Source organism: Homalodisca vitripennis, chromosome 2, assembly GCF_021130785.1.
Source record: "Homalodisca vitripennis isolate AUS2020 chromosome 2, UT_GWSS_2.1, whole genome shotgun sequence".
Classification (NCBI taxonomy): Eukaryota; Metazoa; Arthropoda; class Insecta; order Hemiptera; family Cicadellidae; genus Homalodisca; species Homalodisca vitripennis.
Window position 1 is genome coordinate 128060689 of NC_060208.1, and position 288358 is coordinate 128349046.

Below are 288358 nucleotides of genomic sequence, written 5' to 3' on the forward strand. Positions count from 1 at the left end.
CGAGCATAAAAGAGCCAGAATGCTCGGAACTTCTAGGAACGTAAGTTCTTTTGGCACTTCTCTACAATATGTGTAATAAATGTAAAATAGCATTTAGAACCATAAAAACAAAGGTAACAAACAAAACACAATGCTAGGTGGCAGCTATATGGATAAGGGATAAGTCTACACATATGGATATGTAGATAAGTCTACATATATGGATAAGACAGGACCTCTCACAAGTTAATTACAGCAAAATTTTAAATAATTCTGTTTATTTTTAATCTGTTTCGGCTTCAAAGTTCACTGGTTTAATTTTTTTACATTAAATTTATATAATCTCCCTGAGGATTAAACCGTAATCTCTATGTTAAAGCCTTAACTTATTATTGTTTATTACTGTAATGTATGCCAAAAGACCATCATTACTTCACATTGGAATGCAAGAGTAGCAGAACTAAATGTTTTATTTCACCTAGGCCTACATGTCATTTACATGACTTTACAGGTATACAATTTGTATACAAAAATTTGGAATTAAATGTAATTAAGAAAAGAAGTTCCTTGTACGTAACAACTAGCATAATCTTCATCCAGTTTCCTTTATACAATCAGACTCTAGCATCCAAATATTTTTAGGAAGGAAACAGAATTTGACATAATTATTTGGCCGCTTCATGACAAATCCACCTGGCATCCAACCACCACAGCACAGATTGTTATACATACAAGTTTCAAAGGCAATGGCAATACTGTAGGTACTAGTCATAAAAATGTTAAGTAACAATTTTGCTACAGAACTCTTCACTACTGGATAAACATTATCAGTAAAGTGTGAATGCATGCAAAAATAGTGAAATCAATGTTGAATCGAATATGGACTCAATAGTACATTCAATAACTTGTAAAATAGTTAACAAAGAAGAATAATATAAATTAATTAGTTGAATAATCACATTGGGAGATAAAACCTATCAACGTTTTTCAATTTAGCCTCAATGTAAAAATTTATAAATTCTTCATCAAGTTTACGTCTTGTTATTTGATAATAATCACACTACAATATGAAATAATAACTATCCACACAGTTTGCAGGGGGACAGTGTTCTGTAGCTGAGTGGCCAGACAGATGAGATGTGTACGTAAGTTATAACAACTGAATTTAAATGTATACAAATTTGAGGTACAAATTACGTTACCAAAATAGTCTGATTAATATTTTTGGCATATATAATCAAGGCTGACTGGTTGGTCCATTGGTCTGGAAGAGAAAAATACTAAGGCTGGCGGATTGGCCCATAATCGTAAAAGGGCTAAAAGAGACAAGACTATCCAGAACAATGAAATAGAGTAAAGTCTCAGTTATCCAATAGTATATTATTATGTAAGTTTCTTGCATGAAATAAGTTTTTAACTCTGTTATTTTACTTTGCCAGAGTTAACACTTTGTACGTCAAGATCCATTCTGGCTCTCCCATTGGTAGAAAAAACTAATGTGAACATATTTTTAAATTTTGTTTTGGATTGCACATTTAAGATACAAGGGAAACCATAGCTTAGATCATTACCTGTATATTTAGCTGTTTTTAAATAATTTTAGTAAATTGCAATTGAACATTAAGTGATGTTGGAGAGAAAAACTTTTGCCAATGGTAAATGTTTTATAGGACAAATATTTACAGCCTTGCCATTCAAAGCCCATTGGGAAAGTAAGCTAATATTGCGGAAAGTGCAGGGGTTAGTACTAACATTCATACAGCCATGGTAGAATGAAGGTCATCAAGTGCTAGTTTTTTTCAGTCACTTGCCAAGATGTGTGCTGCAATTGGAAATCCACACAAGTATAAAGTGCATGCTTCACATCTGGTTCTTCAATAGCAATATTTGGTGACTGTGAACTAGAACTTTGTGCTGTGCTATGAATGGATTGAACATAATGAGTGAAAAAGTTGGTTATGGGTTTGTTATTTAAAAGTGGCTGAATAGACATAAATTATTATAAAAGAAGTGGCATGTTGTATGTAGTCACTTGATGAGAAAATCTTTTGAGTTTTTTAGATACTTGAGAAAAGCTTTCAAATGAATTTCCACAAATTCCTTGGACTATTTTGTATGAGGTAGTAGCATACAGGTTAGGTTAACCAAAGTTCTGTGTTTTCTAGGTTCCAAAAATTCTTTCAGATTTCGCAGGTCACACACAACGAATGACCTCAGCTCTCGACAAAATTGTAATTGAAAATGAAATTTGGTTCAAGCCTATGAATCCTGAGACTAAAGGTTAGTTAAACGTGTGGAAATACACAGCAACGCCACACAAACCAACAAAAGGCCAGCAAAATTTTTATATAAGAAAACTAGCGGCAACAAAGTTTTGGGATTCAAAAGAGGTATTTCTGGTTGAATTTATGGAACATGGTAAGACTATCAATGTGGATATATCCATTCCAAGGCAGAAAAACCAACAACGGGCAATTCAAAACAAATATTGTGGTACTTTCATTTGGTGTAATGTTTCTGCACAATGCTCGTTTCCATACTACAGGGTCTGCATAATAAGTAACCGGACTGAGCCTGCCCCGCTCCGTCAAAGTGTCTGCTAACCGGTATCTGGTGCTGTAGTGGTGGTGGGGGGTCTAGTGAAAGGGAACCGGGCTGCAGCAGTTGCCTCCAAGCGCTTGGAGAGTTAGTATCGAGCGAGAGCGGAGTGCATGTTCAGTTACCCTGTCGGAGTGAAAATGGAGAGTACGATCGAGCAACGTTTTAGCATTAAATTTTGTGTCAAACTCAAGAAAACGGCCACGGAAACTCTTCAAATGATTCAAGAGGCTTACAGTGAGGATGCTCTGTCCAGAACTCAGGTGTTTCAGTGGCACAAAAATTTCCGGGAGGGCCGCGATGACGTCCATGACAAAAAGCGCGTCGGTCCTCCATCAACGAGTCACACGGACACAAATGTGCAAAAAGTGCGTGATGTGTTGAACAGTGATCGTCGTCTGAGCATTCGGGCTATCGCAGATGAGGTTGGAATTGATAAGATGACCGTTCAAAACATTATTAAGAACGATCTGGGCATGAGGAAGATCTGCGCGAAGCTGGTACCCAAACACCTGACTGATGAGCAAAAGAAGCGTTGTGTTGCTGTCGCTTCGGAAATCCTTGATCGACTGCAAACCGAACCAGAGTTTTTCAACCACGTTATTACAGGAGACGAGATGTGGGTTTTTGAATACGATCTTGAGACGAAGCGGCAGAGTTCGGAGTGGCACACACCGGCGTCACCACGACCGTAAAAAGCGTGCATGAGCAAATCGAAGGTGAAGTCGATGCTCATTGCTTTCTTTGACGTGAAAGGCATTGTTCACAAAGAGTTTGTGCCACCCGGTCAAACTGTAAACGGCCAGTACTACAGAGAGGTGCTCCGTCGACTAACCGCCCGGGTTTACCGAGTCCGTCCGGAGATTGCCGATTCGTGGATTCTCCATCACGACAATGCACCGTCGCACACCTGCCTGCTCGTCACCGAACAGTTGGCAAAACAGTCGAGGGCAACGTTGCCACAGCCTCCTTACAGCCCGGATATGGCACCACCGGACTTCTTTCTGTTCCCCTAGATCAAGAGACACCTTAAGGGGACGCAGTTCGGGACTCTGGAAAACGTTCAACGTGCTACAACGAGGGCTCTAGACAACATCGAGGTTGCCGACTTCCAGGGAGCGTTCAGGGATTGGAAAATACGGTTTCAGCGTGTTATCGACTCCAGTGGGGACTACTTTGAAGATTTCTAAAGAAAAATTGTACATATTTTGCCAATAAAAAGTTTCCTGAAGTCAGTCCGGTTACTTATTATACAGACCCTGTATTCAGAAAACCAAACACCACTTGGGACAGTTCAAATAGGATATTTTTAGCTCTTGTTAAATCAACCATTTGTGGATGGTAAGGAGCTAAATGATGCGATCAATGGATGGCTCAAAGCACAGATGGGATGATATTGTTTTGAAGGAGGAATTCCAAAAATAGTGAATAGATATGATAAGTGCTTAAATATTTATCAAAACTATGTTGAAAAATTTGTCATATCTGAGGATGAATATAATGAAATGGTTATATATACTTTTTAGTTTTATTCAAAAGAGTTAAGATGGAATAACTGATCAAAGATTGATCATGCACTCGTTTTATAAAAAAAGATATGATTTGTATTAATTTGGTGAAAAATTTTTTACATAGATTTTGTTGAAATTTGTTTTACATAAAGCATTAGAGGAAAAATAATGTGTTTAAATGTAATTGAAAAAATTTGTGCAGCTAATCAAGAAAATGAAAGAATGTGCGAGGATTTCATAACGCTGCAATCAGAAAATAAGATTACCTCTGTAAAAGTATACACTACGACACAGCTTTCGACAGTTGGTGTGCGATTACGATCATTCTAATTGTTGCGCTTTGTTTTAAATCAGGCTTTACTTTATTCAAGACTTAAAACTATTGTTTCCAATACCTTAGTGAGTATTAAAAATCGCTAGAATATATTTTATTTGAGTTATAATTCTGTATAACATGGCAATGTAATGGAAGTTCTTAACAAATACATGCAAACAAAATAATGTATATAGAAAAAAATATATATTTTAAAATATCTACTATTGTTAAAAAATACATGCAAGTATCTAATTTTAATAAAATAAAATAGAAAATTGTTTTTAAAATATTTGAATACTGCTGTAGTAAAAACACTTTGGTAACTATATACCGCATTAGAAACAACATTAGCCTTTAAAAAAACGTAATAATAATTATAAATTGGCATCTTAGAACATATTAGGCCAAACTTGGAACATTGTCTGTTTACAGTTTATGGAAAAATAAACTAATTTACATTAAAACCTTCAACAATACATAACTACGAGAACACTGCCGCGGCTGAGGCTCAGGAGTAAGTTACAGGGAAGTGCGAGGGACAGGGTTACGCAGAACTAGTGCACTCTCCGCAGAGATTATCGGTAGCTGGTTCTGACAGTGATAGTTAATCAAGTGGCTAACACTTTCAAACATACGGTCCTTCGTTCTTACCTGAAAATCAGTAACATTTGTGTTAGATACTTGATCTTGGTATTTATGAAACATGGAAAACTCAAAATATGGTACAAAAATTCTATTTACATATATTAAACGATGGGATTAACACAATTCCCACTGTCAGAGAGCCCTGGTATGTCACATATGGATTCCTGGATTGTATTTCCACTACTATTTTTATACAAAACATTTTTTATATGTATTATGTCTTTATATAAAATGTAAATTGCTTTAAGTAAGTTAAAAGATTCTATTCAGATATTTACAAATTAGATTTCACTTTTGAATTCTATAAAATGAGACAATCTATATGACCTCTGAATGGTTTTAATTACAATTTTATAAAAAAACCTAAACTCAATATTTTATAGCAGTTAAATAAAATGTTTTTGAGACTTACTTGTTTATGTTATGTGTAAAAAAACATAATAGGCTATAAATACATGTAATAGAAATTGTTGAAGTGGCTTTTTATAATTCTAGTCTTTTAGTAAAAACAGTGTTTTGGGGTGAAATCTACATTTCCAAAATATAAATAAGTATTTAGGTTTTTATAATACACTTGTATTTAAATTTTGATCAAAATTACCCTGTTTAATCTTGGTTGAAATTTACACATATAATGAAAAAATACTTTCCAAAAGACAGTAGATCATAAAGTAAATATTCAAATGGTGTACAGGAGTGTTTATGACAATTTTTTTATTTATAACAGAAATAGTTTTTAAACCAAAAGATTTGTTGTTAAAAAATGTATCGTCAAAAAATACGAACAATTAATGGAGGGTGTTGGAAAGCATTAATGAAAAATATGTAGAAGTGAAAGGGAAAAGAAATTTTTTGTAGAATTTTTTTGATGAAAAAGTTGGATTTTAAATCTATAATGCATGGGAAAAAATCAGAATAATGTTTATTAATTAATTTATACAGTGAACATGTAAGGTGTGATAATGTTAAAATATAGGTTAATTATGTAAATATGAAAGAAAATGGCAACATATTATTACATGTATCACAACTAAACTCCACACAATAGGTTTTTGACTCACAGAGAAACAGGAGGATATAAATCAAGACATGTTTTTAGAGAGATGGAACAAAAGTCTGTATCATTGTTACCCTACCATTATTTATGCCATTTCACAATGCATAGTGTTATTTGTAGTATTGTAAATTTCCATTGGTGGTTACTTGCTTACGGTCCCTTATCACATTATGATCAAACTCAGGAGTATGTTGTGCCAAAGAGATCACGTGACCCATGTAGTTTGATTATAGCATACAAAGAGTTTAGTAATCATCCTCAAAGAACTAACAAAATGTGACAGGACAGGATTAATAAGATCCAAGTAAATTAATTATAGCATTGAAATGTTCAATATGATGTGCAGAGAGGTTAAAAACTGCATACGTGTCATATACTTTCTTCAATACCAATGAGTAATCACAAATAATTGCAGCCATATCTATTACAACTTTTATCTGATTAAAACCTCTTCAGTCCTCTGTAGAACGCACTGATATCTGGCCAAAAAGCCAAGTAAAAATAAATAAAAGAATTAAGACTCATCCTTTCTTTACTTCCAATAAAAACCCAATGATTCTGGAAAAATAAAACGAATCAACTCATTTTACTGTAAACAATAGATTAAAAATTATTTAGTTTCAAAGAATATGCACGTAATGTATGTTTTAATATACATACGTAAAGCCCTATTCAATGCAGTTAACCCTTATAACATCATAGACGCCGTATGGCGCATAGACAAACTATCTCCAAACGGCAAAGACGCGGTACGGCGCATCGACACAAAACTGCGTCTATAGCAAATTTAAGTTCCTTTTAAATCTGATCAATGTCACTAACGGTATGCGTCAACCATGTGTGTGGGTTATTGACCTATGTCAAGCGTCAAAATATAGCTGTCGCGTTACATTGTTTGAAACAATAGACGCGGTGTCTAGACACTCTACCCGCCACACGGCACAGACGCCGTACAGCGCGCGCGCTTTTGTTTGCAGTTTGGCTTCAGGTAGTGCGTGTCTAACCATCGCTGAGTCGGTTTCCTTCGTTGTGTTTTCCGTTTATATGGTTTTTATTTATTTGTTAAAAGTATTGATATCTTAGTTTTAGTATTCATTTAGTGTTTAGTGTCACCTATTTAGTGTTCAGATACTTTGGGATTATACCGACCACACCAGTATGAAGAACACAAAAATATAAATTTATAGCTAAAAAAACATGATAGAACGAAAAAAACAACTCTTTAATTACCAAATTACAAACTTACAAGCATTTCCAGGCATTGTGATTCGTATTTTTGTCGCTGTTATCTTATCTTTCTCGAGAATCCCGATTACGACAGGCCACGCGGCATCACATGATTTGCGCGGTACATAATTGCCTTTCCATTACAATTCAATTTATATTTCTGATCAGATCCTCTAGAATTTGATATTTTACTGATAGGTACTATCTCGAGGGATGTTTTTCTTTCGTTGACATCAGCGAGAAGGCATGGCACTCGCATTTTGGGTAGCGGAGTATGATCAAGAATAAAAACAAGTTTTGAGTGTTTTTTCAATAAAGAGTTTAGTTATAGTTTGATCATGTTTGTTTTATTGAATTTTTGTGTTTGGAGAAATGTAGAGGTAAAACACGGAAGTACAACAAAGCGACGAACCAGCTGAACGGGCGGCGAGACTCTGCAATCACGTTATCTACTAGACCGCTCGACTTTGACCTCTGTCTGAGGATGGGGAGGGGTTTGCGATAAGACAATTCCTGTTTTATATTGACGAAATATTGTTCTACGCTAATCTAGTAATCAGTAGAAGCAAAATGTCAAATAACGATTCATGTCTGGGTGTGGTCGGTATAATCCCAAAGTACCGTGTTCATTATTAGTGATAAATAACATGTCTCGTAACATTGACGATCCTGAGTACAGTGACTTTATAATTTTAAAATTTTTACTTTTTTATACTTACCATAATTATAGAAAGTAAAAATAAAAATGAACTTTACACATTTAATTTTTTTTTTTTTTTAATATTGTGCCGTTTGCTGGAAGTTGTGAAAAGATATACTGACGTTATAAGGGTTAATATTTTTTACTAGCATTTTGCAGAAATATTAAGCATGCAATACATTTCCCTACTTAGGAAAGGCACAGAGTGCCTACAACTTGAGAATAGATTCAGTGCTACTGAATTGTAACTATGAATTACACTATCCACTTACTACACCCTCTGGATCAATAAGGAGCAAATGTTTCTTGACCCCACCCTGAAGACCTGTCAACACGTATTGACCTGCAGACCCTTGAGATTCTCTTACTAGGAAATCACCATCCTATAAACACAATTACTAATGTTAAATATTTGTTTAAATTTTTATTATCTTGTCACTGCAAGACATTAAGTCAATTAAAAAAAAATCAAATCTCACCACTGTCTAAAATAAATCAAAATTTTAAACAAATCATCTTGATAAACATGGATGCTTAATTAATAGTAGTTAAAAGACATAAAAGTTGTTTTGTTTGGAAATTTTAGTAAAAATGGATCCATGGATATTTTTATAAGTTCATTTAGCTAACAATGGGTAATTCTAAATAATAATGATTAACTCTAGAAGTTGTATTAATTGGTTTTCCAACAAGTTTTTGTTTATGAGGTGGCAACCATCAGATTTCTGACGGTTATGTACTAATCTCCTTTAACTCATAATTGAATGTTTATCCAAATATAGCATATATAAATGGAAAGACGAAACTCTGAGCTTTCATTTTCATATATAAAATACAACTATCCTTTCTTTATTTGTCTAGGAATAGTAAAAGAAAAAGTACATAATTTATAAAAGCCATAATTCGAGGCAGTTGACTAGTTGCAACAACAAAATTATGTAACTTTGAAAAATTTCATACGCGTTATTATTTATTATAGAAACTACAAAGTTGCAGCAATGATAAGTTGCATTTTATGGAGCAACTATGGTAAACTATTTGTTTTTATGTAGGAGTTATACCTTCCATGCAACAGATTTTTGAAATTATGTCTTTATTTGAAAAATTACTAACCAAAATTTCATCAGTTGGAAAACCGACAAATATTTTAAATTCTGCATCTGATATAAACAGTTTTTAGTACTTGTTATTTATACTACAAGAAAGCCTAACATCTATACTCTCGTTTGACTATCTTTGTAATAGTTACCAGTCAGCAGTCATCATGATACAGCTGTTTCAAGCAACCATTTTGTTGGTTGTTGCATAACCCAAAGGGAGAACTCCCGGGTTAGTCCGAGTTATTTATTGTTTGGTGCGTCTGTTTTTTTATTATAATGCATTTAAGCATGAAATCATAGTGTTTAATACATATTTACAATCATCTTGAATTTGTTTATTATGTTATTATTTATACCAGATAGCCTAAAAGTAGTTTTGAAACAACCTAACAGTTTGAGTTTTCAAGTGTTGTAGTTTATATTTTCATTCATCATAATTCACATAACTTAATTTAGGTTAGGAAGACCAGTAAAGTATTAATTCCAGTTGTTAGAATAAGTAAATCAATTATGATTTTCTTCATAAGGCATTAATAAAATTGGTACTTTTCAGATTTTATTTTGTAATACCTATGAGCATAAGCTAAATTTAGGCCTATTCTGAATAATGTAAAAATTATTCTATCTCAATCCGAGGTGAGAATCCTAAAGGGAAAGAGGAAGTTTTTTAATGGGTAACCCGTGGAACCACTTAGAAGAGTCCCATACTACTAGTAGGCCAATGTGTGCATAAAGCACTTTTCCACCTATCCCTCAAAACAAAAAAGAACATTGTAGTACCTTTTTGGTTGGAATAAATATAAATATATTATTTTTGTTTTTAGCAGAAAATTTACTACAAAATATACATCTTGAAGTTATAATACAATTATTTTGAGAATTTATAAAATCTGTAGAATTTACTACTTTTTTTAGCTAAAAATGTACGAGTTTTCAACACTATTTTTGTGTGTTGCAATTTATAACAATTCAAACAATCATATTAATATTACTATTAATTTCATACATAAAAATAAGATTATAAGATTATACATGATTTAAGATTTTCTACAGATATTTAAAAAAGTGACATTTTTGGTAACTTTGTACTGTTTAAATTAATATCAACATAGTAAAAAACTAGTATGAGCATTAAAAAAACCAAAATATGTCTATAGAAACAAATAAATTTAAAAACTGTTATATATCTTGGAATTAATTTGATATATATTTTAATATTTGTTATGCCCATCTGATTTAAACATTTGAAAAATAAGAATTTTTCTTCGTTTTAAACAGTGACTATTAAGAAAACATATTCTTAAAAAATGTTGTGCCAGATTTAAAATCTATGGGATATACAGATTGCAAAAACATATAACACTCCAGGATTTTAGCATATTATGTGCAATCTATAAAAACAAATTAGGTAAAGTCTGCGAAAAGGAAACAATCGACCTGCCACACACTGACTGCCACTTCTAGCATTAAATAAAAAACAAAACTATGTTTTAACTAAATTTCTCTACAGCATTACTTGCTATCATTTTTTACTATCACTAGGACATAGAATGAATCTTAAATGGGAATACATTTTTCTGTAAAATTAAAACATAACAAACATATAAAACTGTAAATAACTTCCTGCCATTTAGAGTTTAACTAAATCACACAGTTATAACTAAAAATTGTTGTAGGTGATTGTTTAAAAACCAATAAGTTCATTATGTTATTTTAATCATGGATCACAATCAAACAACAATATATAAAATTGAAAAATCCATTACATCTGAAAGGTATATTGTATATCGAAGAGTATTAAATACCAGGACTGAAAATTGGAATAATCGTAGTTTAGCTAGAGAAGAATTTTTGGAATCTTACACCATCTGAACAGATTAAAGAATTGTTTACACTATAAAAGGGGTTTCTTGGGAAACATGGATGGTTTGATAATTAACCCTCTCCCGGTCGAATTACCGCGACGCGCTTTTGGCGCTACTGGGCTGAATTAAATTGCCCGCTCTGCCGCGAGGGCACACTTATTCGCGTTTTTACTACGTTAAGAACTTTATTTTAATAAAACTATTATTTATTGTACATCGTTACAAAGATGATTAAATCCTCTATAATAACGTTGTATTTATTTAAAAAAATATCAACCTTATGAGGTAAATTAAAATCAAACAAAAAGTCAAACTTACATGAAAAATCTTGTTTTAATCGTTGTATAAATTGTTATATATAAAGGGTTATAAATATAAAACTTAAGATAACACTAAGACTTTGTCTAGTGTTATCTTTGTCTAGACCAGTCAGGCGGGACCCAAGTGGCGGTACCAGAGGCGCGAGGCAATGGTGGGCCACGGGTCGCGGTGCCGTCGGCGCGCGAGGCAATGGTGGGACACGGGTCGCGGTGCCGTCGGCGCGAGGCAGCGCCGGATCACGTGGCGAGTCATCAGTGTCCCTATCTTCTTGGTTAGAATGGTGAATTTCCTCATCACTAAATACATCGCTATTCATGGAACTTTCATCGTCACTGAAACCATCACCTTCATCATCCACTTCATTGTCAAAAATGCGATCAATTTCTCAATCACACAAACATCTTGAACCTGCCATTTATGAAGTACAGAACCAAGTGTAAAGACTGCGAAAACAATTAACGAAATGATTTCAGTAAATAAGTGGTTATAAAAAGTCCCAAATAGTTCATCAAATTATGTAAAATAGCAGCACAAGTCAGAAAGAATTGTACTACTAAACAACAAGATCACCGTCAATGAAGTAATGAATGAATCGTTTCAAATTATTAATCCTAGATAGCGTCCCTAGTCATAAAACTATGAATAAACAAGGCAACAATGATACTGCCAATAGATATTTCCAGTATTAGTTCCCCAAACAATCGTAAGACAGCAGCACAAAGCAGAGGGCGTTGATAAAGCAGTTGGAGGCGTTTGGACTTTAGCGCCAGGCGCCCTGCCGAGGCGTTTCGAGGCGTTTGCCCGGGGAGAGGGTTAATTAATGGCAGTTAAACAAAATGAAAGTTGTTTTGTTTTGCAATGTAAATAAAATTGGATTCATCAATATTTTGATAAGTTGACTTTGCCAACACTGAATAAGTCTAAATAATAATATTCCTGCAGCAGCAGATTCACATGATAGAATGCAATACAAAATGATCGACAAAGAAATCTCAATTTTGATATTGAGTCATAAGCGAATATACAAAACCACACAGTATACATTAAGATGATGAATGAATGAATGTTTATTCCATCAACTGTACATGAAATACACAAATGACAATAGTAAAGAACTAAACAGAATTGTTTTGAAAACAATAGTTTACTAGTTATCTAGCTAAGATATTACTTAAATAATTAATAAGGAATAAGCCTGCATGGGCATTCAGCCTGTGCGCAGGCTTCAGTTGATCGTCCGCCACGATAACTTAACATGAATCTTAACTTGATATCTTTAATAGCATTTAATAAATAGAATGTGCTAGAATTTTTAACATAAAATTTATAATTTAAAATAAAATAAAAGAACACGATACCACTAGTCTTCCAAGTTGATCATCTCCTGTATTTATTACGAATTAATTATCAATTATTATTACAATTCATTATAATTAGATTAATTTGAAACAACAGAGAATTTTAAAATTGCATTACAATAAAGTAATGGCACAAAAAACAACTATTCCATAGACAATGCAATTCTAATGCCTACAATTCAAGTGACAATTAAGAAACCTTATGAGTAGTATACCTGTTTGAGCAACAGCTCTGCCTGCTGGCGGCTGATGGAGCCATGGAACCACGCCTCACTCTGTAGCCGACTCCTCTCTGTCTGTTCCGATGCCTCTGTGACAGTCCCTGCTGCTGTGTTACTCACGCCAACCAGGCCTCCACTTACAAATGGCTCTACAAAATACAATTTATTTAGTTAACTTCTTTTAGCAGTTATTATTAAGTCTAGTAACAAGGTAGGAATATGCCAAAACACGTGTAGCATAAGATGCTTCGTAAGAATAGAATGAGGGACATCCCATGTAGAGACATGCATCATCATCATATAGGCTTTACTAATGCTAAGACAAATTCCATGGACAGATAAACATCATCACCGAACTCAATCTTGTTTACGTAAAAATGAAGATTCATGTAAAACTCCAAGTCTACAGCTTAATCTGTTCCCACGAACGGACAAAGACAAGGGAGAAATTCTGCCAGCCTCTTAAGTGATGCCTTAGCTAAAATGCTCAGGGAGACATTTATTTGAAACTATTTTAAATCCTCCTAATAAAAAAATGTATTCATCTCATATATCAATACATTCACTACTAGATTTGCATTAGCCACTATATGTAAAGTTTACAATACTAGACATTGTATCACTTGGTAGTCCAAATGTTAAGTAATTTATTATACTCTCACTATTCTTCAATTTCATTATGACATTTTTAATGTCAATATAATAAACAAAGTAGGAGTACGCCAAACCATGAGTTACGTAACAGGCTTCGCATAACAGGTTGCATGCAAAATTTCAAGTCTATAGCTACATGTGCAGAGAGAAAAGAATAAAATGGAGTAGCCACCTTAAACCCTGGCTTGAAGCAAACCTCGAAGCCCAAATCAAACACAGATGGTGACCCAAGCACATGAGTGATCCTAATGTCAAGCACGATTACAAGCAGTCAACACATGTCAATGTTATTCTGTTCTATGCCAATAGCTAGATTTATGTGTTTATTGTAATGCTTTAATCCATACACCTCTTCTCACATAAACATTAAGTAGTTATACTAAACACTACAATCTACATATTTTCAATTAAAAGAAACAGCTTAAGAAGTGAGGACATGGTTAAGTGTAATAGGTTTCTGTCACAAACATACAAAATATAAATTATGTGAAAAATATCCAGTTATTTAACAAACTTATGTCCTGTCATCAAATAAAAAGTTCCATTTCATATTTTCCTTCAAAATGATAAAAGACTGCCATACTGATATATAAAATTAAGGCGGTTTTGTATTTAATAACTAATGTTTTGCCTTTAGCCAGGAATATACTTGTATTTACTAGGTAATAAAGTAGCATCATATCTATTGTATTAGAGCCTCTTAAATTTCACACATATGTTGTTAATACTTTCCATTCCTGCAATTATTATTACAGTTAACTATTTTCCTAATAATAAAAATGTTTTTGAGAAAATAAATTTTTTATTATTAGGCCTATACAAGAAAACAATAAATTGCTGGAATGAGTGTTGTTTATATTGAAGTCTAACAGCAAATAATTCATAAAAATTAGTTTAATCCAACTTGAAAAGTTTCTTATATTTATTTACAAATAAATAAAAATAAATATTATTAAATTTCATATATAATCTCTAGAACATTAATAGTTTTTACATGTTGTCACAACACCATATAACAATAAATAACTTATAGTAGAAAAAATATTAATTTGTAAAAATGCTTATACTAAACAAACTACTATTGGTTTTAATATTTTAACATTGCTTGAATAAATTCAAAAATAAACATGAAATGACTCTTTATTTAAAAACAAACGATGGTAACGATTGTAGAATTAGATGTTTCTTATAGTCATAACTTAGCTTGTATTCAAATAATGAATAAAATAGGTAACTTTGATTTTTAATCATTAGTAAAGGTAGTTAAGAAAACTAATACTATGATACTGCTTGACATATTCAAAACATTAATGAAATAGGTACTCAAAATTTGACATGCCATTTCAACGGAGCCTATCATACATCATGTGGATCACATTGTAAATAAATAAATAAATTTATTTGTATTTGAAATTGCCCTTAATTAAATTGAAAACAAATATGCACTTTACAGAAATGCTTTTCAACTATCTATATACTTCAATAACAGTGTAATGATCTCATTTTAAATATCAAAGCCTAAACCTCTCCAATGATAAGATAGGCAATATAGTTGCCAACACAAATACTTACGCATATCAAAGACATCCCTTGGTGATCGATTGCTATTGATTACGATATCGTTAACATAGTCATGGGGACGATGCGGAGGACCGATAATATCACAATTTAAATCTATTAAATTTGTAGAAGCTAGCCTTTCTGAAACAAATCAATCTGAAATTAGTTATTTAGTGCAGAACAGAACAATACACTTAAGTAAAATCTATAATAAGGTGCTATTAACACTAGACCACACACATACCCAGGAAATCCTTGTTGTTTGAGGGAGAGTAATACATTTTCGAGAACTATCAGTGCGATGGAGTTGACATTCTGTTTTATTCTCAACCCCCTCCCCTTGTATAAAGTTCCATACTTGAAATGAATTACAAAAGAGAACAGAACTGCAGTTTGAGATTATTTTATGAAATTTCAAATGAAGAGTAGGAAGATGCTCATGAAATAGTTGAGGAACCTGGAAATAATAATTCTGATACTAGTGATGTAAATAATGAACAAAATACCAATTAAATAGGTAGTGGTATGGAGCCTAGTGTGGCTGATAATCTTGAAGATGCCCAAGATAATATTGTTGCTGGTCCTGCTGACCAAGATGTCCAGTAAAGAGCACATGTTGTGCGAGAAGGGTTACTTAGGTAGGAATAACAGTTTTTATTGGAATCAGTGCAACCAGTATATAGACCAAACTCTAAAGGAGTTATTGTTTCTTGACTTTCTTGACTATTAAGGGAGACAAGAACAGTTAGGGATTAGGTTTTGATCTAGAAACCTTTTTTCTGGATGAGATAGTATATAAAACTGTAGCTAAGCAAACATAAAAATTAAGAGTACTCGAGAAAATTACACCTGTGCAAGAGAAAAAGATTTTCTTAATATTTATACCTTTCTAGGTTTACTCTATTTGGCAGGTGTCGTGCAATTATGATCTCAAATAAAGTAGATAAAAGTAGATAAAAACTATATGAAGGTATTAAAATATTTTGACTGATAATGGATGTGAAAAGCTTTTCCTTTTTAGTTCAAAACATTTGGTTTGATGATGTCACTTATATAAACAGAGCAAATTTGTAGACAAACTTTATTGTATACATGAGCTATTAATCAAATTTGTAATTCATTGATAGATTTGTTTTTTGGTGGGTCAAGTGAGAATAGGAATGTATGAACACATATCCTCATATCTCAAACACAAGACAGGTATTTGTGAAATCATGCCTCTTGCATATCTAAGAGCCCAACGATCAGAAACAACAACCAGTGGACAATAGTGAGGGATGATGTGACTTTTGAACATAACAGAAAAACAAAAACACAATGTTATTCATGCAATAAAAGAATGTGCAAGGAACACAAAACTGTATAGTGCATGGATTGTTCAAGAACCAATGAAGAAGTTGAAATTAGCTGTTAGAATAAAACAACACATCGTTTCACAGACATCTGAGGTATAAATTTTTATTATAAGTGTAAATAGAAACTTTTCATTTTCTGACATAAACATAGCTTGAGACTAAACTTTGAAGTTTTATGTTTTGTTTTAAACAAATATATACAAAATAGTAAAATTGCCACCATATTTGTGATTGAGAAAACAGACATGCTACTGTAAAGTAAAATGACAAGATGTAAATCACTATTTTTAAAAGGACAATTTACTTAAAAATTTCACAAATTAATATATCTACATAAAGTTAGATAGCAAAATCCTAATACAAAATATAAATTAAAATTTTTTCATGAAATAATTGACCTATTATTGAAATTTAAATAATAGGAATTTTGAGGAAATTCCCAAGTAAATAAATGCATGTGTGTGATCCAGAGTTAAATAATAAGACAAATTTGTCTTTCAATTTAAGTTTTCTTCTTTAAAATTTTGATAGCGCTTTTTCCAAGTTTATTTCAATTCTTTGACATGTAAGTGTGTTTAAAAAACTGAAAATTTGAAAGTGTGTGTTTAAAAATCTGAAAATATGTGAACAATAAAATTATATCACTTATAAACATATAGTCAATCATGAATGTCAGTAAAGAACATGGCTAGAATCCAACTTCATGCCATCAAAGCTCTAAAATCTTTGGGATACACAATCTTCAGCCAAGCACGTGAAATAAATGTTTTCACAAAATGGTTTATATAATGTACAGAATAGTAATTCAGAGCCACTATGTATGAGCTCCAATATGACTCATCTACAATGAATCTTTGGTGCAGTGGCTTTATAAGCAACAAAATAATTTCTTATTACTTTGGAAAAGGAAAAGTCCTTTTATTTTTTCTGAAAATAACATAAAACTGGAAGTTTTTATTGTATTATGTTGAAAGACTATGTTTTTTTGGTATTAATGAGCAGTCTATTATCAGCAAGATAAAGTATCAGCTTATTTATGTTTGTATCTGTGGAAAACACTTGTTACTGGTTTTGGTGAATGGGAAGTGTAAGCTTGACCATTGGTCTCCGTGAAGCCCGGACGTGACTTCCTTAGAGTTTTCATTCTACAACATGTAAAGAATGAATAGAAATAATTCAAGATGTAAATATGTCCAGTGATAGATCATGTCTAATGTGGACCATAACTGTGTACATATTAGCAAGGACATTGGAAAAGATTAAATACATTTAGATATATGGCAAGTTAGAAATATTCTGATAGTTTGTGAGAGTATTCTCTTTGCCAAGACTTTACATCAGCTTGTTGTGTTTAGTTTGAAATTAAAAATACTGTTGTTTGCTTGCAATACTTGTGGTAGAAAACACATGGTCAGCTAAGCGTCATTTTATGATACAAAACGGAAGAGAATAAAATTGTGTTGTATGCGGTGATAACGTCAGTATTTCGTGGAAGTTGAGAAACCTCTTATTTTTGTTAAACATGTAAAATGAAACTCGATTTAGACTCTAAACTGTTTTAAAAATACTATATGGAAAAAGGAAATTTCAGTATATATTCTGTGTTTTGTTCTTAAAAAAGAATATACAATGCAACAATCAGAACTAAAAAAATATACAATGTAAGTAACTGCATACAATTTTTGTTATTTTGTAGTATATTATTCAGAGTTTCTTAGTATCATAATAAAAAAAACAAATGGATTGGAAAGAGATAATGCAATAAATTTAAGTTTCAACTACACCAACCTCAAAAGAAAGAATGAACACACAAATCCTTTATTTATTTTCAAAATTTTGATGATACTTTGTATCAAAATTTTGTAATTTCCAAATAATATTTTTACAACACTTTTTTGAAGTAGTGGCTTTAGACTCTAACAATATCTCCAGCCAAAAGAGCAATAAAACCAAAATTTGCTATTTTTTACAGTATCATGCATGTAACCATTTAAAAAAATTTATTTATATTGTTGGCTACAAACATAATTAAATCTCTTGACATAATGTTTAAGTCTTCACATAGTATATTACAAGAAGGGCCTATTAAACAATATTAAACTATTTTAAAATTATTTAAAATGAACTGTAATTATTGCTTACTTCACAGATCTTGTTCAAATTAATATTAAATTACAGTTGTAGCTATCCAATCCCAGTAAAGATAACCATAGAACACTGATAAAACCACAAATGCAGGAAGTGATAAGAGGAAAGTACTGAGAGCAGGAAATAGTTCAGCTTTTAGAAGGATATGATAAGGGCCTTCTATGATTCATAACTCACTTAAGAAAAAATACCACTTCTGATTAATTTCAAACATTTATTTATTCAAATGAAATTTATATTGAAAAAGTGCAGTGTTTTTTCTAAACAAAACAACATTCCTTACACTGAAAAATAATTATGTATTGGAGTATTATATAATAACATAGTAATGCTGAAACAACAATATAACCAGACTATTCTTTATCTATTAGATTATTGTCTATATATTTGTATTAAAACAATATTCGTCTCGTCTAAACGCATAATGGACAATAATAAAAGTTTTAATTATTGTAGAATTACAAAGTGATGAAAATTAATTTATTAAACAATTTTTAATGAGGTGGTTAATATAGGGTGTTTATTAAAGATTGGTGATATTTTAAGTTTAAAAAAAGGAAAAAAATTAATTTTAATAATGTGTATTTGTATTCTAAATAATCAGTTTTATAGATCTTAACTTGTGATAGATCAATGCGTATGAAAGTTGTTTTGTCATTTCAATATCTAGTAGTTATGTTTCATCAGAAAATTATATAAAATCTTGTAGCCTATTTAAGTGTATAAGCCTGGTGTGGAGTTTTGAAATTTGAAGAGCCGATTCACAGGAATAGATGCAAAGATAAAAATATACTAAAATATGATTTCATCACTAGTGACTGTTGAAAGTGAAAAACCTTTAACAGAGGAATGAAGTAAAGATTGTTATGGAGGCCAGTGACACAGGGCTAATATGCTGGGATGGTAAAGTAAGAAAAAGTGAACTCAAATGAGCCATGAGCCAAGGTTAATTTGTCTTAGTGGTTTAATTGGACATAACATACTAACCTCTAGGTTGAACCTGATTAGGTTTCGTCTTGTCCACACTATTAGACTGTGCGATGGATGTGGCATTGGGAAGGGGTGGTACAGGGGGTGGTCCCACATCTGGTGGTACCTTGCCCGGAAGATCATTGTAATACTCTCTGTCGTCTGCTCTTACTGTGGACCTGCAATTACAACCCTTGTCTTAAGTACAGATCAAGGAAAAAAGCACAGGAAATTCACCATATCCTTACACATGTAAAATGTAATTTTTTGCTGAATCGTGACAAAATTAGTACAAAATGTGGAAGTAAACATGTTCATGTAATTTATTAATATGCTGACTCATATTTCTTTAACCCTTTCTCATCTATTTATAGGTGGCTGCTCTAAGTTACACACTAATCCATTTTCAGCCTAAAAAGCAATGATTTTAAATAGTCATATAATTTGTTAGGTTGCAGATATATATATTTTATGATATATTTATTATGATTATTTATATATAATAATTATTATTATTAGTAGATTTGTTAAATGAGCTAAATTTATCAAATGAAATATCTAGGGTTTAGTCAAATTAAAAAATACCTATAACACGTCATAAAAATGTCTTTCTTTTACAAGAAACGATCACAAATTTAAAAAATTGAGATTTTTTTTATCTGTACACTCCACAGACATTGCAACAATAATAAACTAAAACTCTTAAAAACCGAGTAAAAATTAGTTTAGAAAACTGAATTTCCATAAAAAAAGGTAAACAAAAATGATTTGTCAAAAATGTATAAAATCAAATTCCTGTTTTAAATTGGTTTGTTTTTGCATGTAAAATATTCTTCCATGTTAGATGTAAGAAAATGATAGTATAATGTAAGGTATGGAAATAAAGTGGTTTTGACCAACTATAGATATCTGCATTTAGAAAAACAAAAAAGACTATTACAATACTTCAGCTATAACTGAAACATACACAAAGCATACATTGATAGAAGACATATATATTTACACTTAATGAACTTTAATATAACTCACAAATGACCAAAAATAACAACAATAACTGCCACTGCCACAGACAACACAAACAAGCAATCAGTACAGGCAATGTTGTTCTGATTGTTAGTAACAGAGTACAGCAATAATTGTGTGCTTGGAACCTGACTTATTACCATTATTACAGCAATACAACGGGCAGTATTGGGCTCAGCCATTGATTGATACAGCCAAAGTTGGCCTGTCGTACTATGCTCTTTGTTTTACACTTTATCAAGTAATGGCACTTTATACTCCCTATTTGATAGATCGACCCAACTAATTTGTATTCTTGAGAAATTGAAATACAGATTTTCACATATAAAAAATATTCTGGACGGTTCAGATAATCCAACATTGTGGTTCCTAGACTTTGGATGAACACTACAGCCCATGTAAACACATGTCTTCGATCAAAAACTCTGCTCTAACTTTACAAACTTGCTTTATATTATGTATATTAACTTTCAGTTTAGTGTGTAAACGTGTGACATTTTTCAAATTACAATTATTCAAACAACAATGTATTTGTGTTTTTTATATGGAATAAACATATCACAGTGTTGTGTTACACTGTGTTGTTATATATTATGTGCGAGAGCACTGTTCGGACAGTTACAATGAAACAGAATTATGTGAAAATCAAAGCTGCCTGGAGCATTTCTGGTTCTTTTGGATATCACTTATCACAACTGGTAAGTTATTAGGATTTTATATTTACTCTTATAAAAATGTCTTTGCCAAAAATAAGGGCTACAGTATGGACAATCTCTTTGATTACCTACATGTAAGAACGTAGTACCTTCTAATATGTGGTGGTTTTATAGCAAAATAAACCAAAATAGAACCAACTAAACCAAAATCGAGTTTTGCCAGCTTAGAGGGTACATAATGGGAATCTTTTGCAGCAACAGTGAACATGTTAACTTGTTTAAAATAAATACTAAAAAACTGCTAAAATTTGGTTGCTTGAGTTTCAGAAAAATTATGACCAATTCAAGGTTTAATAATAACAAAACAATTACAGTCTATCTTTATAATGGATTTGATTAATTAGATTTTAAAATTATGACTCACGGGACAGATGGCAGAGTGAGAAACTGTTTGAACCGCAGCTCAAATGCCTGTCCAATGGTAGTGATAACATCCTGGGCAAGGCCACCACCACACTCCAGTACATAGCAGGCTCGCCAGTCGTTCAGATCCTTGGCCACATAAGCAACAAAGTCCAGGGTGTCCTGTGGAGTACTAGTTATTATAACATCCTTTAGCAGTTAGGTCAAATATTTTAAATCTCCTATTAAATTAGGTAAATCAACAGTACTGACTGCAGGGAGTTATGCATCACATAAGATGTTTTTTTCTCTCCCATTGGAAAAACATGTTCCTATAGTTTTATATGTACCATACTCATACATATTTAATTTCACTTTCCAAAAACTACACTAACACTGCTATTGAAATGCACAAAAACACAGATATTTTTAGATTCAACTAGAGACATATAATTCCCTGTGTATGGCTACTATAATCATGTTAAATATGGTAGGACACAAACCCAGTAAAATTAGGCTGGCCATTAAACACACAAATTCTAAGTAATTTTAGTTGCCTTATTATCCAACTGGATTTTGGTTAAATGTGTGATAACGTTAACTTTTTTTAATTTTTGTATGTTTCTCATTGTTTGTTGTGAAATTTGCATATCCTTTAATTGTTATGTTATGAGCTTAATATTTCATTTAACTGAAGAATCCTGTTATCAAATAAACTTTTCCATATTTTGAAAGAGTTCCAGTTAAATTCAGCCCTAAGTTGGTAGCCTTAAATTAAAAGCTTCAGATAACTGTTGATGGATGATGAAGTCCCTGGATGCCAAATGTTAATGTTCCGTCTCAAATGTAAATAAATCTATGTTCCACATTGGTAGTGTTAAAATTATGGGGTTAAATTATAAATAAAGAAGTTCAGTTCATCACTCAGGCCCAAGGTTGTAATATCAGTTTAATGAATAGGTCACTAGGTTTCCTTTACTACAAAACACTTACTGGGCTTGGCCATAATTAAAATTTTATTTTTTAAATAAAAAAAAATTAAAAGTGTTATTTCATATAAAAGTGTTTTTAATCAAAGGCACATTCATATTAGAGCACTCACCTCTAACATATTGTTGGTTATTCCAATCTACATTAATATTCAACCCTCCTGATGAATGTTATTCACATTAACGAGAATTCCTGGTTTACTTTAAATCACTATTTCTGCCTTCCTTGAAAAATCAAATTAAAATACCATGAGCACTAAATTACACACTTTATTTATACATTTAAAACACTTGTTTATTTACAAATCAGTTTACTTCACATCAAGATCTTACTTATAATACTTATAAAAGTGATAAACGTCTAAACAAATTGCACAATCTAACAATTCCTTGTATAACTGCCACTACAAGACTCACAGTACTCACCACGTCTCCACCAGAGGCAAAGGATATCCGAGGCATGTCATGGGTAGCTATAACTTGCCCAGAGTCTAGTGCACGCAGGGACAGGCTTGTGCTGGAGACATTCAGTTTCACGTTGGTACCTGCGTGATCCATCAGTGGCTGCTCGCCAATACTGCGGCTCACCCGTTTATCCACCTAGTCACAAATAAACCTATATCACATTACTGTAACGGCTGTATGCTGTTTCAGGCTTTAATAAGGAAGTAGCTTAATACACATTTTTAAATAAGAAAATCACTTTCGGCACCATAATTCTAATTACAAGTTTATTAAGTTAAGAAATATATTAGAATGAAATATATCAGTACATACAAGACATGATTAAATCACATGACACACTGGGACAAAAAAATCTGACATGACGTACTTTTCACTTGTGATTGTTTTACTTCAGTACACTGTAGTTCAATACACTTCAAACTTACAGGAACCTTTATAAAGTGTGTCAATTAAAATTTAAGTATAAAAAAACTAAATTTTGTTAAACTATCAATACATAGTACTCTAGTTTCAACTGTACATTGTATTGTAATTATTTGCCTTAATAACAGTAAAGAATAATAGGGAGAATCAGATTAACCTGTATATTGTAAATAGTCCATTTGCAAAGTGAAGTTATAAACAATAAATTTAATTTGGACAGAACAGGAGTAGATAATTGAATGATTTAAATAAAGAATAGGAACATACAATCTTTTTCATACCACTCCCTTAAAGAGTTCATGAAACAAAATAAAGTGTCAGTTCAAAATGTTAGAGACAAATTTTTGATATAAAATAGTGTTCTAAGGCTTCAAGATTGAAGATAATTTATTTTTCTTCAGACATACTAAATATACAACTGACATTGTTACTATACCAATCACAAGCTAAAATTTTGAAACTTGGGTGAAGTTTCTGTCAGGTTTTACACCGGGAACATACAGAAACCAATAACGAGTTTCTGCATCTGGGTGGCACTCAAAACCTCTTTTTAAATCCCGGGTTTATTCCCGGTTGAAAATTTCTGATTCTCTAGTCTATTTATTTAACCCTTATGCCGAGAGCAACAATGACGGTTTGTCGTTACCAGCTGTATTTGCAAGAAATGTCACAAATCTGTGAGTTTTTATCTCTGTGTCTTTAAATTAAATGTGTCAACATAACATCGTGTATACCTAATAACTTTCCTTTCTGTGATGTTTGGAAAATACATGTATCCAAAACAAAGATTACAAATAAAAACCAACACAGCACTACCTTGGGACAGACTTCAGTCCAGCATTGCGGGTCAGAGGTCTACGGTGGACGACCGTTCAGTACAAGACAATGATTTCGCCGATACACGAGGTCAGTCCACCTGATATTTCGTCAAACACTTCATCTGAACTCTACTTAATTAATTTTAATTTATCCTTTGGGGGGAGGGGGGGGCAAGCCTAAGAATACCGCACTACTTCAAATTCAGGGAAATTAATATATTTAAAATTACACGTCATAACCTCTACCTTCTCCATTTTAATAATAGAAATAAATAAATAAACAGAAAGTAAATAAATGTTTTAGCAATCGGTAATTTTGCGTACAGCCGAATATACTTATTTTTAGATTCGTATTCAGCATCCTCAAATCAGTTGTTGTAATATACTTCTGTTGATATTGCAATCGAATGAAAAGAACGGTGGTATAAAGTATCAGAAACTATCCATCCCTATTAAAATTTCCAGGGACATAATAAAAATTCACGCATAACCACAGGAGTCCCAAAATTCATGCATAATGCACACTTTTTCAGATTCTCATCATTGGTGGTAGCCCTGGTTAGTCTCGCGAAAGTATCGTGGCTCTGAACATATCTCACTGATGGCCAATACAAGAATGCATCAGAAAGTTACTTCTGTAGTTGCACCCAGAATACGAGCATATTTAATGTTATCAAGTACTAGCTCATAAATATTTTGTGTTGACCTTTAAGACAATGCCAGAATAGAATCATGAAAACACAACTACAAAGTAAATAAACCAATGAAAGGCTGTGGTTCCTCACAACGTGTTTGTTAGATTATAGTCATATACTACATCACATACATCAGGAATTGTCATGACATAAGGCTCCTTATACACATTGGACTATTTGGTTTGAACAGTTCGAATCGTCAGACCCGTCTATAGATTGGTGACAACATTAAGTTGCGTTTAAACTGGCAAGTAAAGTTTTAAAGGAACTTCCACAACTACAGTCGCATAATGTGAACAAGATAAGCAATTTTACTCACGAAAACTGTCACAAGTACTAGCTACAGTTGTATTGCTGTTTGTTCCAGAAGTCAATAAAAAGCCTGTTCACATATGGCGGTGATGTCTTGGTAATGTTTATAATTAAAATTTTAATAGTTGACACTGCTCTCCAATTCCTTTTTACAACTGTCCAACACAGATTGCGGCAGCACTCGCGAGTTTCTTGCACCCGTTTAGACTACCGATTTTTATAGTTTGACACAAAATTGCGCAATTTTTTGACAATGTAAACGTAGTTCAATTGAGGTTTGGATGTGACCGTGATATCAAAATATAACATTACATTCTTTGTTTTAACCTCTGTAATCTGATGACCAATCATGATGTGTTTGTGAGAAGCAATCTTTCATAGACCAACTGAGGCCTCGGCCGTGATACGATCGGTAAGCAGTGGGCGGTGAGCGCTGGATCAAGTGGCAACTTAAATTTTAGTGTTTGTATTGTACATATGGGGAACACTTGACACTAGTCGTGACAGACAGGGCGGTACCATATGATGTTGCTTATTCGTCGCAAATTCTAGACATTAAATATTTCTCCTGCTGCTTAGCTCATTCTGCCATTGCCGTTCATCATGTTGAACGCAAGCATGGAGGCAACCCTCAGATGGAGCTTACGAACATATGTCGATCTTCATTCACAATCTATGTCAGGTAAAATACAATGTTTTGAGATTAATTAGTTATCGATTCAAGGAGCTGTCTAATTATCTTGATTTTATAAGTTTTATAAGAGACGGAAAAATTGCTTTTGAAATTTTTCGTCGGGTGGCTACCCTAAGCATGTTCAGTGCAAGTTATGCAGTAATATTTGGTAAGAGCTCTTCGATAGCACCCTTAAATATCTACCTGTGTCACAAATATAGACTAACTCTGGGAAACAATACATCGCTTATATTTGACAGTTTAATTTTTTTTATCTCATATTTAACATGTTAGGTATTTAAGACATTACAATGTAGGAGTACACCACATCATGTCTCTTAACAGGCTTCATTAGGGTTGTATGCCAAATTCAAATCTATTGGTCATTACATTCTCAAGATGTCCTCCACTCATACACAAACAGACTATCATACAAAAAAGAAGTTGACACAAAAATTATGCATCATACAACTTTAGTAGAAATGAATTATCTAACAAAATTTAAAGTCCACATATGAAATCTTTCTAGGCATATCTTGTTGTTACATGATACATTCATGTTTTTGTATACTAAATTGGTTTTCATATAAGTGTGCAAATAATAAAAGCCTACTCATCAAGTTACTATAAAATGACATTGTATGTGTTGGGATCTTTTGGCTACATGACTTAATATGTCACATGTTTGAATCTCTTGTGAGTGTTTAAAGTTTGTTTACAAATTTATTTATTTTGCTATTTTTGTCATTGCCATCATGGTTACCCATAAAGCAATGTGAAAATATTCAGTAAAGCTCAGCTAAATCCCATGAAATGACAAGCACCATCATTGAACTCAGTGTTCTTCATAAAGAAATGAAGTCTCATGCACAATGTAAAGTTTATTATAGGTCAGTTTGTTTTCAAAATATCAATGGACAGACAACAGACAGAAATTAAATCTTCCATCACTAGTTCTTCGCTAAAGCTCAGCCAATTAAATTTTACTAAATAAACAGTTAAGTTAGATAAAGAATATATAATAACTATGAGCTGATCATAAATTAGCCTCACTGATTAAGTATATATTTTTAAGAACAGCATATTCAACACTCAATGAAACACTGAAACAACATACCTTACGTTTCTTGTCTACAGTTTTGAGACTGGCTGCCTCACAAACTCTGTTGATACATTCCCTAGAAAACAGATAATAATAAATAAAAACAAAGCCATAAAACACATTGTAAAAGAAAAATTATACCCAAGGTATTATGTTTTTAGAGTTACCAAAGGTCTTTGAAACTACTTTATTACTGGAGGAAATCTGTTATGTAGGAGGACTGTACAGAAAAAAACATTTGGGTCCATATATTACTTTTCAAACAAGACGAAATTAGGTTACATTCTGGATAACCTTGTACAAAACTTAATTTCAAATCTGTAATGTTTAATAAAACATATAAATATATACACACACAACTGAACTAAACTGCTATTTATAAACTAAACTGCTGTTTTATACTCACAATATTCAAAAAATAAAATATCAGTTAAGGGGAACACAAGAATTTGAGTGTATATAGTTAGTTAAATTTGTCATTTGCCTTCTCAGTAAAATATCCAGCAATTTATCCAGTAAGATTAAATGGTGATGACATCATTCTGTAATGAATTTAACCCTTTTAGCCCCGGCGTCCGATATATTGGACAGAGGTGGTCTAGCTAAAATGCCGAACGTCCGATATACAGGACGTCCCGAGAATTTAATGTAGCTGGCTAATATATTATTAATAATATTTTATATATAATATTATATTATACATGACTTGTGTCGATGCTCGTGTAAGCTCTATGACAATAAACGTATTCTTATTCTTAATAATATGTCCAAATGCCATCAGTTTCGGTATAGTGGTCGGTGAAGAAACGGGCTACATGCAAAAACAATAAACCTTTCAATTGGCACTGTATTTCGTCGTCGTTGAGCATAGTTTATTTGTCAATGTCAGCCGTCAGACGACCTCAGTTGCATTTGTTGTTGTATGCTGAGTTATAACCTCAATTAGTTTGCGTAATTGAAAGCGGTTATTTTTCGTGTGATTTATTATATTATTAGTTAAAACATGAGTAAACGTTGTAGAGATCTCTGTTTGTCTAAGATGTAAGAAAGGTGTCCATGCTGTCTGTATTAGGCAACACAAATGTTAGGTCACGCAAAATAGTTGTTTATATAAAATGTATATTGTAAATATTATATTATTTCTTTTACTTTTTTGAATAATTAAACAAGTTTTAGTGTTACAAACAATTACAATTGTTACAATAATTAATTTGTGTTATTTTACAATTGTTATTATTTCAAAAGTGCAAAAACAAGTATACATATCTGTATACTTTTACTGACATGTATGTGGAAATATATGAAGAAGTGCTTATGCAGCAATACAATGAATTGGATATAATCTCCTGTATTTATCAAGGAAAGTTATTCAAATTTTGTGTGTGTAATAAGAAATATGTGTACAACAAAATTGTTTCATTTTTCAGGGGCTACAATTTTTTTTCTGCCCTTTATGTGTGTCCAAACTATACAAAAATAAAAAATTTTGATATGTATACATACGCTAAAAAAACAAGTCATTCTGTAAAAGTACTTTTTAACCAATACATCAAAAAGTACACTTATTTGTGAACAATTTAAAACAAAAACCTCAAAATTATCTTTAAAATAAGAAAACTAGATGTATTTTCCCTCAATTCTGCACTACAGTCCCTTATTGCCCTGGGCTTTCTGGCAAGTCCATGGAAAAATGGCTGGGGTTAAAAAAGTTAACTTCATTAACGTACAATAACTGTTAGTTCACTAATAACCCTTGTATTAAAATATCTGTTCCAAACAATTGAGCGCCCATGACCACCAATTACGTCATGAGGTAGCAGATCAATTACGGCTCACACTGTCCCTCATATGTCCCTTTCATATGTTTAGTAAATGATTTGAGTAATGAAAAGTTTGACCCAGAATCATTTCTTGTGAAAAGATATTTAGAATAGTTTGGACTAAGTAAATACCAATAGCTGAATAGGAATTATGTAAGTCCAAGGTTTTAAGAATTAATCCCTAAAGAACAGGAAAGAGAGGATATTGCCAAGGGCGAGAGTAATTATTGAAAACCTGATCCTTTGCTCTTATAAAATTATATATTTTTAAACCCATTCACAACCGCCTGTTATTAAGAAATATCTTTCTCCTCTCATATGAGCAAGATCTCTTATTTGTAATTAATTTTCTGTATTTGAAATTTTTTATTTTTCTAGACGTCAAATAAAAAAAGTCCTACACAACTGGCTTTAACAAGAATTAGTACTCAAAATAAACTTCTAAAATTTATGTTTTTTTAATTAAACAGTAATCATACACTATTTTAATTTGATAATAACAAAAACAAATTCTATCAATTTTTGGAAAACTTAGTACTTACTTTGCAACTTGGAATCTTGTGTCAAAATCGAGACTTTTCATTGAAGTATTGACTTCAAGACATCCAATATACTGAAAGTACAAAAAATTACACTAAAATATAAAAATATATCTTAAAAAATATATAAATTAATGTTTTAAATTAAGCTTTTCAAACAACACAAGTATTTTATAGTAAAGTATTTTCTTTCAATTTTATGTACAATAATATTTTTGTAGCAGATAAATAATTTGTCAATATAAATTTGCCACAAATATAAAGGAAATTCCACCTACATTGTTACAACACAAATGACTAAAAATCTAAGAATTATGGTTAAACAGTTAATTATTAACAAATGTTTAAGTATTAATAATGTTAAATTATATTAGACAAGTGTAAATATTTAAAACCTACAACATTAGTGTTTAACAAGTACTGTTATCATTGATCAAAGTTATAAGCTAAGAACGTAAACAGTTTTATAAAGTAGGCTAATTCAAGGTGCTACGTCTTGTGAAGTGAAAATTAAAACACTGTGTGATGAAATGTCAAAGTTAAGAAGTTTTATAGGAACATATTTCTGTTTTTGTTTGCTCTTAAGTATGAACAATAAGAATTGAAGCTCCAAAATGGTTTACAGGCTCCAAAATTGATAAAAAATGTATTACATGGATTAAATAAGATAATATAAGGATGGAGAACACCAAACTACATGTTGTGTAACTCGTTTTTCTGAGGTTGATTGCAAAATTTCAAGTCTATACGTCAGTTCATTCTGAGATGTCTTGCAGAAAGACAGACAGGCACAGAAAAGAAATGTTTACATTCCTCTGGCAGACAAAAGAGAAATTTGATCATTCCACTGACTGAGAGACTTAAATGGAGCTCAGCCAAATCCTATAATAATAATATTAATATAATAATGAATCTTAATTGTAAATAGTACTTTTGTAGGTTCAGACACAGTCAATACTTAAAGTATAAGAGTAATATAATATATGAATAAAAGTAATGCATCATATAAAATTGGGTTTAGTCAAAAACTCATTGACAGTATAAAAAATATACTATTGATGGACATGCACAATCATGGAAATTCTTGTATATGTAGAAATGGAGTTTCATGCAATATTTAACCCTTTGAGTGCCAAGTATTTATTGAGTGGGTATACTGAAAAGTGCCAGGTATTTTTCTAGTGGGTGTACCTAAAAGTGCCAGCCCTTTTTCAGGCATTTTGCAAGGTTTTAGTAAAAAATTCACAGTTCGATTATTTAATAAGGTATCAACATGATTCTTTTTTTATTTTTCTCTGAAAACTCTGTTTAATTAACATAAAATAATAAAGTTACCATAACACTAAATTTAGGAATACCAAAAATGGACTTACCTAAAAAAAATTCAAAAATATTTTTTAATTTCATTTTTCAACCAAATTATTATGACCAAAAAAATTCATATCCAATTGTCTGTAAATCTTGAAAAATTTATATTATTATCTTCAATAATAAGTAAGTTATACAACTTTTAAAAAACTATTGTCACATTGTTTCTGGTAGCTATGGCAACCAAAAATGTTTATATTGTGAGTTTCATAATTTAAAGTTTGATCGGAAGTGTACTATAACAATTTATTTTGAAAAGAATGATTCTTCACAAACATTTCAATATATTATTTAAAAATATTAAAGGTTACAATTTTTAGTGACTTTTTCCCGAAAGTCCGGTAAAATCGGACGTCGGCACTTTTCGGCCAACTTTTGTCGTCCGGTAAAATCGGACGTTGGCACTCAAAGAGTTAAGCTCTAAAAATAATATCTTTCTCAAGATATCTTGCCAATAGTTAGGCTGCGTGTGTTACTATGTTACATGTTAAAAAATGTCATATGATTGTTCTCAGTCTTCTTTTAGAGATTTATTTTGTAATTTTTTTACCACAATGGTTACACATAAGATCAATGTAAAAAATGTTCACTAATGCTCAGCTAAATCCCGTGGAATGACAAGCCCCATTATCAAATGCTATGTTGTTTGCACTAAAATGAAGCTTCATGCAAAATTTTAAGTCTATAGCTCAGTTCATTCTTGAGGTATACAAACAGTAGGACAGAGATAAAATTTGTATAACCCTTTAATTGATAAGCTCTTTTATTAGACACAAATTCCAAAACAACTTGCAGATTGAATGTGCATATGTAAACAGATAACAATTGGTTTTTGATGAATCTGATTCGAGATATTCTATAAACAAACTTATTAACATTCCAACTGAATTTCATATGTGCTTAAGGCAGGTCATAACCTACAAGATTTTTCTTAATAGTGTAAGCAGTATTTAATTAAACAGTTAGTGAATAGAACAGACTTTGGAATTTGGTAAGAACATATAACGTAACAAGTAATATAATGTTTAAGTCTTATTGTAGAAATCTAACTCTGTATTATGACAAGCCATTATGTTATGTACTTGGAGCATATAAACACATCTAATATTTAGGTATGACAGGATACATTTAAAAATTTTTGTATGCCTCTTTTTACAGTCCACAGCTTCTAGTGGGCTTACAAAACAACAATTTCATAAAGTTTCTTATCAAGAGGTTTTAAAGATTTTACCCGCACTGCATAAGTAACTCCTTTCTTGCCTATCAGTTGGTCTGGATGCAGCCAACCTCTTGCTGGTTTGCTCATAAAATTTCCAATATTTCCAGAAGCTTCAGGTAAAGGCCGTGGCATTTTTACTGTAAAAAAAATCAGACATTAACATGTAATTTGTAGGAGCAAACTTATTAGAATACATTTTTTATATGAACTTTATCAAATTACTTAAATAGATTTCCATTAAATAGTATCCTAAATCTCACTTCACTTGTAAACACAGATTACTCCTTCATTGGCCATACAGGCAGGTATATGTACCTGCTAAAAGCTGCTTAACTGCAGTACAAGATACGTATTGACAGTGAAACCTGAATTAATTATAAGATGTGTCCACCGCAATTAAACTGAGCAAACACAAGATTAAAAACAATAAGCCTAATACAAAAATATAACTGTGTTCGGTACTTTTGTTGTATTTGGAGGTCACTATTTTTGGAACAATTATTGTTCTTACTGGGTACCTAAAAAACTGCATTATTAGAAATGTTGGATGTTTGGCAAAAGGGAAGTAATGTTGGATAGGTTAATAACAAATATTGTATACAGGGACAGAGTGGCCTTCTTCTCGCTGACTTCACTTCTTTTTGGAGGCAAAAAACAAGAACCGATTGTCATAATGACATGTAATTTTCACAGCAAGTAAAATAAAATCTGTTCTTTCTAATTATGTAGTTTTCTTAAGGCCCGGTAAAAATATTTTCCAAAGTTATTACAGTAAATTGTCATCAAGAATATTTCACAAGATATCATAAGCATTCTAGGATTCAGTAATTGTTTACCCCTGTGCCATCAGTCCTTCACCCCTCCCCCCCAAATTCCTGCCCACTCCTTCCCATCAGGGTGTAAGCTGGAATGAACATTTTCTTAGCATAAATGCTACAAGCTCTTCAGACTTTTCAGCAAAAATATTTGTCCTGTAGCACTTAGTAGTGCCATAGCATTAGTGCTCAGTGAAAATTCCAATAATATTTTGAAAAAAACAGTATAAAGTTCTCTAATAACTTAGCTCCCAGAAGCAATATTTACATTAATAAAATATATATTATAAAACAATATATAAATATAATATATACAATATATTATTATAATATAAATAAAATAAATAATATATTTAAAAAATAAGTCCTCTTAATAAAACAATAAAATTAAATGGTATAGTGATTTTTTATTTTTTATATCATCAGTTTACCTTTAGAGAACTAATTAGGCCATAACTTCAGAACCAACCTCAGCAAATCTGTTGCCTTATTTTGTTTTGGTCAATACCAATGTTTAAACCTCATTGAAATGAATTCTTGTCTATTAACTTTTGATTCTAAGATGTACATATTCTAAGATGATAAGTACATGATTTTATAATTTTTTAATTATATGAATAAAAGTTGATATCAAGCATCCATTTTAACCTTTATTCTTAACTAGTGATATCATTACCAACTGTAGTTATTTAGTTTATGTAGTAGAAGGCTAGTGACATCGACAAGAAAAATGGCAATGAATATGCAGATATTGGCTCAAAATGTTTTTATAAACACTAAGCAATGTTCTAAATAGTTACAAGAAAATTACCTTGCTCCTTTAAATCCGAATTGTCCAGTTTTTTATTAAAAAGATGAAAACTAGAATTAAAGGTGGAAATCAAATAGTGTTTCGCTGCAAGAAAAGTAAGAACGTGACGTTTCTAAAGCGATCTTGAGAAGACTTGTTTTGAGCATTCTAAATTTGGTATTATGAATATAATGACAAATTGTGTACTATTTTAGTTTAAATCAAACAAACTATTACTTTTTTATTAATGAATGTACTTTTGACGGCATCAGTACCTGCAGAACTACCATTTCAGATTAGCTGAAGTAAATAAATGCTACGATGCTCAAATGTTTAAATAAAGCTTAGTTATTTTATGTAATTTGAAACAAATACATTTATTTTACATATAAAAGTATAGCTTTACTATTCAATTCAAATTAACTTTATTCAAGACTCATACAATGTACACATAGTATAGTATAAATACAGAATAGCGTCAACCATTATATTACAAAATCTATTTAGTTACTACATAAACCATTAAATAAAGAAGTTTGCCTCAAAATGTTATGTAAATGACAACACTGATTTTACAATTTGGCTACTATATCATTTTAAAAGCCTAAACCTTAATTCAGTTCGACATTATTGCTCAAAATTAGTTCAAAGTAAAATCGTGTTTGGAAATAAATTCATAGTTAAAATCATGTGTTTCGTTATTGACTAATGGTGGCAAGAACAGTGATGTATGTGTCTTTGTTTCACAAGCAGTCAGGTTTATCCTTGAAAATACATAGAGTAAGTAAATGTTATATTTTGTTGTAATTATGGTATTTATTTACAATACCGTGACCATGAAAAATGGACTTTTTTTCATGGGTTGGGCATTTATAGCCAAGTGTTATTATCACAGGTGCATATAAACTGGGGGGGAAAGTATATCATTGTATTATATTGATGCCTTTCGGGCATTATTGCATTAAAGATGGAAAATAACCGACAAAATTTTGTCGAACAACACTTGGAGGGTTAAGGATCAGGGGCATCACGTGATCTGGGATTCGACTTTTGCAAGCTCGAGTTAATTTTTTTTCTAAAAGAGCAAGCAGTGCGCAGCGGGCAGGCATCGTTGACAGGATTAACGTCATCATTTCAGTAAAATTGCCAGAGGTACTGTCAAAAACAGAGTTTTCAGAGGATTTCAAAAAATCGTAACTCCTTTGATTTTCGTTGCCGACGAATTTTTTCTTCACTATTGTTTTCAGGAAAAATTGTAGTTTTCAGGAAAAAAAAAATGAACATACCTTTCCATGGTCACGATTTTGTAAATTGATACCGTAATTATATATTATATTATAATTTATATTTATAATTAATATTTGTACATTAATTTCTAAAATTAAAAACTAGCAATCCCATATTGATCTTTGAAATGTATTTTGTTCTGATATTTTGCTTTCAGTCTTTTGGATGGTCATGAATGTCGATGATTCAAATCATTTGATAATCATAATGGATTGTGTTGGTGGCAGCTTATTATACTGCAGCCAATATAGTTTGTAGGTGTCCAAAAATTCATTGTGGAAATAAGTGTTGCTTATTGCTACAGAAAATTGTTAAAAGTGGTTGTTATATAGTTATAGGTAAGGTAGCTAAGGTAAATATGATCAAAAAATGTATTTGAAGCTCCTTTAATATAGGTTAAACTGACTAGGTATAATACTATTAAAATATTGAGTCTTGCTGTGTCTTCATGAAGCAGCCAACAAAACTAGTTTAAAAATGTAATAGTTTGAAACTTAATTAAACATTCCAATTTTTTCATATAACTCTTATTATCAGAAATAAATTATATGATGACATAAAAGTTAATGAACATTAATGACAACATGGTGTTTCATACACTGCTTACATTTGGAATTTTACCGTCGTTATCCAAGTTGTTAAAGTCTTGAAGAATTACGGTTTATTGTTAAATTTCAACATAAAATACAAACAATATAAATTAAATAAAAGAAACAAATTATTTTAATGACTCACTAGCCCTGACATTTACGTCGCCACTTGTCATCACTACAATCACCTGCATCTACTGCAGCTACAGGCTGTAATGCTTGCCCGTAATACAAATTTAGGAATGCATATTTTTCTTGTTAATTTTATATAAAGAGTTATGAAGTATAATATTATAATCTATGTATTGTTGTGTAACACCTTCCATCCAAGCTAGATTTTAACATTGATTCTAGAGTGTATTTTTTACTTTATTACTTTATAAGTGGCTGTATACAATAACTACAAGTAATGATAATATCTAAAAGGAGTCTCTTGTTACTTTTCTTTTGTACTCTATGTGTACAATAAAAGGACACTCTAACATATTTTAAAACAATATTATATTTCCTCAAACAAATTAATACCACTTTTTTTACCATTAAATTGACATTTAATTTAATTTAAGTTTATTCTTCAATAGGGCTTATGTAGCCTAACACAAAACTGGCAACAAGACATTTGAGTTTTAGTTTTAAGTTTTTCTATGTAAAATGATTTACATGTCAATATTTATTGTATTTTGGGGAAATAAATATATTCTACTTCTACTTCTACAATATTTTCAGTAAATATTTATTTTTGAGTTTGTTGGCAATGGGCCCTTAAAGTCAATGTTCAACCTTTCAAATGGAGCAGTTGATTTTATTAACGCTGTTTCTTGGGGTTTATAAAATCTAGGCTTTATTTCTACGCAGATAGGACATGTAGCAGTCATATTCTTTATTTCGTTCAAAGAATAAGGCAGATTCCAACTTCTTACCCAGTGAGCCATCCTAGTAATCACAGGATGACAAAGTTGAGCATGGAGTTGATACAGTTAGTTGATGCCTGTTGATCCGCAAACTCTGGACAGTATCAGCTATCTCATTTTGTGTATCAGGTCTGTACACAATGTCGAATTTATAGAATGCAAGTTCTAAGCGCCATCTAAGTGCCTTCTCATTTTTAATTTGACTAGAGTGACTATTATGAAACATGAACGAGACATATTTCTGGTCAGTGATGAGTCGGAAGTGTCAACCAACCAGAAAGTGTCGCCACTTTTTCAAAGCTTCAACGATACGCATAAGCTTCTTTTTCTACTGCAGAGTATCTTAGTTCACTTGACGTCAAGGTTCTTGAAAAAAAAAAAAATGCTACTAGACGTTCATTCTGTAAAAGACTTGCGCACTGGAATGCTCAGATGCATCCATTTCAACTTCAAACAAAATACTTTCATCCATAGCAGAAATGGCTGATTTCATTATTTCAAGTTTCAAGTTTTTGAAATTTGAGGCAGCCTGAGATGAAACTGGAAATGTTTTAGTTTGTATTAAACTTCGAACTTTGTCTGAATAGTGCGGTATCCAATTAGAATAATGTAATAGCATACCAATAGTTCTTAACGAAGCTGTGTCTGTAGGCAGTGGTAGATTTTCTGGTGGTTTTATTCTGTCCTGACCAGGTCTAATAGTACTGTTATTTATCTCATAGCCTAATAGTTTTATTAACTGGAGAGAATAGCTGCTTTTCTTATCATTTATGGTAAGCCCAAGTTTCTTGACAGCAGCAAGGAACTTATTTAGGTTAATATCATATTCATGTTGATCCTTACCACACACTGTAATGTCATCCAAATATGCAAAGGTTCCATAATGATTGATTGTATAATGCCATCAATCACGCTCTGGAAACAAGCTACACCATATGTTACCCCAAATGGAATTCTGGTAAGTTTATAAAGCGTACCGCCAGCTTCAAAAGCAGTGTATTTCTTTTCATGACCTCGTATGGAAATTTGATGATAAGCACTAGACAAATCGATGGTGCTAAAAACAAAATATTTCGTCACTTGAGAAACAACATGCTCTATGCTAGGTAGAGGATAAGCATCTAGTAGAGTAAAGCGGTTGATAGTTTGAGAATAGTCTGTCGTAATTCGCCTTTTATGATTTTCATTAGTAGTAATAAGAGTTTGAGCTCGCCATGGCGATCTTCGTTTACTCCATCTGCTAATATCTTTTCAACTTTATTCTGAATGAATATTATATATTATATTGTATTGAGTATTGTACTGAATGTCTTCGAGACAGTAGCAATCGGTCGTACATTTTCAGTTAGGTTACTGAATAAAGAAGGGGGTTCAACTCGAGCATAAGCCAGAAAACAGACAATAAGTGGAAATTTACTTCCACCAAAATTCAGTTGCATTTGAGAATGATGTTTCAGTACAGTAAATCATGACCCACTCTCATGATCAGCACAAAGATCTTTTAATACTTTTAATACTACAATTTTTGCTTTTGTATATGAATGCTCAAGGGGTTTTAAATTTACAATACAGTAGCCAAGAATTTGAGAACGAAATAAAGTAGATGCAATTGAAACCTTGCCAGATCCAGGGAAAAGTCTTATTTTACTCCGACAAACAAACGAATCACTTAAAAAAACTCTCTGAGCTTCCAGTAATGCCTCCGCTTCGTACTTGTAATGGTTGCTTTACTTACAGCATGTTTTAAGCATGAAGGAAAATCTGATGTAATAGTAGAAACAACATTTGAACTGGTTGTAACAGCATTAGAAGTTTTAACGTTACTTTTAAGTTCTTAACCTACAGACCTTAGAGTAATGTCCCGATTTAGAACAAATGTTACATATAGCGTCCTTAGCAGGACACTCATGCGCAGATGCCAACTGTATCCACAAAAGTAGCATTTAGCAGAAGGGGCAGCCCGAAGCTATAAGTGTTTATTGTCAGGAGGAACATTTATGGGTATAGTAGCATTGAAAACAACATCAACATTAGAATAAAAGCTGATTGATTATGATCTGCTTCTAATGCAAGAGCCTGATTAAAAGCTTTTTCCAGAGCTAAAGTATTATTTTCTAAGAGCCGTTGTTGAATTGTTGAAAACAAAAGTCCACTTAGAAAAACATCTCGAATAAAGTTATTTTTGTGATCTTCAGTAGTAACTGCCAAAACTTTACAGTCTTTGCTCAGCATACTATATACTATTCAGAATGTCAACTGCTGCTTAGTATATTGTGAACATAGATATGAATTCAAAAACTGGTTCCACTTCAACCAATATTTGAATTCATTAATGTAACGATGAATTTATATAACTAGTTTATCCTCGGATGTAACGATTTCTTCCTTTGATGAGAATCTATTAACAAATGTCTTAAATGTTCTTAACCAGTATTTCCAAAGTTTAGAAAGAGGGTGAACTTGGGTCAGTATCAAACTCGTCAGGTCGTAAAACCCGATCTATGTCAATTACAATTAGAATAAAACATGAAACATACTATTTAACATTCAAATTATATGAGATGATTAAATTGAAATAGAAAATAAAACCAGTTAGTAAAGTAACAGAATAAAGGGTTTTAATCATCTTAAAACAATCCATACAAAATTAATACAGTTGAACAATATAGAATAACAAAATAAGTTTTGACAAAACACATGTTATGTAAACATATGATAGTTTCTATAAAATTAATTATTCACCACACTTTACGTCATCTGAAAGCCATAGGTTTTGTGATGTTGCCTGACGATTGAATCTTTGATTCCTCGCAAAAATAAAACTAATATTGGGAAATGTGTTGTATTAAATATTTCAATGTGTTAAACATGAGTCGTTCTGAAGTCAAGCTTCAAAAACACTAAAAGTTACATTGAACACGTTATCTTATTAGCGTAAATATTGAATAATTAAGACGAATGAAACAAGGTCTGTCCCTATATACTTCCAAGGAAATTTCCCACTATACTTAAAAATCTCTTTATAAACTCTTAACAATCTACAATTCCCGATAGAGTAGTAAAGACGGGATTCACCCAAATAGACATCTCCCTTAGTGCACGCACATCTGCAACAATAAGCTACAACTCAACTCAAAATGTTCTTAAATATCAAAATATTAAGAACTGCTGTTTGGAAGAAACTCCCACCTATAAATGGAAAGTAAATTCCTTTTATACAAAATTATTTTGGAGTCTGATGGACATGTAAGCATTCAGTTACAGGGAACAACTACAACATCAAACAATGGCCATCATCCAACGCATCCAATCTCAAGTTTTGAGAATTATTTTACTAGCTTCTTGGTATATTTCAAATGGAGTGATTCATAGACACTAAAAATCCTTTCGTAAGGGACGAAATTTACGGAATAAATGAAAAATATTTGTTAAAGCTACAAAAATCCTTAATAACCACTTAGCTGTGGTTTGTTGGACAAAAGTACTCATACATATAGATTGAAAAGAGCGGTAATCGACTTCATAAATTTATGTTACCGCTTCAGTAGTATGTTTTAATTTTAATTTACTTTTAATATAAGTTTCAACCACTTGGTTATAACTAACCATTGTTATAAAATTCATCACACTTATGTTCCTAACATTTTAGAAGTGTAAATAAAAATAGCTGAAGTAATTTTAAAGTAAAAAAGCTGTATAATCACCAACGACCAACGAAAGGATACGTTCAATTAACCAAGCAAGCGATGATAGACGAAGCAAACTTAGTTTGTACTCAGTAGTTCTACCGTTGTCGGTCTGTTGTTGCATGACTTTTGAGTTTTCTAGTTAAAGTTAACTTGTTCAAGGTAAGAATTTGATCAATTTTAATATAAATAGATAATAATACTTTAATTAATTATTTTGTTTATACTTTTGTGAAGACATTGGAATTACGGTTCAAGAAAGGTAATGTTACTTTCAGCAGTTAGGTTATATATTGAGTTCCATGACTATGTACTTTTATATTGGTCTGTGTGATTACACCAAAGATATTTTGATTTGTTAAAACTAGGTATTCTTATTTCACTAGTATTTATATTCTTCTTGATTTCTAGTACATTGAAGTACTAAACCTTGATGCTGGCAACTCATTATATTAATCTCTGTGACTGACAATTTTTAGCATTGTAATACAAGTTTTGGATTACTACAAAAAATCCAATATTTCATCTCTTTTTATATTATGTTGGATATAATTCTTTTCTGTGTAAAATTCATATATTAAAGTAAAATTGTTAATGTAGGGAGACTTAAGTAAGGGGCCTACACTTGTTATTCGATTCCTAATATCGAACAATTTGATACATTATCCAACTTCGATGTATGTAAAAATTGTACACAATAAGAGTTATAATAATATACTGTAACAAGAAGAATCTCGTACAATTTTAATACATTATACAAAATACATAAATTTCACAATAACATTATTACAAACAACAAAACCAACTATGGCCAGAGACTTACATATCAAAGATGGTCATAAGGGGATCCCTGGGAATGAAAGAGCTGATGCCCTGGCCAACCGGGGCTCAGCATCAATTATATCAGGCTGACAACCGTTCTGCGGTATTCCAAGGTGAGAATCCTTTGTGGCTGTCTTGAAATGGGTTTGCGCTGAACATGAAAGAAGGTCCGGAGGTTGCATCTGGGCATGAGAATGAGCAGAATGGTACTACAGTCGCCTTCCTCCAGAGTGTCGTCTAACCTTCTCTCACTAAAGAGATCGATGTCTTCTCGGGTTATAGGTCTGATCACGGGACGTGGTCACCTGAGGAAGCATCTTCACACAGTTGGCATCCTTCAGGAGGATCCGCTCCGTAGAATGTGTGATGAGCAAGATGAAACTGCCGAACACTTGCTCTTTGATTGTCCTTCAATAGCAAGGGAGTGGTATGCCATCTTTGGTAGTTTCGACAAGGGTGGTGAATTTCCCCAGGAGGACCTGATAGGTTGTTTTCGGCGGTTTGTGGAACTGCTGAAATCATAGACTGGTATACCTAATGTGTGCTTCCAGGGTGTGCAAAAATGCCCTTGAGGCTTAAGTGCATGACAGTAGGCTGCCCTATAGAAGAAGAGAAAGAAAATCCTTACAATATTTATAACTTGCCCAGCTTGATATCAGTGACCTACACTCGCTATTTGATTGCTCTTATCGAATGGTTCTATTGTTTTTATCCGAAGGATAATTCAATATTACAATTTATTTATCTTAACATATGATTCAACTTATTAGTCATAGTAATTTTAATGTAAACAATAAACAAAAAGAAGGAACTTATATTTTAAGACTTTGAAAATGGTGATGAATATGAGGAAAATATGTAAGATATTTCTCACAAGTGACGAGATTTGTTTAGGTTGCTTCAACATGTGGGTTTGGCTCCTATTAACACATGGGGAGAATTCTTTGCTCCATTTCACAATAGCGGTTACTTATTGATATCAAGCTGGGCAAGTTATAAATATTGTAAGGTTTTTTTTTTTTATACCTAAGTCTAGACCATAGTTGGTTTTGTTGTTTTGTAATGTTAGTGTTAAATTTAAATGTGTTTTAAATTATAATATAAATACAAGATTCTTTTTGTTGCTATATTTTATTAAAACTTATTGTGTACGATTTATACATATCGAAGTTAGATAATATATCGAACTGTCCAATAAAAACAACCGAATAACGAGAGTAGGCTGTTTATTAAAGTCTCCCCTATCCTAATGTTATCTGTGTACCTATATGTTGGGTTATGTAGTTTTAAGAAAATATGTTTTTATTTGTCAACGGTTTGAGACAGTGTACAAATTTGGATGAATGTTTACATTAGCCACTTAACAATATTTAATGGTTTCTCAAAAGGAAAATGCAAAATAAATCAAACAAAATAGAAAACAATTAAATTTTGGAAAGGCCAAAAGGGTATGTCCATGTAAAACAGGACAAAAATATTAAAAAAATATTTTTATGAAATAACCTAGGTTTGAATGTTTTCCGATAAAAGATTATTCTGAGCAATGTTGGCAGCATTGGCTTTTTAGAGGAAAATTTTTATTTTTGTTGGCATTTTGTGTTTAGTTAACACCTGTTAGCAGAATTCATTGATGGCTGTTTGTTAAGTCCCACATCTCAATTTTATAACTGATTATACATTAATCTAGAAGGTGGCCAGTACCAAGAAGCCATCTTTAGAACAAAAGCTAACTAAAAATATGCTTTTTTTACATTTAGGTTAAGAATTGTTCTTTCTATTACGTTATGTTTTAAACCTTACTTCATGTAACGTGAGTTACCAAAATTACAGATTTTTCAAGTTTACTTATGTAATACACAACCAATAACAATAATAAAACATATTCTATTTAAGAAAACTATTACAAGTATGGTACTATTTTTTTTTAATTTTTAAATTTGTTTCATTTGCAGGAATTTCATATAAGTTTTTTCTGTAACGTGAGTTACTGTAAAGATATTTATTCATAGCACTTTAAACATTGTTTATATATTGGAGTTAATACTAATACAAAACAAGCTCTTAACATAGTTAACTTTCAAAACAATTAAATAATTATGGTAATATTTATATTTGTATTGGTCAGAATATAATGCCTGTTTTAATTGTTCAAACATACTTCTAAATATAAGTGTAACATGAGTTACCGAAATTTGTTCCAATATTTTGGGTTTGATCTTATGATTTTAATAAATATAAAACTTGCATTTAACTTAGATAACCTTACCTTATAAGCTTATATAAATCTTTTTTATTCAGGAAAATTATTATTTGATTTATTAGACCCACTTTAAGTACACACCAATATGTTGTAACGTGAGTTACCACTTTAACCTAGAAGTGAGTTCTCGAAGTAACCTTTGTCTTTTATTTTGGTTACTAAGTATTCCCAAAATGTACAGTTCTGGGTAGTTTAGTAGGAGGTAAGATTAATATTAAGCCTAAAAAATTAATCTGTAATATTTTAAGATTAAGAAATAATCTTCAAACTTTTCTACTAAGCAAGAAAATATATGAAGTGCCTGTTAATTGACCCAATTGTTCCTTCGACAAGTAGTGGTACAGTAAAGAAAAATATTTCTATATATAATCTGGTGTACAGTGATGACTCTGACCTTTCTGATGAAGAATCATCCGTTCCGAGTGTTTCTAGTGAACTAATTAGAAAAGAAAGCATCAAAAGTGGAACTTTTGTCCTTGTGCAATTTTCAAGTGAAAAAAACTCTTTTATGTTGCTATTGCCATTTGCCAAAGTGGTAAATTGACAAGTTTGGAGACATTGAAGTAATGTGTTTGAAAAGTGATAAAAACTGTTATACATTTTAACCGATCGAAAATTATGTTACTTTCGTCAAACTTGGACAAATTTTGAGTGTTCTGCCTCTTCCAGAAAATTAAAATGAAAGGTGGAATATATTATTATTATTTTAAAAACAAAATAAATATCAGAGAAAAGTAAAATGTTAGCTACACAGAACTGTCTAATTGTTTTAAGCTGTTAGTGAATATTCTTTATATATATATACAAACCATGTAAAAATGTAGTCTATAATTACCATAAAGGTATTTGATCTTATCTTTTTATTCTTTCATAGTTGTGTTATAAGAAAAATACAAACTGGAAGTTGTTAGAACAGGCCTAAAGCAAAAAATATGTTGTTTTTAGAAATAATAAAACTTATTTTTACACTGGTAAAAAGTTGTATTATTTTTACAATTAAAAAACAAATATTTAATTATGCCAAACTAAAATAATTAAGTGTACTGATACTAAAGTAGTTATTAAACACAATTCAATATATAAAATTACATAACAAAATTTATTTCTAAAATAACAAATGTCCTTAGGAAAGAGACACAATGTAAACATGAGTTACTGTAACGTGAGTTACTGTCAATTAGGTCAATAGTATATTATTAAAATTATGTTTTTCAGTTTCTTATTGTTGTAGTTGTCACAGTTAAACTACAAACTCTTGAGTCAATCTTAAGTATTTAGATTAAGAAAATTAAACATTTAGGACAAAAGTTGTTTCATGTTAAAGTTTGCTTTCAAATTATGACGTCCTTTTTGTGTAACATGAGTTACCGAAACTAGAGGAATTATTATTACCTTAATTATTAGTCTCAGGAAGTTGAAATCTGGCCAATGTGTATTATAATTCTTGCTTAATACTGCAAGATATTTTTGCTGAATATTATGCTTTAAAATTAAAATGTTTCAACAAATAACTTAGGACCCATGTTGAAATGTAACGTGAGTTACCATGGACATGCCCAAAACATGTATTTTTAGCTTATCTCTTGAAAGGAACTATAATAATCGTAGGCTGACAATAATGCACCAGCCTTTGGTGCTGTCCCACGTTGATGGCAAAGAACAAAATCGTCCTTCACGGTAGGACCAATGTGTAAAATGTAAAATTCTAAAAGGCTGATCACTAATGCTTGAGAACTGATAATATTACAAACTTACCTAACCATATTATTCAGTCTACATAGCAGGGCAATGACTGCTACCAGCCTCTGTAGAAGTACACAAAGAATTTAAATTCACATTAACCCTTTCAGGGCCAGGAGTAATATATTGCCGCCATAGATCGTGTCTGAAAAGTGCCAGGCGGCAATATATTGTCACCTTGATATTGGTTGTTTTCTTAAATAAATACGGCGTCAAATTTTTTTATTCCCTGGTATATTTGTAGATAAATAAAATGAATACAATTTTTATTTTGGAGGTCTATGCATTTTTATTTTGTAATTGTCACGTGACACTTATAAAATGTTGTGAAGTACAATTATGCGTATTTCTACAAAATGTGTCATAAAGGATTTATTAATGAGAGAAATAACACAAAATTTTGTATGGATGTTCCTTTCTAAATGTATAATATAATAAAATAGCTTCTCACATTAAAATAATTTTTAAATTTTTAGTTGTTTGCAAAAAAAATGTAATCTATTAAAACTTTTTTTTATTTTAAATTACTTAAAACTACAACTTTATATTATTTTTTGTATGGTATATATATATCTATACGAGTAATTTGGTGCAACTTTTAGGTCATTGTCTAATTTTTGTGAAAACTTATAAATTTTAATCTAAGAGACTGCAAAATCGCCAATTTTAGCCTGGCACTTTTGAATAGTCACAGGGGATATGAGATGTGAAAAAATTTTGCAACATCTCATATTTGCTCCTGGCCCTGAAAGGGTTAAAAAGTAAAAGTGAAAAACAATGTATTTTCTGTTCATTCTGACTCAATAATAAGTACTATACTTTAAAGTGCACTCACAAAATTAATTTTTATATTGATTAGGCCTATGTAGTAAAACATCAATCACTGGCAAAAAAATAATAACAATGATTATTTCTGTGAATTACTAAGCAACTAAATCTAAACAGTCAGGAAAAGCAACGTAAAGATGCCTAAAAAAATTGCATAAGAGTCAACAGACAATAACATAATAATTAGTCAATAACAAAAGAAAAATGATTAATAATCTGTCCTTAAACTTACCTCTCCTTAGTTATCATTCCCCACCCAGAGACCTTGATTTCTCTTGCTCCCCCAGACCAGTGGACTAATAAAGATATGACTTAAAATTAAAACACTTTAATAATTTATGTGTAAATATATAGGTAGTTTGTGACACCCTAAAATGTCTTTCTAGGAATGAAATTATACTATTTTAAGAAATGTTTAAAAGTGGTTTTAGATAATTTTAGGTATTGTGGCTAAAGTAAAAATCTAAATTTAATACACTTACACACAGTTATTATAAAAGTAGTTCCCTGTAAAGAAAGAAATATTTTCCTTTTGTAATTTATAAAATCGGCAGTTAAAAATCCTAAATATCAAATTGGATGAAAAGGAGAACTTTTTACTAAATACACCTAGATTAATTAGTGGATAATTATTTATTTAAAAAATGGTTAATTTTTACAGATCCCAGACCACATGATTTATAATTTGTTTAATGAAAAGTACTTCAAGTGTTAAGGATAGCAATATTATTTAAGAAAAAAGTGAGGAAAGACCTATTAAAAATTAAAGGAGTAAATTCCTAAATGTTTTATTTGAGGCTTTATCACTCTTCTGGAGAACGAGACGCTCAACTCAAGCTATTCGCTGTACCTGAAGGCTTACCGCCTTATCCAAGAGGGATTTTATTCTTTTTTGAGGATGTACTTTTTAGCTTTTTAGTCATCTTAGCTGCATTTTATTTAATCGTTCAATATATTTAAAATTAATAATACCATCTACTGATTTTATAGTACCTTTATCAGGCAGTGTATTGTGAGCCAATTTAAGCATATGACAATCATCAAGAATGGCAGACTTTAAAATTTACATTATTTACGTTTAAATTAAGAAATGGTTCATCTAGAATTTTAGAATCCAGTTTTTTAACTGCAGTTGTATTTGTGGAGGAACCATAAAAATTAACATGCACATGAATGCCTGATTCGTAAAATTTAATACTTTGAGATGTTTAAAATACAGATATAGAATGTAATGTGGTATAATTAATTAGAAAAACCAAATGTTTTGAACAGTTTTTCTTTTCCCATAAAATAGCTTTAAAAATATTTTTAAATTGCTAACTAGAAAAATGCTGAGAGTAAAACGTTATGATTATGATATATGAGCTTCTTTAAACAAAAGGCTGCTTAACTGTTTTCCCAACTATTGCATATACAAGGTGTTTGAAAAGTCTGGGTACGGCTTAATATTTTACAAACCATGGCAGATAACATCTATAAACTTTGCACAGTGTCATATGGCTATGTAAACTATTTTTCCTTGCTATTACCATGACATGCTACAACCATGGGGGGACAGCCCACAGAGGAAAACATGGAAATCTTAAATGAAAGCATGGGTCGAGTGATACCTCATTTGAAAGAGCTCACTTAGTAGAGTTGAATGCCGCAAACCGCATCTCAAAAGGTTTATCCAATCAGAAATGGCGGGTTGTTTTAGGTACACATTGTGAAGTACATTATGCGCTGCCATTTCTGACTGGATCGTTGTATTCTGATGCGGTAGGCGGCGTTTCACTCTACTAACTGATGTGTTTTCACTGACTTTTTTTAAATTAGCAAATTATGTCATAAATTTATAACACAATAAATAAATCTAAAATGATTTCATCGTCTTTATGTTTATGAATTAATTAAGTTCTACCATTGTTCTTTGTTGGTGAAATAGTTAACTTACCACTTAATTTTTTAATTACATTTTTTTGTAATTTTTTATAAATACTAATCAGTGAAACCATTGGTTAGTAGAGTGAAACGCCGCCTACCGCATCAGAATATGACGATCCAGTCAGAAATGGCAGCGCACAATGTACTTTACAATGTGTACCTAAAACAACCCGCCATTTTGGATTGGATAAACCTTTTGAGATGCGGTTTGCGGCATTCAACTCTACTAAGTGAGCTCTTTCAAATAGGGTATCACTCGACCCATGATTTCATTTAAGATTTCCATGTTTTCCTCTGTGGGCCGTCCCCCCATGGTTGGCATGTCATGGTAAAATAGTAAGGAAATATAGTTTGTAGTAGGAAATATAGTTATAGTAGGAAACATAGTTATAGTAGGAAACATAGCAAGGAAAAATAGTTTACATAGCCATATGACACTGTGCAAAGTTTATAGATGTTATCTGCTATGGTTTGTAAAATATTAAGCCGTACCCAGACTTTTCAAACACCTTGTATAATACTTGCCAAAAATCGTTACCTCATTAGTTTTATTTACAGTCTTTTTGTGTGTATAATTGAAAGCTGAACAACTGTCAGACATTTTACTTAAACTTTAAAATCATGCAAGCAACTCATGATGTAAATGAACCAACTCTTGGAAGAGTGAACAGTGTGTAACAGTATTTTGAGTGGTACAAGAAACAGAGAAGTGGACGAGAAGCATTGCTCTAGCACTGGTGGGAGCAAACCATATTGTTTATATTGATGACCCCATTACCACATTAGGACAGGTTTAACTGTGTGTATTAACCCTACATCGGGCGCTAAACAAGAGTTTTCCTCCGTGTATTTTTTATTATTAAAAATAGTAATACTTTTCTGATGTTGGCAGTCGTTTCCCGCAGTGTACTTCACGAGCATCTTTCGGGGAAGCGAAACAATAGCCCCCCCCGCTTATCTTTGTCAAAATCTGTCAGTATGAGGTCTACTTCCGTGCGAGACTGGACGATTCCTCCGTGAGCGCCCGATGTTGTGTTTGTAGTGCTTGGACGAAATCTCCGTGTGCGCCTTATAGTGTTTAGTTTTTATGGAGTAATAATCCGTGTGCGCCTAAATGTGTGACCTGTGATGGTTTCTTTTTAAGTTTTACAATATATTTTATTTGAATTTTGTGAAATGGAGAATGAAGACGAGAGACTTGTCAGTACAGTACCCGTGTGCTAGGGAACATTTCAGTACTGTTTATGGAGTGTCGTTATAAGAACCAGAAGGGAAATGTTTTGAAACTTTGTGTAGTGTTTAAAAAAAATTTTAGTAAAGAATAAATTTTGATTTTAGAGTAATAATTGACATTACAAAATTGTATAATATGTCAAGAATTGAAGTAAGTTGTTTTTGTAAGAAGTTAAAACTAAATTAATTTCCATATATTATTACAGTAGGTTAAACATTTTTACAATTAATTGCATTATTCCTTAAAATAAATCATGTTGTTATTATACAGTAAAATTTTTTAAGATTTTGAATTTCTTATTTGGAAAATTCATTACAAAAGAGAGTAATTTTTATTTAATTTCTAAAAATGAATATATTATATTGTAATTAAATCAGTATGAATATTTAAACAAATAAAAACAGTTTAAACGACTATGATATCCATTATTCGCTAACCTGGAGTAAACCTCCGTGAGCGCCTGATGGTGTTTCTAATTTTAAGCACCTGATGGAGGGTTAAAAATGAATATGTTATAGGAAACAATGTCTGTAGTCCTATAAATTCTTTTTTTTGTATTTTAGCAATAGCAATAGAGATCAAGAATACATTGTTGTTAAAGGTTTTCTTAAAGAGTTTTTCATCTATATTCCTGTGCAATAAAAGTGGTCTTGTTTTTTTTTTTTTTTTTTATCAAATACAGTACTTGTTTCATTCTTGCTCAAAATATTATATTTAATACTCTCTATGCACTAAGTTTAAATTTGTTCTTCATCATTTACTTCTCTAATGGAGGTTAATTTAGTTTTGGGTGGGTTTTTTTCAAGTGTAAATCCAAACACAAGTGAATATTGATTTTATTGTGCCCTAAGACAAATGGATTATTTGCAGCTTGTGAATAAAGCCATTTTTCTTCTTATTATTTTGAATCTTAATAATATTCATAACATTTATGATTATAGAATTGCGTACACAACAGCTTACGCGTACAGCGTACACTACATTAAGAACTGAGCCTAATGTTATAAGAAATCTACAGCTTAACACAGGCCCTGGGTCAGGAGGCTTGGGAACAACTAGTTCTGAGTCTAGTTTTTTGAACAGTTTTCCTTTGTCCTTTTTATTTTTAAACATTCAGGGCGGATTGCTTGGCAAGCTAAAACGCTCTTGAGTCTGTGATTATGAATAATAACTGTGACATTATTTGTTTATTCCGAGCATTGGCTGAGCAGTTCTGAAAATTAATGCCTGTAGCATAAAACACTTTAATTTAGTTTCAATATATCAGAGAAAAGTTAATAATTATGGTGGTTACACTTATTTATGCTTCTAATAGGCTAAAATGTTGTAATATTGATATTGTGTCGTTTTGTGTTGACAATCATTTTGAGGCATGTGCTTTATTGCTTGATGAACTTAAGATTATTGTTATAAGTTTGTATCGTACTCCTGCAAGTGATGAGTGTTTGTTTTTGGAAAAAAAACTTGAAAGTCTCTTGATATTTTTGACTGATAAGTGGGCTAATTATAGACTGGTGTGTGGTGGTGACATTAATGCTCAGTTTGATGTAACCAAAGATGTAAGGTCTTGTCAAAGAATTTCTAAATCTTTTGAGACAATTCAATATGTATTGTCATAACTCTGAACCTACTCGTTCTAATGCGTGTTTGGATAATGTTTTTTCAAATATCCCACTTCAAAACTATTTTTCTTTTGTGGAACATTTCCCATATTCAGACCACAACGCGCTATGGTTCAGGGTCTATGTCACCAGTAATTCCTCAACTGTCCACCCAGCACCTGTAAGGAGGTCAACGGTGAAGAAGCGAGTTTACTCACGGGACAAAACCTTTTCAACTAAGGAATGAACTCTCAAGGATCAACTGGAATCATACATTATGTTTTAGCGTTTTGTGTTTTTAATGATGCTGATGCCTTTTTTAATAGGTTCTTTTAGGGTATTTATGTATATCTTTGATAATATTTTTCCTCTTAAGGAATTAAGTTGTATGCCCAATAATAAAACTAAAAACAGAGGTAACTGGTTTAATGACGATTTTAAAAAATATCTTAGAATCTTTGTTAATGGTTTGCTTATGACAAGTACAAAGTTTCTATGTCTATATGTGATAAAAAATTGTTATACCAGACTTAAACGGTTCTTATCGAGCAGCCATTGATGAAGCAAAAATAAATTACCAATGCTAATCTTATAGAAAACTCAAATAACAAGTGTAAAGCTGCCTGGTCCATTGTTAATGATATTAACAATACAGTTAAATATAAGTCGAACTGGGACTTAAACCCTGATAGTTTTAATAATTATTTTATTGATTCCATAACTGAAATAAGGTCTAATATAAAAAAGCCTAGCTCAGTATTGGCTACTGAAATGTGCCCAATGTTTGGCAAACCCAGATAGTTTTAAGTGGAATCAAGTGTCAGTTTCTGAAATAAGGTCTGTTATAAGTCAAATGAAAAAAAACAGATAGTAAGGATTTCTATGGCCTATCTAGCAATATGTTGAAGGAAATAGTGGATCATGTTGCAGAACCACTTACCATTAGTATTAATTTATGCCTTGAGCAGGGTGTATTTCCTGATAGTCTGAAAATTTCTAAAGTAATACCGGTATTTAAAAAAGGGCCTACAACAAGTCCAGCAAGTTTCCGTCCCATCTCGCTTATTCCAGTCTTTGGTAAAGTAATTGAGCACATTGTCTATAAGCAGGTAAGCCTGTACTTGGAATCGCATGGATTTTTGTCTGATCAAACAGTTTGGCTTTAGGCAAGGTAGATCAACAATATCTGCCATTGATACTGTAGTAAGGGAGATTCTCAACGCTTTTGAGTCCAAAGAGTATGCCTGGGCCACTTTTATTGACCTAAGCCGTGCTTTTGACTGTGTTGATCATAAGCTTGTTGCTTGAAAAGATGGAACAGTATGGCATCAGTGGATCTGCAAAAACAATTTTTTAGATCTTATCTGTCTAGGAGGAGTCAAGCTGTTTATCTTGATGGCCGGTGGTCTTCAGCTAGGGAGCTTAGATGTGGTGTTCCACAGGGGTCTATAATTGGGCCCTCTTTTGTTCTTAATAGCAATAAATGATTTACCTATTAATATTCAACAGTCTAAAACTTGTATGTATGCTGATGACACCAATTTTCTTTCTTTTGATAATAACTTCATTGATTTACAATTACAAGTCAATAATACCTTAGAACTAGCTTCAAATTGGTTTTCAGCTAATAACTTACTTTTAAATAATGACAAAACTAAATCAGTTCTGTTTAGTCTTAGGGCCTGTTTAAAGATGATATTGAGTTTGATAATTGTGTCAAGTTTTTTAGGTGTGTACATTGATTGTAAGCTGTCATGGGCAAAACACATTGAACAAATATCAACTAGACTATCTCGTTGTGATTTATCTATTAAGACGTCTTATGAGTTGTGTTCCTAAACAGTATATTGTTACTGTTTACTATGGTCTATTTCAGTCCATAATAAGCTCATGGTTTGATTTTCTGGGGCAAATTCCAGCAACCTTAAAGATATCCTTGTGATACAGAGAAGGCTGTTCGAATAATTTACCAAGTCTCACTACCTGACTAATTGTAAACCACTTTTTATTAATTTAGGTATTTTAACTGTTTTTAATCTCTATATATTTTATTTGTTGTTATATATTCATAAAGATATTTTATCATATAATGTAAGGAATGAAATCCATGAAAGATTTACAAGGCATGGTAATCATCTTGATGTACCCTTCACAAGATTGGAAAAAATTAGATCTAGCCATACTATAATGTGTATTAGACTATATAATAAGTTACCACTCTCAACCAAAGATTTATCTTTTAGTCTCTTTAAAATGTAAGTTACATAGATGGCTGGCTGCTCATCCCTTCTATAGTATCGATGATTTTTTTTTTAAACATGCCAAATTCTGAAATTAATGTTTTGTAAGTTTGTTATATATGTAAGATTTATTTATTTTATTTATTTGACTATTTATTTTAGTTTAATTATTTAGTTTTAAGATTTTATTTGATATTTATCAATGTTATTTTAATTCAAGAATTAGGTATAGCAAAAATGATGTTTTATATTATCAATTTACACTAGTTAGTCCTACCTAAGTAGTATAAACATTAACTATGACAAGTTATGATTTGTAACATAAAATGATGACCATGTCGATTGCTATATGCCTAAAGACAATAAAGATTTTGATTTGATTTTGATTGATTTGATTTGATTAAATAAAAACTTTTATTGTAAATCTTTGACCGTTTTTTTGTTCTATTTGTAGCGCACAACAAAATTGTCACCCAACCTTATTCTCTTGAAATACATTCAAAAGTAAATTATACAATTCTTTGCATGAATCCCGAGTTGGTGGTTTTTTAAACTTCAATGTATTTTACTATCACTAATATAATTTATTGTGTTTTATTATTTTCAGATGTTTCTGACCCGTTCTGAGTATGATCGTGGAGTAAATACTTTTTCTCCTGAAGGAAGACTATTTCAGGTGAATCTTTCTTGTCTCTACAAAGCTTAATTAAAAGTAAATCAAATATAACATTAAGCCTTGTTACGATAAAAAATTTAAGGTTATTTGTGAGTCAACAAAAAGACATTTGTATTTATTGAAAGGTCTTTAACCCATTGGCTACCAATTAAAATTCAAATATTTTTACCCTCAGGTACAGAATTAATTTTTTATTTTGCAATGGAAATCATTGATTGAGTGTTTAGGCTCAACAGCCATTCCATATCAAATCATCTAGCCAAAGGACACTTTGACACTCAAGTTTATCAGAATTTGATGATTTGGTAAGTTGGTTCAAACCACAGAACTAAGAAACCACACAAAAATTTTTCCAATGTTTTGGTTAATTTCTGTGATATAGTACGTCAAAAGTTTTGGCCAAAACTCTTTAATATTGTGGCACTTTTCATGTTGTGATACTACATTGCTTTATGTTTTTGGTATAATAAATCTGCTATGTATTAAGCTAAAGAGGTCAAAGTTATACAATTTTATTCAGGATAAAATTCTGAAGTAAAATATGTATTTAGTTTTAGTCTAAATTCATATTTATGCTCCTTAACTTAGCCCTAAAGTTAAAATGTAGACCTCTCTCTAAAATTTGATATATGTTCATAACCTCATCAATAATTTGAGTCTGACTCCTGAATCCAAATTCGGATTTATTTCACCAAAAACTAGATTAAATTTGCTATGGAATGGTGAAATTAAATTAATGGGCTTTTGAGTTTAACAAAGTCTAAGTCTAATATAAAGTCATAAATTTCTTTAACCAATAATCACCATTTAAGATATTTTATCTACAAAATCATTTCTGTTAAAGGAAATTAATATATTAATAAACTAGGGCATTCTTGTACTAACTACATCCTATTTACTAATAATGCAGCATTAAGAAGGCATACCATTGTAAAATAGATATGTAGATGACAGTTAAGTTAAGTGTTTTGTATATATAAAAATCACAATTTTCAGAATTCATGAAGACCTTATATAAATTGTATTTACATTACTGTTTAGATTATATAGTTATTTACTGTTTTAGTCAAGACTTTCAGAAACTATCTGTGAACAGTTTCCAGTTCTACTTTCTTTTGGCATTCATCTCCTACTTTATAACTCCGTCCTAGGTTACGATTACTTATGGTGTATCAATATTACATAGTAAGTGCCGAGGAGGTACTGGACACCTGTCTTCTTGCTGAGGCAGTAAAAGCTATCTGAAAGACCATGGTGATGCATAAATAAAACAGTGTAGTCCTCATTACATCATTAATTTTTTCAATTAGTCCAATCCACCATCTATCAACAAGCTATCTAGAATCACATTTTATTAAGAAAACTTAAACTTTGTGTTAGTACTGATATGTTGATTAATTCATATTATGCTTTGTTTACCCCCAGATTGTATATGGTATTATTTTATGGAGAAGTACTTATATGGAACAAGTACCATTTAATGGTAAATATGCTATACGGATCATAAAAGGACTGGACAATCATGAATCTTGTTTACCCGTTTTAAAAATAATGACACTCCCATGTTTATATATACTAGTAGTTACCCACGGCTTCCGCAAGAAATTTTCTTTTGAAAAACAGGACATTATATTAACGTATTTTCTTTTTCTATGACATTCTAAACACTCCTGAGATAATTGAAAGTCACTCAAAGCTATTCCAATCTCCTGATTCATTTTAGATTTAAGTTGGAAGAACAGTGTTTTGGGACCCTGAAGTTGTAGAGTTAAAATGGTTTTTACAAGATTTGAATTTCTCTCCAACATTCCATGATAGTTATTGAATTGCTCCAACGATTTCAGTAACAATTGAACTATTTTAGGCAAGTGTGGAGGAATCCTTAAGTCATAGACAATAGCAATTAATTAATGATATAATGCATGGTAGGATTTTGTGTAGTTAAGGAATGGAAGTAAGCTTTCCTTTGTTGTGTATTATGTTAGTGTCCTTGGTTAACAGCTTCAATTGATAAGCAAAATTGCTAATGGCGTTAATTTTTTTACTCTGCGTGTAGGTGAGTACTTCTGATTTGAAAGAATTATATTTTGTACGTTATGGTTGTTTGCCATGCTGCCACATCAAGAAAATATTTCAAAAAGTGTATACTTATATACCTATTGTAATATACATCTGGCCTAAGATATTTGTGGTGACACAGTTGAGTTTGTTGGCAAGACAATATACAAATAGCCTATAAAAGTCTGAGAAGCGTACTTCTTACAAAAAACATCTAAGTTGGGTTTTATAAAAGTCTATATCTGTAGCAAAATATAGATAGTAACATTATCTTTAATTCCTGCATTACACTAGGCCTACTAATTAATATGCATATTTACTAAAAATTTCAGTTCAAAGTATATTTTACAAAAACTTCCAATTTTATATCTTGATAACCTCTGTGCTCCAAAGTGATTACAGTAAATATTGAAGTAAGAAGTAATGTTATTTTTATATGTTTATGCTTACTCTATGCTTTCAAGGCTATATACTTTTCAAATGCTACTTAAATTAATTAAACATATGATTGTGTTGTATTATTATAATGTTGGTGACTATAATTTTGTCTTCGAAATCTGCATTGACTGCGATCAAGAACTTTACAATCATTTAATATTTTCTAAAATTTAAATCTAAACAAATGTTTCTGTCCCTTTGATGAACTTCAGCTGAAAGTGTTAACAGCTGTTAAGTAAGTTCACTTTGTGTTACATATCGTAGTGCAGTCTGCTGGATCCAATGTAAAACATTCCAAAACCAACAACAGTTTATAAATAAAATATCGATTAAATGAACAATTTAAATTGGACCGAATTGTAAATCAAAACCATTCTCGAACCCACCTAAAGACACACAACTTTCATTAAAATCGGTCGAGCTGTTTAGGAGGAGTTGTGACATACACATGTGCACAATATATATATATATATATATATATATTTTTTTTTTTTTTTTTTTTTTTTTTCCTTCTGAGGGAAGAGGACACTTTGTCCCCGCACTTAGTCCTAAAAGGACCTTTGCGCCTCCCTTACTTTTATTTGTGCCCTCAAAAACCGAGCACATTATATATATATATATATATATATATCTCACCCGGCAAGTGAGGGATCCGGGTTCGAGTCCCGGCGGAGCAAGTACTTTTTGCGATTCAATGTTTATTGAAATAAATTAAATTCGGCTATTGCCATTTATACAAATTTAATGAATATAAATAAAAGTCATTTGACAGGTATTTGGTCTTCCGATCATATGTTAGTTTGGTTATTTAAACACATATGTGAAAGAAACGGCCAAATACAAAATAATTGAATCGTAAAAAGTGAGGGCTCTGTGGTGTAATGGTAGCACATTCACCCGGCAAGTGAGAGATCCGGGTTCGAGTCCCGGCGGAGCAAGTACTTTTTGCGATTCAATGTTTATTGAAATAAATTAAATTCGGCTATTGCCATTTATACAAATTTAATGAATATAAATAAAAGTCATTTGACAGGTATTTGGTCTTCCGATCATATGTTAGTTTGGTTATTTAAACACATATGTGAAAGAAACGGCCAAATACAAAATAATTGAATCGTAAAAAGTGAGGGCTCTGTGGTGTAATGGTAGCACATTCACCCGGCAAGTGAGAGATCCGGGTTCGAGTCCCGGCGGAGCAAGTACTTTTTGCGATTCAATGTTTATTGAAATAAATTAAATTCGGCTATTGCCATTTATACAAATTTAATGAATATAAATAAAAGTCATTTGACAGGTATTTGGTCTTCCGATCATATGTTAGTTTGGTTATTTAAACACATATGTGAAAGAAACGGCCAAATACAAAATAATTGAATCACAAAAAGTACTCACTCCGCAGGGACTTTTAAATTTTTTATGTTTATTGAAATTAAATTCGGCTATTGCCATTTATACAAATTTAATTAATGTAAATATATATATATATAATATATATATATATATATTATATAAAGATATTTCTGTCTAATAAACATAAACGAAAATTTGCATAAATATCAAATTAGATCTGACATACATAATTGTAACAACTATACCCTAGATTTAATACCTGCTAAATTTACAAAAACAAATGACAGCATATTTTGCGTGAATAATATATTATTCAAAAAATTGCCACAATGTGCTCACACTTTCACTGTTAATAAATTCAAAAATTACTTGAAACAATGGTTACAGGAACAAGTTTTCTACAAGGTTGGCTACTATCCAGCTACTGATTATTGTACATTAAAAAAAATCTTTTATTAATTTTGAATTAGAGGCTAAATTCAGATTAGATAGTTTAATGTATGTATTTTTATAAATTTTAATGTAACGTATATAGGCTATTCATTGTTTTAAATTTTGTTTGTTTATTGGTTGTTATGTTGTTAACTTTTGCCTAATTATTTATTTTTGTAAATGTCTGTCTTTTAATCTGTTAATAATTTGCGTTTTAATGTTAAAACTATTACAATACAGTTTATATAATGTTATTCTATATTTATTTTAATTTTAACTTGAATCTATTTTCATACATACAAGCAACATATGACTGGAGATTAGGTTTTATTATAGGCAGAGAAGATAATACTGCTCATGTTTTAAAGTTCCCAATAACAGGACTGATATGATGTGACCGATACACCATAACCAAATGTCATCAAATGCAGAAATCAATCTTTTCAGCACTGTGACTGCCATTTCATTCCGTGTCCAACTTTTCTTTTCCTTTTTTCAATTAATTCTTCCAAACCCTTGCATCAGGCCCGGTAAATTAAGTACAATTCATTATTTGGGAAACAATCTCCTTGAAGATGAAGAGCTAATGGATGGAAAGAATTGTCAAGAATGTATTTTGTGCTCTGGGGTTAGCAACAATTTCAAAATGAAGCTGCAGGCAATTTCTTTCTCCCACAAAGAATCGTCCCCATGCATTTTGAAAAATCGTATAATTTCAGTTAATTTAACAAAAAAGGGCATTAAGAAAAATGTTGTAATTTATTTGATGTGGATCGGTACACTTAAAAAAATTTTAAGTTTAATAGCTTTTAGTTGGATTAATGTTTTAAAAACTTTAAAGCCGTAAAATGAGTTTCATTACTGTTACAGCCTTTAGCTATGCATCTCAAGCTATAGAATTCTAACAAAAATCTAAAAAAGATAACCAAGCTTCCCTGTTTTTGTTTCCAACTATTTCAGACGAAATAATCAAAACTATAAAGGCTTTAAAGAACACTAAATTAGTCGCAAGGGACAGATTCAGGTGTTCCTACATCTCTGGTAAAGGCCTCTGTGGATTTGTTTTCTAAACCACTGGCAACATTAATTAATGATTTATTTCAATCTGGATTATTTCCTGATATTTTAAAATATACTAAAAACATACCTTTATTAAAAAAAAAAAAAAAAATAAAAATATGTTCAATTATTACCCATTAATAATCTTGCTTGTTTGGTCAAAAATCTTAACAAAGTATTTGTAACAAAACTACAAAGTTTTTTTAAAATAAAACATGTGATTTTAGACAATGCCAGTTTTAAAGCAAAATCTTCAACAATTCATGCAGTTTATACATTATTTGAATCTGTGTTGCAGTCGGTTGACAGAGGAGATTACGTTTCATCCTTGTTATGTGATCTTTCAAAGGCTTTCAACTGTGTTAGTCATGATTTACTGTTATATAAGCTACAGTATTATGGGATTTGGAGGTACTGCTAAGGATTGTCTATACTCCTACTTAACATTCAGGAAGCAGCAGGTCGTTTGCCCTCATAGTGATGTCCCAGTCTCATCGTCATGGGAACTAGTAACTCTAGGAGTTCCACAGGGCTCGGTATTGGGAAGAGTTTTATTTTTATTCTTCATAAGCGACCTTCCACATACCTTGTCGAAAGTGTCATCCATTCTCTTTACTGATGACACTACAATAACAGTTGCTAATAAATTCAAAATTAGACGATCCCAAAAATGTATTGGTACTAATCTCAGATGAAGCAAAATTTTGGTTTTCTTCAAATGGGCTCAAATTAAACCTGTCAAAAAGTAAAACTATTATTTTTATAAATGAACCAACTCCGAGGTAAACTTTTAATGCAAAGATATAGAAATGGTATTTAGTTTTTTGTTAAGGTTGTTGAATGTCGTAGTAGACAGACATGTTGACTGGAAGTCTCATGTTACTTTTTTGGCAGGTAAACTAAACTCTGCTTGTTTTACCTTAAAGGTCTTCAGTCCAGACGTTGAATTTTAATACGCTAAAGGTTGTCGACTACACATACTCGTACATGTATTTCTATCTAATACCTTATGTTTTGGGGCAACTCTGTAGACTTACATACAATTTTTAAAACTCAAAATAGAATAATTAGAATTATGTTCCAGTTACAGTACAATAAATCATGCAAACAAATCTTCAAAAAATATGAAATTTTAACACTACTGTGCATTTTAAATTTAGAAACTGCTATCATTTCATAGATCAAATATTAATAGTACTACTCACAGTCACCAAGTCACTTATCATTAACGGGTTAGGCATGTCAACTTACATTATCCAATCCATCATTTAACATTGTATATATGAGGAGCATTCTATTATACTCTTCACTCAGATTATATTATAAACTCTCTGTTCATTTAAAATTGAAAAAATCTATCTTTAAATTCAGAAGTGCCCTAAAACAGCATCTCATCGTTTGTTTCTCAGAGCTTTTTAATGCAACTTAAATTATTTTGATATTTTTTCATTGCAGGGATGTACTTTTTATATTGTAGATTGTTCGTATTAAATTTAATTAATTAATTGATTTTAACGTAGCATAATGTATATAAACCAACTGATGTATCAAATGTTTATCTAAGCGTAAGCTTGTCAATGTAAACTAAAATGATTAATAAATAAATAAAAAAGCTGTTTTACTTAATATTCATAAAATCCTACCTTTTAATGGAAACAACTATTTAAAATATTTAATGTTAGATATGAATAACAACACCCTGATTTAAGATGTGCACTCTGACTTTCCTTTAGATAAGACAAATTCATAAAATACGATTGATTACAAAGTAAAGTAAAAAAACTGTAACTGTAAGTGAAATTAAATACTAGTTAAGATAACATTCATATAAACCAATGTTACACAAAACTGAAAAAATCACAGTTGTGAATGTGGAAAAACAATTGCCTGCCAACGTCAATACATTTAAGAAATTTGGTAAATGGATGAAAAAGAATGAGATGATTGGTTCATTAGATAAACTTCTTTCGGTCACGTGTGATATCATTTTTCATCGTTAAAATATTCTTTCTTTTTTTTTTTTTTTTTTTTTTTTTTTTTTTTTCCTCCCTGGGGCGGCCTACTGCCATGCACTTAAGCCTCAAGGGCCTTTTGCGCACCCCGGAAACACCATGAGGACTACCAGTCTACAACTTCAGCAGTTCAACAAACCGCCGAAAACAACCTATCAAGTCCTCCTGGGAAAACTCGCCACCCCTGTTCAAACTACCAAAGATGGCATACCGCTCTCTTGCTATTGCTGGGCAATCAAAGAGCAGGTGCTCAGCAGTCTCCTCCTGCTCATTACACCTTCCACAGAGCGGATCCTCCTGAAGGATGCCAACTCTGTGTAGGTGCTTCTTCAGGTGACCATGCCCCGTAATGAGACCAATGACCTTAGAAGACATTGATCTGTTTAATGAGAGAAGGTCCGAGGCCACCTTGGGGGAAGGTGACTGTAATACCATTCTACTCACTCTCAAACCCGGATGCAACCTCCACCTTCTCCCATGCTCCGCGCGAATCCATTTCGAGACAACCCTAGAGGATTCACACCTTGGAACACCGCAGAATGGTTGAGGGCCCGTCATAATTGTTGCTGAGCCCTGGTTGGCCAGGGCATCAGCTCTTTCGTTCCCAAGAATAGTGTAGGAAGGCATAAGGGCTTGATTTCAACCAATGGTAGGATAAGTAGTTGTTTGCAGTAAAACAGAATAACAAATTCAAATAAATCAGCATATTGTCACAAAATGACTTGAAACATTATCCAGAATGAAACATTAAAATCGTATTTCTTATTTCATCCTTGATGCCAACTTGTTTTTATTTTAGTTTACTTATTATTATCTGTTGTCTTCTTGGGTTTCTTCCAGTTATATTCAAAGAAATTAGAGCTTGAGTATGGATGTAGATATGATTATCCAGAATCAATCCAGAATAGTGGCGGAGGTGTGATCGTTGCTGTCAGCAAGAGATTTAACTCGGGAATGGCAATGCCTGGTACGCTCCTTGGCTTGGAGACAGTTTTTGTTTCCATCAATTTGTCGCATAATGTAAGACTCCTTATAAATTGTGTTTATATTCCCCCAAACAAGCCTCTCCAGGTTTACACGGATTATTGCCGGGCAGTCGAGGAGGTAGCTGGCTTCGGGCAATTTCAGGAGATCATCTTAGCCGGAGATTACAATATTCCACTCGTCGACTGGACCGTGAAAGACCCAAGCCTTTATACGGCTTCGTCACACGTACTATCAGAAACTGCATGTCTGCTGAACTTGAACCAGCATAACTTTGTGCCGAACAATAGGGGGGTGTTTTTGGACCTGGTATTTGCCTCGTCAAACATCGAGATAAAGGAAGATACACTCCCCCTTGTGCCAATTGACGTTCATCACCCAGCCTTGCACATAACCCTCTACACTGGCATTACTTTTCAATCTACCAAGAAAATATACTTGCCTGACCTTTCTAGGTGCAATCTTTACAACATCTTCTCAAATCTCCTATCATCAGAAGTCCTGCAAATGGACCTAAATCTTCCCGATGCAGACACTAATGAGCTTTTTGTTGCTTTTTGTCAGTCACTAAAAACTATTATCCTTTCCCATACACGAAGTAGGAGAATTGGATTCACTAAATTTCCCTGCTGGTTTTCTACCGAGTTAATCAATATTGTCATAGAGAAGAAAAGGCTGTACAAACGCTACAAACAAACGTTGGATTTACATACCTACTACGAGTTCTCAAGAATTAGAGACCAATGTCGCCAATTATCTACAACTTGCTACAACAATTATGTACAATACGTACAGGACTGTATCCCAGTCAACCCCAAGATCTTCTGGAGCTACTTAAGAAATTCTAGAAGGCAAGACACGTCCCAAGCCACTTTGGTGTATGATGGAAACCCTGTCTCTGATCCACAGGAAGTGTGTGAGTCGTTTGCCACGTTCTTCTCTTCTGTCTTTTCTCACACTACAGATCAGGTTCGTAACTACCAGTTCTCATCTCCTTTTACCTTGAACGGTCTGCTATTTGCGGAGGATTAGGTCTTTAAGGCTATGGGAGGGTTTGATGGGTCAAAAGGATGTGACCCAGACATAATCCCTCCAAGGGTTTTGAAATATTGCAGAGTTCTGCTATGTGGACCTCTTACCGCCTTGTTCAACAAATCAATAAGTACTGGTACCTTCCCTGACGTGTTGAAGGTTGGCTATGTGGTTCCAATCCACAAATCAGGACACCAGGAGAGCGTTGCCAACTATCGGCCCATTGTTATCCAACCAGCGCTAGCAAAACTATTTGAGAAACTTATATTAGCCAGGATCAATCCACTATTCAAAAACGTATTGTGCCCTGAACAGCATGGATTCACTTCGGGAAGATCGACGGTTAGTAACCTTGTGATTATCCAAGAGGAAATCGTTAGAGCTTTTGCGGATAGAAGTCAGCTGGACGTTGTCTATGTCGATTTCTCCAAGGCCTTTGACAGGGTAAGCCATAAGCATCTGATTGCCAAATTGGAAGCCTATGGAGTAATTGGCCCCTTGTTGAGATGGTTCGCCAGCTACCTGTGTGGTCGGAGGCTGATGGTCTTGGTTCACTTTCTCGTGAGTTTATTGCAACATCAGGAGTGCCTCAGGGGTCACACCTAGGACCTTTGCTTTTTTTATTGTTTATTAACGACATTGGCAAAAAGATGAAGACAAAACACCTTCTGTTTGCCGACGATGTCAAGATCTTCCATCACATCAGAGCCCAGAGTGATTGCGCGGATCTCCAGAGAGATCTGACGGCTGTCGAGGAATGGTGTCAACAAAACAGCATGATGATTAACATCGGTAAATGTTCAGTTGTTACTTATTACAAAATAAAGAACCCGATTATTTATGACTATTCCTTGGGGGGGGGGGGGAAAGTATTGGTTCGTCGTACTGATGTCAGGGATCTTGGGGTGGTTTTTATCCACGATTTAAGATCAACAGACCATGTTAATAGCATTTGTTTGAGGGCTTCAAGATTGCTGGGGCTGTTGAGTCGAACCTCCAGATTTATGACTGACTTGCGGACTTTGAAGGTGTTGTATTGTGCCAACGTCAGACCCATCCTTGAGTACTGTAGCGTGGTTTGGACACCCAACCAAGTGGGCCTTGTGAAGCAGATGGAAAACGTCCAAAACAGATTCCTGAGGCTTGTTGGTGTCGATTGGGATTTCCCTTTAGGCTTGTCCCCCTTAACGAAATAAAAGGGCTGCTGGGTCTTCACTCCCTTCAGTGCAGGAGGAACTCTCAGGATGCACTGTTCCTATACAGGGTCATTACAGGACTGGTAGATTGTCCAGCCATCCTTGACCACATAGGACTACGCTGCTTCACTGGAACTAGGTCTAGGGATTTATTCGAGAGAAGAAGTCTGAGCAGTAATTACGAATGCCACAGCACGATGAACAGAGTCCAAATCCTAAGAAATAAAATCGCTCCGCACTTGGACTTTTTTACGGCGACCAGAGGTTCGTTCAGAAAGGACCTAAATAATGTTCTATGTAATGAAAACATGCCTCTTTGACTTAACAGAAGTTAAAAAAACACACACACACACACACACACACACTTACACACTCACACTCATTCGAGAATCTGTGACCTGTTACCTTACTATTGTTATATTATTCTAGGATTATTTGTTGGGGTTAATGTTAATATTTAAGTTGTTGTTTTATCTAATGTTTACGCTCATATGTAATTATTGTTATGTTATATTATAGTTATTGTTTATTATGTTATTTATTTATATATTGTTATATTATTATGTTGTTATTGTTGTTATTCTTATTGTTTCACTGTATTCATTTGCTGTGAAATAAATAGTATAGTAACTGATTGGTTGAGACAAAACTTATAAGTTATTGAATATATTATTGGTCTATTATGACCAGTTAATTATATGCTTGAGCATTTTGTCAAAACCGGAGTTGTCTATTGAAGCAGCGATAATTTTTGAGCATTGAGTGTCAGATCAATGTATATTAATAACAATGTATATATTTATTTTTTTATTGTAATTTGTAGCCTGGTAAGTTTGTATATTTATTATTTGCATGTTTAAGTTATTTAGATTAAGATATTGAAATTGTATAATGAATTTGCCGTTGGAAGTGAAAAATAATAATAAAAAATAAAAAAAAAATAGTGCTTGTTGTTTTTAATTTTTTTATGTTTTTGGTCTGGGTTTATATGAACTTGACAGACAGATTGCATGTTGTATTTCCTGAATCTTTTGTGTCTCAGCACTTAGAAAGTATAATTGGTTTAATTATCTTGTGGTTAATTTTATGTTAGGTTTTATTTTCTTTCAAGAGAAAGGGACCAAATTGCAGGTCTCGAAATGTAGTGTTTCTGTGATACTTAACGATAGTGAGTGCCTATACAGCAATTTGTTTGTTATATCGTCTACAATAAGAAAAGAATTTTAAATTAAGGATTTAAACATGTGTTGATAAGTTTGTTTGTATTTTCAAACATGGTGTAACTAAACGTTAATGTGGGTATTTGTGACTCATTACATTGTACCAACTTCTAAAATTTAACTTCAACAACCATTACTTATATTTCAGGTTGAATATGCCATTGAGGCTATCAAACTTGGCTCAACAGCCCTTGGTATTTGCACCTCGGAGGGTGTGGTCCTTGCGGTGGAGAAGAGGATTACATCTCCACTTCTTGAGTTGACAACAATCGAGAAGATTGTTGAAGTAGACAAACATATCGGTGAGTTTTTTAATATTGGTGTTGTTTCATTAGCTTCTGCCTAAGTTTTAACAGATTGTTTAGGCCTATTTTGTTTATAAAGGTATTTATATAGCTTTACCATAAAAATGATCTGGTTTAAAAAAAATTTGCTGTATGGTATTTATAGTTGTTTCAACCCAGTAAACAATTTGTAGCACACATATACAGTTTGTTCCTGAGTTTTCTTTTAATATTTTAAGGAATCATTCTAGGTTAGGACAAATAAAAACTTTTATGATATAAAGAGTATACCTCTCGTAGGTGTTTTTGTTGTCTATACTGATATATTCAGAACTATTCCATATATTTTTATCAGTAGGTATTCATATACAGAAACTTTTTGCAGTTTTATAATCGTAAAAATTTGTTCAGGTCCGTCCATTAATTTAATAAAAGGCAGCCTCTTGGAGTTTTCTAAGAGGAATAACTAAAATCAACTGAAGATTTAAGAAAATGTTATAGAAAACAATTAATGTATTCCTTATTTTATTCCAATGTAAATAATTTTGCTGTGTTAATTATAATGGAACAAGGTAATAAAATGTTACCCATGTTTTGGAACTTTTCTGCATTATGGTGAAACATAACATGTAACAATGCAAAATAGCGCTCACTACTCGTTTTCATACAATTATCAATATTTTTAATGTTCCCTGATACTTTTTTAGATTAATTGTTCATATTTTTGTTTATATTATCAAATATTATTTGTTCATAAAATTTAATTTAGTAATTTATCTGATGAATAGTCTGATAGTGTCACTACTTACAAAAACTGCTTTGTGATCCGTATTGCCATTGACAAAAGTAAAAGTATTAACAATCTCCATTTATTTTTCTTGATTTACTACTCTCAGATCAAAAAGTATAGGTGCTTGAGTTTGAAAGTTAACAACAAACTAACTAGTAGGGACAATAATGGCAGTTACATTAAGATTTAATGTTTATATCTGCTTTTAGAGATGAAAAGCAAATGCTCTGGGCAGTCTGGCAGTAATTGTTATTTATCTAGACCATTGTGAATAATAAAAATAATTTTTTTCGAGTTGACATACTACTTATTACCTACAGTATAGTATATATCCTATATAGATATATTTATGTATGTAGTATATATTTTTTCTTTTTATAATATATTTGAAACTTGAAGTATGAGTTAGTGAAGTTTCATAACTAACAACTTTAGCTTTTAAAAATCAAGCTAATGTAATTTGTTTGTAAAATCATGAAATAAATAGGAATTCGTGGGTGTTAAAATGCTGTTAAAAATAACTTAATATTGGGCTAACCTTATGCCTTTTTTAACACCTGAAGAAGATGATATAGTTCAATCTTACAAACATAGTACTCTATTTTTGTAACATTACGACATGTATTTTGTGGTGGGTCCACTATTCTGTGATGTGGACATGTCTAATAATAACAGTACATTTTGTTGCTTTTCAAATTTGAAGATGATTCTTGCTCATCCTTTCTATCAGCAGAAGGAGGAATGGTAAAATGTAGAGGGAAGTATCGTAAAAATTATCTTAAATTTGAAAATAAAAATGTTAACTTACTTAATAATGGTTGATTATCTAATATCTCAGATCAGAGATTATAAAATAGGTTTAAGTGTATTAAAAGATTTATTCAAAACTCACAAAAAAGAAATTAAAATTGCAGAAAGATATAACCAGAGGCATCCAAGGATTCCTGTAAAATGTGATATATTTTCTATTTTAAGTTCATAAACTAAATAGAATATAATCATCCTACCTAAATGGTTTTTTCAACATTTAAGAATAGTGTTAAAAATTGGTAGTAATTTGTGTATTTTTCTGTAGCTTGTGCTGTTAGTGGCCTTATTGCGGACTCAAGGACGTTAGTAGACCGAGCCAGAGTAGAGTGTCAGAACCACTGGTTCATCTACGACGAGAGGATGAGTGTTGAGTCAGTTGCTCAGGCCGTGTCCAACTTGGCTATCCAATTCGGAGATTCAGATGAAGATGGTGCAGCAATGGTAAAGATAACTCTACACATCCATCATGAGCAGTCAGTCATGTTTTGTTCTTAGGAGTCAAGTAATCAAATTTAAAAGATTTTGAAATGTAAAGATAAGTTGAGCCTTACCCCATTTAAAAGATCTCTATTCAGTGAACATTTTCAAAAAAGTTTTATTTATTTTGCTTCTTGTATATATTTTGCCAAAATGTCATAGTTGTACGGTTTCACAGTTTATTTGACTGCCACCTCATTAAAAATTGTAGCAAATCAAAATTTTTATTCTAGGTTACGAAACAATTACTCTTTCTAAAAATATGTGACAGTTGTTACTGTTCAGCATATTGGTTGAGAAATGGCACCAAATATACTAATTTTCTTGAAGTTTTGTTGCATTACAGCATTTTGAACTCCTGTATTTCACGTAGGTTCTTAGTGAATTGATTAAAACATTTTGTTTACCCTTTTGTCCCTACACTAGAATCTGTTATTTAAGTAATTATTATAATTACAATTATGTAGGTTCTAACTATTTCGGTCCAAAAATAATGTTATTCAACTAACCTTATTTACAAATGTTTGACTGTATTTCGTTGTTTTCCAAACAGAGTTCTACTCTAGAACTGAAGTTTTCTACAGCCCTTGAAGACCTCTTCTCCCTCTATTCTTTGAATAGTAGTCCAATTCATTGTATCATGTCCTCTCAAGTCATGGGCTTTCATGCATAAACCAAGCCTTTTCACTTCCCCACAAGTAGTAGACCATGCATGTTAAATCCGGGTATCTGGATAGATAGTTGACTGGTCCACCTTTCCCAATCAATTTTTGAGGATATTACTCATCCAGAGATTGTCCCACTGCTTCAGAGTAGTGGGCTGGCACCCCATCGTGTTTAAACCACAATTCTTGGATATTTTGTTCAGAACTATTCAACAATAAATTAGCCAAATAATCAATTAGAAAGTTGTACATATTTCTCTGTCCAAATGTACTTAGAAAAAAAATGGGCGAACAATTAGGCCACTAATGATATTGCACCAAGTATTGAGGATCCTGTTCCTTTGGTTACTGGGGCTCTCGCATCCAATGGGCATTCTAAAAGCCCAGAAACTCATTTTTTGATGGTTCACTACTCGCTGAAGTGGATAATTTAAGAAATGTTGCATGTTTCGACTGTGAGTATGTATATGAAATTGACAGAATTCAAGCACAAAATACGTTCATTTATATAAATATCAGGAGTTATAGTAAAAATTTTAATGAGCTAGTGTTTGTACTGAATAGCATTGAAGTTACTTTTGACATAATAATTCTTAACAGAAACTTAGTGTGAAGGGGGAGAATATGAGATGTATAGTTCTCACACACAGGCTTTTGCCCATGTGGGTAACTTTTCATGTAATCTGTTGGCACTATATTTGTATATATGTAAATTAGATAAATAAATAAATGAATTAAAACTATTTAAAAAATGGAAATGTGGTGAAAAGTGACAACTTTAACATATTTTTATAGTGTGCTTCATTGGTAACCTTGGATAAAAATTCAGATTAGTTAAAATCTTTAACAAAGTAAAAAAATGTGAGGTCATTCAACTTTGACATTTTGTACCACTCTGTATACAAAAAGAGCAATAAGTAAAAACTTTTTTCCAAAATGATCAGTGAATAGAGACTTTAAAAATGAGATAAGGCTTGACCTAACTTTAAATAATGTCCCCTACCCCTTTTGGGGGTAATTTTAAGTGTTCAAAATTATTTTCCCGAATTCTTTAGGGTCAAAATATGGGGCTTTTTATTAAGACGAGGAAGGTAGTTTTATGAGGTTATCAATTTGCAGATAAGTGGTCTACCTCACCCTGTATAAAATGTACACTTAAGCACTTATTGTATATAGGTATAATCTTTTTACTATCTATCGAATGAAATTCGATAATTAGATGCCAAGGCAATTTACTTTCAAACAACCCTTTTATGTCTATTTTATACTAGAGTGGCATTATTAAAAGTTTTTTAGTTTTACCAAAATTACATTTTTTCAAGCTTGTTCTGTAGAATATACTTGTAACTTTTCTTATATGCTTAAAATACATGCTTTTAGGTTGTAATATGTTATTTGGGTCCAACGTTTTCTTAGTGTGTTTTTGAAGCTGAAAACTTATTTTGCGTACTTTAAAAAAAATTATGACATGTAAGAAATTAATGTTTTGAAAATTAATAAAACTGCAATTGGGTTTATCTCATCCCCTAAAAAACAAAACAAAAACTTAAGGTGCAATTAATAAGTGAGCTTGTAAAAGTAACAATTTTTGATGGGTAGCTCTAGGCACCGTACAGTGCTGATACTTCTAGTGGTCAAGCATACTATGGCACACTCTAGGGGTTAATTAGAGAAGGATATATTTTTACTGCTAACAATTAATTAAAAATATAATATAATATATATAAGTTCTTCCTTTTGTTTTAAACTTTGTAATATCTTAAATTTCCAATATATATATTGGAAATGTCTTCAAATATACGTTTTCTCAAATGTTTCTTATTGAGTAAATATTCAAATCATTAGTTATGTATACTTGTAAAATGTATTTTAATTGTAGATTATATGTTGTGTTTAAATATATTAGTCCATGTAAGTCCAGTTTCTTACTTCAGAGCAACACAGACATCATTTTAAGATATGGAGAGCATTTCCTAAATGTAATCAGTAGGCAGAAATGAGGTAAAATATTGGTGAAAGTATAATTTGACTTAAGATTGCGTTTTTCATGTTTCAGAGCCGTCCATTTGGTGTAGCAATCCTGTTTGCAGGAATCGACGAAAAGGGACCTCAACTGTTTCACATGGACCCGTCAGGCACATTTGTCCAGTTTGATGCCAAAGCGATAGGGTCAGGCAGTGAGGGTGCACAGCAGAGTCTGCAAGAGGTCTATCACAAGGTTTGTGTTGTGTCCTCGTGGCTAAGTTACTCAGGTGTACTGTGCAGAAGTGTGGATTTGTAGAAATTAACGGTTAGTCAGTTCAGAAAAACTGTTCTGTTGTTACTTCTGCCCTATAAAACACTCAATCATGTTTTTATCAAAGAAACAGGTTATGAAAAATTATCTTTTTACGCAATGGATTTAAATTTGAATTATATTGTGAAAGATGTGCAAATTACTTAAAAATCGCTTATTTAGTGATTTTAACTCAAAAAAGAATAAAAAAGGGTTTTGGTATAAGTAGTGAAACTATATAGGCAAAAAATATGGAGTAACGGTTTTCTCAAGAAATATTATGAGACTCACTTTGAAAGTTATTAAGGTATATGAAGAGTTTTTTTACTAGACTCATCAAACATTTGTGATCAAGAAGTAACCCCTGTATCCAGTATCAATGCACTTTAGTGACATTGTATTGGCGAACTTCGAACTTCTGGCAGCCATAGTTAAGTGTACCAACTTACTATGACAGTCCTTTGTCCCTCCAGCTTAATAGCCTGCATCAGTCTCATACTTCTAAGGAATAAGTGTTCATTACTTTCTACAATCGTTACAAGTCACAATTACGATGTATAAAAGTGCTATCAATACTCTAGAGCCACAATCACGACTTCGTCAAGAATTGTAATGGCACTGTATCAAAGCATCAATTGATATGTTTAGCGTACTTAGTTACAGGAAAAGATGTTTGCTTTACACACATATCTTTAAAAACTATTAATTTTTTATGTTGCCAATCGTGCAACATAATATGACATGGCTACAGTCAGAAAAAAAATCTATGTTAATATAAATTTTTGTACATTTTTATTCTGAAGCAATTATGTAAGTGTTGTATATTCTTTTATTCAGTTTTAATATGCGAATCTTTGTACATAATACATTTTTAATTCTTTGACGTATTGTGTTTGAGGACTGAAACAATAAAAGTGAGTGAATAAAATCATTTCTTTTTACTTTCTTGAATGTTTGAGACATATATTTGAATTTGAACCATTTTGAATAAATTTACTAAAATGGAACTGCCTTAACATATATTAAAGCCATGTATTAATATTGTGCTTAAAATACATTTTTCAACTATACATATAAAGATGAAGCATTCATTTAAATTTGAACAAATGTTTCATTATACTTGTAAAAATGTAGCAATTGTTTGAATTTGAACAATTTTGGCTAAATTTACTACAATGCAATGTGATATATAAAATCCTATGTATTCCAGTATTTTGGTTGTCACTTTGAAATTAAAAAAGATGATTACGTTTTTTTCCACCAAAGTGTTTGGCTTACAAAGATCTTTTAAATTATTAACGTTTGTAATGTTGCAATTTCACCCAGCAGGGATCACTTCTGGCTGGTTTATACCTACCAGTTGAACCCACCACTGGGCACAGCAAAAACCGATGTGCCACTTCAATCTGGGCAACCTTATGGATGTCCAGTAGCGGCACATCACTAACCACAAATGTTGAGATTCTGGGATTCATGGGCAATTCGATAGGTGTAGCCTACTGTGGAGGATGGCTGTTGGAGTTGGTGGGGTTTGTTCCCTTACCTCAGAGGCTCTTGTTAACCTCAACAAGGGTGTGCCACCCCCTGCCTACTTTGACTGGAGAGGCTGGTTCACAGCTGGCCTCCCTTCTTCCGGGATGACTTTGAGATGTAGTGCCCTAATTCTTCCTCATGGATCTCGATAGGAGGCGGCCCCTACTCCCTAACCTTACCCATCCTGAATATCCTATCACTCCGGAAGCAGCGCAAAGGTCCTTACAGGACTAAGTGCAATTTATAAGCTTCTTGTCCTAAGAGGAAAAAAAAAAAAAAATGCAATTTGTACAACATTACGTATGTTCAAATTTTTAAAATCAGGTATTGCACTCTGCATTATTCGCCTACATTGATCTAAACAGCAGAACAATTTTTACTAGTTCTTCTATTTTACAAGAATTCTAATAGTATATATACAGTACTATGTGTTGCCGTAACCAATGATCATACTGAATCAAACAAATACCATGTATACCCAACCCTCAATTACAAGTAGGCCATGGTTCATTTTCACAGATAGCCAGGCAGCATTAAAAGAATTGGACTCTTGTGTTCAACTTCAAACTTGTCTGGGATTGGCATTAAGTCGTTTCTTCCCTTGGCAGAGCCAACAATTTGACTGTTTGTTGGGTTCCTGGTCATGAGAAATGAAAGAACTTGAACTCAGTGTCCAACATGACGGGGCTTACACCGTTCTGTGGTATCTCTAGGTGTGAATCCTTTGGGGCTGTCTTGATGTGGGTTCAAAATAAATACCTTTTAAGCCTTTAGTTAAGGTGATATTGGACACCTCTTAACTTACTTTTCTAATAAATGTGGGTTCTGACCCTTAATTTGCCAATTCAAGGTCTTGGGAAAAGATATAATTACCTCTACTATTTATGTTGGTACTGCTCCAGTAGGTGGTGTGCTTTGCTGTCACAACTAAGGATGAGAGCCAAGCATAAGGGCATGGCAATAGGCCGCCCCTTAAAAGAAGAAGAAGGCCATGGTTTGTTTTTAAAACAAGAGATGTGGTTTACTAATCACTAACTTTTATTTTGTTTTGTTTCAGTCAATGACTTTAAAAGAAGCCATAAATGCTGTTCTTACGATTCTCAAACAAGTAATGGAAGAGAAACTTAACTCCACAAATGTAGAAGTTGTAACAGTAACTCCAGACAAAAAGTTTCATATGTTCACAAAAGAAGAAGTTGAAGAGGTAAATACAACTTATTAGCAAGTACCTTTTTGTTATGTTATACAAGCATTGACAAAGTCCTAAGAAAATATTTGAGAAAAGGCTAAACATTTTTAAATTTTAATGCACTATGCAATAGATATTATTTGTATTATGTGGTTTTAATATCATTGGTTAAATGAAAATGAAGACTTATACTTCAATTAAAATTATTCTACTATGTGTAATGATTTGATTTATATTATTACAACAAAATTTAGTGTTTTCAATATTAACTTTGAACTATACCATAGACAACCTTTACCTAACTTGTTACTTATACACTACCTAACAACTAATTATCATTGATATCTTCCTTAGCAAGTAGTTCAGCACAGTATTGGTTTGTAGCTGCTAGTTTTGGTTTAAACGTAACAGTCTGTGCTGTGTGTTTTTCTACAGAACATCACAAATGTTCATAGGCATCTTCATAGTGGAATGTTTACAAAGATCTTCCTCCTATTAGAATGCAATTCAACATTGCCTTCTTCATTCAATGAAGAGAGTATTTCCACTTTGATAAATTTTTAATAAGTAACTTATATTTGCACTACATTTTATAATTTTATTAATTTGTTATAATATAGTAAAATAATTTGTTTGAGTAAGCAGTTAGTTTTGTTCAAAGTTAGTTTCATTGTAAAAAGCAAGTACTATTGTGACCAATACAACAAAACCGTGCTTATTAAACAAAATTGTGTTTCTGGACCATACTACTGGCTGTACATTTGATAGCCATTCAATGTAGACGTGAATTTTCATGAAAATGGAAAAAAGTGAATTTTGTGTGTTGATTAAGCATTACTTTTTACGTAGAAGATCCATCACTGAGACTAAGGGAAGACTTGCTAAATACCACGTAGACTTGGCACCTTCAATTTTAATGGTTAAAAAGTGCTTTACAGAGTTCTGTTGTGGTCGTACCATCAGTAGTAATGTGGAACGTTCAGGTCACTCAAAAGAAGTGATCACGCCGGATACCGTCAGTAAAATATCACAGCAAATATTATTCAGAGTTTTTGGACAGATTCGACGTTGATTTGAAGCAAAAAATGGCCGCATTTAGTGAAGAAGAAAGGCTGTTCTATCAAGGCAATGCACATGTGCACACTTGTCTAGTCACAATGGCAAAACTCCATAAATTGGGCTACGAACTACTACTTCATCCAGATTATTCTTCAGATCTAGTCCCATGCGTCTATTTCCTGTTTCCAAACCTAAAGAAATAGCTGGGCAGTGGGAGATTTAGATCTAATGAAGAAGTAAGTCATTACTGAAGCTTATTTTGAGAGGCTTGAAACCCCCATTACTTGGAGCGAATAAAAAAAAGTTAGAACAAAGGTGGACTAAATTTATCGGGCTAAAAGGTGATTATATTTAAAATAAAATGTTTATTTGCTGAAAAAAGGTTTATTAAAAAAGTCACTAACTTATCAAACTGCCCTCGTATTATATCTATTCTCTTTTTCCACATATTCCTATCCAAGATTTGACATTGGATACTCGGTCATTATTCTTGAAATAAAAAGGTATAAATTAATTTTAAATCGGTATTCACACACAACAGATATATGTATCACTCATTATATTCTTAATAACTCATTGTTAAATTATTTTAAATCTATGCAATAAAACTTGTGTAGTACAATGATATTTTTACTGATGATTTTGTTTCATTCCAGGCCCTGGAAGCAGTGGCTCCTCTAATTAAAGATGAACCTGGGCCAAGTGGAATGTCATCTTCACAAGCTAAATTTTAAGAGCTTGTTTGGTTTTTATCTTTTTCTAATAAATTTAATGTGAATACAATAAAAATTAAATGATATTGTTATAAGAATAATTTAAAAACCCTATGAGTGCTTAAGTACTTACTACAATGTAGATTTGCGTTAGATTTGGCTGTGGGAAAGCTATTAGGCTGTTGAATTTAGCTGAAAGCATTAGTTTTATTCCTTAACCCTGGAACTGGCCATCATTTTTCCCAAAATGGCAGGCACTTTTTGGTGATTTTGTAAGGGTTTTGTATTTTAATCACTGCTCATCTATTTTTTAAGATACAAACATTTTAAAAACATCAATGTCTTTAGAAATAAATGTAGTTTCCCATAATAATATTAAATATTGAATCATTTCAATGTATTTTTATTTTTTTACTGATTAACTTAAAAATATTAGTAAAGAATAAATTTTTCTCAAATGTATAACACCCTCTCAGGTAGTATGACATTTTTTAGAATAAATCTAAAATATACAAAAGTTTGCTTATATATCAGAATTACAAATTTAAAAAAAATTAGGTAAAAGAAGTTTATTGGTACTTTTGAATAATATATCAATAAAAACTACAAAATCTGAAAAAAGTTTGTATAGCACTATTATGTATAACATTGTGACATTTTAGAATCTATTGGGTGAAAAAATATTTTTTTCTAAGAGATAAATATATGTAGAAGAGAAAAATATAATATTTATAGAAATATACATTGTATAAGATATTTTTATATGGCAACAAACTTTTTTTTAAATTTTTACAAAAGTCAAAATTGTGAAATAAATGCCTAACTTTTTTAGCTAACAATTTTCTTTTCATCCAAAAATTATTTATATAGATAGTACATTATTTATTGAAGTTTACAAAAATGTACAACAATGTATTTTTATCTCTATTATTTTTTTGTTAAAAAAATAAAACAAGTGATGGTCATAGAAATAAAACGCTAATACCTTCAGAAAAAGTAAAAAAAAATTGTCTAAAATACATGAATATGCTTTTATAATAAATACCTTTTGATAAATTTAAATCAAAATTTAATTAAAATTGTCTACAAAATAATAAAACACTGAACCTACGTGAACATAGGCTTACTGTCAGTTTCACAAAAATCCAACCTATTCACTAAAACTTAACCTAACATCTAAATTTTTCACTTCACGAATTAAAAAAAAAACACTAAACAAACTTTTATTTATACACACTAAACAACGAAAAGTTTAAAATATCCAAATAAATAGCAAGCAATACACTAATACCGGCATTGGCGTAGTAACAACAGAGAAATCAACATGGCAACGAAGCGATGCGTTGTTCTCTACTGGCTGAGTCGGTGACTGTGCAACAGAACAAAAATAAAATACTAGTTTATAGTCTTCGTTGATGATACTGTTGCTTAGAGCAATTCTTCTTCTTTGTTTTGATATGATTTTTACTATTTCCAGACAACGATAAAGTAACAAAAATAATAAAATTTAATGAAGCTATTTTCGACGCATTAGGCATTTTGGGATTTTACAAAACACAAACTTTTCAAACGCTTATTTTATAAACATTTATTTTCCTACTGGCTATTGAAAAGATGTTTCTGAAAGCCAAGAATACACTGTTTTCAATGACAACACTTACGATCGTGTAGAACGTAAACTCACGATAGGGAATTTTGACAAACATACGGTAATTTTAGCGTGTTCGGAAATTACGCAAACAAATGGCAATCGGAAATGTGAACATCCAAGTTTAGAATTTTATAATGAAAGATTTAACGTAACTATAGAACGTGTTTCACCCAGCAGGGATCACTTCTGGCTGGTTTATACCTACCAGTTGAACCCACCACTGGGCACAGCAAAAACCGATGTGCCACTTCAATCTGGGCAACCTTATGGATGTCCAGTAGCGGCACATCACTAACCGCAAATGTTGAGATTCTGGGATTCATGGGCAATTCGATAGGTCTAGCCTACTGTGGAGGATGGCTGTTGGAGTTGGTGGGGTTTGTTCCCTTACCTCAGAGGCTCTTGTTAACCTCAACAAGGGTGTGCCACCCCCTGCCTACTTTGACTGGAGAGGCTGGTTCACAGCTGGCCTCCCTTCTTCCGGAATGACTTTGAGATGTAGTGCCCTAATTCTTCCTCATGGATCTCGATAGGAGGCGGCCCCTACTCCCTAACCTTACCCATCCTGAATATCCTATCACTCCGGAAGCAGCGCAAAGGTCCTTACAGGACTAAGTGCAATTTATAAGCTTCTTGTCCTAAGAGAAAAAAAAAAAAAAAAAAAAAAACTATAGAACGTTTTATGATATAATATGAAACCTTGGATCTTTATCTTTAGATTTACGTATGTTTTACTTCAAACAAAGTAAAAATAGAATTGCTGTGACAGATCATATTAAGACATAGTTAATGCGTCGAAAATAGCTTAGTGCCATTTTGAAACTCTATTTAATGCGTCGATAATCGCTTAAAGCCAGTTGCAGGGTTAAGAAGGTGCAATTGATTTTGGGTTGAGTAAAACTTTTTAAATATAATAGTCACAATCCTTCAAGTTACCCTTCCTAAAGACAGAAAAATAACAAAAATCTTTTGGGTCACTTCACGAGAAATTATGGACATTTGAAGTAGTCATTTTGGGTCTTTTTATAACTAGGTCCAATGGAAAACGTCTGATGGTAAGGATTTCAAATTTTTACAGCAATTATGTGAAATATGACTGGAGAGATTGACGTTTTCTTTTTTTATTTTTAAAGCATTAGTTAATTTTTCTTCCATGTTTATTACAGAAAAATATTAATTTTATATATTTTGGCATTAAAGTAAGTCCTAAAAGGACCTTTGCGCTTCCCTTATGTACTTATATTTTTGCCCTCAGACTCTGAGACTTTTAAAGAAGCCGATTGAATTTCAGAACTCCTGTTCTCTGATGTCCTTGGTGCTAAGAAGATTTTTTCCACCTTATGAATTTTTTCCTAATTGTAGATATGGCAGAACAACTTAGCCATGTGTGCTCCGCTGATTCTTCTGCTTCTCCGCAGAGTCTGCATTCATAAGACTGATTCATATGGTGTTTTCTAAGGGGGCCATGTCCTGTCAACATCCCTACTATCATTCTTATATCCTCCTTGTTTTGATCTAGTAGAGATGTCCGTCCACCCTTTAGTTTAAGAAGAGATAAACATTTTTGATTGTCTATCCTGAGGCCCTACTCCAGTTAAGGATCTAATTCCCATTTCCCAATCTTTTACAAAAGCTTTGTTGTAAGAGAAAGCTACTCCGCACCCTGGCAATAAAAGTATTTTACTCCCTCTAGGAGAATGATATCTAAAATTTGGAGTTTTTTAATTGTAAAAAACGCATTTATGTGGAATTTGTGTTGATTCTTAAAAATACAGCGCGCCTTTGGATTTTAAGTTTGCTACCTGCCGTGCTGCTTGTGGATGCACCAACTCGCCCTTCCCGTACCCACAGTATTCCCCTTACCCTTCCAGCTCCTCAATTAGTTCCTCTCTGCCTTCTCCTGCACTTGATGTCTCTGTCCTCGGCTCTATCATAACCAAACAAATAGTTTTACAATACTAATATCACTGAGTCTTTCTTATGTTAAGCTGAGCACACTTATTTAATTACATTCTGAATGAAGATATACATATATAATGTTATACTAATAAGTTTCAAATAACTGAACGATTCAAAACATCGTTAGATGTGAAAATTACAGTGGATTGAATGAACTTCAACGCTTGACAACAGGGGCGTTTTGCTCTACCTGTTTCCAAGTTTTGCATTCTTTTTTTATAACGTATAAGAACATAGAAAATTGTCACTTTTTTTTAAAGCATAAAAAAAAGAGAAAAAAAGCAGTACCCTAATTATAATCAGCAGATTAGAATAAATATCTAATCGTTTAATTAATAAATGATCTATCTATAAAGGTCAAGGTAGGAAAATTAGAACAAGCTACATAAATTGATCACTCAACGAGGCTAGAGGCTATTGGCTATTTGACGTAGAAGGTAGGATTATCTTATAATTTTGCTCAAAGTAAAATGGTTGAAGATAAGGATAAGATTTACTAGGTATATGTGAAAGATACATTCAGATGAGGAATGGACATATATTTTATGTAAAATAACAAATTTTTTAAAGAACAACAAATATGTTGTTTTCTAAAATTATGATTATAAAAAATACGATTTCCTCCAGTCATAAATAATTTTAAAATGTCACTTCTTGAAGGTATAAAGTTGTGTTAGTTACACAACTAATACAATCAATCATAAAGGTTTAAATCAAATTATTACTGCAAAAGATGTATTTTTAGACATTTTTATTTAAGCCTACTTACACAATTATCTAAATTTTCAAACTTAAAGGTCTAAATTCCTGTAAAGTGATTTAAAAATGTTTTACTAGATGTCTTCTCAGAGAGATTTATTGAAAAGTTAATCTGAGCTTGACAACCTATCCTCTAGGTTTGTCATCAATAATTTTTGTCTGCTTGTCTATCCGAATGCTATCTCAAAAACGAACTGACTTGTACATATGAAATTTTGCATAAACTTCATTTTTGTATAAGGAGCATCGAGTTTAATGGTGGTGCATATTCAATCATGGAATTTGATTGACCATCATTGAAGCCTATCACTGACAAAAGTTTATTTTCTATATTACTGTATGCCTGCCTGCAAGGCATATCAAGAATGGAATGAGCTATAGACATAAAATTTGGACTGCAACCTCGGCGAAGTGTATTGTGCGACACGTGACATAGCGTACTACTACCTTTTTTGGATTTAGACATGACACAGTTCAGTATGTGATTCTCAAAATCAAGGTTATGCAAACATGGCAACTTGGATGATGCAGAAATTATGAGTATAATGTTATTTTAAAGTTTATGTATTTTGTAAAAATGCTGAAATTATTAACTTAACTTAAACTTTACAGAAAACGTCACCTCATTTTTCTCAATTTGGAAACCGGGTAAAAAATTTGTCTTACACGGTGTGTAGTAAAAAAAAATAACTGTCTGTCTACTGGAAAGGCTATCGTGTTGTCATATACACTATCGTAAATCCTGATATACTATCGTGTTGATACAATCCAACGTAAGACTTTCAGTTCAGTAGCTAAATCGATATTATCCTTCTTTAAAGAATGTGCAAGTATTACAAACCCACATATATTTATAGGATTTCTTTAATGAAATCGGATAGTTAATACTTATTTAGTCTCATGGCCCACAATTATAAAATATTAAAAATTACACATAATAACTATGTCTGTTAAATTCAGTATATACAACTTTTTTAGATTGTTATAAGAGTTTGTTCAGTGAGGGCAAAAACAAATGTGACACCTCAAATATGCTGGTTTTCCTATGATTAATATTTGCACATAAAGTATCCACGAGGGAGTAAACCCACAAACCTCATCTAAACAAAAAATAATTAGTATGGATGGAAAACAAAGTAATATACATTATTTATAAGCAAGAACGAAATTCCTAACTCATTTTACCTCAAAACATCATGTCTGGTCATTTAAAAATTTTAAATATATCTATAAGGCAAGTTATATTCCTATCTATTAACCTTATAATTTATAATCGAATCCAGGACCTTCTGTGCTATAATTATTTGAACTTTATCCTTATTACATAAAGAAAATTGATGTCCTAGGGGTATAACATATCTGCATTATGAGTACGATCTACTTAAAATGTATATGGTTTAGGAATAAATATTCCAGCCAGTTTAATAAAGAAAAGTTAGATTTCACTGAGGGGAAATCCACCATGTCAAAAAGTGAAACTAAATATGCATTTTTATTATGGTATCTCAGCACATAATCTACAGTAGCATTATGGGAGTAATAGTGAACAAATGATTAGCATAATTTATAGACAATTCAAACTGAAGTTATACAATGTTTGGGTAAGTTCTTTGGCTAGTCTCAACCAATAAAAAGTTTCAGGATGACGGCCATTCACAATTGTACAAAATTTTTGGTCAGGGATATTTTACAACATAAATTAGAATTTAGACAACTTTTTAAGCACTTCAATTCTACTTTTATTCTTAATTTATTGTTTTCTTCATAAAAGTGGTTGTTCAAAAGTTTTAGAAGAATGGAAGAAAATTCAATCTTTATAATAATTTAATATAACACTCAGTCTAAAATGCTACAAGAAACTGACCTCATTCTTGATCTGAGGCAAACAATTAAGATTAAATATATATATATATATATATATATATATATATATATATATATATATACAAGGTGTTTGAAAAGTCTGGGTACGGCTTAATATATTTTATAAACCATAGCAGATAACATCTTTAAAACTTTGCACAGTGTCATATGGCCATGTAAACTATTTTTTCCTTCCTATTGTCATGACATGCCAACCATGGGGGGGACGGCCCCACAGAGGAAAACATGGAAATCTTAAATGAAAGCATGGGTCGAGTGATACCTCGTTTGAAAGAGCTCACTTAGTAGAGTTGAATGCCGCAAACCGCATCTCAAAAGGTTTATACAATCAGAAATGGCGGGTTGTTTTAGGTACACATTGCGAAGTAACATTATGCACTGCCATTTCTGACTGGATCGTCGTATTCTGATACGGTAGGCGGCGTTTCACTGTTACACTGTTTGCAAAGAAAGTTCGCATCAGCCCCACAGTGTTCATGTGCCCGTCAGTAACATCTTCTACATTGCATCTACTGCTCTCCACTCTTGTCTTTGAGTAAAGACACCCACAAAAAAGGCATTCTGCGTCCAGATCATCATAGTTGTCGCCGCTAGTGCTGTCATGTAGTGAAAATGTGTCGTTTTCTTCATTATCACTTGAATTACTGTCATAAAATTTTCTTTTCATAGTTTTCGTTGCTGGATCAGCAGGAGATAACTTTCCTTTTATAGTTGGTACTCCTTTACCTTTTCACTTGCTGCAAACTGTGTTAGCTTTTACAAATTTTGTTTTTTCTTTTACTGTGTTTTTTGTAGATTTGGGTTTGTCAGTGAACAACTGCTTTTTGGCAGTAGTCGCAGTTTTATTATCAATGCTTGCTACAAGATTTTTTTTATAAGGTGTTGATGTTATAACGTCATCTTTGCGTGTCCTGTCTGGCTTGGATGTATCCTTAGAAGGTAGTCAAGCAAGAGGAGCGATGTCTTCTGGGCAAATAACAACTTGCCCAAAACTGGTGGATGGTCCTTGTAAAGGGAGGTTTTGAGGAGACTCTTGACTGTGGATAGGAAAGTCGTGGTCACTGAAAGCTTGTTTGTTTAGGGGAAACACACCAGGTTTTCTGAAACTATTGACAGATTGGTCATGGTGGCAGCCCTTTTGTAAGCGCTCCCAAACAGCTCACCAGTTTTTAAGTTTGTAACAACTTTTTCAGTGTTGCTGTGAAGCCAGTCATCAATCGCAGCAGCATAAAACGTTTTTAGAGGAAACAAAAATACAAGTGATTGCATCTTATGGCTTGAGTGTGATGGGAGGCAAACAATAGACACAGGGGTATCTTTAGCTTTGTTAATCAAGTCTACGTTTCTTGTATGGGAGTTGTGGCCGTCAAGCACAAGAAGTATTGGGTCATCTTTAGAAGGTTTTGTGTGCTTTACAAAATGATCAAATCACATAGTAAAAATGACAGGCTGGATCCAACGTGAAGGGTGAAAAGCAGCAATCGAACCAGCAGGGGTTCCATTCATCAGTTCATCTTTTGCAATTTTTCTTGGCCAAACAATAAAGGGAGGAACATACGAACCTACAGCGTTCATGCAGGTAACACTAGTAATCAGATGTCCCCAATTTGCTCACCAGACTGCAGCACCCGCTGGATTCAGATATTAGTGCCTCATATTAGCAACGGGTCACATAATAGGAATCGTGGCCCTATACGAAAAATTCAGTAATATCCTTTCTTAACTACGTAGCACAATATAATTCACTATTAAGCTATATTGCCGTCATAATTGTGAGAATGAAATTCAGGTTTTGAATAGTTCATTATCACGCAAACTGTTTGTATTATGCGTGTACACGCTTGTAAGGTACTTCATAAACGGTCCAATAAACATTGACCCTTCAGTGTCAGTTCTGCAATTAACTAAAATTACTTTCCAATTTTTTATTCGCTTTAGGTTTTATTTAAAACTGTTAGCAGCGATTTTTAAATTTTGTGTGTTCATTGTAGGCTATTCCTTTTAGTCTGCGATATAACATTTATTGTTTAGGCTAATGTATAGCCTATAACTTAGGTGTGTAATTAAAATTAAACCTCCAATAACCATCTAATCCAAATTACGTAATTAATTTGTTGCTATCATTGCAGCTTTGAATGTAGTAAGTATCTATAAATTAATTTACACTGTAGGAGGCTTATAACATCAAATGGCGTCAGTTTTAGACAGTTCAAATTTGTATAAGATTTATATCAACAATTTATTCAATCAATGAACTCATATTGCCAGTGAAGCTCTTGGTTTCACATAGGTTATACATGTAAATATGAGTCTATTTGAGCGAAACTGAAATTTAACAGGTGAGGTAATTATCAGGCAGTTATTTACTCACAATTAGGCCTTTAACTACATTTTTTATCAAGTTGATTTATATGCTACTGTATTGTTCTTTCTCTCATTTTACTAGATCTAGTTAGCCTATTATTTTTTAAGTTAAAGGTCAAATGCGTTTTGTGTAGTTTGCATAGTTTTTAATTGTCAATTTAATAAAGTGTATTATAAAGGTAATTAATTATTGAACCAATCGCAATGAGAGAATTTGAGATCTATATGTAAAGAAAGCCACCAGACACTGTTCCCATGTAGGTAACAGATCAAAACGGCCATTGCCAACGAGTTCATTATGTCTATTGTTGCGCATTCATTAATACCAAACATAGGTGTTGAAGAGAAGGGTGCTGTAGTTTATGGGATGTTAAAGCTATAATTTCCAAGATGGAAAATGTAAACTATAGCGGCCCACCTGCATTCCTCAATATGAGCTAGGACTGGATGAAGAAGTGCCGTTTGTTTAAACACTTTAATTTACATAAGTGATTTCCAGATAACTCAGCTTCCAGTCCCATCTGGGGTTTAACAGAATTGCAAATCTAGCTGTATCTAGGAACGTAACTGACGATGCTTAAACACGTACGTTCTTACATTCTTAAAGGAAAACTGTAAAACATTCTAGATTCTAATTTTTCAGGGTTCATTGTAAAAAAATAGAAAGGAGCATTTTTTTACAATAAATTCATATAGCTTGTATATATATATATATATATATATATAATTAGATATATAATTATATTCGAATCAACTCTTATTTAAAGTTTAATTCATCTGAAGTACATTAGAGCACATAACTACGAAAATTAAACCATAACAGTGGAATATGTCAAACAGTATCTTCTTCCATATGGAGTCTTTAGGTCATATTAAAAATTATAGTCTATATGAATATAAAATATATCTATAAAATTATAGTGATACATCAATCACTTCATAACTGTGAGATTATTGTGTAAAATGAACTTTCCTATTCAGTATAATGATGAAAAAGACGTTTTACAAAGAGCAATAGAAAATGATTATACCTGGTTTCAATCCACCTTAACTTTTATGAACACCTGAAAATTTATTTTTGGTACCTGAGGAGATACTGTAGTAGACACAGAGCATAAAATTAGTTCTCCACGTGTAACAAATGATTGGGTTAAAAAGTGATCACAGGAACAAATTAACAATTCCTAAAATAACCAATGGTTCAGTTTGTACCTCGACAGAAGGAATTGAGATCATTGGAGTAAATGGACTAGACCTACTCCTTGAATCCAGAAAGATTTTGTCGCCGAGCGTCTCCTGTTAACATTAATTCCATTTAAAGCCGTACGACACCTACAATAGTGTTCTGGAATTCATAATGTCTACTTTGCCTTGTCTCTACATCTTGGAGAAAGCCAATTATAGTAGATTCCAAGATATGTGTTACCAAAATTTCCACCTTGGGACATTACTTTAAACACGTATGTTCGACCGTTCGTGGGGGATTCCAGCTTTACTCAGGATATAGGAATAATGTGACTTGGACTTTAATAATATCCATTCTATTAAAACCCTAAAGTATTAGTGGCAAAATACCATTCATATTTCAAGGAAATCCCAAAATCAGTTGGGTTGTAAGTGGTTTGGGTATTTGTGGAGGGTCGAATGTCGACCAGATGATGGGATGATTCGCAGTTTGGATACTCACAGGTCGGCCTTGGGCAGTTCACACGCTGCCGTGCCTCAGCCACGCACAATACAGCATCATTTGGAGCCGTAGTCATTATCCTCTATTAACTGTGGCTAGCCATCCTTCATCCTCATCTTCAAGCTCATCCTTTTTTCGGGTCGACGAACTGATCTCGCATCATTCGCCTTCGATCATTGGAAAACAGGACGAATTAAGTCGACTCGGTCAGAACTTGTTTAGGGCTGAACAGTAAATGAGAGGTTGGACTGAAATCAAATTATTGCAGGTAGTGTTTAAAAGAGATTATCAAACTGTGCCGGCTCTTGAAGATCTAATTCGTGTTTGGTTGCCGGGATTATGGTCAGGAACGTAACCACCAACTTGGCAACTGGGGCTTTCGATACTAGAGGGTGCTTATACAAGGGTTACTCAAAACGTTTGGAGAGACGGATACATGATGATGTTTCGTAAGATTTTATCAAAATTTTCTGATTATCCAGTGTCATTGTCAGATAATAGCATGGATTCACCAGTGTATCTGCAGTAATTTACTGCAAGTAAATATTGAGGGCTTTGCAACTTCTAAGTTGATTAAATTTACAAGGCATCTATGTACTTCGAAACTTGAAATGGTATGGGGTGTGAATGTTTTTCTGTGGCACTCCGACTTCTGAAGTTCTTGCAGTTAGATTCAGTCGATGAAATACAGGGAATGATGTGATCATCATTGATTTAAAAAATCTGGCGTTATTTCTCATAAAGTGAAAAATACTTGTTTCTTGTTGAGTATTCGAGCAGTTTAAAGAAAATATCACGTCGTGCAAGTAATAATCAGTGGGAAAACCTAAACTTGTTTCACTCTGGTGGTTATTGGTGAAAATCAACTGAAATTGTCATGAGTGACAAGGAACATACAGTTTCTTGTGGTTCCAGCTATCAGAAATAGTGGAATATGTAAGAAAATGACGGGCAGTAGTAATAAAAGGTTAACGGAGAAAGTTGTGCACGCTTGTGTTCTTTAGGAGTACTCTAACAGGTGATGGTTGCTATTGAATTGGAACGGCATTGACTCATACAGCAAGTTGTACATAAGCAATGTTTGTCTGACGCTATAAAAGACGAATTGTGAAGTGATTTTGATTCGAGAGGAAATCCATATGACAACTACATAAATGCTATATTGGACTAATTTGAACACCCATAATGTCTCTAAAAAGTCTAGCACAAAAGTAGTATTCATATAGATTTAAACTTTCGGGTAATTATGAGAGATCATCTAGAATACTGAGATATCCTGAAACCCAGCATTTCTATTTTCGGCTCTAATAGGGAACTCTTAATTCTTCATTAAGTCCTGTATCTTGAACAGTTTATGCACGATGTGGACATTGGAGATAGTTACACAAAATCCTTGCTATACTTTCCAAAATGATTTCACAGTTAAAAGATATAAGTATTTTGCAGTTATAAAAGTTATTTCTATATCTTTTGTCTGTGTTAAAACGTATGACCATTTTTACCAATAAAAGCTTAATTCACATTAAATAAAAGATATCATTTATTAAAGAACAGTGCACTATGATTAAGTCAAATGAAGTGTGTCTGTAGAAGAAAATATTTTGCCTCATTTTTATAATACCGTTACATTTGTACTACAGTAAACTATTTACTTCTACAGATTTTGAGTGCGCAAGATAGACTGTTAAAACTTTATTACTTTTAGTACGTGTTATAATTATTATTAATCATATTTTGTGATTATTTTATGATCTTAGACGAAAGACAAACATCAATACACACAGTTTGTTTACAAGTTGTTTAATATGCAATTTGTATGTCGCTATATGGCTACCCATAGTATCAACTTTATTTTTACCATTAATTTTGACCTTGTGATTAAAAAAAATCAACGGTTTTTTAGACTGAGAGGAACCTATGTATACCACATTTTAAGTGTGTAGGACCTTTCTATAAAGAGATATCGTGCAGACGGATAAACAGGCCTATGTTCTCAAAAAAGAGTCTTATTTTTAGTTAAACTACATTGTTTCTATTATTCACCAAATTAGCGCAAGCACTACGCAATCATCGTTAATAATTTTAAGTTTACATAATGCTATTACAGCATCAGAGATCAGTCGGTTTTGTATTCAGCTTCCAAATATCCGGTTTCTGTTAATTTTATTCGTACCTGAAGAGAGTTTGTTGGTAGATATATTATTTTCTTAAATGTGTTCCAATAATGGGAAAAAATAGTTTTAAGAAATGAGTTTGAGACATGCTGTCATTGAGCTCAGTACAGGCCAATGATACATATTATGATTCAAGAAAGAGCTCTTACTCGATCTTGTCCAAGCTGCGACGAGGAATGAGAATGAGGTTATAAATAAAATGGCGTCTAGGTCGGATCCCTGCGGAACACCTGATCTCCAGCTCCAACCGACCAATCATGTATCATCGAGATCGGCGTGTGCTCCCACGGCCTCATGTCGTCGCCTCATCAATAACAGTTCCGCACTCATAAGTCACACTGCTCGCGCATGCGTCGCTGGGTTATGCTTCAGGTACCTACATTGCCTGCATACTTTACTTCGTCTGCAGACCTGCTGGTTTCGATATCTTGTCACATTGATAAATTGAAACAATTTCAAACTGTGTTTTTTCTCTAGTAGGCCAACAACATTATACCGTTACTGATTTCTATGTGAATACAGTAGCATATACTAGCATCAGTAGTCCTAGTTTGTAACCTTAGATCTGGCAAAGATTCATTGAATGAATGTTTGAAAACGCTTTAACAGTAGCAAACATTCATTCGATAAACGTTTGAACATACATTTTTTTGTAATGACATTTTAGTACAGATATATTAATGTACAGTCTTAATTTTATAGAGTAATAAATTTAGAATGATCCATAGTTTCAAAATATGGTAACTGTTTTTTGTTATTAATATAAAATAATAAGGCACATAAAATGTAAACATTGGTACTTATAGAGGTTATGGAGGGCGAGCGCCCTCTCAGGGTGCCATGTTTGGAAACGATGTAACTTCTTTACTTTATTTTACATACGTACATTATCATATCGGGTACATCCCACGAAGATGTTTAAACGTTTGTTTTTATATTACTTGCCCATTTATGTACCGAACATTTCCAAACTCTACACAAATTATTAAATAGGTTTTAAAAATATTCTGTGAAAATATCAGCCCTCTAGCAATTTTGGAAACATAATGGTGGCATTTTGAAAAACTATACTTTAAAAACAGTAAATAACAGTGTTTTTGGTTTTATAAAATTATTTATTGTCATATTCTAGATAAATAAAGTATTTCAATCAGAAAATTAGAATATAGCCTATTAAAAAACCTACAATTACAGTCCACAATTATTCGAACTGTAACCCGTCCATAACATCACACATAACAGCACTTAACAAATGAATCGTAGGAAGCTCGTAGGAAATTCTGCGGTATTCAGAGACGTTCCTCTTCAATTAGTTGTTTTAATTCCTCATTATTATTGAAACTACGAGTATAAACTTGTTCCTGTAAGTAATAGAAAGAAATCACATATATTTAAATCTGCGGATCGGGTTGGCCAATCTAAAAAAATCACTTTGACGACCAATCCAACGGCCATGGAGGTTGCCATTTAGTAATCGCTAGACAGGATTTCCGAAATGAGGAGGAGCACCATCTTGTTAGAAGATTGCTTGATCCAATTCTGGAACCGTAAAATGGGACAGGACTTGTTAATTTAAAACCTGTTCATACTAACTCCAGTCATTGTACCGTGTGAAATGTCGTAAGATATCACCCCATTACAACTGAAAGCTGCCCAAATAGTAATTCCATTTGATTTGAGTAAAGTCTGTTCAAGAATGTATGGATTACCGGTGTTGTAATAATTACAATAATGCCTATTTACAGCACCACTGCGATAGAAAGTGGACTCGTCTGAAAATAAAAGCAATTTGAGTATGCCAATTAGGATCTAGCTCATGAAACTCAATGATACGAGAACAAATTTCCACTCTCCTGTCCGGATCATCTTTAAGAAGATTATAGACTAGGTGGCTTTTGTTAAATTTAATTGAGTTTTTCTTAATTATTTTCTGTACTGAGGACTTTGGAACACCAGTTTTAAGTTCAACCTTCCTTAGTGATTTCGGTTTACCTGGAGAGCGGAGCATTGATGCGCATACTAGTACTTATCTTTCCTTTATTTGATCCTCTATAGTACTTTTTACGACATTTCCAGTTTCTAACAAAAGATTTTTTCCACTTAGTTATTGTTGGATTGCTAGGTGGTTTTCAACTCCTGGGTAGGCAACCTGAAGTAGTCTAATTGCTTCTTAATATTGCCAAAAGCAATAGCCCACCCACAACAATTTACTTTTTGTTCAACATTAAAAACCATTTCTCGAACTTCAATATCAGTAAAACTGTAATGGAGGAGGTTATGTTATGTTTTTTAGAACAAGCAATATTTTTGAACCAAACAGCTGTTTTCAACAATGAGCGTTATTAAACAGCTGTTATTTAAAACTGCAACGCAGTAATCAAATCAGGTAATTCAAGAAATGAATTTTTATAGGAAGTAAAATGGTAAAATTTTCAATATGTCACCATTTTGTTTTTACAATTGCTAGAGAGCTAAAATTTTGACAGAGTATTTTTAAAACCTACTTTATTAATTGTGTAGAGTTTGAAAATGTTGAATACATAATTGGCTATATTGTATGTTTAGTACATAATATAAAAAAGACAAGGTTGGTTTACCCTTCCAACCCATAGATGAAATAAGAGTTTATGGGTTTGGCTCTTCCAAACTTAAATCCTAGACGCAACTTTTATAGTAAGAGTTTGATAATTCCTTCCACAGACAAATAAATGTTACAATTAACTGTTTTCCTTCTTTTGATGTGGCAACATGGATATTAGGTACAAGCCACACTTAAAAAAATCTTTTGCTATCCTCAGAGCAGCATTAAAATTACATCAGCTTTGTCGGAAATTCTATTTAGTCAGCCTATGACTACAACAACTCTTTCCGATTAAATCCAATTTTTAAACTGTCTAAAATGTACTATGTAACAACTTTATACTATCTCACATTTGACATAAACATTTGTTTATTTTCCCTATTGGACAAACTTGTTTTTATTTAAAAATTTTTCACCTGCACCTCTTAAAATTAATGTATAAAAAGACATTTATGTATATTGATGTGAAGACAATATTACCAAATAATTGATGCATTGAGTTTAAACAATATTTATTCCGAATTTCTAAAATAACGTTTGCACAACATGTAGGGAAACTTTTAATAGCCAAATATAGGGTTAAATACACACGCGCTTTGTACTTTTACGTTACATTTTTGGGAACTCTTTGCTATGGTTTACGGTGGTCTCTTACCGCAATAACCGTAGTGTATTGCATATACTTTTGCAATCACCGATTTCTTAGTTTAAAAAAAAAAAAAAATAATAGACATTAGAGAAATACAGAAAGGTAGAGATAGAAAGATGGAATGGAAAGTATTAATGTATTCATGATGACTTGAAAAATAAAATTTGAGCAGTTAAACATGTGAAGATATTTAATCAAATAAACAGCCTCATACATTATGAAACCCGAAACATTCCAATTACGCAACAGCCAAGTTGCTAATGCAAGCCGTGATTTTTAACTGACAATATTTTTTATTTGGACAACAAATGTTAAAATTCCTATCCAAACATCCTTGTTGTCTATAATATATCCTGTATATGCTGCATATCCCCCCTTAACGATTAAAAAAATGAACTGATTTTCGTACAGTTTTTACACAGGATTACCTTGTACTAAATCCCAGTAATGTTGATTTGCCGTAGTAGTAATAATTCTGTCTTATGTATGAATCTTCAAAATTGTATTAAGAATTAAAATAATATCTAATAAATAAAGTAGATCTCAATTCCTGGATCTCTTCTTCGGCCACACGTTTAGAAAAGACATTAGATCCCAAATTACAAAATTTTCAAAGTTGCAAAAATCGTAATTCACTAAAGAGTTTGTATATCAACTTATTAAGGTAGTAAACCATCACTAGATCCCCATTACATTTTCGCTCCTATAGCAATAGCTTTCAAACTCCTAACCTCAATTCTCTGACAATTACTAGTATTGAATTTAGACTTTCTAAGTATATAATGGACGCTATACAGTAAAAAATATATTTATATGAGTTAAAATTAGTTTTTTTGTGGAGTATATTACAAACTGCCAACTGATATTAACTGTCTTTTTTATTTCTTGGGTTGGATTGGATTAGTTGTAGTATTCCAGTTTGCGCTTATACTTATGTAGAACAATCGGTTCTGATCAGCTGAGCGTACAACTGAGGTGCGGTGTTTGGTAACAGGTTGGATGGTAGGAAGCTCATGCTGGCAGGTGGCACAAGATAGGTAGCTGTAAGTTAAATGCGCTATAGGTTCCGGACACCTCGAGATTTCAGGATTCTAAGTGGCAGACAGCTTAGGCTGAGTGAAGCGATGTTCGGTGACAGGTTGGATGGTAGGAGGCTCATGCTGGCAGGTGGCACAATATGGGTAGCTGTAAGTTAAATGCGCTATAGGTTCTGGGAACCTCGAGATTTCAGAATTCTAAGTGGCAGACAGCTCAGGCTGAGTGATGCGATGTTCGGTGACAGGTTGGATGGTAGGAGGCTCATGCTGGCAGGTGGCACAAGATGGGTAGCTGTAAGTTAAATGCGCTATAGGTTCCGGGAACCTCGAGATTTTAGGATTCTAGCTCAGGCTGAGTGATGCGATGTTCGGTGACAGGTTGGATGGTAGGAGGCTCATGCTGGCAGGTGGCACAAGATGTATAGCTGTAAGAAGAAGCCAAAACAATGAAGGCTCAAGTTATGACCAAGCGATGGAAGAATGTATATAAAGCAACACACAAAATTTTTATTGTGAGTACTGGTATGATCAATTTTAAAGGAAGCAGTAGTTAGTAAGTTTTTAACCAATGGTCTTCATTTCATTTTGTTTTTGAAAAACACTTAGATACAGATATCTAGGAAACAGATTAAAATATTGAGCTGACATTTTTAGCTATAAATATTTATATCCAGATTCTGAAGAAAAATACATTTATGTAAGTTATAATTAACTGTCTGAAAAATTGTTTCTGTAAAAGTTTTCACGTAAAATTGGATAAAAGTAAAGATTTATACTAGAAATAAGGCTGATGACTTGTTAGTACCTTTGCCAGACAAACTGAATATATTTTAGAAATGCGGAGCTCTGCGTTTAATAATTTAGTAGTATAACTGTACTTTGGTAATTTAACATATACGGTGTAGAAGACTAAAATTCCAAACTGAAGAAAATCCCGGATGTAAAGATACTTAATAATTTATAGCTGAAAATCTGCTCCTAGAGACTCCAACTGGAGTTACGTGAGAAGTTAGAGGCTTAAGATAAATAGCATTATATGTATTAATCAGAACTAGAACTATAAGAGTTAGGATACTCAAAGTCGTAGTGGTTGGTCATATGCAAGGACCCAAATGTGGGTTTGGATTTTCGTGGAATTTATATGCGAAATAAGTTGATAAGGGACAAGTTTTATAGATAAGTTTTGAGACCAAACTCTTACTTACTCATGGATTTTACATGTTGCCTGGTGATTCATAACAGCTTTATCATTCAGAATAAGAATGATTGAATTGTATTAGGGGAGCAGAAACGCAGACAGATTTATCTACAGTCACAGGCGATTACTGTGATCCCTTAATTAGCGAGTTCTTGTCAGCCGCAGAGAGCCAAGTTGCATACAACCGACTGTATTATAATTGGCCCACGCTAATCCCACCGTGCCGGGACGTTAATTGACACATCCACCAGGTCGAAAACAAATACGATCCCTGCCCTATAACTCGTGTATTGGAATATTGTAATTTGTGTTCCTTTGCCCATTAAAACACACCGTCCCCGCTTAATTGAAGCATTCTCCTCAGACAACGTCGTAAACTATTCGTGTAAGTCCACGTTAGGGTGGACTTATATTGATATACAGTGTAAATATAGTTATAGTCCAATTTGTATTATATATCGATGTCGGATTTACATTTTGATTGGTTTTTAAGTAAAGACACAGATAGCGAAGCGACCCACCACCACGCGGTGGGGACGAGACGTTTGATACTCGCTCCTGCAATCTTAATGCGAGTGTGTCGGCAAATGGCCTCCCATTTTAATGATGCCCGCACGGACTGGGCACCATATACGAGTACTCGTACAACGATACTGGTTATGGTAGCTTTCACATCTGATCGTTAGTATTGTAAACATGTTCTTAGGAGATTAGTGTCAATAAATTGGATGCTGGCAAAAATTAAGATATTAATGAGGATGTAGACTACAGTGTATACTAATTTTATTAGCATGTATTTAAAAATTTTCCAAAAGTTATATAAGAGTTCGACTTAATCGTACCTCGTCCATTTTTAGGCAAACTAAGTTTAAATAAACAAAAAGAAGCCACATTTCTTAACAAAATATATGCATGATTCGAAATATTAGATTGTAGGACAGTAGGTCCACGCCTATTTTTGACGGGGGTGGCGGACGTCACTTTTCTGCAGGCTAGGACACCCGTGAACTAACTGTCCCACTTTTCAAAAATGACCTAGTCGTGCGTTAGTTTTTCTACCTACACTCATTCTTCATTCTGATCAGTAATGCTTCCACTACATTCGCACAACGTACTGCTGAGGCAAAAATAATAACTACAGTTTACTCTAACCAAAACTCAAGCTATCACATATGAAGTAGATTACAAATTGGAATGATATTTAAATCAATTCCACACAGCACTATATTACTATCTAAGTAATTCGGCATTTTCCTAATGAATCACAAACATATACAGTAAGTTTGTATTTATTATCCCTTCTCTTGGTCCATCGTTAGTATAGTATACGCTAGTAAACACTTACACGTTAATGGAAATGGATAGTTTATTGTTTTATTAACACTATTAATAAAATATAATTAAGATGACCATTTAGTTTACATCTAATATATCACATTTATAGTAGTATCAAATTACTTTTAATAGGTAAACATACGAAGACAAAATATTTTATTACCTTAAATAGTGGCTCTTGGCCTATCAACTAAAAATTCAACGAAGTTTATCCACTTACAGAGACATACTAATTAGCTAACATAATAGCGACCGTATGCCGCTACCGATAGGTTGTAAATTATCACTCAAGCAGCAATTAGATGATGACCGGATACAAAAGGTCTTCTAGTTTCTAGTTTCATTCAAAGTTCCATTTGTTATTAATCGGCATATGCCGCTACAAGTTCGTTCAAATAATGATCCAGAAACGACAGGAGATAATAATTTTATATACTACCAGCTACCAGTGACTTCGAACGCAACTTCTTAAATATATTCTTAAACCATATTAGTTTTATTCCTCTTGAAAATAAACCGTTAACCGTTATACTGTTTGAAATTTGCAATATCCTAGGTAATAAAAAAACACAAATTCTGTAAGATTTTTTTAAAGGTACACGATTAAAATTCATGTTAAAATAGTTTCAAATGCACGCTTTCTTTCGTATGAGCATTTCTGGTTCGGGTGAATTATATACACAAGGCCAATATTTAGATTTCTTTGTTCCTACGATAAAAAAAATATGTCTAAAAGTGTACACTTATGACCATTGTAATTTATTCCAGACCTAATATATTTTGTGCCTTAATTTTGTCCACGATCAATGAAATATATTTACACACAATGGTCTAAGAAGCTTATTTCCGTCAAAAGTCAAATAAGATACGTTTTATAACAATCTTTAAATGCATAGTTAAGTTATATAGTAAAATTGTCTTTGATATATGCATTACAGTACTTACCAAGTACTGCACACTTAATATTCCCTTAAATGTACTGTTAAAAGTAGATTTTTGCTAAAACTTAATTTTGTGCTGAATATTTTTCTTACTCTGTCTGTGCTCAACAGTGGTTGCAGAAAAGGTTGAAATATGATGTGTTGTTACTGTCAACCTTGCTCTATTCTTTCAAGATTAAATGTAAACAAATCGAAAATAGTAGTTAAATTAATTACAATATGATTGTGCTGTCATAAAACAATGTTTACACAGAACAGTTGACTAAAGTTAACAAGCTCTTTCAATCTATACTATCATATAACGATCTTGTTCTATTTGTCTGTTTTTTCGTGCATTTTTACAATACTTTAATCGTTGTTCTGTTAGTTGGGGGTGAAAACGAATCTAATAAATCAAAGACCATTATAATCGTTACAGCCATTCTTAAGTTATTTGTGTAACTAACCCGACTTTGTTTTATGTATATAGATTTTGTTTAATTCTTTATGTAGCGGTCTCCTTATGTAGTCTACTGACCAATATTTAGCAGATATAGAGCATAGATCTGGAACATTTGCTCAAATGCTGCAAAGAGAGTATGACGATCCCCTGCTAACCCCTTGTGAAAAGAAACTCGTAGGTCGGACAGTGGGTCCCAGGCTGGGACCGTGGACCCACAGTCCACCCCTTAAGAAGTAGGTAACAAATGGTCCCGACAGTTTTACGACATGGACCTACTGTCCAGTGATTTGCTTATTTGTAGTATGAATTGAACGTGATGCTCAATATTCTTCAACTCAGTGATTTTATATGTGTGTGTATATATATATATATATATATATATATATATATATATATATATATATATATATATATATATAGTCTCTTAGAGCAGTTTCAAAAGAAAACTACAATTTTTTCGTACAATATTTCGTTGTAATTAACAACTTTTTCAAGTACACTTTAAAAATCTCTCTTTCTCTCAATATATATATTTATATATATATATATATATATATATATATATATATATATATATATATATCGCACAATCGAAGCGTTGCATCATCCTATCATTATACCACACTTGTGCTTCATGACTCCGAGGCTCGTGTCTATGATAGGTACATGCTATAAGTTAGCAACATAAATTGTATAATCGAAGAGTTGCATCATCCTATCACTACACTATAGTCTTGCTTCATGACTCTGAGGCTCGTGTTTATGATAAGCACATGCTATAAGTTAGCAACATAAATCGTATAATCGAAGCGTTGCATCATCCTATCATTATACCACAGTTGTGCTTCATGACTCTGAGGCTCGTGTCTATGATAGGCACATGCTATAAGTTAGCAACATAAATCGTATAATCGAAGCGTTGCATCATCCTATCATTATACCACAGTTGTGCTTCATGACTCCGAGGCTCGTGTCTATGATAGGTACATGCTATAAGTTAGCAACATAAATCGTATAATCGAAGCGTTGCATCATCCTATCACTACACTATAGTCTTGCTTCATGACTCTGAGGCTCGTGTTTATGATAGGCACATGCTATAAGTTAGCAACATAAATCGTATAATCGAAGCGTTGCATCATCCTATCATTATACCACAGTTGTGCTTCATGACTCTGAGGCTCGTGTTTATGATAGGCACATGCTATAAGTTAGCAACATAAATCGTATAATCGAAGCGTTGCATCACCCTATCACTATACTATAGTCTTGCTTCATGACTCCGAGGCTCGTGTCTCTGATAGGTACATGCTATGAGTTAGCAACATAAATCGCATAATCGAAGCGTTGCATCACCCTATCACTGTACCACAGTCGTGCTTCATGACTCCGAGGCTCGTGTCTATGATAGGTACATGCTATAAGTTAGCAACATAAAATCGTATAATCGAAGCGTTGCATCATCCTATCACTACACTATAGTCTTGCTTCATGACTCTGAGGCTCGTGTTTATGATAAGCACATGCTATAAGTTAGCAACATAAATCGTATAATCGAAGCGTTGCATCATCCTATCATTATACCACAGTTGTGCTTCATGACTCCGAGGCTCGTGTCTATGATATGTACATGCTATAAGTTAGCAACATAAATCGTATAATCGAAGCGTTTCATCATCCTATGGGTACGTCCAAGATGCACGCTGATAAAAGCAGGTAGAATTCTCAGCGCCGACTGTCTGACTCTGAGCGGTAGGCTGATGTGGCCATTATGTAAGCAGGTTGTCAGCGCAGAAAGAGCTGCCACCAAAAAGATATCAGTGTACAATGGAGCTTACAGGCTGCAGCTTTATTGCAGCTTAGTGACAATGTTGCAACCAAGTTAAAATCTATGAGAAGTGAAATACATCCAATTAATAAATTAAGATCTGTTTACGGGGAGTACAAACACCTATTTCCGCAATTACTTGCCGACGAAAACCGATTTTTTAAATATTTCAGAATGATCCCGGATACCTTTTATTTTATTTTGTCAAAAATTGAACACAGGCTGACTAAGAACTGGGCGAATTACCACACAAGCCCTATTCAAGCGGAAGAGAGACTGGTTGTCACATTAAGGTACGTTAACACAATTTTTATAATTGTATAGAGAAAGTATAGTGATCGCACAAATTCGATGTTGGTTTTTTGACGGACCTTAACGCTTTGGGGTCCTCTGAACCCAAAAAAGTGGTTTTACAGAATGTCTTTTACAACATACGATGTTTACTAAACATTGAAACTGACTTGAAAAGATCAGCTGATTTACTAACAAACTTCTAATAATTCTAGTAATTGAAGCAACCCTTATGTGGGCACCAGCAAATGAAACTACCTATATCGGCCATGGCCTATAAAACACGTTTTAGAACATTGTGACAAAGTATGTGCCAGTTCTTGGTACCGTTTATTTTAATCCGTGATCCTCTTTAAAACAACCTTAATATCTTTAAATCTGCCGCCAACAGGCTTCAACGATGTTCCTATTGGAATCTTCTTTAAGGCGCTTATCCCATATCGGAGGATTAAGTTGCACTTTTGATACTAAATCGTCGATATCCATCGTAAAAAAAAACAAACAACACTCAATATACACACGAAAATCACTTTCCGACTAGCAGGTTGTCTGAAACCAGAATGAACAAATCATTCCGGTAAAAATCGGAGTCAGACTGCCAGTGCGCAGAAAGTCAGCGCGCAGGTGCAGTGTGGCCACTCCTGCTTAACAACGTGGAATTTTACGCACGCCGACTCGGCGCTGATCGGCGCCGATCGCCTGACTCAGAAAACCAGCGTGCATCTTGGACGTACCCTATCACTACACTATAGTCTTGCTTCATGACTCTGAGGCTCGTGTTTATGATAGGCACATGCTATAAGTTAGCAACATAAATCGTATAATCGAAGCGTTTCATCATCCTATCACTACACTATAGTCTTGCTTCATGACTCTGAGGCTCGTGTTTATGATAGGCACATGCTATAAGTTAGCAACATAAATCGTATAATCGAAGCGTTGCATCATCCTATCATTATACCACAGTTGTGCTTCATGACTCTGAGGCTCGTGTTTATGATAGGCACATGCTATAAGTTAGCAACATAAATCGTATAATCGATGCGTTGCATCATCCTATCATTATACCACAGTTGTGCTTCATGACTCTGAGGCTCGTGTCTATGATAGGCACATGCTATAAGTTAGCAACATAAATCGTATAATCGAAGCGTTGCATCATCCTATCATTATACCACCACAGTTGTGCTTCATGACTCCGAGGCTCGTGTCTCTGATAGGTACATGCTATGAGTTAGCAACATAAATCGCATAATCGAAGCGTTGCATCACCCTATCACTGTACCACAGTCGTGCTTCATGACTCTGAGGCTCTTGTCTATGATAGGCACATGCTATAAGTTAGCAACATAAATCGTATAATCGAAGCGTTGCATCACCCTATCACTATACTATAGTCTTGCTTCATGACTCCGAGGCTCGTGTCTCTGATAGGTACATGCTATGAGTTAGCAACATAAATCGCATAATCGAAGCGTTGCATCACCCTATCACTGTACCACAGTCGTGCTTCATGACTCTGAGGCTCGTGTCTATGATAGGCATACCATCGAGAATTCTACCTGACAATGAACGGCCTCGGGCGAACTTGTGACTGTATAACCGATGTTGTAATAATTGCGGACTTGGGATGAACGATTCTTACCTAGAAATCCACTATCGTATATGACTGTTTGTACCTAGTTACACCAGTACTCAGATTTGTAATGTGATTTAACTAGGAATGTTACTATATCTTAAATAGGCTAAATATATTATATGACTCACAATCTTATTTGGAATTATTATTACTAAAATGGACAAATAAATAAATATTCAACGTAAAATTACAATTATATACGATAGTTTTATAATTATTAGAATAATAATATTTATATATTACGTTTTTCCATGTAAAATATATTTAAATAAGTAAACTCCATCAGGAATTGTGGACTACGTAAATTTAAGGCAACACTTCTTAAGTTTACCGTACCAAGAAAATTAAGAAAGACATTAATAAGTGTAATCATCCCTTCTTTGTATTGACAAGTTGAGGATTAATTTGATATGAAGTACTCACCTTGATTAACGTACATATACTCGTACACAGTTTCGTCAATTCTGTAAAATTTTCTGGTTTGATTCCCTCAGCCTTCAAGCGTTATGAAGTGGCAATCTCAAATCTTGATCACCCACTAGAGTTTGGCAGAAGGCAGACCACTCATCTTCACGTTTCATTTACCATGGGTCCGTCTACTGCACAAAGATAGTCAATCACAGGATAGTATTATTCATTGTGAGTGTACACACATTCGGTGGGAACATTGAAACACGTGATTCGCAGACTCCGTCGCTTGGTAACCGTTTCGAAACTGGCCATGTAATGTCACCTTCTTCTTGTTGAACTTATTTTTAAGTGGTTATTGGTTTTATCGTAACCGAACCCATTACAGTTCCAATCGGATATTGCAAGTCTATTCTTGCGGTGACGTTGACACTATATCTAATTTGATAAATTGTCTATTGAAATATCACATACTCTAGCATATTACTTCTGCTTTAGGTATTTTGAAATAAACACCCTCTACCATTACGAAATGAGGCAATTACGAAATCAAGACATTTGCGTGTCGTTGCACCGCTGTGATGAGGGAGACTATGACTTGTTAAGGATTTATAACCTGCCAAGCTCATTCAACCGTGAAAAATGAAAGCAAAGGGGGAAAACCTAGTCCAAAACCGATTACGGTAGCATAGATGAGTTCATAGGCTATTCTATTATATTCGCAACCATCTTCGAATAAAAGGATTTACTTAGCGATCAACCAACGTTTTTGGCAGTATATAAACTAAAAAACAGGGATAAAGACGGAGAAGTTGCGAAATATATGAGTATTTTGTATTCATTGAGTATTGGGTTGTTCAATGAAACGTACATCTTGTAGTCATGAAACAAGTGGATTTCTCCACCTGTGTTCTTCAGTTCAGACTCGAACTCATCTTGTCCATACCGAGATATGTCATTCTACAGAAGGAACACGCATAAAACTTTCCCCAAAGTGAATGTGATAGATCTAACTGTTTTCTTGACAATGCAAATCAGAATAAGGAACAAAACACCTCACTTGGCCGGATCGAATAAAAGCCGTCTGATACTGGCCACTCTGTCCGGTCCATAGTCGTCTGAAGACCACAATGGAGGAGGATCCAGAACCCTTTTAGCATATACAGAAAGAGTAATACAAGTATGGACACCAGATAATTTTTTTCGGAAAATACATTCAGCAGAATTGGATGATGGTTACCTCGAGCTCTCCACACCATCTCTTGATGGCGTGAGAGAGTTCTTGACCACACCATCTGAGGGAGAAGGCGATGTGGTTGGTGTCATCGTACTCCGAATATCCGTATAGATTCTTCAAGTTTCAGAAATGTTCGATCAAGCTGAGAAATTTCCACAACTGGCGAAGAAATAAACTCAAGATTTTCCTTATCAACCAGCTTTTAATGATCTCCGTTGCACTTTCTAGGTGCTTGCGCGGTTGTTGAGAAGGATAAGTAGCTATGTCCCGTCATGTATTTCCCTGGAAAATTAGCAAATCGTTGAAGATTTGCAAAGGTACTCTACAACTTTCTTTATACCTATACCGTTCTGCCGCAGTTCATCCATCCCTATTTTACTCTTGTACAAGATTATGAATGGCTGGGGACACAATCAGCCACCGCTTGCTCACTACAGGTCCAGCAATGCATTTCATTAGAAATTGTGGTTGCCAGCATAGATGTATAGTCAATCCAGAATGATGGTATGGATACTTGACAGCATATTATTTATAGAATCATAAAGGACCTGTTGCAATGCGACCTCTATTCTGATCAAACCAATTCAAAATGCTATTCTGGTGGCTGCTACAGACATGTTATTAAAGCAATCTCCCAATAATGTTTCGTAGCTTAAACTAGTTAGACCTAAATGTGATAGATTTATTAGCATTTTACAAGTGGCAAATGATGATAATAACACGGTGTGCATTCATTATTCAATATACAACACCACTTTCGAGCCATTACAAACAACCAAATAGTTCCGTGCCCTGGAAGTTCCAAACTGTCCCGCTAAAGAAGCTCCCGGGAAGGAATCTTCGCCTACACGGTCTTGGCGAATGTATAATCAGCCCCAAGGTGTTACCAACGTTACGAACAAAAATATCCCTCTCTAATGCGATTAATGAAGATGAGGCGAGACATAATGTTATAATGGTTGTAATCAGCGCTGCCCGTGGACATCGCCTCGCCTCCACTGCTCACTAATTCGATTGCGTCCAACTACACTTTTCGCTACTTAAACCTAATCTGTACATCTCGAAGAACCTGACACTGAAATTTTCAGATGACATTGCCCAGAGGCATATTACTTTCGAACATATCCAACTAGTTTTTGGTAACCAAATTAGTTAATGCGCGGTCTGCTTATGAAATGGGGGGGGGGGGTTTAAAACTTGAACACGTGATAGTCGCTAATTATAACGAATTGTACGATTTCAGAAGTAATGCAAGACTAGATTGAATAGTTATAAGGAGTGGTTTATTTTTGGTGCTGTTTTGGGAATTTTAAGGTTTTGGCAAGGCTTTGTAGAGTCGGTGAATTTATAAAGGAGTTACTCAGTTCTCCATAACACCAGGCCCCCTCAGGAGCTATTCTACACAAGATACTTTGATTTATTTGGCTGTAGTGTAAAGTTGGTACGGTATTATGTTATAGACTTGACTCCTGGGATCTGCTGTCGTGTTCGTCTGAAGAGATCCGAAAAAATTGTGGACGAAGAAGCTAAAATGTTGATTTACATTGACTCACGCTTTCCCACCATAGCTGGTTATGTGTAGTGTAAGGTTTGAGCTTCGAAAACTGGAGTGAATTTCAGTTGACTAAAAAGATTTCATGTACGTACTAGTATTATTTTTTTAATAAGAAAAGCCGAATTAGCCAGGCATTTCATTACAGGAATTTATATCGTAGGCCTGGGGACCTCTGCATAAAACTAAAGCTATAGTATTCTGGAACTCCAAATTCTTCTAGTAATAAAGTCTTCTATTTTTTTTGTTATATAATATGAACTTAATATTCTATGGTCATACCGTACTTCTAAGTTTCTCTAGTATACTTTAATCCTCTACATTTATGTTTCTTTTATTAAGCACTGAATTAGTACCTTTCATTGATTTTATTCATATGAGAATATACGGTTCAAGGCATTCATATTAGAGAGGTAACAATTAAGTAGACACGCTACTACTGGCAAGAGAGTAAGCAGAGGAAATCCTCAATAACCAGTTTCTATCTAGTACCGCCTTGGTATCTTGGTCATTAGAATAGAATCCATTTGCACAAGTGAAACACTCACATTAAGATAGCAAGAGCAGGTATCAAAGACTCGGCAACCGCGTGGTGGGTCCCGGTCTCGATCTCAGTCCCCTTTAAATCCCAATCAACTGTAAATATAGTACCGACATATAATGTAAATTGGGTTATAACAATATTTATTTTGTATTTAATAACAGCTCTTCGCTGTCGAATTCAGCCCGCTTCTTTACGATACTGTCCAGGAGAACGCCTCAATTATTAACGGTGGACTATGTTTCACCTGTCGAGGAAACACAAATTACAATATTCCATTACAAGAACTACACGGATTTAAATGGCATTTGTTTAGTGCCAATGGAAGTGTCAATTAAAACCCAGCTCTGCGGGATTAGCCGGGGCCAATTATAATGCGGTCTGCCGTAACTTGACTTGCGAACAAAACCGCGCTAATTAAAGGAGCTTCGTAATCAATGCTGACGGCCGATAATATGTTGAATAGCCGGCTGCTTGTAACTCGGAGAAGGTAGTGTCTACTTCCTGGGACCCTGTTCTGCAACTGACAACGAGGATTATTGGTAACACAAAATTATGAGAGTACAGTAAGATTATATATTTGTCAGAAGTCAACATACGAGTATTATCACAAACAATTGACACCGTTATTTATAGTGTAGATATATATGACACGAAAAGGACGACATGTACATAGACGGGGGTAAATTTTATTTGTAGGAATAACATATTTATAAAATATACTTAAATTCATTTTACTAAATAAAATTCCTGCATCCCTTGCCCTAGGTCTCTCTAGCAAGTAGGTTCAAAAAGCGAGACAATGGAAAGGCTAAGGCTAAAAAACTTGAGCAGCCATTGGGGTAAGAATCCTCAGTCATACTTTGATGCACCTCATGAATTTTAGCAGCGTTTTGTACCAAGTACTACGCGAGAGAAGTGGTGAGGCAGAATATTTCGCATTTGGGCGGATGGGACAGTTCTGAGTTCAGGGATATTCTAAAAATATGATTTCCTTGGAATCCATGTTGGGATCATGATTACTTCGTCTACCTACCACTCTTAATCAACTTATTCCCAATAAGGATGCGTAATATAAGAGAACACACCTTATTAACAGTCCAGAGCCGTGTCAATTTTACCATTATTAGAGACTTGCCGCGCATGTACTATAGTTTTCATAGAACGCATGGTTGTTACTGTTATGGTACAGAATGCTACACGGTAGTACACTGGACTGTTACAACTGATAAGGTACATAATCGGCCATGAGCCTGATATAAAATAAAAGGACCTAATCTTGTGGCGTGAAGCCCATGTTGAATGTCTGTGTGTTGCGAAAGAGGCCAATTGAATAACCAACCATAAACGTCAGAGTTGGGTTAATGATTTATGGATATAAAACTTTCGTTTGTAAACAGGAACTCCTTAGGATAAGAGAATAGCAGTCGTAAGCAAGTTACGTAATAAATGAAGCACAATATGAATATAGATTTTGTAATTTTTTAATATTGAATTTGTAAGGGGAAGAAAAGATATATATGTGAATTGAATATTTTTGTAGCCGTGTGTTCGAGTTTCCTACTTCTTGACTCAACTGTTCATATCCATTACAGTTATAAATAATTCACCATATTATTTGATACGTATTAATAATGATAACCATAGACTATTAATAATTGTTAACCGTACTGTCAGATCTTCAAATATTTTGGCATAACTCCTTGGTAAACTATATGAAGCTGTTACACACAGTATTTTAAATACCAAATTAATTAGTTTAGAAGTTAAAACGAAATTGTTGACGTTTTATTTTCTAAATTTCTGAAAACAATTTTGTGGTCATCAGCAACTATGAAACTTTTATCAGATCACTAATCTCGAACCTTGTTACTGTTTCAGTAGAAGTAAATGTAAAGTTTACAGGTGCACGACTGGGCTACGTTGTGTTATGTAATACAATTAAATAAAACGCATAAGTTTTATTGTTTTCTGTAAGATAATAAGATAACATTCTTCACCAAGCGGAGCAAACATTCCTTGACTTCGCCTCGCTTGTTAAGCATGATTTTGTACATAAAAGAATTGGTTTTGCTCATAATAAAGAAAAGTACTGCACTTTTAATTATCTAAATATTTTTAAAAATGAGATTTTTTGGTTCATTTGTGTTTAAAAGAACTCTATCAATGAATTTGGCCAATTATTAGGGTTTTATTCGCTGAAACAGTACGCCTTTATTTAATGCTATAATTGACTTTAATTCTAATACACTAATTTTAAACCTTAAACTACTTATTATAGACTGTTTAATAATAAGGTAATCCATCAATATTTTGAGTTAAACAGTTAAACTATTTTAAGTTATTGCCTATGAAAAATTATAGTATTACATTAGATACTAAAATAAAATTACAGCAGAATGAAATAGAACATGAATAGTTTAATTAGTAATATTTTATTTGCCGCAAGAAAATCCAACATTTACATTATAGAACAAATCATTACGGATAATTTAGAGCATAAATTAATTTAAAGCCAATCGTCTGCGTCGGAATTAAACAGACACGCCAGAGACTTGAACGCCCACTCAGATAACAGAAGCCTTCTGAATGTTAATTACTAGTTCACTAAATATTTATCATGCATTGGTTACGGACACCAGTTGGTCGTTCTCAGCCTCCGGTGCAGCACGTCAAACTACTTGATGTTCTACCGATTACTTTCTCTAATGGTCCGTCTTTTGGCGGCATATAATCCAATTTAATTGTGGTCCATACAGCAGGAACGGAATGTCGAAATTTGAATCTTAACATTCGTTAATTGCTTTAAACCGTATGATTTCAGAAAATATTAGACCTAAAACTTTCTACCACTTATATATTTGATATTATTATGGGATTGTAAATAATAAAAGTGAAAAATTCATCATAGAATGTAGCAAACATTCGGACACATTGTAATTTTTTTAATGCGGATGAATCACAGTAAGTTAACTTAGATACTTGGGACTCTGTTGAAAAAGATCATGCATATTCCGTAGTACATTTTGCAATGAATGGATTTGTGATTAAATACATTTCTGATATGAATCTTCATAGATCAATAAACATTAGTAGTAGTATACATTTTGTATCTTTTTCTGTATGTAAACAAAAAATAATACGCTTGGCAATGTTGTACTCACAGTTTATGAATTATTAGTTTTTGATACACTTTAGTTCCTATTAGTGTCAATAATACCCATTACAAAAGACTGCTAGCTGAGATAAAGTAGTCAGACTATAATGACAACTTTTTGAGCTATATTTTAAAAGTATTTTTTTAACAGTTACAGCAAAAACTTTTATATCGCAAAAACAACATGTCCGTATCGGTAACTATTCAACATTTTATTCAATCGTAACATCTGCAAACATTTTTTTGTAGCCGTGTGAGGCCACTTGAAAGCGGCTTTTATTATAAAAAGCATCTGTTACCAACGTGACCTACAAACCTTGAAGGGAATACTTCAGATTCTGGTGAACTGAACGAAGCCGTACCGCGCCCACCGTTGCCGCGGTAACTCGACACTATCGGAAGCCAAGGCCCGCGGACATGTTTTGCATGACAAGGATGCATTCTGTTTCACATCTGTCTCGCACAATCGCGATCCCGCCCTAGAATCGCCGAGGACCCTAATTTCGTACGGAAGCCCAGCGGGGTATCTCCCTCGGGCGCCCCGTGGTGCCGGGCATTCATTAGCCCCTGGGGGCTTATGTTCGCCACCGTGTTACCACTCTTACCACTTTGTAAACAGCTCCTCGGCCGTGTTTGTCAACCCTTGTCACCAGCTCTGAGCCCGGCGACGTCAAGAGGCACACTTGTGGCGGTTCTTCTCTACCACATCTCTGTGTCTGTAGATTGATAGACTGTAATACTTGAAATACTACCTAGTATGTAATTTAAAACAGTAATATTATTTTACATCTCTTAGAAAACATAAACTAAAAAATGTATACTTTATTTTCAAAAAGGAAAGAAAGTAAGAAAGTGATAGTTTTTCATTTAGAGGTACGGGGGAAAATAATGCAATCTTTTAGTTCGCGTATATTTTTAAGTAAATACTGGTTTATTATAAAACTGTAAAAACAACGAAAAACTAATGACAGTAAAGCAATTCAATTAGGAGTACTTGGATATTCTGTTTCAGCTCTTTCAAGTACAGACTGAATTATTTAATAAAAAGAATATTAGATTATTTGAGATACATTCTGAAACTGCATTAATTTTGTTATTTCTTAGACATCTTACATTCCATTTTGTAACACCTTTACGTTGCATAGATAATTGGTTTATCACAACGTACACCGTTAATAAATAAATAAATAAATATATGTTGTAATTTAATTGCGTGAACGCGAATCAAACTGAATGGAGTGGTTGAATTGGCGGTATGCAGGTACTGTCGATGATGACGTAACGAGGGGTAACATGGTGGCCAGTGGTCTAGAGCTGTGGAGAGGAGGGTCTCATAAATCACATGACCACTTGATCGATCGAGGGGAATCATTAGACATCAAACAACTATTTATCAGTAGAGACATACCCAGCTGGTGATTGGTCGGTTGGGGTGGCCCGAGAAGCTTTTTGTGATCGTAGGCCAGCTCTCGCCCCAATTAGTGGAGTGCGTGTACCAGCGCGTGCGTGTGCGTGTGAACCTAATTACTCCCTCCGCACCTCACCTGAAGGTCTCTAGTAATCACATACCACTGTCTCGGCCAGTTCCCGGCCCAAATTGAAAGTTCTCCGCTCGTGATTCCCGAAACCTAATAGTCGCCTCGCCGTCAGCGACCGACCGTCTCCCCTGACTAATGCCCCCGGTGATTGATTAGAAACCGTGCATTCTGAAATAAAACCACCGCCCAAACTCGGATTTGCATAAAGCTTTTACATATTTTATGAGCGGGCCTCATTGTAGAGAGTGACTTTATTACAAATTAACAAGCTCCGGGTCCTGGAGACGTGAACGTGTAATCGATATGCTGGTTCTGTCATCCATCAGGGCTAAGTGGTCGGGTAGGTCTAACAGAAATCCTGGAAATAAATCATTTCTGTTACGATATTACACACGGAAAACAGCTTGTTGAAATGTTCCGACCCTCGACGGATCTAAACATCGTGTTAGCCCTCCAACTGCTGGTGTCAGCACGCTCTCAGACATGACTGTCACTGAGTCGACATCCTCGTAAACCGAGGGAGAGAGAGAGAGAGAGAGAGAGAGAGAGAGAGAGAGAGAGAGAGAGAGAGAGAGAGAGAGAGAGAGAGAGAGAGAGAGAGAGAGAGAGAGAGAGAGAGAGAGAGAGAGAGAGAGAGAGAGAGAGAGAGAGAGAGAGAGAGAGAGAGAGAGAGAGAGAGAGAGAGAGAGAGAGAGAGAGAGAGAGAGAGAGAGAGAGAGAGAGAGAGAGAGAGAGAGAGAGAGAGAGAGAGAGAGAGAGAGAGAGAGAGAGAGAGAGAGAGAGAGAGAGAGAGAGAGAGAGAGAGAGAGAGAGAGAGAGAGAGAGAGAGAGAGAGAGAGAGAGAGAGAGAGAGAGAGAGAGAGAGAGAGAGAGAGAGAGAGAGAGAGAGAGAGAGAGAGAGAGAGAGAGAGAGAGAGAGAGAGAGAGAGAGAGAGAGAGAGAGAGAGAGAGAGAGAGAGAGAGAGAGAGAGAGAGAGAGAGAGAGAGAGAGAGAGAGAGAGAGAGAGAGAGAGAGAGAGAGAGAGAGAGAGAGAGAGAGAGAGAGAGAGAGAGAGAGAGAGAGAGAGAGAGAGAGAGAGAGAGAGAGAGAGAGAGAGAGAGAGAGAGAGAGAGAGAGAGAGAGAGAGAGAGAGAGAGAGAGAGAGAGAGAGAGAGAGAGAGAGAGAGAGAGAGAGAGAGAGAGAGAGAGAGAGAGAGAGAGAGAGAGAGAGAGAGAGAGAGAGAGAGAGAGAGAGAGAGAGAGAGAGAGAGAGAGAGAGAGAGAGAGAGAGAGAGAGAGAGAGAGAGAGAGAGAGAGAGAGAGAGAGAGAGAGAGAGAGAGAGAGAGAGAGAGAGAGAGTGCAACTTCACTGTAGCCAAGACGAACTGCTGAATTATTCCGCCTTCCGTGAAATGGTTCCCAAATTTATGATGTCAGAAAAGAGGATAAAAGAGGCTCCAAAACTGGTCTTTGGGCAATTCCAGCATCACTTTACTTTTTTATTTTTATGTGAAGTTCCAAATAAAACATACATTCAGAATGATTTATTAGTAGACTAAATTTTTATGAGTTATTTAACATTTTGCAATTCCTTACTTTGGCATTAAAATTTCTTTTAATGTACGGAGAGAATACCTTTAAATTTACTTCTTCAATCTTTAGAAATAAGAAGCTTGATATTTACTTAGAGAAAGGCTAGCATTGAATTGATTGTCTTTAATAGAATATTATTTATTTTTATAGAATGTTTAATGACAAGAAGTTTATTAAAATAACAAATAATGTTCAGAGGAGTCGAAATACAATACAATGAATAATCCCAATTCACATGGTTTAGTGTAGATTGCATGTATTAAAAAAAAGGTAAATGAATGTTTTTTGTTGACGGATATACTTGAGACAAATTGGACACGGAAACTAAAGGTTATTGAAGTTTTATTTAATTATAACATGACTTAAAATTAAAAGTAACATTTTGTTTATAATTTAAGCAAGAAAACTTAACAGGTTGTCACTAACATAAGTAATAGGGCAAGTATGAGACTCTAAAAAAAATAAAAGTTTACAAATAGTGAATGAGCGGGAGCGCCGCAATACTCCTCATCACTAGTGGAATGCAGAGGAAAGGAAACAACCGGTCTAACTACATTGCGGTATATATACTGGACATTTTATGGAAATTCTTTGCAAATCACCCGTGACATGCCCTTCTCCTCAGCGTAGCTGGTAAAAATGGAAGTAATTATTGTTCCAACTAAACATCCGTAATAAACTAAAAGAAAAAAAATCTACTCGTCGCAGAATAATTATGTATAATTGAGTATAATGAGTATTTCTGTCTAATTCTAATCATACTAACTAGAACCTAAATGTATCAGTGTGTAAAATAAAATTGTTTATTTCAATGGTACTTGTTTGAAGAACCATCTGGATTAACGGTAAAGACACAAAATACGGCGTTGGTGCCTTCAGTATCTCGCCAAGAGATGAATAAAATTCACTAGCCCAATTAATAGTTAAAGAGGTTGGTGAATTAAAATAGATTGGGTGAATTTAATGGGATTGACAAATCATAGGTTTATGGGTACCAGCGCCTTTCTTATAAGTTATTATAAGTTTTTTTATTATCTTATTTAATTCTTTTTTCCACTTTTGTCTATCAAAGGTGCTGTTGATGAATACAAAAAGTAAGTATAATATGTCGAAAGTCACATACTTTTAGAGGCCTTTATGAGACAAATGTATGACTACAATGAAATTGAAGATCCTGGCAAATGACAGTAATATAAAGGTTGTGACGGTAGACATTAAAAACAGTATAAAATTGGTATTATTGTCAATTAAAAAGTAATTTATTATTAGAACATTATATTGTCCTACTGATTCATTGATCAATTAGTGCATAAAGTCGACTACTTCATAAAATATATATTGTCTGAAGGATTGTGAGATGATGTATCAATATCCTTTCAGGATATAAAAAAGTGTCCTTATAAATTATTCTTAATTCAGAGTATATGAAGAGTCATTAATTGTTAAAAACATGTTGTTACCAATTAACATTTGTACCAACATTACCAACATTTGTGTGTAGAATTTCACTTTTACTAATAAAACCATAAAAATATCGTCTTGTCGATACCTATTTTTAGAATAAAAATCTCGCGATGTGGATGTGATAATTTGTAACTGCATATCTTTCATAAGTCATTGCTGAGTACACAAATAAAAGGCATGAGAGAGGAGGATAAAATAACAGGAAGTTTTTATTTAGCACGTATTACTAAACGAAGTGATTTGCCGCCATATGGTATGACAGATGGGGGTGTAAATCACATAGAGTGGTCTGCTGGCCTTACCAGATTCTGCAAGAGGTTCACCTTTAATTTACGCAACTCATCATAATAACATTTATTGGACGCACAGGAAATCACCCGAAATCATCTTAATATGACAGAACACACAATTAAAATTCACTGTTTATTGAATTTTACACGTAATTTCAAACAGAACATTAACATCGTCTTTGAATTTATAGAGGATGCTATGGACGAAGTCATATTGGTCTCTAGTCCAAATGTCTACATGTTATAGGACGAAAGACATGTGGATACAACCTTTTTAACATTTTTTGCGTTACGAGTGCTGGTACCCATAATACTGCTCTTTTTTAATCCACTCGATGTGAAATCTGTAATCGTGCGCAGCCTCTGTAGCTCTGATGGTTATTCGTTTTTATATGCTGCAAGATAGTACGCTAGACCACGTGTCACGTAACATACTTTGCATAGCATAGGGACTTTCCATAAAGGGACATCCATATCATGGAACTCAATAGTGCATGTGTAGAACTGAAATGTTATGAAAAATCAATAAAATTTCATTGTTTTCAAAATATCCCTTGAATGATAAGCTTTTCTAACGCTCTGTCAAGAATCATTGAATTCAATCTTACGCGTGTAGTAAATAAAGTACCGAGCAAAATTTAAAGCCTATAGCTTAATTCGTGATCGAGGTTGCTAGTATTTTAAGTAAGCGCTCAGCAATAAACTCAATCGTTTAGTATCTCGAGTCTTGGTTGCTTTATGAAAGCAAGATGTGAGTCCTAAACTATCAAAGATGTCTGCGATCTGAAGTGATAAGCATGTGGGAGAGAGGAAGCTTTCCTTTCCCTATCCGATATGAGTCTTCTTCCAGTATGCGTAAGTGATATCAAACAAGATAGTAAATAAAGTAATTCGATAGAAAATGAATGAAAGAAAGGCTCTGAAGTAAAAGGTAGAATTACAAGGTCTTGTAAAGTACAATCATATCCTTATATCTGTATTCGATATCTTTACCTTCTACTTGAAAGCAAATATTCCTTATAAAGGGAACATAGCAAACACTCGATCCCAGAGTTCTTTGCAACGTTGTCTATATACTCTGGAGAGTCACTGGGAGATTATTAGTCCGGCAGTATGATTATTTTCCGTTTTACATTAATATAAACTCATATTCAACCATAATTCATGAAGCACATACTGGACTGATCAATTACAAAAATAGTTGTTGTCAACGTTCAGTGGATTTCATTCAATCTACTCAACATATAAAAGTTATGATCATTACATGTAATACAGACTGAAATTTATTACAGTTGATAATTTATAATCAAAATACATATCATGGAAAGCAACGCCTCCTTTAATTCTAGTGCCTAAATTGTATGCATACTTTTCGATTTACTTGACGCTTACTAAATGAGCTTATTAATCTTCGCGAACAACTATATATGATCAAATTTCGATAAAAGAACAACATCCATACAAGTGCAACAGAGGTTTGGTGTTTTGGTAGCTTTTAGAGCACTATACGTTTCAATTGCCTGTTATTTTGGTGTATGCACTGTTCTTTATTTATTCAGAAAAAATAAAGATTGCAATAAATAAAGTAGTTTAAGAAAACCTTCAATTTTTTCAATGGACAGAAATAAAATGAGTGTTTTACATTACCTCACCCCATTCTATTGGAGTGAAACCTCATCCTCTGTCGGTTGCTCAATTTGCCTACATGACAGTATAATGACCCTACTTACATGGCCGGACACTGGGGACGGGCCACCCTTGTACATCCACCTCACCTATTGTGGCAGAGTCCAGGGCGACAGCGGCGGCAGGACCGGGTCGGGCAGGTCGGCAGCGGCGGCGGCAGTGGGGCAGCCGCTACTCAGTCTTCGGCCCGACACCTGGTGATAAACATCGCTTATCAGACGCCGCGCAGCACCGGCCTCGTAGTGAAAGTGACAGTGATTTTAACGCAAGATCGACGAGGTGTCTTTTCACGAGTGTTTATAAAATAACTAGTGCTCCTGAAATGAAGTAATCCGACGAGGAATCACGGTTTTGTCCCATGGTGGAAGCCGGAGTGTCGAGTTAACGGGCGATGAAGGACCGAGGGGGTTGCGATGAGGCAGTATGCTGACACCTCGTCACATCCTTCGTGTTCTCAGTATCCTGGCTACTCTGTCCTTACTGACCAGCTCTAACTTTAGGTGAGCACATATCTCTTGTAGTAAATTATTATGATCCATATAATTTTATACAACTGAGGAGCAAACACATTTTTCACACGAGTCAAGAAAGAATAGGATCGATTGGTAGTCGTTTCAGGCTTTGTGTTATATATTTCTATTTAAGTTAATTTTTGTTACTATAAAATAAATGTTTACCATATTTTTGTTGAAACTTGACGAAAAATAAACCTATAAATCGAAATACTGTTTTGTAATTCTGGTCCAACTCAGAAGTAAAACTTAATTTACAGGTGCAGTAAATTTTAGAAATGAACTAATAAAATAAAATGCTTAAAGAAACTTAAACCTTAATTGACGAAATGTTAATGGGAAAATATTGTCGGTTTTCCATATTTAATCTGATAATAATGATTCTAAACTAACAATGCATTTTAGTTCCATTATTTATGGTATTTAATAATTTTATTTTGCTCTAAAACGTGGTGTACAAAATATTATTTCATTTAAACTCATATTGATATTATGTGTGAAACCATGAAAAAGCTAATCCTGGCAGAATTGATTTAAGTATTAAAACAACTGGGCTACAATCTACAAGTTTCAAACAAAACATCGACATGTCTTAAAAACTGAGTTGTCAACAACAAGGGTGTCGTACACGTGTTTTGCTTTTTAATTAAAAATCAAAAATATTCTTTACTGATTTTTTATTATTTATTTGCTACTGTATTTTCCAGCTTTGTGAAAGATAGTTAAAGCTATATAAATATTTTAATGTTATGCTCAGGTGTGGGTAATTATGGTCTTATAGGCCTATACTACTGTATAATAAAGTAGGTTTACAATTTTTGAACTGTAATTTGCTTTAGTCTATAACATTTTAAACAATATGTAATAATGGTGAATAGGATGTTTATAATTAACAGATCTAATTTACTCTTTTTGGATTGTTCACATAACATAATAAGGATGAAGTCGTAGCCTGTAATAGCCTAGTGCAGCCATATGAACGCAGAGACGTGTGCATCTCGCGCATTTCTCACTTTATTATCTGGGCTGATACGTGTTGCAGAAAAACATGAACTTTATTCTTATAATAAAATAGCAATGAAGAAAAGCTGCACACATAACTAAGTCTAATTAAAAAGCGCTGGATCCAACAGTGATGGATTCAAACTAATATAATTAAATTTTATAGACTAATAATGTTAGATTTGACTACAGGTATAAACAGATTAAAAGGGATAACTTTAAAATAAAATTAGAAATTGGTGAACACCATTTTTAAATCAGTATTCACAAAAATATTACTCGACACATGCATGCCCGTCACATGCATACATTGAATCTCGTGATTACTATTAACAGTCACGTAAACATTACTGTAATTATTTACTAAGTGAAATATACATAAAAATTCAGATTTCAGAAGTTCATTCAAAGCACTATTAACCAAGAAAGTTACTCTTTTTATGACGTAAATAGAAATAGAGAAGTAAAATTATATCATTAATTTCTTTACCACAGATGTTTTGACCGTTATCAAGATTTGCAATGTCAAAAGCGAGGAAATAAACGAGCACATTAAGTCGCCCTTGGCTCGCGAAGAGGACAGGAGTGTCCCTAGTATTATTTTTTTATCACGTAAACCACTCTGTTTTACAACTTTTATGAAGTCAAATATCAATAAATTTCCCCTGTACGTAAACAGTTTAGCATCATGCAAATGCACAGTTCTAAACTACTTTTTTATTAGATATTATAGAAAGGTTTAATTTCTATAATATCTAATAAAAAAGTAGTTTAGATTTTTCACTTAGTCAAAAGCACGATAAAACCGGTAGAACCTAAATCGTCATTCTCTTTTAAAACATGACATGAAGTAATATTAATTGTTTTTATAAATTTTTTAATTTTCAAAGAACAGGAATTAGATACTCACTACTGCCCAGTGGCTCAACATTTTTCATCAAGAACGAACACATATAATTAAAACAACTAATTTAATAGATTCTAACATTTTAGCCATGACTACAAAATTATTTTTATTACTCTACATATATTGTGTGATCAAAACATATTAATCAGAATTTTTTATTTGGTTCTCCATTTCGTGTTTAATATTTTCAATTTAAATCATAAGGTCCAGAGTAATATGTGAGAAATTACAATCTTTTACTTAAATAAAATATACTTAAAAATATTAGGAGTGCAGCAATATTTACGAAAGTAAGTAAATAATTTAAACTATGATAAATAATCACCCTCATCGTTTTTTTGATTCTAATGGTAACTTATCTCTTTTAGAGTACATTATTATTTTGAAATTTCAAAATCACAGCTATGTAAGATAAATTTTCCAAAGAGAAAAAAATGAAAATATTTTTAAACGTGGCACAAGGAATGAAGGCATTTAAAATAGGAGATTTGGACAATTTTGTAACTAGCCTCAAATAAAAACGATAGATGATATACATGTAAATGCCTCCAGTACGTACATGATTTATTGCTTTGGAAAGTGACACTTTTTTAATAGTTTACACCTTTTTTGAAATGACTTTTGCATGGAAATAAAGTTTATGGAAATTATGTTTATAAACAAGAAACATTTTCTCCAGTCGTTAAAATAATTAAAGGTCTGTTACGAAAATTTCGAAAAATGTACACTAAACAAAAACCTTAAGGCAACTCAGATAAATAACTTGCTTAGCTTGAAATGAATTATGATGATTTTCTAATAATCAAACAGTGTCACATACGTTGATCTAAATTACATTATATATCCTAAGAACTATAAAAAATACATTAAAACCACTCTAAAAATTCAGAATATTAGAAGCTGAAGGCATTGGCTAAATAATTCAAAAAGAAAAAGTGTAACATCAGGTAGAATGCAATGGTATGTGCTATGCCATATAATAGAAGGCGTTGTGTAATAAAGGCGTTTATTGCCTATGAATATATTTTAAAAAAAATGTTTATTTTTTATTATATTTTTATAAAGGCGCTCCCGGCCTCATTACCTTATTAGTAACTGCTCCATTCTTCGGTTTGATGCAGATGTCTGCAGATGTCGTGGACTCAATGAATCAAAGTAATTTTCAGTTTATTTAACACTTATAGTGGTAATTAGTTTCACCGGATGTATGGGTAAGATTACTATCAATGCTGCTTAAACATGTTACTAAAATAGATTGTAAAGAACAATTTCATAAGCTGCCCCAAAACAAAGTATACCAGTAGTCAGCAGAGAGACCAGGAAATATGCTCAATCCATTGTTTTCTACTCCTCTATATATTTATTAACGAAGTCTACTTACTTACCTTTTACATATAAAACCAAATGTATCTGTATATGTCGGTAGATCACAACGCAGTAATTGGACAAGAAGCTATCCATCCATATTGGTTCAAGCATAACCAGCCTTGGTATGAAGTTAGTCCAAGCCTGTTCAAGATAAGCCTGTTCATATATTTGGACTCATTCATACACCATAATATGTTGAATATCAATCTTGTGACGAACTATATAATTTTATATCTATTTGGTTTTCAACAAATAAGTCATATTTGGTATATTTCTTCCTAAAGGATGGTATCTTTATTCTTTGCTGCATTGAAGTTTTGCCTCATCAATTAGATTTTCCAACTCCAACTATCAGTCATAATTCATTCACATTCTTATAATGAAGAATTGTCTAGGCTAGGTATAAATAATATTATATTTTTGAAATATATAATTGGTCTTTTCATATATAGTGATAATAACCTGAATTATGTAATTTTATGGTTAACATTTTAAAAGCCTCCTTAAAGCTATGCTCAGTTAAGAGTATAATAAATATAGCAAATTAGCTCTAATTGAAGTGTAGTATATTTTATTCTTAATGACAGGCATATCTTCCAATGCCATTAACGTATCTCAGGAGTGTTTTCAAAGGGGCTGCTTATGACGTATCTGTTATGCTGTGGGAAAAGAGTGAGAACTCGCGCATAAAATAGTTGTATACGAATCTATTTTTTATTGTATTAAAGTATTCTCTTTGGTTGTGTATCATATAAATCTAATAATCCTTAGAAAAACGTAGTGGCTTAATTGGAAAGAAAATTACCAGCAAGAGTAAAAGTAAATATAAAAGTAATATAACACATTTTTTTAAGAATAAATTTCCAATACAAATTACATCTCTTCACCAACCAAGAGAGTACTGCAGTTTCAAATCACAGAGGAGGTCATTGAAAACTTCAGCTGATTAAGGAATCCAATTTTAATACTCCCAATTTTAAAAATATACCGAAGTCCAGTCTCAATTGGTAAGCGAGAAATGCCAACCAGAATACTGTACATTGCAATGTGATTGCATGTTAATTTAAATGTATCTAAAATACAACATATATGGCGTCGATTACATATTTTACATGTTTGGTAAAAATATTTGTTTTGAAATCTCAGTCAGTTTATTAATTGAAGCCAAAGTATACTAAACATTGTGGTGCGTGTTAATTGAAATGTACTTAAAATTCAAAAACACAATACATATGGCTTGGTTTAGATGTTTTTATTGTTTTCTAAAAATATTTGCTTTGAGGACATTTTACTCTAAACCGGCAATTTTCGTTCCTATTTTTCAAGACTGTTTAAGTTTTATTTTTTGCCATGTGAGAAGTTTTGTTTCAACAGAAGATAGGAACTCAATTTACGTTTTAATGTTTTCAACGGCTTCTTGTAAATGAGCGAAACCACTTCCAGATTTTGTATGTCAAATACAACATGCATTCTGAATATTTGGGCGTTGTAGTTCTATTGTTTGGCGGGAATTGTGCGGATAGACGGGCACGGACACACGATATTTTACGGCCGGCCGAATTAGGTTACGCTCAGCCAGGAAAGTGTAAAACCTTTCTCATATTTTTACACTTTTAGGCGGTATGCTGTCCAATTATAATTTAATATTTTCTCACAAATCACCAAGAATGTATTTTCTATCACTCACGATACTTGTAACAACTGATTCCCCGTCAACGCACCTCGTACAGTCTGTTTAGTTCGCCATATGTGCGGCAATTGGCGAGGTAGCGTCACGGGCAGAGACCCGCGGGAGAGCTGAAAGCCGTCACCACTTATTAAGTTGTAAAGAAGCCCTATAACTAAGTGTGGGGCCGTGGGACAAAAAGTCATCGCCGGTCGTGGGGCTTTATTGGGATATAATAAGTTACCAGCGAGGCTGTAAATACGGCCGGTGACAGCACAATAACAAGCCCTACAAACAATACTGCAGAGCGAGATGAAAACAGAGATACGGAGAATTAATAGAAGTCCGTTTGATGTACTTGTAACCCGATCCTTGCTAATCAAGAGTTATAGGTGGATGTCTCCACGATCATTTTACCCCGCTCCGACCATTAGTCAGAGTTTGAGACGCTTGTTTGGCCCTAACTAAGCTCATCTTTTCCATATCGGAAATCATTTATTAGGTTCTTTACGGTCCGTGTGTGAACAACGACTCGGAGATAATTTAACGCCATCTTCCACGTAGTGGGATGCATTAATATTGATTTGGTGGAGATCCCACAATTGATCACAGCTCGTTGGTTTGCTGACGTGGGAGGTGCGCGTGAGTTAATGCGCAGAAATAAGGTTTTGATTAGCAAGAAATGATGTGAAGAGAGTTTCTGACAAATTGGACAGCTCAACGTAGGATAGATTCGTGGGTGCATCACGGGTCCATCCATTTTCCTTGCAAAAATGCGCCAAACCTAACTGATATAAAAACCCCTATAAATTTTATTGTTTCACGTGGATACCATTTTATAACACATCATATTTTAAAGTTCGAAATATTTACAACATTGTTTGGACTTCAGAGACACAAATATTTTCTGGTAAATTGTATTTTTATACCTTTTTGACTATCGTTCAATGATTTATAACGTAACCTAACGTATAAAACTGAACATCCTTATAAATTTAATTTTAAAAGGTGAACAGAGAATTGATTTTGAATAAATATGCATTTAATTTTAGTAAAAACCAGCATGTGCTTTTACAAGGGCTCAAGCAATACTATCTTTCTCAGTTTAAAGTAAACATCTAAAACAGGTCTCAAGGAATAGTTAATTGCTTAGACGTTACAAAATAAAAACCTCAATTTGCGGAAACAATACTGAAGTTGACTTAATAAGTTCAAGTATTCAGTTAAATAATGTTTCATATTCGTTATTAAAATATTATTAATATTAAAAACTAAATTTTCGCTTACATTGATTATTTCTCTCAACCTCATGGGCTGTTTCATTAAGGAATAATCGGCGAAGCGTAATACCGAAAATTATACAATACGTAATACACTTTAAACAAATAATATTTAAAGAGTTGGATAGTACAAATTGTAAAAGGTTACTTGCGATGTTGGCTGAACTTTCACCGCTTTAATCCATTTTGGCCCATCAACCGACGCGGCGCCACTACGAAAATATTACTTTGTTTTGGCCAATGGCTTGAAACAGATTAACGTTGTTGGTGTCTGTCGATTGACAATGAAACGAATTAAATCAACGTTGAAATTGGAAACAAGGGACTTGAATGAAAATCATTAAAGAACCAAATAATACTGACGAATTAGAGAATAGTTCCATTTTATCAGACACTCTCTGACCATTAGCCATTTGTTACGCTTGTTGCGTAACAGTTCAGCTATGCTTATACTTCTGTACTAAAGCTCATTTATTAAATTCCGTTTCTGTCAATAGAAGCGATGTGCATGGTGGATGACTGATCTGTGTTATGAATGAATAACAAATTGATGAATAATCAGATAAATTATGATGACGGCACGAAGTAAAAAACCATGGCTCATCATTTGTTGAACTGTTACTTAAATCTGAGTAATTTTTTAAAGCTACTTTGAATATATTTAAAGAAGACTCAGAGATATTTACAGTTAATTTATGGTAACCAAATAAATACAAGGTAGGAGCTTGCCAAACTACGTGTCACGTAACGGGTTTCGCTGAGGTTGGATGCAAAATTTGAAGGCTATGGTTCATTTCATTAGGCTACATTTATTACAACTTTACATATTAAAACGTCACACGAATAACTCGTTGTCAACATGATTACCTATAAGAGAAACGTAATTATGTTTGCTAACGCTCAGCCACATGGAGTGACATGCACCATCATTAAACTCTTTGTTGCTTATTTAGAAATATAACTTCATGCAAAATGTTCAAGTTTATAGGTTGATTCGTTCCTTAGATACCATGCAGACCGACATACACAAACAGACAGAATTAAGTTTTTCCAGCCCACGAGTGATAGACTTTGCTTCCGCTCAGCCAATAATCATAATAATATTTTAATTAAAGACATTAGGTTGTATCTTAAAGATTCTATAAACGATGACCTTTCATTAAATTGTTCACAAAACACGCATGTGTCCCAAAAGTCTCCTCACAGGTGACAACTATCTTTACAGATCGATAATAACATAATCTGAAATTACTGTAATGGTGTTCAAAACTATCCACAACTTCCAAAAGTGTTGTGAAGAAATTGAAGGAGTGCCGCTCTAAAACTTGAAATTTGGAAATTTATCAAGTAATACCATAAGATACACAAATTGATGAGATAAAACGAATGCCATTGCTAACTCCAATTATCGATTACAATACTGTCCGAGACACACTTAATTATTATATTATAACAAGTAAAAATTTTGTTTTCTTCATACTGGAAACCTTCTCTTTAACTTATTTATCCTTCTTCTCCTGATTCTTTATTCTAAATTCCAGTATATGCATTACATGAAGCACAATTAATATGGTTAAAATTCGTAATTACTTGATCACAGCGCCGTAACGTCAATCCACGATCAAAACAATTCCAAGTTTATTTATTTTACTTGTACAATAAAAGGAGAGGCTGGTTTCCTTTTTAGCCTAATATTACCCAACCATTTAGAATTTTATTAAACAGTATAAGGGAGGGATCAGAATGTCATCTTTATCTAAGTTTAACTCAGACTCAGTTAATCTAGAATGGTGTGACCACCTCTGACGGTTACTATTAAAATCACTACGCTTCTCCTCACAGCAGATTAAGATACCCCGTATACGGTATTTTTCGTAAATCACCTGAGGGCACAGAAGTATTTGTTTAGTAGACGCGCAAATCTCCTTTAATATCGTTAGTTGAAACCTTACGTAATTTAAAAAATTGCCTGTTTGTACAAAATACTGGTACGTACAAAACAAATACGTCACATACTGCAATGATGTACCGGTTCAATTTATATGTTTAATTCTCTTGGCTTAAAATGTAGTATTATTACTCGTATTTCCATAAAATTTGGATTTTAAGAAATATCCAAATAAGACCCATAAGAAATTTTCATCCCCAGTTCTCATCCCATCTCACTGCTCTAGCGGGTGAAATGTCGTAGTGGGCACTTTGACATGGACGTTCTAACTATTCTTGAAATCAGTCAGTAGTGACTATTGATGGTATAAAAGTCTTCACCTCCGCAATCCGCATTATCGTTCTATGCAATATTGGGAAGAATTTCCATTTATGCAACCCCTATTATCTCACTGTTGAGGACATTGTGAGGAATCCACATCTATGTAACCCATCTCACTCCATGCCAAATGTTCCAAAATGTTTTGGCGAAAATGAATATTTCTTGACTGCTCTATCAACTTCATGACTCGAATTTGAAGTCATTCAGTAATGAAAGTTCAACTCCTAACGAAGAGAGTGTCTAAAAACATTAAGTATAGTTCAATTTGGAAGAAGTGTCGTTGAAAACATTTAAATAAATTTTTTGTTAAGAAGAGAACTTTACGCTAGCACTTACGCTAGCTATATTTTCACTCACCTATCCAGTATGCTTGTAAACAACATGTTTGCATTATAATCAGTCAACGAGGAATGCTGTCTGCAATATCGGCAATGAATCAGAAGTTCGTGGTAGTATTTCTTCCCAAGGTGTTCTTGGTATCGAGTTTCAGGAACGATTATCCTACAAGTACTTCCAACATACCTTAAGTTTTTTTTTTATTAAGTTTTAAATTCCGTTGCATGTTTGGCTTGGCCCTTTGTGTGTATAAGTATTAGTCATCTTGAGAAACTTTGTAAAACTGTAACACGTTGTAAATTGGTCTTTTGACCGTTGGAAGTTAAATAAATAAATAAATAAACACAAGGCTTGAGTCTCTAGTCAATACATGGTTGGACGGTAAGAGAGAGAATAAGTAGATATAATCTAACAGCTTCAATAATACTTAAAGCAACGTAAAGCTATTTACTCGCTAACGAGTAATTCTAAATGTCAGGTAAATGTGTCAGTATTATCGGGACCTCGATCATTTTATTAGTTATTCTACATAAGCTTTTAGTTCTTCAATTATTTCTTGCGTACTTGATTATATCTTTGATTATTAGGATTGGCTTTGTAGACATTAATGTTTATAGGTTTCTATTCTTAGAGTTCAATGATTAACCTCTTAACGTGACAGAATGTCTGGTTCTGAAGATACTCTGTCTTTATTTTCTTTTAAACCCGAGGAAGCTGTTCTGGCAACCCTTGACTAGAGTTGCAGAACGTATGATGGCCACATTAAACTGACGATGACACAGTGTCCGCGGATTTATTCGAGGTTAGATAGAGTGAAGCACATAGTCCGAGAGGCTAGAAACATCGATCAATTTCTTTAAAAGAGGAAATATCTCTATTGATTTCAAGACACCATTTGTATAAGTTGTATAGGCCTACTTTTACATGCAAATTGGATCTTGCCCCCGGAATACTAGTAGTGTTTAATAGATTCTTAAGTCCGATTTAGCGTAAAGAACACGTTTTGAACTCTTGGAGTGAGTGAAGTGTCTGTATTACTTGCTTTTTACCCTGCTGAAAAAAGGCTTGAGTCTCTAGTTAATACATGATTGAAATATATCTCTATGTAATGATTGTACAAAGTCGTTTAGTGCGGAATTCTTGCTAAGTTTGAATCTCACCGTTGCTTAAAAACACACAAGAAAATTATATAGACTGATTTAAATGGACTGATAAAAACAATTGGGGGACAAAATGACCTATATTATATTGGGGGATTAGTTACATTAAAAGAAATCTCAATGGCCTACATATGTATCTTTATGTTACTTTTTGTCCAGTTTCTTATTTATTTATTCCTCTCTTTCTATTTCCCATTTTTATAGTTGGTGTTAAAACAAATAGTTCATAAAAATTATGTACAAAGATTGTACAGATCTGCAAGATTGTGAAAGTGTAAAGGTTATCCTATCTTTCTTTTACTTCAATGTGGTCGTCCATCCCGTTCTCTCGATCATCACCTTCCTTCTCAGACATGACTGGCTTTACATTCAGACAACTAAGTCGGCAGAAGTGAACATATATAGCAAATGTTCTTTTGTTATGAACATATATATATATATATATATATATATATATATATACATACACATATGTATATGAACATATATATAAATGTCGGTTCTCATGATAAGTCATGCAATGCTCTTAATATTTGTTCAATTTTCCAAAGGCATCACAATGCATTTGTGCCAGAGTATTATTGATTATTTAAGAGTTATAAAATAGTAGTAAGACAATAAAATAATAATTCATGAATATTTCCATGATCTTGAATGATATGAATCATCGTGTAGCCAAGTCAGTAGAGAATAAAGACTCTTGGCTTTGTTCTAAGTTCGAAACCACAACACAATCACCTCAGGGAAGGAATGAGATGTTTTCAAATCTAATCATCCCGTGCAAATAACATGTCCTAGGTGAAATATTACCATCGGCCTGTAGATGATGGTGATACCTGGAGCTGTGGAAGTGACGGAGCCATATATCCATATTAGCCGCAAGCTATTACTCCTGCCCGCCGCCAGACCGCCGAGTCGCACATGGCGGTAAATCAAGGACATGGAGTAGGCCCGGACACAAGAGACAGTCTCTAGCACCTTTCTTCCCTTGCGGACTCACCTCTGTACTGAAACGTTCAATTTACTCAATGAATTATGTAACCGTAATACACAAATAGAAGTAAGTGCCACCGCGTACAACTATCGTACGTTCATTTCTAAAAATCTATAACCCTTTTAGTTTAGAAAGCACAACATGTTATTCACCGGTTTAAATAAGACTTTACACATTTGAAAATTTTTTACTGTATTTTATTCAACTTTAGTGTATAGAATTATAGTTGTTTTATAATATAACAAAAACTTGAAATAACACGTCCTGTAAAACAAAACTATACAGTACTTAAATGTGAGATATGTGAACAATTCCAATGGCAAAACCTAATAGATCAAATTTGATAAAATTATAATTTGTGATCAGCATTGAGCTATAAGTAATCTGCTCATTCATTTTAGTTTAAGCAGTATTTTAAACCCACAAATCTTTAAAATTAACAATAACTAAGATATTCAATACACCCATTTACGTTCATTATCATTAATGTTAACATGGCAAACAAAATATTAAAACTGAAAATCCAATACAATGGAATCATACGAAATGGTTAGGTCAATAATCAAAGCCTATTCTGGTTTCAAAGAAGAATAGAAAGGGATATATTTGAAGAATTTACAAACAATACTAAATTTTGTTTGTTTTCTCGTAATCGTAATTAAAATATTTTGCTTATGCATAACAAGATAAAAGTTTTAAGCATACTTCTTACTTGTACTACGTGAAATGTATGTCAAGGACTTTTGTACGTGGAAATAAAATAACACGTAATTTGATAATAGAGTAGTTTAACTATTCAAATTGACATGCCTTATAGGGGTTCAGTTAAATAGGTCCTCGGGCATGATGTAAAGTTTTGCATAATATCTTTACTGAAAACCATAATATCTATTTAGTGAGAACTCAATGAGATAAAACGTAACTTATCTAGTGAGACATATACATACAAATGAATACAATAACAATACTAAATTCAAATATTATATACATAATAGTAATCATTTAATATGATTAACACTTCATCTATACGATAAGGTAAATCGTGTACTTACATTTTAAATTGGTAGGTCCTAATACTGATATACTTTATACAGTGCCATGTAATTGTGAGCAATATAGATAATCATTTTTTAAATATTCAGGATATTGTAGTTTACAATAAAGTTAACAAAATAAGCAATTTTGTAAACTTTTCAATTCATCGACTTTTTACGGCTCTATTTATGTATAAAAGTTTAATTTTAAACGCCGGTAAATAAAAATAACCATTTAGTTACAGTATAGGGTTTTTTCAGCACTTTGAAAAGACTGGAAAGAGACGTTTTTACCCGAGTTTTGAACACTATATTCCACGATACTAGCACTAATAAAATAAGTACTAAGATGTAATATTATATAATTTATTTAAAAACTCAGTTGAAATAAAGACATGTGTTTTATATTATGATGGTAAAACTCCAGCTTCAAGATGTTTTGTTACTATTAACAAATGCTCTCAGGAAACTATCGTCGTATTTTTCCACATTATCTGCACATAGATTTAACAGTTCATTTTTTGACATGCTTCGGAAACGCCAAAATAGAGGATTACTTTGCATCATATCCGTGAAAAGAATTCATCTCATTACTTTCACAATGAAACGCATTCATATTTTTATTTATATATTATAGCGCCTGTTATTATTTTTATATTGATATGAAATTAATAGTAAGAAATAATAATCAGATCTAAAGATTAGGAATCTAACTAACAATCTACGAGAGTAGTGTACGTCTGTATGTTTAAAAAGTCTGCCATTTTGATTTAATACACGCTGATTACGACTCATTATACAGAGGCTTGTAACATTTCCTTAGTATCACGTGATCTTAGTGGTCTCAGCTGATTGGCTGGACATGGGTGACTGCTAGTTGTAAGCTCCTCCCATCACAATATGCATGGGACACTTTTTATGTTTTCTGTGATTAATATACTTCTAACCATATAATACACTGTCGTCGTATGGTTATATGAATATATGACAGTTGTGTGTAAGGTAATAAAAGAGCAACTTGTAGCGGTCTTCCTCACATCAGTTATTCGCAATAGATAACGGGGCTGTTAAGGGATTGCCATAGATAAGTGGAAACTACTATTTGAATTACTCAAAATCGACTTCTCCGAAGGGAAAAAAGCAAAAATCATAACAATACAACAAACAACACATGCACATCAACTTATTTGTTACTCCTTTAGTAATTTGTGATCTGAAGGTTTAAAAAACAATTGTTATTAGCACTCGTTTTGAAAATTAAATTTTAAGCAGGAAACTTGATCTTGATAATCCAAATGTATTTAACTAGAATTAAAAACTCCTCTCAGAAGGGAGACTAAAGTAAAAGTACCACAAACTGCTTAACAAAACGCTTTCAATCCAAAATCCATATAAATATTTCTGATAAGGATTTAAGATTAAAATCTTGTTATGCTGGGCATTGCTTACTTCCCCCCCCCCCCAAATAATATAGTCGGATTTGAAATTTTTACATTTGTATCAAAATGGGATTTTTGAACATAAACGAACTATATGTCGTAATTTATATATGTGTACACAATAACCAACAGACAACAACATGGAAGGTGGCAATATTTATATAGGAGATCCATAAGTACGTGATTTAAAGAAGTACTCTATATTAACTACAGTTGTCTTGTTTTTCCCGCTTACTTTAACAAATTAATTTCTTAATTAAATCGAATACCAATCATTTGCCTAATAATTTGCCCCTTTAATATTATTATCAACGTAATGGTAACACAATTACAGTGTGGAGTAATGTTTATTGGTAGGTCTTGTACTTTTTAAAGTTACAATATATGTATGTTTTTACCAAACTTTTCACCATAACACACTTGTTTTCATAAATGTTTTTAGTTAAACTTTAGTATATAGTTATGTACTCATCACGTAAGAATTTCGAAATGTTTCAGTTTTACTTGTGTGTTCATGCGATACAGCATTGTTTTTCTCACTAGCTAAACATGGTCTCACATATTAATAGAATGTTTTATATTATAAAGTCATTGGAAATTTGTGAAGGTCGGAGAAAGAACAAAGCACTAACACCCGATGAATTACAATATCACGATATTTGTGAAGGTTAGAACAAGTTAAGCTATTTCAGATGTTGTGCTTATTGAGTGAGTTAATATGTTGTCAGATGTGAGGGCCGGAAGAGAGAACGGATATTGCACGTTATTGTGCTGATTGAGACAGCTAACAGGTTGTAAAACTTTGCTAAGAGCCAATATTAGTGTAGCGACGTCCACTCCTCCCACACAACTGCGTGTCATTGTCGGTAACATTCTTTATTCCAGCACTAAGACACGATCAATTATAATATCACGATATTTGTGAGGCTGGAGTACCTAAGTGAAGCTATTTCAGATTTTGTGCTTATGTAATGGCCGGGAGAGAAAATGGGCATTACGCGTTATTGTGCCGATTGAGACAGATATCAAACTGTATGATTTTCACCTGGAATTTTTTTATTTATTTCTTTATTACGACGAGCCAAAAGGTCTTTCTCTTTTACATTTTTATACAAAAATTACATTTACCCGAACAGATTGCTACCTATGCAATTACGAGTATTCTAAATGTAAATATCTCTGTCAGTATTGTACGTCTCATTTGTGCCAACCTTAAGCCGAATAACTGACAATCATTCAGAAATCATTAGATGGAAAATTAATCAAGAGTTAAATTTTGGAGGATGATGAGCGTAATCATTTAGTTTCAACCTGAAAATAATATTATGTTAACTCAAGAGTAGTTCTATTCACTGTTAACAATCTGTTTGAGGAGAGCGTAGCATATACGCGTTATATTACTGTGTAGTCAGCAACTAAGCATACTTTGTAGTAATAGTATTGATTAGGAAGTCAGCATTGGGTCAAAGCAACAATAATGATGATTACTGGATTGCTACCTGAAATGGTTGCCAACCTATAGAAAACGGACTTGTTAGATTAACACTTTGTGGTATACTACTGAGATGAGTCATCAGCAATAAGTGGTTTAGCCCAAAATTTACTACATTAGTAATATTTTCGGGGGTAAATGATGGATAGTCCCTTCAATAGATGCATTTACCCGGCTTGGCAGCCTTCATCCACTCAGCTGTGTCAATGTATGGGATGTGTAGTATCGATTCTTTACATGGATATATTTGTTATCTTGTAATTAATAAGCATTTGCTTCCAAATATAAGGCATCACAGTTCCCACCTCACACTGATGGCAGTAACTGCCTTCTTCTCCGGTCGAAGTAAGTAATAAAGAACATAACTGCGGTTTAACCGTCCGTAACCGGTGAGAGTGAGACGATAATTCTCACTTGACATTTGGCAGCTCGTTCCTGTTGATTTAATTGCGAAATGGAGCAGTCATTGCAGATACCTCAGGACTGCCAATGCAAATGATCTCATTTCAGTTTTCAATATGCATGACAATCAGATCGTTGTTTATCGTTCCACCATGACACGCCCGATCTCATTAACATTGAGCTTATAAAGTTAAGTACACAAGGAAATAACATATAAGGTAAACTGGTGGGATAACTTTACACCTGCGAGTGGAGCGGAACAATGGTTTGCCTCTTAATCAAAAATAATAGATCAGTTCTACGAAAATGACTCAGTTATGTTATGACTCGGAGTAAGGTTAACATAGTGGTGGAACTTGTGAGTAGGAGATATATAATCCTAGCATAGATATAATTATGGGAGGAGCATACTGCAAAGCGACAGATGTCCAGTGCTTCGAACCAATCAATTGGCACTACTTAGATCACGTGACACGTATGGACATGTATAAGCAAAAGTGAGTTAATTAATTATTCACTATAACCTAGTACTATATTTGTGCATTACGTTAGTAAAATAAATTTGGATTTAATTGTAAAATAATTATTTTATTTGAAATTTTTAATTATGTCTTTAAGTAAAATAATGACATTATAAAGTACAGAAGTAGAGGGGCGACAAATTTTAAAATAATTATTGCGAATATTATTGTAAAACCTCAGCTGGAATATAACAGATCTAGAACTTAGATGAACCGTAAGAGATACGGTAGATTTAACCACGACCAATTCTAAAAATGAGGTCCTATCAATTATTAAGCATTACATCTATTTTCTTAAATTCAAGATATTGTCAGTTTTACACCCTGTTGTTTATTTGGCCTGAAATATTATTAGATGAGTCGTCGTAATGTATATTACAGTTGGGCATATTCCTTGATAGATTGACTGGCTGATACGAATTGTAAAAAAACCTTCTGTCAAACTAGAACTCAGAAATAAGTAACCAAGTCATTTCCGAAATGTAGTATTTGTGACAATTTGTGGTCTGCAAAGTTTCTCCAGGACTCACAATTATGAGTACAGAACACATAGATAGAAACACAAAAAACCTGTTCTAGATACCTCGATTCGTATCGTATCTCGCTTCAGCGCTAAAAGGTGATCCAAATAGCAATACAGGAACTTGCTAAGAAGAACTTCTGTAGCCAAGACGTTAACGTTCCAAGTAATAGTACCATGAAAACATATAGCAAGCAAGCTAAGAGGCCACATCGCTATAATTCTTTGTTTATTTCTGGTAGTCAACAGTTGTTTACATAGAATATACAAGCTTTATAGAGCTTAGCGGAGCAGCCAAATGGCACCCGTATAAGGCTATGGAAGTAAGTCACCTGTTACAAGGGATTTAATAGAAATGGCTGTCAAGTTTAAGCGTAACAAAGTGCCAATAAAATCACCAATTTATGCAGCCAAAGACGTACAATAATGCAACTTTACGATCAGATCTACGGTTATGCAAATTGAACTAGTTTGTCAACAAGGTCATGTTAAGGCATTGAGTGTAAAACATAGGCCTTAGCATATTATCTACTCTAGATCATTTTACGACTTGACTAGAGAAATTATTGCTTCGTAATTTTGATCTTACTATCGATAAAGAAATATAGTTGTCAAATGTAATAAAATCCATCGAAATCTGATTAACTTTTAGGTTAGCACATCAATTTAAAACAATATGTTTTATCAAGGTTATTTAAAAGGATAAAATCTGATCATATTTAAATAAATAAAGATCGATATGTTTCTCGTTTGTTCTAATATAGTCTCAAAATTCCAATTTTCGATCACAAATGAAATGAATATTTTCTTCATCAACTGTCACACAATACGATATCAGGCTTAAAAATCAAAATACATTAGAATATTAAATAAAATGTATGTTAAATATCCAGGTAGTTTCAAACAGTTTTGTTCTCCTTACGTGTAGATTGCTACTGTATTTCATATATAGCACTGCAAGTATTTCAGTAAGCGCGTGCAAGGGTATATAAGTATACCAAAATAGACTACAATTTAGGGTCTGCTGCTGAGGAAATTTGGGAACCTGAACTATAAACAGGTAATTTAGGTTAGAAAAATAAAAATGAAGACGGTATAACAAAGTACAAAGCACTCTCTCAGGGAGTTGAGATTTGGCACACTTATGCTTCACGACCTAAATAGAAAACTAAAGCACTTGAATTAAAATTAAACATTCGTAGGCGTTGAAATGGGGTTGTAACCCGTAGAAGAACTATATTTTTATTTTAACAACTTTTCAATGACCTACGCAGATGAGATTTGTATAACGTCTTGAATTACATAAAATATCAAACGAAATTTAATAAAAAATCAAACCTCCATAGGGATTTAAATGTGGTTGCTACCTATAGAAGAACTAAATTTTATTTTTCAACTCCCCGATGTCCCACTCGGAAATTTGACGCGCAGGTGTCTTACGCTTGTAACAGACCAATACTAGATTTTTCATGAAGATCAACCACCCATAGGGGTTTATTGATGAGTTTATATCATTGTTTCTAAATAATCTAGCTGTCTTAAAAAGGTGAAATTTGACACGCATGTATGTACAAAGTGTTCCTGAAACTTTTGGAGCTTTTCATTAAAATATATTGGGATGTTGCAAAGGAATTTGTGTATTTTATTGGTACTCGTAACATGTTTTTTCTCTCCGACAATTGGTCCTCCGAACATTGCTCTTTAACTTTAAATTTGAGTTAATCTGAAAATGATTAGGATATTGGAATATCAACCAAATTCACCCTTTTTTACATTATGTATATGACCCAAATAAAGTAATTTGATTTGATTTGATCAATCATATTCAGGAGTGTTTATTGTGCCATATTATAGAAGATATACCTACGACGTACATGTTATTCAATAGGAAATTGCGTGCAATGGCGCAGGTACTTGCAAGTGTATGTTTAAAATCTTTAATTATCGCATGTAAAACCATACTTTTATAGTAACAATAAAAATATGCAAATCAAGTGTATATTGATTATATCGTTTAAAGATTTATTGTGTGGGTTTTAAGTCTTTTATTACTATAGACAATTATTATAGACAGTTGAATGCACAAGATTAATTAAATTGTCTATGTTTCATAATATGCATAATTTCAATAATTTGCAATGACAACCTAAGAGAACTTCCAGGTTTACAAAGTTGTCTTAGTTAAACTGAAATAGTTTTATTAAAATAGTAAACAAACGGTCGCGAAATCCGACAACACATTATAACATCTAACGAAGAAAGAATGCACTATGGCAACAAGAAGAGACATAAATTATTCCTGATGACACTGAGCAGATTGAATCTAAAATTATTATTTTCGTTGGTGCCTAACATCTCCTTGATTACAAACCGAAGCAACGCACTTAAGAACAGTGTATTTAAAATAAATATTGCCATTATTTAAAAATCGGAAAGGTGTCGAAAATTGTTAGTTTTGTTGTAAACAATACATAAATAACAGTTTTATTAACCGTTGCGCGTTGTATTCTGGTCTCTTTATCAATAAAACGTTATATGTTTACAACACCATACTGTTGATGCCGGATACATTCATAACCACAAACATGTCAGTGGATATCTCAAAGTATCCCTGGTTTTGTTAAAAGCCTGTTTTATCAAATCAAAGACTGTGATCATATTGTGGAAGAGGAATGAAGGTCAATGAGTCTGGAGGAAGTCTGGAGTTTCCTGTCTTTCCAGTAATAACTTTTTATCATCACTGTTAACCTTGAAGTGTACTGATGACCGACATGGCTATGCGCGGTGATTTGGCAGGCTAAATTTATCCCCTTCCCCACAAATCGATATCAAACAGTAGTTGACCACACTAGGAGATTTTAAAGTTGTTTTTATTTGTGGGTTAAAAAAAGGGGACAATCGATAGTCTGTTAAAATACTGAAAAATCACGATGAGATGCTTACATGTTATTCATTAATGATTCACATTCGTTAATCAGTTGTTTTATTTTTACATATGGTATAAACGACTTCTAAGCTGAAGGAATTGTTGTTAGTTTGAGTGTATTTTTATTACATTAATAACTAAATTTGTTAAATCTTTGTAAATTATGAGAATTATTGGATGATCTTTAGCGAACCCTCAAGAGCTGGAAAGATTAATATCTGTCTGCCTGTCTGTCCACACGGTATATCAAACTGACATATATAGACTCGAAATTATACATGAAGCTTCATTTCTATACGAGGAACACTCAGTTCGATTATGGTGCATGTTAATCCATAGGATTTGGCTGAGCATTAGCGAATATTTTTTAAATTTGTCTTATGAGTAACCATTGTGGAAGCAAAAGAATAGCGGAGTAAATATATTTGTAAACTTAATACTCCCATAAGAGATTCAAACATGTGAGACATACACACACGTAGCCTAACTATCCTAATACGTACATAATTTTATAGTGACTTGATGTGTAGATTATTTATAATTTAACTGATGAAACCTAATGTAATAAAAAATATACGTGTATGATATTGCAAGATATGTCGAGAAAGATTTTATATGCACACTTAAAATTTTACATGGAGCCTTATTTCTACAAGAATAAATTACATAATGCGAAGTTATTAAGTCAACTTCCATTTTGTATGATTCCTGTCTGTCTATCTGTGCGCAGGACATCTCGAGAATTAATAGAGCTATCTATAGATTTGAAATTTTGCATGAAATCTCAACGAAGCCTGTCATGACACGTGGCGTGGCGTACTTCTACCGGGTAAACGGACTGTAGGTCCACGTCATAAAACTGCCGGAAGCATTTCTTACCTACTTCTTAAGTGGGGTGGACAGTAGGTCCACGGTCCCCGGCCTGGGACCCACTGTCCGACTCACGGGTTTCTTTTGACGAGGGGTTGATAAGGGATCGTTGTACTCACACTGCCGCACTTGAATGGATGTTTCGAGATCTAAACTCTATATCTGCTAAATAGTTTTTCAGTACACTACATAAGACAGCTGCAAAAAGAATGAAACAAAAATTATATACATGAAATAAATAATTCAGGTTGGTTACGCCATTTCTAACTCAAGAATGTCTGTGTAACGATTATAGTGGTCTTTCTTTGCTTTATTGGATACGTTTTAGCTTCGACTAGGAGAACAACGATTAAAATATCGTAAGAATGCACAGAAAAATCAGGTAAAGAGAACAAGACATTTATATAATAGTATAAGAGCCTGTTAAACTATAGTCAATTTGTTCTGTGTAAACATTGTTTATAGTAGCACAATCATAAAATTACCTTACATTTAGTTGTGAAAGCATAGAGTAAGCTTCATAATAACAACACTTCTTATTTCAAACTTTTTTTGCGACCACTGTTGAGCACAAGTAAGACGAATATTTAGATAAAAAAAGTTTTTATTAATAGTCTACTGTAACTGTACACTTTAGTAAATATTGAGTAGTATGCATGATGAGTACTGTATGCAGACATCAATGGAATGTATTGGTTAACTTTTATATAGTTATAAAACGCATAGTTTATTTGACTTTTGACAGAAGTAGGCTTCTCAGAAGTTTGTATGTAGGCTACCTTGTTCGAGAAAACAAAAGCAATATTAACTAGGGCTTTTTTATTAACTAAACACCAAATTTTAAAACTTTTAACGGTCAACGGTTTATTTTAAAGGGGAATAAAACTAATAGGGTTTAAAGAATAAATTTAAGAATTTGGAGCGTTTGAATTCCTTATAACTGCTAGTAATTAAACATGTTATCTCTCCTGTCGTTCCGGGATCACTTTTTGAAATATAACGTTAAATGTTTTCGCAGCGGGATATAGCGATGAATAGCAATTGGAAGTTTGAATGAAAACTAGACAAATTTTTTTAGCCGTTCATCGCATTTATGTTTGAGTGATATTTACAACGTATCGCTAGCTGCATAAGTTCACTATTGTTGTAAGTTAGTATATCTGTGTAGGTAGATGTTTTGTTTACTGTTTGGATTATATGGCCAAGAGCTACTATTTAAGGTAATAAACTATTTTTTCTTCGTATCTATTTAACTTAATTTGGTACAACTTTAAAAATGATATACTAGATATGAACTAAATGGTTATTTTAACTATTATAACAATGTTAATAAAACAATAAACCATCCATTTCAATTAACGTGTGTACTACGAGTAACGTGTCTACTGGTATATACAGTATTATACAAACAATGGTCCAATATAAGGAATAACAAATACAAACTTACTGTAGATGTTTATGATTTATTAGGACAATGTCAAATTAATCAGATAGTAATATAATGCTATATGGAATTCGTTAAGATATATAATCCCTATTAGTAATCCACTTCATATGTGATAGCTTGAGTAAACTGTTGTTAATATTTACTGCTTTAGCAGTACGCTGTGCGAAGCATCACTGACCAGAATAAAGAATAAGTGCAGGTAGGAAAACGAATGAACGGCCAGGTCCAGTTTTGAAAAGTAGGACAGTTAGTCCACAGGTGTCGGCGTGGACTAACTGTCCTACCCTGCAGAAAAGTGACGTCAGCCACCCTCGTCAAACTAGGCGTGGACCTACAGTCCTACAATCCTTCTACCGTGTAATAATAATAATATTTGTTTGCACTAGGAACTTAAAATTAGAAATATGGTTAACGGCCAATGCCAGCTTTCCATAGAATTAAAAAAAACCATTATTAAACAATATTGACGTATTGACAGGGTGCAACAGAAGGAATCATTGTTAAACTGCTGGAACTAAACTGATGTATAATAAAAATAAAATGGACAACTGGAAATTAGGAATGTGAGTTTTTAGTACGCCTTCTACATTTCAATCTCGTACATCATCCTGTTTTATACAATCTTAATTGCGTCACAATACTCTTCCTAGTTTTGTAACGAAGGTAAAATCATTGTATTGTGGTTTCACACATTGAGATTTCCAGTATCAGTATGTTCTCAGATCTAAAATTTTAAATATACCATGTACTTATAAGTAATTGCTTGAATAGTGGTATAATATTCGTTAGGATCAAAATTAAATCACTGATAGTAAATACTTCTTACTGGTTTAATTTATACCACATAGACCTACCCATTTTATCTGTGATTTTGTCAGATGGATCAATATTAATGAACACAATAATAACAAATTTTTGTAACATGTTAGTGGAACAGGTAGTACGTTGTAAGCAAGACAACAAACTCAAGGCCGAACAAACACGAGAGTATTTTGTTATTCATTTTCTCTGCTATAAAATACTAATTTACTGCCGAATAATAAGTTCATTATTTATTCGATTTGACATTAATAGGTTTGCGTTGTGTGCACCAGGACGTAATCTAAATTAATTCCACAAATATTCTCTAAGATAATAAATAAACCTTCTTTTTACACACATACATTTGGAATTTTTATCCAATTCATCTACAGATTTTAAATCAGGTTTAAGACACATACAAATTTGTAAAATTTAAAATTTATTTGCCCTTTTCTTCAAAGAAATAGCTATTACAACTTGTATTCAGGTCGTCTTACAGTCTGCCACTTTCTACCTGTACTATTTATAACAAATATAATTTAAAATTATTTGGTTTTTGAATTTGTACAATATGAAACGGGGAGGAGGATTGTGAAAATTAAATAAGAAAGTTAAGTTCCTTTTGAGTCATGAATCTGTAAATAAATAGAAAATAATGAATGAGTTAGTGTGGCCTAAATAAATAACTATACGAATATATGTAAATAATACAGAATTCCCAAGATTGCTAAAATTGTTTTAGTCCGGAAAATGGAGTAGCTTTATCATCAATAGTCATTAGTCAAATATGATCAACTATGACACTGATGTCACACAAAATAAAAAGCTTTAACCAACAAGCAAATAACATTTTTTTAAATCAATAATTATTAGCTATAAATGTATTTACAACTACCCACGAGTTTGTCAACAAGTAAATATTATATTTGTGTGTGTGTGTTCTTTTAAGAAAGTCTCAATAAATTGAATGTTATGTTGAAATATCTCATAGTCAATAGTCAAACACACTTCGATTCCGGAAATGAGGCAGCCTTTAAAGAGAATTTCCCCAATACCATCAACATAATCAAAGAAACAATTGTCCTAAATCGTAAAGAAAGAATAAAATCGTAGGGAGAGAGAAGATACGTAAAAAGAAGAAAGATAAAAGTTTGCATACAGTTTTTGTAGGTTTATATCCTAAGTTTTGGAAATGAACAACCTTCATGTGAAGTTCTCAACTAGTTTCAATAACAATCGGTATGTCGCACTCTAAACTGTGTATGAATTACAATTGCGTTACAATTTTCATTCATAAATTCTCATAGGAATTCTATACTTCTTTGTAAATTTAAAATGAAACAGTGGAACTTCCTTGAAATTTCTCACAAAAATAAGATGTAATTATTGGATTTTATGGTTTTACATTAATAAAGGAAAACTTAATGAATAATGAAATATTTGCTACTTAGGTATTTGATAGTTGAGTGTTAATTGATATTATAATATGAAATTCAATAAAAGTGGGCAGTACGGAATTATATTTTACGTACACTTAACGGTTTTTTTGCAAACACTGAGCAGTATGTAAATAATAAATCTTGGTGATAAAGTTCTGGTACCGATTCCTCTGAAATGTTGTGTTTATTTCCACCATAGAACAGTATTAATCTTTCTCAGTTACTACTCAGAGTGCATCAGAGGTCACACGGTCAGTCGTCTAATTGCCGGGTAGCCCTAAGGGATTAATTTCCATAGTTATTTTAATAGAAAGGGGAGGGATAGAGCCCGTATACATCACGCAATATATCCTGATGACAGAGAACTCCGGTCACTTTCTTTCTGTTTTAATCTCCTGAAACAGGCGCACCTGGTCCTTACATACATTTGAGAGTTTATTTCACAAATATTTTACAAGTGCAATAGGGCTACTTCCTCAACTGACTTTGGCGAGGCCTTTAACTCAGATGGGTGCGATAATTCGTGTATGTATCTCTGCCTGCACGTTTTTTCAAGTGCCATTACATTTCAGCTAGACTAACAAAATTGTTTAAGCGAATGTGTCTCACCATAAGAAGACATGCAGAATTTAAAAATGGTTTCGAATCTCAGAGAAAACCAACGAGGGATTCGTTAAAGTTGTATATCAATTTGGTAGTTATGGTTGAGGAAAATCATTAAAGAAATTAAATATGGATTATTATAAAAAATACATTACAACTGTACAGTTTGCTTATGCCGTTGGTCCAATAAATGTAATTTGTAGCAATGAAATTGTGTTTGTCAAATGAAGGATATATACACATAGGACCAGACAAAATATTCAACCTGTTACGGGAAGAACGAGTGAATCTATAGTTCAAATGTGTGTGTGTGTGTGTATATATATATATATATATATATATTATATATATATAAATTATTTACTGATTTAAATATATTTCTAATTAGTTGAATTTCATATCATTTTTTAAAGTTGAGGTATGGCTGAAAAACAATTAAAAGTCGTAAATTAATTATGCTTGAAAGTAATCTGTTAGATGGAGACTCTAGGGAAGAGTAATATAGTTTAAGATTACCAATAGATGTTTTAGATGAATAGATATTTCTGCTCTTGATTCAACTTCTCTTCTCAATGCAACGTTTTTTTGTGTATTGGTACTTTTTTATAAAATATAACTTGAATAAGCTAAATTGTTCCAAATAAAACAAAATCATGATTGATTGTTATTTCAAGTTATATTTTATAAAAAAATTACCAATACACAAAAAACGTTGCATTGAGAAGAGAAGTTGAATCAAGCGGAGAAATATCTATTCATAAGCCGTACAATTGCAACTGTTTACGTCGCTAATGAGGGTTTTAGTGGACAATTGAATCAATTGTGGGTGAACGAAATAACGCTTATAATTGAAAACAAGTTCAGCAGGTTGACTGTTGTGGTCAATATAAGTAGTTATTATTTCAAGGTGGTGAGGTAATAAAATCAACGTTCCTTCTAATTCCTCCAGAGTTATTTCCGTTTTCTTTGATACCAAGTAATTAATTTTCTGGGACCTTAGAAATATGGAAGGTATTTGATATAAATATATTGTAATTGATATTGACACGTAACATTTCGAACATATGTAGACGCTGTAAGTTAACAGTTAAAACGATTAAAAATTTGTAAACATGAAGAAGTTTTGTTGAAGTATTTGCTGGAAAAAGAAGTTTAAGATTTATATATGGTCAATATTATGGTTGACGTATACAGTTAGCATAAAAACTGATCAAGCGTGTACATTTAAGAGACGGACACTACACGCCTGGTTTTGGGAATTTTAACTAAAAAATTCAAGCATTACAGTCCAAAAGATAGGAGTTTTAGAACTTAAAATTATTATTTGAAGATTTTAGCAGATCGTAATATCAAACCAATTATATTGCTTCCCTGATTTTAAAATTGCTTTTAGTTTAAAAATTAAAATTTGTGATTATTAAAATACCGTAAACGTAATATTTATCACACTAAAATATTTTAATAGTTCCTACAATGGACAATCAAATTAAATGTAATTTTTTAATGAATCTAAAATGAATTTAGATTTGGCATATGTTCGTATATCTAAAACAGCTCAGTTGTTTAAACCGTAACAGCCTCGTGCAACGATATAAATACAGTAGTATACACACACAGTATTTATAATCTAATCTGATGATTTCAGTTTAAAATAAAAGCCATTAATGGTTAAACTAGCGACCATATAAATTATAGAAGTACTGGCGTACATAAGTGCAGCAAAAATTAAAGTTAATTCCTCACATACATTTAAAAATAAAACTATAAAAGAAAAACGTTGGTTGGTTACAAGAGCTTAAAAATAGCAAAATGTTAGTATATTGCCAACAATACATGTACATACATATTTTAGAGCTATATAAAATTATTAAAGGGTTCTTATTTTGAAATACAGTAGCACGTAATTCTGGAAAAACTTAGAAATAGCTAACATTTGAAGAATTGGTATTAAAACTTCAAAGAAGATCAGACAAATTCCAATATTAAATTTCAAACAATCCCCCTTGCACTCTGAGTTGGGATCTATCAACGGAGGAAGTCCACTCTTGACCTACACCCTCGTGCACAAAGTCAACTGCAGTTCGTAATTACGTCAATTACCGCTTCATCGATTGATCCTAACCATTTTCCAAGGATCTTCCCGGTAATTCTATTAACTTTTTACTACTATACAAGTAATATTTACCTTTTTGGTTGTAAATATTTCTGTTTCTTTTATTTGGAATTTGTATGATAATAACAATTAGAAAAGCCTTTTAACGATGAATTAAAAAAAAAAAAAAAAAAAAACAGGCAATTGTAAAAAGAATATCCAACAATCATTTTTATTTATCATTTAGTGTTAGTTGGAAAAGGGCTAATCTCCCCTTCTGCTAAGAAGCCAATTAATTGTCTCGACACACGACCTCCTAGTAACTGAATGCAGTTATATACTACGGGTAAATAAGTTTTTTAAATATTCATTCGAATCTTACAAGGAAGATACATAAAAAGTTGAAAATTCCAACAAAAATAAAAAAACCCAGTTATGGTTCCAAGGTTAAAGTTCGTCAAAAGTGTTTGCTAGAAACGGCATAGCTTAGAGAAGTAAAAGGAGTTTTGGAATTTTCTACCACTTTCAGTGTTGAAGGTCACAAATAAAAAATTAGGTTTACTAACCATCCAAGTTGCAAACAAGCCCGGACGCCTGCGCGGAACGATCGGAATGGGTCGTCAAGGATCCCCGCGACATTCCAAGAAACCTGTTGCAACTGGGCAAAACATTTTGAGGTTAATATGCCTTATGTCTGTTTTTATGGTGCCTCTCGCTAAAACACGGCTGCAGGCACGTGATAGGGCATCTGGGCCGGTGTGTGACGGCCTCAAGGTCGGAGAGGTTGACTCTTATTTTATGGGAATGATGAAATAATTAGATGTATGTACCTATATCTTCTTAAGTTACGAAGATAAAGCCCATTTACATTTACACAATTTACACAACTCTCTTGAAGTATTTGTGTTATCCTTTCTGTAGGCAGAGATATATTAAAAGGGAAATGGTGAAGGATATGTGACTATTTTATTCCATATGAAGATTAGCACTGCGAATGAGTATTGTTAAGACAAGATGATATTCAATTTTTGAAGATGGAACTAGTCTAAGACAGTGAAAATTAAAAACAGACTTATTAAGTAAAACCCACAGAACCTCAGTTGTCTTGGTGTTAAAATGTAACACACTACAATTCTCAAAGTGGTTTTATCTATTTGGTCTAATAAGACTTTTCTTATTTGTAATTACATAATCATAATTATTTTAGTATTTCCTCTTTTCTTATATTTTTTACTAAATTAGAGTAAAATATTACGCCATTCGATGTGATTTATGAGATTCAAATTTCCTCGTCCTTAAGTAAAAAATGTTTAGAGTACTGTGACATTATTTTTCTTTTCTAGGAAGTCGATATCACGTCAGTATAAGTTTTCAAGCCTTTTTATAATTAAGTAAAACAGAAATAATTTCACCATATATAGGTGACTTACTAAAGAATGTAACAAAATATGATAATTTATTCGTTTGTTATTCCGTATTTTTATCGTAGTAATTGGTTAAACATAAGCTCAATGATAACTTTTACTATTTTCCAATTTATTACTACTCAAATATGACAATTATTGTGTGGTAAACGACGATAGAAATCGGTTTCTGAAGTACAGAAGATGCTAGGTAGTGCATGGATTATGATTCCCAGCATAATCTGAAGCACGTCTCCATTTTAGATAACCAGGAAATAAAAAATTCTATACTCATTGAATAAAATGACCGTTATCTCCACCTGAGGGAGATAGGAAACTCTCGCGCTCTACTCTGGAGTTACCGTTTCTGTTCTTAAGTTAAACCAAAATCTGTAATCTTGTTTTAAGTCTCATTAACTCCAATAACTATTTTCGTTAAAATTTGAGCACACAGTTTTTTAGCAATTACTATTTGTAGCGTTGTGTATTTTGTTTACTACTTTTGTTAAGTCCAGGGTTTTCTCTTTACAACTATGGTAACGTATAAGATTAACGTAAGTCGATTATAATTGTTATTACATATTTTTAACACATAATAATTTTCTTTTGTAAATGGTAACGAAAATCCTTTATTCTGAAGACAGAAGCCCTATGTGAAATGTAAGAATGTAAAAGAAACTCTGCACATCTAGCCGGGTTGGTCAAAGGAATACTTTGGTAGATTAAGAGCTTTCAATAACATAAGATCTTCCAAATCATAAGTCACGAGATACATTCTGAATAATTAACTATTATTAAAGTATTAGTTACTTATAACATGATACAATTAAATAAATAGTTTTTATTATTGAAAAAGTAAAAAATATACGTATATATCTAAGTAAGTTTTTTCATGTAAATGACTATAATATTTTGCGATTTGTCTCATTTCTCATAATAAGAACAATTTTAGTCAGTCTTATCCCTTGTGATACTCTGATGCAAAAGAAATATTTCCAGTTTAATATACTATGCGACACAGAGGTTTTGTTTAACACCAACAAGAAACTTCCCGAAGTATGTAACAGTTTTCAATAGCACTTGGCACACGAGATACCATGGATAAATTTGCGAGGAGAATTGCGGTTTTCAAAAGTAATGGTTAGAAATTTCCCAAATTTAATAAAAATTTTATATTTTATAAACTAAAGAGATCCATAAAACCCAAAAAAAGCGTGAAGTTATAATGTACGAATAAGTTACAAGCGCTATAGTGCATCTACTAAACACAAATTCTAAATATATGATTAATTAATTTTATTGAACCTCAGAACCAGCCTAAAGATAATGTTAGTTAGAAAGACTCGTGACTCAAAATGGCTGTAGAATATAGTTATATTTTTAACTAGAAAGAAGGAGATTAAACCATTTAATCTGTTTATACGTCTCTTTTCATGTTTGCTCACTAAATTTTTTCCGAACCTACCAATTTTCATGAATATATTTTATGAATATGAGCAGTCTCCTAGTGGACTTCTACAATTTTTTTATTGAACCAGTATATGACTAGGACATAATTAGGATGTTTCACATATAAAACCATACAAAAGAGCCAAACAATGTAAATTGTAGATTCGATTTTCTTAAAATTATTACAACTTACTTCAGAAATGTTACATCACTTTAAGTGTTTTGCTTTGGGAGGTAATATCAAATTCGCCTTGGCGCAACGAGAAAGTAAAGAGTGCAGAGATAATTTTTCAAGTATCCCTAAGTTGCCTAAGAGGTACTGTAGGAAGATTCCAAATTTATATCTGAGTTCCAGATGTTGCTCCTGTAGTAGTCTTTTGAGATATAACATGGAGTAATGGGACACATCAAGTTGTGACATGTAATTTTGCTAGCTATAATAAAAACCTGGATAACTTTGGGGTCTTTTAGAACTGATCGGAAATATTTAGGACCCATATTCATTGAAAGCAAAACTTAAATATGTTTAATAAAAAAATTTAAAATTTAAATAATTCTTTTGTAATTAATTAAGTGTTATTATAATCTTTTCCTTTTATATAAAACTTAGTATTAATTTTATAGCTTAAACAGCTATTAACGTTTAACGAGATTTATTTTGAGGTCTGGTGTTGTAGGCAAAGGTAAGAAAAATAATTATGTTATGAATTTTCCTTAAAATCTATCACTATTTATAAGCAATAATATAATTGGACAGTTGTAAAATTAGATTTTCAAATGCGAATATACGGGATAGTAAAATAATGCAGGAAGAAGTAAGAAGCGTCATTAATGCAGTGAATGTCATACAGCATACAAAGAACCAACTAAAGCATAACGGGCTCGCGTAAATAACGTACAATACCTAAGACTGTTGTACTGGCCAGACGTGCTCGGAATGTTTGTATGACTAGTTTTCCGTTTATTGAAGCACTACTGTAACATTGCGTTGAACTAGCATTGTAACTGTCTTCTTATATAAATAGAGTGAATGTCATACAGCATACAAGGAACCAACTAAAGCATAACGGGCTCGCGTAAATAACGTACAATACCTAAGACTGTTGTACTGGCCAGACGTGCTCGGAATGTTTGTATGACTAGTTTTCCGTTTATTGAAGCACTACTGTAACATTGCGTTGAACTAGCATTGTAACTACCTTCTTATATAAATGGAGTGAATGTCATACAGCATACAAATAAACTATTGCTGTCATACTGTAGGAATTTCCTAAGACTAATAATATAAAATTTATACCACTTGTAGAGTATAGAAAACGTTTAAAGAGATCCTATAGACTTGGGTTTGGAGGTATTTATTTCACAAACATAGTTATGTGTAGAAAATGTGTGTTTATGATGTTATAAAATTATAAAATCATTTTATAAATGGGACCATCAGCATCTTTCTATCTTACGAGTAAATATCTCTTGAGATTATCACTAGTATAAACAAATTCAACATTTTCCAATATATAATTTTTATTCTGTGCAAGGCCTTTCTGAATCAAAGATTCCATCATCAGGCACTTCACAAATTATCAAATGTTTACATTTTTAAATAATAATTAATTTTATAATAACATATGGTTAACAATTTGGATGTATGGTTAGCCAGTATAAAATATTTAATCAGAATTACATTTTTAATTTCTTTATAAATTGAGATGAGAGTAAAACTGAATTTTGAATTGGTCCGTCTTCATTGTTGATAAGTTTTTCTTGATTTGTGTTAATGTAAAATGTTTCCCAAGCATTTAAGTGTATTGTGTTAGTAACTTCTTTTAATAATCGTAAATTTTTTATTAGAGATGGTGTGTCCAGATTCAATACAGTGATTAGCCACAGCAGATTTTTCATTTCTTCCATATTTTATATGTGCAAAGTGTTCTTTAAATCGTGTCTTGATGTTCCTTTTAGTTTGGCCAATGTACAATTTATCACAGTCGTTGCATTTAATTTCATAAATTCCTGATTTGTTTTCGAATGTGGTTTTGTCCTTGGGATTTCCTAATATTTGTGATAATTTGTTGTTTGTTTTATAAGTGATAGATTTGTTTGTATACTTTTTAAAAATTTTTTGCAATTGATTTGAAATGTTACTGTATGTTGTACAGATGTAGCCTATTCTTGTTTCTTATGTTGAATTTGTTTATACTAGTGATAGTACGATAAACCCTTTTTTCCAATGCTCCTAGATTCTACATCTCTTGAGATATTAAAAATGTTATTGTTAGTTGATAAAAAGGAATTGAGTTGAACAAGAAAAATCTATTTAAAATTGAACTATCTTGTATTGGCTTTTTTGGATTTTTTCTAATAGGTTTAAATTCATAATGGTAAAAGATAAAAATCGGAACAAACAAATTAATCAATAAATATTGTTCTGTTAAGAATAATCATATTACACTTTTTAGTACCAACGGAAGTGAAAAAGTTTGTAAAATTAAAAAGCTTTATCATATAAGTTTAACCAATAAAGTTTTCTTCCAAACAAGGCGTGCATCACCTTTTTCGTCTGGAAATATTAAACTAGTGGGACTGATGAAAAATGTGATTACGTTGCATAGACCTCAGGTGCGGTGGTTCGACCGCAACGAAGAATGGCCTTTTCGAATTGCAGTGTATTGGTCAGAAGAAATATTGCGCACATGGGGATCCCCGTGACAAGGGAAGGTGTCTGTCGCCGTGAAATTAGTGGTGGTCGCGGGCACTTCTGGGAAATTCATGTCTGTCGGCCAGGACACTGGAAACACCCAAGGATAATATAAAGGCCGGTCTTTTGGACTGGTATTACTGAATGTGACAAACTTTAACGAAAGAATCTGGTTGGCGCGTTGATGGTTGACATTAGGGACAAGTGATGGGTGCCTAAAGTGAACCGGCCATAAGCCGAGCGTTAACTTAGAGAAGAGAAAATCCTTCTTGCACATTCTTGAAGTGACACAAGATGGCCGACATAGGTAACTTGTTCGCTCGCGCGTCTAGAAGTTCCTCTCGACCTTGGGAAAATGATCTTAAATTGCTTCTTTTGTAATAATTTGTTTACCTGTCTGATACTTACGCATATTGGACTTACAATCACTGGACTATGCGGGTGCATTCTTTGACGGTGCCAGGCAAACGTTTTTGTCGAGTAGCAGCTAGACTAGGACTGCCAATACTTAATAAATTAATAAATAAAAGAGTATTTATACATCTGATTTTAAGTCAAAATTTATGTCCTGAGTTACAGTAGTAAGGAAATTACAAAACAATGCAATGAAAGGTCAGCATATCAATTCAAATATAAATTATTAGGATATTAAAGTATAAAATAACTACACTGAAGTAACACTTAGTAACAATACTTAAGTAACATTAAATAACTTTGAATTTTGAGTAAGTAAACTTAAGTAAGACGTCATGACTGCACAGTGTGTTCAAAAAGTAGGCATTGTTTAAAATGTTAAACAAAGTCCCTAGATTGTACGGGGTGGGGGGCATCATAAATAACTAATCGTCTAGCGAAACAAATTTACAGATACATGGGGAAATAAAAAAAGTAACGATACAACAAAAACATATTACAAAATTGTAAATAGTTTAATAAGGTTTTGTTGAAATTTGTAAAAAAATATACGAGTAGAAACCATGTGACATTTAACTCGTTAGAATGTTTTAGAAATAATATCGCGCTGTAACGAGTCTACTACCCTTATTTCTACCCCTAGGCCAAGTTCTGTTGTGTTCCGTTCGATAAAGATGTAGTATAGACCGTATCCGTATAGACTCTCAAGGAGGAGAGAATGGGGGCGGTAGTTTAAGGTTAAGAGTCAGGTTTGTTACGCGGACAAGGCTCTAATTGTATGGTCCTTCAGAACACTCGGCAACATACGTTGTTCCCTGTTACTATGGTTTATATTCTTGCAAATAAATTGTTGTCGGTTAGTCCGTATCCTTGCACACGTAAGGAGGAGAGAATGGGGCTGGTAGTTTAATATTGAGTTATATTTATTACGTGGTCAGGGATATAATTGTATGGTCCTTCAGAAAACTCGGCAACATACAGTGCTCTCTTTTACTGTGGTCTATATCCTTGCAGGTATAAATGGTTGTCGGTCAGACCATATCCTTATAGACTCAAAACGTAAGGAGAAGAGAATGGGGGCGGTAGTTTAAGGTTAAGAGTCAGGTTTGTTACGAGGACAGGACTCTAATTGTATGGTCCTTCAGAACACTCGGCAACATACGGTGCTCTCTGTTACTGTAGGCTAGCCCTGCAATTGCAATTGGTTGTCCAAACTACAAAAATTAATCGTTTTGATGGAAAAATTGGGTTGTTCTTAGATTTTTTGTTACTTAATGAATAGAACTATAACAAAGATCCATTGTCTCATAGTAGTATTTTAAGCGAGGAGCATGATATTTGAATCGCCACTAGACTATAGAATACATTTGAATTGTTTTCAAATAGTAATACACTTTTCCCAAATAGTAATAAAGGGACGTTCGCCGAAGACTTCCCATGAATTCATTCAGTCATCTGTTTACTTATCAGAATAAACTTGTCGGTAGACTTTTCTAAATGATGTTACAGATCTCCTCGTATGATGCAAAAACCAAATCGATTTCAAAACTTTGCAGTTTTGAAATAAAATCTAATCTAGATCTAACCTTTTTTTATTTTATCAGAATGTGACTTAACGTTTGCTGTTACATTCCTGTAGATGTCAATTTCCATAAATTGGTCATGCAAATTGGCCATCAGCTATTCCCGGTGTAACGCACGTGAAGCTATCAGCTACGCAAGATTTCCCACAATACCCGGCGTAGTGCGGACAAAAGGAGTTGTTTACGGCGAAGATGGTCACAGTCACGTCTCGCGATGAGGAGGAGGAGAAGAAGAAGAAGAGGTCTGTGTGGCAACGCGAACCGCGGTGACGGCGGCGGCAGAAGGCGGAGATGCACACTGCGCGCTGGGTAGTCACAGGCAGCCAGCAACAACCTGGAGAGAGGAAGAAGAAGCCTTGTAGCGGCCGTGTCTTGTTACATATAATAAACTGGACCGCACAGCCCGTCTCGTTACTCAAGTTAGCCCCGCACGCATCTTCTGTGAACCGTGAGCTTTCTCTTCCTACTGCATTCCCTGGGAAAGAGATCTCGTTGAATTTAAAATAATGGAAAGAAAAGAGCAACTTTTTAATAATTATATTTGGATTGTCTTGTTCTCCGATTGAAATTCAACCAATACAGAAAACCCTAATGTTTGATTGCCAGTTATTTGTTATATTAATATCAGAAAACATAGAATATTAGTGCATATTCTGATATGCTGCTATTATGATAAAATAGGTTTAAGCTGAGTGAATACATAAACAAATATTGAAGATTATATGTAGAGGTTTTGCCGCCTACGACAACGACAAGAACTAATAATTTCATATTTACATTGTACACACATCTCTTGATAAAACGGTAGTCCCAAACTTCGTGTGGGTCTCAGATCTTGGTCATCAAGAGATTTAAATGCTACGGAATGGCTAGAAGAATAGGGATAACCTGTAGTTGTGACAGGTCCAGATTTAAGAACAGGTGAATTAACCATTTCGTGTGAGTTATATTCATATAATTTAATATTGGAAAATTAAAAAAATAATATATTGAACAAAAATAATTTGTTTATAGATTTTTTGATGATAACATTTAGAATTTGGCAGGAATGGGCAAAACAAATGTTTGGAGACGTTGATGGTAAGAAATGGATATAAATCTATGTAGGAAATATTAAATATAATACTTCAATTTATTTCTTGAAAAAAAGTATGTTTGTTGCCTTCAAAACCAGAGACTCTGGAAGATAGTCAATCAGGAAGGTTGTTGAAATGAAAAGGAAAAAGACTGAGTTTACAGCCTATTTTCTGGGCCGACTTCCAGAAGATTGCTTGGTGAGGTGAGAAGATGGTCAGTGAACTTAAATTATTTGTATTCTAAACATAACCATACACTGAGTTTAACGTAATCAAATCTATTCTATCTCTGTTCTTTGCCGATCACAAGCAGAAATAAAATAGTAATTGTAGAATGTTAGATCACACAGCTAGTGGTTTATTGAATAATCAACCCTATTTTACTATTTTTTTGCTGCCTAATGTTTATTTCGTAAATGGTAATGAAACAAATTAATGTACGAATATAAAGACAATTCTGCATTATCGATGGAGAAAATCATCCCAAAGCTGTCGGTTACTATATGAAGAGACTTTGATAGAGTTAGGTACAAAACGAAATGGAGCAAAAATACATCAGAGCAATTTCAATTCAATAAAATCTTCAGTTTTCATTATCACCTCCTTCTTCCTTTACGAATTTCTTACTGGGGAAATCTCATGAGCAAGCAGGGTGTGTATAATTTGAAGATAAAATGATTTTAGGAGAGACCACTCTCAAACAAGAACCTTTAACAGTTGTTACCCAAGTACAGCAAACTCCGATATCATAATGTTATCCGTCTGCCGCCTATGGTTAAGCCGAGTTTGCATCTTGCCGAGTGGGAGGACCTCGAGTGTCCAGAGCCCGTCAGATCTTTCACAGATACGATGGTTATAACCCTCTATTAGACACGTCCACGGTGTTGCGATACAACTCATTATCCATTCTTCCATATTCATTAGCTCTTAAATAAGAGATTATTAGAGAATATCCGTATCTTATTGATTTTAATGCCTTCCTAACCCGGCGGACCAGTCGGATTCCAACGTAATGGACGCCGTTCTTTTGTTGTTAATTAATTTACATTTAATTTGTTTTCACTTGTAATCGTCGATCGGAGACGAAACTTGTTAATCATAAATGTCAAATTACTGTTGATTCAAACAATGATAAGCGTTCAATAAATCTTACTTCATCAAACCAGTTCTAGGTGTTATAATACGTTATTCATTCATTCATTTCATGAGCCAATAAAAATTCTATGATAGATATAAATCTAAACAAAAAAATCAAGAACATTCCTTTTAAATCATAAATTATTTGATGGAGCATATAACATTTTAAATTGCATCTATTATCTGAGTTTCACTCATGAGAGAGGATAAATAATAGAATAGGGTAAATGCTACAAAATACATTTCATATAAAAAAAGAATGTTATAGATAGTGTAACTGAAGATTATTAAAACTTAAGACATATGTATATCATTGTGCAGAATATACGTAACTCCACTCAAAGCTCAAAGCCAATATAACGTGCTTCAGAAGATGAATATTTCGTCCTCTGAAAAAAAAAATAAACAGTAACAAGATCGATTTTGTATCATACATTAATTGAAAAATAAATTGGTAGATGTATTTACATATACGCTTAGTGATCTCACCTTCAAACTAACTTATAGAACGAAGCCCGGTATAATCTGTGATATGTCCGTCAACAATCAATGAAGGCCTGAAAGGAGTATATGACTAACTAAAAATCTCAACAATGTCTATGCATAATCTGAGCGCTGAGCAACTATTTCATAATTCAAGATATCTAATGAGTTCACGCAAACAATTTATAATATTATAACAGTGAAATCATAATTGCACATCCACAAATTTCATTTTCTGGTCCAATAGTTGAAGAATTATGAATGAATAACCAGAACCAGAAAAGCCGCTTGTCAGTTCAAGAATAAATCAATTTGAAATTGATTGGAATTTGATCTGCATGTATACAGTTGTTTTTCATAGCTTCCAGGAAATATAGGTCTCTCTCCAATCCTGATTCTGCACCACTGCGTTTGATGGTCCAGACTGAAATTTCCCTAGGAACCACGGTCCACTGCAGGGACACACATTGTCATTGCAGGCTTTGTGCCTCTGATTGTCCGGTGTCATCACATGGGTAGCCCATTGTCGGGCAGCCGCAGCCGCTCTGAAGCGGTTTCGCGTGACTAATTTACGACCTGGATGTAGGGACCGACATGCACAAAGAATCATCATTATTTGATTTCAACCTACGTATTCATACAGTAAATAAGTGGTTTCCTTCATTTGCGCAATCGTGGGTTCTGATGACTGTATTTGAAACGATCACTGCACTACCCTACCATATGGTGCAATATGTGGTGGTTTCAGAGCGAAGTCCTTAGGTTGGTGCTATCCGATTTCCGCTATGTTAGTGTCAGTATTTTGGGTACAAGCATTTCCCATATCAATTATTTCATGTCTTGTTATTACGCCTATTTCTGTTTGCTTCTTTGTGTGCTACTAGCAAATTACAATATTTCACAAGGGCGCCTTTAACTTTTATGCTAATGCCTGAAAAACTGTGATCAATCTGTCAGTGATACAGATTGTAATGACCAAATCTAGACCAGACGCAGTTTGTTAAAGACATCCATCCAACTGCGCATTCTAGAGGGCATAACGGTTTTCGCTAGGTTCGAGTCAAAAAACGTCAAGCGTGGCTGCTTCTTAGATGGGTGACCGCTAAACGATCTTTTCCTAGCAAGCAGTATGCCCGGCCATTGGTGGTGGTTCGGAAGTCACCTTTCAGCCGTCGATAAACAGGTTATATTTTAGAGAGGGCTTCTTAGTTCTCACTTCATCAAGTAATATAATAAATCCTTTTAATTAAGTTTAGAATAAAATATTTTTCTCAGCCCAGAAGAAAAACCAGAGTATAAAATCTAAATACTTACTCCAATTTTACTTTAAAGATTTTTTTATAAACTATGCGTTTTCAGTAAAAGAAAGACTAAACTAAATAATAAATGTAATTCTTTTACTAGATTCTACTGTGAAGATAATGTTATTCTTTCAAATCTCTATACTAAAACATTACCTTCGGCTTCAATGAATTGAAGCCGAAGGTATCGAGACTGCCGGTCGATAACCATTAGATAATGTAATAAGTTTCACATTTTAAAAACTCTCATCTAAAAATGATCGATCATAAATAAAAATTTCTATTCTAAGGGCTCAAATCATATTACTATAAAATGTTATATCATTATAAAATAGGAATAAACGTTTCGGAATCAGACAGTATGCGAAGATAGCGTCACCAACGCCCAGCACTGCGTTACATCCGTGAACTGATGGATGATTCAGACTATCGTTCTGCGAAGAGAGTTGATTCACATCAGCTGATCAGTGAGAGCGTTGCGCTGATCCGACACCTGACTGACCACCTGATCAGCTGTCACTCTGTATAATCTCTGCCACTCGTATAATCTCTGCCACACTGCGCTGTCACAAGCTATAATCTCCATCGACCGACGCGCCACGCCGCGCTGCCGAATTGTTATGCTAAAACACTCCTGTTCACTGCCTACAGGTGAAGACGTAAAATACTCCTGACAGCCAAATCCGCACCTCCTTTCTCTCCACTTCTTTCGGCGGGCTTAAACGCCATTATTTACAGCGATTTTGCCGCCTGAATTAAGCAGACAAGTTAGGAGTCGTTCGGATAAATTATAGTTGACAACATAATAAAAGCTATGATATAAAGGACAGGATACATTTTAATTAACGTGTTTCTATATTTCCACTGAATTCCTCCATTATCAAATAAAATGAGAAAAGACTTATTGTGAGGCGAAGTTAGGACTATAAAAGTTAACTTCACAACTATGAGCCTATACATTCATAGACGATGGGACAATTTGGATAAGAGATTAAATTTAATTCAAATTCATAACTGCTACAATTTGCCTCTTCTTCAATTTGTATTGTTAGACAGTTTAAATTACTGGATAGGCTCGTTTTATTATGTCCTAGTTAACAGAAAAGAAATGACTTAAAATGGCCTGCGGTCGTACATAGAACATGGAACTATAAGCACTCTTCATAACTATTTTTTAACCAACAAATGTGTTACATACTTCCTTTTTATATATATTTTATAACAATCTAGAAACTAAAGACAAGTATATGAATAATTTAAAGGTATCCATCAGTGAACAATAGGGAAATTAATTTGGGGGCATACTTTTATGTTATTGTAATCTAATTCCATATTTCAAAATCTGAAGAGACATCCTTCAAAGTGAAGGAGCACCTCCTCTCAAATTTTGAAATGGTTATTCCCTTCATTGTGATTCATAAACGGAAAGATAATAATGAAAACCAAGCATTTTGACGCAAATTGGAGTTTTTTAGGTATCCATCAGTGAACAATAGGGAAATTAATTTGGGGGCATACTTTTATGTTATTGTAATCTAATTCCATATTTCAAAATCTGAAGAGACATCCTTCAAAGTGAAGGAGCACCTCCTCTCAAATTTTGAAATGGTTATTCCCTTCATTGTGATTCATAAACGGAAAGATAATAATGAAAACCAAGCATTTTGACGCAAATTGGAGTTTTTTAGGAATTTATAAGTGTTAATTTTAACTCGTAACAAAAGCACTGTGCAAACTTTCGGATAACGGTAAATGACAAATTAATCATACTCAAGATTACAACATTTTGCACACCCAATTTTAACCTACGAAAGAGAAATACAAACATGATTTCATGCTTTTTTTTAGAGATAACATATTTAAGTGCAACATTAAGTTTTAGAGTTTAACCTTAAACAATTTTGAAGCGTGGAATATTTTTAATTTGTGATTTTTTTTTAATGTAAAAAACTGACATTGTGATATTAAATATTTTAAACCGCAAAGCCTACACTTTTTCCGGCGTTTTATAACCAACTCACTCGGCGAACAAGTTGTGTGACAGAACTGTGCTTTTATACACCGTCCAGCAAGATCGCTGTTTGTAGCCCTGCCCAAAATTTTTAAAGTTGCCATTAACATTTTTTTGACAATTTCTTTTTGGTTTAAATCCTTCCTTATATTTTTATGCGTCAAAGGATCCTATTGATAAAATTTAAATAGCCTTTACAGGAATTTTAATATTATGATGATGATTGTGAAGGGGATTGAAATTTTCAATCTATTTGTCCATTAATTAATGAATTTTCCTTAATAGTTTAGGGATTACGCATTTTATTAACAATACAAATTGCATATAACTTGGATATAATTATCCATAATTGTTTTTAGAGTAAAATGTTTTACCCTTAAAATGTCCCGATACATTTGAAAATAAATTTTCATTAAATTTATAACAATGCTGTAGTTTTATATAAACGAGAAAAATATATATATATACTATATATATATATATATATATATATATATATATATATATTTTTTTATAAACCTCGCAGTGTTTATATATTTATATCTGTATAAACGTTTAGGCATGCACTTTAAAAACTTTCCGATTTAAACATCAACATAATGCATTATAAACGCTGCGAAGATATCAACAATCGTACTTCGACAGGATTACCTTTGTGAAATATTTTTTGTATTTTATTGGACGGAAATGAGCAATATTTTGACCAATTACAAAAACAATTTAAAAGTAATGTCGGTTACTAAAACTATACTTATGTATTAATAAATATATATTGAAAATGAAAACTTTCCAGCGAATTAAATTATGCCACGATAAGAACCTAAAGTCATTACAGTCAAACGCGAAAGATAAAAGGGGATGATTCTACAGTGGTGCGAATATTCGCAACACACGAAAAGAATCCCTTTCTTGTGTTTGCCATTCCGATCATAAAGGGCTGAGACCTCCCGAAAGTGGAGATTAACAACGTAATTGGAGCCGTCATCGGTGGTCGACACAACAACATAACTCGAGCTCGTTGAAAAACTGCTAACGAGATATAGGAATTTACGATTGAAATAATAGTCGGGCAAGGCCGAGGGCAGGCAGGGGTGATGTTGGCGCCTATCGAGGGTGTGGCCGTGCCGGTCCGCCTCCCGTATTGTCTGCCACTCATACAAATCTTCATAAGCGTGTAATTTGCCTGTCTAATTTATTCATCTATAACTTAACTCACTAAAAGCGTCCATCATACCGCACTCACTTCCGGTTAATAATGGTGACGATTATTTTTCCGACCTCTTTCATATCCTATACTCTCCTTTGTGGCCTGTCCTGATTATAGGACGGCGAATTATAGGTACTCATAACGGGCTGTGAGAGCTTCCGTCTCTGAGCTTGTGGGCAGGTCTCTGTCCGCTGTGATGAAAGCGATTGGGCGGTAGTTGTCTGTATGAAAGACGTATCCGTCCGCGTCTGATCTAATTCCTTGTAAACCTTTAATTTCACTGATTTCAAACGTATTTCAAAGTCTCTTTTGCAATCTTTAGGAATTTAAAAGTATAAGACATTTACTAATTAATATTTGAAAGAATGCTTCAACTGCTTTCTAAAAATTCTCATTCACATTCCTTATAAATAATAATATACCAAATATACGTAATCATTAAAGTCGACACATTCTGGCATACAAACAGCACGAGCTTATCATTGTATAACCAACCACCCGAACCCATTTTTCGTGAAGTCGATTGAGGAGTTTCTCTAAGTAAGAATGCGCCGTCTCGCCGCGTTATTTGGTGGTAGTCGAAATGGGACGTCAAAGTATTAAAACAAGATAAAAGTTTTTAAATTGATACACGTAACACAAATTGTACATACGAGATAAATATAAGTTCTATCAGCGTCTGCCTACGAGACAAAGTTGTCTGAGACAAAAATGTCAGTCTTCAGTAAATTGGCCGGATCTGATTTAATTTAAATATTTTTGTCTGGTCGCTAGTTTTAGGTATCAAGGTAAGAAAAATGTGATTTGAGGAAAACATTTTCGTGTTATGTGTTTTACTTTTGGAGACTTTGTCATCTCTACCCTCACTATATCTATCGCGATTGAAGACATAGTTATTTCTTATTAATCTTTAGGAAATTATTCTACCGATCTCACGAAAAAGTAGGTTGAGTGCTTACACAATGCAGGTATAAGCTATTGTATTGGGTCTCGGTTCCTGGACTGTAATATATTACACTAATGTGAGAAAGATTTAACATAGTAAATAGTAAATAAAAATAATAAACAACGCCACTACAACTGGTTGTAATTGAATAACACACATCTGTTGAATGGTCGGGACAACGTAACTCATGATCAGACTCTTTTTTCATCTTAATCCCTGTCATTGAGTGGCTGCTAATAAAAACAAATAATCGTATACAACAATTTGGGCCCACTCTATTAGCCGTGAAGGGTAGTAAAGTTGTCCACATAGATCGCAAGGTGTCCTAATCTCCTGAATTGCCTGTAGTTGGGCCGGACTAGCTATAATCCCTGTATAACTCAGATGTGACGACCTGCAGCGTCCACACGAACAGCGGCAGCAGAGTTACTGTAATGTGTAGCGAACTGGTCTGTTAGTGGGTGACGGACGGCTGGGCGACCACCGCCGTGTGCAGATCCAAGGTCGGGAGACTAGGAGATGGCATAGATAATAAATTCAAATACGTAACAGTCACCTTTATTGTGGCGTCACAACGCAAAACGCTTTTGAAATTAAAAACTTTACAAATTAATTTAAATATAATTATTTATGAATGTGTTCAAAGTACAGGTGAAATGAGTAACCAGCATTTTCGACCAACACTCCTTATTCAGGGATTCTTACACCATATTTGAACAAGTATACCAATTTTTGTATAAGTAGCAGAATAAAATAATGTATTTAATGTAATGTATGTAAAATAATAATTGTATGTTAAAAAAAATATTTTTTATATAGTTAAAAGACTACCATAATAATTGTTTAAATAAAAAACCTTACAACTTTACAATACAGAATTATAATAAAAAACGTGGAATATTGAAACACAGTATTAACCCTCCTGTACTCGAAGGAATACACTATACGGTTCTAAATGACACAATATAAAATATATTTGTTAGATGAGACAATAACATCATATCCTAGTTTTCGGTATTAAGTAAGTAAGAATCATATTATTCGGGCATAATAATCAAGAGTCGGGCAACAAGTTCTTGTTAGTGTAGAAATAAATTCTAAGTTAATAATACTATCGAGCATTTCATTCATAAAATTAATCGGCAATTGCCTATCTGAGAATTATGAACACTATTAAAACGTATTAAATGACAATACCTAAACAATTTCATATAGAACACAATTTCCAATTACAGTACCACAGGACACAATTTTAAAACACATACCTGGTATCTCTAGATCACAATTTCAAATTATGACACCTGATTGGTAGGTATAGAGCACAACTTCCAATTACAATACCACAGGGCACAATTTTAAAACACATACCTGGTATCTCTAGATCACAATTTCAAATTATGACACCTGATTGGTAGGTATAGAGCACAGCTTCCAATTACAATATCTTACGTCCATGGAACAACATTTTACAATATATTTACCTGATATCTTTACAACACAATTTTAAAATTTAAAATTACAATATCTTACGTCTATGGAACAAAATTTTACATTATATTTACCTGATATCTTTACAACACAATTTTAAAATTTTAAATTACAATACCTATCTTACGTCCATGGAACAACATTTTACATTATATTTACCTGATATCTTTACAACACAATTTTAAATTACAATACCTGACAATCATAGAACATAATTTTAATATACATACCTGATATCTCTTGAACCCTATAAAAAAGTAAAAAGAAAGTACAAGACTGTAACAACGATACCTGAAAATTTTAGAATAACTTACAAAATTTTCTTAATTATATCAGCCAACATTTTAATTAAAAAATGTTCACACGATTGTTTGTTGACACGACACCAAGTATTTGTTCAATGGAGAAACACGTGTAAAACCATTAAAAACTTGCATTTGTCAATACAATAAACAGTTAATTATCTATCAATCAACGAAACTTGTGCAAACCGGATGACTCTGCTTTAAGTACGTGAAAAATTTATTTATAATTAAAAAGAACACAATGGAGAAGATTTGATACACACTTATTTTTAGATCAGTAAGTTTAATAATTTTACTACAAACAAGTATATGGTAATTTTACAAAGGAAATTGTACGCGATCAAAATTTTGAAATTTTAGTTTTAAATTTCCACCCATATTTGGTTTGCGAGTATTACTTGAACAATATAGTAACATTTTATTGAAACAGGGATAATAGTTTAAATGGATTATTTTAATTTGAAATTACAATTCGATAAACTTTAAAATACTTAAAACAGTAACTGGCCAGAATCATCTGTCAATCGATTTTGATCGCGATACAATTCTGCTGACAATAAAGAATTGAAATGAAAGGTGAGAGTAGCAGTTTCCGTTTCCTGCAAGTGGAGGCGTAATTTACGAACATATGCTTAACAAGTCTGATTTGCGGCTTATAGCCCCTCTACGTTAAAGCTTCATCTTTAATTGGTTGGACGGGAATAGTCCGTTTATGGCCAACCTCCTTACAAGGCACAGACCATCGCCCACGGCAGGAACTGGGCTAATAAAACAGGCGATTGATTTCTTTGGTTTGTGTTTCCTTGGAATATTGTTGATATCTTCTCTTCGAGATGGACAATGATCTCGATTTAAACTATGAAGTAAGAGAAGTATATCGTATGCTGTACTGTCATAAATTCGAGAAAAACATTGTATCTTAAAGTGTTCTACATAATTGAGTTCTAAGAATAAAGTGTGGGTCTTAACAAATTTCCACAGAGAAAATGAGCATTTCTCTGTTTCGGCAACATTGGTTTTAGCGTATTATTATACTCTAAAACTAACCAAACTAGACTTTGAACTGTCTATTTAATAAAAATACAAGTAAGTAGACGTAAGTAGATTTTGTGTGTGTGTGCAGTATATCTACTAAATTAATCAACGAATTAAGTGGAAATTGAGAATTATTTTCTATGTCGTAATCGAAGAGGCTAAATCAAGGGAAGAGTTTATGGAAATGTTCATGGTTTCCTGCTAAGACACTAACACTTCTAGCCCTTAAATGTCTTTCTAGTTTGTATGGTTCTCGACAGTTGAATAAAAAATTCGTCTTAAACAACTGATAAAATACGTATTTGAGTGCTTTAAAACTAGCAGACATTGATAACTAAAAGAAAAACAACTGTTTTAGAAATGGAAAATCTATTATATTCTGAATGCAGCTGCTGCTTCTGTATAACAGATCAACAGAAAATAACACAATATGTATCAAAAAGCTTGTATTTTGGTAGACTCCTTTGATCGCATTATCGCTTCTTAGCTTTAAGACTAATTTGTTTTGTTCCTGTTAACTCTCTACGTCATATATATTTAATTAGATAAAAAAACATTAAACGTAAACCAATGAGCTAATAAGCTGCAATTTATTTATGTAACTAAATGCAATGAAAAAATCCTTCGAGCAAGCAGCTGTATTGTTAGTAATGAAAATGCCCGCAAGGCAGTTGCAAACTTCAGATTTCCACTGGTAGAACATTTCCATACTGTGTGGTATCTACATTTAGTTAATAGCTTTATTATTACAATCAGTATGAATGGGTAAAGACAACTAGGAACCTTTATTAGATGTATGAAATATAAATTAATACATTATTGAATTAGAAAAAAAAATATTTTGACAACAATTTAGGTTCTGCTCGGAATATTAGTAGAATACAATAATAATAGTGATAATATAGGCCCTTTTAAGATTATTAAAACAACACTTTTGAGTTATTCAGGTTTGGCTTTAAGAAATCTTGACAATAATTTAATTAACTGTTGAACAATAACTAGTTACACTCATTTTTTCATTTTCATTATTTGGCCATTATCTTACCGAACAGTATAAGTTCAGATGCAAACGAAATACAAAATTAAAGACGTAAGCTTAATTTGGATAACTATTGATAATATCATGGATCTTTATTAGGTACCATATTAATATAATAATTTCCAAAAGTTAGGAACTTCATAATCCTAAAAACCTTAAAGATTAAAGTAATTAAATGAATATCAAAGGTCACTAAAGGTATCGATCGAATTTGTTTGATAGCAATATGCTAATATGAAAACCGATCAATTAATACAATTTTAAGTAAATAAAGTGTAATAGTTTCTGCTATTTTTGAAACTATTTTCTTAAACCAATCTCAGCAGTTTAATCAATAATTTAGGGATTGGACTTAACTTATAAGGGTTAAAACAAAACGGTATAAATTAAAATCTAGAAGAAAATAACAATTTCTAATGAAAAGAGTTCAAATTACAAAGAAACAAAGTACTGTTATTATGGAACAAGTTAATCTCTTATTTTGATAGACTGCGAAAAATTACAGTGCACGCTGTCCGGATGTAATTTACAGCTCGTGTGGGGCTGATTTACGCGTATAACCGGCGGACAAGAGACCAGTTTTACAGTAAATACCGACATCTCAGGAGCCAATAAGGATTGGAATCTACAAATAGACTCTGTATCAGCCATTTAGTGTGAGACTAGTTTTTACATCCAGTCACAACTCGTCTGTCAAGTTCCCTTTGCGAGTTCGAGATTGCTGATCGTCCTAGTTGCACAGAAAATCGCTCGTTTCTTCCTTATTCCGTTACATTCTCCGATATTATTGTTAATAATCGGTTTTTTATACACTCCATTTTATATGCAACGGGCATAGAACGAATAAAAAGACTTCCGTTATTTGTCTTACAGTTAAAGGCCATTACTGTTACAAAAGTTAAGTGCAATGTTCTGCTGAGTTTATACTTTTTGGAAGGTTTAAGAAAATATACTTTAATGTGTAAGAAACATGTGGAATTTCTTTAGCTATACACGAAAACTGTTACGTGATACTTTAAAAAATGAAATAGCAATTTAAACCAAGAAAAATAATTTTTATGATTGTTTGAACAAGATTAGCCAATACATTTGAATAACGAAATGTCTGACACGAACGCCCTCAGCCGTCAGAGCTGGCAGTGGCAGCACATTCGTTAACGACCGAAAAACATCCGTCGAGGTAGTCCCTATGATGTTACACATAAAGTTCTACAGGGTCTGACTACAAACGCCTGAGAGAGCTATTACATGTTATACACTAAATATTTCTATTATTAGTGTGGACAGCTAACGTGGTACAGACTTGTCAACTACAGTATCTTGCAATTATAGTATGATACATATACACATGCGTGGTTGCTGGAGCAAACAACATGGTGCATGAACTTTTGGAGGCTGCTTAGTTTAAATACAGGTCGTAATGGGAGGTACGACACTGACTAGGAAGTCCGTAAGCCCTATATTATATGTGACTGGTGTGACCTTGAAGCTCAGGTCATAAGTGAAATATAATCGCTGGTGGTTGGATCAAACAGTACGGTGTTGTATAGATATGGAGGCTGCGGCTTTATGAAATCTTCGTTTGAATACAGGTCATGGTAGGGTGTTCGACAGTGATTAGTTCGGGCATAAGCCCGATATAATCTATGAATTAAGTAATATCTGGAAAGTTTAGGGGCCACAATTATGGCTCGGCTTCTTCAAGGCAGACGTATGGTCCTAACATTTTGAAAGTTTAAAGGTCATATTGTTTTCCAGGGGGTCTTACAGGCTACCATATGAACATAACATCTTAAAAGTTTAGGGTTTAAAATCGCGGTAATAATAACAATGACTACAAACATGTACTCAATCCATAAATATGACTAAAAACGTGACTACAAATATTTCACTTGATTCAGGGACTGATAGGGTCAAGTAATTCGTTCACTTGCGCCAAAGTCCGTATAGGTTAATTAAACAAGGGTTGTATTAGAGTCACACTTCCAATCCTATAATTTTACATCTCCACTCCCTGCAGCTGGTATTGTGTTTGGTACTGAACGGTTCACAAAGGGATGGTTAAATTTTGCTGCTAATTGCTGCTTTACTGAAATATAAATTTAGGCTAGTAACTTCAAATTATTTCTAACAGCTTGAAATGGTTTCATTATTCATAATTAGTTAGTTTCAATGAAACAGCCATAACATATTATATTTAAAACGTTCTAAATAACGTACAGCATACTGATATTTGTCACCTTATGGTTTAATATGAGTTTAAAATACATTTTTGCTATTTATACCAATGTAAATATTATAAAAATCCTTTTAAATATAAGTGCACAAAATCAGCATTACACTGACGTTTTGTATTACACACAATCTAGTTATATAAAACAAAAGGTAATTGAGACATCTGATCAAAGTTTCTTATCAGACATAATTTTAAAACTGGTGATACCATTATTTCCATATAGAATAAAGTGATATGTGTATGGATAATGTATCTCACTACGACCTTGATAGTGTTTATTGTTTTAGAGATTCTTAGCTATATTTTTGTCCATACATGATAGTTTTTGACTTTCAGATAAATCACGCAAACATTTGTTAATAGCTAATCAATTAAGCGAGAAACAATGACTTTTTCAATGTAGATGGTGTGTAGAAGACAGAATACACGAAAAGAGATACTTCAGCTAAAAATTGGAAATCGTTTACACATTGTAATAGCCCAAATGTGAAAGTGAGAATGACGATTTATCGAGTTGACTGCGCCGCGCCGCGCCGTCCGATTGAGTGGGAGATTTATGGCAGACCGGCCTGTTTTATACCCACTGCCTACCCGCGACCGCGGTAACGCCATGTCGGGTGTTTTGCCAAATTGCACAAATAACCAGTCTACTTGGCGTTCATTAATACAAGGCGATAAACTAGCACACTATTAGCACACTCGTGAACTGAAAAACACATCTGTAGCCCTAGCCCATATAAAATCAACAAGGAGAAACTTTGTATCGTCAAGTTCCTAGCTACAAATTCGACCAAAATTTTATACTTGAGTTGTCTAAAAAAGGTTCGTATGGGAAAAATAATGTTGTATTCAAATGAGTAGTACATATTTAATAGAAACGTGTACGTGATGTCCATAACATTGCGTCTTATGAGCTTCTATAATGATAAAATAATAACAAAATTTAGTAAACGAACCATTTTAATGAAAGCTTGCTCTAGTATTAAAACTGGTATTAAAACATACAGGAAATAAAAATATAATTATAATCAAGTATACTAAATACATCAATAGCATAGAAAAATAGAATAGGACGAATATAAATGAATAAAACTGTACAAATGTACAAAAAAGTTGCACCACCTTAAAAGTTCACTTTCACCTCATTTACTTTTGACTAAGCACATACCATAAATAAATGAAGGATTTTCGCCAGTATTGTAAATTTGATTGTTGTTCAGATAAGTTAACATTCTCATTATCACAAAAATTCCATTATACTAAATAAAATATATAATGAACACTTCAAGACATTAATTAATTAAAGGTGTTGTACGCTAAATAATGAATGGGAGTGTTTGTTTTGGACAAATTTGTTGAACCATACGTACCATGCTGTGCAGAAATGTGCTTATGGCGCAATATCCAAAAACAGATACTGATTATATTAAGGTTCTGGAAGTATAGGTATATTTAATACAGTTATAAAACACATTTATAAGTTTTAGATTTCAACAAGTTTTTGAGGTAAGACCTCCGAATCTCCATCACCCTATTTTTCAAGGCAAGACTTTCGAATCTCCTTCCCTCCTTTTCGGGGTACTCCATACCTCCATAATACAACACTTTATTATAAAAATCCTGTAAAAGGCGCTCTTTTAAAAGCGAGTTAATGACAAACTTGTTTGCATTCTAAGTTTATTTTATTAGGTCTGAGGGAATATGATTAATTTAAATGTATTGATACTTGTTCTAAAAATATTAATAAATTTCATTACACATGTTTATATGCATATTTGTTATAAAAGTAAAACGTAAAGTTGTATCATTCATTATTCTGAGTGTTTCCAAGCTCCGAGTTTATTTCAACAAAATGAAATTCGCCCAAGGTCTCCACGTCCTTAAACGGTGCTTCAGGTATAAAAGTGCTATCCTCTTCCGTCTAATCAAAGCAAAGACTCGGCTTAGACGACCGTAAAATAGAAGTACAGATGCGAGATACTGCTTGTTAACATGAGATACACTTCTAAACTCCTGCTGATTGAATCCAATATACTCTCCATCTTGAATGCTTCACAACACTTGACATCCTTTGCAGAATATTTCACATTCATTACAGTTGTTTTATTTATAGTTACAGATAGCGTATTAAAAAATGGAACTATACATTTGAAAAAAAGTGTTTATGAATGATTTTTTAAACTTTTCAAAACTAAGCAAAACAAAATTAACCTAAATCATAAATATGAATGAATAAATAAATGACTGACTACATATCTTCATTAAAGTGGTAAAACCTGAAGCGTTGTATACAAGGTGTTTGAAAAGTCTGGGTACGGCTTAATACTTTACAAACCATAGGAGATAACATCTATAAACTTTGCACAGTGTCATATGACTATGTAAATTATTTTTTCTTGCTATTACCATGACATGCCAACCATGAGGGGACGGCCCACAGAGGAAAACATGGAAATCTTAAATTGAAGCATGGGTGGAGTGATACCTCATTTGAAAGAGCTCACTTAGTAGAGTTGAATGCCGCAAACCGCATCTCAAAAGGTTTATCCAATCAGAAATGGCGGGTTGTTTTAGGTACACATTGTGAAGTACATTATGCGCTGCCATTTCTGACTGGATCATCGTATTCTGATGCGGTAGGCGGTGTTTCACTCTACTAACTGATGTGTTTTCACTGACTTTTTTTAATTATCAAATTATGTCATAAATGTATAACACAATAAATAAAACTAAAATAACATCGGTATTTATTGTGTTTTATTTATTGTGTTATAAATTTATGACATAATTTGATAATTAAAAAAAGTCAGTGAAAACACATCAGTTAGTAGAGTGAAACGCCGCCTACCGCATCAGAATACGATGATCCAGTCAGAAATGGCAGCGCATAATGTACTTCACAATGTGTACCTAAAACAACCCGCCATTTCTGATTGGATAAACCTTTTGAGATGCGGTTTGCGGAATTCAACTTTACTAAGTGAGCTCTTTCAAATGAGGTATCACTCGACCCATGCTTTCATTTAAGATTTCCATGTTTTCCTTTGTGGACCGTCCTCCCATGGTTGGCAAGTCATGGTAATAGCAAGGAAAAATAGTTTACATAGCCATATGACACTGTGCAAAGTTTATAGATATTATCTGCTATGGTTTGTAATATATTAAGCCGTACCCAGACTTTTCAAACACCTTGTATATTATAACGGACATATACTGCCTCTAAACAAAGAAATAATAAACTACTACGCCAAGTGATTTAAATTTACATATTTAAGAAACTTTTTATACAAACAAGATAAAAATGTAATCTGTTTATTTTTTACTTTTACATTCCATGTCCTAAAACGTTGATCATTTAAGAGTCTATAAGATAGTCAGAGTACTTCAAATTTGGGATAGGTAAGTGTGAGAGAAATTATATAATATCATAATGTTCAGTTGATGAAATAGATAGAAGAGTTTTTTTCAAACCGATCATCACCCTCGCGCATTTTGATGTAGGTCGAAATGGGAGGGTAGCTACAAGATAATTTCATCGGCGACTGCTAACGAGATTAAGAGACTGGAAATAGTTATCTCAACCTTTTCTCTCATTTTACTAAAACAATAAGCTATTCAGTATTAAAATGTCCACCAAATATACATACAAATACATTCTTACATAAATAATAAAATATCATGGGATGAGATAGGTATTGCAATAATTTCAACTGACATTGAAATACTTTCCTGTTGAATTTCATATGTCACATGACTACTAAAAATGAAATATTTTTGATTCAGAAATTTTTTTATTGGATAAACTAAACATATAGGCTTACTCATTGGTTAATGTGTTAGATCGGACAGATCTGGAGCAAGTACTACTTATACTCCAAACTTCTGGCGCTGGCTAATAAACTCATACAAATGGTTTTTAACATGACCGGTTCCTACGTGGAGTCGTATATAAGAATATTGCTAGCATTGAACTGAGTATTATGCTACCCTGTTCCTGAAAGGGAAATATATTGCAAGGAAACACAGTTTTGAGATGGGTTATGTTTATGAATAAATCACCAACAACATAAACCCTTGAAGAAGTAACAGCAAAATTTCAATTTATACACTAAAAACACTCAAGACTATAAATCGTACAATAGACGGAAATTCGTGCAGAGCTAACAAAAACAAAAGAGACAAACAACATATTGATGTAAGTTGCTACCATCTGTGAGGAGCTTAAGTGGCGGTTCACTTTCAGACAGTTTGGCAGAAGCTGAAATGTATCCAAGAGTGGTTTGAGAGCAGTTCCATCTCACGTTGCTGGGGGCCGAGACTCAGACTGCTGCTGCCCGTCTCTGCTCTCCTGTTCCCACTCGTCAGTTTTACCGTTCTCCCACACGGACACGTGCTCTAGATTGTATCACTGCACTGTGGAAGCTAGTTTATGTAGATACTGATCTAGTTGTCCTGGCCTACGTCTCCTCGGGTATATAAATATGCTAGGTCTTCAGTCCAACTCTGACAGTGTCATTGGATGCGTCCACTGAATAATTAATAGCTTTATACAAACTGATGAAGTATGTTCTATTTGAATAAAAATAATGCCCGCCGAATGAATAGTGCATGATTTAGCAATGCAAAATAACTACTATAATACCACAGAAAACATATAAAATAAGTATAGGAATGTATTCAATGACATACGAATAAAATGGATAAAAGAATACAGTATATACCTAAATTCTGTAATATTCAAATGGATCATAATCTTTGTACTATTTAAAAACAAAAAATAATTGTCGTTTTATATGATATAACCACTCATATTAATTACCACAGTATTCGCAGCCAAGAGAGAAATTTCAAAAATATGTGAAATAATCAGGAATAAGCCTATTGTTCATCAAAACTAAAAAAATAAAAACGATTATACTTTGAAATGGGTCTATAAAAAATTTGATACTTACATCTTAATAATTGGCTGAGCGTTTGCGAAGCCTATCATTCGTAGGGTTAGAAGAATTTTGTGTCTGTCCGTCTGTCCGCACTTTATCTCGAAATTAACTTACATGTAGAGTTTTACATGAAGCTTAATTAATATAATAACGTCACTGATGGTGCATGACACTCTATGGAATTTGGCTAAGCGTTAGCAAATACTTTTACATTGGTCTTATAGGTAATAATGATGACAATGAGAAAATGGCAGAATACATAACTTTTTAAACAAGCTGAATAAAATTGTATGAGATATTAACATGTGAAATATTTATTCATAGAGTAAAAGAAAAATAATACAATGGAAAGTCAGTGTTAAAATTCAATGACAGGATTTTGCTTCATAGAATTATTGCGTTGTAGTGCTCTCTACTCACCGAAGCTTCTATTACTTAAACAATGCTACGAAGACTAACTCAATGACAAATTGTGAATATATTATCTGGCAAGATATTTTGTTAAATATTATCTGCAGACTTTAAATTTGGCACAAAACTTCAGATCTACATGGAAAAGAATGACGCCCATGATAGTGCTTGACCAAGCATGAAATTTGGCTGAGTGATATTGGTCTATCAATTAAAAATGTAAAAATGGGAGATGGTTCTATGTTTGCCTGTATACCTCACCGCAGGACATATCGAGATTGAAATAAGCTACAGGCTTGAAATTTTGCACGCAACCTCAGAGAAGCCTGTTAAGCGACACGTGGAATGGCGTGCTACTAGTTTGTTCTTGAAGAAGTAGCTTCCTACGCCTTTCGCATAAATGATCTAACAGTGATGTAATCTATAAATTTTGTTCTTGTTTGTTCCAATAGCTTTTTTGAGTGAGTGTGAACGTGCGCATGCGTTTTGTGTTTTAATCCATACTAGCCAATACCGAATATACTCGTATAGAGTTACGGAACTTAATAATGTTCAACAAATATACTCTGCACTCAAACTTGAGACACAGACGAAAGTGTTACCAAGGTAAGGGTTCCCGATGATGCCTCAGTTATAAATCCGAAGCGTCCGGCCTTTGTGTGTCTGAGATTGGGTATTTCTCACATGCCCATAAAGACCATGGAACAGTTTGATGATTTCTCGCTATCAAGAAGAGATTTCTTGTATCTTTTCCCATATGCCCTGCCACAAAGAGATGGAATGGTATAGGAGTTAGATATATCTCTCAGTATACATTGATAATATCATATATAATCTGGAATACCTATGTAGATGACGGTGCTAATTAACAATTATGCGTGATTCCGTTTGAGACTCCGGATTTAATACGGCAAAAGGAAGAATGGTATGAAGATAGGGGAATGGGAATTCTTTTCTGAACTCGAGAACATTTTGTGAGGTCTTGCCTTGCAGATGAGGTTGCCTAGGGATGGAATTATTGTCAATCCACAAGCTCTAGGTGCAGTGCAACGAGATTGAGTGCGGTACACAGATGAAGTTTTTCACAACCATCGTCACTGATCTTAGCTGACCCTTTTTTAAGGGGCTCCTTGCCTGGTAAAACGATAGAGGAATACATTTTCTGAGATTTTACTTAATATCTATAAGTGGTCACAGGACCACGTCAACCCCGCTGTAGGCTCAGAAAAAAACCTGGAGCTAAGAGGCTGGATGAGGCCTGTGTGATCACTATTGCTCTCACGTATTGATCACTATTGTGATCACTATTGTCTAGAGAAGACTCACCATCCATACATGTGTCCAATATGTGCCTGAGTCGTGTCCACAAACTTTTGGGTATATTAATACGAAAGGGTAGAGGGATCGAGATTGTATCTATCGCAATAAACATCAATAATCTCAGGATTGATTGACAAGAACTTGTCGTTTGAAGACGGGCGCACAATTCTCCTCGATTTAATGAAGTGTCACGTCTGGTGCAACGGTACACAATATAGTGCTGTGATTGAGAGTGCTCACAACTGTCGTCTAAGACTTTACGGTTACATCGGATCTCTTGGAATTTTTCATGTTGACATTCATTTTAAAATATGTTACGAAAAATAAGGGGGAGGGGATTACAAATCACTAGCCTTTTCTGGAGTGAACCTAACTTGTTACTAATAAAAAATTGTTTAATTACCATAACGATCCCGATAAGCGTATAATCCCACGATATTTCGCACCGTATCCTCCTTTAAAATGATTCATGTTTAATACTGGCAATTTAATTTATGTTGTATTATAAAAGTTGGCTACGCCATCAGATCGGGCTTGAAACTTAATGAAATTTTAAATCAAAGAAGGATACCATACACTATGTGATTTTATTGGACGTCTCAAGGTTAATTATACTTATGTCCACCGAGTGAACTTGTATTCCTCCATAAAAGTTGTACTTATTTACTTAGACGTATCAAAAGATATACCTCATAATATACAGATATCTATCTCAAGATATGATCTAAATATCACAATTATCCACTAGATGTATGATGTTGAAATGAAAAGTAATTACACCGTGCTGTAATATTTTACAGAAGAAAATGGTGCAATTATTGCAGTTCCCATGAGCGACCGGGAGCCTGGCTGGCGGTATGGAGGCGTGCTGGTGTCCGTCTCCTCTGTATCTTTAGACCTGCCTCCGTAATTGGGTGGACAGCTTATATTGTTTATACACTGAGCTCTGTAGTGGGCAGCAAGGTTGTGATTTAACAACGTCGATTCCAACTAGTACGTCTGGAATACGTGATCAGTGAATCTAAGATTTAAGATGGCACAATCGGTGGTGGTTCGATTGGGTTAATCTTTTTTATTATTAGGGTTTTACTGAGACAGTCTTATAATATAACTTTTTTGAGAGCAAAAGAAAGGAAAATTTAAATGTTTTTGCCATTTTGCAAAGAATTATTTGGTATTCGATGTAGTTTTAGGGCAATCTGACATATATTGTGATCGATGAACCAAAAGGTCTTGCTTTAGTTAAAAGTACTGTTAAAAAATTATACTTCATTCATACACTCATTTCTCAAGTCATAAAACATTTAAAAATACGCCAATGAACTCATAATATACGTACTTTTTAAAATTCGCATCCTTCTGTCGTTTTTCTGGGCCTGGTTAAACATAGCCAAAACCACCTACTAAATGGCTACAACTCTTGTTGGAATAATAACAAATTATTTTTATTGATCATATTTTCAATAAGTCTATTTCCAGAGTACACAAATTTCAATAATGAAATTTAGATTTAAATTCTAATTTTCACAGTTTAAAATGACAACTATATTTTTAATAAAAAATTACCCAAACAAAAACGATTCCACTAGATTTATTCATATTTATGTTGAAATAAAAATAAATTACTTAATGTTGCTGAGCTTTTTGAAGTTTAAATAGTGATGGGAAACTATAATGATTCAGTCATGGTTGTTTGACAGTAAGCTGTTCTAAAGGTAATTTGGCTTAATGTTTATTTCTTGTGCAAAACCCTTAAGACAGTATAATACGTTTGTTTAGGTAGTTATAAAATTTATTAAGACGATAAAAATATAATTTTGGTCCATTACTCAGGAAAAATAATGGAAATTTGAAGTCATATATGAGGCAATATTGTGACTAGTCTTAAGGAAAAAACTGAAGATAAGGATATAAAATATTTATATGAATTAATATTTAAGTGAATGGTATATTTTTGAATGATCATTATTTATAATAATGAAGTAATTTACACATTATAAACATTATTAAAAACACAAAAAGGTATGATGCCCTTCATGTGATATACATTACTGCAAACAATCACGTCACAAAGGGTCGAAATTGTAAAAAAACAAAGCAATCTAAAAGAAACAGGATGGCACTACTTAAAAAATATAATATAAACAGACTCTTAATCATTGTGATATCTATTACTCTTTAATTTATTGAAAGTGGATAATTTTGTAAATGAATTCAGCAGAAACCTGATTATTCCTTATACCTTGTGAACTTGGGTTATTCTATAAAAAGAGTCTATTTTATATTTTATCTGAGATTAAAAGCATAATATATTGATTACCTGAGCGTTAGCAAGGCCGGACTGGAAATGTTTAACTTATCTCTGTATCTCTGTCCACTATAGATTTTAAATTTTACATGAATCTTCAATTCTATATAAGCAACATTGACTTCACGTGACGGCACGGCGTTATAATGACGGCATGTGTCATTTTATGGAATTTTCTTGCGCTAGCGTTCATTTTTACATTGATCCAATGGAAAAACATAATGGCACTGAGAAAATCGCACAGTAAATAAATTTGTGATCAACCGAGTAGGTTAAAAAAACGTTAAATTTTAACATGTAACATAGTAACAGATTTGATCTAAATATATTACATAGACTTGAAATTCTACATGTGTCGTGTTGACTTGAAAACGTGACGTGTTGTAGCGTGTTTCTACCTCAAGTGTTCATATTATAACTTATGCGGTAGTTAAGTTGAGCACTGTCAGTTAGATGATGAATCTCAATAAACCACGACATTTAGTAACAGTAAATATATTAAATATAAAAACTACATTACTGTAGAGAATATCTGAGTTACTAAGCCCTTGAGATTCAGTTTCGTGATAGATAGAAGTAATTCTAGGGACGTCCTGAGGGAATGGTCAGTGTAGGTGGGGACGATTCATTGTTATACATTTCTCCATCTCGGGTCTCGGAGAACCTTTATTTTAGTTTTTCAAATATACAAATCGATGTAGCCGAGGTTTCTTAATATTGTAAAGATCAACGTAATTAATCCTAGATTATTCCATTGAACTATCTATAGAAATGTAGCCACACATCTACAATATTTTGTAGACTATTTTATATTCAAATAAAAAGTACCTTTTCTTGAATATACAAATCGATGTAGCCAACGTTTCTTAATATTTTAAAGATCAACTTAATTAATCCTGGATTGATTAAACTATGTATAAAAATATAGCTACATATTCACAGTAGTTTGTGCACTAATTTATAGACAACATAATAGACTCCATCTCTTAAACAATATAGTTTCAGTTGAAATAAATAGTATCATATAACAACAAGAAAATATCTCCCATTGTTTGCATTATTAAAAAAATGTTTCTAAACAGCTCTTGATTTTTTCCCTCTACATCCACATACATTCAGTAACCATTTACACCAGCATTCAATATAAAAACTTTATTCAAATAAAAAAAAAATACCTTTTTCGCCATCCTCATTAAAGGAAGTTGAGCAAAAATATTAGAAAATTACATTAAAATCTTCTACTAATATTGAGTGTATATTGAAATACGAGTATAGTTTAAAATTCAAAGATAGATAGATACCAGACATTTGAAAGGTGTAATTAACGGGTCATGTATTAGAGATTCAAGATTCAAGATATTTATTGGCCATTAAATAAAATTTTAAGTTACAATAGGCTTCGTCATGAGAAAAAAATTGATATAAAAACTCATTTATACGCCTAATTAGTGATATAATTATATAACAGTTGTACATTAACCAGATGTATTTTGTAACAGATCAAACATGTTACACTTCATGTACTCGTCAACAGAGTAAAAAGCTTTTGTCTTAAGCCAAGCTGAAATCCTTAGTTTACACTTATTTATTTTATTTTATTCACCAACGGCATACACCATTTTACACTATTACAAAAAAATAATAAAGATGGCCAACAAGTGTAACAAGATTAAAAATAAGTATTAATAATTAAATTATGAATAAATTAAGTGAGACAACTATTATATAATAATGGAGTTCATGCAAATAAAGCAAGCAACAACTACTATACTGTGCAAGCAAAAACAAGAATTTAAATGTAAAATCATTAGAAAAATAACTTTAGAAAAAATAACAATAAGTTAACAGTATAAAAATAAGCAGAGAAAACAAGCAAATAACCGTAATAAAATATGTAAATAATAACAGAAAAAAATAAATAAATAAATAAATAAATATATATATATATATATATATATATATATATATATATATATAAAATAACAATGTAACGATATAACAATAGACAAAGATAACAAGGAATACATATGTATGACAATAACAACGTAAACTAAATGACAAGCTAACAACAAACTAAATTATAAACGTAGCACAATGGAGGATGAGGCAACACTGATCAGGCTTTCATCAGCAGCAGCACGCCGAACCGCACTCAGGGCTGCAACAAAGAGGTCGACTGAAGAGCCAATGTCGTTCCCGAAACGCATGGGTCTAGGTATGGGACTAAATCGAAGATAGTTGGTCCCAGCATGGTCAGGCTCGAAGAGGCGCTGATGTCTGGTGGATCTGGCAGGAACGCGGAAGTTGATTGACTCCAGTAAGAAGGGGCTGCTGACTTGGTTATTGAGGAGCTTGGAAAGGAAGATACAATCAGCCACCCTCCTCCTGCGCTCAAGACTCAGAAGACCATAAGCAGCTGACACCTCATTAACTGGAACTTCACGAAAGTCAAATCCCGCACGACATCCTAGGAACCTGACGAAACGTCTTTGCACTGACTGGAGCTGATGAATCTGGCAGAGCTGATATGGAGACCAAACTACAGAGGCATACTCAAGTAACTGGCGGACAAGGGACTTGTAGAGAATCGTAGAGGCATGGATATTCAAGCCATGTTTTGAAGAACGAAGGACCAAACCAAGCATACGAGAGGCCCTGGCGCAGATTTGACTGATGTGGGGACCAAACTCAAAAGAAGAGTCAATAAAAACACCAAGGTCCTTGATGGTATTGCATCTCTCCACCCGGTCGCCATAGAGAAAGTAGTCGGCTACCACTGGATTTAATTTCCTATTGAACGTTATCAACTTGGTCTTGGAAGGATTCACAGTCATATCATTCACACGACACCAGTCAAAAACATCGTCAAGAGCATCCTGCAGAGACTGGCAATCATTCTGAGATGCAACCTCCACGAATAGCTTGATGTCGTCCGCAAAGAGAAGAAAGGAAACCTGGATGGCATGCTTAATATCATTGATAAAGATTGAAAACAAGAATGGTCCAAGGTGAGACCCCTGTGGAACACCAGAACTTGCAGTAAAGCTAGTTGAGACGCCAGAACCAAGGCGCACGGCAAGTTGACGATCGGTAAGATAGCTGCTGAACCATTGCAACATTGTGCCAGAAAACCCGTAGCCCTGTAGCTTCGCAAGAAGATGACGATGGTTGATCCTATCAAATGCCTTGCTAAAGTCTATATAAACGGTATCAACTTGATTTCTGCGGCTGAAGGCCTCCATCACCATGTACTGGAGTGATAGAAGGTTTGTCACGGTGGAGCAACCGGAGGTGAAACCGTGTTGCTCATCAATAATAACTTGTTTAAATAGAGGCTGAAGCATATCTAAAACGAGGCTCTCAAAACCCTTACTAAGGACGGATTTTATGACTATGGGCCTGTAATTGGTAACATCATGACTATCACCAGATTTGAATATTGGGACTACAAATCCAACTTTTAATGTTGAGGGGTAGTTCTCCTCAACTACCCAATGTATTAATTGGTAGTTCTCTTATAGCTAATGGTAGTTTAGTGAATAATCTAGTTTGTAGGGAATTGTAATTATTAGAGGTCCGAGTTAGTCTTACTTGAGGATATATATATATATATATATATATATATATATATATATATATATATATATATATATATATACGAGTATATAGTAACCTAGTGTTGTAATCATGTACTAACTCATGGGAGATAAAGGTGTTGATATCTTCTCTGACATACATTAAATTCTGATATAGGCTACGTAAATACAAGCAAGAGTCATTATTTTACAATTACAAAAAGACTGTGTGAAAAACTCTTAATTAGAAAGATTAGCCATTAACCTGATTGCCTTTTTTCACCACACAAAAACTTTTTCGAAGTAACTAGAGTTGCCCCATACACGGGTACCATAATAAAGGTGTATATGGAACAGTCCAAAGTACTCGTAGGTCATTAACTTACACCAAGTTCATTCAAAATTAATACAGTACGATTACATAAGTTTACGTAGGAACAAGATTAATCTAGAAAGTTTTTTACACTCATCTTCCACATGTGGCCTCCAGCTAAGTCTACTGTCAACTATCCCCAAGAGCTTAACAGGTTTTATGTAGTTATCGTCTAAATCTAAATTATTATTGCATGTAAAAACTATGTTTATAACCTTACTTTCATTTCTAATAAGGTTGTTGGCTGAATACCAACCTTTAGCTTGTTGAAAAACGTTAATTAATTGTTAGTAGTTAATTAACAGAACCTTGGGAAACACCTGCTACCATTTTCTGATACTGTGACGAAACATTGTTTACAGTAACCATTCGCATTCTATTTGTTAGGTAACTTTGAATCAAATTTAAGTATTTGTTTCTCACACCGTAGAAATTAAGTTTTTCAAAAAGAATAGAGTGGGTAACACCATCAGATGCCTTTGTTAGGTCTATAAGGATAGAACCAATTACCTGTTTATCTTCTAGACCCGTTAGAATTGAATTTACTAGACATTCTATAGCCTTAGCAGTAGAGTGATTTTACCTAAATTCAAAAAAAGTAGATGTAGGCAAATAGTTTTACGAATCAACATTAAAACTGTTGATGTACCTTTAAGGTACTATTTTAAGATAATACCTGCACATAAAATCTATTTTTCTCATTAGTGTGTCGAAATTAATATAGACTTTTATTAAGACTCGTCTGTAAATACCACATCGAATTTCAATACTCTTTTGGAGTAATGGAAGTTTTATTGCATATAAACACAATACACATACCGTAGTTATTTCTTCACAGTAGTATAATTTAACTTCTTAAATGAGGCATAAGTAAGCGATGGCTCTCCCCTGGAGAGTTAAATTCTGGCTGGTTTATACCACACAGTTCAACCTAAACTGGGTACAGCAAAAATATATGTTTTACTTAAATCTAGCCAATCCCATGGATGTCCAGAAGCGGCACATCACTAACGCAAATGTCGACATATGATGGTAAAAGCGTTGGATTGATAGGGTTACTCTGCTGCGGAGGATGACTGTTGGGGAGGATGAAGTTTCCTTAGTGTTAAATGATACTGCTAGCCTAAACACGAGGGAGTACCTTCTCCAGCCGGCTTTGACTGGAAGAGGCTGGAATAGACTAACCTCACTTCTTCCAAGGTGACATGACAGATACTGAGCCTTCTATCCCTCCGCAAAGGATATCAATAGGAAGTGGTCCCCACCACCAACCTTACCTTAAATCCTAAAATTAAATCCTTAAATCCTATTACCCCAGAAACAACAGCAAAGATCCGTTCAGGACTAAGTGCAATTTTGGGATTTCCTCAACTTCTTGTCCTAAATGAACAAAACAAGTGATTAATTCAGTTAATCTCAATTCATTTTGTTTATACTTTTATAGCTGTTCACAGATTAACTTAAAACGGAATTTGCACAGATATTTATTTTATAATATATTTATACTTTGTTGATTATGTCGCTCGTTTATTAGAAATGAAAATCCCAACAAAAGTTACGTGGTCTAACGAAGGGAATGTTGGGCGACAAAGTAAAGTTGTAAATAGAGCGTCGAACGTGAACGGAAATCTCAAAATCGCCGGATTTGTCTGCCTTTGTGTTTTGTGTGCATCGGATAAATCAGATGGCGCTGTCTTCTCGCCCATACGACTAATATGAGAGTTTGTTGAACTGTATATATAGAAATATATTATATTATTTTTATAATATTTTAAACAAACGGTTGACGCAAATTCCATGTTCTTCAAAACTCTACGCAAAACTTCAAAACTCTAATTCTACAATTTCAGTTATATTACTTCGAATTAATGAACTTCAATATGTTTCAGACTTAAAGAATATATTTAATCAATAATTGCGTAGATAATTGTGAATATAAACAGCGATTGGTTTTAAAAAGTCAGTTACTTTTAAGAGAATTGGCCACAACTAATTTTTAAATGGAACAGTTCATGGTGTTTGATTTTATCTTAAAATAATAATTTATCAGCTAAAACCCAAATATTCTTTGCGCAGATTCGTGTTACGTATTTTTAATAAATACTTAGTTTCAATAACTTGGCTTTCTTAGGCAGGGCCACGTTATGGTAATATAAAATGTCATTGAGTATCAGATCGCTTAAAAGCAGATTGTTTTATGATTAAAATTAATTGTTTAAAAATTAAATCTAATCTTATTTAAATATTTTAAAACATAATTCTGCTTTCATAAATTAAACACACATTTATCTTGGAGACTAGTAAATATCTTGCTAAAACAATTAAGTTCTTAAAGCCTTATATTTGGTCATAAAGTACTACAGCTAATAGGCATATATCATATTTGACCATAAATGCATTCCACGAAAGGTAATATGATCAAAACTATTCCATAGTCGTAAAACAGTTTAGTGAGTATTATCTTATTTGTACAGTACACATTTCAACATTCGATTTCTTTTCATGTGCCCGGAAAGAATTCATGTGCACTGAAGCTCTGTACGTATTCCGGAAGAAAAAGAGTAACAGAACAAGATGACTTAATGGCTGGCCAAACCAAAACATCCTGGCTTTTCATCTTTCACGAAAAGAGGTCCACCACTGCACCACACGAATATAGTAATGTATTTGTTGTAGAATGTGGTGAAGCATCATGTTACTAAACTGTTCCTTTAAAATTAATGACCAAGCTAAATGATTAATCTGCAAATCCATCGGTCGAAGTAAATTACTTCTAGCAACAAGACAATAAAGCTTTACAATAACCCTGGCCCTTGTAAAATGGTGTGTTGTTGAAACACATGACTTCGTGGTTAATTTCTTAAACCAAATAGTTTACCAGTTTAAAAAGTCCAGCATCGTAACTATCTTATTTCCCTCCACTGTATCGTTTTACTCAGCAGTTGTCTAAACTTAAGAAAACATACTCATCAAATACGCTGAGCGTAGCGTATATTATATAATTAATCACTTAAATAACCAATGCTATTCAACTAAATACTGTAATATGATACAAATCAAAGATACACGAGTGGACTACTTAGAACATAAATAAGCAATTCGAATATTATATTAAAATTTATAATACTCAACGCATATAGTTTCATTTAAAATAGAAATTGAAACATGTTAGCTGATAGACAAATGGATCGGGTGAATCCTGTGTTAAGCTCCAACTTCCATTAAACCCAATATCTGAAATGGACCATTCGGTATATTCTATCTATTCAGTTGCTCGAAATTGTATTTTATTTTGAAAAAAAGGACATAAAGTTTGAAAACACTGTGGTTTTACAAATTGGAGTAATAAAACATGCTTCAAAAGTGCATTTACAAAAAAAATTATGCAATAGTACGTTTTAATGAAAAACAAGTGTTTTATGGGTTACAACATTTTACTACAAGATATTTAAATAAGTTTTAAAATTTAATGTATGTCATTCATTAATTATTGTGTTTTTACATTAATGAAGTTAAGCATAATGGACTATGTATACAAATTAAATTATTACATATCAAAAATGGACGTATAAATGTACTGTACCATTAATGGTTAGAAGTGAAAGTTTTAATCCACGTAGGAATGTAAAACTGTTAAATGTATAAACCGGAAGTGAGTGATGGGACAACATATACTGTACACGGCAGAGGGGTAATAGTTAGAGTACGTCTTAAGTTTTGATTGTAATCTATTATATAATTTTTGGCTTTACCATCAAGGATGTAATTGGAAATAAAAAAGGAGTACAGTTACCCACAATATACATCCTTAATTTAATTCACTCAACTCCTTCACGTAGTATATGGCAAACGGGGTATCTAACTTGGTGCGGCTTCTTCAGCTCTGATGTCATCTTATTCCACTTTTGAAGTTGATACGATCATCTTGCTAATTTTAGTTGTGATCCACCTGTAAAAAGCCGAGCTATCAAGAATCACATACTCATCAAGAATACAGCGCATTGACAACATAACCCACACCAAATGGCAGCACATTTTAAACTTTTGACCCACAGGCAACCTTAACACGGATTATCTATATTTTTAACCACTTTTCCTATTGAGGTAGTTACCAACACAGGCACTCTGCTTGTGACAAGAGAACGTCGTGACGCACAATAATTATTCTCCTCCTTTACTCAGCAAGAGGCATGCACTACTGTGCGACCATTATCAGCTATCATAGTTTTGAAATCAACGTTATAATATTATACGCTGATATTTACCGTAATCGGCTGTCTTTGAACATCCAAGAGCCATTATAATTTTTCCATGTGAAAATTTGACAATCATCTACGTTTCCCGGTTCACATCGCGTTGAACGTTGCTACCATAAATAAAAATTGAGATATTTTCGACGCTCTGAGGAAAGCCATCCTCAGTCAACAGATACTTTTTGCCAGTGCCAGTAATGCACAATCCCTTTCAAAGGCGAGTTCTGGTGGTAGAGCTGAAACACGATTGGCTGAAGCCCATCGGGCGAATCATGTTTGTTTTTGATTGTTCATATTGATCGTTAATTAATAATTGAGCTTAAGTCAATCACGATGCGATCTGCTCTCTCCTCTCCTCTCCTCTCCTCTCCTCCACTCTCGTGAGCGGAAGTGAATTACTGGCCAGTCAGTACGGGGTTAACTCTCGGGAGTAGCTCTCCACAACACCGCCAAAATATCTCATGCGTTTAATTATCTGAGTTAGCCATTGTTCAACTCTTCAGAAATCTTCCGCCAGCTGTGGAATATTCCAACTCTCCACATCTACAGGAGGGATTTAATAAATATTAGTATTTCATTGTCATGATTAAGAATGGCGTGGATAGTAAAGAGGAATGTTTTCTCACTCATACCATTACTCAAATTTTAATAGGAAGTGTTAATTTCGAATGGTAATACCTCCGAAATGCCCTGGACACCAAAATAGGCAACGACTTTCAATATCTGAGTCTAATAAAAGACTTACTATACATCAGTCAATACTGTTACCATATGTAGGAGCAAAATTACTGTTTCATAACATAAATAACGGAATTTTATTAATAGTTTTGGGGGTCACACGAAAAAAATAAATGTGTGGAGAACAATTTCGACAGAATGCTGTTGCTAATTAACATACATATCTATCAGTTCACGTATAGACAATTTCATCATAAAAGTTTTTTTTATGATTACCATACTATTAATTATGTAATGGCGTTAGAGCAACAACGAGTTTGAATCCATATTTTTCATGTTGCATACCTTTAGTGACGACTACTGAAAGTTGAACAGTTAATAACTGGCGTTCTATGATACTTGATAATCAACGTTGTGCCCACCATGGGACTTAGGAGTTTACGTAGAATAGGAACCACATATAACGGGTATTGGTATTACTTTTTTATACCACCTCGAAATACCTGGATGACAGAATTAATCACCGACTGCTAACTAAACAGGATACAGGATTAGAAAAATCAGCTACTCTGAAACTATGACTTTAAATTAGGTGGAGCAGGAGACCAGTAATTCTGTAAATCTGGCGGTAAAAACCTATACACTGAACGAGGACTACGTCCAGTTCATTGTTAAAGACAGATGCACATCAATTGGAAGAGTGGTTCTGTAAACAAGTGGAGAAACGTGGCTGGAAACCACAACATCTCGTTGACATCCCTTCCCAGACAAAACTCAATATACTAGCCCTTCTCCGCTTTCGTCTCTTGCTCGGAACTCGATATGGCTTGAATACCTCTCATAATAGTGTTTATAACCTGTGCCTGAGTATTTTGACACCCTAACATAAATAATACAAAAATATACCACGAGATTAAATCAAGATTCAAAATTGTAATAGTATTCTGATAGTAAATAAAATCCAATTTACTTATGAGAAGTCACCAAGGGGTTCTGAATAAGAGCTTCATACTTTATTACTTGTCAAGCTAAAACTTAATAGTGGTCAAATATTCAAGAAATGTTCTCTCATTAAATATCACACATTTTATTTAGCGTATACATACGCACCAGAGAATGATTAGTGATGAGTGATACGATAAGTATAAGGGAATCATTTTAATTAGTCTCCAATTACAAGAGGATGTCAAGATGATTTTTATTTTATTCTTTTAACTATTATAGTAAATATAATACAATTAGTATTAGCATAACATTTAAAAGATTTCATAAATATTCAACATTTTATACAGGGCGAGGCTTTTGTTAAATTTAACTTTAACATTTTAACTGGCCACGATTTTTGATTTTGCTGGGAGAAAGAGATAATATTTTACAGCGATAGGTACAGGATATATTTAATAATTTAAACATTACTCTATAGCGTTAAAGGTTACTTACAAAACATTAGATCGTAGAAATACAAACATATAGACAGAAGACTAATCATTTAGGGCATGAACATAGGAACGTTTATCCTTAATACATTGTCTTAACCTGTTTCCCTGAGTTTGGCATTATGATTAAAAAACATTTAGGTGTATTAGTTTGTTCAACATAAAATTGGTGGTGTAATTAATGAAAAGTCAATCAACATTGTTAGAGTAGTTTTGTTGTAGAGACTTGGTTACTTGGACTATAAAACACTTATACAGTTTATTACTGAGTACTGCCTGTAAAAGAATTTAAAATCTCACTAAAAAACGCGTACATAGATAATCTTGTATACGAAAAATAACAATATAGCGTTTAAGCAATCACAAGAAAGAAACGAAGAAAGAGCTATTCAAGTTGAATCATACACATTAAAAATTTAAAAATCTGGTGTAAAAAGATACACTGCGGTATAAAGTTTTAACGCAGCTTGGTACGAGTCATAAACATTCTATTCAAACGAGGAAAAATTGTGGAAAGCTTTCATTTAGAACCAAATGAAATGCACACGATGTACTCTTGTGAACAGTTACGACTGGGGGGGGGGGCGCAGATTGTTAACCAGTGAATGATGTGATTGCACCGTACCGCGCCCTAATGGTCCGCGAAAAGTAGTACACAGTGAGCCGCGGTGTGCGGGGGGGGGGGAGAGGGATTGAGAGGACGAGGTACTGTGTAACAATTGCAGCTGGAGGCAAATGGTGGGATGCAAATAGAACTGAACAGTGATTGCATTTACTGTCAGTAGGACACTGTTACTCTGTTTATGGCACGGGTGGGAGGTCAGGCATTTCAGCAACACTGTATTGAACTTATCCTTCTGCCTACTTCTTAATTCTGTTTGACCTTTTCCGATTCTGCCTGTAAAGTATGTTTCATTGTTGTTCCAACCTGGTTTCGTATCGCGAGTCATTCATGAGAGTAAAGTGACATGACTAATACTACAGTTCAAGGTTTAGCTCCTGGATATAACCCACAGACGAATGTCAAACAGTAGATTTATTGAAAGGTGACATGACAAGGAGAATACATTAGAACTGTCATAACTTTAAAGATGTATAATGCAAAGTGTTGAACGGCTACAACGTCTTAAGCATAACAGATAATCTAGACAGCAAGACATGTGTTATTGATGTTTTGACTCATATGTTCCTATTACACAAGCATTCAAAATGATTTCTAAACTATATTAAATGAACTTTATACAGGTTGGCAAGTAAAATACCATCCCCATGAAATAAAAGGGTATTTATTTGACTTCTTCATGTTAGCTTTTTAATTTGTCTTCAAATAGCACAAAGACAAGGAAAACGCAAAATTGTGAAATCAAAATATCTTAAGAATAATCAAAACTTTGGAACATTGCTAAAAGAAATCAAATGCTATTTCAAAAGTCATTTCATACCTTTTATCTTACCCCTGTCAAAAAGAGAACTATGTAAAGCTTAAAACTCCTCATTTTGTAAATAAGAAACCTAACCGCAACTATTGATATTTTTATTAGAGACAAATAATCATTTTATGGCTGCCTTCAGAAATAAGTTATTATGATTAATTTATATGTTTACAGTTAATACCTTATTAATTTTTATTTATTACATATTGAAAGCACTATAATATCCTACAGTTTTAATTTTATTTGATAGATCGTATGGTTTGGTAACCATTCAAATATGCATTCAACTCTCATTTCTCCACGTGCATAAGGAAATTAAATAAACACGTTAAAACAAATTTCAATAGTTCTTTGATGACATCTTGATTTTATTGTTTTATTCTCATTAATATACACTTAAAACATGAAAGGAACACTTTTTAATGCAAAACGTGAAAAGCATTTAATTTTTTTTCAATCGGTTACTATATTACATGCGCATAAGGTCATTGATAAGGTAATCAAGGTTATTGATTTGAGTTCTATCGAATAATTACAAAATGGAAATTACCATTTAAAATGTAGAATTGTTCTCTATACCAGAAAAGGAGTAAAATAAAAAAGTAAGATAACACAAGGTTTAATTTCTTTAATTGATTTTAGTTTTGCGTTGAAATTTTTAGTTGTACGTTGCATTATTTGACCTTCTATAAAAGAAAAAAATATCTTCTAAAAGTATACAAAATTATGAAACTAGTAATCTGTATTGTACGCTGTGTTGTAGATAAATATTAATAATGTTTATCACATATTTATAATAGTTTCTGCTTTGTCACAAAGGATAGAAGTGTAAGTTTTATTAATATTACTACATATCAATTTGGTTCATTGCGATTTCTGTGAACGTAAAGTATTATTATCTGTAGTATATTTTGTATGAATGGTCGTATGAGGGCGAGATAAGTGGTGAGTGCATAGTTTACTTTATGAAACAGTTTTAAATGTGTTAAAAAAGTAATAAACTAAAGTAAAGGTAAATATTTTTATATTAATTTAATTTAGGTTTATATTGAAAGAGTTAGCTTGTATATATTTCATGATTTACCAACCCAGAGAGTTAATATTTATGCATATTTTAAAAATCGTCTATCTTGGGATGAGATTTGAACAGATTTTTAGCTTTTAACAAATTTTTTACTAGTGTTTGAAATTTTAGCGAGTAAATTTCAGCGAACCTAAAATTATTCTCCTAGTCAAAGCTGATATTTCGTCCATTACAACAGACGTGCTCTATAAACTCACATGCAGGAGCTCTTAGCCGTTATAACAGGACCTGAGGGAGGAAGTTACTGGTTCAAAGTTCACAACATAATTGGTGAATTTGAGTGCATAATGTTTCTAGTTTTCATAAAGATGTTCAACTTCAAATAACATAAAGCCATATTAATTTAATATCAGTTTTAAGAAAATTGACAACTGTTAATATTTAATCTTATAACTATTACAAAATATTATAAAATCAAAATATCCCGGTTAACCACGAAGATTAAAAAAAATTTGTTACTTTCACATAATATTGTAAGTCCTTGAGGTAGTTACTAAGAGCAATAACTGTACTAAAAAAATAAATTAACATCTTTACGTTAGCGTAAAGCCTATATACATTATTTATGCTAAAAGTTAATTTGAATAGTCCTGAAATACACAGGAACAAATTCTGATTTTTAAAGATTTAAGATACTTATGATTTGACTGTGTGCAACTTCTTTTTAGTTCATAAACACTTAATTAAATCAGCTGCATAAAAACATACACAAGAACAAAATGAGGTTTAGAGAACAGTGAACTGTTTGAGATATCCTTCATTGCACTTTCGAGAGAACTCCGGGCATGAGCAACTCGAATTTGCTTTGGTGATTCACAGAAATACCGACATTTAAATGCAACAAGGTTGCAGGCCACCCATTGTCAACGGAGCGTACACGAGAGTAGAACGTCGTCAACGCTGGGTCTGTTTAGAGACAACAAACTACATTTCTGTTTACAATTATGATAGTTTGTAAATGACAGATTTAGAAATAGGTGAAGCATTATAGTCTATGTGAATTCTCAATACCATTAAAATATAACAATTTCCTTAAACGACAAATAATAACGAACCAAATAAACCTTTGCAGTTTTGCTCTTTGTTACTTTTAAGTTTTCTCACAGGTCTTGGAAGATGTTTGTAATATTGAATTTGAAGAATCATCTGTTACAATACGTTGTATGAATATTGCTACTTTACAACATAAGACACTAAACAGTTTAACCTTAAAAATAATTATAAACATAATACAATAAATTCGATGTTGAAATATAGGCTGAAAAAATAATTACGTATTTGCTTATAAAATTGTTTTAGCACTATATTAGCAATATATTATAAAATCAATACTTACAACAAAAACTGCTAACTTTAAAACTGTTTATATTAGGTTCAACATATCAATGGAGCATAACAATATTAATACAAGTATAAACAATTAATTTAATAAAGTTACTGTAAATAGATACTTATTTTACCATTTTAGTAATTATAATAAATAATTTATAAGAGTGTGTAATAGAGTTAATAAATAACGAGTTATGTAATACCCATTAATTACGTTAGATTCCATATAATTACTTCAAATATACTCCTTACAGAATTGGTTACGCTTTAAGAGGCTTTTTAAAGTAGCCTTAACTACTAAAAAATATGGCGAACTGAAAAGTGTAATGAGTATTGGGTTCTTAGGAATACGAAAATCCATGTAATATTTATTGCCGTGTATTATTTTTTCAAAATTAATTATTTTCAAACTGTGCAGGTAACTTTGTGTTGAAAGATTAATATCAAAGAACATGCAACCTTGAACTGATATATCTAGCACGTATGTGGCCAAGAAGCACGTTCACACGTGATGGGTGTAACACCGGATTGGCTGTCCAAACTATGTGAATTATGAGCTCCCGTACAAGTTTAATGAGCTGGAACGTCCGCAGATCGGTTCTGGATGAACGTTACTGCACCCCGATGTCTTCCTGCAAGTTTCTCATATAAATCGATTCGTGTTTTAATCGGTTTCAGTTTAAAAACTAATTTACAACATTTCCTAAAGTATAAATACACCTTGTATGCTAGTATACCACACGTAAAGGTTAATTAATAAGACTATGTTGATTTATTCTCATTCTAAAATACAGTATTTTCTAATAATTATTAACATGATGTAGTAAAATTAAATTATACAAACATATATTTTTTTAAATTTTTACAGTTTAAGTTTTATTTTAGTTTAGAAATGTCAAGGTGTACCTTTTCTATGTGCTTCCAAACTTATCATTTGTGTTAGTCTTCAAAGCTAAGCGTATATGAAAAAAGAAAACACTAAAAAATCCAGTAACTATTAAAAATATTGGTTTATCTTTCCAGCTAATGCAATAAAGCTAGGTGGCCTTACTAGCTTACCATATTTCCTTCTCAGTCTTTGTCAAATAATACAGTTTTTAATTTTTAGACTAATTTTACTTCTATACAACCAATGAATTTTATATAATTGTCAAATTAATTTACATATAAAATAATAAAACAATGTCTGAAAAGATTAAAAAAAAACTAATTATTCGTTTCTATGCTTGTATCTTGAAATATATCTTTAATGGAGTATCCATTTTACAGATTTATTTATCTTTGAACAAGCTATTATGAGGTACTGTACCTACACACCTATTTGAATATCAGTTAGTTATGATAGGTTAGTTTTGTAAATGCTTAACTAGTATAGTAAACTGTCTCCAAATTGAGTACAAAAGCTTTTCATTAAAAGGGGACCCGGACAGTCTTACTACGCTAATGTTAAATTGTGTATTTTTTGGATCAATTTCTTCAAAATCTATTAGAGATATCCAAATGAAATTTTTACCACATATTCTTTGACATTATTAGTACACTTTAACACAGGGATTGAAAAAATACATATTTGTTTTTAAAATATATTTTTTTTAATATGCTGCTAATTTTTTACTTAAAATTTCACATATAATATTTTATAAAATATTAACTAAGGTGCTAATTAACAAATCCTCGTGTTAAAGTGTTCAAATAATAGCCTAGAATATGTGGTAAAAATTTCATATCTAAAATGGTTTTTGAAAAAAGTGTTCCACAATGTAAAAAAGCAAGTTTCGGGAATCGCGATTTAAAGTAATGCGTACTATTTCAATGTTATAAAAACAGATTTTACTTACAAATTGTGTTTAAAACAGGCCAGCCTCATAACTTGGATTGTCTGGGTCTTCTTCCTTGTCCTCCAGCTTCCTTTTAGATTGCCTCTTGGTCTGCCTTGCCCTTTTCTTTAATTCAGCAGAAGCGCGCATTGAATTTCGAAGCCTCTCGGTGTCTAGTAATTTCATTGTAGAAACAGTGTTTTTGCCAATAGAAATGCCCAATTTCTGTAGGACCTTACATTTAGTAATCTGTCTGATATTAAAAGTTGAAACGGCTCCGTAAACTCCAAAATGTAAGGTCTTTATACCCACAAATCCAGTTTTTGGGAGGCGAGCCCATATCACACTGCCATCAATAGCAACTGGGATGTCACGGTTACCTTCATTTACCAATACTGCTTCCTCAACTGCATCCTTCATAGTCTCAAAACACACATTCTCAGTTACTGATCCTAGAACCTCAGTGTAAGGTAACAACTTTAGTGGAGATTGAGGCAAGTTCATGATGCCGCAAAAGGTTTTCGCTGCTACACAGCCATTGCCTATGGCACGGAAGCCATAAACTAACCGTAAGTTAGTTTCAAACAAACTGTTTATTTTATTTGAACTAAAAAAAGGATGACTGTACATACAACTTTTGCAAAATATTTCAAGTTTTAGAGCTTAGGCCTACACTGCTAATGTTTCGAATTTCGACAATAGCGGACAAACATTTTGAACAAGCCAAACATTATGATAATGCATTGTTCAGCAAGGTTAAGTCAATTAAAATATTTTCATTCATTTGATCTTCATATTGTTTATATGTTTCCTGAACATCACCTATTTTTATCTTCGAAGCACTTTCAATAGGGATTGAATCAATATCAGAATCTAGGCTAGTACTAGGCCTAGGTGTGGAATTGTTACAAACTGGAACAACGTTACCTCAAGGTTGCCCAACATTTCTTCTTTTCTTGAACACAGTTCTTGGCTTCTTAGGTCTTCTTCGTTCCATTATAATAATATATAAACACCACTAACAGAAATAATAAGTTATATTCAATAAAAACACAAAATGTTGCTATAAGTAAACAAACAAAACCTCAAACAACACAACACACAATTATGATCAATGTAAACAAACACAGTATTGCTATCCTTGTTGTGTTTGCAGGTTAGCCAACAGTAACACACTAAATCATCATCATAATTAAAAGTAATGAGTACTATAACAAATAAGTTGCGTTGCTCAGCTATGAGGTGTTGTTGCCTTGCCATATTTACGTAAACACACTTTCGAATTTATTTTTTTACGAGTGCTAATACAATTTAAAATGTAAAGTGTTGTATATCAAAATGTTCACAAGAAAATTGTCTACAAAAATAAATAAAAAAGTGAAAACGTAATTTTTACCAAATATTTACTGTCCGGGTCCCCTCATACCAAGCAATGATTCGCGTGCATTACTCGTACAGTTAGAAGGTTCGTGATAGGAGCATTTGATTACAAACATCATAAATATAGACACTTCTTAACACCAGAAAGAAAGTAGGTAGGCTATGGAAAATAATACCTTAAAACACCTCAAAATACAATAAAATATTATTTTGTTTAACTAAATTATCACCATTAGATCAGAGATGAAGCGCATTTGCTAAAATACCATGAGACAACAATTTCGTCAGGCAATTAAAACTTCCAAGGTTTTTTCTGATAGTGGTTAAACTGATTAAACTTTACTACATGTAATACACAATAACTAAATATAGTTATAAATATAGTAACTAAATAAGTTAATTAAAAACCCAAGTGAATTATTTTAAAAAGAAAACGTTGCGGTTGGGCTAAGTCCATTGCTGTTTTAGTCTGAACTTGATCTCAAGAGACGGTAGTATTTTGTTACACCAAACACCTCCTTCACTCTACACCACCCCCTCGCAAACAACCTCCTAACAGCGTCTGCGGAGGCGATATTCCTGCTTGACCTACATAGAGTAGCGTTCTGCATAATTTTCTCATTGTTTATGCTAATTCATTATTTAGCTTTTAAAATTTTGCCATTGCAATGAATAGGAGACTGAACTTGCTTTTTACAGTTTACTCGGATGAGCTCCTAACGGAGCTTAAACAATCATCTAATATAAAAAATAACAAATTGTATTTTAAATACCATTCCTCTTCGTCCGGAACTTAATTTATTTTTCTTGTAGTAAAAGTTTAAACTGTCAGATAATTAAAAAAGTAAAAATTTAAATTATATTAATGATGTTGCCAGTCGAATAAAAATGTGCAAAATCTCAGTTAGAAAGTGAGGGTTGCTAGCCTAATAGTAACAATCAAGACAAGCTAATTGTTTCAGTTCTACAGGACATTTTTCTCCAACTGTTAGGCGCAGTTGTGGACGTATTATGGGCAAAAATTATTTACATTAATTGCTAGTAGGCTATAGTTATAGAATTTCAATAAATCAACGCAACTTAGCAACCTTAACTAGAATTATTGTGCAGGAATCGCTTACTTCTTTTAGTTTCTCAATTATACACATGTTATAACCAATTAGCTGATTTGTCTGTTAGTTAATTGAGAGTAACAAATCTATTAATCAGCTGTTTGAAACAAACGAATTTACTCTGATAAGATTAAAATTTGAATTTTGAAATCCCATGGGATATTTATTTAAAATCCATTAAAGTTATATCTATAGCAAAAGGACTTTCGATGGATACCAAATATGTATATTATTTAATAGTTTTAAATACCGTACCTAAAATCGTCGTACAAAAATAAAAAATTCTTTTAGTGGTGTAAATAACCAATCAGCTGGTATAAAATTTGGATTAGATTTTAAAATAACTACCAGAAGAAAAAGAACGTTTTTAGTAGTCAGCTAGCATGTGTAAACAAAAATAAATAATATTATCATTAGAACTCAGGAAGCTAGTGGAACAGAGCTATTTACGTAGTTGGACGCAATTCCACAAAAGGCACTTATATTGTCTAAGAGTTGTACCGATGGACAAAGTGTATGGGGTTGGAAATCTCTAAGATCGTAGTAATAATAAACACTCGGTATTGCAAAGTTTACTTATAAGTTTTATGATGGCAAATAAAACTTACACAACTTTTAGATGTTAAAAAAAAAAAAAAAAAAAAAAAAAAAAAAAAAAAAACAACAAGACCTTGCCACGTTATTGCCAAAAAAGGTAATAGTTAACTGAAATGTAAATTAAGGTGTTGTCCTAGTAGTTCCAATGTTCTTTGGAATTTTTCCTACGAACTTAACCATTAATAGAAGACTAAAAGTCTAGAACTTTAATACTGGAAGTACTCGAAGTTGAATAAGAATTTAATCTCAAAGTTGTACTCAAAGTACTTGGTAATTGGCCCTTGGTCTCGCCTGTGACAAAATTGAGACGAGATTAGCCATTTATCGAGACAACTTATAATCAAGTCAACGTCGTCTCGTCAGAAAGACATCAACACAACTAATACCTGTATTAGTTTGGCAACTACAACATAATTATAGGTAAATTACTTTACTATTTACAAATTTACATTATATTACATTCAAAATAGTAGTCTCGCAAATTTATAATACGAAAAATGTAAATTTTACTTACGAACAAGGCGCGTGAGGTGGTAACAGGTAAGCTGTCGAACGGCTACAAAGCTCAAGAGAGTAAAGTTAGTACGAGTGACAATTAGGTTATTTTTTCGCAAAGAATTTAATTCTAAGAACATCGGCGGAAAATAATACTAACCAGTAGCGAGTACAGGATTGCGAATGAATATAATGTATAATGAAATAAAATGTATAGTTTTCTATTGATTCCACATATGTTTATAAAATAATAGTTTTACACATATAAAGTGGCTGTTCAAGAACTAAGACATGTTTTTTAATAATAAACATTATTTTGTTACAGGTAATGTGAAAAAAGGCTCAAGTAATGATGTCATTATTGGTAAGTGTATAAATGATTCATTGTTGTGTCAAAATTCTCAGCATTCAAAGTGAAGAACGTATGTTTCTCTTAGAGTCATTACTAATATTTTTGTGTGTGTACTCAATTTTTTATGGTAGACTACTAAAACTGGTAGTGATAAAATCTACCCACGAGGAAATAAACGATAATGAAACCTATTCTAAAATGCGGTGTTATAATATTTCATTTCCTAACATAATTCATTTTAGTGTAAAATAACAATGTTGTTACAGATATTTAAACACACCGTTTACATTTATTATTATAAGTTGGTATGCCAGACCACATGCTACATTACATGCACTGGATTCCATGAAAAATTTTAAGTCCATGACTTATTTAATTCTCGAAATGCCCTGTAAACCGAAAGATAATTAAAACTTTAATACTTTTACATCCTCTAGACAGATAGAAAAGAACATGTGTCAGTCTAATCAGTAATAGGCTTTAATGAAGGTAAGCTAAATTTCAGGAAAAGACATACACCATTATAGAACACACTATTGCCTTTGTTGAAATAAAGTTTCATGCAAAATATAAAGTCTACAGATGAAAACTTTCTCGAGATTATCAGGCCATATTATAAATTTAAATTTTAGTACATTCAGCTAGGTTTCATAGCAGTTTTTTAATAATAAAAGTCCCTGTGATCTAGAGAGGTTATTAAAATTTTTACTGTATGAATACATTACATACAGGAATATCCTACATAAACGCTCAGTCATATCCATAGAGGGACATGCCATTATCAAACACGAAGTTACCTGTGTAGAAATAAAATTGCAAATAAAATTTCAAGCCCATAGCTTAATCCGTTCTTGTAATATCTAACAGAAACAGGCAGACTGACATTCAGATAGAAAGGAATTTCGAGATATTACCTAGAGTTACAGACTTTCCTAACGCTAAACCAAATCTCCTGCAGGGACACTCACCATCATCAAACTACAAAAATAAATTGATAAAGGACTATCGAATGACACAATACAATGTCACCAAAGTCTTTCTAACAAATTATTTTATTAAATGTGTTGCTATGTTACATGTTAATAATATTATAGATGTATTTAGTTTCTTTAAAAATTTGCTTATCTACGGTTTTATTCATGTCATTTAGTTATTTGTAAGACAAATAAAATAAGTTTCCCTGACGCTCGTCAAAATCCCTTGGAGTGACGTACACCATCGCCAATATTGATGTTGCGCATATAGAAATGGAGTTTCATGCAAAATTCCAGTACTATAGGTAAGTTCTTTCTACAGATATAGTGAGAGCAGACAGACAAGCAAGAAGTTTTTCATCCCTTCGAGTAAAAAAATTCACTAACACTCAGCCAATTAAATATGCAAAATCAGGGATTTCAAACTATAGGGAGTCACTGAAATTCTTAGGCAGAACTCCAGAGGTACTTATTATGAATAGAAACTAATCCCGTTTGAGAAAGAAAAATTAGGACTTGATTCCTACAATTTGCAGCGAATTTACAATACTATTTATATTGATTGGTAGTAAAATTCCTATGAAAAGCTTAGGCCATAAATATTGTCCTGGCTTAATAATTTATTATTAGTTACGAAAACAGTGTAGTTAACAGAACGTTGTATCTTTAAAGTGTTTTCCTACAAATGCCCAGGATGTTTATATACACGTGTTGTATTGAGCCAATTACGCCTTTTAAGACTATAAAATGGCCTTTATTAGTTGGAAACGTTATGAGATCGTAAATTAGTGAATGTGTAACCTTTAGTTTTGTTATACTGGCAAAATATTTTGCAATTACCTTCAATTCTACAATAGATATAGCCTCATACAAAATAACAAAAGTAAGAATGTTAAAACTCTAGAAACAGCTGTAATGAGCAGAGCCTTACAATTTTATGTTGTACCTAAGATAACACTATTAAGTAAGTATATACTGAGCTAAGATAACAACTTAGAGGAACGGCTGTAAAAACATTAGCAAAACAGTGTTTTATGTTGTTTATTTAATTAGTGATACCAAAGTTTATACTGAGTTTTAGAAGAGATATAGAAAACTTTATGTAAACATCCTACTTCTATAACACAGTATAATAATACATAACATGAGTCAAACTGTAGTTAAACATAATTCTTAAAACGTACGAGTATACTGGCATTCTGTTGAGCAGAAAAGTTATATAAAACTTTCTTGAAAGTAGTGAATCAAACGTCTGCTCTCTTTATTTCTGGGACGCAACAAAGTTTTAAAAGGACTGGAATAATGCATTATCGGAATATTTTTTGTGAGGTTCAATGTAGTGCATAGTATTCAGTTCGTTACAGTTCCTTAGGGATATTTAAATAATACAGCATAGAATTCTAGTGTCTATACAAGTTCATACGACAATTATATTTAGTTTTATTAAATTAATAACATTAATTATTAGTAAAATCTATTTTTATTCATTTTCCACGATAAATTCACCATACTTTTATAAGGTATTATTCTACAGTATGTTAAATTAGGGGAGATACGTATCTGTCTAATAATAATTTAGACTCTTCCTCATATAAAATTATATTTATAGACACACATTCAGGAACGTCTTCATAGTTCTTTCTTGATGTGAAGCTGCAAACCATATTCATCCTGAATAAAAATAATGTATTGAACTAAAATATATGTTGCATATTTTAGGTTGAATAATCCAAACCCCTGCTCGCTAAAAGAGTTAAAGTGCTGCAATCCATGTTTGGTAGGGTAGATATGTTTGAATAACAAAGATTATGGTCGCAGTCCTTTAATATACCTTTTCTGAAGAGAAGAAAGATATAATAAATATTTTCTATTCTAAAAAGATTATATATCTTTGAAGTAGTAGTTAGGGTGAACTTTATAATTGACACAGAAGAATTGCTGAAGATATTGATACTAATATTTTTTTACTTACATGAAAAATAACTGACGAAAGTACATTGTAACTGTGAAAAAGTAATATTTTAATATAACATTTGTAAACGTATTAAATTATGTTCTTTACAAATTGCCTTTAACCAAAAATGATTTAAAACCTTGTTCTCCCTGAAGTTCATTGTATATACTGTGAAAAGTCACACTTTTATCGTCAGGCATACTTTCTTGAGTCTAGTTACACAATTACCCAAAACTCTTGTTTTAAATGCCTAAAAATCCTTTTGAAGTGAATAATGTTTCGAAATATTTTCTGTCTCCAGGAAAATTAAATTAAAAGAAAATGACCATGAAATAAAAACTCAACCAAAAAACATTTTGACTCGTCTTTTACTCTTTTTTACCTACTGGTTCTCGAAAAAGTGTTTATTATAATTACAAACAAATAAACCGAAAGAACGAGGAATGGGATACCTTTAATTAAATCGACTTCCATACGCTAGAGGGGTGAACTGTCAGCCAAACTCGTGCATGCCTTGCAGCACCAAAGATTTAGTGGTTTCTGAAATTCAGATCTGAAGAGTAATTATATTTGACGATTGCTAACCAGCCTCATGATAGTATAATGATGTCGATATTTGGCTACCGTTAACACGTAATCTTCGCTTTCCCCATGATACCCACCATAGTCAATGATTACCGTAAATGGCGTTGAATTTTCAGGATCTATAGATTTTGTAAGATAGCAAGTGGCAGATTCTATTACAGCGGCGTTGATTCCGGACAGTCTTGCCTAAGCATGTGCGTATCCGTATATCGTAGTCGCTGGGGCTGCTGAATACCTACGCTAAACCTTGTCTTGGAGTTTTATTTTACTAAACGGAGGTTAAATAGTTTGACGCAGAAGGCTATGGTGAAGCAAGTAGCTTGTTACGCTTTTTCTTTATTCTCTCTTTTGACAATTGGTTCTGCTACATATAAAGAAAATATAGATTGGAAATGATGCACGTAACCAGAACACGTAACCAATTATTGTGAACACACAAAAACTATCGTTTTATATTTTAACCCTTTTGGATACTCTAATATTTGAACCTCCATTAAAATTATCTTGGGTGACGATTGATTTCATTTTTAGGAAACATTTCTCTATTGATTTCAAGAAAGATCAGGTTGTGTGCTTGTACAGTGCAAGTCGGTTCTGAGTTTCTAGACTAATAGCACTGCAAATATGTTTGAGAACTACTGTTAGCATCCAAAGTGAATTTTAACTCCCAATATACACAAAGAGACTAAGTTCGAAAAAGCTATGCTGATTACTTATTTTGATATGTAAGAAAAGTTCAAGACGATTTGGAACTAACCTACCTAATCATTCGTTTAATTGGCGAGAATTGTTGTAATTAAACTATATGACTTTATGTAATCAAACTTCCATGAAAGGAAATTATCAATAATTTACTTTATTTTCGAAAATATTTTATTATAGATTGTATATTCAAGAATAGAGTTCAGTGACTTTGAAAGGGATACACAATTCAAGAGTGATCGTACAAGAAAACTGATTAAGCGGAAATTCATTTATTCAGCTACTGGATCTAAATTATTAAGTTCCATTTATCTGCATATACAAGTTCTTATGAAATTCGTCACAGTGAACATTTTTATACGTTTTCAATGTTTTATTTTATTATAGGATGCAATTCTTAATCAATAAAATACAAACTTTTCAAAATTACCTATACAGTCTTATTCTAACCATATAACTAGCATAATGTTAAATTGTGTTTATACCAAATGTATAACAACTCCACTACTGTATTGGTGAAAGTTTATCAATTGGTCGTGGGGCATTCACATTCACATTCACATTCCAGCGCTAGCAAGAATCTGGTGGGCTATGAGTAATATATGTAAGTGTAACGTTCCCGGTTCTTGGCTATAAATCAAAGGCAAACAATTAGTATTCATGTCGTAAACTATAATCGGCACAGGGAGGGCCAGGATAAACAAAGTCCGGGTATGGGCGGGAACCCTAGCCTCGGACGTGGGCGCTCAGACATGTAGCCTCTTACATACCCCGGTTCGCGACTTGGCGGCGGTGCTTATATAGTAGCGGGTTGCATCAGGTTGCGAAACTTTATTTCAAGTACCACTGGTGCATGACTCTTATCATGAGAGGTTTGATTTATAGAGCCCTATAATTATCAAAATGTACAATAAATCTATGAATCTGCATTGGACTACAGACTTTATCTCTAAAACATGTTATTCCTTATTTTCATTCGGCTGCCCGACCCTGAATGATTTGTAGAGTGAAACCCATAGATAGTGTAAACATTGATTGTTAAATAATTTCTCATTAGCAAGTGTAAACGTTTCACTGAAAACTTAAATTACTACTGTCCGGAGAGTATCCAGAAGTTGATACGAGGGTGAAACACCTGAAAGTAAGAAGGTTGTTTTACGCAAAAGTCTTATTACATGGTGCATGAAATTTTTAAAATTTAACTGGAACATGCCATAGTATGTAATAAAATAATAACTAAAAGCATTTAAGAGTATAAGAAATAAGAAATTTCATTTTTAAACTGTGAATTGCACTCTGGAACTATTTATTAAAATCGGCCATAGAACTTAGAGTATTGAAGAATGAAATATAGATTTACTCAATTTCAGGATACAATTAAACAGCAAGGGGGAGTATTTCCATAACAGCAATATTCCACACCCAGCCAGTTCTCAGGCTTTGGGTGGCTCCCAAGACAGTTAACCAGCAAGAGATTACGGTCAACTGTTTGCTACCTTGATAGGTAGAAAATCCAAGTAGTCAATTTAATCGACATTTGCCCCAACGAAAACTCCTCTACCAAATTGTAGATGAAGAGGGCTTCAAAGAGGATTAAAGGGAACTAAGAGGCTAGAGGAAATGGCTCGAAGAGGGGACTCGCTCTACGTAAATATCCAGGAGGCTCTAGCGGACATTGCTTAGAACGTGGAAATGCAAAACTCATTAAGAGAATTTTGATGAAAAAATCGTTTAGTTTCCAGAATATGAATTCCTTTTATACAAAACTCCACTACACCACTACAGTAGTGCAATGTTTGAAAGGATAGACTTGTATGTGGGATAATTAGTGTTTTGGCCATATCGCATGACAACAAATTGCCTACATCTATCACTTTATTTTAGTAGACGAATCTGTATTGAAGGCATTAAGGATTAAAGATAAGCAAACTGGGATGTTTCGAAACAAAGCGGAATATAGGTTATCTGTGATATTTAAGTTATTGCAACATACAGATTCTCAAGACTTCTGAGACCGAGGCAGAAAATACTTAAAGAAATGCGAATACTATGTTAATTTTATATAGTGAGACTAAGTTCTTAGACTGTTAAAATTATAAGATTCCGTACAAGCTGCATTTAACATGTTTATCTCCATATCTAATCTAGCTGCATCCATGCACAGTATTAAATAAGGGGAAAAAAATTTGTTTCATTAATTTCTGAAAGGGAAAACTTTGTTCTCTTGATTCTCTTTTGATACAATACATACATATTTTCAGTATATCACATACACTGGAGGATTTAATTCTAAACGTCAGAATTCCCGAATGTTTTCCCGAATGTACTATTTGCACTTCCGTTTCATTTTTGGGTTTAAAGATATTAAAAACGATATTTAAAATTGGTTTGAAATGTTTACAGTTGACATTAATATTTTATAATGGGAAGTTTTTTGTTTTTTTCATGTTTTTGTGACTGCAATCAATTTTGCAAGTTGTTACAATCTCTCATTACATATTGTGCGTATAATTTTATTTTATTAATCTTTTAATAATATAAAGTACTAAAATTATTAATAATGCCATTCAGATAAAACAATATGATGATAATATGTACGCAAAAACAAAACGATGTCACTTTGTCAAATTTTGATAAAATTTGAAATTGTTCCCGTATTTGAAAATCTACATATTTTAAATTTCTGGGAAACGAAAATATAGTAGAAACATCAAAATTTTTTTACGACTACTTAATTTTTAATTCTGTACTTATTTTGACATTCCCTTTCTCCTCACATTCTCCTCCTATCCTGTCAGTTGTAAAACACGAAGTTATATGTTTCCTCCTTTATTACACACATTTTCACGAACGGTCTATTATAAATATATCTTTGAAAATAAACATTGTTCGTTACGTTGTTCAAACGTGCGAAGAAGAAAATTCCACACGAAGGCAATAAATCAAATCAGGCGCTGTACAGTTTCCGTCTGTTCCTTCCACTCCAGTCACATTCTAATTCGTCATATTCTTAATATACATTCTTGCCAAGTTTTATGCTGGTCGAAGAGCTGCTCGTAATTGAAACGGGTGGAATATTAAATTAATTATTCTTAGAAAACATTGTAATATATAAAAGCATGTTTAAATGTGTATTAGGTGTTATCCATTCAAAGTAAACAGTCAATTAAAATTTTCCTCATTTTTGGAATGTATGCGCAAAGTTGGATTTTATGATTTTAGTTTCACTACATCATAGTTTAGTAATATTATAATGAAAATACATTAATAGTTCTTAGGTTTAATTTCTACTGAGTTATAGCTACGCAATTATTCGTAGTATCCACGTTAATGTTATTTTTTTTTAATTCAGCAATTTGTATATTGTACGATCGAACGATGGAGTAACCCAAAAGTCCATAGCTTTCTTAGTGAAATAACTTATGATGCAATACGATGGAATCCTATTATATTTTTCGGGTGCAGGCATATATAACGTATAACACGCACGTATATTTCAGTATTCATGGCTACAGAGAATCACAGAGCGACATTGCGAGTAGCTCTTATTTAAGGATTTGCACTTGTAGCAGCACTTCTGGTTGGAATTAATTACATTTATTTAAGGAAATTTAAGATTGCACTAGTGCCCTGCTTAAAAATAACTTCGTGTATTTTGAGGAACAGAATTATTGTTTGTTGGTTGGATCAAATTTTGCTTAGCTTTATCAGAATACACAATTTTTTTTAAATCACAAGGTATTTTATTTTTTAACAAACCAGACCCCTGTTTTTAATTTTCAGGATCCCAGAACCCATTCCTGATTAACAAAAGAAACAGTACTCAAACCAATAAATAATATAATCAACACATATTTTTACAAATAAATACCATAGGAAAAAAGTTTCCAATCACCTGTGTGTAGAATATTTATACATTTTGAATTAGAAGTAAAATTGCATTTAAAATAAGGAAAAGAGAATAATTTCACATGTAAAAGTCTGATTATCTTGATTTAAATTTAAAATCAATTGATTTGTCATTATAATATTACTGAAATTAATTATGGTTGAGATTTGGCCCTAATAGTAAATTTCTTTTAGGTTGAAATTATTTTCTAGTTTTATTTTGGTTGTGTTGAATCGCATGTACAGATAAAGGATTCTTATAATTTTGATGAACAACATCAATCTCATTATTGGTATTCTTACTCTTAATGGAGTCATGGTTTTGCCAATATAATCTTTGGGGCAGAATTAAAAACGTAACTTAATAAATAAGGTTTTGTGGTACAATAAATGTCACCTTTAATGGAATATATATTTTTTCGTTCTACAACTTAGCAGTTTTAGAATTGATTAACATCTTTAAAATGCCTCATTTTGGCTTGTTACAGGAATTGGACACGTTTTATTTGATGTTATTACCTATATATATAGAAAGTATTTTTTGTAAGTACACACTTTATATATATATATATATATATATATATATATATATATATATATATATACAGTATATATAATTTCAATAAACATTTAATCACAAAAAGTACTTGCTCCGCCGGGAGTCGAACCCGGATATCTCACTTGCCGGGTGAATGTGCTACCATTACATTCACCCGGCAAGTGAGAGATCCGGGTTCGACTCCCGGCGGAGCAAGTACTTTTTGTGATTCAATGTTTATTGAAATTAAATAAGGCTATTGCGATTTATACAATTTGATGTATATATATATATATATGTTTCATGAATGAATATATTGTTTCATATATATATTTGTATTAATTAAAATAAACCATTTAAAATTGAGGAGGTACAACTCTCAGAGATACATGAATTACTGATAAAAATGTTTCATATATAACTGTTATTAGGCGCTATACCGAAACTCCTAATTGGATTACGTTAAGGTAAGAGAAAGAGAGGAATTAATAGTTTTATTTTTGTCTCCAATAAAGTCATGTTTCATTTTTAATTTTTCACGTTTAAAAATTATTTCAGGCCAAATTAACAAAATATTAGGTCTTACAGGTTTAAAAAATTAAAAAATAAAATATCCGTCAAATTGGAGATGCAATATTAGTTTAGATATTTTATTCACACAACACTTATCGGAAAATAACTCTCAATTTTGGTATGCTAATATAATCGTAACACTTTCAAACATTTTGAAACTCCATAATATTGAAATGCATTAAGACAAAAATTGTTATAAGCATAACAATGTCTTTGTAAAAACGTTGACGATATTGTTTGAGATTGCTTGACATTTCTTTATGTTAAGAATAATTATCCAAGACAAAAATTTGCTCAAATGCAAATGACCGCCATTGTTGTATTGGTTAAAACAGACTCATGGACTCAACCAGGCTATGCGTAAATACTATCTCTGTACTATGTTAGACTGAATCGGCTAAAAGCTACGGTGGTTATCGTGTTCACAATAAATTATTCTCGCAATATTGTATACTACCTAAAAAAACTTGGCTCGCTATCTGGAAATCTTAACGAGATAAAAACCACGTATGAGGAAACACTGTTGTAAATGACCTGAGAATTATAAAACACTCATTTAGTTAATGCATAATAAATGTTATATAACCAATCCTTTTCCAAACCTTGAATACCCAATATCTTGAAACCTTAAGAGATATCGAAAAAAGCAAAACAATAATATGACCCAGTATATTTATATTGATTGTTTTGATTATACGTTGGGAACTAAGCAAGTTAAAAATTTTGCACGGTTGCAAATGGCCGCTATCTTGAAATGTTTCATTTGTTAAGAATTTATGTACGCTATGTACCAAGTTTAGTCTGGATATTATAAAAATTTCGGATATTATCATATTCACAAATTTGCGTTATATTCCAAAACATTTCACACATACAAATATACAGTGTATTCAGAAAAGGATGCCAAAAACTTCTTTGGCAGATAGTTCTAATCATTTCAAAGAAGAATTCCTATAAGCATAGATCGAGAGATGTGTCGCTATCCGCCATTTTTATTATAAAAATATTATCTCAAGAGCTAGTAAAGCTTCAGATGTCAAGTTGTTTACATAGATACATAAAAGGAAGATTTAAAAATAGTTATAGCGTTATTCGTTTCAATATAAATAAATTGGCGCCCGTTGAAAATATTTAAAGTACAAGAAAACCAGTTAAAAAAATAAAAATTGTAACAGATATAAATTATTGTGCAATCCTTATTACAATTTCAATGATAATTTTTCCAATGATATCCAACAAAACTTGTTATGTTATATGAAGGGATGTTTTATATATAATGAATGGTCAAATAAAACCCTTTTTTTAAATAATTTTATTTCCAGATACGTGTTTCGGTATTACATCATCATAAGTGTGAACATTAACCACTAAATAAATAATAAACAATTAATTATACAAATGTGGACCATTTAAACATATATTTAATTTATATGACTAAGTTTTTATTTAGATTTGTGTTCTATATTCAATATTTTAATTTTATGGGTTTGTCTGATTTTTTATATTGCTATACCAAAAGTTGTGAGGATCTTTGTTACAATTTAGATAGATGTGTTAATCTTCTTTCATGTTAATTTTTTCTCCTTTCCTTTCGTTATCTGAAATTTCCATGTCCATTTCAACATATGTGTAGTTATGGTCAGTTTCTAATAAATAATCAGTGAAACTTGATTTTATGTAGTAATAAAATCATTTTTAAAACGGGTTTTACTTGACCATTCATTATACTAATATAAAAATAACCCTGTAATGTGGAGTTAATGACATTTTATATATATTTATATTTTGTTTTTTTGGGCTGCGTGTAAAAAATACTCCGACTCTATTAAAGAAACCTATAGAAAGGTATTAAACTATAAAACAAGAAGACGTTTATTTGGAAATGTAATTTAAGTTAAGGTAAGAGTAAGGTAAAAAAGATTGTTGGGGAGTGGAGCGCCTCCACCTACGTGCGCCACTGCCGCCCATGCGCCCGGCGCATTGTTTAGTGTCTCGGTCTTGTTTGTTTCAGACGATTTTTGGCCGATCGAGTATTACTTCTTTTCAATTTGTATAAAGGAATTAATGCAAGCACCTGCCAATATATATCGACGTACATGGGCTGCAGTATCGGTAACGAATGAGAAACAAGTGGTGTATGTAACTATAAGAGCCAGTGAAACCCACATGCACTGGTCCGCGCTTGTTATTTGGTGCACTCCCTGAGACTGATTTATAGCTGTACTTGCAGGGCTGTAACTACAAGAGATCTGAGGGGCTATTAGCTTGCGTTATGAGAGGTTAACAAAACAATAAATTGTTGTTCAGAGGCTTTTAGTTCATCCGAAGGGATAAATAAATGTATTTCATTAGCATACACGTCAAGAAATGAAATGAGTTAAGCATTCTGGCTATTTCTACATATATATATATATATATATATATATAATATATATATATATATATATATAAAAGCGTAAAGAATCATTAACAGGTATTTGATGTTTTAATCACATGATGATAATAATAATATTCTTTATTGCAGAAAACAATTAATTAACAATGATTGTATTGCAAGCGCCATATAAAAATAAAAGTCCTAATCTAATAACTAACACAATTTAATTATAAATAAATAATATATAAATGTCAAATTAAAATTACTCTTTGGGTACGCGAAACCTGTCGCCGGTTCCTCGATTGTGGCCAAATTTCGTTGGATATCAGAAGGGGAGTCAGAAAAATAATCTTTAAAACGTTACGGAAGATTATCCAGCGGCCCATCGCAAACTCGTCAACTGAGTAAAATGCCCTAAAGACTAGGAAGTGTTTTAGTCGAGATTTAAATGTGGTTACTGACGCGTTTGATCTTTTCAGGGAGCCTATTGATTAGCTTTACACCAACTTGAGATGGCAAGTATTCAATAACAATATCTCTCTATCTCTAACTCAGACTCAAAATCCGACATCTTAGACCGCTCGTACATCGGCACTCCCGATAATAGTTCTGTTCTATGCCATACGAAAGTTGTCCCGGCCTCTAGTTCCGTATTGGTGGACGTCGCTACCCCGAAGTGAGATACACTTGAATCAGCAGTATAGCACGACCTCGAGAATATAGAAGCAAAACCAAACCACATTTTAAACCACTTTATTTAAACTACACGTGAAAGAAAGAGCCAAACATTTTGAATAAGCCTTATGATGTAATAGTTTTTATGTTCTCTTAGGACAAGATGCTGAGAGATTGCAATTAATCCTAGAAGGATCTTTGAGCTGCTTGCTGAGTGACAGGATATTCTGGATGGGTAAGGTTGGGATAGGAGCCGCTCCTGTCGAGACCTATGAGGAAGGATTTTAGGCATTACTCTGTCATGTCTCCTTGGAAGAAGGTGAGGCCAGCCTCTGTACCAGCCTCACCAATCAAAGCGGGCAGAGGCCGGCACACCCTCTTATACTATCAACTGCCTTTAGCACTTAGGAAACCCCACTAATTCTAACAGTCATCCCACGCAGTAGACTAGACCTATCGATCTACCTTTGCACCAAAAAGTCTCGATATTTGCGGTTAGGATATATATACATTAAATTGTATAAATGGCAATTGCCTTATTTAAATTTCAATAAACATTGAATCGCAAAAAGTACTTGCTCCGCCGGGAGTCGAACCCGGATCTCTCACTTGCCGGGTGAATGTGCTACCATTACCTATATATAGGGTTGTCCAAATATATATAGAGTTGTCCAGATTTAAGTGACACATCAGTTCTTGCTGTACCCAGATTAGTTTCAGTGAACCTTTATTGGTTGTTGATGAAATGGTAACACATGGCTGACTAGATATTGAGTTCCCTTGGGGCAAGACTGAATTGAAATTTATGAATAAGTTAACAATTCGACAAAAGAAAATTTCTAACGGTTTTTAGGTAACTTAAGGCTTTTATGATGTAAAACAATCCGTAATTATTCCAATAATAAGGATGAAAAATAAAGTGTAAGTTTTAATAAATACTGTTCTTTTGGATGCAAAAACCAACATAGAGAACACATATACTAAACATGCATATTGTAATACTAAAATATTTCAAATACTTTTAACTATTATTTGATTAAATTAACACTAATCTATGATTAATTGAATTGAACTAAAACGAATTGCTTATTTGTAAAACTCCGTTATATCCCCCAAAATGTAATTTTTTCTACGAAACTTGGTGAGTAATATTTGTTATAAGATCCCTTAGAATTTTGAACTACGTGACTATGAACTTTATGTGACATGTACTATTCTGAGGGATATTGTTTGTTTGTCACCACCCCTCACTGACGATCGGTAAGCGTTAATGTTAGCCCGATATGTACCAAGATTTGAGAAGGTATTCATACTTTATAATCTAGATTATCAATCATGAACACTGTTTTTTGGTTTGAATTTCTATTTTAGTAGTTGAAATAAAATATAAAAGTTTAGGTTTTGGTGACAGATAGCGGGATTTAACCCACATACTTGTAATAAAGTATTTAAATAAGTCATGTTTTTTAACAACTTGTACAAAAGCTTTGGACGCAAAACCCTTACGAACAAAGTAATCCTGAAACACATTAAAATATTCGCCGTCGTTGCGTCGCGTTCCAAGTAAATGGAATATTTACGCAAATGATCTCATATTAAATCCATTTTGGTAAACAATCATATAATAAATTGCAGTCAAACATTCTATCATAACTATCAATATACTCAAACAGACAGTCTTAAGGCCGACTTGTCTATTCTTAATGGACAACTGCTGTAAAGTTCTTCTCTATACAACGTTCCTAAGTGACATTGGTTTAAAGCTACATTTAATAAGGCTTTATGTACTTGTGAGAAATCCGAATCACTTGTACATTTAAAAGGCTTAGAGTGGTCTGATTTAACAAACGTGGGTGGTCAGGCGGCTCAATCCTGTTGCAGCTCATCTGGGTTGTTCGTTACTCGGCTATAACTAGAAGGCCAGCAGCTCTGAGTGTCTTTACTGTTTACTTACTCAAAAGTCAAAATTTGAGGTTATTTCATTATTAGAACGTTATTTTCTCCTCTCCTAAATGGGTATCAGGATAATACCATGATTTCTAATGTCTAAAGTAATTTATAATGCAATATAATTACTTTTTACACCTGTATCTTTCTCTACCCGATGCTTTGCACTAGTACAAGAATAATGCAATTCTCACCGTTTAGCAAACATTCCTTACAATACAAATCAAATAATAATTTTTATTGGAGAGGGCAATATTCACAGTGTATAACAAACAGTCATATTTCCTAATCGTTAAATAATAGATAATAGTTCATAAAACTAGCTTTGACTTATATTTATATTATTGTTTCATTCACATTTCCATACACAAAATAGCATTCACCTCTTTCACACTTAGAAAACCAAGCAACAGAGCATGAACTACTGGTGGGAACATCTCTCCACCAACATATGGATACCAAGAGTTTTAGGAGAGCTTTGAAGTGATTATACATTTTCATTTACTTGATGTCCCCAGAGAGCCAGTTAATTAGTCTGACACCAACCTGTAAAGAGAGTTTCTCAAAGACAGTTGATCGAATGTTGCTGAACCCTCAAGTTGTCTCTACTCTTTAGTAAAATACCCGTGGACATCCCTGCCAAGAACCAACTGACATCTGAGCCTGCAATACATGGATACCTCTAGAATATAGAAAAATGGTAAAAATAACCAATTCCCAACTTCTGAAGACATTCGAACATAACTAGAACTGATGTCTGCTATGATCCGACCACTTCTTATTTAAAAAAAATATAAAGAATCTAAAAAATTTTGCTTCGAACAGCCACCTCACAATTATATAACAATTCCATAAGAAACATGTATATGTACTAAAGTAGGCCTTTTTGAGAACCTCAAGTGAACAGAACTTTGCCAAATTACGCAGGAAATACCCTTTGTAACTTTGGTGTACATCCCTTAAATGTGTTAATTCGAGGTAAGCCTTCTGCCGAGGAGTTTCAATAGGAATTGTACAAAGTATTAATATTTGTGATATATGTATATTGTGATTTAACATCAATGTAAAATACAAAGACGATTTGTGTAAGCATGATAACCAACTTAACAGTAGTAAGTAGTAAGTTGGGAAGTTGCATTGACTTTTATACATTGTTCTAGGCCCCGTATAAATGTATACATTTATTTGATGTTGAAAGAGAAATAAAAATATGGTAGTGTTTTGGTAGTATGGAATCAAAATTAATTTTACAACAAAGTACATATTTTTATTATTAAACGACCAAATGTTTGTAAACATATTGTTGTTAGATTCAACGAAAAAATTGGTGTAGACGTTTTGGTAACTATAATTGATCACTTATCACGCAGGACTGATAGTCTACCTAAATTATGCAAAGTACGATACTATCGCTATACCAATGCTTTGGCACTTTCCCTTGTCTTACAGACGTATTAGGTAATTGGCTGACCCTGTTGTGACAGGCGAGGTGATTGTATAAAATGAATAAAAATATAACACTTCATTACATTACATTACATTAGTTTTACCAATAATTATTATTCTAAACCAATATAATAATGTACTCTATCCTAATTTTAAAATCGGTTAGTTAAATAACTTTACAATGAAGTAATACACATAAATTAGTTCTCAGATCTTAACTAGATATTTTATATATTTTTAATTTGTTATTCTCAAAACTACACGTCGGAGACAGTGTAAAACTCTATGAGACGAAGAAAAAGATAAATAAAAAAGAATAATATTTTTGCCATTAAAAAACTCGATGTAGTGTTTAATTTTGTAGGTATGTGTTACAGACATTAACAAGATAATATGAACGGCCAGATTGTACAAAAGAGAGCATCGATATGAAAGCTTTTACGTTGCCGGACCAGGCTGGACAGGTTACAATGATAAGAAAACCGAATGTAATCTGATAAAACGGGGCGCGGAGGTCTGGCGTTAGCTATGCGGTCGCCTCTATGTGCTGGGCTGGTCTTATCACACGAGATACATATACATGTGACGCTGTGACGCTCCTATCATCGCACAATTAGTCCGCTCTAATGGATAAGCCGTGTTCTAGCCTTCATATGCTGGTCTTGAAATGTAACAAATAGCCAGGTGCGCTTGCTCCAGACTGGATGCAATCTAGTTGTAAAGATTTCCTTCCGCCATCTTCTACTTTATCGCTGTTCCCGTTTTACCAGCCGCGGGACATTGTGGTGTTGTGCACTTCATTCTATCTGTTTATTTTTATTTTTCTTCATTATTTGCATTAAGTAATTGTTTTTACTAAACGAACTGTACAGTTAAATGTATTATTATTGTAGAAAAACAGCGTGCTTTATTATATTATATTCATTTGTATAAGAGCGATTTCTTATCGATAACAATGTGATTTACATATTAAAAACTGAATATAAGTTATAGTTTGATGGTTTTAAATAAAAAACGAGGTAATATGTGCATTTAAGGTAATCGTTAAAAGTCAATGCTGAAACGGCAACAGTGAGTAATACAGAAGACTCTGTTATTAGTCCAATGATTTTAAAGAATTATGAATGTAACCATAATTTTAGCGGTGATGAGGCTTGAGTCATTTTGCTAAACATTAGGGTAATTTAAATTTTACAAGCAATTGTGTTAATAAAAATAAGTGAGTTTTTTATAATCGATGTTTTCACTAAAACACGTCTTAATTTAAAAGCTTCAAAAAATTAACAACATTGCCTGTACTAACTGAACGTTTAATAGCAATACCTAATGTGATAGAAATGAAATCTTCCGTATCATCTCTAACGGTGATCTGATAAGAGGAGAAGAGCACGCGCGCGCAACGCAAACACACACACACACACACACACATAGAAAACTAATTATTCCGTACACGTGGAGACCATGTTGGATATTTAAAAAATATTTTGCAGTTATAGTAATGTCTACATTATATACGAAGAAAAGTAAAACATAACAGAACCATACTATTGCCCCATAAGGATTACAGAAATAATCTTTTAGATATAATCAGATATATAATATGTTAAGATTAGACTTATTTAACTTATATGTTTTTATAAATAATGCTAAAATAATCTTAAAAACAAAGACCTAACCAACTTAAAGCAAGAAAATTACAAAAGTATTGACGTAGCCGTATGGTGAGTTCCGTAAGGTGATGGACTCAATTGAGTGACATAAGTGGGTTCTAAAGAGATTGATAACTACGTGTAGTATGAAGTAATAGAAACTTTAAAGATTACTGAAACACCTCTGTAATGAAAACATTCGCTCTTCTAGTAGTAGTCGAATGTATGAATGAAATTACACGAATAATTTAATAGTGAAGTAGAGACCTTCAAGTAGTCCCGAACAAAACTAACAAGATATAACAATGTTATCTATCACCAAACACCAATCGAGTAACACAACTGCGATAAATATCGACCACAAACAAACTATATCATAAATTACTTAAACAATATTTAATTTGGAGAAAACAAACTATAGCAGGCCATAAAAAAAGGCGATAAATAAGGCGTTAACTACGATTGTAAAGTATCATGTTTATGGCTGTAAGCTGTAGGTGAATCATCTCCATCAAATAAATTCCATCTCCATCTAAACTAATCCCCGCGAAGGACGTAAGTCTAATTTAGTTTCTTTGTAATACGCGGGGCGATTAAAGTCGCCTCTAGTGCCGCCCACGTTATTTACCGCTTCTGGAAGTCCGCCGATGAGACTAAACCGAGCAGTTTATGGTTTGGCCGGGAGAAAGCCGGGCCGGATGGGTTTTTAATTAGACCTTGATGGAGCTGTAAGCGGGAATGATACCGAGTCGAGCCGCTTCCATTTTTAAAGGATTCACCCCATTTTGTATCGTCCGTAGACACCTCCATTTCACGCCCATCCCATTTAAACTTTAAATTATGAGGTTAGAATTTCTATCAAAAACTTGTTAGCTATCAAGGGCATTAGAGAAAGCCCGATGTCTTGCTCAGGATATTGGTTTCAGTTTGATAACTAATTGGTGTAAGTTATGCCTCTTCTTGTGAATCCCATATTTCGGTACGTCTAGAACTAATGGTATTGGAAAAAACCTTTAACGCACACACGCAATCATTGCATAACACGGCATTGTTACCACATATTTTGTATGGCAATATTGGGTTAACATACATATATCGAATTACGTAAAATCTAGAGACTTTGAAAGCAATGTTTCAGTCAGGATTTCTCCACTGTCCTTGTTCATGTAACAGTTCTCCCGTAGTATCCTGCGGGACACTCCCGCAGAACGTGCCTGTTACAATGGAACCTCCGTCATGCGATTATGCAGATCGGTCGACAGCGTCATCCCGCAATTAAAGATTCGATAGCTCGCCAACAATCGATAGTTGAGGTGCGATCCTCGTGTAATGTCGGCTAACAGGTGCTTACCATGCTAATGTGTCCGTGGGCCGCCTTACACGCCTGGACGATCGTGTCTTGTCGCTTCACTACAAACAATGCAAGTCGTCGCGAGGGTACCCGGTAATGTAAACATACCTATAACGTCAATGTAAGAAACATTGCGTGAAAGAGTAATGAACCATAATATGGATTGTGTTATTTTTAAACATAGGCGTAGTAAAATTAACACAATATTTCATTCTTTAATATCCACACATTTATTTAAAAATGTATCCTATTCAGCTTACATATAGTCTGTAAATTAAAAATAAATCGTATATTTAAATTTTGTTATGAAACTTTTCAATCAATTAAATTATCAAAATTTCAGAAAGTGATCTGCGATCGAGAGAACAGTAGGGAACACTATAGGTAATCTTTGGTTTATTTACAAGAATACAACCGGCATGTGTAGTATTTTAAGTATCATACAAGTGGCTGAAAAAGAACCCCCTCTCTAAATTTCTGTTGTCTGGTTATAATATAAAAATTCTATGTAAAATGCAAGGACAAAAAGTATGTATTTTAGGTTTAGGCTTTGGAAAATAAAAATGAATCTGTGATTGAAAAATATCGAAATGGGACGAATAATGAAATGATATCCATTGAAAACAAATCTTTATAAAAATACAAAGAAATACCAAAAAACTACATATTTAATGTAGAAAAATTATACTAATTTAAACTTTTCAATGTTGCACAGAACCTAATATCTATTACAAAAATGATTTGTCCTTGATAGGAGTCAAGAAACTAAATATACAAGAACGTTTTGTGATAGATTTATACTCTTTTTTAATAGTCTAAACTGGTTGTGTAAGAAAATGATGGTTGTGTCTCAAGCATTTTATAGTGCTGACGAGTTTATGGCATTCGACTGGGTGACCGCACACTTGGAACCACTGACAACCGGCGTTGGAAAATGGGAAAATTGGCATGAGTGAATGTGGTGCGACTGAAATTTCTGTATGTTTGACTGGTCTCAATGTGGAGTGATTGTTCCAAATTATAGAAAAAATGACTATTGCTATACATGTTTTGTAATGTTCTGGCAAAATAAAAATGATTTGATTTGATATGATAATAATCGTTAATTCTTATTCTTAACTGTACTCTAATAGACAATTATAGAAAATGTAAAATACTAAAATATTAATAATAAATGCAAATAAAAGACAATATTTCAGTTTTTGTTACAAAGTTAGGTAGACCTAACAGACAAGAGAAATATCGAGCCAATATCGAGAAATTCAAGCAATGAAGCCTGTACCGTATAAAGACACTTTCTTAACATGCATTAAACATACTCATATAAAGAATACATAAAAGCAGACGCAGACGGAGACTTGTCCAGTGTTGCTTGTTACAAGTGATGTAAGAAATGACGTGCTTAGTATCGATCCTATCTGTGATTATATTGGCAGGTAAGCCTCTTTAAATGTAAAGTCGATGCAAGAATGTCATAAAACTGCAACATTATCTTGGTACAAATGACAAACAACATCGAGACACGGGAAATGTGGTGTAATCAATCATATAAAACGCAATGAGCATGTATAAAACATTAGTTTTAATAGATTCTGATCTGATTATTTAGCAGGAAAAATAAAGCTCATCAAACTCTGACGTGTTTCCTTAGGTCGCAGATAGATTACTGTGGACATGAATTATTCATTACTTAATGACAGTTCATTAGTAAAATTGAAAATCTAATTTGCCGAAGTTGAATATTTTATTAGAATATCATAAATAAGTTAATGTGCCAGTGATCAATTAACAAATGGGACGTGGAGGTGTCATTATAGACATACACGACATTGCTTGAATAATACCTTTTGTTTAGCTTATGAAACAATAACTCTATAAAATGTAGTGCTGAAGATTACTACTCGTAGCAATACTAATGCAACCAGGTTTATATAACTATCCAATCATGCATTGAGCGAAAGTTAAACCTAACTGATAGTGATTGTAGTATAATTACTGCAGTATGTTTTACATGAAACGAACATCGCGTATTGTATAATAAATGCATTTACATATTTTTTACAAAAGTTAGAAGTTTTAGGCAAACGGTGAGAATGCTTCTGTTGTTTGGTTTAGACGGAGATAAAAAATAACACAACCAGAAATTCTACATTTCAAGATCGTATCTACTCTCAAAAAGAATAATTATCGGTTCCTGAAATGAATATGCAGTATTAAATATTGTACCTTGCAAATTTTTGTTCTCGTTTCATTGAATTTTATCTCTAGTAATTTTAAAACACATTACAACTTGTAGACTCTTGGAGCAATTGGAAAATTCTTTAAATATTACTAAATGTTAATAAAAACACTACTTTTTCCAAATTGTTTATTTTCGGACGAGGCCTTTCGAAACCAAAGGTTTCAATGTGTAAATATTTATTTGTGGAGTTGCCTGAAGATGAAACCTTTGGTTTCGAAAGGCCTCGTCCGAAAATAAACAATTTGGAAAAAGTAGTGTTTTTATTAACATTTAGTAACATTACAACTGCATAATTTGTATAAATATTTAATGTTTCTCGGTGTGAATACAAAGTTTAAATGATTTTGCAATGCTCTTATCGCAGTATTGTTTAAGTTATTTACTGGTATAAATGTTGCTTCTGTGATTGGATAATACGGACTGTGGAACTGCGCTTATCAGTAATAATCAAAAAGGTGGCCAGAATTGTTTGTTCATGTAGTTTTTATATAGTACTACAACGGTTCTTGTGGTACCTAATGGCAGTATAATTCCTAATGTGCGATTCATTTTCTCTTGTGTTTTTTCTCGTGTAATAAAATAATTATCACACTATATATAGTCACTATTATTATTCCAGGTATTGTTATACCTATGCTGTAAATATTTAGTGATGTATAAAAATGAATGAAGTGTACATTAAAGCCGGGTTTGGTGTAGGCTTTTGTACGTGGAAATGGAGTAACAAATACTTTAAGACATCTTTTGCTTTAATAACGTTATTTATTTATATTGAAAATTGTAATTCTATTGAAAAAAACTCGGAAAACGCATTTTACACCATACTTTCTTCTTACTTATAATTTTTAGAAGGAAAATGTAAGTGATTTCATTTCTGTTCTTTAAAAATGACAATTTCTTCAAAATTTACATTATTTAAATATTCTGCCCATTACGTCACATCCACGTGTTAGGTAATATCGACCTGCTCAAACTATAACCAATTTCCTACAGCCACCGGCCATTCAGTAATTGATTTTACGCCGGTCTTAATTAGCCTCGGGCAAGGACGAACTGTGTCCAGGATTTTATTGGAAAACCGGATGTCACTATATATATTTATATATATATATATATATATATATATATATATATATATATCAATATTGTAACTTATAAATTGCCCGTCTTTCAACTTAACAAGCTTTATTTAATATTTAGCCCTTTCTAAACAGTTTTAAGGAAAGAATGACGATGGAGCAGATGTCCGTTATGAGAATCGGATAGCGACACTGTTGTTCTGTACCTCAGGCGATGGTTTTGTAGACGTTGTAGGTTTCTATACAAGGCTTGCATATCAAGGTGTATCGATAATAAATCGAGAATAGTGAGACCAAATCCGTTTTCAGAAAAACGGAACGCGAAAAACAATTAACACTATGAAAGTAATTTTAAGTTTCAAGATTCCCTCATTGTATTGTTGCTACAGAAATTAATCCTAAAGCATTACTTTTTAACACCAGGTTTTGTTCAATATGAAGAAATTTGTGCAAGAACCAAATTATTCCATAATAAAAAATATTTTGGACAAAAATTGTTAAGGTTTTACAATATACTTTTCTGCTTACATTTTAATTGTACAATTATTAATAAACACCAGTTCATTTAAAGTACATACACAATAATCTGTATACAACTTTTTGCAACAATAATCTTTATATTTTTAAGGTTTACTATTTTTATAATGTGAAATACAATTTATAATCAATGGAATGCCGGTGTTTGGTTTTGAACTAAACATTATAAATTTACAAAAGTAAAGATTAGTTAGTTTACTCCCGTTTTCTGATAAACACAACAGAAAGGAATTAAACTCCCCAATGCTAGTAGCTCAAGCTGAGGAACAGTGAACCATAGCGGGTTTAAGAATCGGACTTTCTTCAAGAGCTAAGTGGTTCTTTGTCCGACTACAACAATCCACTGCAATTGTTTCTCATAAACTCAACTTTATGCTTGTTGTAGTGTACGACACAGGAACGTTTTGTTAGTTAGTAACAAAGAAACCAAAAAAATGTAAAAGTATGGAGTAGTCAAGGTCTTGCACAGGGGTTTCATATTCATTATTATTAAATTGTGTATGTATATAACAAAACGGAGTTTCCCTATACGGTACCAGTTGAAATATTACAACTAACCACACTGTTCATTTACTTGTATTTGGCTTTGTTTCAGTATACAAACATTTGACATTATGTACGATTCATTTTGCACTATTTATTTTACCTGTAGACTTAGTATTAAATGTGTATAACCTAACTGAGATCAATTTCATTACCTCTCAGTAATAAAACAGGAGCTTTAATTAAATTTATCTTACGTAGGAGGGGTTTAAGGACCATTACACAGAGTGACCATTCATTACCGATAATTTTCAGACGTTGCAAGATGATTAATGAGGGTATAATGATATTTGTAAAAACATGACAGCGTTGGACGTTAGATGTAGTTTGTACTATAAACCGGTTACTATACAGTGTACGAACAATTTGTTTGCTGTTGTTATAAATATGTCATGGATGAGTTTTAGTTTGAATATGTTGGTTTAAGGTCAAATTATAATTGGTATTTACTCTCCTTTTACGTTAATTTGTATCCAATAAAGTTTATAGCATTAATTGTTTATTTTTAAATGTAACAAAATTAGTTATGTGATATGATATGACAGTGTAAAGAATTGATGTATTAAATGATAATATAGATGTTAAGGAGATGAAATTCATACATTCAGTACTTAATACTACTTTGAATCGTCCAGCTACACAAATGGGAATTATCTCCTTGATACTACGTAACTAGAATGCGACTTCTTTCAAGTTATCTTTAATACAGATTTATTATATCTCTTGCTAACGTTTTACAAGAAGTATAGATTTTATATCAATCATAAATAACTCACAAATTATAATTTGCATTCTTGTAAACAGTATTGTGTTTCAAAGTAATATAGAAAATAGTACATTGGCATTGGTGCCTCTTTAATGTTTACATAAAACTCGTACTTTCTAAAAATAGTGATACCTTGAACACTTTGTATTGAGTTGGTGACTCAACATTTTCTCTGCTCAATCGCAACAATCAAAGATAAGTAGTTCGGCCAAGCGGAGGGCGATGACAGTACTGTCTGTACCTATTAAGTGGCGCTTGACTAATGGTGGCGATTCGCTCGGAACGAGGGCGTTTTTTCACCGTCCGCTCGTTTGTCAGTGGGAGAAACAGGCACTGATAAAATCATAACGATGTAAGCGTGATCACAGGTCGTGTAAAAAATCGAACCAGAAGCGACCGCAAACAAGTTGGGTGTCGGACCACGAGTGTAAGGGCTAATGAAAATCGATTGATATGTTGAGAACCAAGGGAAAACATCGATGGTTGGGTTAAGTTTGTGTTGACCATTTCTAGATTTCAACATCTCGGAAATGTCACAATAACGTAGTAGCGCTTGACCTTCTGGTGGCAATTCATTTTGCTTGTTCTTGACAAACCTGTTTCTTAACATTTAAGAAGCATATTTAATAAGGTAAGAGAGAAAAGTATACATTTGTATAATTGATTTTGATCGTTGAAGGAATTTCTACAATGAAATGAGAACTATTATCGTAAAAATATACATTTATTTTGTTTTTATTTGTAAACTTAAATAAAATAGAGCGTGATTTGAATATGGGTTACTTTCAGGGAAATAGATTCCAACTGAAATATATTGAATCAGTCTAAAGTTATACTACTAGTAAAAAACTAAAATATTACAACTATAATTTCTGAACGATTAGTAAATATTAGCTTTATTTGTGATGAAAATTGAAAGGGGCATATGCTTTTTGTTATTTAAGAACAAAAAAAGAATAGGCTGTTGTTGTGAAAACAATAACTTTTAAAACAGTTCATGGAGAGATATTTATTTTGATTATTTAGATGCATCACTAAAATAATATTAAAAGATTTGTCTTTTGAATTCTGTTTGCAAAATGTAATATGATTTTCGGAGGAAACCCACAAAGGTGATGCTAAATAGAACTGAATAGAACGAAAGTAAGGTTAAAATATGCGAGTAATACACACTAAAAATACTGTGTGGAAATAAAAATAAATGAACATAGTTGTTAACTAGGCATAAACATAAGTTACGCAAATCAACTAACACGTCAAATTAAAAAATATCACATATCATTTACTTTTATAACCGTTCCGGTTGAGAAGAGAAAAAATGGAAAACATCAGAGATGATTTCAAAATGTTTAAAATTACATATAAAGAAAATAGCAATTAAACTTTATACCACGCAGTCAAACTGCAAAGGTTAAAAATATAACCAAATATTCTACTTTCCTATTTTTATTGTTAGAGAATTACGGTTCATAACATAAAAAATGCAATTAATCCAATAATCTGTACACAAGAATATGTTTAAAAAGTCATAGTTCGTGAGACTAAAAATAAAATAGTGGATGAAAATCTTTAAAAATTAAAAATAATTAATTAATAACTAAAATAATCTTCGACTGCCATCTACACATGTGTACTATTTTTATACATTGAAACCCGATACTTAAAATAATCAATGTACAACGATTATTCTTAGATAATATGATGACATTCAGAGACCAGTGCAGCGTCCACGCAGCGTACCTGTAAGGAAATATTCAATTCCGGTGCGAGATTGCCAACTGTACAACTCTATTTGAACACACCTCCACACACTGGCTAGTAGCTACTGCACCCATCTTGAGTCTGATCCTATCGGCAACTTCGCCATTTGTCTTACTGGTGATGTAGTTCACTACCAACAGTTGTCTACTGGTGAAAAGGCTTCTAGCTGGATTTCTAGTGAGTGATGGCCATATCCGATGAATAGTTGAAATTTTGGATTCCAAAGTTTCATTTTAGCGGACATTTATTGAGTGTAATTGTGTTAGAAAAGGTTTAAAGTTTATTCCTTCACACATAAATATTTGTATGAATCAGTTTTTGTAACACCTTCTTCCTTTTTTAAAACCTTACTTTCATATTTAAAATGTCGGTAATGTTTAACTATAATACTCTTTTTAGATTTTTTCATCTTACCCACTTGCATGGTTTAAGTGTGACTACAGCTTTTTTTGAAAACATTTTCCAGTAAATTGTTAGAGACTTTAACGTCAGATAAATCTGATACCAATTGTTAATATTCATTTTAAAGAATTGATAATAATGCATCTATGTTTTTCATATCTAATAACATAGGAGGAAGGTTTAGATAATGCAGCAGTTACTGTAATAATCAAAATGAGATAATTTATTTTTTTTACAATTAATAATGTAAAACACTGTAACTTTCAACAATTTATTGTAATAAATGTAATTAATTGTATATAAATGTAATTGTAATTCTTTGACACATGTCATCCACCGCCCAGATATATTCATGGGGCATCTAGAAATTTGTCAAGAACTGCTAGATTTCTTTGCTACTATTTTATTATGGCTTATATGAGTTAGATTTAAATCGTTATGCGATTGGATGGCGATGCGCTACAAGAAAATTGTTTCTGCAGATTGGAACATAGAGACGTTTTCTTAGATTTTTTAAATTAGGCGACGTTTGAAAATTTCTCAAAGTTTGATACATTTACCGGACGAAGAAATGTTTCGCATGCTGAATTGATCCGTTACTTTATTGCTAGTTAGAAAAAGACCGTTAGCAATCAATTGGTTTTACGATCCAGTAAAACGAAGAACGCAGGATTAAAGAGAATAAACGTAAATTTACAGCTGATTTCACTGCAGATGCATATTTCCAATTCAAAGAGATCCACCAGTAAACCTAACTCCATTAGTAAGAAGACGAAGCCAGGTGTAATAAAATGAAGAAATGTCTAATGCAGCTGTGATGACGCGCATGTGCAGTGGATGCCAGCAAGTGGCTCCGGACGGTTAACGAGCGCCGGGCATTAAGCAGCCGGATGTCACCAAGGAACGATAGCAATCTCGCAATAAAACAAGCAGTGATCTCGTTAACGTTCGTCATGACGGTCGATAACATCTTATCTCATGTCACTAACTCGGATCTCGGATCTTGTCGCCGGTCCGGCTCAGCTTGTCCTACGATGATTGCCGTTCGCGCTCCACTCTTATCGGTAATAATACTATTGTTTCTGGATACCCTTAGTTCAGATATACGTGTGGATATTCTGTTAAATGACTACCCAGAAATATTATGTATACCAATCTTTTGGTAGTAATAATAACCTTTCCGGCTCTGTCAGAAGAAACGTAGCTTGTCAAACTGAAGATGCACTATTCGTTTAGATGGTATATTGGCACAACACTGATCTCAATATTAGTATGTTAACATAATCGTAACATCTTCAAACATGTAGAAACTCCATAATCTTAAAACCTTAGAATACAAAAATCGTTATAAGCATATCAATTTCTTTGTAAAAACGTGAAGTTGATTTAGTTACAATCAGTCCGGAATTATGTGGTGTTTAATTTACATATGGGAATATTTTGTATTTAAAATTACAAATTGTCTAATAATAGGCATATGTTGTTTAGTGATGAATTAAATTTACATTTTGAGGGAAAATGTAAGAGCAACGTATTGAAAAGTAATTTTAATAAGTGTTTTAATTAGTAAGTAATTAAGTATGTAATTGGTTTTCTCACATGGTTCTCTGTTAGCTTTATTTTAACTCTAGGGTATATATTAATAAATTAAATTATTCTATAGGCACATTTTTATATTTGCTATGGTGTTGAGATATATTCCATGTCCTGTAACCATATACACTTACTCCCGTCCCTTCATATTATTCTGTGCCTATTTAGATTTATGTAAATTGTGTTTTTTATTTTATTACTATTTAGTACGTATGTACTTGTTATTATTTGTTGTATATTAGTTAAATTTACTATAAGCTAGAAGTAAAGTAATAGAAAATAATTTGGAAATAATATAAATGTGTGAATTTAGGAATAAGAACACTTTAAATTTTACATAATTTTTGTTTTGCTTAATATTAATTTTGCATTGCATATTGCAGACACTATGGCATCAACATGTTCACATTATGTGTTTCCTTGCTGAACAGACTTGAATTATTATTCCACTGTTTTATTATTATTTTATTTGGTAACCAACAACTGGCTAAATATTCAGCATATCTAAAAGTTTTTAATCGTTAATGGGCAACACAATTTTTAACATTACTTTTAAACATTTTGCTTGTTGGAAATAAAATTCAATACTCATTAAGTATAGTATTAGAGAAAACCAACAAGAAATTGATAAATTGCAAGTACGATAACTGCATACACAGATTTTATGTCTAAGTGATAAAATGATTTTTTATCAATGTTTTAGGTTCTAATCCTTACCTGCGTATTTTAGGGATAATTAGATTCTTCTGTTTCGGACCTAAAACTAACTAGACGTAAAACATGAATATGAAGCGGTTATGTTATATTAATAGTTTTATTTACGGTAACTGTAAAAATGTTGTGTATGGAATAAACGATATGAAGAATGTGTTCGGGTGGCCTGTGTAGTCTTGGTGGTATTTAAGGTCAACTCTTATTTGTTATAACAATTATTACTATACTTATGAAAGTGACCTACATTTCAAGGTCTGAATACAACGGCTAAATTGGTAAGTCTAGCTGTGAATTCCCTTTTTTTGTCCCGAATATTGTCCTCTAGGCAACCTGGGTACGCTAGACTATTTTGGCGTAAACCCAACAAGTGAGACCAACATCGTCCAAATTCTCCCATGTAACTGGATTACAATGAGAGCTATGCCGCAAGTGCCAGTCTACTATCTAAACACCACAAACTTATATTATCCGTCCTTTTCGACTAGTTGTCAATAATGTTTTTGCAGCCCAGATGGCCACCTACAACTCGAGATAGGTCGAAGTAGGTAGCCATCGAGTGAACGATGGCCTGATGGAGAAGGTGCGTGTCTACCGCGGCCTGTTGGCACCTCCGCCTTCACAACTTCACGGCCCGGGCGGCACGCGATACGTGGGCAGAGGTCACACGTTACTCATCCACTGGCTGGTGTACTTAGATCACTTCTGGTCGATCATTCCAAATCGTCATCTGTGGCGTTGTACTCATTGAAACATTTCATATGGCCGCCAATGCAGGCCCTTTGATATTAATTTGAGTCTGAATTTTCTTGTTCCATTCAATTATCACTATTATTGACCATATCTTCTGGAATGTGTATGCAATACAGAGTGTCCTAGTGAGCAATATAACTGTCGTAATTGTCAATCTACCCAAATTAAATTTGGAACAAGCCTACTTACAGATGGTATGGATAAGCTTGTTATCCACAATTAAAATTCTAAATATATATGTATACCTGTATAGTAATAAGTGAAAGTGCAATACATCTCCCGCAAGTTCCGTCAAGGGTGATTTCAATAGACATATTATTTTAATGCTTGGTAATAAGTTTGGTCAACGGACAAAACAGGATTGTTAACTTTTCACCTTATTTTCGCACGTTTCTTACTTTCCCGGAAATAAATTGAAAATTATCGCAATAACTGATGTAATTTTTAATTCATTTCATTATGGCTTGATATATATAGATAGTACTTGCACTTGAGTCTGATAAGTTTGTTAATTCAATATCAAACAATAAAATATTTCATGCTGACGGCAATCATAATTTTTGCAAACTATTTCTCACGACCATTACAAAATAAACAATTAAACACCATTTTTGGCACATTAAAAAATTGTATACTTTTCTTTTAATACCAACAAATAGCGGGGGTTCAAAGTTTTAAGAAGTATAACTAATACAATAACAAATTAAATATGTGTACAAACATAATTTCTAATTTATTGCGGCGAAATTCTAGTTTTTAGGAAAAATGCAATTTGTGTAAAACAACTTAATCTAGTTGCATACTTTCAGAATGACACTGTTTCTACATTTTCTTAATATTACAAATTTATTCACATGCCAACCAATACAGTCATTATACCATAAATGTTCATACATTATCCAAGGTAATGATGTATCCTCAGCCTTCCTTTGATATTTTAAGATGACAGCCGCACATGGAACCTACCTTCCTCCAGTTGTGCTTCTTCCGAAAAAACATTTGAAATACATCCTCTCTTTCATTGTATATGGTCAAGATCGCTCATACTATTAAGTTCACCGTAGACTTACGTCCTACTTGGTTTCAATTTTAGGGCCTGTGTAGTCGGTGAAGATACAGTTCAAAATTTAACCAGCGTTACCGTAAGAATAAAAGGAACTCTACAGCACTTAAAAGATTTAAAAGTCATTAGCCAATATCTTACTTTGTTCCAGGCTAGTTTCCTGATACTTAATTATCAACTCCAGTACTGGAATTAAGTGCAAATCCAACAATGCCACATAAACTCAAGGGCAGAATGACAAAAGTGAAATGGCCATCATTCAGATTGTCTCGTATCGTCAAAGGAGTTGATCCAGAACAATGACTGTCAGCGTGTACCGTCTGGAGTGCGGAGGCTGCCATCTGGCGAAGACGCCGTAAACAACTAGCCTGGCCTGACTGACGATGTAATCCCGTGGACTTCAGTAATTGCCAGCTGTGTCAATCCGCCATTGTTTGTCGACAATGCTCTATAGAATTACCGCGCCATCAGTCAGTTTGCTGTCGTTGCGCCGTTTAAAAACTATTTAGTCGGGGCTCCCGGAATGGCAATGGGCGGACTGGCTGTTTATGGTTTATCTCACTGAGGTTGAGCTCCTTTATTCTTCTTCTTCTGCGATTGCTTCGCATTTAGACCGACTCACCCACAGTTTGGCTATAGTGCGTCAAGGTCCGTGAGCATTTAATGGAACAATTTTATTTTATTTTGAAATCAGAATTTACTGTCCATGCTCCATTGAACAATGTTAATAATATTAATCCCTGTGACATTTCATACAAATTCTTGAAATTAAAACAAATGAGTACCTAAATTTTTACTCGCAAAATTATACATTGATTTTTAAATACGAAAACGTGTTCAAAAGTATATATAGTTTTAAATAAACCCTGCTTTAAATTGGATTGATAACTATTTATTACCTAGTGTTTTTGGTCTGACTATGAAACAGTTAAAAACTTTCTGAGAGTGAAGGTATGGATTGAATTAGAAAAAGAAATGCAAGACGCTAGACACGTGTATTCACAGACATTTTTCTTCAGCTCTAGCGACTTACAGAGTCCAGCGATCCTCATAACCTAACGCTGCAACATAAAATCCATATCAAATGAAGGCGTATGTAACTGTGGAAGATAAGTTACCAAAATACACTTACTCAGTATTTATTTAATGTTTCCTGATACAGCGAAACATATTAAGAAATGTGTACAGCGAAAAAATGCCATTTATAATTGATATTATTACGTGATCTAAAGCATGTTAATGCTCTGAGCTTCTACAGCGTACCCTCTAGGGGTAAGGGTGCAATCTTGACAAAGTCTATCTGATACCTGAAGTTTGTATTTTTCTAAACGTATCTACTGATAATGGGAATGTGTTACGAAAATCAGGTGTTAAAATAATTTATAGTCGAATTAAATAAATACTTATCAAAGGTGTGATTTCAACTCAGACTAAGGATTTGCAGTCTATTTATTAGGGACTAGGATGAGAACTGCAAGATTATTCTATAGGGTCATGAAGTCTTAGTTTTGAATAATTCAACTTATAATGGACTCGACTTGTGATTATTTCAGGTTTATTAATTTTGCATGCAGTAACTATCGACTGACAGTATTAAATTTACATGGAATTATTGTTTTGTATCAAGTGTTGAAATGTTTTGACAATTTACTACAGTTTACATAGGAAAACTGCATTGGATGCTATAAATGAAGAAACTTCCCTTTCTCCTTACGTTTCTGGCAGTATTCTCTTCATGTACTATTTGATATCCCTATTTTCTTTCGCTTCTGAAATACATTCCTGTTTTTGACATTAACTCCTTTCTGTTTGTCCTGTTCCTTTTTCTTATAGATTAAACATTTTTTCTGAAGTAAATTTTCTGCAATTATTGCTGCCAATAACTGACCTGGCACATTACCGTTGCAGGGTAGTGTCCAGCGTGGTGGCGCTGGGGGCGCACGTCATCTGTAGCCGAGTTCCCGGCCTGACGCCCCGCCAGAGGGACATGTGTCGAGCCGCCCCTGACGCCATGATCGCTGTGGGCGATGGTATCCGACTGGCTACCCTCGAGTGTCAGCAGCAGTTCAAGACGCATCGCTGGAACTGTTCGGCTATCGGCAAAGGAAACTCCTTCGGGCACGTTGTAGTAGTCGGTAAGAATAGCAATAAATAGTTATTTAGTCGTAGGTGAATAATATATATATATATATATATATATATATATATATATATATATATATATATATATATATATGTATATATATGTATACAGAAAATAAGTTTCAAATTTTTTTGTTAATTGGATACTGCACCTTAGATCAATATATAAATATACTATAAATGCTATCAATGCTATAAATACAACTTCTGAATTCCTCGTTTTTTGTATGTCTGTTTGTGTGCCGACTGAAAATTTAATAACTAACAAACGGTTTAAGATAAGGTCATTCAATTGGAGTATTAATATATTAATGACAATTTCGCTAAAAGAACGTAATATGTATATTACTGCAATGTATCTTAAGAAGCAAACATTTATACCTTGTTTGTCATAATTAAAACTATAAATAACTGAGAAAATGTATTTTTATTGTCAACCAAATGAAGACCAAACAAATGTAGGTGTCATTAAAAGTAGGTGAAAAAAAATTCTTTACTCTATTGTTGATGTTCAGGCGTATTGTTGGAAGTGTTCAACAGGATATCCAGATTATATGTTAGTGAAAAAATTATACTTTTCCAAACAATACAATGTTTTAAACGAAACAGTTACTATCCACCAAAACCTTATTGTTGAAAATTATTAATGTATTTTAGATGTTAACAGGCTTTTTTCGTGTTAGTTGAAAATTTTAATTTTATGTTGCAAAATTAGTACATACGGAACATATGGCAGTATAACACGTTTATATGTTGACTTATAAAACATGCTATTAGTTCAGCATTTTGACGGAGATAAAATGATCTGTAAAAGACAGCCTTCTAAGGATCCCGTTTAATGTAAACCAACACGTATATATTTCCCTATTATACTTCATTTTAAATTAATCTGCATTACCTTTACTAAAATAAAAACAGACCTCTTCGGCGGTTGAGAAAACTAGTTTATAAATTATTGTTAGAGATTGAATTCAGGATATCGCGTTGTACTTTTCAATAAAAACTAATCGATTACTAAACTATAACACTCAGTAGAACAATAAACAATTTCCCGCAGAACATCTGATATAGTAACTCCAGACACAAACAAAGCCCAATCAATAAACGCGGCCGACCGGAACCCTGACGTTTACAATCGGCGATTAAAATCACACAAATGTAATTTTATGAGAGCTGTTAGTAGAGCGGCTCTAGATACGGGTGGGAGGCGAATATTTTACCGACTGTAGGCTTGAACGACTTTTAATATTTCCTGCCCGGGAATGAGGAAGCCCTGTCTTGGGAGGAACTGATAAAGTAAACTGTTCGCAAGGTTCAGTTCAATTTCGAAACGGATGCTAAATACTTCTTTTTTCTATGTTTTAATGAAGGAATTCTTGCGTCCCAGCTTATACCTTCATAATTAATTGGAAAAGAAACAAAAAAACTTATTTACGTTTAGGGTTTGTTTTACAGTACATGAAAACTTAATAGACATTACAATTACGAACAAAGCCGCATTTCAAGGTGAACATTTTATATACGCTAATTTTGAGCACAGAAAAAATACTACTGATTTATATTACAAAGCTTGATATTTAATATCGTATATTCTTACAGTTACACTATTACTGACATATAGACTTCGCTACTTTAGGATACAGTGTTTGTGTTTGGTGATAGTACTATCAGACAATGAGCGATCGGTAGCCAAATTGTTGAGATAAAATTGGTAGTGGTAAAATTAATTTATTTACAAGTGATATTTATACATAAAGGGTACAAAAAGGGTGCTATTTTTCATAGTTTTCACTTTAAATATATACGTGTGAGTGTTTTTGTAAGAAATTGCTCAAAATGCAAAGTTGGTCTTAAATGGACCAGTCTTTCGGTATACATTATTGCCAATAGTGTATTGTAATGCGCACGGCGGTTATCGCGAAATAAACGATCATGCAATGTCGAGCGTGGCTGTTGCTTGGATGAGTAATATTGTACTTGCAATCAGCCCGTCTGTCCGGCCATTGGTTGTGGGTTGGAAGTCATTAACCGATACTCCGCAGGTTAAATGTTAGAGAGGGCTTCTTAGCCCTAACGTCGCCAGGTAATATGAGACCTTCTTTACTTTTATTTTCTTTTTTTCAAGAAGATAGGAATTTTAGGAGAAATCTCGCATGAAAAAGGTTCTTAGGGGATATAAAACTGTTCTTTCGTCATACCAAGTCTTTCGATCTCCAGACTGACTACGTATTGAAAAATGTAGGACCATTAAAAAAAGATTGTTACTTTAAATGCATGCATTGTTCTTGACTAAAGCTTACATAGAACAAAATCTAATAACCTTTCTTCGTAAGAAGCCTAGCTCAAAGAGTCAGGTGTGCCTGGCGTTCTCTAGGTTTTAGTGATTTTAAAACTAACTAATTATGTTGAGGCACAGAGTAATTATTACCTTATTACTCTGTGGTTGAGGACAATAATGCTGACTAGCTGCCTGTATATGTTTTTTTCGTATGAACAGTAACTAAGCCGAACTGAATTGAACATTTTCAAGGCGGTCTCCATCATCACCAAGGAAGGTGTATCAAATTACCAACTTGCAAATAAAAGATATAGGCAATTTATTAAATCTAATAATTTAAAGATTGCTTTACTAGTGTAATTGTTGCAGGAAGTAAAGAGGCTGCGTTTACATACGCAGTAAGCAGTGCGGGCGTAGCTTACGCTATTGCAGCGGCTTGCTCTCGCGGCAACATCTCCGCATGTGGTTGCGACCCCAAGCACAAGACCCGGAAGGAACTGGCTCCTGCTGGCTGGAAGTGGGGCGGGTGCAGTGTAGACGCAGGCTATGGCATGCGGCTTGCGAGACGCTTCCTGGACGCCAGGGAGATCGAGGCCGATGCCCGCAGTCTCATGAACCTCCACAACAACAAGGCTGGTCGAAAGGTAGATTATTCCAAGCAATTGGATTAAAAATTGCCATTGTTTAATTAAAACTAACTATTTCGAACATTCTCTGGACACATAAAAATACTGTTTGTTAATATTTATTGGATTTATTATTCTTTGAAATAAGACCAAATAGATAAAATTGAAGTACAGAACAACATTTTCCATCCAAATATGCTGTACATAAAGAGGTTTACTCCACTGTGGAACTGAGAACTGTAGTACTTTTAAACCATGTAAGGACCCTTACATCCAATAATTATTTAATAGTGTCTGAAGTACTAAGACTTATACTCTTAAATTTGAAGATTGAAATAATATTATTCTAAATAACCTACTAACTAGGTAATTAATTTGAACTACGTTCATAGTGATTTCACTAATATAGCCATTAGTAGCAATGCTATTTTTACTGGTGATGATGTTCTTCTTAATGATGATGTTACTCTTAATGATGATAACGCTGTTTTGCCTGATGGCAGTGCTGTTCTTATTGAAGAAATGTTCACTTTACGGATGTTAATGGTGATAATGCTGGTATCACTGATAGTAATACTGTTCTTATTACTAATGTTCCTCATACTAATAAAACGCTGTTATTATGGTGATGTTTCTTATACTGATGAAAATGCTATTCTCTCTGATAAAGATGCTCTTACTGTTAAAATGTATCTTCTTACTGATAATGTTGTTCTTAATGATGGCAACACTGATATTCCATATGGAAATGATCTCTTATTAGTGATTTTCCTTTTATATTAGTAATAAAGCTGTTCCTATAGATCAAGTTGCTCTTTCTCATTATAATGCTCTTTATTTGCTACATTACAGGCAGTGAGGCAGAGTCTAGTAACTGAATGCAAGTGTCATGGAGTCTCTGGAAGCTGCAGCATGAAGACTTGCTGGAAGACGTTACCCCCGTTTCGGGTGATAGGTGACAATCTCATGCGCAAATATTGGAGGGCGCGCCCCGTGGTGGCGATGCCGTCCCCCAAAGGACTGGCACTCTCTGTCCGCCGTGGCAGAGCTGCCCAGGGAGTCACGACGCCAAAGAAATCCGATCTGGTGTTCCTGGAGCCGTCACCCAACTACTGTGAGAAAGATCTGTCAGCAGGCTCACTCGGTACTGTGGGTCGTCTCTGCAATCGCACGTCTAAAGGTACTTGTCTCATTCTGTCTCTCTTATCAAATACTATTAAAAATGTATGGCATTCTGACACATTGTTATAACGTTCTGTGTACAACTACGTTACACATACCCTGGACCTTTTGGCTAAAGTAATCGATAGTGGAGTCAAGACATTACATACATGAAACTAAACATAAAACATAATTGTCCTAAGTTGCAGGAATAGAATTTTTGCATGGATATTTCTTCGTCCGTACTGTCAAATACCAGTATATATAGGATAAATATAAAATATATTTTTAGTACGAGTTTTGAGTTTAACTTCAACTTTTGCTTAGTACAGCGTCTGTAATCTGACACGAAGAGAGGTTTTCTCGTCTGGATTACACTGGATGGCTGCTGGGAAACCAGATAGACTTCATTTGTATTCTAGCTGTCTTTGATACCAAAAGATGGAAAGAGTTCGTTTATGAGCTTCTTCGTCGCCGAATTTTTGCAAAAGTCAAGTCTCTGACAGTGTCAGATTTCAGACACTGCACTAAGCGGAAGGTGAAATGGAGCTGAATTATGAGTTTGCATTGAGTCAACACTTCCAACCATAGCTATGTTATAAGTTTTGAGTGTTTCTATACTATCATGATTATAAAATATCTTATGATTGTTCAAAGATTAACTGTGAATTTACCGTACATTCTTAAAAATGTATTAAATTCAATCTTGAACAGATTTAAAAAAAGGATGTTTTACACTTCTACCTGCTCTAGTGTAACTTTCTTTGTGCATGTCCGTCAATGTTTTACCGAAACTACTTACCGACAATTTATCAATCTTTTACATCGAGAGAGGACTGTCCTAAGTGGTCTCAAACTTTTTAGGATTGGACAGGTATCTGATCAGAAAATCAATTTGGAAGTTTTACATATAAAACCATATAGAGAAGCCAGACAAAGCAATTTGATGAGCCTTTTCCTTAGGACTATTATAACTTACGTCAAAAAGGCCAGGAAACTCCTTTTTTATTTTTTGCTTCGGAATGTCGCCCCAATTGGAGGATAAAGTTTTAAAAATTCATCCTGGAACTATGGTACAGGATTGAGTGTGGAGATTAGAATTTCCCTAAACACTTTAAACTACCTCATAGTTGCTATGGGAAGTGTCCAGGTTTGTATGCTGAGTAAGATTTTAATTACATAGACTGCGATTGAATAGAGTAATGCTAAGTAAGCATTTACGTTTCTTAATTTTTGGGATGGCACCACTGTTGAAGTACGTGTGGAATATATTTAATGGAGCAGAGGGGCAGTCTAGAATGCAGTCAATGCGATTTCTCTAATACTCAGAAATAGAATGGTAAATTTTACTTTGTCAGGATTTGAAGTGTCGATCTTTTCATAGACTTTATTACATCAGTACGGAATAAGGCAAGGTAAATTTTTTTGATTAAATTAACTGCCAACAAAGAATTTGGGACGTTCTACTACAAAATAAATACATACTAAATATGAAACTTCATTTTAGGTTCTAGTCTCTGAATATCCTTCATTACAAATCTCTCTTCTCAATTAGAGGAGAGACATACAAAAATTAGCCACTAATCATTTTAAAAATAATAACATTATTACTGTAAAACTAAACTGACTTAAAAACAACGTTATATAGATATTATGTATGCGCTTAACTATAGCTTGTAAACTTAGAAAAGAAATAATTTAAAAAACTTAACGTTCTTTTATTTTTTTTAAACTTTTGATACTCTCGTATTTCGACCTGCACATAAACTGGAGGCCAGTGATAAAGAAGTCATTATTGGTTTCTGGTTGGTCATATTAATCAGTGATCGGTTGAGTTCCAACCAATAACAATACAGTTCCGTCCCATCCACTGATCATTATAAGCGGAATTGCAATAATGGCTTAGCCTATTGTTCATTTTTTGACTGAAAATAGATCATGATTGGGAGGACGAAGTATCTCAAGATTGGTGTTAGGATCGATTCAACTGTTGAGGACCGAAACCTTAGGCGATTTACATGACAACGACCAAGGACTAAAAAAAAACCATTATTAACTTTATTATCCTTTGCAATATTCTTCTCATCACTACAAGTGCAGTTCATAAACTCCATGAACGTGCAGTGTTCATGGAATCATGAAGTTATTGCTTATATTTCCCATTTACGGTGTATGTGTAATGTTGTAGGGACCGATGGGTGTGACCTGATGTGCTGCGGGAGAGGGTATAACACCCACCAGTTCACCAAAGTGAGCCAGTGCCACTGCAAATTCCACTGGTGCTGCTACGTGAAATGCGACACCTGCAGTGAACGAACTGAGCAGTATTCCTGTAAATAGACGTTACTAAAGTCACAACCATTTACATGGATGGCCTACAACCCTGTACCAATAATAGTGCAGAGAGGAGATATAAAAGGAACTAAAAACTTTGATTAACGGTTCAAAATAATGTTGAGTGTCATTAGTTATTGCTTTCAGGATGCAAATGCATCAAGGAGTGATACAAATATAAATTTGCCCCTGTTACCCAGCCCTGGAACGTGGATAAATGCATGGTTTGGTTGTTCCAAAACAGTTCACACCAGATCCAAAAGATATAATGCAGTGATAGACTTAAAATTGTAATCTTGTTGTTAAGAAAGCGTTTTGAGGAGGTTTAGATCACTTTTAATAGATAAATTATTTTAGTAATTCCATATTTACATATAAAAAAATATTAAGATTCGTGGCATAAAACACATTGTATGTTTGAATATAAAATACGTTTATAAATGCATTTTATGTATGCTTTTGTAAATATTCACTCCTAAAAATCATTTAATCAAGCTCCTCAATTCATTAGCAAATAATTGTCACTAAGATAATTAGAAAGATATAAATATAAATTACTCCTTCACCGATGTAGAATTATAACATTTAGTTGTGAAGCTACATCAAAATAAAATTATAGTTCTCACAACGTAAATATATGTGATGATTGAATTTAACAATAACGAGGACTTAGCTGAGTGAAGTAATCACATTTAGTTGTGAAACTACTTCACAACGTAAATATACGTGATGATTGAATTTAACATTAACGAGAGCTTAGCTGAGTGAAGTAATCAACTAACAAGACTGTAAATAACACTAGTTATCTAGTTTTAATAAAGTATTTGTAAATTAAAAACTTGTAAGAAATCTGCTTGTAATGCACAATAATGTTGTATAACTCTGTACATTCCATTAAGTTATTCATCTTATTTAATAACGAAACCAAAACCTGTAATTACACAATGTAATTAGCTGTTGCAACAGAACCAGTTAAGTTATGCCCATATGAAACTGTTTATTTATTTGAATAAACTAGGTTATAAATCAAACTATAGTCTGCTTGCTTCTTTTCACCCCAAAATGTTTGTGAAACCCAATTGGATATGTTAAATGTTTTCCGACGGAGAACACTTTTTGTAATCTATATGTAGTTCATGTCTGTCCTCTTCCATATTTTGAGAAAAATAGTCGGTTTATGTTTTTAAATATTAATAGCTTTTGTGTTCTGTGGTGTTGTATAGGTATGTGGTGTTATTTATACATTACAGCTTTACAAATTCATTTTTATTCTTCATCGTTGATTGAAACTGTTGACTAAAAATAAAACATCTTCTTTATTATGTTTCATCTGGGGTTACTATGCAATTCTCAACGCTATCTGGAAACATCAAGTCTTGTAGTACTCCAAGACAAGTATCTCCTATAATAAACTGCACTGAGAAGTAATTACACACAATATAGAGATAAATATACAAATCTGTAGGACTTTAAAAAGTAATATCTGTATTTTTCGTAGTATTATTCATTGAATGATTTTAATTTGAACATAATTGGAGTAATGTTTTGAAATATCGATGTTCAAATATAATTTACTGATCATGTTTACATTAATACAGTTCAAAGCGACATTAAAATTATAGCTCTTGTTCGGCACTTTATTTAATGCAGACAAACTGATCCTACAAGTATTCTGCCCTAAATGAGTACAAAAACAATATTTTTATACAGTTTACATAAATTCGTTAGCCAGTTTTAACCAATAAAACTTTTAAAGATAGCGGCCATTTGCGCAAAACTTTTAACTTAATTACTTTTCAATGTAGAACCAAAATGACAAGATGACAAATTAGATAATTATAAATAACTTTTATTCTTGCACATATTCCTATATGTCTTAGGACTTCAAGACGACGGCCGTTTGAAGTTTGGAAAAAGGAATGCAAAGCGAATCAACATCACAGTAAAAAATTGTAGGACAAACCAATAAAGGTGCTTTAGAATTCGTAAGAAATTTATAATAATGTTTGTTCATACGTATTGTTTAATATATCGTAAGATTTATAGGTAACGACCGTATACAGTTTTGAATAGGAAAACGTAACATTTCTAACATAAATTGCCGTGATATCTACCGGTACAAACAAATATTAGCACTAAGATAGTACTCGCATATTGCTTGGATACGTTCCTTATCTAATCATAATCAATAATAGGTTTCAACATAGCGGCAATCACATTTTTGTAAAAATTTTATCTCGAGTATTTTACAAAATACATCGAAAGTGATACTTATTAAAAGTGTTCAATCAACTTTTATTCTTATTATTCTTTTGATCACTCTTACTGTTTAAAGGTTGTGGCCGTCTATAAGATTTTTAAAGAATTATACAATGGTATCTAATCTTCATAAGTAAGTATGTTTAAAACATAATTTTTGATTGATTGAAACTAAATCAATTCCAAATTTTAACAATTCAATTCTACGGAATGATGTGATTTTTTATTTTTTAACGTTTCGAAACGATGGAGTTTATAAATATTTAAAAGTGTTACGAGCGTATTAACATTGTACGTGATAGTAGAGTCCTCGTACCAACAGTGATGTAAAAACTAAACGTCTACTAAACTAATAATGCATCTTCAGTTTGACATTTCGAGATAACAGCCACCTTTATAAAGACTAAGTTCGAAGGGACATTTTTAGAATTATACATGATAGCTTAACGAACAACACTGTCTTATTTATCTAAAATGTAAAGACACATTTTTTCGCTCGAATATAGCATAATCCTTCTCAAATCTATATAATTTGTGATTTAATCAATAACTCCTACACAAATAGTATTGACTCTAATACATTTCTCCAGGACCACATGTAACATTGTGCGTAGGGCAGCATAAATTGTTGTTTAAATCACCGCACATATCCATTCTCAAACCGAGTAGATAAATAACATTTTATACGTTCTCAGTACCGATTTCATGGTACTCCAGTTTAATAAATGTCCTCATTATAGGATCCCGATTTATATATTACCCTCATACCTGCCATGTACGGTAAAACATGTTGTATTATTCAGATTACGAGATGTAACTAGCTATGACAAAGTATGCAATCAAATTACATATTCAATAACCCGTAATTATAATATACGACTATATAGGAAGTAGTTAGTAGTTATCTTGTTAGTAGTTACATGCAAAACTAAGACAGTACATATCTATAAATTATCCCTACAGTATACCCTGTGCATATTGTACGTTATTATAATCATTAATTAACTTTAATAAAAAATTTGTGTTTTCGTATACTCGTATGTGAGCTTTCAAGAGAATATATACTCGTAGTTCGTATATAAAGAGGACATTCTGTAGCGGATGATGTGACTCATGTTCTTGTCCCCAGCCGAGTGAGTTTGACTCATTAAAACAAGAAAGCGTCAGTCAGCTTACAGGTTTTACCAGGATCTACTTACTTCTACAATGTAACTGTGGTTTAATACCGCTAGATTCCGCTATTGAAGTTATGTCACGACGGACAGTATTGAATGTCCTCTCTATACATACCTGGGAATGTAATATGCTTACATGCCAAGGTAATAGTGTTTATTGGTACTATGGTGAATACAACTCTATACATACCTGGGAATGTAATATGCTTACATGCCAAGGTAATAGTGTTTATTGGTACTATGGTGAATACAACTCTATACATACCTGGGAATGTAATATGCTTACATGCCAAGGTAATAGTGTTTATTGGTACTATGGTGAATACAACTCTATACATACCTGGGAATGTAATATGCTTACATGCCAAGGTAATAGTGTTTATTGGTACTATGGTGAATACAACTCTATACATACCTGGGAATGTAATATGCTTACATGCCAAGGTAATAGTGTTTATTGGTACTATGGTGAATACAACTCTATACATACCTGGGAATGTAATATGCTTACATGCCAAGGTAATAGTGTTTATTGGTACTATGGTGAATACAACTCTATACATACCTTGGGAATGTAATATGCTTACATGCCAAGGTAATAGTGTTTATTGGTACTATGGTGAATACAACTCTATACATACCTGGGAATGTAATATGCTTACATGCCAAGGTAATAGTGTTTATTGGTACTATGGTGAATACAACTCTATACATACCTGGGAATGTAATATGCTTACATGCCAAGGTAATAGTGTTTATTGGTACTATGGTGAATACAACTTGTAAGCTATGTATTTGAGAGGTACGATGTGAGATTAGTCTAACTAAAGCTATAGTAACCGTTGTAGTTTAAAACTAAAGTACAATTTAAACAAGGAATATTGACGTAGTATGCATTCTAAAAGGACATTTGCATTAGAGGCATGGAAGAAAATTTTTCTTCTTAAATTAGAACGTTAAACTCTCAAAGAACTAAAAGTGATAAGAAATAACAGGTTTTCCATGTTATAATTAATTGAAATCTATACATGAGCTGTTTTCCACATAAGTTCACCGCTGATGTAGTTGGTTGTAAAAATTATATACAAATAAAAATTGGAATTAATTTTAACATGATTAATGTAACACTTAATTTTTAAATGTATAATTCGTATAACTTTACTTCTTCGTATGATTGTACGTTCAGCATTTAGAAGCCGACCGATGATGACCGCTTCAAAACTAATATTATAACTTCGTATCCAAAGATACTAAAGAATACCTTATGGATTGTTGTAGTTGTTTTTAAATCTGGTTCGTGTGCTTACAACAAAAGTACTTTGTTGATTTTATTTTATTCTTAGGTTTGTTGCTTTTTTTGTAGAGGGTGGAAATTGTAAAGTGTAAATAGATTATTAATTTATGAAAATAATAGTCATTAAAAAGATAAAATATCATGTTTAAGTTGAAATATACCTTAATTTCCATCCATACACTTCTATAATAACTTTGTAGGAGATATGAATAGATTAGCACATGCTCCGTTTTAAATGTTTAATAGTTTTGTCGTGTATGTTTTATTTGACAGATGAAACAGATGTTTTCATGTGTGATTTTATATTTGGACAGTATGATAAATAGGGTTGATGACTGTGGTATAGTTATAGATCCGTTATTTTCGTTCTATAGCATTGTGTAGTAAACATTTCAAGTTATCAAAAAAGAGAATTATACAAGTTAAAAATTTAAAAATCTATGAATTATGAAATATTTTACATGATTGATTCACAATTGATTCTTCTACTGAATGAAAGTTTTGAGGATAATGAGATTAAAACCAATAAGAATAAAAATGTAATGATGAATTTGATTTTATGCTCGATTCAGTATATATATATATATAAGTCTATGTATATATACTGTATATATATATACATAGACTTAATAATTATGCCCTGTCTTGAAGTATGAAAACATACATGAAAAACAATTTTACGCCTACCATCTTATGATATTGCATCATACACTAATTGTAACGAATAATTAGTTTTTAATGGTTTTGTGTAAATCATATGCTTTTTAAATAATTTACAAATTAACTTGTACACGTAACGTACTTAGTTAAGTGACGGCAAATTGGCTGACTGGGTTAATATGGTATGGACTTAAAAGTTTCTGTTCACAAAGCAAAAGGTCAGTAAATTGCTACTTGAAAAGAGATTGATATAATATAAGGTTGTATTAAATAATTTAAAAAAAATCAGTTAAAAACAAAGAATTTTCTGAAACGTATTGTTAAGGTGCAATATATAGGACGGGACTTGATATAGGATATATGGAATTTTCGGTACAAACGCTTTTAATAATATCGTTGATACAAACTGATCCAATGAACTCCAGTCTGATTTTGGAAGATTTCAAACCAGAAATGCACAAGAAAATGTAAATTTAATTTAATTACGCAGAATGTATGTGAGATAATATAGGTAAAAGGTGCAAATATCAGTACCAATCAAGACCTGCACTTCCCCCAGATATCAGTTGGCCACGAGAGCTATAAAGCTGACTCAACGCCGCTATAATCTACTTGTTGTCACGGTTTGATGAGAGGCTGTAAAGCTTTAATACGACTGTAAAGCGCCCACCGGCCTGCGGTATCTCCTTGACTGGAGGATGACTTGCATCTCTACTCTTGCTGTTGCAGCGTCAATGATGTGTCTACAGGAAAAAATCGTTAAGTATTCTATGTACTTTGTTATTTGTATAAGTAAGTGGTAAGTGGGTGCTATGTATATAGATATTGTGTTTTATATTTAATAACTTTACTTATGCCTAACGTCTGATATAGGATCGGTTTACATTGTCCCCCAGTACAAATTGTATGGAGAAGAAAACAGCATTTTCCAGCAAAAAATTAAAATGTTTGTTGCTTTTTTTGAAACGAAACTTACGTCCTATTCATATGGGTGGCTACGTGTGGTCGAATACCGCGACAGCGGTGAAAACATAAAATGAGTAATTATTTAAAATTTAGTAAACAATTAAAATAAACTTAATTTTATGTTTAATCAATATTACATTCTCAAAATAAACTATGCAATTCAGTTATATCTAAGCAATTCTTGTTCGAATGTGAAAAACAACGGGTTTTAATGTTTATTAAAATTTTAAAATTGATCCTTGATTAATTCGACCAGGGGATGCATCAATTTTTACACCAATTAATGGGATTGTTCATGAATGAATTTCGGAGTACATAACAAATCATGCTGTATGGTTTTAAATCATTATCTCTTATATGTTTCATTTGTGGATTTACTTAGAAGTATTTTAAGTAATAACATTTTGCATTTACACCTCGAAATCATTATATTTACTTAAAAAGAATCATTTGATTAAAAAGCATTTTTTTCTAAATTGGCATTCCCTGTAAAACGTTTGTTTTGAATTTTGTTATGCAAAATAAATTTTATTGTGTGTTTAATAAACGTCACAAAGATAGTTTGTACAATATTTTAATATTTGATAAAGAAACTTGTTGCCCATATGCATTATTAATTAACAACGCAGAAACCGAACTAAGACAATAATCGGTTTGCCTGGCGGCTTCTCTACAGTTTCTGTAGCTCATTCATCTGTAGCTCAGGCAACTATCGGCAAGAGAAAAATAATGTCGGAAATATGCTACAACATATATTTGATATCTAACTACGTTACTGTTATTATTTTAGAAGTCCTTTTCTACACCAAGTACATTTTAATCCAGGATAATGATATTCTTATATAAAACCACCCATCTGACTTTTCCTCTTGACTTCTTTACAGTGACATACGACTTAATAATAGAGAAGTCCTCTTATATTGTGTTACTTATGATGAACGTGTCTAAATATAAAGCAAGATAAATCCAGAAAATATTTCAGAACAACATTAAAGCAACGATTACCTGTATCTGAGAGACGAATTTGTTCAACTAGCACTTCTCACTAAGAAGAATCGCCTCCTGACCCTAATAAATATCCCCACCCAACTCGGTGATGCTATCTTAGGTCCGGACTACAGATCCACTTAGGACCTCATTAGGCTCAAATTTGGTGAAACTGGTTAATAGTATCACTTAGTGTATCGACTAATTGTTATCGATACTAATTGGACTGTTCAATTTGGAAGTGCTCTGTTTAGTTTTCAGATTCTGGGGAAAAAAGTATTCAAATCTTTACATTATCAAGTATTGCTTGGACAATAAGTTTTTGGAACGTTCTTAATATGTTTCTGTTAAAAATTATTTGTATCTTACTTTCCTAATTGCAATAACCCGTAAATTGATTTTTTTCTATAAACTTTAAATAAACATGGTCTAAGTAAAGATCACGTTAAACATTCTATAGATCCGTAGTCAACGATACTTGTGAATGGCCAGTAGTACCAGGAAATGGAAGTTCCCGGAGTACAGTAGCAGCGTCATGATCGATGGGACCAGGTTGTGCAATACTTTTGAAATAACGGCAGTACAATGTACAATTACGGGGTAAAAGAACGATATATGTTTATAAGACATTTTTTATAACCTGGGTTTGTGAAAAACTCTTGTAATGATATCTGATGGTCTAGAATCTTACACATCGAGTAAAAGGTTGAGGTTACTAGGCAGATTTTCAGTTTCCTATTAAGTTTTGAATGGTTCGGGTCTTATTTGAGGTCTTTTCGTAAATCGTTAATGAACCTTACATCTACTAATGAGGAGAAGCGTTGGAATGCTATGGTCCGGTGCTGAGAAATGTGGAAGTTGTGCCTAGGCTCTGGTATACTATTCTGTGTAAAGGTACAAATGTCCCAGTAGAACAGGGCAGCGTATTCTTTTTGTGGCCTAACATGCCTGAGATAAGTTATAGCCACTAAAAGATATTCCAACCCTCTGACCAATTAAAGATTTACATTTAAAGAGCGGTTTTTTTCTGGAAACAGTTTTTAGTAGTAACTTTTAAAATAAATCCAGTAGTTTTTACGTGCTTGAGTAACACATACAGTAATAAAATAATGCGACCACGCAGACACACCATTAGATTTTTATGTAATATTAGGCCTATAGATCTTAAAAAGAATTCTCTATTTAATGTATTAAAGGAAATATATATTCTGGATGTCAACTATCAACAGTCTAAACAAAGCAAAACACGTGTTAAAAGTAAACATTTGATCTAAACTAAATTATTCACAAGTGTGATACGGCACAAGTTAGTTGTAGACCATATAGCCATGCAAGGTATGCTTTTAAAGCTCGTACTAATATATATTTTTGGGATAATGTTCATTACTTCTTACAAAATATACTCCTTGTGACCCAAAAACCGCTTCACGTCCCAGAATTGCTGAGGTAAAATTGTTATTATTAAAATGTCATATTAATAAATAGACAGCATCCATATTTCTATGATTTTATTGCTTCTCCAAAAATGCTGCCAACGAGAATTCTAAAGCTAGGTTTTATCAAGACAAAGAGACATGACAAAATGCATTCGAACAAAATAAACAAGCAAATAATTTTTTTTAATAAACCGTTTCTACTCATAGTTAGAGGAAGTATTTTGTTGATCATGAAGTAGAGTAGAAGTCACCCAAAAGTTGACGGGTCTTTAAGCACCTTGCGTTTAAACCGAGTCTTCAGCGGTATGAGAACGATCTTCAAGGACCGTAAGACACTTTGATGTCTTTAGAAAACTGCAGCAGCTCCCTAGTCATTCGACAACCGCAACCTAATGGGTGCGTCCAAGTTGCAATTAACGTTTATAGCCACCTAGCAATAAAACTCCTGAGGGCAACAATGATATAACGGTGCAGTGTGGGTATGCCGGACCCATGTGTTGGGTAATAAACCCTCTCAGATACTCTATCACAAACTGTGCGCTAACCTTTGTGATTATCTGTATATCTTACATGCAAATATAACTTTCAATGTAATTTGATCATGAACTCGTGTTGAACACCATTTAACAGAATTTTTACAGTTTTAATTTTGAAACAGCTCCCATTGTTTTACAATTGATTATTATTTATGTCTCATAAATCGTTATTATAAAATGCTGTCGGTGAAATTCAGTGTAAATGTACTACTTATGGTGAATAGCCTATAAGATACAAATCTAGCCGAGTATTAAATTAAATCTATCAAAGGAGTATCAGAGGACTTGACAGAACGTATCGAAAATCCTTGCCAAACTGATTGCACATTTCCCCCGGCATTTTCCTCACTGCAACTTTGCTGCTTATCACCTTCTGATCCCAAATACAATATTTCGTAGACAATGAACAACTTATGTGCTAAGTTTCAATTTTCTAGGGTATTTCTATAGAGATTTATCACATAGGTAGGCAGACGGACAAAGAAGAAAATTTAATAAGGACCTCTCGGCTTAATAGTCTGTCATTGAGACAGGATCTGCATAAGAAGTACAATGGCGAGGCCAGCAACATTTTGCACATGAAATGGGGTCCTTGTTTCTTACATCTCGACTATACATGTGAATAACTAATATGGTTCTCAAAGAAATCCTTATGAATTTTAGAAGATGTAATGGGATGATTGCCAGAGCAGTAAAGGCTACAAGTTAGCACGTGGCCAGTCCAGATATTTCTGCCTGGTGCTAATTAATGCCACATCATTCTTGTTCAATCTTAATTATTTGATTTTCCTCTTCCTTCCAATTTATGTTGCTTTAAATGGAAAATACATAATTTAAACTACTGAAATAGTAAAGCTGGTGGCTGAACGGTCTAAGGAGTCGACCTTTGTCTAAGTTAGAGATAATGCGAGTAGGTTCCTGGCCGGACCGGTTTACTTTTTATCAGCACTGTTCACAAAGTACTGTACCGATTAAACGCCTTTCTCTGCTTGTTAAGTTTCCTTCACAGATCTATAATCTTTGGAGAGTGAGAAGCGTAAAACTAAAAGGCGAACGGCCTCCCCTTAGTGTTAAAACTAAAACTAGTTCCAGCTATCCATGTGTTTACCATTTAATAGACTTGGACACATGGACGGTTTCTGAGACGTAAGAAACTTGATTCTAATACATAATAGGTTTAAACTACACAATTACTCTTAGTAGCAAAATTTAACCTTCAAATAGCTGCTTAAACAAGACCACACGAATCAATCTCAGTAGAAACAGTCACTTATATAAATAAGTATATGTAAAACAGCAATTTTAGCAATTAGTTAACACCATCTAAACATATCTTCAGGTTTGCAAGAAAAATAATAACAATACCATCAGAGATTTAAGGTATAAAAGATATAATAAGGAAATGACATTTAAAATTTTAGATGTATATTTAAGATGATAGATTTCTTATATAAAGTAATTATTAGAAATATCTCCTACCTTCTAGTTACAAGCTATATACTATAATAAATTGACTATATTTAGTTCAAATTTTCCAAAACCCAATTGGAAATATCCCTCCTTAACTCTACTACAATACACGTATCAGCTAAGTATTTCTATTATTTTTGTTTATTATATGTTACAAAATAAATTGTTAACGTTCATAACACAAAATTCTTGCCAAAACATAAAATGATAATGAATGAAATGAAAATAAAAATGAATAAAATTATTATTATTTTTTAATTATAATTATTTAAGAAGGCAGTTAAAATTACATTTAATTCATCACACTAGACATAAAACTCATACCAAAATGCAATACTTTAGCTCACGACACCTAATAACAAATATTTACCACGAGATATGTGCTGTACATGGAACTTGAAGCAATAGGTCACCCGAAACTTGTGCTTGCTGCATTGTATTTTATTAGACTAAAATTGTAGTCGGATTCTGCCAACTACATTTCTGCAAGGATCCACTATATCACGAGTCTAAGTATTTCCTTATCATAGGTATACAATTTTGCAATCAATTATATGACCTTCATTTTTGGTAACTATTGAAACTGTGGTGAAACCTTTTTCCTACTCTACTCAGAGAATAACCGCAGGCCGGTGGGCGCTTTACAGTCGTATAAAGCTTTACAGCTTCTCATCAAACCGTGACAACAAGGAGATTATAGCGTCGCGCGGCGTTCAGCTGAGTTTATAACACCCGTGGCCTGCTGAGTGCCGATGTCTGGAGATTGTGGTAGAGCACTACCATAACTAAATTCTTATATGTTTTCTTCAGCTACTTGACTCACCACTTGCAATAATGAATAGGGGTTCGTTATATTCTACCAGTATATCGATCAATGCCGTCATATTTTAGGGTATACTAATTAACCTTAGTAGCGCTTCTTCAAATTGGGGAAAAAATACCATATATTTTTATATATTGTAGATTTATGTTCTATGTATAGTATTCCTTTATTGACAACATTTAAATATCAAATTTATTTTTTGTTTTGGAGAATTTCTACTTTGATATAATTAAATAAACGTGCTCTGGATAGTTCACATACAGTTGGATAAACAGTAGTTCTGGTAAGTACAATCCTAAACAGTATAATTGTTGTTGCTGAGCTTTGTATATGGCAATAAAACAACGAAAGTAACAGGTAAATACAATTTTCGAAACAGCAATAGAAGAGTCTAGCATCTCTATTAGAGGGCCAAAATCAATCCTTGGCCGAAGAACACTCTGTCCTTTGTAACTCCTAGTTACTATCTCTAAATTAGAAGCGTCAAAATATTTTAATCATTAGTTCCATTTAATAAACTAAAACTAACCTGCTATATTCAAATTCGAAGTAAAATTGAAATCGCTCAAATGTTTATGTGGGAGCAACCACAACTCTAAACTGTCTAAAAATGTTGTAACTGCATTAGTGTTTTTTTAGCATAACAAACCAAGATCTTTATTCAATAATTGTATATTATTCATAATTCCCTCGAAGTATTTTAAAGTCAATTTCGTTGCAATGTCATTTTTTGGTGTCAGGAAACTTTTAAACATTTTGAAATGGTTTCATCCAAATTAATTTTCTCTTCGCACACTTCGGAAACGATCCCATTAGCTGAAATTATTGTAGGGAATCAACTACTCCTGCAGATTTATTAGAAAGTAAACCTCACCAGAAGGTGAGGAATGCTCACTGTTTAAGTGATGTATTCTTATATTAGGAGCATTTTCTTAACAACTACTTGATATTTAGTAATAAATTTAAAAAAATTTAGTTGATTGACTAAAGAGGTGAAAATTTATAGCTGTATAGTATAATTGTACGTCTGGCTTGTCTCCTCTGAGACTTTTCACCGAATGGAATGTTGTTTCCCATTAAATCTCGAAGTAATTTATTTACAGCCATTAAAGGGATTATTATTGGCCATTGGAACTTCATCCCATATAATCATAGTTTCTCTATTATTGCAGGTCCTTGCTCTTTATCGTTAAGGCACGAACACGTATCGTTCAGCTGTAGTGGCAATCTGAACGGGCTATATGCGACCATGGCTAAACTGACACAATAGTGTATCGAAGACCTTATAGGATATAAAGAATGTTTGACCAACCATTCTACCATTTATCAAATATTAAAAATTATTTAAAGATTGTACTCATCATCATTATAAAAAAATTCATTATCATTCTATTTCCTAGTTTTCATCATGGTTACCCATAAAACCAATAAAAACCATAGCTAACGCTCAGCTAAATCCATGGCGTGACGTGCGCCATCATCGAACTCGTTGATAGAAATGAAGCTTCATACAAAGTTTCAGTCAGTTCGTTCACGAGATGCCATGTGGTCAGTCAGACAGAAGCCTTCGCTTACACTCAGCCAAAAATAGACTAGGGTCTTTCTTAACCACTGAACGGATTTCAACGAATGTGTTTTTTTATCTGTGTAGAATGAGACGTCAAAGCCCAAATTTGAACTTAAGCTATTAATTTTTAACAAAATGGTTCGTAATTTGATTCGAGTTCAATGATGATTCATGTATTATGGTGTATTTGACTGAGCGTTATCAAAGCCGATAACTCAAGGTGATATCTACAGAATAAATTGAGCAATATACTTGAAATTGGTGTATTATGTTTAGATATTACTAAGGGTTCTGGCAACACTAGTCTCCTGTCTGCCTGTCTATACATCAGCTTGTATGTCTGTTTTCCGCTGGGTATTCCAAGAATGAATTTATTTATGCTCTTTAAATTTTTTCATGAAACTTCATTCCCACATAGACAAGAATGAAATCGGTTAACGTCTATCGAAAGGGTCTGGCTAAGCGTCATTGAATTTTATCACTCACTAGGCTGGGAGATTTTCTATCCTGTCTGATTGCTTGTATATACCTATATAGAGTGAATGCATATTTCTTCGGAGTCTTCTATTCAAAAGCTTGCGTTGATATTTGCAATATATTTGCTGATTACTGCACATTTTCCTGTCTTCCATATTATTTAAAACCAAACGATTATCGTGAAAATCAGAAATTCTTGGAAAAAGTGATTTGTAATACAACACAGTTATAGTTAAGAGATTAGATTGAATTAGAAAATGAGAAAATCTTGTTAAATCCCATGGCTTTTTCATCAATAAGAGACTCAGCTGATTCATGTGGTCATAAAAACCGTGTCATTGAGACTTCGGAACATGTCATTCGATCTCGCGTAACACCTAGGTCTGCCTACGGTCAAGGCGCAATGACAGAACTTTGTTTCATATTATTATTCACGTGAGAAATCCATTCTGCAACCCAGATTATGTTCTGCAAATTTTTTGTGAAATAAGATTATTTATTTTGTTTAAAACGATAATTCGTAACTACAATATTCAAAAGAGTAGATTTTTTTAATTATTGACAATACACAATTCTGAATATTTATTTACAATGAGTTTCGAAATTGGATTGTTGGTTTGCTTTACATCTATTATAAGTTTACTCCATTTCTACGTTTATTCGAAAATAAAACGACATAATCATTTGTTTGGCTCCTAAAACCTTCTATATAATATGCCTAGTTTTAAGATTTTGCATTATAGTTCACATGCAATGATCAACTTGCGTAAAAACTCAGCCAAATTCGAATAAAACTTTGTATTGTTAAGTTTAAAATCCATTACATCTTAGTAAATGTGTCACTTCTTAAAAAACAAAGAACCGGAATTTGCAACTGTATTCATCCGCTGCAATGGATCAGGATAGCCAGAATGGTTTTGATACGGGTTAATAACGAGTCAAACAACAATAATATAAAAAACTAAGACTTCAATTAACCTATGAAGTAAGTAACAGTTTAATGAACTCAATCATAAGAATAGACAAAAAGTGGCAATCACTGAAACTTTCAATGCACTTTAATATGTACTTAGGTAAGTAGAAGCACTTAAAATGACTGCACTATGGATATAGTGTGAAATAACTATACTTATGGTTATTACGTTTTGAATATAAGAGCAAAATCAGGCATAAGTTTAAGACGTGCCCAATCGTGTTAATGATGTGATTGTTCTGATGCAAAACTAAATTATGTTTTTAATTACCCATTCACAGAATAATATTAAAAGAGATAAAATTATATTGGTTCAAAAACTTCCATACCATTCTTTGTATCTATTGAGTACATCCAATATATTTTGTTAGAAACCTGTGGAAGCGGACGAAACTTAACTTCTAAAGAAACCTCGTCAGCACCGGACGCTCGAAACTAATGCCCATTGTTAGAGGCCAGATGCCACTTCGGGCCAAAGAATGTCCTCCGCGCCGCTCTTGATGCTCTATATTGTAATATCTTCTGCATTATTCATAAGTGTTTTACACACAAGCGAGATTCTGCGAATAACTCTTCCTTCAACGTTTTATAGACTTTGATGCTGCTCTTCTTTTTGTAGCGCAGTTAATAGAGGGGACTCATTTGCATAACCAAATTCTTAAAATCTTTTCACGATGAATAAAGTTACATACAGGTATAAACATGATTAGATATTGTATCTTCTTAAACTCTAAAAGCTGGAAGTAAACTTAATTACTGTCTAATGGACGACACGCAGATAAAACAATTTTCGTTTTCAGATCGGTATGCAGCTCACATATATATCGGTGTACAGGTTACACTCAGGTCTCTTCTGATAATATATCGAGTTGTTTGTCGAGTCACAACAAACACAAGACAAAATTGTATGAAATGTATGAAATTTACTGTATGTTTCTAAACTGCATCTCTCTCATATACTATGCTGATAATTTGAAGTTTAGAATTATGAACATGTTTTCCTAATTTGGCCTATTACTGGTTGAGAGTAAGCTAAGTCCCTCTTACAGATAGGGTAAACGTGTAGGATCTTTTTGTTTGTCCCCGTGTCGACACTGTAACAGCCGAGTAAATTTAGATATCTTGTTTTTAAATTTTGAACAGTTTTTCTTTAAAATTAAAGAGGTTTGCTTAAAGTGTGGAAATTTCCAAAGTTTTCGTTTTGCAAGTACAGTATTTAAAATAATAGCAGTTTTTAATTTTGTTTAATTTATAATTCAGGTTTAGAGCATAGTAAACTAAAATAGAAATGTTTAAGATGAAAATTGTATAGAATTACTTTTAGTCAAGTAATTTTACATTCAAGTATAGAACTTACTAGTGGGTATTGGTGTACTGAAAATAGAAAGTAACCTAACAACAAGAAGTTATTGTTTCAAATTATTTTCTTTAATTTAATCCACCATAGCTAATGATGAATTGAAAAGAGCGCTTTTTAAGAGGCTACAAAGGCCACTTAATGTTGACTGCTGCAAGTAGTTTTGTACATTTAAACCATAAGTTTTGTGAGTTATGGGTTGCAAGATATAGCAAACACTATCTATTAGAACATGAAGTAAAGAGAGTAACATATATTTTGTTAAATATTTGAATGGGTTTCAATTTGATCATAAAGAATAAATATTTTGGTTTTATTAAAAAAATAGCTCACCTGAAAAAATAAAATTTAAAGCTTAAAATCAAACGTAACTGCAACGCTTAGTATGGACACTAAGTAACAGTGCACAAGCGGAACCGCCGCGCCGAGACTGATGTGTATTCTGGAAGTTAATTCAGTCTAGGTTTCATAGCGCTAAACTCCCTCCACTGGTCCTAAGCCGGGTATGTGCAATATTTTGATTCGCAAAGATAATTGTGTGCATGCTGACTGTAGGATTCTAATTTATATTAAATAGCACGCAATATAATTAATTAATTCCAAATAATAGTTTATTACTGCGAATATTTTGTTATTGTGAAATTATTGCTAGCATCTATTTAGGGTTGTTACAAAAATGATATTCTTAGTTTGTAGATTATATCCATGCCAGTGAAGATTCGAGTTTCCCAATAGGTGTAGACTATAGAACTCGACACTACGAGAAGGGGGGAGGTTACAGGTCTAAACACTTTGTGTGGCGGCTTTAAATCAATTAAAATTAATTAGTGCGATAAGACGCCAGTGCCCACGCGCCCCGTGGGCAGACGACGCTCAGGCACGGGTCCGGGACAAGCGATGAGGTCCCGCAACCACTTGCAATATACGGGGAAAATTACATAAACTACTGTATATATTTTCTTTTTTCTTAGATATAGTGTAATGATTGTTATAAGCCATGAATGTCTATACATTTTGAGAAAAGCTATATTATTTTGAATCCTTAATACCATACTTTGAGGTTTGGCGTAACGAAGAACTTTCAAAATTTAATATAACACTCTTTTATATTTTTGTCTATTTCACTATTGCTGCTTGAACTAAGCCTTGCATAAATAATAACATTAATTTATTTTTTTATATTTAATAAACAATTTCTTTTGAATAATGTATAAACAAAATTTATTTAACACGCCTATAACGACAAATGTTCAGCCTCTCAGAAATTTTTGATTAAAGATTGATTTAGCTTTCAAGTAGTTTCCTACAATTATAAAATGTTACTATTATCATTAGCCCTCTCGAAACTGGTTACATATTTCTAGAAAATGATTGGTTTTGCCTTCATTTAGCTTTTTCAATTATTGATTGTTACCATTATCTTCGGAGTTCTTACAGTGATTTAATTTTTAAAGAACATACAAGTAGATTTTGAATTCTGAAATGCTGCCTCCTGCTGAGAAGCAGCTTCCCTTCACCTCTATGTCTTTTCTGGTGATAACTCAATTAATCACCAATCATATGTGAAAAACTATAAAATTGTATATGGTCAGATAGTTTCCAATATTAAAAAAGTGGATAAGATAACAGGATGAAAGTAAATGGATGACAACCTTATTAAGTGTCATCCTTTTTTCCCCGATGCCTGTGAAAAAGTCGTCTTGATCACTGTTCGTAAGAAAGAAATGGCAGGTTTTTTTGACAACACGTGTGAGTTTTCCCACGAGTCAGTAACATTTAAATTATTAATGAACTAAATGTTCTGGGGAAGAATATTTATCTAAAATTTATCCTATTCATGAACAAACAGTCAAGAACATTGTTATTAAAATTAGTAAAACACCTGTAGGAATATCTATACCCGGAACATTTATCTAGCCAGGAGAATGTTTCCTAGTCATATGTTAGAGAATTAAAGTATTCCTATTTCGTATGAGCATCGTAATAAGTGGCATTGCGTGGAATGCAGCAGATTGAAGCATCATCTGATGAAAACCAACTAAATAAGGTAAACAACATTGCTAGATACAGTCCTTGCGAAGGATTAAAATATAAACCTGTATATAAGAGTGTAATTGCCTGTCTTTTCACAAGATATTTCGAGAAAGAATTAACCTACAGACTTGAAATTCAGCAATTCAGCTTTAAACCATTCCATACAGGTAACACTGCGTTAGCTAATCCCAACTTTCTGCAGATTACCACAGGGACGAATTGAGCTATAGACTTGAAATATAAGACCAAGGTAAAATGCTCAGCCATGGTTCCATGGAGTAACATGAACCATAAAAGAATTCGATTTTGCTTTTAAAGAGGTTCATGCAACATTATAAGTGTAAAGATCAGTCCATTTAAGATATCGCGCATTCAGAGAGAAATGATATGAGGCCCACGAGTCTAGGGCAATTACACTTTACGGCTTACACTTTAGGGCTTACTCAATTAACGGTCTTCATATGAAAGCCCACAGTCTTATTCTATTACATTCAGCACTGCACTTACTTATGTACTAAACTCATGTATGGAATATTTTCCATCATCCACAGTTCTGCAGCCTATATTTCAAATTAGACATTAACATCTATTTCCGACATCTCGCACAGATGCATTGTCTGTTACAAATGTCGCTTACACATTAAAAATCCCATATCATAAATGATTGTTATACTGTAAGTATTTCGGTCGTTGTATTGATTCCTGCAACACATGTCAAAAATCAAATTATGTACATTTCTCTCGACCCCATGATTAGTTTTGTCTAGTCAGTGAACGGTAAAGATTTGCCGCTCAACGGTTCTTAGGTTATAGAAAAGGATTACATTTATATATTCCTTTTATTTATCTCATTCGTTTTTTTTGCTTAAAAATCATGAAAAAACGCTTTTTAGATTCATTACTAATTTCCAGACTAATTTATGAAATTTCAAGAAAACGTTTTGTTTCCATGTATCCCTACAATGTTTTGATGTTTTGGAACAAAGGAAACAATGCTATCAGCCCATATTTAGAGAGGTTTGTATTGTAAATTATTTTAAGTTTTTAACTGAAAATATTTTTTTTATCTTTAAAAAATACCTAATTCAAAAATTAAATTTATAAACGTAACCAAAGGGAATCACAAAATACATTTATTTTATAATTTTTCTGTTTAATCATACTTTTTTCAATCAATTCAGAAAAATACATCGTAGTTTTTTCGGATACATACATATGACATACATTCATCATATACTTTAGATGCTTTTTTTCAGCGCTGAACTATTCACCTGCGTCCCATTCCGAATGCAATCGCCACGATTCTGTAGACGCGGACGCGGAGACACTCTCTAGAATCGATCGACACATGGCAAGGGAAAGCCCAGCCGGAAGCGGCAGTCGATGGTAGAAACCCACATTGATAAATAACTGGTCAGACTGTGAATATGCAGTTAAATTAATTCTCCGTCTCTCGCTTTGATATTGAAATGAGGGTGATTTTTAAAAACCTACGCTGTTTACATGTTGGTGCTATTTCTGTTCTAGCCGGAACAGAACTGTTTCAGCAATGGCCAACTATCAAAAGGTATTATATTTCAAAGACCATTACGAAATACAAGTCTTCATGAAAATAATTAAATTAAAGTTCAATATATTACACTAATTCTGTTATTGTATTACGGTTTATAGTTTATCAATTAGTAAAAATATTTAACTTCACTGGAATTTCACAGGCCTTATTTTAATGTTTAAGGTTACCAAAGGGTGCTTTCCCAATTAATGGTTATCTTTAAGAGTATTTTTACATACAAGTACCTAGAAAACACGTTGAAGTTAAATGTGAGTGAAATAATATAATCTGGATACGTTTCCTAGAGAAAACCTGTTCATCCCTAAAAATAAATAGATCAGTACGACATAGAGGAGTAATACAGGATTTCTAATACACTTAAGTTATAGAAATTGACATTGTAACTTACTTCAAATGCACGGTTTTCCCTAGCCTAATTAATGTAAAAAAATATGAAAATCGAGTCACACCATGCACCAATAATTAATGTTTGGTTGAAAATTATTAGAACTCAAACATTTGTGCAGTAGGGACATATTGTAACTATACGAGTATTAGTTGTCTAATAATCACTGTAAATTACGAAAGGACAAATTCTATTAAAAATACCAAGAAAAAAAATATCTTGTACTAACTCCAAGGATTTATGAAACTGCACTTGAATACTCATACGCCGTTCTTCATCAGTCCTCCTGTTTATGGGTAAGTGGTAATAATCTTGTTAAGCTCTCTCACGAAATGTACTCCCTTCACTGACTTTCATCCGCAGCCTCATCCACACGTTATGGTGAAGATCAGTTGGATTTTATCTTCAATTTCATATTACGAAAACTTGATACGAAATTTGGATGACCAAACAAGAAACAGGCGAGGAGTCATGAGTGAAGAATAAATCAAAATCTGGGAAATGCAAAGATATTCACTCTCTCTATTGTATGCCGATTTGATGTATAAAAGAGGTATTTACAGTGTTGATGAATTTCTGGTGTTCAACTGGCAGACCACGCGATGAGGAAAGTGACTCCAGCGTCGAAAGTGGGCGTAATTGGCATGGAATGAATGGGGTGTAAATGTTTGAATGTTGTAAGTTTGAATGAGGCCTTGAGGTGGGATGAATAGAAAAATTTTATATATGAAAAATGACGTTTGCTATGCAATGTATTTTGTTAACTATAATTATACGATTTGACTTGAAATCCCACAAGGAAACGTATTTGAGATCTTAATCAGCGTCTCACTCAGATATTTTCTCAATTCGTTCTTACATTCTTGCTGAATTGAATGCATTACTGAGGCATGAATCGTAATGCCGCCTCACACCGCAGGTCCATCCATCCACCGGACAGATGGGTTGTACGCTTTGTAAAGATTACGTCCGTGTGGACGTTTTCAGCTGCGCATGCGCACGTCATCACTATAACAAATACCACTACGCTGGTTCTTCGCAGCGCAGTGTTTTTATTGGTCGCTGAGCAATGTTATCCGTGTTATTTGAACCTCACTCATTATTAGTTGTTTTCAGTTGGTTTATTTGATAGTGCAGCGCTGAGGGATACACTTTACCTGAAATCTTTTAATATTCTGTGTACTCGATAAAAACCAGTGTTTGCTCATTTTAAAGCGTTATATTTTAAAGCTCCCTGTTAAATAGCCTTTTCGTTATCAAGAAAAGTTTTGAAACAAGTTAGTTTCATTTATAGTGTATGGTAAAAAATATAATAATATATATAATAAAATAAATTGTCCTTTACTGTACGAAAAAAGTGAAAATTGTAAGTTTTGATGAATATATAAATTATGTGTCAGCCGATATAAATTGAAACATACCATTTTGATTTATCTGGTTTTTAATAGTTTACCGACTGACTCTCTACTTGTCCCACTCTAAATTAGTGGCATATGATGTTTTCTTCTACTAACTGAAAATAACAGTAGGCCTACTGTATTTTCTTCAACACTGCTGGAACTGTCAGCAGCAGTCCATGGTACACTTCTTACAAAATCAATGTTACACCAAGGTACACTAAATACCATTATTTCAATGTTCCCTGACGGAGATCGCAACTCAACTGAAAGACGAAACTGTTCAACTTGATTAAAAACACTTAGGAAGAACAAAATAGTAGAAGAAGAACAGTTCTTACGTACCATAGATCTACGTATAATCATTCAAATATTTAAAAACATAAAGGAGTATGAAAGGTGTATTCCCATAAACATCTGAATGTAGTTGTTAATGAATACAATAAGAAACTTATGGATCCACTATTGTGCAGAACCCTTTCTTCTACAATGATTAATACTCGTAAGTATAGGACACATTATTGTATTGTAAAGTATGATAAATATGTACAATGTGAACCACAACCGTTACATTCGCAGGTCAATGTTAAATTTGGTTCCCACAAACAATATGCAAGGGTTGAGAGCATAAAAAACACAATTCTCACTGTAATACTGTTCACAGCGCGATCCGACGGCCAGACCTTGGATCAAAACGCATCAGTAACGAAGTCTGTTATCTGGTCCTAGTAATCAATAGCAGTTAGGGCAGTATGAACTTTGTAACTTAAACAATATAATCCAGAAGGGTAAAGAATCATCTAAAATAATAAAGTACAGATAGTTTGAGGCAGCGTTGGACAGTTAAAGACCGTTTATAGAACTCCTTCTCACACACACACACACACACACACACACACACACACACACACACACACACACACACACACACACACACACACACACACACACACACACACACACACACACACACACACACACACACACACACACACACACACACACACACACACACACACACACACACACACACACACACACACACACACACACACACACACACACACACACACACACACACACACACACACACACACACACACACACACACACACACACACACACACACACACACACACACACACACACACACACACACACACACACACACACACACACACACACACACACACACACACACACACATATATATATATATATATATATATATATGGTCAATGGTCAATTAATACTAAAATATATTTCTTATAATTAGTTGTTGTTGCTGACTTTTCCAAAATAACATCTATATATGCACCATGTCCCTGCTAATAATTTAGTAACTATGTATTAATACTGTAATACAGCATGTCTTAAAATATTACTTTAAAGTAAGAATTCGGTCTCTTGAGTGAATTATCACTATAGTTCTAAAAGGAGTGAATTTCCGATCTTAAATCATACAGTCACAGTGCCTGTAAAGATTGCTGAGTTGTAAAACAGTGACTACTTGAAATCTAGTACATATAAACTAGATAATATATATATGTATGTATCCATTTAAAATATCTGGATATTTTTGTATTTAGAACTGGAGCAAATATCAACTGGTCCCATAACAAAGGGTTTACAATTCTTTTTCCGTTTTAAAATAAAATAAAATTTCAATGTTCTAAAAAACAATTTAAGTAAGGAAAACGTAATTTAAAAAGTGTTACACATTTCAAGATATCGAGTATGTTATTTGCTTAATAGACATTCCGCAGACTGAAATTTGCAATTTTTGTAAAAGAATCCCTCTTGAAGGTTATAGAGTTTGCTCAAGGTAGTCCAGAAAAGACGGTTTCTAATTCGGAGGAATTCAATAAATAATTTCCACCACCGGCACATACAAATATATTCTATGCTTAAAATAAGTGTTCTGGAGACTTAATCAACACAAGTATAATAGAGCTTCCACGATGAGATGCCGCGCCGAAAGGGGTTGGGAAGATGTAATGATGTCACGGATACAGGCTATAGCATATTTCAAGTTGTAAGAAACACATTATACATGAAATATGACATTAATACAAATCTGTGATAGATTGCAGATAGGCGGTCGCTTTATAGTCGTATTAAAACGTCACTGTGAGCTATCAAACCGTGACGACAAGAGGATTACAATGGACGATAGGTGTTGTCTGGATGTAGTGGGAATTATGAATGTCCCCTTTCTTCCTTTTTAATGAACTTCAGTATATTGCACTGATTCTAAAATGGAGTGTTAAACTTTGGGAATAGTTAAATAAAATAAACAAAGAAAGAGGTTAGTATAAACGAATGTGCAAAAAAGTTCAGTTTTCTATATAGGATACCATGTATATTGTACTTTACTTGTTTTTACAATTAATAGTTAAATGTATTAAATCGTAATTTTGAAAATATGATTTACCAACAGCGTTCTATCACATTTATTCTTTTTAAACACGAGCACCTAGTAACTAAAAATGTACAGTAAATATTAAGCTTAATTAAACAGATAGTCTTTTCTGTTCGAGAGTCTTTGAGAGCATAAGACACGTTTGTATTCAATTTCATCTTTCTAGAACATCGAGACATTGAAAAACTAAATATAGTTATAGATGTTTCATTTTCATGGTGTAGTTTTCTATTTAAATCATGAGGCATAAATGTGCTAAATTTCAACCTTTAGAGATATCGGGAAGTTGGATAATTAGTGATAAATGAGTGAGGGCTTTGTTTTTTATATATAGAAATTGTTTACTGTTTACGCATTTTATACCATAGTTGCAGTATTGTCGGCTAGAGCAAAGACGAAGTACAGTATAATTACTACAGTATCATATACTATAGTTGGTATATTGTTGATATAACATTGAATAGTATAATAAGATAGGAATACGCCACATCACGTGTCGTTTAACTGACTCCGCTGAGATTTCATGCAAACATTAAAATCTATAGCACATTTCATTCTCGAAATGTCCTGCGGAGAGATATATAGGCCGAAAATTATACAGGAAAGACATTTTATATCCTTCCGCCAGACTAAGAAATTGTGTCAAACATGAGACTCAATTTATTCAAATGCACAACTCCACGCCATTTCTTCTTGTCTATGCAAAATTAAAAACCTGTAAATAATTTGTAAGTTCGTTTTTGAGATTTCGTACGGGCAGGCAATCAGATAGACAAACAGACAGGCCAACTTAGTACTGATAAAATAAAATAGTAAATACAATTTTTACAGCCCCTAAAGTGATGGAGCTTCGCTAATGCTCACACTTTCATTCCTAGAGTTTATAGTAAGAGACTGTGGTGAATATGCTAAGACTAGACACTGTGCAGCTTGGCACCTAAAGTGTCACATTACTAATTAAACATCTGTACCTAAAGAAAAAAGTGAACAATAGTACACTGACAAGGTAATATTACAAATAGATATCGATCAATGAGAGGCGGATAGCTGGGTATTAGAAGAGTGCCACCGGCGAGTCCTGGACTGTCAGCCGAAACTCATTCATAACCCAAACGAATCAATTTATACCTGGGTGGCCACAGCGATGTCGTTGGCATATATTTATGGGCCTTCACGTTAATTATCGATGTCCCGCGTTACAGTCAGGGACCACTTCGATCATATCGATCATTGTGTTTCATTCGAGTGGTACAGTACATGGTATAATTTAAGTATTCATAATTTGTTAGTATTACAAGCGCATAATTTGTTGATGGCACAACCTTTTCCTTTTTGAATATAATATCAATTTCAAAGAGCTTAAACACATTGCTAGCCGCTTCGCCGAAGTTGCATGTAAAATCGTAAGTTTATAGCTCATTACTTTCTGATAGGTTACATGTGTTGGATATGAAACAAATTGCTGAGTTTTTAATTTATATATTATACATTTTCTCATCGTCCTCATTGCTGTCCATAAGACCAACTAAAAGATATTCGTTAACAGACTGTCACATCTCATAAAGGGACATGCACTATCATGGAACTCAATGCTCCTTCGTTCCCGACATATCGTGCGGACTGACATACAATAAGACATACATACAGAAACTACGTTTTAATGCCCCTCGATTTATAGGCTTTGCTAACGCCCAGCCCATTATTTACTTATAAGGGGCTCATAAAGTCATCAACTATACCAATTATCTTATACAGTTATCTTATATGGTGTGTAACATGTCTGGAAGTATCTAAGCCCATCTTCAAAAAATTGCAAACTGTACACAATACGTCTATCATAACACCTGTTTATGTAATAACCATTACACGAATACTATTTTAAAGGTCTTTGTTATTAGAGTATAATGCCGTAAACCACATTTATTAATTTCAAAATGGTGGTTGTTAGATTGATATAAATAGATTAATATTACTTAATACATTGGCCTTATTATCTATATTAACGATCGTCACTCAGAGCATATAGTACTTTGTATATAGTTTTTTGATATATTTTGGAAATAACACCCAAATATTGCTTTTAATAACCGACATTTAATATTAATATTTTAAATACTTTTACGTCTACTAGCTTTTGGTAATGGTGGCATAACTTTAAAGTTTAACACAGTTAGACTATTCACTAAACTGAGTAGAATCTGAGCACAAATTTACGCAGAATATTTATCAGCTATAGATGTATGACACAGATTAGGGAATTAATAACAGCTCAGTGTAGGTAGTGAAAAATTGGTTTAATTTTAGCTTTGGCTTCGGATGGGAGAACTAATTTAATTATAGGTTTCCAGCCCACATCAATAGTTCATCAAAACATTCCACTATGACCATGTGATTACGTAACACTCCAATTTCAATATTTGTTTATTATCCTTTAACTTTGACTGCTCATTATACCTCTACTTGAATTTTTTTGAAAAGACTATGTCCAATTGAAAACACGAAATAATTTATAGTATTGAACCGTAAAATAACAGTGATGAATATCTATTCTATTTATAAACATTATTATTTTCAAACAGACAATTCATAGCAAGTACCGTTTTATATAACGAAGAATTTCATAATTTAAATTTTGAGCCTAATCATTCGTAATTTGTATAAGTTAAATACCACTTACGCACTAGCTGTACCTATGAAGATGACATTCAACATGACGATTTCTTATTTTATCTAGATATTCAAAGTGATTGGGTATAAAAATGTCGTATTTTAAACAGCGAATTTAAATTATTAATTTGTTCACGACAGTCTTCAATTGAAAATGGCCACTATGAACAATTTAAAAATGGACTATTATGATTTTCTTGAATACTAGATCTTTATTCATAATAAAAAAATGACTGTGGGAAAACACCAAAATGTATAGAGTCTTCGTACTAGGGTAAAACATGATTCATGGTTAAACATGGCAGTAAAAATATAAACTGGTATTTCATACTATAACGTGCTACTTGGGTCACCCTAATACAGAACTTTAGGGGTTTTATATATATATATATATATATATATTATAAAATCTGAATATACATGAACAAAAATAAATACTGTATGAAAATGAAACACTATTTTTGAATTCAGCTACATAGCATAGCCATGAACTTACTAACAGATTTAAGGTATGAAAAATCTGCACTTTCAAAGTATAGACCCTGGCAAACCGGCAGAGTGAAAAAACCTTGCGCATATCTTTTGACATAATTAGTCTATGGTCTACTTCATGGAAACAATTTATACAGTCCAATCTTGATAATCCGACATTTGTCAGTCCGACACGTTCGGTAGACCGACACGCTCGAAAAAAGGCTATCGGCAGTCGGCGGTATGCTTGGAACCAAGTTACAAAATTAAACATCATCAAGTCTTGGAAAAACGTGTGGCCTACACAGCCATTACTTGAAAACGATACTGAAAGTGAAACAGATTATGATGAAGTCGTAGACTTACTTGGATAGTCTGTCTACGACTTGTACATTTATTAACAAAAAAAGTTGAAAGAAAATGAGGGCATACCACGAGAAGTTCTAATGAATTGGTTAGTGGAGGCCGATTTAAATGATGATGAGATTATTGAAGAGACCACTAATCCAGACAGCGGCAAGACTGACGGCGACGAGATCAAGGTGGCTGCTAGTTCTTTTAAAGTCAGTTGTAATGACGCTGTGTCGGCAGCTGCTATCCTTATAACTTATTTTCAAGAGCGTGGTATTGAAATTGAGACAATCGTTCATTTAAAACATCTCCAGGTGAATGTAATATTAGAATCATAGAAGCGAAAAAAACTGGTTTTGATTTTTTAAAGTGTAAAGTCGGTATTTTAAGAGTTTTCACTTATGTATTATGATTGCATAGTTTGTTCATTCTAATATAATCCTTATAACTTATTTTCAAGAGCGTGGTATTGAAATTGAGACAATAGTTCATTTAAAACATCTCCAGGTGAATGTGATATTAGAATCATAGAAGCGAAAAACTGGTTTTGATTTTTTAAAGTGTAAAGTCGGTATTTTAAGAGTTTTCACTTATGTATTATGAATGCATAGTTTGTTCATTCTAATATAATTAGAGACATACAACAAAAAAAACTTTTTCTTACAGTATAGTGTTAGCTTATTTTCACGTTTCTTACTGATTGTAGGTTATTTATGCATTGTGTAAATGGCTCTCTTGGTAACCTGGCTCCTTGGTAATTCGACAGTGTGCTGGTCCCATATCTGTCGGATTATCAAGATTGGGCTGTACTAATTAAGGTCTAAGAAATTATGCAAACCTAATAATTTAATTAAATAACGTTTGATCAAGTAAACATGTACTCGGACGTTGGCTCGTTTTAAAATATGAAAAGTAGCATAACGATCCCATGTGGGTGTACATCGGTGGATCCCACATCGTGACACCTGCGCCAATCCATACATTTTCAAGAGAGAATGTAGTTAGGATTCCGGGTTTTTCCCGAATGGTTCCATTTAAGGTTAATACGCGTATTCGAACATCTTACTCACTCACAGTTCATACAATTCTGATTCGGACACAGAGTAAACACTGTTAAGTAATGTCCACGATAAATAAGTTTAATGTCCATTTTAAGTGTCAAAAAGTAGGGAAATACTATAATTGTTTTTACAACAGAAATATACGATGTCTAATGAGTCTCTCATTATCTCTAGCAGCAAGAAGGTGGGCGGGGAGTTTAAACTCGCGTGTAAAGGAGAAGGTGAATGTTGTAAAGTTTTTTAGAACAGAAAGATACAAGGTCGAGTGAGTCTCTCATTGTCTCCAAGAGAAAGAGAGTGGGCGGGAATTATGACGTATCCTTCAGACGAGACATGTTTTATGGAGTTTAAACTCGCGTGTAAAGATAGCGCGGCCATTATACCTTATAAAGTTGTCGGCTTTCAATGACTAATGGCCATTAAGGTTTTTACTGCTCCAGAGTCCGAAACAGTAATGATTACTAGAAAGAGACAAAGAAGAACTTAGAAGATTTCTAAGAACAATCTTAGGATATTTTTTATTTAATCTCTACTACAATTAATATTTTACAACCATTAACGTTTTTTTTAATTGCGTATAAATCCTATATGCTTTGAAGAAACATTGTTGCTCTTCTATTACAAGTGAAGTAAATCAGCAGGTGAATGCTAAAATGCTAGATGTGGTCACTGAATTATCAAGGCAATATTCTATTGCAGACATTTGACTGTATAAACTGTATTTTTAATAAAAAAAAGAATTTAGAGCAATTCTACAGTTACAGTGAAGAGTGCAAAATTACTAAATGGAATGTTTATAAAATGTAATATACTACATAAAAGTAGATAAAGTAATATTTCAGAGTAATATTATTTTGACACCTTCATGAAATTTAATGAACAAAACCTATTACTCTTTCAACTCCAACAAATAAGAGTTACATCACTATAAACGAGGGTTACCATGAAAACACCGCTCGAAGTTCGAGTTCAAATACAGGAACAATCTTTTTTGAGAATATCGTAGTCGCTCGTCATCAATGCTTTTATGCATTTGACTAATGAATAAGTATTTAAAGTGAATTGACAATAAATAAAACGAGCACACTTCGAGAATGGTATGAGTCCTAGTTCGTAAGAAAAAAATCATATACAATATTGTGAAGAACGGGCAACAAATTAGTTTGTAAGAAATGTGTTAAACTTTCCATGATTGTAGGGTAGAAGACCAAAAGAATATTAAAATGATTACAGTACCCATCTGTGTACCACCTGACTAGAAAGGCCAGCTCTTCTCGATATGAATGGAGAGATCACTGATCATATTCCAAGAAGCTATTCTGTTCTTATTGCTTTTGTCCCAGAATCTTCAAAGGAGAAACCAAGGATACTTCACTACGCGCAAGGACTTTTCCAGTTCCTGGAAACGCTCAATGTCTCCAGGAGGACCATGGCCGTCCGTTTGTCTGATTCCAATATTGTAATTTGGCCCGCATTATTCATTGAGTGTTTTACATAAGAGCGAGACCGAACAAATAAATCTGTCCAAACTTCTGAGGATAATTGGGACCTTTTACGTCTCGGTTACATTTGAGGCTAACCAATGAGTTCAGGGTTGAAACTGATATGTTTCACAGAGGAGAAAAGGTCCAGAATATTCTCAGGAGTTGCATAAATCATTACAAAAATCAGTACTTACTAATTAATAGTAAGACATTCGTTTGCATTAAGAAAGAATTTTGATATTTTGGTATGTTTCCATATTAATACGCTAATAGTGTAACAAAGTATTATCGATAACTTTAATTATTATTCTTCATTATTGGCCTATTAGTAATATAAAGAGTGTTTATATTACACTCTTTATATTACTATAAAGAGTGTAATATATGTCCGTCTGTATGTCTTTTTTTTTAAATAGTGTCTTAAAATTGATAAATTAAATCCTACCAAATTTGGCCCTAATGTTTATGGTAACAAGGCCAGTTCCAACAAAAATATTATCATGTTATCTGCAATACTTTAAAAATGGTGGACATTAATGCTTTTTAACTGTGAATATATTAAACATCAGCAATTTTACTAAAAAATAACAACGATAATACTTTTAATGGATTTTATGAAAAAATAACAACACAAAAGTTATTTCAGTTGAATAATAAACAAATTATTAAGTTCTCAGGGAATAAGCCAACAATACAAAATTTGAATAATGGGCAGCTCAAGAATATCTCACGTCTATTGTTTTATTTGCAGTTTTACGATGCAAAAGAGTTTAAATACATATTTTTGGTTCATTTAAGAATAGTTTAGATTAAAATATTTTTTTAATAAATTTATTTTTAAATCTGTTGTTTTAGGACTTATTCCTTTACTAAAACAACAGTAAATAATTCATGTTAATCAAGTGTCTTTCACATAAAATATATGATCTATACTGTTGTCAGTTAACAAACATTGTTTTCTATGCATTACTGTAAGATTGAGTTAGTTGTTTATTATTCTGAATACACACAGTTAACCTAGTTACAGTACTTTTATTTAATTTAGATTGTTTTGTTTACAGTTTCGAATAAATTAATTGTGAAAAACAAATTCTGGGGAATATGGTTGTTAACATCAGAGTAGTATTTAATAATACTTTTCATATGCAATAAAAGTACACCTGTTGTGAAATAAATCATAAAAAATTAAGGTAATTTAATTATGAAGCACAAATTTGTATTGTTTTTTATTATTCAAATATAAGTAGACTATTAATTATACTAACATTTTATATTGAAAAATATAAAAAGTGTAATAAATTTGTGTTTCATAGCAATAAATTAATTTATTCCATGGGAGTAAAGTATTGTTTAGTGATGCAAATGATACCCGAGGATTCCTGTGAGAATAAATCAAAAGATATGACGGTTGTGTAAATTATAAATTAAAGAACGTATACAACCTGGATTACTGGAATTATTCAGGTTGTTCTAACTGAAAACAATTGATAAGTAAACTCGTACAAACATTGTGTATTATTCACCTCTATTATCGCTATAGCGGAATGGTAAATATATTGATAGTAAATCAGGAAGCCTTATGCTTTCCCTCAAATACATTTTTGTTTTCTCATCAGTTGAAAGCAAAGTTTGAATATATTAGACTAACACTGTGTTACAATATACATAATTTGTAAAATTGCTTTACTAATATATCAGACGATCATTCATTCAAACATCGGTCAGTGCCGAACAAGGTGATTACGTCATCCATAGCCCCAAGTCCAGAATTATAGCGGGCTCGATTCCTCATTATAATACAGAAGCCCGAAACCTGCAGATATCCCTCTGGCATCGCAGATCATTTTAAACGTGCCCGCCGACACATTCAATCAACATCAGATCGACGTAATGGGGACAATCACCGGACAATTTATTACCAGAAAGCGCTTTTGATTCAGTTATGAACTACAGAGTTTGAATTAAATAGATCCTGTGGCGAACAAAATTATTCAAACCTGCAATTTGCTGTCATAAATAATGTGAAAGAGTCAATATATGGCTAGTGAATTGTCATCTTCCTTTGGTGATTGAAAGTCATGGACACTGGATACTCTAGTGGCAACCGTATAAGAGGCACGTATGCAGTTTGATGAGTAGTATTGATTGTTTTAACCATTTACAGTGAAAGAGACAACATATGGCAAGTAGATTGTCATCTTCCTTTGGTGATTGAAAGTCATGGACACTGGATACTCTAGTGGTAAACGTATAAGAGGCACCTATGCAGTTTGATGAGTAGTATTGATTGTTTTAACCATTTACGTGAAAGAGACTACATATGGCAAGTAGATTGTCATATTCCTTTGGTGATTGAAAGTCATGGACACTGGATACTCTAGTGGCAAACGTATAAGAGGCACGTATGCAGTTTGATGAGTAGTATTGATTGTTTTAACCATTTACAGTGAAAGAGACAACATATGGCAAGTAGATTGTCATCTTCCTTTGGTGATTGAAAGTCATGGACACTGGATACTCTAGTGGCAAACGTATAAGAGGCACGTATGCAGTTTGATGAGTAGTATTGATTGTTTTAACCATTTACAGTGAAAGAGACAACATATGGCAAGTAGATTGTCATCTTCCTTTGGTGATTGAAAGTCATGGACACTGGATACTCTAGTGGCAAACGTATAAGAGGCACGTATGCAGTTTGATGAGTAGTATTGATTGTTTTAACCATTTACAGTGAAAGAGACAACATATGGCAAGTAGATTGTCATCTTCCTTTGGTGATTGAAAGTCATGGACACTGGATACTCTAGTGGCAAACGTATAAGAGGCACGTATGCAGTTTGATGAGTAGTATTGATTGTTTTAACCATTTACGTGAAAGAGACTACATATGGCAAGTAGATTGTCATATTCCTTTGCTGATTGAAGGTTATAGACATTGGATACGCGTGGTGAATGTATGAGGCACATATGCAGTAGATTTTTATCCATTTACAGTAAATATTTTGATCCAAGTTGTTTTGGAATACTGAAATTGCAGTAAACCATTTCCTCCATCACAGTTTTTATTGCAAGTGTGGGAAGTGATCAAACCTTAAACAGTAAGATTAAAAATGAACAAACATGCCCTGACCGCCAAACTTCCTTTTGTCATAAGGATTAATAATAGTGGTAAATATCCATAAATACGTTATTTTCTCAAATAATATATATTTAATGTAGACTAGAGTTTTAAACTTTACGCTAAAAGCTCTATTGTTGGTTTAAACCAGCTACTTGTAAAAATTAATATCATTATCATTATATTAATTAATATCATTATCATTATATTAATTAATATCATTATCATTATATTAATTAATATCATTATCATTATATTAATTAATATCATTATATCATATTCATTATGATACATGTCTTTCAATCAATTGGAACACAATCTGAATCTGCAAGAGATATTAAGCGAAGTTAGGGCTATTATACTGTACGTTATGAAACTTGCCAACGGATGTTGACTTATTTGGTTATTCTTGACCCACGAAGATGAACTATAGTAAAGTCCAGTAAAACATGAATGGTAAAGGTCGTCTTCTCTGAGGGCTGATATTGTACTTGTATTCTACTACTCCCTTGGTTGCACAGCCACTAGTAACACGGACCACTCAACAATATTGTTGTTGCTCTCACCGGTTGAAGCCAAGCGTGGAGTTTATTGATTTCAATCGTGATTATTTGGTTTTTTAGATAAGATATTTGTCACTTTTTTGATTTTCCAGGAATTTTTTTATAACATCAACAAATGATAGCCAAGCTTTTTTTCGATTTCATTCATTGACTGAACAAAAGCCGGATCTTTTGTAAGTAGTCTGATTTGTGGCCCATAAAAAATTCCAGCTTTAAGTTTTTCTGTACTTATTTGAGGCAGTTTTCTTCCTATGTAGACAAAACATGGTCCGTTCTTATCAAGAGCCTTTACACATTAATTGCTTCATTAGGCCTAACTTAATATGTAGGGGCGGTAAGATTTGTTTTTCAGACTGATACTAACAATGACACAATCCTATATCTTGAAGGTTTGTACTACCCATAAACCATGTACACTTGTATAAGGAATGTGTTTGTTTACAACAAATATTCTGATATGAGGACTTATAACTGAATAATATAATTTAATCCAAACGAATACACACCGCACCGACTTAATGTAAAGTACCATGGCAAACGCCCATAACAGTAATATAATTTATTCTTTGCATCGGACAAAATTATTCTTAAATAAATAATTTAGGTCACATAACAGTTTTTAATAGTGATAGTATTTTTTTTAACAATAATCTGTTTATAGTTTCATATCTTGAGAAGTATTGAACAATACTAGCAGACGACGTGACGTGCAGTTTCCACTTGTCACTTGCAAGTACGAGTAATAACAATGAGTCACGTAACTACCTACTACAGTGTTTTCCCTATTAGTTTTAGTTTGCTGGTTTTCCGGTATTGATTATTATCGGTGTTTCATCGTTCCCAGTATCGGTGTATTTGAATAGATCAATGACTAAGTTCTTTTATTACAATTTAATCTAGTTTTTTTAAAAAAAAGTTATTTGGTGTAATCACGTACCTAACTTTTTTAGTTTTAAATAATTTATTATAACACTGTTTTAACAAGCGATTCCAACAATCTACAAAAATTTTTTGTTAGAATACTTGATACATTAAATACAAACCAATAATTTACTAAGTACAAACAATAATAGAACGCTCATAAGAAACCGTGTTAAAACTTAATAACAGTACATTAATAGATTAATGTCGCAAAGCAACAATTATTATAGCTTAAATAATGATATCAGAGAAATTATGCTTATTAAATTATACTTATTTACAAACTTAGGACAAAATTAGGTAATGGAATAAACAATACAATTTTATTAAAATAGATAAACATAATAAAAACGCAAAAAACACAAATTAATTAAACAAAATACCCATATTAAAAACTAATTTAAAATCAAATAAACTTTACTAAAAATAGTACTTAAGAGGAATTAAATACCTAATAACTAGTCCCTTGAATATTATCTCCTTTCAAAGATGAATGTATTTTAACTCTAGCACGACGTAAGAGTCGAAAGTTCAAAAGTTAATATTAATATTCATAGTTGGTATTACTATTTATAGTTCAACAGTTATGGATAGTAACTTTTACGAATTGTCTCATTAGAAGTTAACTTCATGGCAAAAATAAATCAAACATTTGCACTCATTGCAAATTATTATCTTTTTAAACTTTGATATCAGAATTCAGAATACAACTTTTAGAAAACAATTTTACCGTAAAAAATTACAATAAAAAAAACTACAAAATGTTTGGTGCCTGAATATCACAGTTGAATAAAAACTTAATATTTTTAAATTAAATGGTTTTTATTTTGTTTAATTAAATAAAAAAATACTGCTCTTCAGTTGTTGCGTTTTAATTAGTTCATATGCGGCATGCTTATTTGTATATATAGCATTTACCTTATGTATTATTTTCCATTCACCAGTAACAAAATAATATAAAAGCAGTTTTACAGTTATTCATCATATAAACGCGTTTTAGCCGCTTTAAACAGTTTTAGGTTGTGGTGAGAGGTCTCAATAAAATAAATATCAATGAGGAATATTACAACCTGATAATTATCACATCTAGACGCCTCTCTGTGAACAGTACCAGTCAACAGAACTCACCAGTGTTGCACTAGGTTCGGGAATGGTAGTATCAGGTTTTGACTTTGGATTGCTCTGTGATCGTTTCCCTGAGAAACATATGTATTTTTTTCTTTTTATTCATGTTGGAACACTGTAATTTTAACACTTTGTGAATAATTTACAAATTTTGCAACCTTCAATTACTGGGATTACCATGTGTTATATTTACGTTCTAGAAACTTTCAATCTTTAGGGCAGTTTATTTACTGATTGATCTAAGAGCTGTCAATTTTTATCGTAGAGGAACTGACTAAGAATATCTGTATATGGTTACACCAGATATTAAAAGCTTTTTAAGAATTCGCTTTTGGAATAACCTCTAAGAGATCTGGGCCTTTGGGAATCTCCGGCAGTATGTACGGAATTTGGGAACATTCGTCCATTATGTGTATAAAAACCACCATATACTCACAATGGGTATATTAACAAGAAATACAATACACATAACAGTGCTGGAAACATATTCAAATAACCAGCTATGGTGTAATACTTAAGGTTCCATAGCGCACCTTGCAAAATGTGTATCACGTTTCGATTCCCTTATACATTAGTAGAATTATTAGTATTGTTAGGATTATAGTATACTGTACAAACCGTTCTTTAGGTGCAATAAAAACCATTATTAAATCCAAACGTATCCAACGTATACATCAACATAAAGAGTCGTGGACGCCAATGACAACTTATAGACGTTTCTGAGCACCTTTAGCAGCGCTATAAACTGTAAAACCTTTTCACCATTTCGAGATGAGAGCTTTACAGGAAGAAATAAATTACAGTGCTATCTTTATGTGGACATTTGACTAACCCTGACAGCGTTCTGTCATCCGAGGATTGACGGTCTCGTAAAATACCGGATTACCGAGCGAGATATGTCGCAGATCTACGAGTCAGCGATCAAGTCACCTTCTCTAGAAAGATCGTATCTCATGTTTTCCAACTTTTCTGAAGAGGTAATAAACCAAAGTTATTATTCAGTATAATCAGAAGAAAACTATATGGCTTCGAGCTACCATTTGGGTTGTAATTATCCGTCTATATAGAGTCAGTCATCAAGACAACGTTTACTCCTAAAGATAGTTGACAGGGACACTTGAGGAACTTATGTGTTAAGTAAGTAGTTTAATTAAATTTAGTCGGCATTTTGTTACATATTTTAAATCACATTAGATAGCACGTAAAACCACTCGTTAGGAAAAGTTGGGGATATAAATGAATATCATACTGCAGAATAACAGCTGCCTTTTATACTTAAGCTGATTAATAAAGAGTGTTATCGTTACCTTATAACAGACATATCCAGCTGGCACACAATTCACGATTTTTCAGTGTGCTAACCTCAAACTGTCTTATTATTTCAGTAAAAGTAAACACAAAAACAACTGTTTTACAGGTACACTTACAGCATGACTATGACTATGCCTATTAATTATGTAGTAGAATTGAATAAATGGTTTGTATTTCGTCGTTAACATTTGTTAATAAAATAAGCACAAGGAATTATAAAAGTATAACACAGTTAAAAGAATCTTATTAAACCCCATCAGGTATACCCCATCAGGATCTCACGTATAGAGTAGTGTCAACTCTCAACGAAAAATACTTTCATATTGTTGAGAAAAACGTTGCTGCTCTCAATAGTTCATTTCCGTAAAGCGGAATAGTGAATGCACTACTCTTTAAGAGTAAGCCTGTGAATAAGGAAAACTTTGTCGTCCTTGTTACAAGTGTTGCAGGAACGCTGAGAAATACAGTCTTGAAAAAACGGAGGATTATTTTTAAAGAATGACAACACCCCATAGATGTAAATAATTGTACGTGTTAAGATATAGAGATGTCTGAAGAAAGGACTGCTGTGATCACGATTTTTGGTTCCTCGTTTCCGTTTAATTTTCATCAGGCGAAGGCCTCCGAACCCATCACCAGCCTTTCATAACCCTAAAAGATGAGCAGAAACTGATTGACGTATCTCATTATCCTAAGAGCTAAAACTACCAAGGAGTACAGATACCATAGTTTTTGTATTTTTATCATTGAAATGAAGGTTTATTTGACAAAAACCATCTGTCAAGACCTAAGTATGTGTCACTCATAGATTTCTGCAGCTCCTTTACGTCGGAAAAACAATCGAGTAATCGGCAGCTAATTGCTACGGTATTTTTCTCGATTTGACTACTTCCTACCAGATAAATAAGATAAAGCAAAAGACAATGCTCCACTTCCCAAACCTAATACATTTGCAATGTTCTCACAATAACTAAATGGTTTATGGAATGAAATGAAATGCCTTGGACAGATCCCAGTATATAGCACCGCCATCCAACCCGTCCATAACCGCCTCTATTACCTCATCGAAGACATGAGTTGTTAAAACCCCATCTTAAATCAAAACGCACAGATAGTCAAAAGATTGTTAGACAGAAAATGAAGATTTAGAAGACAGACTTATGATTTCAAACACCTTTAAAAGGTAGGAATCAAGGGAATCGGCCTTTAATTTTATATGTACGAGTCTTAGCATTTCGTTAAGATTGGACGAACAATCGACGGTTTGAGGCTTTCGGGGAAAAATATCTTTAATCAATTATTTATTTATAACTTAAATCGAACACATTTCTCTTAAATCTCCAATGTGACTCCATCCCAGCCATTGGATTTTAATTCTTTCATTTAGATATCGCCCTCATAACCTCCTCACACGTGGCTGGCACGTGAAATTCATAAAGACTAATATTAGTTTTGAAATAAGTTAACAGATGTATTTTTATTGGGTTTCAAACGGTTTTCCTACGATCTATCATTGGAATGGGAATTAAAGATACTGATAGAACAAATTCGCCTCTTAAAACACTTCAAGATGCATTGACTACATCCCTTCTGTCTTTAATAAAACTGCTGTTGTAATTATTTTTTGTAGAAGGAAAATTTAACGCAACATTGACTTATATCTCAAAATATTTAAATTCGTCTTATTCGTGTTACTAAATTAAGTAAAGTTCTAGTTTGCGTACACATGATATCATAATCCTGTTTTCATCTATGGTTTGGTACGACTGGGATTGTTTTTCTTGTTTCGCACAGGTATGATTAAGCAAGGGAATAAAAATGACAAAGAAAGAATTAAAGTAGAAGAGGAGTAAGTGCCTTCAAAACATCTGCCGAAGTTTTAGAGAAGAATTAATTAATTGTTATGTTTATAACTACTATTAGATATACTATTACTATTAGTTATTAATGGGATACGTACTTGACCATTAACAGATCTAATTACATTAAGCCATAAATTGTTTTCTTTGGTTCCCTTAAAATATCAACATTGAAGTCTCCACATTCTACAAAAGGAATAGTGAAATCCGGATGGGGACTTCTGATGCAACAACTTTACATTTAAAATTGGTTACTATGTGTGAAAGGCTAGCAGTCACACGTGAGTATGTGATCAGCAGTGGTGTTATTCGTACCTTTTACGATTATTACAGCATCCTGCTCGTCTAAATCTTTCTGCGTGGTGTACAGACTATCCAACAGAATAATCATAGGAGCCCCGGGATAACAATATTCCATAACATAAAAATTGGATAACAGACATGTCATATCTCTTACATGGCCTTCCCAAAATAATAGCCTACTATTTACAAAATCTTAACATCTATTTGTTTTTCTTAGTAAAATTTAACATCTTATTAGTTTTCCTCTTTGACTGATAGTATTGAATTTGAGCCATTGTATTTTTATTAATTAATGTCTACAGCTAAATCTATCTAATTACTTATGGCATTTTCTTTGTTTTATTGCATATTTGGAAAATGTCAGTGTTTTGTTAAGGTTTTTAGAAGATTCTCGATCAGAATCGTTTTGCCACCGGAAATTTACGTGCTATTTAGAAAAGGATAAAAGTTTAGGTTTTAACTTTGTTTCCCTTACGATAAAAACCGTTGTTCACCACTTGGAGCAAACGTGTCTTAGGCGCTTAATAATATTTCCGACTTTGGATACGCCTTGTTCGTAAACCATGATTGCATACAGAAAACAACCCACTTTTATTCTTAATGACGAAATAGTACATTTCACCACTAGACTTAAAACGTGGTCCATTGTTACTTTTAATCGGGAAATGTCATCGAGTTCCCTAATATAACTTTCGGGACGATTATTTAACGATACTTTCTATTACGATGCAAAAATGTACATAAACTCGTTTAAAAGATTATCTGACGTTACATAGTCTATTAGTTATTCATCCATAAAGAAACCTAATTCTATTTTATCATTCATTTTGTGTTCAAATTCAGCTGATTGAACATAGGATTGTGAAGACAGATAAAGGAATCTTCAATTGTTTATACAGGGAAAGATATGTTTACACTGGGGAAAACATACTTTAAACGGGGAAAGTAATGTTTGGGAGAGAGAAATCAGCTGACTTAGCTACGAGATAAACGACCTTCCAATCAAGTTTAAAAATACATATAAACCTTTTACTATGCACACTTCTCACAACACCTTCTGTTAAGAACACATTGATATTTATACCAATGTAACATCTTAGTATCGCCTAAGTTTATTATAGTCCGATTATAATTTCAATTAATTTTAAAGTTGAACAAAACGATAATGAAAGCAGAATTCCGTAAATTAATTACATGCTTCAGATGAAACCTGTTGATAAGTAGCTATATTGTTAAGGTTGATGTCACATCTCTTATACGCGTAATCTACTCATAATCGTTAAGACCAGCTGACAAGCTCAATTGGATGTTTTCGTTTCCGGCGTAATATGTGAAGTATGAATATTTCATACAGAAAAAGGGGTGCCCAATTTACAAATATAATTTATACTTTCTTAAAGTGTCTACAGGTAAATGATAAATTGTATGCAAAGAGCCGAAGTGGCTTTAAACGGTGTTTTGTTTTAAAGTTTAAATGTATACAATATATCACTCATAGCACCAGAGGCGACCAACACGGTCTGGGGATTTATGGCAAGTACTCAAGTCAGAAATGGAAAACCCACGCGTTGGAAAAGTAGAGTAAACAAAAACAATTAGCCGTGAAGCGAAGCCCGTGAACTGGTTGAGACAACAGAGCCATAGGCTCGGCCATGCCGCGCGGCACTCCCACACCATTCTGCACAACCTTTTAAGTTTAGTTCCTTTCCGGAAGCCAGCTACGGAAGTTGTGATTTTAAATATTCATTTAGGTAGCTTAAATATAAGATTAAAAGTAATTCAGGTCTTGTTTTGTTTCCAAGCACATTTTGTAAGAAATATTGAAATCTGGTACGAATTTTTACAAGACTACTACTGAAAAGCGGCTGCTGTGCAGGTCGTTTTGTTTTTACTTCTTTGAAAACTATGTTAAACCACGATCGTGTTACTTTTTTTGTTTCATCCAAGAAAATATCATCCCCAGCAGTTTTTAGTGTTTTAGATATTGCTATCGATTACTGACAAAATGGTCAAACTGTTTGAACTCCATTGTTAAAACTGTAAAAATATGAATTGTACGAGAAAATCTAAATTGGATGTATATCAATCATATCTTTAAAATAATACATTTCATATTTTCATTCGAGACAAAGGAAGACGAACATTTTTAATAACTGTCCAAAAAAGTCAAAATTTTGCTCTTATTGGGCAGAACTAAATATTTTATTTATCCATTAAACCCAGGTTTAAAGAAAAATCATTCACAATGGTGGTGGACAAAACTCCTTTCTTATGTGATCTTATATGATCTTGCATATTCTTGTATAGAGTTAGAGAGTGTGTCTATTTAATGTCTCTTATATTACAAGGTTGGGTAGAGTCAGTTAATAAAAAACTAAGTGCTACGCATATACGTTAAGGATGAGTTTGTTGAAATCAGAGTTGCGTTTGTTCACTCAAATACTTAGTTTTTTACTAATATTAAAACCTAATCATGTTGTAAAATATCATTAAAATTTAGTTTTAATTTAAAGTGTTTTAAATAACTGTTTGTACTTTATAATTTCTTATTTTTTTATCTGTTCCCTCTCAAAGTTTCTTTTAATTTTTGCTCACAGTAGTACGCCAATGCCATCCTTATATCTAATGTATCTGTTGAAATTGCATTAAAATGTACTCAAAATGTATAGTACACGTGATAAAGACGTACAAACCGACCGGTTGAAAGACAGAAGTTGTATTGCCAATGGAAAGCGAACAGGAGTTATGTACAAGGAGGTTTTACGTATTTATTACCTCTGACGAGAAGGACGATGTATACATGGATTCGCTTTTGGGACCCGCTACTTAATTTTTTGCGAGGTGGGAGTCTATAAAGATAAGAGATGTTAACAGGCCAAGCGGGCGGACCTGTAATCTCTCCTGGCCGCAGTATCACAGTTCGGTCCTGGAATAGTATATTTGTAACAGTGAAAGGATCTACCAAAACTTATGTGCAGGAGATAAGTCTGTTATGAACACAAGTTAATGATAATCACTAAAGAAAAAAGAAATTGTCACTTTTACAAAATAATTATTTGTATTGACTAAACCTAGACAATTCTCATACTCTAGATTGTTTTAAAAGCGAATATTTCAATGAAGCCAAGTTATATTCTGGTTTTGGGAATAACACTCCTATAAAATTGCTTCATCCTATACTATATTTATTAAAGACGTAACAATGTTTGATCACATACATTTTACATTAAGGTAAAGAACCAGACTATTAAATTTTGTTATTTAAAGATGTATTTAAATACAGCTTATAACATATTTTTAACGCTACAAGAAAATCTGAGTGTTGGATACAACAGAAATACAAAGAGTATTTCACTTAGTGGTACTTATAATGCTGTTTAAATTCTTTTATTAAAACTTGGTAGGTCATGTAACATTTATTTCATTAGACAAAAATTCTTTTCTAGACCATCACAACATTTTGAAAGAGGCTGACAAAAGTAAAGTGCTATTACTGTCTATTTTATTAATAGTAAAACCTAGTAAGTTTACTAGCTACGTTGTTTTAGAATATGTATTAAATGTTATTTAAATTAAAAAAATAATAGAAATATTCAACAAGTGTAATTTGTTTTAATACATGGCTCTTTATATAATAAATTGAATAATTTTCAATATTATCCAATGCCTATATGACAATATATTAAAAGTGTAACAATGTATCAATGCCTCGATAAAAATACACTTTATAACGTAACGTAAAAAAACAAAAAATAATGTATGTTTGTGTATAGAGATACAATTACGATACGAATACGGTTTTTTGACTTATAAGTACGTTGCAGAACAAAAAAACTATTGCACTAAGCGTAATTAACAGTTTATTGTGCACATATTAGCTAATTAATATCACACACGGCGAGTAAACACCTAGTAAAAAACGAACACCATGATTAATAACAGCTTACCGACAGGTGTGTTTCTAGTTTGTAATTAGTTTATGAATGTTTATCCTCTACCTGTAATGTTTACACTTTAAGTATATCTAGGTAGATCTATATGTTTCCTGGTTGCCCCGCCCTAAATAACAATCCGTTTAATTAACAGATAGTTGGCAAAAGGTATAGGAAAAGCACACAGGAAAAACACCGATTGTTTTGTGTCTCCTAATAAAACTTATGGGAGAAATTTAATTTCTGACAATATAAAAATAATGTTATTATTGAATAGTATATTACATAAAAATAGGTATCATATTAAAAACTTTTTTTGGAAAGATTGAAATATGGCATAGGTTAGAATAAACACAAAGCATTAGGCTACACCCTCCAGATCATTAAAACCAATATCGATTCAGAATTGTAAAACGGGATGTAATTATGTATACGTTGAAATATAAAGCAGCACATGCAAACCTAATAAACGTACAATATGCCCAATACGTCATGCAGCTATCCAGAACAACAATAATTGGATTTCTATACATTATACAGTACTTAAAATGTATCCTTACTTAAATAAAATATATTCACTGCGCTAGATAGAATCGATAGATACGTAAGTAATAGTTATTTAACGTCAGCCAACGTGGTAAAGAAACTATAAATGTTGCAATATTCAGCCCATTAGTCAGTCACCATATGGCTGGCTGACTTTGAGTTTACTATATTTTTTTAAGGAAAAAGAATGATCTGAGAACAAAAATATTGTTTGATATTTTCAACCCCTTTTGAAAAAACCGCTCCCATTACAATCTCTATCAAATCTAATGCTGCTGACGGTTACTTTCTTTCTGAGGGGAAATCAATTTGTTTAAGAGAAATTACGTTGTGTTTAACCTTCTGATTAATATGTTGAAACGTAAAAGCTATTTTTCAAGTCTCTGTATTTATTTTTTGAGGCGGGTGTTGTGAAAATCACGCCTTGGGTTTCCCCCCATAAGAACAATATTAAACTTGTGTACTTCTACGCTCTTATCTATAATAGCGTTATGAAAGATGTCTCATAATTTTTGAATATTCAAACGTTTAAGGTTAAATATGTTTGACCATTTTTAATAATATTTAAAAATACTGAAAAACAATAAGAGTTTGGATGCGTATTAATTGTATATTTAAAATGAGACGTAACTAATAGTTCTACAACTAGAAATGAGGTCATAGGAGTGAATGAGGTTTAACATAGATGTTATGGAGCTACAATCAAGATAGCCGCCAGTTTAGTCGGCTAGCTGTACTCCTTACAGTAATTTTAAAAATTATGGTTATTTCATTATATATAAAAATTATGTTACGTCATTATTCAAGAGTTCTATTTAAAACAAAACAGTTAACCATCTAATTTATTTACTGTAGTGGTTACGCTAGAATTTAGCATTAAAAGGTACTAATATTCAGGCGAATAATAATCTAGCTTTGTCGTCAAAAACTATTTCAAACGAGTTTTTAAAATAACTTTAAAGTACAGTTCCTTATATTTTGTGATTGTATGGTAATCACTACAAGCACAAAGTTGGAATATGCTACATCACGTGTCCCGTCAGCCTTCGCTGAAGTTGCATAAGGTTTTCAAGTTTATAGCTATAGCATAGTATGTACAGTTAGGCTGCATTGTGGTACTATACCAAATGTTAAAGTTTCATAATATTGTGATCTGTTTAGAATTTTCTCTGCAATTTTTTTCGTTACCATTATGGTTATACATAAGACCAATGTAAACATGTTCGCTAAAGTTTACCCAAATTCCATGAAATAACATGTACAATCATCGAACCTGATGTTGCCTTCATGAAAATGAAGCTTTTTACAGAATTTCAAATCCGTTCGTTAGGTCGTTATCCAGATATCGTGCGGACAGACATACAGAAATGAAATTTTTCCAGCCCCTCGTGTAATGAGCTTCACTAAATTTAAGACACCTATGTGAATTCAGAAAATATTCACATAAGTATAAATTTTTAAACCAAATAATTGTGTTAAAGGTTGTGGAGTACAAGCCTCTTATGTCTTTTATTTTGGCCTTGTAATACTTTTTTCTAGGGCAGAAAACATACACTGGAATTTATCATGCGAGTATTTAGTAATTTCCCTTCTTATTATGTAAGGTAAGGAGTGTGTTGTTATAATTAGCTATTTATTGACTATTAATAAGTTGTATACACATTATAATAGCCAGAGGAAACAGAAAGGTAACATTTTTGTAAAAGCCGATATTTTAGCATAACAGTGGTCACAAAGAGAATACAGTAGCTACAGGCCGCAGGTGCAGAGTGCTTGTCTGCTATGGACCCGCTTCGGCAGTGGAGCAGGTGTCTTATATTGATTGTTAATAGTATACTATACGAAATTAAACCCAAATTCAATAGAAGTAAATACAATAAACCAAATACGTTTAGGTCACGAGTAGATTGTGTTTATAAGTAGCAATCTTCACATAGACCACAGGTCATAATTTGGAGATAGTGAATATAACTGGCAAGTAGTGCAATTTGTAGAGCGGTTGTGAATAAGAAAATCCATTTGAGTTTGGATATCTGAGTATTTAATTTGATTGTGCTTAGGAAAAAGACAACAAGTTTTATTAATTTACAGGTACAGCCTGAATTTTATATTCGAAAGTACAAATTTAATAATCAAAACTTACAAATGGTTTATAGTAGGCCTCATTAAATTAAGAACGTTCTCTGTAATTTATACATAGCTATTTATAATTTTATGAGCTATGTTTTATATATATTTCAATTAATAGTTTATTATTTCTTTTTAAGTGGTAAAAGTATTGTTATGAATCTGAGGGGTTTTTTATTTTATGAAAGAAGTATTTGTGTTATACATGGAGACTGCATAGTAAAATTATATTTATCAATAAGACTCTAGAATATAAAGTAAACCTACCTGATTCACTATGAGATCCCGGCGACTTGGGATTTCCCGGCCTCTAGCAGCTCCAGGCCTCGGGGAATCTCACATTTAGATCTCAGTCCCAGAGACCTTCCGGTGTCTATCAGTTCTCGTCCTCAGAAAGTTCCTGGTCCTCTAAGGAATTGGGAAAATGTTATTTTCGTACTTATGCTCCTTAACTATGGCATCTGCAAAATTCATACTTCTAAATGATTCTGGATTACAACAGCTGTGACTTATGAGCTCTGAGAGACAGTAAGTTTTGGCCTTAGAGGGGTTTATGCTACAATGGCTAAGAGCGTTCTATATAAAGTAGTTACTCTTTAGATTTAATAAATGTATGTATAATTTTTGTAAATGAGTTGTACGGAAACCATATTTGACCATGTGCTCTGATCTTAAATTTGAAGAAAAATGTTCAAGTTTTTCTCCTATATTTTTTATTCCAATTTTGGTGCAAGTTTATCCGATCACAAGGTGTATAGAGGAATTATTTATAAAATGATTTTGATACTATTTTCTCCGTTTTCTTTTGTCACTGGTGATGAGACCCTATCCTGGATTAATGTTTTCACATAAAAGCGTCTGTTCCAATTTTGGTTCAAATTCTTTTACCCTATGTAATTGTATATAATTTTTTCCAGAAACTTTTCAAGGCAGTCTTGGTTAAAATCCATCCACCCTTAAGGAGTTCAGAGTAACTGGGGTTTTTATTCTAGGGCTCCACCCCTTGTCACAAAGGAAGCCGAAAACCATCCTTGGTAAGCATTTATCATACAGAACGTTCTTTTTAATATATTTTAGAGTTTATCCGACCAGAACCTGTCTTTAGTGCTAGTTTAGGACAATGTTTTGGCCCTTCTATCTTCGATCCAGTAGGTTCCCAATGAACTTGACTTCATTTCACTTTTAGAACGCCTATATCAAGTTTCATAAAGATGCGTTAAGAATCACGACCGTATAACTTATGACACACAGATAGAGAATTTCTTTACATTTGTAATACTTTGCAATCAATAGATATATTTAGAAATATACCAAATATACCTAAAACAGAAAATACAATATTAAAAAATGTTGACGCACTACTATTTTGGATATTTCTTTTATCAAATTTTAAGAAAAATATTTGTTGAGTTCACTTTAACGGTGTGTGACAATTATGTTCTAGTTTGAGGTACTAAAATAGTCAGATGAACAATTTTTTAAATCTACCGGCAAGACTATGAAGATCTAGATTTGACGAGAATGAATTGGCAATCTATTATCAGGACTTTCATTGCTAGAGATAGCCCGCATTGCGTAGATGTTTGGAAATATTACATCTACAGAATTTGGTTTAAATCATTAATACGTTACGCCTGTTAATGTATTCGCAAGATCTTAAAAATCAAATTAAATTAGAAATTTAGCTTTTGGTTTCATCGATCTGGTCTCATAAGGCCCTCTAATTTTAGGTATTACTCGACGGATCATCTCATTTCAAGTATTTGAGTTGCTTCCTACCCTCACTTTGGGGAATAAAGGTGTAACTTTAAAATCTGCCCTCTGAGTAGGTTATTTGGTTCTCCAGTTGTCATATTATCAGTTGTCATATTCTCAATGAAGTATGACAACTTTCCAACGTTCAGAAGTTAATTGTTGAGGGAGGGGAGGTGAGACACCGGTATGTATTGATCCTCATTGTAATATTGCCAGGTTTTAGGTAGTGTTTCTAAAGTCAATGTTCCCACTTACCTGTTTGATATATGGGATGCAGTATCCCATAACTTAACGTTTTCAAATACGTTAAAGAAGGTGCGTAGAGTTTTACACGTCGTTACGTTTTATTGATAAATCATAAAAAATATGATTCCTTTCAGACATAAAAATAAACTAACTTGGTAACCTCTCATCTGTAAGAAATGATATTATTTGTTGCAAACAACAAAGGTAATTGGAAAAAGTAACAACAATAATTAGACCTAGTTTCACGGGTACGTCCATGACTTCTCTCTACTGATGCTGTGCTACGAAAATAGTTCAATTGAATTACTTTTACGAAATTGATTCCACATCCGCTTATCAACAGGTCCGTTTCTAAGGATCCACGGAAATAGTTCTAATAATAAAAATAATTATACTGACCACATACCAAATTTCTTGGAACAAGTTCTGTGGTTCTTTAGGGACTTAATTTAACTATCCCAATTCTATTGTATGGACAGATCCATCGGACTAACTGCCCAGATGATCCATTTCCCCAGTTCACGGCCACAGCAGGTCAGATATTCCACCACGCCGCGTGTAAACACTGCTAGTGGGCGCTTCAGAGCTCGCAGCGACAGCTTGAATAATGACACCACCATATTATCCTTTCACATATCGAGTCTTGTTAAAGCGACAAACGTCGACTACGACCGGATATTATATATTAGTTATTATTATCACTTAAGTATAAAGTTTAAAGTTCAATAAAAATATAATTCGGTGGTACTTATATTTTCTAAGTCGCCCACATATTTCCTTAAATGGTCAAGGTAGTATTAGTCTAAGCCATTTAAAACACGGAACAATTAAAAATGTCAACATTTAAATTTTAGTCAAAAAGTTCTTTCATTAAAAATTTTGATTGTTTTTGACAGTTTGATTCTAGTCGTGATGGTTTACTATAATTAGAACAAGGAGTACGCTGCACTAAGAGTCCTTTAACAGGCAGATGTTGATTGTAAAATGATATACAGTATCTATAGCTCATTTCGCTCTCGAGATGTTTTGTAGACAAACAGACACACAATTATACAGAAAAGAAATATATACAACTCCAGTATACAGTATACAAAAGAGATTTTGTGTCAGCCTAGTGGGTCATGAGTTTCAATTGCACTCTTCCAAACTCCATGATTGTACACCAATCGTAATACCCACAATATCTATATGGACAATATAGATTTGAAATGTGATGCAAAATTTAAAATTTAAAGTTTACATATTAAATCTTTCTCAAAATATCCACTATTTATTTATTCCAGGAATAAAAATATTGCATGTTAAAGTCTCATATTATTGAACTCAATTTTTTTAAAATTTATTTATCCTGCTATTTTCTCGTACCATCACGGTTACCTATAAGACCAGTAAAAATTATTTCCTAATGCTCAACCAAATCCCATGGGGAGCCAGATTTTGAGGACAGGTTGGGGAAATGTATTATAAATTTCTTATCTTACATGGTATACCAACTACCTTTGAAGGCAGAGAGGATTTTTAAGAATTCAAGGTCGCCTTTGGTTGGTTAATACATGAAATTTGTCATTGTACCGCCAAAAATAACACTTGCGTGTATCTGCTTTAGGATAAAATTGTATCATTCCTTAGTTTCAATCACAATCAATACATGTTAATAAATATTAGACCATATTGGTGACATAGCCGGAGTCCATCACTTATACAATGCCGTCTAAAGTTGATAATTTGATGGAGGAAATAAACGTTAGTGTAATAGTTCATAGTGTAGACTGTAGAGTATTAATTTAACTGCAAAAATCTACTTTGAAGAAGTATTTAAAACAGTAGTACTTATAGAACTGTAAATACGATCGTTCGTGTTCCGTCTAAATTGTTTTACATTTTATAGATGTTAATATTGAAGGGACCCAAGAAGTGACTAGTGAGTATTGACCTATTTTTTCCTAGGTGAAAATATCGCCTCTATAAAACAACCGAAGGGACAACAACAGCAGATTCACTAATACCCTGTAAATCCCCGATATGAAGGGCACTTGCGTGACTTCTTCACTTATTCAGGGAGACCGTCCTCACCACAGTCACTGCTTGTCATGCCACAGTAATATTGTCGCGTTACAGTTTCTTCCTTCACAGTCAGGGGGCTGTTTCTTATCTTGTGGGAAGACATAAATATTCTAACCTACAGTTCCGAATATTAAATAGAACATTCGAAGTAAAAACTATATTTAGTAAACTGTATTAATTGTGTTGAAATAAAAATAGATTAAACCTCAACATAACGGATTCTTTACAAATAATATGTGAAAGTATGGTTATTATTGAATTCTTACTTTATAGGCTATTATGTTTTGTATATTTTGGAAATCATAAAGGAAAACTAACTATAGCTATCGTCCTCGCAGTAGACCTATCACTCAAGCGAAAGAGAGTTAAATATGTAGCGATCCTACCCTGTGTGTAGCTTAAACTTTCCCCGTGAATAATAGTCCTCTCAGTGGAAATTTCCACTAAAAATCAAGCATTCGTTTTCTTTTGAAAAATTTGTGTTATAATAGATATACTTTAAACCCAGGAATAGTTTTATGTTTGAGTAGCTATAAATAACGTTAAGATACAAATTTAAAAAGGTGAATGTTTTTAAGTAACAAAATTGATGACTCCATTATAGAATTTTAATCCATTTTGAAAACAATAGTAGAAAAGAATGAATTAATTGTGCTAGATTTAAAATAAATGCTCCAAACAGCTAATAAATCCCTAAAACTTACAACTTATGTTATGGGATGGAATTATGTTTAGATATTTAATGTGAACATATTTATTAATTTTAGATTAAGTGGTGGAGAGGAATTTATAGTTATAGCTTTGCCTGATTATTTTAGAATGCGAAATAAAGCCTACAGTATAACACATACAAGTTAATCAGCAGATTGTTATGCTAAATTCTCAATGGTTGGATTATTCAGAATTACGGTTATTGGATCAAGAAGAGAGCAGAATTACTTTACGATTCTTTTTAGAATTTTCTTCATTTAAGGTAGGAAAGAGACTAATAGGAGAAAATAAGAAAGTAGACTAAAATTAAAAACAAACTGTCTCCTGAATGGTTTTAGCCTTTTTCTCTTAATTTAAAATAAAAATAAGGTATTTTTTTATTTTGGGTTAAAATCATAACGATAGTTACGCATTTTCGAAAGAACATATAATGTTTAACAATGAAATAATAGGCACTGTAGTTTATTTACTTGGTATATTTGTATTTAGACACATTTGGTAGAAATTGGCATTAAACATGGAAATGATATCCGTCAAATGACCGCCACGTGCAGTCCTACAGACTTCAGCTCGTTTGATGAAAATTTCCATTACTTTCTCGTTCAGTAGTAAAGTTGTAGAAATGTATGGATTTTATGCTTCAGCTCCGAAATCGAGCTGGGCTTGTTTAGGTAAACCTTCTACTTCAAGCAGCCCAGGAGGAGTTATCACCGAAACGACCGGGAAACTTTGTGTCCAATAACAGCACTCTTTCCCGATCTGTATGACAAGTGGTCCCGTCTTGTTGAAACCACAACCCGTAAACCTTTATTACCACTCAATTATATCAACTGCTGCCAAAAATAATCGCTTATCATATCCTGATAACGTTTTCCATTTACTGTAAATGCATCATCACGGGCATTTTCAAAATAAAAATATAAAAAAATATAAGGGCCGATCACGCAGGTATACCAAACAGATACCTTTTTTGGATCTATTTGTTTCATGTGAATAGCATAAGGATTTTAAAGTCTCCAGATGCAGTTTTTCTTATTAGCATAACCACTGAGATGAAAATGAGCATCATCAGAAAAGATTGGGTTGTTCCAGTAATTGTCAATATTCGGATTATTCTCCAACATCCAGTTAACAAATTCAAGCCTCCGTCGATGATCTCCCAGTTTCAATTCTTGAGTCAGTTGGATCTTGCATGGATGCAACTGCAGATCTTTAGTCAAAATTCGCTACCTTGTACCGTAGGAAACGCTTAATTACTGGAAACGACGATGAATTGATGTTGAGGTATTTTCTTGAACACTTGCACTTTTTGCAGCGATATTTGACACTGATAGGCCCCTGTGTGGTATTTGATTTAATGGTATTTAAACATGTAACACTGAACCCGTTTTTTTAAATCAGCTTTGTAAACGCCGCACGTGATGGATGGTTACGGTTAACAAAATCATTTCGCAATGCTCGAACTGTGTTAGTAAAATTTTGTCTCACTTTCGAATAAGGTTTTAACAATAGAAAAACGTTCTTTAATGCAATAACGCTTTATAACCACAAATTCCTTTAAATAACAATGCTAAATTACAAAATACTAGCTGTTTATTTTACATAATTATGAGAACAACGCTGCTAACTTAAAATTGTAACCTCAAAATTCCGAAGCGGAATCCATCAAACTTTAAATAAAACGTAAGTCCCAATGACCTACAATTATTCTTCGAGCTACTTTATCTCATTCGTTCTCAAATTGCAAAAATGTGTATTACTAATCTAGTCGTAGAACTAATACTAAAAGTATATTGCTTTAGACTTTGTGTCATAAAAAACACATTCTGTTTCCTTTGTGTAATGATTGAAAGGAAACACCCAAAAATTAAAAAGGGGGTTTTGCCTTATATTTGTTCAAAAACAAATATTTTGAAAAATTATAAAACATTTCGGAAAATAAATCATCCTTAATATTTTCTCAATCCATTTCTTTTGTTACTACTTACAAGACAAATCCCATCAGAACAAAATATATCTCAACAAATACAATATCAAAGCTGAAAGCGAATTGTTGGGGTGTTTTGAGACTCCAGGACATTAGAATCAGATTCCTCAAACACCGGACATCTCATTATCTTGTTCGACGAAACAAAGTCTTGTGAATGTGTCTAGGTCACTCAGCTGGGGTGAGGAGGATCGGAGAGATATAATTTGACATTCGAAGTTCGAAGCCTATCATTATAGCCAAGATCAGAACCCTCGCAGTTCAACTTCCACGTAAAACTACAGGTTTCCCCTCGGTTACCAATGATCATCAGGTTGTTCATCACGAAATGTCTTGCTTAGAAACAATTAGATCCTGATCGTAACAATGCCACGGCTCGTCCCTCAATTATGCTCATGGTGCTCACCTTTGTTCGCATTCATTTAAAAATAAATAACATAGTGTATTAGGGACAGGTTGGTAACAATCATTTATCGTCAAATCACACCACCACATATTTGATGCTCGTCTACCAAAATATGTTAATCATGTTATATTTATTTGGCTACTTGCAGATTATGTTTTTACTATAGTAAATATGGTTTATATCCCATTAACTAGCATTTACATATTTAGGTACAGTATATAAATGTGGCAATTTTTATATGAATATAAACAGTAACGTAGTTCCAATGTTAGATTGGAAATCAATGGTAATGAATTTCATTGTATTATCAATAGTTCGAACAACCAAAAATAAAATAAAAAACCATAAATAGATTAAGATGGTTTTCGAGCACGTATTAGCCAAACAATAGGTAAATTATCAAAATTTTACTCTATAACCATCTGAAAGTTTGTTTTTGCGATTTGTACATCTAAACAGATATGTATAACTGTGTAAACCTTTACTATTATATATGTGGCATGTTGATTTTGGTATATTGAACAAATCGTAATATCTTGTTTTTAATTGAGAAGGAAAAAATATAAATGAGCATAATTGAAAAATGTTTGTACAGCTGGTTGTATAGTGCTGTTTAAAAATAATTTATTAGTAAAGTTTCACTTATAATATATTTTTGTGAAACGATATATTATATATACAATCAGTCGAGATATATTTTTTCAAACAATACATGCTAGTTGGATCTAGTTAAAAATTAAAAACAATTTACCTGAACATTTGCAACGAATAGTGTTATCTTAAAATACCAGAATTTAAAATTTATAGTACCACGTCTGCCTCCGCAAACAGGGTTTAGTTTTCATGAACAAATTAAAACTAGACTACATAGTTGTTCTAATAAAAACTTTGTATTTTACGTTAAATAATATTCGATTTGCTCATTTAAACAAATTTGAAACATTTTGTTTTGGCACTATAGCAAAGGATCTAACTTACTTGAGCTAAGATGCAGGATTATCGAGTCGGTATGGAAGTGTGTTATCGACTAAAGACCCAGGACTTCCCCTCACTTAATTGCAGTTCCATGTTCAACTCTACCGAGGCGAAGTGCTCATGTTAGTGTTCAATGTTTGTTTTTTCGAGAAGGCGAGAACTAAATCCTACACAGGTTTCCTCACGTGCCGAGTTAAATAACTGCCTGGAGCTGCATTATTAACTGGATTTGTAATTCAATTAATTATTGGTTTAACTCATACCGGCGGTAAGGATTACCTAATGCAAATACACTATCAACCAAACACCGTTTTTACGGTCGTTTAATACTATTATTTATTTTATTTACTTTATTAGTACAGTTTTATGTTATAGTTATTTATCTATCGATTCAAAGGTATAAATAGATTACTTTAAATGGTTGTTATACTGTATGTTTGTTTAATCCGCATCAATAAGGATTATTGGGTATTGCTGGAATTAAGTTCACGGTTTGAACTTCATATTAGATTTTTTCACAATGTTTCGTTAGTAATATAATTTAAAATCTATTTTAAAAGTTTAAAATTCCAACTAACAGCTACAAATTTTATACCCTGACCAACGAGATTTCTGATAAATAAAATGTCCGCCTTCTTAATCTCTTTACATGCAGTTTGCACGTCGGAATGAGACTGTTACTGCCGATCATGGTTTGAAGGAGCCACACGCTTCAGAAGACGTCTGTCTGTTGGGATATGTATTATTGTGAGCAGTATTTCGTGAATATGTAGTAGTGTATTTTAACATTTAGATTACTTTATCATATTTAGTTAGCTACGCAGTTTCCATATGAAGTTTCCCAAAGAAGTTGATTGTTTTGGTATGGTGATGATTTTTAGTAGGTATCTAAAATTATTGTTATTTTGTATACTTATTTAGTACCAATCAACTTGTACTATACATACGCCTTTTTTGGCTTCCATTGGTGATAAGTGTTTGTGACTGACTACCTAATGTGTCACAGTGTTCTTCTGGTTTTTAGGTAGATTTTTTATACAAAATCAGCCAATTGCAATTGTTCTCATGGTATCACTTACCGAACATTTCAATACAACCGAACTTGACTCCCAGAACCTCCAAAACGCGTCCCTCCCCCTTCCAAATGTTATACATATGTATGCTATATAACGCGCCTTATATAAAGGATGTTTGTCCCAAAAACGCCCAAACATGATGAAACTGGTACAAAAATTAGTCTTGTAAATATCTTGACTAAGTTCGTTGACCAGATAAGTGTGCCGTTTTGTTCAATTATAGTGGTCATTCAAAGCTGCACTACAGCAAAAAAATGTTATTTATTGAAATAATCCGTTAAATGTAGTTGCTGTGTAAACCATACAATTAATTAATTTAACCACTATTTTCTTGATCGGGAAACAAGGCAAAATCAACAATTAACTACTACTATTAGGAAAAGACTAAGACCCGAATAAATTAAAATGGCCATAAATGTACACTTTTTGAAAGATTTTCTTGAAGGTGGCAACAAAACAAACTTAACATTGGCTTCGGAAATATAATTCACTCGAACCAGCAGAGGTCATATATATGCAAAGCCTATGAAATTGCGTGCGACTCAACTATGTTTGGTGTCATTGCAGTTCAGAATAGACTCAATATTGCTTATTATTTTAATAACATTATGTTTTATTTAAGTTAATAATCACATTGCGATGCCAAGAAGAAAACGTGTTCAAATGTTAAACGACAGGAATAGAGCCAAAATTAATCATTTCCCCCCTATGAAAGATTAAGCCATGATATATTTTGGTAGCCCTAGTGTCAATGATCAGAATACTCGTATGTCATTATTGTCGAAGCCTCCATTGTGATCTAAGGAAACAGAAACAGGAACGTTCTTTAAATGTTGTTATAATTGTAAAGCACGGTTACCTGTAAAACAACTGTTAACATAATTCAAACCCTTTTGACGGTTGAAATTTGTGACGTTAAGTAAACATACGGTCTTACAATGTAACTGTGCCAGTAGTGGGTGCTATGAGCTTCACGTAAGATCAACGAGAAGGAAAAGAACCATTAATATATTTAACTAGCTTTCTAATTTTTTTTAAAGGATAAATATTCATAATAATGAATGATTTGAAAGAAACACCATTGTTTATTAACAACTTACAGTGATGACCGATTCCAGTAACAGCTTTTTATGTCTCACTAGTAGATGATTCTAGCCTTCGAATTCAGTTAGGAAATTTTGGTTTTAGACATAAAGATTGCAATTGGATTGCAATTCCTCATTGCCAAGTAAAAAAATAACTTTTTTCAATACAAATAGGTTTATAAAACGACAGTTGTACTTTGTGCCAGTTTGAAAATTTAGTTTATTGCACTTTGGGCAAACAGCATTGCAGTCTCATTAAGCCAACAACGTGTAATGATTGTCTGCGACAGGAATACATGCTCCCGTATGTGAATATGCTCCCCGCTCTGCACGGTGGTGGGGGGGGGGGGGTGTCGTACATCACTCGTAACCAAAACCGATATGTCAGTCCCTCGGTAAACATGTTTGTCAAAACCGAGTCAAGGACGCCACCCCTGCCCCCCCTTCAGCCGCAAACATTCACTGTTTTATTCTTATAGTTGCGTTATATGTTACACCAACTGTTACGTTTGGTTTCGTCCGTTTTAATTCAAACATCCGTGCATTAAACACGAAATAAAGCACGTATTACAAATTACAGACTAAATGTATTGCGTAAATTGGAATTGCTAAGAATTATAACCTATAGGTAAAATGCACTAAAGCACCTCACCAAGTTTTATCACTGTAATCAGTTTCAACTCGTTGCATGAGGTCTAGAAGTTTGTGGTCTCAACTAGAATGTCCTGTTGTATCAGGAAATCTTTCTTTGAAGGTGAGATGTCTACCATTGTTCCTTAACTTGTCAGAGGTGTAATTGAAGTTGAAATCGCTTCACCTACACGTTAGGCATTGAGAAAACGGGTAACAGTGTCAACTAAATTGCTATTGTAACGTTGAGCGACAAAATTAAGAGTAATTGAATTTCCCTTCATGTTTGGGAGTTTTTACAGCTTTCGTGATTATTTGGGTAAAGGTAGTCATTTTGTTATATGCTATTTTATTTTTGATCCAATTTTAATAAATATTTTACATTTTTTTACAGCATTACGTGCGAATTCAGTAAATATTTCATATCGTTTTAGGCTTGGACAAAAAGTAGTGTTTAAATGTTTAAATAAAAGAAAGCAAAGCTTTCTAATAACAGTATTTTACGTTTTTATATCTACCATTAATTTACCCATTCAGTTTTTAAGAAAAAAGTGTAGTAGTTCAAAAGCTAAATCCAACCATAACTAGTTTAACTCCATTGCATTTAATTTGAATTGGATAAATATGCAATCGAAACGGTAAAAAGAAAGAATACTCTTGAAATATGTACTGTACGTGTAAATTTAAAATTTGTATCATGAAAAACTATAATAGTTAAACATAACTGTAGATACTGGTGAAATATAGCCATGCACGATAGGGTTGCAGATATATCCCAAGTGCCACCCGGAGGCTTTTGAGATAGGGCTGCGTTGTTGCTGTTGTATTTCCAATGTGGAAAAATTTTTATCTGCTAAACTTTGTGAAAAATCAATACTAAGTTAAAAGAAAATAATAAAAATTAGTTTCAGAATTCTTACAATTATATATTTTGTAATTATTACAATTAGTGCTCTGGATGATTGTTGTATACATATTTATAAAATATTTAATCTTTATAATTATATTTAAAATATTATCTTACTTTCCATTTATAACTAAAAAGTTATTAGAACTCATTATGGTTAAGATCAGTATTCAGATTGTGTCTGATCTGATATTTGTTCTTCGGAGACAACTGTAAACGGTTACGTAAACTAATTACGCTATGAGACAAAAATTTAAACATTTAGATATTTGTGTTTATTTTATTTGTTAAAAATGTATCTTGTAATATGAGTGTAAAAATGTATACTTAAATTGAGACTGTGATTTTATAAAAAGTTGACGAAATAATACAAATACGAAGCTAACTCAAGTAAAGTTAATGTCATTTGATGCAGAAATTGTGATTAATATTAGACCTTTAACGTTAAATATTAAAAACACAAATTTCTAAAATAGGCTAATCATCGATTCTTAGGTAAATGAAACATTGCAACACAAAAACACATCCTCTTCAGAGTGAAATACATTCTACTTTAATTTGAATCAGCTTATAGCGTACTAGCAGTTACCCGCGGCAATTTGTTGCTCAATAACATAGCCGTCATAGACCTATCTTTTATAAGTGGCATAGCACCTATTGGATAAGTGGATAGCCCTAGGAAGACATTCCAAATCGAATTTGCGTTCCATGATTTTTGATTGGATAGCTGATTCTTGCTCTCTAATTATCTGTTCGGAATATTTTCTCGGTTCGGTCTAGGAATAATATAAACTTTTATAAACCTAATCAGTGTCGTATTCCTCATGAACATAAACAGACTCGCTGCTCCCTCCATGCTATCGAACCCTAAAAAATAGCACCTTGTCGCTGGCGCATTGCTTTGTGATTCCATTTGCTATGGTCAAAGGCCACTGCACTCGCTTGTTTCCTCATATTATAGCCATGGAAGGAATGGCTCCATTGCGTTATTTCATCTCGCCCCCTTGTTCCTTCTGCAGCTACTTTAAATATTACGCACTACAGTGCACACTTTAACGATTTTGATCGCCAATTGGATTTTAAGACAATTATTAAATCTTAAAATAATTTTCAGAATAAAATACATTAGTTTGATCTTGTTACAGGATATCCATAGCAACAGTTAGAGAATATTATTGTAATTGTTGTTTGCGTACACTAATACTGTCAATACGCTAGACATTTCTCGTTCCAATTTATAACAGTACAGATATTTCCAACTTTTATAATTTTTCTTCCATAAAAACCTAAATTAGATAATTACGATAATTTTAAAAACATAACAAGTTAAATCGGCCCAGTCGTTATCAAGTAACATATTTAAGAAAGAATAACACTCCTTTGATGTAGCATATATTGATGAAATAATATAAATAAAATTTTGTCGTTTTTCAAATTTATTTAAAATATTTCTGTTCATTTTATTCATTATTTTACATTAACGTATTTTGAAAATATTAGTGACGGAATTGATTGGAATA

The 288358-nt window shown here is 32.9% G+C and overlaps 3 protein-coding genes across 3 annotated transcripts; 2 read left to right on the plus strand and 1 right to left on the minus strand.

The window, feature by feature from the left end:
* Positions 1-4501: 4501 nt before the first annotated feature.
* LOC124354718 (SHC-transforming protein 1) lies at positions 4502-35780 on the minus strand. Its single transcript, XM_046805375.1, has 11 exons — positions 35588-35780; positions 32101-32225; positions 29505-29575; positions 27158-27218; positions 23081-23254; positions 21688-21848; positions 19603-19763; positions 15125-15253; positions 12893-13047; positions 8306-8416; positions 4502-5055 (listed from the first exon to the last, which is right to left on the minus strand). The coding sequence occupies exons 2-11, from the start codon at positions 32218-32220 to the stop codon at positions 4924-4926; spliced, it is 1275 nt and encodes a 424-aa protein (XP_046661331.1). The 5' UTR covers positions 32221-32225; positions 35588-35780; the 3' UTR covers positions 4502-4923.
* Positions 35781-40172: 4392 nt separating this feature from the next.
* On the plus strand, positions 40173-75162 carry LOC124354719 (proteasome subunit alpha type-5). Its single transcript, XM_046805376.1, has 7 exons — positions 40173-40329; positions 53426-53494; positions 65424-65577; positions 67425-67600; positions 70358-70519; positions 73167-73313; positions 75014-75162. The coding sequence occupies exons 2-7, from the start codon at positions 53426-53428 to the stop codon at positions 75089-75091; spliced, it is 786 nt and encodes a 261-aa protein (XP_046661332.1). The 5' UTR covers positions 40173-40329; the 3' UTR covers positions 75092-75162.
* Positions 75163-113079: 37917 nt separating this feature from the next.
* Positions 113080-230397, plus strand: LOC124354720 (protein Wnt-7b). Its single transcript, XM_046805377.1, has 5 exons — positions 113080-113435; positions 222734-222960; positions 225615-225889; positions 226724-227051; positions 229221-230397. Exons 1-5 carry the CDS (start codon positions 113359-113361, stop codon positions 229370-229372), a joined length of 1059 nt encoding a protein of 352 aa, XP_046661333.1. The 5' UTR covers positions 113080-113358; the 3' UTR covers positions 229373-230397.
* The last annotated feature ends 57961 nt before the right edge of the window (positions 230398-288358 follow it).

Bases quoted from the DNA above. Each gene is read 5' to 3' on its own strand.
- LOC124354718 (XM_046805375.1), bottom strand. From the start codon at position 32,220: ATGCCACGGCCTTTACCTGAAGCTTCTGGAAATATTGGAAATTTTATG. The intron at 29,576-32,100 runs GTAAAATCTTTA...TTGTACTTTCAG, and splicing joins GAGTTACTTATGCAGTGCGG to TATATTGGATGTCTTGAAGT. The intron at 19,764-21,687 runs GTGAGTCATAAT...TTGTAATTGCAG, and splicing joins CTCACTCTGCCATCTGTCCC to GTCCACAGTAAGAGCAGACG.
- LOC124354719 (XM_046805376.1), top strand. From the start codon at position 53,426: ATGTTTCTGACCCGTTCTGAGTATGATCGTGGAGTAAATACTTTTTCT. The intron at 65,578-67,424 runs GTGAGTTTTTTA...ATTTTTCTGTAG, and splicing joins TGAAGTAGACAAACATATCG to CTTGTGCTGTTAGTGGCCTT. The intron at 70,520-73,166 runs GTTTGTGTTGTG...GTTTTGTTTCAG, and splicing joins TGCAAGAGGTCTATCACAAG to TCAATGACTTTAAAAGAAGC.
- LOC124354720 (XM_046805377.1), top strand. From the start codon at position 113,359: ATGCTGACACCTCGTCACATCCTTCGTGTTCTCAGTATCCTGGCTACT. The intron at 222,961-225,614 runs GTAAGAATAGCA...TAATTGTTGCAG, and splicing joins CGGGCACGTTGTAGTAGTCG to GAAGTAAAGAGGCTGCGTTT. The intron at 227,052-229,220 runs GTACTTGTCTCA...GTAATGTTGTAG, and splicing joins CTGCAATCGCACGTCTAAAG to GGACCGATGGGTGTGACCTG.